The sequence below is a fragment of the Capricornis sumatraensis genome, chromosome 18 (assembly GCF_032405125.1).
Source record: "Capricornis sumatraensis isolate serow.1 chromosome 18, serow.2, whole genome shotgun sequence".
In the NCBI taxonomy this organism is placed as follows: domain Eukaryota; kingdom Metazoa; phylum Chordata; class Mammalia; order Artiodactyla; family Bovidae; genus Capricornis; species Capricornis sumatraensis.
The window spans coordinates 39,377,990-39,666,347 of record NC_091086.1 but is presented as its reverse complement, the minus strand read 5'-3'; the positions used below and the strand labels follow the sequence as shown (position 1 = coordinate 39,666,347).

Here is a 288,358-nt window from a genome sequence, read left to right as displayed (position 1 = left end):
TACCTACTCCTAATTCCACTATAGTGCAGCAGCCTAAAATGAGGTAATGTCATTTATAACTATTCCCTGGTGGCTCAGACGTTAAAGCGTCTGCCCGCAATGCAGAAGACCCAGGTTCGATCCCTGGGTTGGGAAGATCCCCTGGAGAAGGAAATGGCAGCCCACTCCAGTACTCTTGCCTAGAAAATTCCATGGATGGAGAAGCCTGGTGGGCTACAGTCTGTGGGGTCACAAAAAGTCAGACATGACTGAGTGACTTCATGACTTGATAAATGACTTTAAATTCCAGATCCTATATTTTCTCTTTATTTTGCCCTACTTTATCACTCAAGATCTGCATGATCAACAAACCACATCAATCCCTCCTCTCTACAATTCTATGGTCACCATACCTACAATCTCACATTTTGTTAAACTACCCTCTATAGTCCTTGGACCACTTCTTATGTGTCTCCATCTAAACTTCCCATCTAATCGGTTGCTAGAGGTACCTACCTCTGCTATCTCCCTGCCCTTACTCCAATTGTTTAAGAAAGCAAGCCAGTTCAGTAAGTCAGTCCTAGACATTAACAAATTGAATTGCTTTATTTTCTTCAGAAAATGTGTTAGTCACTCAGTCGTGTCTGACTCTTTGTGACCCCATGGACTGTAGCCATACAGGCTCCTCTGACAATAGAGTTCTCCAGGTAAGAATACTAGAGTGGGTTGCCATTTCCTTCTCCAGGGGATCTTCCCAACCCAGGAATCGAACTTGGATCTCCCACATTGCAGGCAGACTCTTTACCCACTGAGCCAGCAGAACACTTATCTTCTGAACTCTTCCCAATTACCTAACCTCCCTGCAATAGATAGGATAGCCATTCTCTGAAATAGCTACCCAAGAGCCCACTTGGATTTACTCTTTAACTTGAATATCCAGCCTCTTCACCATCTGCAAAAACCTACACATTTTGATCATTATGATGCCTACAATCATACATCATTCACTCCTGCTTATTCACCTGGTTTGTACTCTTTCTGTTGTAAATACTTTTTTAGGTAGACCATTTTAAAGTCTTTGGCGAATTTGTTACAATATTGCTTCTGTTTGTAGTCTGATGTTTTGGCCATGAGCTTGGGATCTCAGCTCCTCGACCAGGGATGGAAGCAACAGCCCCCTGCACTGGAAGGTGAAGGCTTAACCACTGTACGTCCAGGGAAGGCCCTGTGCTCTTTCCTTAAGATGGAGCTTCTTGAGGTCTCCATTCAAGATGGAAATACAGTAGGATTCTGGGTTCCCCTCTTCCCATGGACACACAGAATCTGCTGCTAAATATGCAACAACTTCCACTGGAAAAAAATGTAGAAAAACTGTCTGAGTCTACATACCATTCAAATGACACAAGGTCCATATGGAGGTGATTAGGAGAAGCTGGTTTACAGTTTACCAGAAGCTGGATACAGAGATACAGTATCAACATAAACCCCAACCCTGGACTGCAACCTACAGTCAGAAGGGAACTCAAAGCCCAGAGCTTATCCCTGAGGAGCAAAGCATTTGAACTCCACATCACTCATTTCAGCTTTTAATATCTGTGCCTGAGAGGTAAGCTATCAAACATCTAGGTCTGAGAACCAGTAATGCTCATGTTCATGAGGCAATGTTCTCTCAAGGGTGATACTGGTTCTTAGAGGGTATTTGTTGCTTTTGCTCAGTCACTAGGTCATGTCTAACTCTTTGTGACCCCATGGACTGCAGCACAACCACCTTCTCTGTCCTTCAGTATCTCCAGTTTGTGTAAACTTATATCCATGAGTCAGTGATACCATGCAACCATCTCATCCTCTGTTGCCCCCTTCTCCTCTTGCCCTCAATCTTTCCCAGCATCAGTCTTTTCCAATGAGTCAGCTCTTCACATCAAGTGGCCAAAGTATTGGAGCATCAGCTTTGGCATCAGTCCTTCCAACAGATATTCAAGGTTGATTTCATTTAGGACTGACTTGTTTGATCTTGCTGTCCAAGGGACTCTCAAGATTCTTCTGCAACACCACAGTTTGAAAGCATCAATTCTTTGAAGCTCATCCTTCTTTATGGAGGCTATGGAGGTCATGGGGAGGGGAAATCTTAGTCATTACAATGCTTTACGTCTCTCAAAAGGGCCACAGTATATAAACAAATGTACAGTGTCAACTAGTCTTTCAAATATGAAAACTGGCCCTGCAAACTTGCATTTGCTGGTTATTAAGCTAAGACTTCTCCCAAATCCAAATCCACCTTTCTGCCATCCACTTTAAGATGCCACCACTGGGCTCTGAACCTCATCTCACCTTTGTTAGATGGCTCCCAGATTGGTTCTGGCAAAAGGGGCTCCACTACCAAAAGGACTACTGATAACAGGCAGAGGGAGGAAGGCAGAGGGAGGCAGGCCCCTTGCTGAGTACTGGCCATCCTGCCACTCTCCACTCAGCAACAGCCCATCCCCTAGGCAGCGGTAAGTGAGATTCTAGTTTCCTGTATTTTTTCACACTCACAAAACTGGCCTCATTGCGCCCTTCAGAGATGCCGGAAGACTGCCCAGCACCATCTCCACAGCAGTGTGGGTCCCAGCTCTGTGACACTTCTTTGCCAAAGACAGGTTCCAACCACTTCCTTGTGTCCCTCCTGTGTTGTTGCGTTCAGTTGCTGTCACGTCTGACTCTTTGTGACCCTATGAACTGAAGCACAGCAGGCTCCTCTGTCCTCCACTATCTCCCAGAGTTTGCTCAAACTCATGTCCATTGAATCTGTGATGCCATCCAACCATTTCATCCTCCATTGCCCCCTTCTCCTCTTGCCCTCAATCTTTCCCAGCATGAGGGTCTTTTCCGATGAGTCAGTTCTTTGCATCAGGTGGCCAGAGTATTGGAGATTCAGCATCACTCCTTCCAATGAATATTCAGGAACAATTTCCTTTAGGATTGACTGGTTTGATCCTGCAGTCCAAGGAACTCTCAAGAGTCTTCTCCAGCACCACAGTTCGAAAGCATCAATTCTTTGGCTCTCTGCCTTCTTTATGGTCCAATGCTCATATCCATATATGACTACTGGAAAAACTTTCCTTGACTAGACCTATGTCACCTCAGTGCTTTTTTCTTGCCTTTTCAGTTCTCCAATTCTTTATATTAAATCCTCTCTATTAAAATAGTTGGAGTGATTTCTGTTTTCCCGACTAGACTCTGTTTTCCAAATCTTAACATGTTGCATTTGGCCTATCACTTCTCTGATTATTTATTTTTTTCTTTATTAAAACTGGAGAAGGGACTTCCATGCTGGTCCAGTGATTAAGAATCTGCCTTGCAATGCAGGGGACATGGGTTCGATCCCTGGTCAAGGAGCTAACATCTCTCACACCATAGAGCAACTAAGCCCAGGCACCACAAGTGCTGAGCCCAAGACCTCTGGAGACTCCCCACACTGAAACAAAAAGCCTATGCAGTCAAAAATAAAAATAAAATAAAAAATAAATTTAAAATAAAAAAATACACTTTTAAAAAATTGGGAAAGCATGAGAAACCTGCCTTCAGAGTACTTCAGAGAGAAAGCTTCTGAGAGGGAAACATACAGCAAAGGAATAGGATCATACTTTGAGATCAAGACCACAGAATTATGTGCAAGAGCCCCCCTCCCCACCTCCGTCAGTACCTGTGAATGTGACATCACTTGGAAATAGAGTCTTCGCAGATTGAATCAAGTTAATATTGATGGCATACTCCCTAGTACACTGATGTATCATTATGACAAGAGACAGACACATGTAGAAATGGCCATGTGACAACCAAAGCAGAAACTGGACTGATGGGTCTACAAGCCAAGGGATGCCAGGAAGTGCCAGTACTCGCCAAAAACTAGGAAACAGGTGACAAAGAAGTCTCCCTTCAAGCCTTCAGAGAGCACACTGCCTGGCAGACGTCTGGCTTTCAGAACTGTGAAAGTGTGCATTTCTGCTATAAGCTGTCAGGTTTGTCGTCATTTGTTACATCAGCTCTAGAAAACTAATACAATTTTTTAAAGCACTAAATCATTTATTTCATATTTATGTATGTGGTTTCAACATATCTATGCTAATAAGCCCTCTCTTTAAGAAACAATTTTCACTTAAACAGAAATGACAGTGAAACTGATATTAACTTCTGCCTCTCTCCTGGTTCTAAATGAATGGTTCCTAATCATTATTAAACTTAAATATAGCCCTTATAGCCTAAAGCTTTTTAGGCCAAAACTGGTGTCCTGGCATCAGACTTTTAGATAATTCCTTAACTGTAAATACTAAAACTGCACTCAACTAGTATTTCTCTATTTACAGGTCAAAAGGACAATACAATGTTTTGCATACACAAGCAGTCACAAATAAGCCATTTTTAGACTTTGCCAATTACTTATATTTCTTTTTTAATGGCTTCTTAGAAAATCATAATCAATACGTCAATGACCTCCTGTTAAATTGTTACTCTTCCAAAGTAATTCATGAAGAGAAAAATAAATATCATATCTAAACGCATATGTATGTCATTTATAAAAATAATACAGGTGAACCTGTTTTCAAGGCAGGAATAGAGTTGCAGACATACAGAAGGAACATGTGGGCACAGTGAGGGAAGGGGCGGGTGGGACGAATTGGGAGATTAGGATGGACATATATAAACTACCATGTATAGACAGCTAGTGGAAAGCGGTTGTATAGCACAGAGAGCTCAGCTCAGGGCCCTGTGATGACCTAGAGGAGAGACATGGGGTTGGGGTAGGAGGGAGGTTCTGGAGGGAGGGGACATAGATATACAATAGCTGATTTCACTTCATTACATAGCAGAAACTAACACAACATTGTAAAGCAATTATACTTCAATAAAAAATAAAAATTAATAATTTGTTACTCTTCCTTACATAATGGACCCTTTTGGCAATAATAAGACAAGAAGAATTTGACCTTAAATGTCAAGAGACAAACATGCTCCCCAAATAATTTGCCGTTGCTAATTAATGGCAAAACTTTGAGAACTGGAATTTTCTTCCATTTCAGTTGATCTTCAAATAACTAAAAGTCAATGACTGCAATCAGATCCTCAGTTACACCAGGACAAAAATGTATTCCACTCAAGATTCTGAGTCCATTCGGAAGTCACCCCCCTGCCCCCACAGGCCAGTTTTTCCCCAGCTGCAGTTCCATGGACTCTGGTTTCGAGCCCTTGTTATGAGCTGAACCGCTGAGGCATCACTGTGTTGGCTCCTGCCTGAGATCCACAGACGAAGCTGCCAGAACGGCAGACTAGCCGCACTGCACAGGAAGACCGTGACAAATCCCCTTTGTCCTGGAAACATCCTGGGAACAATTTTCTTTTAAATAGCTGTATTTCTTTCTGTATTTTTTTTTTTATCACTTTCATTAAGGCAATGGCTAAAATTTGCCAAAACCTTTAAGGAAAAGTTAAAGGTGTTTCAATACTTGGTCATCTCAGCCCTCACCTGTCCTCACCCTAGATGTTCTCCAAGCTGCCCACAGAGGAAGGCAGCTCATCTTTCTTTACGTTTCTTTACGTCTTTTTATTCTTTCCATTTTTATGATGGAGAAGTACTGCAGTATAGTAACTAAGTACAAAGGCTTTGAAGTAAAAATGAAAAGACTTGGATTAAAATTCTGGCTTTGCAGTTTTTCTAAATGTCTTATGGACATCTAATAACAATGTATGAGACATGACATTTCAAATGTATTTGTCTGGGTTTTAAGATTAATATAAATTAGTATAAATAAAAATCCACTATATTTAAACTATTAATGACATCATTCAAGATGCTCCTATTCTTATTTTTTCTGTACTTGATAAAATATTCTCAGGTAAATTTTAATATGTCTCATTATTAGTATATATTTTGTTCCTTTCCCTTTTATTTCTTCTGATTTTTGCTTTATGTATCTTTGTTTCTTTGTTGTTAGGTGTCTAATGGTTTATGATGTCTATCTTCTTTGTAAATTGTACCTTTCATCATTAAAAATATTCATCTTTTTCGTTTAAAAATAATAAATAAATTTAATTTTAAAATTAAGGCTTTGTCACTTATTCTCATCCTCAAGAAAATTATTTAAACTTTCATGAAACCTATGTCCTCATCTATAAAATAGGAACAGCAGTACTTACTTAAGATTATTTTTGAGATTTAGTGAAATAATATATTTAAAGAGCTTGGCTCTCTTAATATACTAAGTAACCACACACATTGGCCCTTGCCTTCTTTTGCTTGATGTTCAGTCATAATCACATGTAGATTCAGTCAGTTCAGTCACTCAGTCGTGTCCAACCCTTTGCGACCCCATGAATTGCAGCACGCCAGGCCTCCCTGTCCATCACCAACTTCTGGAGTTCACTCAAACTCACGTCCATCGAGTTGATGATGCCATCCAGCCACCTCATCCTCTGTCGTTCCCTTCTCCTCCTGCCCCCAATCCCTCCCAGCATCAGAGTCTTTTCTAATGAGTCAACTCTTCGCATGAGGTGGCCAAAGTACTAGAGTTTCAGCTTTAGCATCATTCCTTCCAAAGACCAGTCTCCTTTAGAATGGACTGGTTGGATCTCCTTGCAGTCCAAGGGACTCTCAAGAGTCTTCTCCAACACCACAGTTCAAAAGCATCAGTTCTTCGGTGCTCAGCCTTCTTCACAGTCCAACTCTCACATCCATACATGACTGCTGGAAAAACCATAGCCTTGACTAGACACACCTTTGTTGGCCAAGTAATGTCTCTGCTTTTGAATATGCTGTCTAGGTTGGTCATAACTTTCTTTCCAAAGAGTAAGCATCTTTTACATGTAGATTAGACCCAATTACACTCTGATGCATCCTACAATCCAGTTGGGCCTAGCTAACTAAATCTCAGGGCAAATGAATACTCCAATTTTGTTCTACTAAGTATAGTATATCTTTGCAAAGGCACAGTCAGTACATGGCAAGTGAATGATCATCAAATGTATTGAACGATGAATGATTATAGTGGGTTGAATACCATCTTTTAAAACAAACATTATCTGTACAGAAAAAATAAATGAGAGGGAAATTTTAAATAAATATATTCTGTGAGATCCATAGCCATTTTCTGTTCATCTGAGTTGTCAGTGGGTTTTGCTTTTAGCTTTCTTTTTCCTGTAGAACAGGAAGGCTGTTGAAATTTGCTCTGAAAATTGAACCAAAAGAGGCAGAATTTGTTCTTTTTCCTCTGAGAAATATTGCGGGTTATTGTGTTCCATGAATAGTATAATTACTTCCACAATAACAGAAGACTGAACAGTCACAGGTGTTGGGTTTTGCATTGCACCCTGTGGGTGAGACCATCATTAAAAGCTTTGTTCTCAATGTCACCAAAAACAGGCATCACTGTGCCTCTCAGAGTTTCCAACACTTGCATGTGTTCAGAGTCAGACTCTCCCAGACATTGTGAAACCACCTCTCCTGGATGAGGCTACCCATTTTAGAATATAACTTTCATTATGCCTTTCTCTCCCTCTTCCACAGACCTGATTAGAGAAGCAGGTGTCCAAAACTACAGGACTCTTCTGGAAAGGCACGCCGAGTGCTGAATCTTCACTGTTAAGCACCTCCTCCCAGCATGCCTCTGAAGGCTCCTTTGGGCGTGCTGAGTTGAAACTGGCTTCTGCTTGATTTGTGTGTGCCCTCCATCTTCTTCCTATACGTCTGCCAGGCACTATGTCCCCTTTGCAATGATCAGACAGAAGCATGACTCCAATAGTTGGGACTTAGGGAAATGAAGGAGGCAATTGTCACTAATTTAGATGGGGAAGGAAGTGAGATTAATCATGGTAGGAGTCAGCTTTGACCCTGTTATGTTTGAAATGTCAGTTGTTCGTCTATGTAGAGATGTCAAATAGATAGCTCAATATGAGATGAGAGTTCTCAGAAGTGGTCAAGACTAAAGATATACACGTGGTTAGTTGTCAGCATGTAGATGGCATTTGAAGCCATAATAAGACCAAATGCAATGACTGGAGGAATTGAGATAGATGAAAAAGAGAGAAGGACAAAGATCTTGTGTGGCAATTCAGCAAGAATAAGATGCAGGGGACATGAGAAGAGATAAGTAATTACTATGTTTTTATTAAGTCTATTTGCTTCTCCAGGTGAAATCTTCTCAAGTTATCTAAATCGCTTTTGTGGGACATGCTTGCCCAACGCTCGTACCATGTTTCACTTTCCTGGTGAGAATTAAAGGAACTTAGTACCCCAAATGGAACAGAGGAAGTCATGGCATCAACTGTACAGAGGAAAGAGGGCCTAGTACGTTTATCCTTTGAATCCCAGAATTTTATTATTGCAGATCATGTTTCATATTTTCTTTAGAAAGCAAGTCTCTTAAAACCTTGAACTCTTCCTACCTAAATCACCATAGGTTTACTTCTCCTAAAAGTTATACCTACCAAGCTGAATCCTTGAATACAAAAATTCATGCAGTAATTTATACTTTTTGCCTATATTTCATACTGTATTTTGCTCCTCACTAATCAAACCAGATATTTTTGAACCTAGGGCAAAATATTCACTATATCACATTTTCTTCACTTTGGTTACTACATACTTGAAAACCACACCTTCTGTATCTATCTACCTATTTCCCTTTCTCCAGGCAAAATTAAATTTAGAAATTTTAGGATCTCAAGTAATTCTACGATATGAATTAATACTATTACTATCAACCAAAATTTTCCTTTTTAAAGGCATTACCCTTTGTTCTGATCTCAGCAGAAAAATGAGAACTATTGAGATTGAATAGACTTGCTTGCCAATGAAATGTTTGTAACATCAGAAATGCTAGATGAACAACTTTGATTAAAATATCAGAAACTTTAGTTTCTCAACAGTGTTCATCTTTATTAATTTTCTCTTATTAAAGTTAAACGTGAACAATGTAATTTTAAATCTAATTGGAACTTTTTGTATCTTTATTGATGTATAGTTGACAAATAAAATTGGATGTATGCTTACGGTGTAAAACGTGGTGATTTCATGTACATTTACATTGTGAAATGATTACCACACTGAAACCAACTAATATATCCAGTTTTTTGTGTGTGTTGTGTGTAGTGAAAATAGATCTACTCTCTTAGCCATTGACAAGTATATGATATAGTATTGTTAATTATAGTTACCATGCTGTACATTAGATCTTTAAAACTTGTTCATCTGCATAACTGAAATTTGTGCTCTTTGACCGATTATCTCCCCATTTGGGGAGATAAACAAAGTATAAACTGGTTTTATGAGTTCAGTTTTTTAGATTCCATGTATAATCGTGTGTTTTTCTTCCATAGAAAACATAATCTCTTAGGAGAAAAATGTGATGCTAATGCTTAATATCTACCCTCACAAATACGAGAGTGTATTTTAACCATGGTCACTATGTCACACATTAGCAGCTCAGTGCTTATTCTTCTTATATATGAAAGTCTAAGTGTAGTTCTTTGACCTGCATCACCCCCTCTCCTGTTCTCCCCAGTCTCAGACAACCATCTTTCTAATTTCTTTTCTATAAAATTGGAATTGTTTGTTTCACATACCATATAGAGTATTTGTCTTTCTCTTGTCTGGCTTAGTCAACTTAGCATAATGTGCTAGGTTCATCCATCCCATTGGAAATGGAATGTATATATCCAAAAGAATTGAGTCATGGTGAAGAGATATCTGCACTTACATGTTACTAAAGCATTTTCTCATTCTTTCAAGCTACTTGAAATCTTCTCTTTTAGTTTCATGAAATGAACAGTACCAAACAAGTTCACAAAAATATTTTTTTTAAAGGGAGATATCAGGCTAATAAATTCTTCTTTGAGCTAAATTCTTAACATAAGCTATAGAGCAATACTGTCTTGGGTTCATGGTCTCCTGATAACTCACTAAGATCATTATAAAATAGCTTTAAAAAAACTCAAAGTCACCCTCACTCTAATACTGGGATCCAAACCCTTGGAAGTGGGTGTTGTTGGGTAGGAAAGCGATTTTCATGAGATGCCCTGTGTTGTACTCATATCACCTCTGCCTTCCAATCCAGAGAGCTGGTTCTTTTCATAATCCTTTAAGTCTCTAGAAGGTGTATGCTTTCCCAAGAGACCTCAGCAACATTCAAGAAGTGGATCCCTAACAAGCCCTTTCCTATAGAAGTCCAGATGAGGTTAGGCATGCCTGAGATCTAAAGAGAACACTGCTGAAGCTCAAGGTGGGGTCCCTGGAAATTGTCTCCTAATTTATTTTGTATAAAGAATCTGAGGTATTTACTAACAAAAAAAGCTATACATGAAGGTGTGTGTGTATCTGTGTCTGTGTGAATGAGAGAGAGACAGATTAGTTATTTGAGTACTTAAAAAGATTTGAAGGGCTGGTTTTTAAGATCCTACTTACTTGATTGAATTTTGTATTTCAAATGTTGCATTACAGCTTTGTTCTTGCCCTGAACTGGATTATTAAATATAAGAAATAACTTTGAGCTTTCAACTGAGAGTGTCTCATTGACCACAGACAAAGGATAAATCAGGACAGCTTTAATCATGCTGAGATGTATTCTTAGAACTCTCTGCAATTCTGTGTGGCTCTATTGACAGTGACAAATGGAAGTGGTCTTCACACACCAGTGGAGTGTGTACCATCCTAACTGAGACACATTTAGTTCTAAGTCAGTAAGGAACTACAGTGTCCTCACGATTCTATTCTAGCAAGTTTTTTATTTGGGGGTTGGGTTGTCTTTTACTCTTAAGCCACAAACGATAACAAGAAAGAAAAGGAAGCATATAACTCAGCACAAGTTCCTTGGATTTGAGAGCCAGTTGTTCTCGGCTATTTCTCTTCTCCTAAAATTGAGCTTCATGCTAATATTAAAGAAAGTTAGACATCATGGCTCAGAGGGAGTTTCAGGTTATTAGGGAAAATTCTTTCATGGAAGAAAACTGATACCAAAATGGTATTTATGCAGTATTCTGAAATGATGGTGACATTTGAGAAAAGCAGTTAAACATGACCTTCACCAAGAGTCATGAGATTATAGCATTTTCAAGAGAAGTGAAAGGACATTCATTATATCAAGCTTTCTTTTGGAATGGATTCTCAAATTTTATCTACTGACTAGCATTTCAATTTATGAGACAGTTGGACTTTGTATCCTGAAATGCTGGTCAGTGCTCAGTCCAGGTGCTGAAATTGCTACAGTGATTTCTCCTAGAGACACTAAAATGATGGCAGTCGACATTTTAAGGAAATAAAAAGTTATTCATTTGATGAATAACAGGACAATAGGTGAAGTAAGATGTAACATTCCACTTTTCTCCTAAGTGACTCTTGGGATCTATGGTATGAGAATAACTTGAAACTGAATGGGTTGTCTAACCAGGTCCTTCTGCTGTTTCCAGAGCTAAACATTTACAGCAGAACTAGGGTCAGGCCAACCAATGAGAAAGATAATATTATATTTTCAATATTCCTTACAACAAAAACCTGATTTCTTCAAAATTAGTAAAAAAAAGTGATTCCTCATCTTGTGACAACATTGAGTCTAATACTTTATTTTAGAAACCATTAATAACATAACCTTATGAAACTAGGCATCTGTTAGGAAAAGGCATGAAGGGGAGAGATCTAAGAAACTTGCCAACACAGAAAAATGTTTAGATGAATATGTCTAGTTTATGTCATATTTTAAAGCTGAGCTCAGAACATAATGTTCTAGTCCATTACTTCTAGGAGTCTCAGTCCCAAATAGCTCTTTTCGACTGAGGCCATTTGCTGCTTCATAACCATTTGGGTGAGTTAAGTTGATCTAAAAAGAAGCTGAGCTGTCTAAGCATGTCTAGGGTTCACCAGAGGCCATAATCTCATAGAGAATCAATTTTCTTCCTATTTTGATCTTATTTTATTTTCCTGTCTCCTTGCCACACACAGGAGCCAGATTCTGAGAATGTGAATTTCCTGAGCCAGATTGGCTAAAAAGGCTACCTGGAAGGGTGAAATCACGTGACCAAAGTAAAGAGAGTATCTAGAAAGTAGGAGAATCCAGTTTAGACAAAACTCCAACCTCTGGGTGTCAACTTAGAGGGGCTTCCCAGGTGGCGCAGTGGTAAAGAATCCACCTGCCAATGCAGGCGACCCTGGAGACCTGGGTTCGATTTCCTACTTCCAAGGATCTCCTGGAGTAGGAAATGGCAAGCCACTCCAGTATTCTTGCTTGGAGAATTCCACAGACAGAAGAGTCTCATGGGCTACAACTCATGTGGTTACAAAGAATCAGACACGATGAGCACACACACATCAATACAAATCAGAACAGCTCAATCCAATACACATTGGACAGGTATCTGTCTGTATGTTGCCTCCACTTTCCTCTGTGTTACTCCCTTTTGGAGGGGCTTTCTTCATGTTTCAAGACACCTGTCAGCAGCTCCATGCTCACAACCTCCCAGTTCTAGACCCATGGTCGAGAGAATGAATCAAAGAGTGACACAGAAAACCTGGAATTTGCTTTGATTGGGAAAAATCACCATGGCTTAGGTCCTGTGCAGTTCCTAAACCAAATCTCTATAGAAAAAGGAAAGTGATAGGACTTCCCTGGTGGTTTAGCAGTTAAGACTTCAAGTTTCCATTGCAGGGGGAACATGTTTGACCTCTAGTAGGGGAACTAAGGAGAAGGCAATGGCATCCCACTCCAGTACTCTTGCCTGGAAACTCCCACGGACGGAGGAGCCTGCAGTCCATGGGGTCGCTAAGAGTTGGACACAACTGAGCGACTTCACTTTCACTTTTCACTTTTCATTTCCATGCATTGGAGAAGGAAATGGCAACCCACTCCAGTGTTCTTGCCTGGAGAATCCCAGGGATGGTGGAGCCCGATGGGCTGCCATCTATGGGCTCGCACAGAGTCGGACACGACTGAAGTGACTTAGCAGTAGCAGCAGCAGCAGGGGAACTAAGATCCCACAAGATGACGGGTGCAGCCGAAATAAAAAAGAAACATGATTCCCAAATCACCCAGTCTTGGATAATCTGCTGTCTCTGGAGCCTCGATTCTCCCCATGGCACATAGACCAAGAGTGAGTTAGTGATGGTGTCCCATAGAAAAGTCACATCACCTTGAGCAGGAAAAGAACCCATGGAATAGACAGGCGATAGCAGTAACTAGTCACTAAGCCCTATTCCAGTGGTTTTATCCTGGCTGGATGTAATCCATTGAGCTTGATATAAATTTGCAAATACACATTTGTTGTTGCTATTCAGTGGCTCAGTCATGTCCGACTCTTTGCAACCCCATGAACTGCAGCACACCAGGCTTCCCTGTCCTTCACTATTTCCCGGAGTTTGCTCAAACGCATGTTCATTAAGTCAGTGATGTCATTCAAGCATCTCGTCCTCTGTTGCCTCCTTCTCCTCCTGCCCTCAATCTTTCCCAGCATCAGGGTCTTTTCCAATGAGTCAACTCTTTGTATGAGGTGGCCAAAGTATTGGAGCTTCAGCTTTAGCATCAGTCCTTCCAATGAATATTCAGGGTTGATTTCCTTTAGGACTAACTGGTTTGATATCCTTGCAGTCCAAGAGACTCTCAAGAGTCTTCGCTAACATCACAGTTCCAAAGCATCAATTCTTTGGTGCTCAGCCTTCTTTATGGTCCAGCTCTCACATCCATACATGACTACTGGAAAAACCATAGCTTTGACTATACACACTTTTGTTGGTAAGGTGATGTCTCTGTTTTTTTAATATGCTGTCTAGGTTTATCATTGGAAAAGACTCTGATTCTGGGACGGGTTGGGGGCAGGAGGAGAAGGGGATGACAGAGGATGAGATGGCTGGATGGCATCACTGACTCAATGGACATGAGTCAGAGTGAACTCCAGGAGATGGTGATGGACAGGAAGGCCTGGCGTGCTGCAATTCATGGGGTCGCAAAAGTCGGACACGATTGAGCGACTGAACTGAACTGAACTGAGGTTTATCATATCTTTACTTCCAAGGAGCAAACGTCTTTTAATTTAATGGCTGCAGTCACCATCCACTGTGATTTTGGAGCCCAAGAAAACAGTCTGTCACTGTTTCCATTTTTTTCTAGGCTTCCTTAGTTCCGGGATGGGAACTAGATTCTTGTATTTCAAAAAAGCTTTGTAAATGATTCAGTAATCAGCCAGGTACATCACTACTAAGGTGGTCTCAGTTAATTCATTTTTTAAATGAATGTGGTAAAGTAATGTAGCAATTCTCAAACTTTCCAACTCTGAACCACTTAAACAGTGCTTAAAAGCACTAGAGCCCACCTACCTGCTTGCCTGCTCAGACTTCACTGGCACCAAACACACCTCCCTCATCAAGGTTGTTTCAACAGGATACCACTCAGGAAAATCTTCTTTTTAAGCATTCTAAACAGGACTCTGAGCTCTGCCCTACTTATCTGTAATGTGCTTGTCAAGGTTTCCAGTGTTCCTTAGAGAATTTTTTAAGTAGATGGCTAATGGAAAAATTCAGCTTAAGCTAAATATTAAAATATAATAATATATCAAATTCAACAAACTCTTAGGCTCTCCCTCCCCCTTGACCTTCTCACTTAGCCACTCTCTCTCATGGTTACACCAAGGATCTTGGTGTTGCATGAACCTATATCATCCTTAAATGTATAAAATCACACACCTCTGTGACCAGTCTCCTTTCTTTCTCACTAATTTGTTTGACCATACTTTAACCTCATGGAGCCTCAAGTTCAATGTTAATTCTGTCCTCTCCCTATCCATTGGCTTCTATCTGTCTATATGTCCTTTCTTACTCAGCTTAGATTCTAGTGTTAACAACTTCAGTAACTCTAAGCTCAATTACCTCTTTGTGTTCTTCTTTGCATCAATACTTGCCAGTGCAAGTGCAGAACTCCTTAATTTGCACTCAAGCAGTTGAGTTTTTCCAGGAAAAAAAATCCCAGTATGCAAGATCTGTTATATCACTCCTCTGCTCAGAACAGTCTGCTGACTTCTCAGCTCACTCTGATTAAAATCCAATTTCCATCACTTGTATGCAAAATCTAAAAAAACAAAATAATACACATGAATTTATATAAAAACAGAAACAGACTCACAGACATAGAAAATAAATGTTTTGTCACTAAAAGAGAAAGTAGGGAAGGGATAAATTAGGAGTACAGGGTTAACAGATACAAACTAATACAGTATAGATAATAAATAAACAACCAGGATTTACTGCATAATACATGGAACTATGTTCAATACTTTTAATAACCTTGAATGGAAAATAACCTAAAATATACTTACACATAACTGAACCACTTTGCTGTACACTGAAACTAGCACAATATTGTAAATAACTATATTTCAATTAAAAAAATATCCAAATTCCTTTCCGTGCTCTAGAACACTCTGTAACTTGGCCCCCGTTCTTCATTCTGGCCAGTTTCCTCTTCACATTACTCCAGCCACTCTGACTTCATTGCTGACCCTTCTTCCTGCTTCAGAGCTTTTGCACTTATCTTTACCAGGTATTTCTTGACCTGAAATTCTCTTCTTCCAGATCAATAAGTATCACTCTCTCATTTCATTCATATCTCTGCTTAAATGTCTCCTTTCCTGACTACTCTGTATAACAGATATCCTCCCATAACTGTGATCTTTCTGCACAGTCTCTGAAACCACCTAACATTATCTCTATGGCTCACTTATTTAGTTAAGCTTTGACTGCGTTCCTCTCTGGGAATTAGGTTCTATAATGAAACTGATTTTGTTTTGTTTGTTACTTTATCCTCTGTACCTGGAACTCTGTGTGTGTGTGTGTGTGTGCACATGTGTGTGTGTGTGTGCGTGTGCACACCTGCGCTCAGTCACTCAGTTGTGTCTGACTCTTTGCGACCCCATTGTTCCCCAGGCTCCTCTGTCCATGGGACTTTCCCAGCAAGAATACTAGAGTGAATTGCCATTTCCCCTCTAGGAGAGCTCAACCCAGGGATCAAACCCACTAACATTCAATAAAAATATGTTGAATGAATAAGTAAATAAAGCAAGCATATTTGTCCTATTATAAGTTCATGGTCACTTCAACCAGACTTCAATAGTACCTGGTAATTCCACTATTTCATCTAGTCAGCACATTTCAGCACACCTATACACACATAGGTGAGAGACACGCACACACATGCTTATATATATGTGTGTGTATATGTATATATATACCCTACAGTCCACAACCACTCTTCACAGCAGACAACTTTACCTGCAACTTTAATGAGAAATATGTGCTCACAGACAGGAAGCTCCTATATGTCCTGTTATAAAACCTACACAAATACACACACTTTTCTAATCCCTTTTGTTATAAGGAAGCAGTGCACTTCCTCTTACCTAAGTCAGTCCCTCTTTGTGGTGGACCCTATTTCCTCGTACCTTCTCAGGAACTCTCCCTATCTGAGCCTTCCAATAGCCTCAACTCTATCCCATCTCAAAACACAAAATCACAATACTCCCTTCAGCCACACACCCTCTCTAATCACTCTCTTTCCTCTCCTTCACTCTCAGATGTTTCAAAGCAATTTCCTATCGTTGTTTTGTTGGCGTTCTCCTCATTTCCCAGGCACTCTTCAGGCCACTTGAATCTGATGACACACCCACCCCTCACCAAAATAACTTTTACTAAGGTTGCCGTTGACCTATTTCCACATTGCTAAAAGACACGGGCATTTTCCAGCCCTCTTCCTTAGGTGACTCACCAGCAGAACTCTGCATTATCAACAACTCCTTCTTTTAAAAGTCCATGCTGTCTTCTTGAAACTTCCTGGACATTATACCTTCATAACTTTCCTCTTACCTGTCAACCAGTCCCCCTCAGTTTGCTTTGGGAATTCAGCCTCCTCTGTCTGGCTTTAAGCATTAGCATTTCTCAAGACTCAATCCTGGCCTCTTCTCTTCTCACTCTGCTCTTTCTCCTCCGGAAATCTCACCATCACCCAAGGCTTTGAACACCACTCACACACCAGTAAGATTCAGAGTCAGACCTCTAGCCCTAACCTCTTTTCTGAGCTCTCAGCTTGACTCTCCAAATTTTTCATGTATTTTCTTCATTTGGTCATCTTAAGGACACCTCAACATCAACCTGTTCAAAGCTCAATTCATCTTGTTTCTTTCCAGTCTAGTCCTTCATCCTGTTTCCAGTCTTAGAAAACAGAGTGTCCTACATGCAATAATGAAAGCTAAAAAATGAGGAGTTGGCAAGGACACCAGTCTCTTTAATTCTCTCATATAATCCTTCACCAAATTCTGCCAATTCTGCCTCTTAAATATCTAATCTGCTCTCTTCTCCTCTGCCCTTTCCCTCTAATTCCCTTGCTGCCAGCTCAGTCTAATCTGCTGTTATCCATCAACTTTTATTCTACTTGGTCTCCCCTTTTCCTCATGCTCACTCTGATCTGTTCTCTACAAGGCAAACAGAGAGAGATTCTCAAAACACAACTCTGATTGTTCTATGTCTCTACCTAAAATCCTTTAGTGGTTTCCCAATGCACTTAAGATAAGACCAAAATCTTCAACATGCATTGCAATGTCTGAAGGAGTGGGTCACCGTATTCCTCTTACACCTACCCCGTTCCCTACCCTTCAGACACCCAGGTCCTTAGTGATAGATGGTGAGCTATGCCTCTCACTACCCTGTGGCCTTTTGCCATGCTGTTACCTTTGTATCCAAGAACTTTTCTCACCTAGTTTTGCCTAATTCCTTCCTATTCTTTCCTTATTCTGCTATCTCAGTTCTCAACTCAAATTTTGTAGGGAAAATCATTCTGAGCACCAGCCTGAAAAAGGTTCTTCTACTGTACATCTTAATAACTACCTATATTTTCCTTCTGAAACATTCATTTCAGAGAATAAATATACGTATACTTCACTTAATCACTACTTTGTTAACTGATATCTTAGAGGTCCACAGTTTTTTAGTATAATTTCCTAGACTTTATAAGATGAAGATACACTACTTTAATATTACTTTTACATTGGAGGAGAGAAAAATTATTTTTAAAATAAGTGTGCACTAAACAGTTAAGTGATAGTATTTGTTTTCCAGAAATAAAATTATAGACACTGTCATTATTTGACATCACAATTCTAAAATACCAGCTAATGTGTAGGTCCCATCTCTAGACTTTTCTGATGTAATTGGTCTGAAATGAAATTTAGGCATTGAGGTTTTTTAAATCTCCCCCCAGCCCAGGTGATTTTCATGTGCAGTCAGTCAGGTTTGAAAATCACCACAGAAAAAGATGCTTATAACATACTTATCAATACCCTTTTCATAAACTGAGTATACCACAACAACAAATGTACTAATGCATATGAATACAGCAAAGACCACGTCAGTTAATGGCCTTGTGCAGCATTGGGCAGAGTACCATGTAATCATAGGCAAGTAGTAAGGAAGTCTAACTGGGGAATCATCCGAGTGAAACGATTCAGGGAGTACTCCTTGTTCCTACTGATTTGGAATGTGACTTACATCTGAAAGAGATGTTGCCCAAATGTTCATCCCTAGAAACAGTGCTGAGTCCCTCCAGTTAGGAAGCCAGCAGCTCAATAGCTGGTAAGTCAGGATAACAGACACTTTTCATGCTACAACAATGCCAAGAACCTGGCTCTGGGCTTCGAATGGTTGGGTTTCACACTTGGCTCCACTACTTGCTAGGCTATGGTCTTGCACAAGCCCTTCAAAGTTTCTAATCCTCAGTCTCTATTTTTAATACTGGGGAAAGGGTAAATGTAAAACAAATATATATAATAGTAATAATCTCAAAGTCTTGGTTTGAAGGTTAAGTAAAATAATGCATGAAAAGCATTGAGGAGAGTGGCCCACAGTTAGCACTAAATACACGTTAGTTAATAGTACTTTCTCAAATTAAAGTTGGAAATTCCTACCCAAGGATGGAAACCTGACCATTTTGTTATTCTAAGGCCAATCTGTAGATCAAAGAAAATCAAAACTGAAATTTCAGCATACCGAGATAGTATTGTAAACAGAACTAAAAATAGCACTACATTCTTTTTTTTTATATGTCCCCTCATAATATTTATTTATTTATTTTTAATTTTTTTTTAATTTTTTTTTTATTTTTTTAATTAAATTTTAAAATCTTTAATTCTTACATGTGTTCCCAAACATGAAACCCCCTCCCACCTCCCTGCACTACATTCTTAAATCCTTATTCCCATGAAGAAAAACGACTCCAAATGGTGAAATAAATATGAACAACAAAGTAAACTTAAGGAAAGCCAAAAAGGAAGGGTTAATAGACCTCATGTGAAGAGTTGACTCATTGGAAAAGACTCTGATGCTGGGAGGGATTGGGGGCAGGAGGAGAAGGGGACGACAAAGGATGAGATGGCTGGATGGCATCACTGACTCAATGGACGTGAGTCTGAGTGAACTGCGGGAATTGGTGATGGACAGGGAGGCCGGGCGTGCTGTGATTCATGGGGTCGCAAAGAGCTGGACATGACTGAGCGACTGAACTGAACTGAATAGAGCTAGTAGCAAACGTTACCAAATAAGATAACAGAAAATTATAGAATGTGTAAAAGAACATGCTGTTCCCCACAGGAACTCGGTGCATTGCAGTGACCTGAATGTGAAGTCCAAAAGGGAGGGCACCTATGAGCATGTGTGGCTGATTCACTTTGCTATACAGTGGAAACTAACACAACATTGTAAAACAGCTATACTCCAGTAAAGGTTAATTTTAAAAATTTGTAACTTTTATACTTTATGAGAACCAATTGAACTGACTTATGTTTCAAAATTTGCATGATTAGTATTTTTTGGCACTTTTGACAACCCTATTTAAAAGCTTTTTTCTCTGGGATGGTAGAGCATGCATCCCTCCTCACTTCTCCCCTCCTTCACCCAATCTCTCATGAACACACACACATTACATCTGAGGCTAAGATAGTGAGCAAGTAAATAATCTCTTCAAGGGAGTTGGGGAGGGAGGTAGAAAGCCCTGATTTGTAGTGTCTGACAATTTCTATTGTATGAATATTCTCACCATAGCTGGTTTCAAGCCATCAAGCAGTTTTGCAACAAATGGCTTTCAAAATTCCTGAATATTTAAGACCAGCTCTCATGAGCCTGTTCCATCCTACCCCCAAGTTGCTGCTGGGACTGCATCTTCTTTGTATTGTGCTCCCTATCTTTTTTTAAAAAACTTTCAATTTTGTATTGGAGTATAGCTGACTAACAATGTTGTGATAGTTTCAGATGGACAGCAAAAGAATTGAGCATACATATCAGTTCAGTTCAGTCGCTCAGTCGTGTCCAACTCTTTGCAACCCCATGAATTGCAGCATGCCAGGCCTCCCTGTCCATCACCACCTCCCAGAGTTTACCCAAACTCATGTCCATTGAGTCAGTGATGCCATCTAACCATCTCATCCTTTGTCATCCCCTTCTCCTCCTGACTTCAATCTTTCCCAATATCAGGGTCTTTTCAAATGAGTCAGCTCTTCACATCAGGTGACCAAATTGTTGGGGTTTCAGCTTCAACATCAGTCCTTCCAATGAACACCCAGGACTGATTTCCTTTAGGATGGACTGGTTGGATCTCCTTGCAGTCCAAGGGACTCTCAAGAGTCTTCTCCAACACCACAGTTCAAAAGCATATACATGTATCCATTCTCCTTCAAACTCCCCTCCCATCCAGGCTGCCACATAACATTGACTAGAGTTCCCTATGCTACACAGTAGGTCTTTGTTGGGTGTGTGTGCGTGTGCATGTGTGTGTGCATGTGCATGTACATGTGTGTGTGTGTGTGTGTTAGTTACTCAGTCATATCTGACTCTTTGCAACCCCATGGATTGTAGCTCTCCAGGGTCCTCTGTCCATGGGATTCTCTAGGAAAGAATACTGGGATCTTCTCTACTCAGGGATTTAACCCAGGTCTCCCACACAGCAGGCAGATTCTTTACTATCTGAGCCATCAGGGAAACCCCTTGTTGGTTATCCATTTTAGATATAGCAGTGTGCACATGTTGGTCCCAAACTCCTTATCGCTTCCCCCATCCTTCCCCTCTGTACGTTCCTTACCCTTGAGCACTTAATCTTCAGGCAGTTTGTGAGTTGGAAAAAAAAAAATAGTACACAATTAAGGTTCAGAACATAAAAAGATACAGATAGCATCACCTTGGGCTTCCCAGGTGGCACTGGTGGTAAAGAACCCACTTGCCAATGTGGGAGACATAAGAGACACAGGTTTGATCCCCGGGTTGGGAAGATCCCCTGGAGAAGGGCATGGCAACCTACTCCAGTGTTCTTGCCTGGAGAATCCTATGGACAGAAGAGCCTGGCAGGCTATAGCCCATGGGGTCACAAAGAGTCAGACATGACCGAAGCAACTTACAATGTATGCATCACTTTGCAGGTCAAGCAGATTTGTTCCACCAGGATAATTTTGTTTGATGTGGAATTGGAGGAGGATTCAAATGAAAGATCTTCTCATACCCACAGGAATTCATGGCTACCTGTGCCAACAAGACAAACAAGGAGATATTAGCAGAGAATCGTCAGCTACACTTCATTGACAAGACAGCTTTAATCAGTAAAAACCTGGATGATACAAGACTACTTAAAGTCCCTGAAGGTATACAAGAACCATTGAGATCTAAAGAAAGAGTATCAGAAGAAGCGTACATAAACACTCTTTAGAATTTTTATGTAATGTGAGAAAAGGAAGCACATGGGAAAGAGAAACAGCCCAGAGCAGCTTTGGGGAAAATGGGTATTGTGAGCAGTTCAGACTCTACTGCTGTCTGAGGACAGTTGGCAGTAAAGACCAATCCATGGATGGTAAGTGCTAAAGACACAACAGCTTCTGAAATAAAGTGTCATGAATGCAGATGAGCCCTCTCTAGTTAAGGCACAAGGGATGGTGCAGTAAAGTTGTTTATGTCTGAAGTCTGTATTTATCCTGAGTCATCAAGTGGATCTGAGGCTTGCTGGCCACATGTGGGGGCAAAAGGGCAGAGAGCAGGTCCTCTCTCTCTCCAAAGGGATCCTGGGCCATGTTAAACGTCTCCTTAGAACCATCTGGTTTTGCTTATTTTAGCTATGTCTACTGACAACTCTTCAGGCCACAAAATACAGGGAGTGATAATTATTTCCCAGCTTTCACAGCTGCTAAGATGGTTCTACCTGACACCTCTATACCGGTAGCTATAACCCAGAGACCTCTGGGGTTTTTTTTGTTTGTTTGTTTGTTTTTTTGCATGTGAGCAGATGGTGTGAGCTAAGAGCTGAAGGGTCTTAAGGCATTTTAGGCAGTTCTCTACTTCAGTGTTTGCTTCTTTGAGTTCCTGTCAGGGTTTTGTTCCTCTTCTGTTCCTATCATTGTTTACACCATAGATTTAAAGGATTTGGTTAGAATATTTCCAGAGCCACTAAAAGCTGGTAGGAAGTCTTCTTCTTTTTACCTACTTCCTTGTCCCTGCACAAGACATGAAAAATAAGGCACCAATACATGCTGCGTGAATTAACATATAGCAATAATCATGATCCTACCTATGCAAAAGTTATGCGAAGTCGGGTGGGAAAAATAACCAGCCCATATTAGTAGAAATGGGAGAATGATAAATCCTAAATTGAAACAATGGAAATTAAATAGCATAGAAATGCTGAAGCAGAAGTGGAATTCAATGGAAACGGTCTTGATGACTTTTCCCCAACTTGAAGGAAGCCCACTTGGCTTCCATCTCTGCTCCTCATGTTCAGTTTGCTCCAGCTCACTTTCCATGCTTCCCATCTCCTGCATTTTCTGGACACCCTCCCTCCTGTTTAATTTCCTCTCTCATTCTCTCCCAAATGCAGTCTTCTGGCTTCAGCTCAGAATTTCCTTTGGAGCAAGTCACTTCAAAGCCACTCGGATGTAAGGTAACCATGGTTACCACTCTTCAGGGTTGTCCATAAACAAGGGGTAACGTGAAGACTAGATGCCCATCACCTACTCAGGATATACACACTGAAGAAGCACCATCCAAGGAGCACTCTCAGGTATCAAAGGAAAAGTAACCTCAGTGAAAATGTCTCCTAAGGAAGAAATCACAGCCAAAGAAATCATTTAAAAAGTTGGCATGCGACATGACACTAAAGATCTGCTGTCCTTAAAATGCAAAATCAGCAAACATTTTTCTAATCCTAAGACTGACATTGGGTAAAATTTTAAAACAAACACTGCTTATATTTTTATTAATTTCTATTTTTACCCAAGTGGCATATGTAGAATTTACAAATCAAATAGAAGGAGTATCATTCTGTGGGTAAGAGTGCATGCGTGCGTACATGCTAAGTTGCATCAGTTATGTCTGACTCTTTGCGAACCCGTGGACTGTAGCACGCCAGGCTTCCCTATCCTTCACTCTCTCCTGGAGTTTGCTCAAATTCATGTCCATCAAGGGGGTCATGCTAATGACCATCTCATCCTCTGCTGCCCCTTCTTTTACCTTCAATATTTCCCAACACCAGGGTCTTTTCCAAAGAGTCAGGTCTTCACATCAGGTGACCAAAGTATTGGACTTTTAGCTTGAGCATCAGTCTTTCCAGTGAATATTCAGAGTTTATTTCCTTTAGGATTGACTGGTTGATCTTCTTGCTCTCCAAGGGACTCTCAAGAATCTTCTCCAGCACCAGAATTCAAAAACATCAATTCTTTGGTGCCCAGCCTTCTTTATGGTCCAACTCTCACATCCATACATGACTACTGTCATATGAAAACCATAGCTATGATTAGACAGACCTTTTTTGGCAAAGTGATGTCTCTGCTTTTTAATATGCTGTATAGCTTTGTTATAGCTTTCCTTGCAAAGAGGAAGCGTCTTTTAATTTCATGGCTGCATGAAATGCATGTGAATGCATATATTAAGAACCATTTTGTTTTGAGGAACTTCTTAATGGTTGGATGGATGGCTAATCCAATTGATGCATACATTATGAATGACTTACTGCTTCAAAATCTGTAAAATCTTGTTTGAGTAAAAGGAAAGTTTAAGTGCCAGGCAGCAAGAAACAGTGGATTTGGATTTCATTTTATTTTACTTTTGGGGGGATTTGGATTTTAGTAATACAAATCCATTATTCCTGTTCTTGATCTCAAATAATTTTTTTGAGCTAAAAAGCATATTGATTCTTAGTAAAAAACTGAGATCCGCTCTTGAGTCACCCAGTCCCACTTAGAACAGTCTGGAAGCATCACACTGACATCCAGTTCTTTCGTGTGAACAGACAGATATCACCACCTGCCCCACACCTGATTCACAAGGATACTGAGTATATTAACTAATAATGACTGTGAATTGCTTTTAAGGTTCAGGGAGATAGCCACTATGTAGGCATAGAAAATATTAATTAAAAAGATCAAACATTTGGCAGTGTTTAAATAAACCTTGCCAACTTTACCAAGGTCAGAGAGGAGCAGAGGAGCTAACTTTTCTTTAAACAGAAATCAAAAATGCTCTACATTCTGTGTCTGCTTCTTTCCTAGAAATTTCATGTATGTGATGCATAGAACTCTTTCCTTTAAAAATATGAATGGAAATGTCACATCAAAAACCTGGGAAGAATAGGTGAAGAGAAATAAAAATATACTACTAAATTATCAGGATGGAACCTTTTTTAGTATGACATAGTAGGAGAGAAAAAAAACTCAAGAATTCTGCTAAGTACTTACAACCATTTTCAAAGATAATAACATAAAATTGAACTATGCTCCAATACTTTGGCCACCTGATGCGAAGAACTGACTCATTGGAAAAGACCCTGATGCTGGGAAAGATTGAAGGCATGAGGAGAAAGGGACGACAGAGGATGAGATGGTTGAATGGCATCACTAACTCGATGGACATGAGTTTGAGCAAGCTCCGGGAGTTGGTGATGGGCAGGGAAGCCTGGAGTGCTGCAGTCCCTCAGGTTACAAAGAGTCAGACGTGACTAAGCGACTGAACTGAAGGGCTTTCCAGGTGGCACAGTGGTAAAGAATCTGCCTGCCAATGCAGGAGACCCAGGAGATGAGGGTTTGAACCCTGGGTCAAGAAGGTCCCCAGGGGGAATAAATGGCAACCTACTCCAGTATTCTTGCCTGGAAAATTCCATGGACAGAGGAGGCTGGTGGGCTACAACTCAGGAAGAAGCATAAGAGTCAGACACGACTGAGCACGCACACTTTTAACTATATTTCAGCTTCCCTACTTTTGAATCTGGCAAAATGAGAGTCCCTTCCCAGGGATGCTGAGAAGATAATATGGCACGAAATAGAGAAGGTTGCTGGGGAAGAGGTTGTTTATCAAACAATACCTTTGGTTTTTATGAATCAATCGTTGGCATTTTGTTATGACGGAAATGATACTTCAGCATGATACTAATGGCCTCCTGAATGTACAGTTTATTACAGTTTAAAGAGATCTCTTACAAACATATTCTTGATTAATCTACCCAATAATGCTCTAAAGTGGATATTAGCATTTCCACTTTATACATAAATGAGTATAAGAAAAGCTTAGTGAACAGCTGAAGGTCATAATTAATAAGTGGCAGAGCTGAAACTTCCACCCAGAACTTTTGGCTGATCTTCAAAGTCAAATGCTCTTTCTACCACAATGTGGTATAATGCATAATGAGAGGAAAAGAGAGAGAGAGAGAAAGAGAGAGACAAAGGGACAAAGAGAGAGAGAAAAATAAAGACAAAGAATTTCCTAAAATTTCATAAACCAACATTTGCCTAGAACAATAATGCTAGGTTCCAAATTGAGTGATTCTAAATCCAGCTTATTTAGGAGATCATTTCAATTCTCATATTCTCAACTTTGATACTAATCAGAAAAATTCTAACAACAATATTTTCTTGGTAACCAGACAATTCTACATAAAATCATAAAATTTCTCATGAAATCCTAATGTCTTAACTCTAGAAGTTATTTTCATAATCAGCACATCCAACTCCTTCATTTTACAAATCTGGAAAATGAGGTTAAATGATATCAAATTATTTGCCCAGAGGTAGTTAGTTAAGGAATAAACAGATCTAGAACCAAATCTCTGATTTTCAAATCTATCTTCCATCTATTTTCCTATAGGAGCTCTCTTAGCTTGTATTCTGGTGAATCGTGAGAGAGGAGAGGAATAGAAGATTCTGATACAATTGTATTTTACAAATTATGAAAGCATCAGCACTAAAAATATCAAGGTTGGGCTTCATTCCTCACTACTGGGGAGGAATTATCCCTAATCTCTTTTCTCTATTCTGCTTGAGAGGCTTGGGGCAGGAACAGGAAAGAGATATAATCAGAAGTCATCCCTTCTCTTCTGCCCACTCCCACCCCCTGCTGGTTTCTCATTTGAATTTTTTACCTCTAAGAAGGCTACCTTTTCCAACTGTTCAAGGTATTATTAAGGCAAGAATGCTGAAGCGGTTTGCCATTCCCTTCTCCAGTGGACCTCCTTTGTCAGACTCTCCACCATGACCTATCTGTCTTTGGTGATCCTACACAGCCTGGCTCATAGTTTCACTGAGTTTATTTTCTTGGACTCCAAAATCACCTTGGATGGTAACTGCAGCCAGGAAACTAAAAGACCCTTGCTCCTTGGAAGAAATGCAATGGCAAACCTAGACAGCCTATAAAAAGCAGAGACATCACTTTGCCTGTAAAGATCCATATAGTCAAAGCTGTGGTTTTTCCAGTAGTCATGTACGGATGTGAGAGCTGGACAAAAAAAAAAAGGCCGACCACCAAAGAACTGATGCCTTTGAACTGTGGTGTTGGAGAAGATTCTTGATAGTCCCTTGGACTGCAAGGAGATCCAACCAGTGCATCCTAAAGGAAATCAACCCCGAATAGTCACTAGAAGGACTGATGCTTGAAGCTGAAACTCCAATACTTTGGCCACCTGATGTGAAGAACCGACTCATTGGAAAAGACCCTGATGCTGGGAAAGATTAAAGGCAGGAAGAGAAGGGAACAACAGAAGATGAGATGGTTGGATGACATCACCGACTCAATGGACGTGAGTTTTAGCAAGCTCCGGGAGTTGGTAATGGACAGGGAAGCCTGGCGTGCTGCAATTCATGGGGTCGAAAAGAGTCGAACATGGCTGAGCAGCGAAACAACAAAGAAGGCTGCTCTCCTCTAGTGCTGAGGGACTCAAGAGCCACATCACATTTAAAGAATGTGGTGCCTTTGGGCAAAATAAGAAAAAGTATCCCTTCCTCAGGACTCTTTTCTTGCATCTTCTGAAAAGTCATCAAAATTAATACAAAATCTATGTGCATGATGGGAGCCTTAGAGCTGTACAATGCACTAGCCTTGTGTGCAGGGAAGTGCTTCTTCCTTATTCTTATTCAGAAGATCCTAGCCCTACTAGAGACTCTACCTTAGTCTTAATTTTGCCTAAGAGGTAGATGCCTTTTTCTTGCTGAGAGGTGATCTGTTGCCTTTCTTCTGGTTCAATCTTATCCAGGTAGTCATTGCATTAAAATTTCATCAAAAACACATGTAATACATTTTTAAAAGTCATTGTTATCAGGCAATTCTAGACAGCAAAGAATCCAAGTAGTTGCATAAGGGATATCTGAGGTCCAAGCAAGCCAAATATTGGGTTGATGAGTAGGCTTGGTCTTGAAGTCTTTCTCCTTTTTATACATACCCACAGCCTAGGGGATCCTGGACGGTTTTACATACCATCCATAATAGGCAGCTTCCATATCTTTATGAACCTGACCAAACTCCTCCCTAAGCTGCATTCTCCCATGTAGAATTTCCTGCTCAAAGTTTCTCTTCATTTTTTTTGTGTGTGTGTTGCAGTAAATGATTCTGGAGAAGATGGCAGGTCAGTAGAGGGTGGTGGGATTCTGATGATTAAATAAGATAGCAGACATAAAATCTTAGCTCAAGATTGATAGTCAACATGTAATTTCTCTTCTTTCCTCTCCAACCATTCCAGGAAGATCCATCTAAATTCTATCCTCCAGATTCATAACCACAGTAGTTGATACAGGGGACATGCCCTTGACTTTAATAGAATACAGTATACAGATAACCACATTCACACATAGGCTGAGTTAGGAGATGGCTATTTGTGTTACCAAACCGGTGCTCACTTAACCAATAAATTGGTTACAAGTTTCCTCAAGATATCCAAAATCTTCAGTGTACTTAAAACGTCACTTAGTTAGCAAACTTTCATTTACAAGTGAACTATTTAAGTCTAATGAATATATAGGTTTCCAGGAATTTCTCAGCCACAATAATATTTCCCAAAGTCAAAATTTATTCTCTGATGTATTAGGGAAACTGATAATTGGAAGGCTAAAATGTCCCTGAAAATAACCTCTGCCATGAGGCTCATTTATACCTTGACTGTGGAAAATCTGATCCAGTGGGAATAAATAACTTCCTCTCTCACTGAAATAAAATGGGAGAGAAAGAGACAGAGAAACAGAGGCACAGAGACAAACCTCATAGGTTGGAGAAAAAAGACTTAGGTCATAAGGATTCCATTTACATGTTAACTATTATCAAATATATTTTATTTTGTAGAATTTTAGCATCAAGTGGGTGAACATGATAAAACATCTTTTTCTCCAAAGTTTTGCTTAAATCCAGTCTTCATCAGAATGAAGGTTCTGGTTTAAAGTTGACTTTGTGAAGTAATATTTGGATACATATTTTTATGTATTAAGAATTCACTCAGATACAATGATGAGATGGTGGCAAGATTTTCTGGCATTGCACATTTAGTTTGTTTTTGTTTTGCTTTCCATAATCCTGAAATGAAAAAAATAAAATATGGAAAAACAATGAAGCTGAAAATGGATTCATGTATTATACAAGCACTGATAACTCATCAAATATGAGCAGCTGAAGCTAAAATACTGCTCTCAAAATATGGGCTGAGGACTCCTGCATCACAATTGTCTAGATTCCAATTAAAAATGACTTCTGGATTTACTCCAGGTCTTCTGTGAATAAGCCCAGAGACAAGTCCTAAGGTTTTTACCCAACACGCCCATGTAATTTTTCAAGCTGGATATTTTGAGACTTTCTGGACTTAATACTGGAATGGAGGCCAGGAAGCAGGTAGGAATGAGGAAGGAAAGAACTAAGAGAAAATGTGCTATAACTAGGCAAAAGAAAAATCAGATGACGGCAGTTGAAAGAGCCTTTTCCACAACCCAGAGAAATGCTATATTGAGCCCCTGGCTATCAAGCTGGTTTTTAAAAATGCCCCAAAGCCTGATGAAGGTTTCCCAGGTGGCTCAGTGGTAAAGAATCTGCCTTCCAATGCAGAAGACATGGGTTCAATCCCTGATCTGGGAAGATCCCCTAGAGAAGGAAATGGCAACCCACTCCAGTATTCTTGCCTGGAGAATCCCATGGACAGAGGAGCCAGGTGGGCTATAGTCCATGGGGTGGCAAAGAATCAGACACTACTGAGCATGCTCTAGAAACGTTATGAAAAACACAGTTCTCAAACACTATTCTGCTGGATTACTGTCTCTGCTCTGTGGGTGTATGATGTTTAGTGACCGTCTATAGAAGCAGGGTGTTTGAAAAACCAGTCCCCATTCTGGAGAGGATAAACAGCTTCACAGGGTGACCCCAGGGTACTTTTCTGTCCAGAGCACCCTGAGTGGGATGAATAGTGTTGGCAGCTGTAATAGTGCCACTGGGAACTAACAGGAGGTCCTGCAAGGCTTAGTTGAAGAGAGAATTGCTGGGGAAGACCTTCACTTACAGGATAGACAAATTTCTGTGCCCTAGGCAACCCCTTTTCAGGGGGCTCTGGATCACTTCTCATTCATTCTCTGTAGACACTTTGTTCATATGTACAAATGCCACTGTAACTGACCGTGCACTGGAAAAGGACAGAGAGACGTATAAGGTCTTCCCCACTGGAGACCCCATTATTTATTGCCAACTAATACATGCTTGCTCAAATCTCCAGAATTTAAGGGATCTTCTCTTCTCATTGTGGCCCCCACCCTGACCACGCTGCTTCAGGCCACTGCAAGCAGATACCTCTCCTGGATGCCAATTTCCTGCCCCCACAGACAGTGGTTTTCAGAGACTAATAAACACAAATTCCCTTGTAACTCATTTCTCTTCTTCCTGCTTGAGAGAGTGAAGATATAAAGCAGGCACATTTAAAAGAAAAAAAAAAGAGCCTGTTTTCATGCTTTGTGCTTGCACTGTGCAGGCAGGGCTGATGGCTTGATCTGGGAGTGCTGCCCTTGCGATGGTGGGGGTGGAAGAGGCAACCCAAATGCACCTGATTGTGTTAGGAGATGATGATATGTGGTAAGAGTGGTGGATGAGCTCCATAAATTACAGACTCCTTTCCTGGGAACTAGGACACATGTTGAAAGTGGAAAGGTCAAACTCCAAAGAGACCTTCCCTCTCTCTCTTACAGAGGTCCTTTCCCTCCCCTGATTTAATGTCTCCATGCTGCAGAGGGCCCGAAGGCACAATCATTGCAGAATTTGAACATTCCTTGCTACCTCCAGGCTGCACTATGCCTTCCCAAGGCTAAGAGTGAATGAGAAATCCTTTTTTTAATACAACATTCAATTTTCTTTTTTACTGCAACATTTAATTTTCTTTGTCTAATTGATTTAGTATAATTTTGGGCTGTGCTTGGCTTTGTTGCAGTGCATGGACTTTCCATCGCAGTGGCTTCTCTTGTTGTGGAGCACAGGCCGTAGGTGTACAGGCTTCCGTAGTTGCAGCTCACTGGCTTTAGAGAGCTGGCCCAGGCTTAGCTGCATGGAGGCAAGTGGGATCTTCTGGAACCAAGGATAGAACCTATGTCCCCTGCATTGGCAGGCAGATTCTTAACCACTGGACCACCAGAGAAGTCCTAAAAGAGAATTTCTTCATGAGAAAGTATATTTGTCTAGTTTACATGGTAGAGGCATAACAATTTGGAGGGAACCTAGGGGAGAAAGCCTTTTAATCCTTCTGGAGGCCTTCAGTCCCATTTGTAGTCCTACTTCTAAACAAATACAAGCTGTCCAAGGAACCCATCTCCTCCACTTCCTGCCTTCTTATTTCTCCTCTTCCTCATTCTCCTTTTTTTCCTATTGCTTCTGCAGAGCCTGAGTGCCAGAGCATTATTTCCTGGCTTTAGCACAATGGACAGAACACTCCCAGGTCCTTTTCACACACTTCACGCTCGGTCTGCTAACTATAGGTGGTGCCTGCCATGAGCTTCAGAATATCTGAAGGAAGAGACTCTATCAGGACTGAGACCTTATACAACAGCTATTAAGAATTGTCCTTCTTGTATCAGAACATGCTTACATCTAGGACTCAAGAGAAAAACAGGTAAGCATGAATGAAAGATGTTAAGAGTTCACTGGAAATCTACAGATTGGTTCCTATATTAGTTAGGGTTCTCAAGAGACATAACAAATAGTATTGGGGGAAGAAAGAGAGATAGGACAAGGAACCAATTCACGCTGTTATGGAAGCTGACAAATCTCGAGATTTGCAGGGTGGGTTGGCAAGCTGCAGACCCAGGAGGGTTGACGGCAGACTGGGGACCCAGGAAGAGCTGATGTTTCACTTCAAGTCCAAATGCAGGAAAGAGTCAATAGTCCAGTTCAAAAGCAGTCTAGCAGGAGGAAGTCTCCTTACATGGCAGCAGGTCAGTCTTTTTATTCTGTCCAGGCTTTCAACGGATTGGGTGAAGTCCACCCATATTAGGGAAAGAAACTTGCTTTACTTGGTCTACTGCTTTAAGTGTTAATCTTATCCAGAAACTCCCTCAGAGACATATCCAGAATAATAGTGGCCTAATATCTGGGCAATTTGTAGCCCAGTTAAGTTTACATATAAAATTAGCCATCACCAACAGCTGAGTGTTCATAAATTGGGACTCTTCTGAAATATAATAGTAAGTATACCATTATGTGTGTGTATACTCAGTCCTGTCCAACTCTTTGCGACCCCAGGGACTATAGACCACCAGGCTCCTCTGTCCATGGGATTTTCCAGGCAAGAATACTGGAGTGGGTTGCCATTTCTTTTTCCAGGGAATCTTCCCTCCCCAGGAAATCGAATCTGGCTCTCTTGAACTGGAAGGCAGATTCTTTACAACTAGCGCCACCTGGGAAGGAAGTATACCATTAGGAAAGATTATAACAAACATATTCTTTATCATTATGGAATCCTATCTCAGGAGCTGTTCACTTGAGTTTTAAGAACAATAGCTGTGTGACATACCACTGATTAGAGGTCATATCCATAGTAACATCCCTTTGGAGAGAAGAAATATTGGTTAAACGGTAAAAAAAATTCCCAACTATAACACAAATGTAAGTGATGGGCTTAGTTCCTTATTGGAGGTATTTGGAATTGAGGAGTTTTGCTATTAGAATAGCCTTAAACCCCGAGAGCCCAGAAGCCTCCAAAGACAAGGAATAGAGTGATAGGATATCTATCCATTTAATTCTTATATTCCATGCCTGCTTATTGGTTATATGAAGCTCAGACTATGCCTCAGCTCTGAGCTATGATTAGTTTCACAGATTGTTCTGTAGCAAAAGTCCTCAGGACTTTCCTATTAATGGTCCCTTTTGGGGGATACTGATCTTCATGGGAATATTGCTTGCATCCTGACACATACCAAACTTATGGCTTTTATTTTGATCCCAAACCAATCAACCTTTACTATGCAGACAAGACAAATACACTTTGTGTTTGGTCTTTTTGACCATTACCTTTTCCGGGTCAATCTTGGAGAAAAATCTAGCCTCTCTGCAAACTTCCCAAAAAGTGGGATCTACTTTCAAAGACTAAAAAGAGTACATGAATCTCAACCTCCAACAAAGGTGAGTAGAAGGAGCCGCTTGAGTGCTTACCTGGTCTCCCCCTGAGCCTGAGAATGTCCGGACCACCTGGACAGTTTGCCTGAGTGTATATCAAGGATGCCAGTACATGAAGGAAAAATAAGAATGCCAGACAGCAGTAGCAAAAGAGGCATCCTCACACAAGCATGCAGCTCCCAGGGCAACCCTATCTATCAAAGACCGTGCCATTTATCCCAATTAATCAAGAAGAGAAGGAAGGCAGTGAAATTGCTTAAAGCCAACTCAGAGCTAAACTTAAGCTCAAGGGACATGTAAAGACCTGGGCCTTAGTATAATTGCATAATAAAGTGGCACAATTGATTTATTTAAACATTACCTCATTGGCGGTAACAAATATTCTGATATTAAAAACATTAACCTGAAGAGCAGCAATAAATTCCCTTCAGAGGAACAGGCTGTGGTCTCTTTGTATCATCAGTAAAACCATGCCATCCGCTGTCTAATGTAATAACACACACCCAGACTCTCCCTCACATACACTTAAACTACTTTTGGAGGATATGAGGAGCGTGTCTTCCAAACAATCAATCGATAAGATTCCGTTCTGAGAATCATCAACATCCAGAAATGGCAGCTCATCCCTTTTGATTCAAGTCCCATGTATTTATAGAACAAAACAAAGTTCATTGCTTAGGTAGAGAGCTGTTTCCAGCTACTTTTTTCTCTTTTCTCTTTTAACTTATATAAATGAAAAGCAGCCATCCTTTTGACTATGTATATAATCATTTTTTAATTTAACTGTAAGGATTGAAAATCAAAATCCTTTTCAAGGATCTGAAGAAAAGGAACTATTTGCATTTCCACCAACAATGAAAGAGGCTTCCCTTTTCTTCACATCCTCTCCAGCATGTATTGTTTGTAGTTTTCTTCATGATGACCATTCTGACCAGTGTGAGATGATACCGCATTGTGGTTTTGATTTGCATTTCTTTAGTAATAAGTGATGTTGAGCATCTTTTCACGTATTTATTAGCCATCTGTCAGTCTTCTTTGGAGAAATGTCTCTTTAGGTCTTTTGCTCACTTTTTGATTGGGTTCTTTGTTTTTCTGGTATTGAGCTGCATGAGCTGTTTCTGTATTTTGGAGATTAATTATTTGTCAGTTGTTTAATTTGCTATTATTTTCTCCCATTCTGAGTGTGGTCTTTTCACCTTACTTATAGCTTCCTTCATTGTGCAAAAGGTTTTAAGTTTAATTAGGTCCCATTTGTTTATTTTTGTATTTATTTCCATTACTCTGGGAGGTGGGTTATAGAAGATCTTGCTGTGATTTATATTGGAGAGTGTTCTTTCCTCTAAGAGTTTTATAGTTTCCGGTCTTACATTTAGGTCTTCATCCATTTTGAGTTTATTTTGTGTATGGAGTTAGGAACTGTTCTAATTTCACTCTTTTACACATAGTTGACCAGTTTTCTCAGCACCATTTGTTGAAGAGACTGTCTCCATCATATTTCTTTTTTTGCCTCCTTTGTCAAAGATAAGGGGACCATAGGTGAGTGGATTTAACTCTGTGGTTCATATTTTGTTCCATCGATCTGTATTTCTGTTTTTATGCAAAAAAGAAAAAGAAACCATTGAAGTCTGTCGGTGGGAATATAAATTGGTACAACTAATAAGGAAACAGTATGGAGGTTCCTCAAAAAATTGAAAAACAGAACTTCTGTATGATCCAACAATTCCACTTCAGGGTGTATATCTGAAGGAAATGAAACCAGAAGGATATCTCAAAAAGGATTGTTCACAATAGCTAGGATGTGGAAACAATCTACAAGCCGAATGAATGGCTCTTTTCAAAAGGATAAAAAATATGTACAATCAGTTCAATTCAGTAGCTCAGTTGTGTCCAACTCTTTGTGACCCCATGGACTGTAGCACACCAGGCTTCCCTGTCCATCATCAACTCCCGGAGCTTGCTCAAACTTATGTCCATCAAGTCAGTGATGCCGTCCAACCATCTCATCCTCTGTCATTTCCTTCTTCTCCTGCCTTCAATCTTTCCCAGCATCAGGGTCTCTTCTGATGACTCAGTTCCCGTATCAGGTGGTCAAAGTATTGGAGCTTCAGCTTCAGCAACTATCCTTCCAATGAATAGTCAGGACTGATTTCTTTAGGATTGACTAATTTGATCTCCTTGCAGTCCAAGGGACTCTCAAAAGTCTTCTCCAACACCACAGTTCAAAATCATCAATTCTTTGGTTCTCAGCTTTCCTTACAGTCCAACTCTGCATCCATACATGACTACTGGAAAAACCATAGCTTTGACTAGATGGGCCTTTGTCGGCAAAGTAATGTCTTTGTTTTTTTAATATGCTGTCTAGATTGGTCATAGCCTCTCTTCCAAAGAGTAATTGTCTTTTAATTTCATGGCTGCAGTCACCATCTGCAGTGATTTTGGAGCCCCCAAAAATAAAACCTCTCACTGTTTCCATTGTTTCCCCATCTGTTTGCCATGAAATGGTGGGACTGGATGCCATGATCTTAGTTTTTTGAATGTTGTGTTCTAAGCCAACTGTTTCACTCTCTTCTTTCACTTTCATCAAGAAGCTCTTTAGTTCTTCTTCACTTTCTCCCATAAGGGTGGTGTCATCTGCATTTCTGAGGTTATTGATATTTCTCTCAGCTCGTGCTTCATCCAGTTTGGCATTTCGCATGATGTACTGTGCATATAAGTTAAAAAAGCAGGGTACAATATACAGCCTTGACGGACTCCTTGATATAAATGATTGACCACTAAAAAGAAGGAGATAAAATCTCAACTGTTACACTGAGGACCGTTCATGTAATGGCACAGATGTATCCATCACACTATTAGAAAGAGTGAAGTTGCTCAGGTGTGTCCAACTCTTTGCGACCCCATGGACTGTAACCTATCAGGCTCCTCTGTCCATGGGATTTTCCAGGCAAGAGTACTGGAGTGGGTTGCCATTTCCTTCTCCAGTGGATCTTCCCGACCCAGGGATCGAACCCAGGTCTCCCGCATTGTAGACAGATGCTTTACCATCTGAGCCACCAAGGAGAGAGTACCAGACCTAAAACCAAAGATTAGTCTTTGAATTCTTGCTCTATCATATACACTAACTATGGAACATGAAGCAAATGATTTAATTTCAGTAGGCTTCTGAGTCTTCAGCTGTGAAACAAAAATAACTACTATAAGCATGCTGGAGGGATGAACTGAGATGCCATATTTTAGAGCATATAGAATACGTTTTCTGATGCCTCTTAGAGACTACATTAATTGTTTTAAGAGCAGAGCATTGAGCAGTCCAGTGTGGCTAATAATACTATATGTCTAACCAATAGTTATTTTCCTCTTTTTAAGTAATCAGATTTTGCTCAGGGTAACAATGGGCCAGATTAAAATAATTCTTACCAGCCATGAGCAACCTACCTCTGGACAAGAGACAATAGACCCATATCTAATCAAGTCATTAGAGCTGGGGCTCTATTAGCTGCAGCCAGATGCAAACCTGACTGACAGAAGAAGAGACAAGAAGCAAAGGGAGGCATCTGAAACCCAGGTTGCTGGTTGGACTATAAAGAGTACTCAAGGCAGGATGCTAAAGCAGGTAAGGTAGATGTAAAAGGGTAAAGGTAGAGGTTTATTACAAAAAAGAAACTGGAAGTCCTGCTGGCTATCAGCCACGGTAGGGACTGAACACGTGCTGAGCAGTTCTCAGCAGTCTGCCTTCCTGTAGACTAGATTTCCTATTCCTGCAGAAAAGTGTTCCTGGGTACCATGTTTCTATTTTATTTGGTGCAAACTCATTTAACAACTCAAATTATTTTTTAACCATTTGTCATGTTTATGTTTCAAAAAGGCTTTTTTGTTGCCAGACACACAGAGGGTGATAAAAATGGCTGGATTTATTTCAGTCCAAGAGCAATGGTTTCTTACTTTTTTCAGTGCTAAATTGAAGCATGGCTGGACTTGGTTAAAGAAATTCAACTGATTTTAACTGAACTTTGTGTATAAAGGTGTCCTTAAGAAGAGGTCCACTAGAATCAAACCCACAGAAATATCTTACCATCTCACCTAGGTGCTGGGACAAAACATGTCTGTCCTTCATCATCTCAGGATACCATTCCTTAAATTCTGTGGGCACCCACTGGAGAAACATCAGTTTGGCCTGTTCCTGTTTAAATTATATCTTAATATGAAGCAAGGATCAAAACATGGAACTAAGCTGATGCAAGTAAGGCATGCACCTCAAGCACCAAACTTAAGGGTATTCAATTAAACTCAGTAATCAAGGTAAATAATATTTTATGAAATATTTTAAGAAAAGTAATCCCCCCAAATCCATACTGAACAAAATAGAAAGTTTTAAATAAAGACAAAATCTGACCTTGCGTTTGCAGGAGTCACCTCGTCTTAATCCCAGTCCTTTTGTCATATTCAACTGGAAAATCTTCTCTGGTTCAGATCTGATGCTGCTCTGATTTTTGGATGGAAGAGTTGCAAAATAAAAGCACACAGAGAGAAAACAAGAGCCACTGGGATAAAACCATGGGAAGTCATTGACTGCTCATGGAGGCTCTGACAGCCCCCATTGATAGTGTTAATGGGCTTCCCCAGAAAACCAGTGTTCCCTTCCATGGTCCCATCTCCAGGATCAGGGTGAGGTCCAGTTGGCCTCAGAGGGATCAAGCATAGTGTGGGATGTTTCCACACTACTGTCTGTGCACTCCTTGGATGGGACATCCTTGCCCCAGCTCCACTGAAATTGGTATATCCCCATGGAATCCGGGCCTGAATGACACTCAGAGGTCCTCTCTGAAACCAGGCTTTGATCATGTCACATCATGCCTTATGCCCACATCTTCCTGATTCTAACAAAGTTTGTTCGTTTGTTTTTTAAATCAAGTCAGTAAGCAACAGTAAGTTGATACTTTTTGTTTTTTAAATGTATTTGAAAAAGTTAACACCCTGTATTTCTCTTCTATTTTCATACAAGTAACTCAATAAGGTGACTTCCTGTTAACGGATGTTTTATTTTTCCCTCAAGTGTGGCTAGAACTCTCCAGGCTGAGTTGGTCTTCATTGTGAAGCCCTCATTAGTGCAAATAGCACAATAGTTATAAATGGAGCTCCATACCCCAGCCTGTTTTAAATATCGTAGCCATGTGTGCTCATGAGTCATCAATTGTGTTTTTAGGCAATCCTGCTAGCAACAATACTTGATTCAGGAAGGTGTCTGACCTGAGGCATTAACTAGAGAAAATAATTTCTTCCTTCAATTCTGTCCCAGCAGAGCACCACCTTTTGAAAATGAAAACAACTGATGTGGATCATGCAGAGCAGCATGCATTCTCCAGAAGTAAATGTTTCCCCAAAACCTTGCAGATCTCACTGGAGATGGTCTTCATCATCTCCTGGTAGTCGTTCTGAATGATACAATTTGACTGTCACTCATGCCATTTGATACAGGCAAAACTCTAATCCTTCCAGCCTAGGATAGCCAAAAATATTCCTGAAGTTCCCCCTTTTGGGAAGTGAAACGCTGTGATTTTCCATAACTTCAAGTTGAAATGGACCTTAATTTGCTGTTTTCCTCCCATGTCTTTTCATACGAGGCATCCTAGTGTCAATCATGGAACCATACGTCACATTTATAGCCTTTGTTTCATAGCAGAAATTATTCCGATGTTATGTTTCCCTTAATTTTTATGATAAATACAGTATCTATCTACTTCTTTCATATTGTAATCTATTTGCCTTTGAGAAATTGGACCAAATGGAAACGGACAGTTTCATCTAATTTAGCCCATTCTTTCTTACTTTCCTTATTCTGGGCCTTTATTGTTTCCTACTAGAGCCTCTCAGCTTCCAGGTGGCGCTGATGTTAAGGAATCTGCCTGCCAATACAGGAGATGCAGGAGACGTGGGTTCAATCCCTGGGTTGGGAAGATCCCCTGAAGGAGGAAATGTCAACCCAGTCCAGTATTCTCATCTGGAGAATCCCATGGACAGGGGAGTCTAGGAGGCTACACAGCCCATAGGGTCACAAAGAGTAAGAAACGACTGAGCAAGCACACACAGAGATCCAAGCGAGAGAACACCTCAAAGAGATGTTGGCTCTGTATATACTGGGGACATCGGATGAAGGCCAGCTCTGAAGGCACAGCACTACCTCAGAGGGAGACCAGCTCTGTATACAGTATGGTTCCTCAGAGTTAGAGCGGCTCTGGATGTCCCGTAGTGGTTGTACAGAGCACATGAGAGGAGGCCTTGAGGCCCACTGGGGGGATGGGCTTTTCTACCGAGTGCTCTGGGAAGCTTACTGTCCTCAGTAATAGTGTTGCAAGGTCCAGAGGTAATGAGAGCAATATTTTTTCTGTCAAAGTATAGTTGGTTTATAATGTGCTAATTTCTGCTATAAAGCAAAGTGATTCTGTTACACATGTATATACATTCTTTTTTATATTCTTTTTCATTATTTCCCTGTACTATACAGCAGGACCTTGTTGTTCATCCGTTTCCTATATAATAAATAGTTTACATCTGCTAGCCCCAAATCCCATGGGCGGAGGAGCCTGGTAGGCTGTAGTTCACGGGTTCGCAAAGAGTCGGACACGATTGAGCGACTTCAGTTGCACTTTTTTTTTTCATGCATTGGAGAAGGAAATGGCAACCCACTCCAGTGTTCTTCCCTGGAGAATCTCAGGAACAGGGGAGCCTGGTGGGTTGCTGTCTATGGGGTCACACAGAGTCAGACACAACTGAAGTGACTTAGCATCAGCAGCCCCAAACTCCCACTCCATCCCTCCCAACCCCAGGGGATTAATATTGAGTGTGTGTTTGTGAGTGAGGGTAAAGCCTGAACTGAAGGAAATGTGATTGCCTGGGGTCAAGGGTACAAAGGAAAGAAAAGAGTCTTTTGTCTTGCATGGAGCCTTGTTTTAATATTTGTTTTTGTCCCAGGTATTCAAGCCACTCAGAAACCAACCTCATTTTCCATCCCTCCTTCTGCTCCCCCCCCCGCCCTGTTTTACTCTTCATTTCTTCATCTCTCTCCATCTTCCTTTCTTCTCTGTCTTCTCTCCACTAAAATAGACAGCAGGAAAAAAGGCCAGTCCTCTCAGGATCTGAGTGAGATGTCGTGGTATGGATGCAAATGGGTGGTGTGGAAGCAATCCTATGGTTTTAGCTGCTGAATCAGATTCTGGGGTCTGTTCTATGAGACCCCTGTTCTCTGTAACAATTTCAGCAGGAAGTCTGCATACAGAATCTCAGCAAGCATCTCGCTTCAGAAAGCAGACCTGGCCTCTGATTGTCTGGAACTCCAGGCTCACAGAGTGTACTCATTGCTGATACACAGACAGTCATTCAGGGTTTCAGTTCAGTTCAGTTCAGTCGCTCAGCCGTGTCTGACTCTTTGTGACCCCATGAATCGCAGCATGCCAGGCCTCCCTGTCCATCACCAACTCCCAGAGTTCACTCAGACTCACGTCCGAGTCAGTGATGCCATCCAGCCATCTCATCCTGGGTCGTCCCCTTCTTCTCCTGCCCCCAATCCCTCCCAGCATCAGAGTCGTTTCCAGTGAGTCAGCTCTTCGCATGAGGTATCCAAAGTATTGGAGTTTCAGCTTTAGCATCATTCCCTCCAAAAAAATCCCAGGGCTGATCTCCTTCAGAATGGACTGCTTGGATCTCCTTGCAGTCCAAGGGACTCTCAAGAGTCTTCTCTAACACCACAGTTCAAAAGCATCAATTCTTCGGCATTCAACTTTCTAGACAGTCCAACTCTCACATCCATACATGACTCCCGGAAAAACCATAGCCTTGACTAGACGGACCTTTGTTAGCAAAGTAATGTCTCTGCTTTTCAATATGCTATTTAGGTTGGTCATAACTTTTCTTCCAAGGAGTAAGCATCTTTTAATTTCATGGCTGCAGTCACCATCTGCAGTGATTTTGGAGCCCCCCAAAATGAAGTCTGACACTGTTTCCCCTGTTTCCCATCCATTTTCCCATGAAGTGATGGGACCAGATGCCATGATCTTCATTTTCTGAATGTTGAACTTTAAGCCAACTTTTTCACTCTCCACTTTCAATTTCATCAAGAGGCTTTTTAGTTCCTCTTCACTTTCTGCCATAAGGGTGATGTTATCTGCATATCTGAGGTTATTGATATTTCTCCCGGCATCTTGATTCCAGCTTGTGCTTCTTCCAGTCCATCATTTCTGATGATGTACTCTGCATAGAAGTTAAATAAGCAGGGTGACAATATACAGCCTTGACATACTACTTTTCCTATTGGGAACCAGTCTGTTGTTCCATGTCCAGTTCTAACTGTTGTTTCCTGGCCTGCATACAGGTTTCTCAAGAGGCAAGTAAGGTGGTATGGTATTTCATTCTCTTTCAGAATTTTCCACAGTTGATTATGATCCACACAGTCAAGGCTTTGACATAGTCAATAAAACAGAAATAGATGTTTTTCTGGAACTCTCTTGCTTTTTCAATGATCCAGCGGATGTTGGCAATTTGATCTGGTTCCTCTGCCTTTTCTAAAACCAGCTTGAACATCTGGAAGTTCATAGTTCACATATTGCTGAAGCCTGGCTTCAAAAATTTTGAGCATTACTTTACTAGCATGTGAGATGAGTGCAATTGTGTGGTCATGTAAGCATTCTTTGGCATTGCCTTTCTTTGGGATTGGAATTAACACTGACCTTTTCCAGTCCTGTGGCCACTGCTGAGTTTTCCAAATTTGCTGGCATATTGAGTGCAGCACTTTCACAGCATCATCTTTCAGGATTTGAAATAGCTCAACTGGAATGCCATCACCTCCTCTAGCTTTGTTCATAGTGATTCTTTCTAAGGCCCACTAAGATGCTTTCTTAGGCCCACTTCACATTCCAGGATGTCTGGCTCTAGGTGAGTGATCACACCATCGTGGTTATCTGGGTCATGAAGATCTTTTTTGTACAGTTCTTCTGTGTATTCTTGCCACCTCTTCTTAATATCTTCTGCTTCTGTTAGGTCCATACCATTTCTGCCCTTTGTTGAGCCCATCTTATCAAGCCCACAGCCTTGCCTAACTCAATGAAACTAAGCCATGCCCATGGGGCCACCCAAGATGGGCAGGTCATGGTGGAGAGGTCTGACAGAATGTGGTCCACTGGAGAAGGGAATGCAAACCACTTCAGTATTCTTGCCTTGAGAACCCCATGAACAGTATGAAAAGGCAAAACGATAGGATACTGAAAGAGGAACTCCCCAGGTCAGTAGGTGCCCAATATGCTACTGGAGATCAGTGGAGAAATAACTCCAGAAGGAATGAAGGGATGGAGCCAAAGCAAAACCAATACCCAGTTGTGGATGTGACTGGTGATAGAAGCAAGGTCTGATGCTGCAAAGAGCAATATTGCATAGGAACCTAAAATGTCAGCTCCATAAATCAAGGCAAATTGGAAGTGGTCAAACAAGAGATGGCAAGAGTGAACGTCGACTTTCTAGGAATCAGCCAACTAAAATGGACTGGAACGGGTGAATTTAACTCAGATGACCATTATATCTACTACTGCGGGCAGGAATCCCTCAGAAGAAATGGAGTAGCCATCATGGTCAACAAAAGAGTCTGAAATGCAGTACTTGGATGCAATCTCAAAAATGACAGAATGAACTCTGTTCGTCTCCAAGGTAAACCATTCAATAACACAGTTATCCAAGTCTATGCCCCAACCAGTAACGCTGAAGAAGCTGAAGTTGAACAGTTCTATGAAGACCTACAAGACCTTTTACAACTAACACCCCAAAAAGATATCCTTTTCATTATAGGAGACTGGAATGCAAAAGTAGGAAGTCAAGAGACACCTGGAGTAACAGGCAAATTTGGCCTTGGAATACAGGATGAAGCACGGCAAAGACTAATAGAGTTTTGCCACGAAAATACACTGGTCATAGCAAACACCCTCTTCCAACAACACAAGAGAAGACTGTACACATGGACATCACCAGATGGTCAACACCGAAATCAGATTGATTATATTCTTTGCAGCCAAAGATGGAGAAGCTCTATACAGTCAACAAAAACAAGACCAGGAGCTGACTGTGGCTCAGATCATGAACTCCTTATTGCCAAAGTCAGACTGAAATTGAAGAAAATGGGGAAAACCACTAGACCATTCAGGTATGACCTAAATCAAATCCCTTATGATTATATGGTGGAAGTGAGAAATAGATTTAAGGGACTAGATCTGATAGATAGAGTGCCTGATGAACTATGGATGGAGGTTCGTAACATTATACAGGAGACAGGGATCAAGACCATCCCCATGGAAAAGAAATGCAAAAAAGCAAAATGGCTGTCTGGGGAGGCCTTACAAATAGCTGTGAAAAGAAGAGAGGCAAAAAGCAAAGGAGAAAAGGAAAGATATAAGTATCTGAATGCAGAGTTCCAAAGAATAGCAAGGAGAGATATGAAAGCCTTCCTCAGCGATCAATGCAAAGAAATAGAGGAAAACAACAGAATGGGAAAGACGAGAGATCTCTTCAAGAAATTAGAGATACCAAGGGAACATTCAGGGTTTAGCTAAGGTAAATGGCTGTGGTTCGACAGGCATGATATGCCTTTGCAGTCAGCCTGGAGGAGACAGATCACCTCAGTTGACAGGAAACTGTCCTCACAGGCGGCGCCTGCTCTCGCCTTGACCCAACTCAGATCAAATATTCCTTTGGAGCCAGCCTCTCATTCTCTTCTCTCATTCAGCCCTAGGATCCCCACTGATATCAAAGGATATTCCCACAGGGCATGATGAAAAAGGCCAGGCTGGCCTCTCTAATTGAGCTAGCAGGACCACAGAAGTGTGGAAGTTAAGATTCCTTTGAAATGTGCTTGTAACATGCAGGCTAGCAGGGGAGTCAGGAGCCCTGGCAACACAGTCATCCTTGCCTCGCCTTGCCTTTGCCAGTTTCATTCTAGAATTTCTGCTCCAAAGAAAAAATGTGTAAATAAACTCATTCATTCCACGATATTTAAAAATAAGAGCACAGAACATATTTTTAATCTGGTATGTCACAATTTGTAGACATTTTCTGGTTTCCTTTATTGCTTAATGAAAGCAAGCTTATCAATCTATTCATTACAAAAGTGTGCTCTTGATAAGACAGAGCGATAGAGCCTGATACTGATCAGGTCAAAGACGTCACTGCCAGAAGGACCAGTTAGTTTTACTTCATTTCAAGCCTTCATTATTCATGTATGCCAAACAGCTGGGATATATCTGCCACTGTCACATGAGAGACAAGAAGATGAATGGTTTTGTACCACTTTTCGTGGGATCTGCACCATCACATCCAAGAGATAACTTTGCTTTGTTGTTCTTGTCGTATCATAGCATCACATGGTGTTCTATAATGGCTAAGAGAGGCTTCAGCCAGAAGTAGAAAGCAAAAGACCCAGATTGTTCTTTCTGCCAGTTCCTAGGTGTGTGACTTTGGGTAAATCACTATCCTTCTGTTTCTTCATCCCTAAAATAATAACTAATCCCTGTATTACTTTCTGCACAAGACTGCTTTGAAGGGCTTCCCTGGTGGTCCAGTGGTTTCAAATTTGCCGGGTAGTGCAGGGGACGTGGGTTGAATCCCTGCCTAGGGAACCAAGGTCCTACATGCCATGCAGCAACTAAGTCCACGCCCTGCAGCCCACCAGCCACAACAAGGGAACCATGAGCCACAGCAAAAGATCCCGCATGACACAACGAAGGTCCTCTAAGCCACAGCTAAGACCATTGGAGTCAAATAAACAAATAAATATTTTTAAAAAGACTGTTTTGAAGTTCACAATAGATCAAAACATCCAAAAGCAGTTAAATATTATAACATCTTTAACAATTACTCAGTAGTTATTTTCATTCACCATTTTGAGCTATAATCCCCCATAAGTTGTGGGTAGAAGCTAGCTAGGTGCAACCTGAGATGGTACACAACTCGAGTTTACTACTAGGACAATGCATTCATTGACTTGGAGTGGGGAGAAGGTCCTCTCTCATATTATATACTGGGACTGGATTCTAAGAGCCCACTCCCTCCCAAATCAGGTGAACCAGATATGGAAAAGGGGGCTTTCATCCATGAAGTCAGAGTTTGGAAAGAATTGATGTAAAGGGAAGCCATTATTAGTAGTAGAGACACCCACTGAATTTGTGGAAAGAAATGTAAAGGAAATACCAACTTGGGACAGATAGTATGGGGATGAGACATTTCTGAGCGGAAAGATCCTTTCTTCAACACATCTTTGTCACAAAACTCCCAAGATTCTTTGAATTCTGAGAGGACCCAAGTTGTCATCACTAATTCATTTCTTATATCACTATAGATCCTTATCACTGTGGATAGACAGACACAAGACATGCAAGTGTTTGTCACTCAGTCATATCTGACTCTTTGGGACCCCATGGACTGTAGCCCACAGGGATCCTCCATCCATAGGATTTTCAAGGCAAGAATATTGGAGAGGGTTGCCCTTCCCTTTTCCAGGGGATCTTCCCAATTCAGGGATTGAACCCAGGTCTCCTGTGTTGCAGGCAGACTCTTTACCTTCTGAGCCACCAGGGAAGCTGGGTAGACAGAGGTTTCATGAAAAAGATGTGTGATGCCTGGGACCCTGGGGCTTTGAATAGCCAGTGCTAAGTTTCCCAAATTGATAATAGATGAGACACTGCCTGAACCCCGGCAGCATCTCATAGCCTCCAGGCTGCAAGACAGAGAGCAAGCTCAAAACATCGTGTGTTCGACAGTCAGCCCAGCTGATGCTCACGATGGAAATTTGGAAAGCAGAAGTAAATGAACAACCCTGAGAACTTCCGACTTTAGCTTAGGACAGTTTTATTTTGTGAGTCTTTGGTCTATTGTGCTAATTCAGTGTGTCTGGAGGATTCAATTTGCAGTACTTTGTTACCTATCTCCTTACAACTTAGCAAATAATAACTTTCAGATCTTTTATTAAGATGTTTGAAAAACAAAGCCATTAATCGCTTCTCTCTGGGTAATTTCAAAGCACTTATCTCCAGAGTATACAGGAAGGAAGAAGAAGATAAATCTAATAACAAGGGAAGAGAAAGCATCCTTGGTGTTTCCCACAGAGAAACCAGGTGAATCTGAATGAACCCATGTGTTGAGTACCCTTCTTTCTGCCAAATACAACACTGAGATATGGTCAGCCAAGCTTTTCAGGATGCTAAGGTTTTCCTCCCTTGGTTTTTGGTTGTTTGGATGCGATTCCTCTGCTCTACTGAAAACATTTGCTAAACTGAATTATTTCAATCTGTTGTTGATCAGATTGGGCTTCCCTGGTGGCTCAGCTGGTAAAGAATCTGCCTCCAATGCCAGAGACCTGGATTGGGAAGATCCCCTGGAAAAGGGATAGGATACCCACTGCAGTATTCTGGACTGTATAGTCCATGGGGTCACAGAGAGTCGGGCACAACTGAGCAACATTCACTTCACACTTCATTGATCAGACTGTCTAAATTTTACATAAGCTGGAGAATTTGTCTTCCCCACAGCTTGCCAGGTAACTAACTAGTCAGGTGCAAACATTGTGTGTACAGGATAGAGGTGTATTTTTCTCATCTCCCTCTCTCTAATCCCAAGTCTAGTCATGTTAGAAACAGAAACAATATTAAATTTTATTGGAAGATCTATTATCTCATGAATATTGCAGTGCGCCTGTGAAGTCAAGACTGTATCGTCTGTACTCTTCAACTCTATCCACACAACTCACATAAGTTATTTGACACACTCACAAAATATGGTGTTTCACATAAATGAATCTTCCAGGTAACTATAACTTACCTGTTAGAGCCAGTGAACATGTTTTATTTGAACTATTTTATTTGAAGATATTTCAAAAATTCATTGAATGTTTCTCTGCCTCTTACCTGTCATGATTTTATCTCTTTATTTTGCCTGACAATTCAGGGTCAGCGCCATGAACATCCGATTACCCTGCAGGGTTGTAATACAAAAACACTTTCCAATCCGATTGAAGAGAGCCATACGAAATGGCCTTAGGCTACTGAAGTGTTCGTTTATTTGTAGTTCTTGAATCTGCCTTTTCTTACTTCTCTGCCTGCCCCGTCTGGATATGATTATTTTTGCGACCCTTGCTCATTCAAATAGGTTTGCCCTTTCTGATATATTGTTTCTAATATATTATGAACTGAAAAACTATATTCCTAGGCTTGTTAAAGTTGTGTATACTGAAAGAATATACTAGCATAAAGTGAAGATCAAAAGGACTACACAAAAAGTGCATGAACTTAATACATGGATATTGAGAAATCCATTTGGCTGTTTATAGGCTTTTTAAAATATTACTTTCTGGCCATTACATTTCAGATAGAACTAGTGACCAATAAAAAACAGGGAAGCATTGCAGCATTTAGACATGCGAGATGGCTCTGAGTACTATTTGTTCAGAGCATATTTCTTGTAAAAACATAGTTCAACAGCCAGCTTATAATTTTGAGTGTGAGGCAGATGTTGAAGGAGGTTTCTGTGTTAGAAAAAATCTCAAACATTATTAACAAGTCAGTATTCAGAGTCTCTGATCGTTTGATCATTTGCAATATTAGTTTGCCCATTTTATTTATTAGCAATCACTTTAGCCTTGATTAGCAGTTTGTTAACGTCATGCCTTGCCATTTCCCGAATGGTTTTAAATTACTGTATTTATTTGGCTGAATCAGGTCTCAGTTGCAGCCTGGGGGCTCTTCATTGCACCTTGCAGGATTTCTGTTGCAGCACACAGACTCTCTAGTTGTGGCACACAGGCTTTGGATTACGTAGGCTCAGTAGTTGCGGTGCGCGAGCTTAGTAGCTCCATGACATATAAGATCTTAGTTCCCTGACCAGGGATCAAACCTGCATCCCTTGGATTACAAGGTGGATTCTTAACCACTGGGCCACCAGGGAAGTCCCCATAAAATGCTGAAAGGAGAAAGTGGCTCTGGTCATGCCAAGCCTCGTCATCTCCATGAGCTGGGTGGGATGGCCACAGATGGCCTTATGCTCTGTAGAGGCAGCAAGGGAGAGAAATGAGAGTCCAGAGGGTCTGAGTAGGATTGTTACCACCAGGGTCATCCAGAAAGATGGAAACTGGCCCTGAGATAAGTCAGAAACTGCTAATTGCAGAGCTATTAGCGTAGGGGTTTCTGACTCTCCGTTAAACAGATGTCTCTAAAAACAGATCTTGCCTTTTCTCCCAAACATCTGATACCACAGGAAGCTAGAAATTGGGGCAGCCAAGTATAGTCAAAGGACTCTCACAGAGAACCTGACAGAAAAGGAAGAAACGTCCTTGATGTAGATCCCTATGTCTCTTCCTAAATAGTCAAGAAGCTCAGGTCCCCAAAAGGAAATAAGTTAAATCCCTTTTACTTCTAGTACCTAGAGAGGCTACCAGTGAAAATATTTATAGTTTGGTCTGTTCTCTTTGTATTTTTAAGTAGAATCTAACGATTTTTGTTAAATAATTTTAAAAAGCCTCTTCTCAGCCTATTAAAAATTGACAAATGGCAAAAGTTTAAATATCTGAAACACACTTGGCTCTCTTTTAGCTACTTTATGGCCATCGATTTCAGCCAGTTTATCTTGTCATCTGACCCTGAGCTTCTATCTTTTCAAAGGATCAAAAAGATCCTTCTATAAGTCAGAAACAATTTAGAGCTCTAGAAAGGGCTGTGACAGATCAGACTCAATCAGCTTATTTTAAAAACTTGGCCTCTGACATAATATTTCTTTTGACTATATATGTGGTCCTTGAGTGTGTGCACGCTTAGTCATGTCCAACTCTTTGTGACCAGGCTCCTGTCCATGGGATCTCCCAGGCAAGAATTCTGGACTGGATTGCCATTTCCTTCTCCAGGGGATCTTCTCAACCCAGGGATCAAACCCACATCTCCTGTCTCCTGCATTTGCAGGCATATTCCTTACCACTACACCACCCATAAAGTCATGCGGTCCTTAGCCCAGACCTAAACAAAGACACAGTCTTTAAAATACGTCAGTGCTACAACAAGCAAGAGCTCTTTTGTGAGATGTAATAGCCAGGCATCTATCTAGGCAATCAACAAATATGTATTGAACTGCTAATACCTACTCAGACTGTGCCCCAATTTGAGACCATAATGAAGAGCAAAACAACCCAAACTGGGTGCTGATGGAGCTGGAAGTCCAGTGGGGCAAACAAGCATCAAAAAAAAAAAAAAACCCTCACACAATTAATAATTTAAGTATCATTGTGGAGAGTGCCCAGAAAGAAATCAGGGAATTCTGTAACTGGAGTCACAACTAAGCCTGGGAGTCAGCAAAGATTTCCTAAGAATGAGACATGGAAGTCCTGAGTCCTGAGACTGAGCAGGCATTACAGTAACCTGGTGAAGATGGGGAGGAGACCATGCCCAGGAGAGAGAAGGGCAAGCACCGACCCTGGGAGAAGCTCTGTTCACACAGACCCCTCACATGAATCCTGAGGCGGCACATTCCAAATGTGCATGGTCTTTTTTTTTTTTTGGCTGCACTGGGTCTTTGCTGTGATGTGCAAGCTCCTCACTATGGTGGCTTATCTTATTGTAGGGCACAGGCTCTATCTAGGGCATGTGGGCTTAGGAGCTGTGGCCCATGGGCTCAATTGCCCCATGGCATGTGGGATCTCCCCAGACCAGGAATTGAACCCATGTCCCCTGCATTGCAAGACAGACTCTTAACCACTGTACCACCAAGAGAGTCCCTGTGTGGTCATTTTGTATTTTTGCTTGTGTCAGCCACTTCCTCTTCCCCACCTCTCTAAGTCCTGGGAGCCTTATCTCACCACCACAGATGTTCAGATTCCTCCCTCCTCTCAAATATTTTATTATAGTCATCACTTACTGCTAAGCACTTACTACCTTGAGCTACTTCTTAAAATTATCTTCCTTGTATCATCCAACTCGAGCTACAAAAACAAAACACCATGAGCCCGGTGGCTTAAATAATAGAAATTTATTTCTCACAGTTCTGGAGACTGGGAAGTCCAAGATCAAGGTTCTGGTAAGGTAAGTTTCATTCTGAGATTTCCTCTTGGCTTGTAGGTGGTGCCATCTCTCTGTGTGCTCATTGGCCTCTTCTTTGAGGGCACAAGGGAGAAAGAGAAGGAGTAAGGAGCTCCCTGGTGTCTCTTGTTAAAACGGCACTAATCCCACCATGAGGACCCCACCTGCATAAACTCATCCAACCCTAACTACCTCCCAAAGGCCCCATCACAAAAATGCCATCACACTGGGGGTTAAGAACTTCAACATGTGAATATGGGGGAGATATATAGACCTTTAGTCCATAACAGTCCTCTATGATTATACATCTTGCCTCTACAACAAGACTGTCAGCAAGAAGAGTTTTTACATATTCATAAATCCCCAAAGCCTCTTATACATATCAAATGCCCATAGTATTTAACAGATCACCATGAATTATTTCTGCCACTATGCAACTAATCAAACACACAGAGCCAGTCATATACACCAAGTCATTCAAGGGTAAAGCTCTATGTCAAATGATTCAATATTTTACTAGAAATATGTATCATTTCCATTACTTTTTATCTCTGCGTTTATGTGTGTATGTGTGTGTGTGTGCTGGGGAGTACATTTCTTCTACCTGATTATTTTAGCTTCTTATTACTGGCATGTTCTATTTCTTGGTGAAATATTTATTTCCATATCCAATTAGGAGGTGTATAATCAAGAAAAAGAACTCCTATATGAATACATGCTGAAGACATATAGTTAGATACAAAATTAAAGAACAGGAATACATAACATGATTCCAATTTTGCTGTCTAGGGTTAATGAGATATATGCATATAGGAGATATGTATATATGTAGAGCAGAATGGTTAAGAATGGGACTCAAATCAGACTGTGTAAATTTGCATGTGAGTTCCACCATTCATCAGTTATGGAATTCCAGACAAATTACTTAACCTGTCCCATTTATATTATGGGAATAATAATAGTACCTGCTTCTTAATATTACTATGAAAATTACTAAGCTAATATTTATAAAGCATATAGAATGGTGCATGGCACAATGGAATCTGCACATGTTTTCAAACATAAAGTGAAATGAAATAAATTGAAATGCAATAATATAAAATAAAAATGCAGCACATAAAAGGCCATAAATAGATATGAAAATATACTGACTGAGGTGATCTCTGATGACTAAGTTATTTGATAACAGAATGTTTATATATATATTGGGCTTCTCAGGTAGCACAGTGGTAAAGAATCCACCTGCCAACGCAGGAGATGCAAGAGACACAGTCTCTATCCCTGGGTCAGGAAGATCCCCTGGAATAGAAAACAGCAACCCACTCCAGTATCCTTCCCTGGAAAATTCCATGGACAGAGGAGCCTGGTGGGCTACAGTTCATGGGGTTTCAAAGAGTTGGACATGACTGAGGAATTGAACATAGATAGATAGATAGATATACACACACACACACATATATATAATTGCTTCACTGCTTACAAGTTAGTTTCCTTTTCTGAAAAACTGTGACAGTAATTATCTTGGAAGGATATTGTAAGGATTAAATAGGTAATCCATGCAAAGGGCTCTATTTACCCTTTTACATATAAACCCAACCGTGTACACCCGTGGTGGATTCATGTTGATGTACGGCAAAACCAATACAGTATTGTAAAGTAAAATAAAGTAAAAAAAAAAAAACAAAAAACCATCTCTACCTTGACCTATATGGACTATACCTAGGGGCTCTATTGACCTTTGGCTTCAGATTGAATTTGGCCACTGAAGAGCCCTGGCACAGGGTCATAGGGGAGGAGAATGAGGGTGTGGCATGTATTTCCTGAGCCCCTCCCTTTGAGGTCATTGGGCAGGCTGGCCATATTTCCTCCAGCTAAGGTCAGGCTCCATCAAGCCAGCCTCTTCTCAGAACTGACTCCAAGTTTGAATAACGGCTTCTCTTTCATCTTCACTAGGGTCGTGATGGTCCCACTCCTACTAGCCTAGGGGTCTGGCCCTCTTCCTCCTGGGTTTCCTGTACCTTGCCCACACCTTTGTGCATGTTTTTTTTGTTAGACGCTCTGTGGTTCTGTAATTTATCTTAATTGAGCCTGCAGTCTGCTTCCTGTTGTGACTGCATGAATATAGAACAGACATCATCTGACCCAGGGTGACTGCTCAGTAATTGCAAGGTGGGTATTACCGTATGGGTGAGAACAAGTGCAAAGGCTGAATCTCTGGGGCTGGACCCTAATGACCTACCAGTGGTGCAAGTTCTTTTTCCTTTCCAGAACCTGATGCCTTGTTTCAGAGGAAAGAGCACATATAAGTATATATCCTATACGAGGTTAATTAACCAGGTAACTAAGTAGTGTCTGAAGTGTCTAGGTCCAAAATGTATCCTCTTTATAGGCATTCCAAGGCTCCCTGGGCAAAGGTCACCCAAAGCCAGCAGGGCCTTCCACCTTTGAGGGGACTTCTCAATTTCCAATGATGCTAGAGGAAACTGAACCCCAGCAATGGCAACTCGCAAGGGCAACCCTGATCTGGAAAGAGAGGGCTATGAGAAGAGCATTTTGATGACACTGAAGTCCCTGGTTGTCAGGAGCTAGTTTTCTTTCCATCATGCAGGGTGATAGAGTCAACCACTTGTTGGTACAGAAGGGTGACTGTTCAGTTTGTCTTTCTTCGGGTCTGGTTGGTGTCACGTTTGGAGGCTACATAGTGGGTTATAGACCTCTTCCATGGCAGGGCTGGAACTCTTTATCTGATCTAACACCATCTTTTGTCAATCTGCTTATATAATCATGACATTGCAAATAAACCACTTTTGTTAGAAGTATGATTTATTAACAACATGCAGAGCAGGCTTTCTCCCTCAGTATCTCGCTTTGTGCATGCGTCCCTTTCTACATGCACTTATAATTTCAGGAACTCAGTAGTTTTGAAATAAAGAGTTTAGTGCCATAGTCATTGAAGACACAGCATGTCTAGTGATTAGGACTGTGAATTCTAAAGCCAGATTACCTGAGTTCATCTCCAGTGCTCTCACTTTCCTACTGCCTCTCGCTTTTCTCGTCTGCAGCATGAGGATAACTACGGTATCTCCTTCACGGAGTGGTTGTAAGGAGGAAAAGAGTGCATGAATACAAAGTGCCTGAAACATTGTTTTGTGTGTGACACATATATGTGCTACAGGAATATTAACAATAACCATATTTGACCAGGAACTAGAGCAAGTGTTTCTGAAATCTTGACAGGGCAGGGAGAGAGATGTTAGGAATTATGAGCATGGGGGTGGCGGTGGTGTTAAAGTAACTTACTTTCTTGCAAGTTTTAAAATCACTACACCCTAAAAGGAATAAATACCATGGCTTCTCAGATGGTTCATTCATTAAATACTTTTGAGCACCAACTATGGGCCAGGCAGTCTTTACTAAGCATTAGAGATACAGCAGTGAGGAAAACAAGCAACAAAAGACAAAGAGGAAGGTAAGCAAAAGCTAATATTATATAATATTTGAGTTTAGTCACTAAGTCGTGTCCGACTCTTGCTACCTCATGGACTGTAGCCAGCCAGGTTCCTCTCTACATGGAATTCTCCTGGCAAGAATACTGGAATGGGTAGCCATTTCCTTCTCCAGGGGATCTTCCCAACGCAGGGATTGAACCCAGGTCTCCTGCACTGCAGGCAGATTCTTTACCAACTGAGCTATCCAGGAAGCCCATAATATTTAATAGTTATTAAATATCACATTGATTGTGTTCAGTTGAGTTACTGTGCTAATCACCAGGATCAAGACCTAAGGCCCCATCTCATAAGACATTTCATTCTCTTTGGCAACGCTGGGCAGTTATGTGGAAAGGTCTTTTTTTTTTTTACCAAAGGCCAATGAGTGTTACTGATAAGTGTTGAAGATAGATAGAGGTGGAAAAAGTCTGAGAAGGAGGCCTTCTAGATGCCAGATATTCACTAAGCAGGATGTAGTGGAGTCACCCTGATCTAGGTTTTGGGCCTCTTGTTTGCAGATTCAGAAGCTCAGTTTAGTTATGGTGGCAGTGCTGTTGAGAATGTGGGGAAATGACTCCCAATAACCACGTTCACAAAAGACTGATGCATAAATCAATACATCAAAGTATTTGCAAAGGTGTTTCTATTCCTGTGACAAAACTACAAGTTCGATGCACGAAACAGGGTGCTCAAAGCAGGTGCACTGGGACAACCCTGAGGGGAGGGGGGTGGGAGGGGGGTTCAGGATGGGGGACACGTGTACACCCATGGCTGAGTCATGTCAATGTATTGCAGAAACCACTACAATATTGTAAAGTAATTACAATAAATAAATTAATTTTTTTAAAAACCCAATTGAACCTGATGGGACAGCCTCCTGGTAGAACTCAAGATACCTGAGGAGGTGGGGAAAGGGCAGAGGAGCCTGATTTTATTAATGAGGTAAAATCAAAGAAAAATGAATTAGTCACAGCACTTACCTAAATAGGACCCTATACAGATTGTTCAGGAAATGTGAGTTTTGTTCATTCAGCAAGCTGTCAGGTGAGGAGGCAGCTTCCAAATGATACTATCATGAATAATGAGGACCAGGCCTCCAAGAAACTGTAGCAAGCCCCTTGGGGCAGTCGTTTGAAGCTCTGTCTTTCCACATGTGCCTGGGGCAGAGTAAATCCAGTGAATCTGTGAAACCCTGGCAGGATGAAGGGGCTGAGCTATCAATCAGCTCAGTTTAGACAGTGCTGAGCTGTGGGGTGTAGGGGTACTGGAGGCTCCAGATCACTCCCACTCTTATAAACTTCACTCTCCTTCCCCTATAACCCATTATCATCCCCATTTCTCCTGGGGATTCTCAGAGCCACGGTACTGCTGCAGTGCTGGGATAGTAATTCTGTAAACCACACTGTAAACCAATCCTCACTGCATTGCTAACCCCTCAAAAGAATCTCAGGATGCTGAAGGAAGACGTGACCCATCTTCTGTTAAAGGGGAAATCTGTTTGCGTCCCTCCACAAGTTTCTCTATCTGAAGACTCAAACCTAAATGTACAAAAGCCCCCACTTAGTGGGAGCTGAGTTTTATTCATGGAAATATCTTTTCCACTGAGTTTTGAGCATATCTGAAGGCTCTCTCAGAAGTTAGAACTCTTAACTCAGCTGTTTCTTTCCCATCATGCCCCAATGAGGCTCTATGATACGAAGAAACACATTCCCATTCTGTGGACTTCTGAAGCCAGTTAGGGGACTTGATTTTCTACATTATGTACTTCCATTTGGACTGGTTGAATGTCATTCCTTTCCTAAAATATGCCTAATTTTGAACAGGTGGGCTTCTTGATTCAGTTCATTATAACACTAGTCCCAAACTGGCTAATAGAATCCTTGATGTCCTTCTTAGATGTAACTGGCGCAAATGTCTTCCTTAATAAAGCTGAACGTCTAGAGGCAGGGTTTTCCCCTGAAAAATGCCATGTCTAGGCTGCATGCAACACATTTGCTCCAAATTCCCTACTTCAGTCAGGAGAGATTTGTCCCCATGTGACATGATTTACATTTCCTTATAACACATCAAGAGTCTCTGAAAGATATATTACTTCAATTAGGTGTGTCAAACCATCTGCCACAGAGAATTCAAAATGTCCTCTCTGCCACCTGATGGAACATAGTTAATTTATTCAGGAGGTGGCTGGAAAGTTGGCAAAGGCTTAGTGCTTCATGGAGGGAAGCTTTGCTGTTATGAAACTCAGAAACAAAAGCCTCACTCGTGATAAAAGAGGCATGCCTGCTGAAGGAAACATGAAAGGGATCGCAACAGATGCCCTTATTAAACTAGTTTAGTTTACAATAGATTGCAGATCCCAGGTGGGCTTCATGTGAACGAATCTTGGCATAATCTGTGGACCCTGGAAACATGATCAGTTATTCTGCAGCTGCCTGGCCATACCACTTGCATATTTTGCCTGCTGATGACATGCAGCTTCTAAAAACCTCCTCATGAAAGGTTGACATGCAAATTGTCACGTATGAACAATCTACAGTCCCTCATATATTTGGGTGGAGGTGATTAGAAATAGGATGGGAGTAGGTCAGGTCATAAATTTACACTGATTTCTTTCCTCCCTGAAGGCTTATTGGGAAGTGGGGGAGTAAACGCTGGATGCTTTACCATCAGCAGTGAGGTGTGAGCATTATTAATGAAGTTCCTAAAGGAGAATGGGGGCCTTATGTCTTTCTCATGACAGGAATGTTCTGAATTAGATTTTATCACTACCAAATTGACCCTTTTCATAGCCAATGTGGAGTGGATCCAACCCAGTCTTGTGGTTCATTTTCCCAGTCCCCCATCAGCTGTCTCTGAAACCTATTACCTCAAAAACAGGGTTTCTCAATCTCAGCATTATTGACATCTTTTATCTGATAATTCTTGTTGTGGAGGGTTGTCCAGTGCATTGTAGGATGTTTAGCAGCATCCCTAGAGTCTACTGGGCTTCCCTGGTGTCTCAGCTGGTAAAGAATCCCCCTGCAATGTGGGAAGCCTGGCTTCAATCCCTGGGCTGGAAAGATCTCCTGGAGAAGGGAACAGCTACCCACTCCAATATTCTGGCATGGAGAATTCCATGTACTGTATAGTCCATGGGGTTGCAAAGAGTTGGACACAACTGAGCGACTTTCACTCACTCACTGGGGTCTACCAGGTTTCCCTGGTGGCTCAGATGGTAAAGAATCTGCCTGCAATGCAGGAGAGAAGGGTTCAATCCCTGGATCAGTAAGATCCCCTAGAGAAAGGAATTGCTGCTCCAATATTGTTGCCTGGAGAATTCCATGTACAGAGAAGTCTACCTACTCGATGCCTGCAATTTCTCCCCAGTCACAACAATAAAAATTGTTTCCAGACATTTCTAAGTGTCCCTTGAAGTGGAAGGGGTAAATTGTCCCCAGTTAAGAACCACTCCATTAATGGGCTTTTGGCGGGGAGGGCAGTGAGAGAAACCAGTGTTAACTATGGCAAGTCACATGACAATTTTCAATGAACTGCAGCCTGTTGGCATGTCAGGGTGGTAGCTGTCTCTATTACTAAGGAGTACCCATTGTTTTTTTATGCTGGTAATGGAACTAGCATGAGACCAAATTCTTGGACTTCAGTGATTTTTGGCTACAGGATTATTACAAGCCTATTGTTGGAGAAGACTCTTGAGGGTCCCTTGAACTGCAAGGAGATCCAACCAGTCCATCCTAAAGGAGATCAGTCATGGGTGTTCATTGGAAGACTGATGTTGAAGCTGAAACTCCAATACTTTGGCCACCTGATGCGAAGAGTTGACTCATTTGAAAAGACCCTGATGCTGGGAAAGATTGAGGGCAGGAGGAGAAGGGGATGATGGAGGATGAGATGGTTGGATGGCATCACTGACACAATGGACATGGGTTTGGGTGGACTCTGGGAGTTGGTGATGGACAGGGAGGCCTGGCGTGCTGCCGTTCATGGGGTCGCAAAGAGTCGGACACGACTAAGTGACTGAACTGGACTGATTCCCTTTTATGAGCTGAATTAAACTGTTCAAAGTCATAAGGTGTCTAGTGGTCTTCCCAGTGAAACCAAGGCAGGGCAGATCAAGAACTCATAACCTTCATTTCTCATGTTGTTAGTCAACCACAACAAAAACAAAGCACTATTCAGTCGGATGACAAGTGATAACACATCAGACTTCAGCTCCATCTCCTGTATGAGTGTGTCAGAAAGCAGTGATTTGGGCTTCCCTCCAGCTGATGAATGATGAGGGCAGTGAGCACTATGACACTCAGGAGAGTACAACGATCACACACCCAAACGATACTGTAAACTGACACATTTTGGGGAAATGCTTTATGCTTTAAATCAAAAAATAAATGTTAGTTAAGGAAAATGGCATTTATCATTGACAGTCTCTCTCTCTCCCTCCCCCTCTCTTTCTCTCACTGACCCATACACAAATAGAATTTCTCATGGCATATTTTAGGATTTGGAGTCTATTCTACTCAATAAAGAATCTGGCCTTGGGTCCTAAATCACTGGTATTCATGATCTAGAAGTTATCCTTTTATCATTACTCATCAAACTGATTAAAAACACTTTAATGACTCAAAAAAAAAAAAAAAAGACCCTTTTCTAAAATTCTACTTCAGTCCTTATGAAATGCAAAACATATTTTTCCAAAGGGGAGACGTCCCCTTCTTATACATCTATTGGATGCTTCTTAGATCTTAATTCTTATAGCATCAGAGTGTAATATTCCTGGCTAATAACAGCAAGATCTTACACATTTTTATAATGCTGCCCCTTATAGCACTTAGCACTTTTCCACATATTACCTCAATTAATTTTTACAAATACAATCATCTTCATTTGAAAACTGAAACTTTAGGTTTTTCTCAAGATCATCTTGGGAGGGAAGGAATGGAGAAGATTAAACACTGCTCCTCTGATTTACAACAAACAAAAAAGACAGCTTTAGCCTTTGCATTTTTTGCACTTGTTGGAATATAAAAGAAACAAACTGCTTGCTGAAACTGTGCAGTGCTGTAAGTTGAGATGTTTGCATCTGAATGGTGGAAGATGAAATGTTTAAAAGAGAAATGGTAAACTGCACTGTGACATGTTAGACCGGTTCTTCAAGAAGGAGATAATGCTTGGTGGATTATATTCTTTGAATAGTGCAGTTTCAGGCATCAAGTACAATTGCAAGGCAATTGCAATCTCCAGACATATCACACGTGTGTTCCTCTTACTACTTCCTTCACAAATTTACTCAGGTTAAATCAGAGAAACCTGAACACCAAGCTTTGCTCTGCAATGAAAGGAAAATCATAAAAAGGCAAGAGAAGACTTGTTACATGGCCAGGGGAGGGATCCATTTTCATTATTGTATTTTGGTGATTGTGGGCAATTTATACATGTCATCTTTAGGTACTTTTTTTTTTTTTTTTTTTTTTAGCACCAGAACCTTTTTTCTCTCAAGCCAGCTGCCTTTTCAAGTCATTGTCTTCTTAGCAGCAAGCCCAGGTCAGTCTCCCACTTACCACCCCAGCCCCCCCACCCTCAACTGCCTGCTGTATGGCCAGTGTTCTTATTTTAGGGTGGTATTGACAGTGGGAGTAAAAAATGAAACATTGCTTCCTAGTTCAGCATATAGGGAAGAATGAGCCATCAAAGTGTCATGGTCTCACACTCCTCTTAGGAACTAATTCACCCTGAAATATGTTTTCATGTTCAGTGGCTTATGGGAGAATTGAGGCTCCTAATATGAGCCAGCCTCCCTAAGGTGATGTGAATAACTCATAACAAAACAATTTTGACTCAGCCAATGTTCAGCAGACAGTTATAAAAAATAGGGCCCAGGTGATGGGCACTGTATAAACCTGAAGCCGAATAGATTAAAGAATTAAAGACTTCAGAGCTTGTCAGCTGCTCCCCCATAACAATGTGTGGTCCTGCCAAACAGTGTTGTCTACGCTTGCCATCCTTTTGCAGTCACTGTGCACCAATTACCTCCACACATTTATCCTCATTATCTCTGATTATAATAATGAGGATCTATATTTTCTCGGAGCCTTAGGTTACTTCCTGATACCGAGAGGACAAACATTAACTCTTTCAAGTATTTATGGCATCATTAAGGATACAGAATGCTAAATAACATCTACTTGGGGAAAATAATCTACTTCTTTTAGTGCTTGGCACAAAACCATGAGTTCCGTTCAGATGACAACATGATAACCATGTCACATAAAATAGGGATATGAATAGTAATCCTAATCTGTGTATAAAGTTGCAGTGAAAAACTAGTCCTGATATTTATGGACCTCTCTTGGGTGCAGCTAAGATTTTAATTTCTCCTGAAGAGTTTTTGCAGCACAGTCAAAGCCAAGATAAAACTTTGGTATTTTTTTTTGTACTTAGTTCCATGGCTCTTACTAAACAGTAAAGTCTTGGGCTTCATAAGTCCGAGTCTTCTGAATCTGATAGCACCAGCAAACACATTTTGAAGAACTCCAAGACTTTCATGAAGCCTGCCAAGAGAAGTAAGGTCTCTAGGATTTACAGACTATTTGGAGACCATAGAAAGATGTCATATTACTGATCTAGGAACCAGCTACTCCTCAGTGAAAATTATTCAACAAAGAGTTGAAACAACAGAGCTGTCCTTCCAGCAGCATCACTTGCCTTCCTTAAACAGTCCAGCTTCTTTCTCAGTATTCATGGGAGTTCCAACACCTATAGAAACCCAGCTTATATCATGGAACATTTGTGTTCAAAATGTTTTTCATCATGCCCAATCCTGTAAACATAGCAGATGTCGTTCCAATTTGTCTAGGAAACTCCTTGAGAGACTATGTTTTTGCTCATTATAATGATTTTATTTTAGATCCTGACGTTTTGGCATATACACCATCACTATAGTGTTTGACTATCACTGAACCAGTATCACTCTTGTCCTGAAATAGGACATGTGTTCATTTGCTCTCCGATTTGATGTTTGTATACCAACTGATGAAATATAAATAACAGGATGAGAATTTTTAGCTTTTCAATTCAGTTTCTGGCCATGATGTTAATATAAAGGCTTATATTCCCATTGTATAAATAAAAAGAAAGAAGGAAGTTTCTTCCAAACAAATAATGTTCTTCCATAGGTTCGTAGGCTTTTTTACATTATTATTGCAGTGTATTTCTTCTGAGACCATTTCACCTTTTGAATTGAGACACTTACCTATCTTATGTATAGTAATAATGTCCAAAGCAACCCTCCTTCTCTTTAATTTTTTAATATTGTCATTTAAAATGTAGATTATCTGGTTGTGTGGTTGCATCAATCACAGGTCCAAGAAAATGGAATTCATTAAAAATGTACATAACATTGTGGTCTAATGTCTTTGGAAATGAAAGAATTTTCAATAAAAGCCCAGTTTTTCATTATCATGTAGCTTTTACCTATTCTTTCTCACAGTTTTAACCTCTGTACCCTTGCCAAAAAGAAAAAAAAAAAAAAAGCCAGAAGAAACAAATACTTTAAAAGTTGAGCCTATCATCGAAGTAGGGGCATTCGTGGTGATTCAGATGATAAAGAATCTGCATGCCAACATAGGAGACCGGGGTTCGATCCCTGGGTCAGGAAGAGGCCCTAGAATGGGAATGGCAACCCACTCCAGTATTCTTGCCTGAAGAATTCCATGGACAGAGGAGACTGGCAGGCTACAGTCCATGGGGTCGCAAAGAGTCTGAAACAACTGAATGACTATCACTTTCATTTTCAATATCATCAAAGTTGTTTCTGTTTTATCTTACCTTACTGTAGCAGCTGAAATGGGATTCCAGAGAGCTTTACATTCCTGAAACAGCTTCTTCATAGATTTTAACAGAGACACTAGATAATCTTAAAAATCCTTGACAAACACTGCTAAAGGAAAAACATTCCACGAAATATATCATACACTGAATCTAGAGACATCTATGTGAACAGATACCGTTCTATTTCAAAGTTTGATCAGGTAGAAACCTTCTCACAGACAGTTGCACCTCCAGAAATATTTCTTTCACCCCATCCCCACTTCTACCCATGTTACGTCCATCAAACCCTCAGCGAACAAGCGCCCCTGAAGCTTTCTTCCTGGGTATCCTGGTGTTACACTTGTACCTGCCTTCACAGGTCATCTGCGGAAGCTCTTTTTGCAACATGGCTGGGTTTCCCAAGTGAACGTGACAGTCGCTCAGTCATGTGCAACTCTTTGTGACCCCATGAACTGTAGTCCATGGAATTCTCCAGGCCAGAATACTGGAGTGGGGAGCCTTTCCCTTCTGCAGGGGATCTTCCTCACCTAGGAATCAAACCGTAATCTCCTGCATTGCAGGCGGATTCTTTACCAACTGAGCTATCAGGGAAGCCTGGGTTTCCCAGGGCTTCTAAAAAACAGTCAGTGACTCAGGAATTCATAAACCTCTTTTGTCTCTATCTCTGCAAGATTTCCTCCCAGAATGCAATGCTTTAGAGAGCCCCACGGATCACATAAATCAAAGTTTTTAAAAACACAAGGCACCTCTGTCACTTAGAATTTAGTGCTCAGTTATGGTAACATTCAAATCATAACCTGAAACATTCATGCTTATAACCGATACCATTCAAGTCCTAGGAAAACTCTTCTGTTCCTCTCTGTATATCCTAGAAACAGTAGGTACTATAACCAAACCCCACAAAGGTTTTGGACTGTATACCTATTGACACTGAAGATGGGCACAGCTATGAAGGTCAGAGGAGGATTTAGGCAAAAAAAAAAAAAAAATTAAGACAAATTAATTTGTTAAATTCTTCCTCTCAGCATGGATGCAATGATTCCTACAAATTAAATCATTGTTTCCCAGTGACGAACATCTTTTTCCTTGATCTTCTTTGTTTTCCAGTACATTAGATATACTTGTGGATTGCAACAATATTCAAACAATTGGACTGGGCTGATGAATATTTTGCAATATTAAAAAATTCATTTTCCCCTTCCTTGACTGTGTACTTCTAGGTGTAACATCAAGAAGTATGATATCATTTCTTTCCATTGCCAATTACTTGGATGATGAATGACATAATTGCCAGTACTTATATAGAAGTATTTACGGAGATTGAACAACATATTAAAATATATTTAAATTTCATCTAAATTATACATACTTAAAATGTGATATTTACCAATAATTTTATAATTTCACCTTTAAATTAAATCGACAATTGTGAATATTGTTTTATAAAGCTACATAAAAACAATAGCCTAATCCAAAATTCTCACTTTGTCATTTATGAAGGTGAAATCTCAAGGTTCAGTTCAGGTCAGTCACTCAGTCGTGTCTGACTCTTTGCAACCCCATGGACTGCAGCATGCCAGGCTTCCCTGTCCATCTCCAACTCCCAGAGTTGGCTCAAACTCATGTCCATCAAGCCAGTGATGACATCCAACCATCTCATCCTCAGTTGTCCCCATCTCCTCCTGCCTTCAATCTTTCCCAGCTTTAGGGTCTTTTCTAATGAATCAGTTCTTCACATCAGGTGGCCAAAGACTGGAATTTCATCTTCAGCATCAGTCCTTCCAATGAATAATTCAGGGTTGATTTCCTTTCAGATTGACTGGTTTAATCTCCTTGATGTCTTAGGGACACTCAGAAGTCTTCTTCAACACCACAGTTCAAAAACATTAATTCTTCAGTGCTCAGATTTCTTTATGGTCCAGTTCTCACAGCCATACATGACTACTGGAAAAACCACAGCCTTGACTAGATGGACCTTTGTTGGCAAAGTAATATCTCTGCTTTTTAATATGTTGTCTAGGTTGGTCATAGCTTTTCTTCCAAGGGGCAAGTGTCTTGGTAATTTCATGGCTGCAGTCATCATCTGCAGTGATGTTGGAGCCCAAGAAAATAAAGTCTCTCACTGTTTCCACTGTTTCCCCATCTATTTGCCATGAAGTGATGGGACCAGATGCCATGATCTTTGTTTTCTGAATGTTGAGCTTTAAGCCAGCTTTTTCACTCTCTTCTTTCACTTTCATTGAGAGGCTTTTTAGTTCCTCTTCACTTTCTGCCATAAGGGTGGTGTCATCTGCATATCTGAGGTTATTGATCTTTCTCCTGGCAATCTTGATTCCAGCTTGTGCTTCATCTAGCCTGGCATTTTGCATGATGTACTCTGCATATAAGTTAAATAAGCAGGGTGACAATATAGAGCCCTGACATACTCCTTTCCCAATTTGGAACCAGTCCATTGTACCATGTCCAGTTCTAACTGTTTCCTCTTGGTCTGCGAATAGATTTCTCAGGAGGCAGGTAAGGTGGTCTGGTATTTCCATCTCTTTAAGAATTTTCCACAGTTTGTTGTGATCCACACAGTCAGAGGCTTTAGCATAGTTAATGAAGCAGGTGTTCTTTTGGAAATCTCTTGCTTTTTTCTATGATCCAACAGATATTGACAATTTGATCTCTGGTTCCTCTGTCTTTTGTAAATCCAACTTGAACATTTGGGAGTTCTCAGTTCATGTACTATTGAAGCCTAGCTTGGAGAATTTTGAGCATTTCTTTGCTAGCATGTGAGATGAGTGCAGTTGTGCAGTAGTTTGAATATTTTTTGGTATTCCCTTTCTTTGGGATTGGAATGAAAACTGACCTTTTTCAGTCCTGTGGCCACTGCTGAGTTTTCCAAATTTGCTGGCATATTGAGTGCAGCACTTTCATAGCATCATCTTTTAGGATTTGAAATAGCTCTGTTGGAATTCCATCACCTCCACTAGCTTTGTTCATAGTGATGCTTTCTAAGGTCCACTTGACTTCCCACTCCAGGATATCTGGCTCTAGGTGAGTGATCACACCATCATGGTTATCTTGGTCATTAAGATCTTTTTTGTATAGTTCTTCTGTGTATGCTTGCCACCTCTTCTTAATATCTTCTGCTTCTGTTATGTCCATATTGTTTCTGTCCTTTATTGTGCCCATCTTTGCATGAAATATTCCCTTGGGATCTCTAATTTTCTTGGTAAGAAGATAGAAAAGTGAACGTGTTAGTCACTCAGTCATGTCCAACTCTTTGCGACCTCATGGACTATAGCTCACCAGGCTCCTCTGTCCGTGGGATTCTCCAGGTTAGAATACTGGAGTGGTCAGCCATTCCCTCTTCCAGGGATCCTCCTGACCCAGGGATTGAACCTGTGTCTCGTGCATTGCAGGTGATTCCTTACTGTCTAAGCCATCCAGTTAAATGGGAAGACAGAACACATTTTAATTATCAATTTGTCAATTGACTTATGATGCCCAGGCCACACAAATGTTAGAGGTAAGCCTGTTCTTTGCCTTTAATCAAGAATTCCCAATTTCGTGTTCAGCTCTGTGTTACCCATATGACTTCTCACCAGACTTCTCTCTCTTCACTGCTATTCTAGAGTTTTCTTCAGAATTCTTGAGAGGGCATAAAGATGGACAGAAGCAATAAAGCTTCTCCAGCCTTCACCCAGGACTTTATCTTCCATGTCCTTCTCTTTCTTCTAGCATTCATAAATTCACAAAGGTATAAGCTCAATGCTTAGGGAAATTAAAGCTATGAAATTCTCACCAGAATTCTGGGGGAACCTACTCCCAAATTTATCCTAGGATATGTGTCCAAATGAAAACTTTCCCTCTTGCCCTTCATGTCTGACTTTATGACCTATTCTAAAGCTATAAATGGTTTCTTATCAGGCACATAATACATATTCTGTGAACAAAGCAAATGTTTTCTGAAGAGTGAGTCATTCTCTTAAAAAAATAAAAAAATAAAAATTATTCATGTGGGCTACAATTATTTGGTGAAAGTTTCTGGAACATTACTTTTTAACACTCCTCATATTTTTAGATCTTTGCTTTAAGGTCTAAATTTAAGTTAAACAGCCCTTTGAACTTTATTTAGAATAAACTATTCTTCTATCACTATTTTAAGAATACCAGGATCTAGCTTGGGGAGGAGGCTATTTCACCAGTCCATGCTGTAAAGTCTGTAGGGATCTGTCTCTCAAGATGCGTCATACACGTGTGAGTTGCTATTAATAATAATTTGTCATGATTAGGAAAAAAAATTAGGTAGTCCTTTTACTGTCAGGTTGTTATCCTAATGAAAAGCTGTCAAGATAATTTTGTTTTACTCTGAAACGTCTCCATCAATTAACTTCAGCTGATTGCCAGAACATTAACCTTGGTTTGCCTTTCAGATCTGCTGTTCCCAGAATATGTAAATAAAGATAGGGTATCAAATATCTCACTGTTTGAAGTTGATTTGTTGGACTTTTTCCAAGCTATGTAAATAAAAATCTGTTGTACTAATCATTTAAGTATCGCTCCTGGGATTAAGAACATATACCTGAAAGTGCCAAATGAACTCTAAATCTTATGGCAGGTGCAGGTCTTATTTGGGTTTTTTAATGTCCATAGAACTGCTGCTGCTGCTGCTGCTGCTGCTGCTGCTGCTGCTGCTCCTGCTGCTAAGACACTTCAGTCGTGTCCAACTCTGTGCGACCACATAGACAGCAGCCCACCAGGCTCCCCTGTCCCTGGGATTCTCCAGGCAAGAACACTGGAGTGGATTGCCATTTCCTTCTCCAATGCATGAAACTGAAAAGTGAGAGTGAGGTTGTTCAGTCATGTCTGACTCTTCACCAGCCCATGGACTGCAGCCTACTCCTACTCTAATATCCTATGAAGTTGTAAGATAATTGACCAAGTGACATCCATTGTTATGATCAGTACTGGAAGTGACACATATGGGATCTCCTTAACAACACTGGTTATTACAGTCTCCCCGGAAGGTCATACTGATGGTTCACATAAGTGAGGCAGGTTCAGACAACAGGAGATAACAGACTATATCAATTTTTTTAATGGACCCAAGAGAACAAAGTTTACAAAGATAAAGAGAGCAAACTAGAGGTTACCATTGATGGAGGGCAAATATCTCACTGGGGATGGGCGGGAGGGACGTGGGAGGTACAAACAGTTGGGAGTAAGACAGGCTCAGGGATATGTTGTATAGCACAGGGTATATAGCCTATATTTTGTAATAGCTGAAAATAGAAAGTAACATTTTAAAATTGCATTAAAAATTTTAAATTGTATTTGTAAGCTCTTAGTAATATCCTTGGAACCCCCATCCCCATCCTAGTTTTGTTCCTAAGTTCCTTTCTCTTAAATCTCTGTTCCCTCATAGGAGCCAGAAAATATTGGGGGTGTTAATACGGAGAATAATGATTCACAGATTTCTTCCCACAAAGCTAGATTCTTAGTACTTGAATTGCATTTGGGAAAAAGACAGACATTGCATTGTAATTAAAGTTAAACTTCTCTACTTCTGTTCATAAAACTTATACATTGATTAGTCTTCATGTACTTCCTCCTGAACTTAATTGTAAGCTCTTCATGACATGAATAATATCCAATATATAATTGCACCCCCCAAATATCCAGCTCAGTAGCAGATATCCAATAATTGTTTGTTGATTGAGAGAATAAATGAATGGACTTCTGTTCATGAAGGGTTTCCCCAGTGGCTCAGCTGTAAAGAATTCACTTGCAATGCAAGAACTGCGAGGAGAACCCAGGTTTGATCCCTAGGTTGGGAAGGTCCCCTGGAGGAGGGAGGCCATGGCAACTCACTCCAGTATCTTGCCTAAAGAATCCCATGGCCAGAGAAGCCTAGTGGGCTACAGTTCAGAGGGTTGTAAAGAGCTGGACATGACCAAAACTTAGCACGCCCTGTTCATGATAAAATATTTGGCCAAGTATCCAACTGAAACCAACTAAAAAGACAGGAAAGTAATTTCTAAGCCTTCTTAGTTGCATTGAAGACCTTAAAAGATTATAGGAATTTTTCAGGCCCAATTCTTCTTGCAGGAGAAAAACATAGAAGTCCCTTCTTATAAAAGAAAGCTACTTTCTCATGAGAGCATTTGCTAACCTGGCAAACTTAAATTTCAGGTTCTATGGCCTCGTTGGTACAGGAACAGAAAAACATGCTAAGAATGGACAAGTGGGTAGTTGAATAGGAGACCTTCTTCTCATAAAGCTAGATCTCAGTTTAAATCTGAATCAGATGTAAACCACATTTTCTTCCAATATGAGGACACTACAAGGAAAGTTACTTTGGTGCTGAACAAAAAATGGAGAATTGTCCTGAGAAGTTATATATATATGTATATAAGTTTGTTATTATGCAGCTTTGTAAACTATATTTAAATTCACCAGGGAACTGTAACAAATGTACCCTATTAATATGAGACGTTGAGGGTGGGGAAGGCTATGTATAGGGAAAGACTGGAGTATGGGGAAGTCTATTTCACACTCAGTTTTGCTGTAAACCTAAGAATTCTCTAAAAAATAAAGCCTATTATTTTTTAAAAGCTCACTAAGATGAGTCTTCAAAAACCTGAAACTAATGTTTTGTTTTAAAAGAGTTCTAGAATGGGACTTCCCTGGAGGTCCAGTGGTTAATACTCTGTGCTTCCATTGTAAGGAGCATAGGTTCAAACCCTGGTCAGGGAACTAAGATGTCACATGGTGTGGCCAAAGGTGGGGATGGGGGGAGGGGGTGGGGAGAAAAGGGTTCCAGACTGCTGATACTCCGTGCTTTACAAGCAAAGGAAAGTCTTCAGTGAAAAAATGAACCTTCATTCTACACTTCAAAAGTTCCCAAAACACTTTTGTGAGGATTACACAGAGAGTCAAAAATCAAAAATACTCAAGGAAGCAAAACTTCATGAGCAAAATCAAGCAGGAATGAAGCCTTTAAAATGTCAAATATTAAAGTAATATTGCTCACAGTTTAAAATAAGTCAAATACATACTTAAAAAGAGTTTCAAGAAATATGAAATTATGGTGTAAGTGATTTGAATGGCAATGAAATATTACTTTTAGAAATGATAAATATAATAATTATAATAGAAAACCCTCTCTATGGATTTATCAGCAGATTAGATACATCTGAACAAATATATCGTAAACTGAAAAACAGACCAAAGGAAATGCTTCAAAATTCAGCACAGGAAAAAAGAGTTAGAGAGACAGATGAAAAGCAGCCAAGAGACAGAGAAGATAGAGTAAGAAAATGTAACATACGTTTAACTGAAGTTCCAGAAAGAGGAAGAAGGAAGAAACTGAGGCAAGAGTGAAGAGGAAATCTTCCACAACTGATAGAAGGCATTGATTTATAGATTTAGGAACTTAAAAAATTCCCAAACAGGAAAAATATATTTTTTTAAAACCTCATATCTAGTCATATCATAGAGAAACTGCCAAACAAAGGCCACTGGAAAATTTAAGGCAATCAGGGAGAAAAAGATGATTACCATCAAAGGAACAACATTTAGACTAATAGCCACTATAGTAGTCATAGGAAGCCCACAGGATCAGAGCCCATATAACTGAGCCTGCCATTTTGACTGTAGCCTTATTTCAGAATATTTTCCTCATTGTCTTTATTCCAGTTAGTCTGGATTTCCACTGTCCTTTCATGCACCAGAATTGCTGCTGCCTCAGAGCATACTTCCCTGGTGACTCAAATGGTAAAAAATCTGCCTGCAATGCAGGAGACCCAGGTTCGATCTGAGGGCAGGGGAGATCTCCTGGAGTAGGAAATGGCAACCCACTCCAGTATTCTTGTCTGGAGAATTCCATGGACAGAGGACCCTGGTGGGCTATAGTCCAGGGATTGCAAAGAGTCTGACAGGACTGAGCGACTAACACTTTCACTTTCAGAGCATTTAAAAGTTATGCCCACTCAGAATTCTGTTTCTTCAGAAATACTCATGACTCTCTCTCTCATCTCCTTCAGGTCATTACTCAAAAGGTTTTCAAAGAGACCTGATTGAGAAAAGATATTCAGGAGGACAACTTCTAATCAACAAATAATGTTATATTCCTCTTATTACTTAGGTGTTTGATCTATAATCATTCTTTAAAACTATTACATATAGTTTATATAACTCTTGGTGTATTTCAACACTTCTAAAATGAAAAAAATAAATAAATGAATGAATGAACTAACAAAAAATGAACAATGACTGTTGACTAGAAATCATCTTTTCCAGACATCTCTTACCTTGAGATTCATATGGCATTGCTGCTCACTTTTGGGGAAAGCTACTTGAGCCAGATGCCATCCCTATTGAAACTGCTAGCAGTCCTGTGTTGCTTAAAAGAATATGAAGTTTTTCTTTTAAAAAATAGCAATAGCCATTCTTAGAATCTCATTCAATAACGTTTTTAAACAATCATTTTTTTTCCTTTTTAAAAGCTTTTTATCTTCAAAGTTCCTGCTAAAGCTTTGGATTTTGTTTGCTTTTTTGTTGTTGTTGTTGTTCCTAAGCCAGGCACTCTACATAAAACTGTATTTCATTTGAAAGTTCCACACTGTTGTCAGAAGCCAGCTGCCTGCCCACTGTTTGTAGCATGATATTGGTATAGCTGAGGATTAGCCAACTAAAGTAATAGTTATAATTATTTATGTTGTGTTTAATTCCTGCTCCTTTCCCAAGCTTGTGGACAAGCTTTAGACTTCTTTGATGTCCCCTGCATTGGCAGGAGGGTTCTTTACCTCTAGTGCCACTTGGGAAGCCAGAACTAAACCTGCCTGTGGTTAAATCCTACCTTTGTTATTTACTAACTGTGTAGCCTGGAGGAATTCTATTAATATCTCTGGACCTCTGTTCCTTTAACTTTGTAAGGTAGATGTAAAGATTTGAAATAATAGTATATTCTAAAGCAGAGATATTACTTTGCCAACTAAGGTCCGTCTAGTCAAGGCTATGGTTTTTCCTGGGGTCGTGTATGGATGTGAGAGTTGGACTGTGAAGAAGGCTGAGTGCCGAAGAATTGATGCTTTTGAAGTGTGGTGTTGGAGAAGACTCTTGAGAGTCCCTTGGACTGCAAGGAGATCCTACCATTCCATTCTGAAGGAAATCAACCCTGGGATTTCTTTGGAGGGAATGATGCTAAAGCTGAAGCTCCAGTACTTTGGAAACCTCATGTGAAGAGTTGACTCATTGGAAAAGAGTCTGATGCTGGCAGGGATTGGGGGCAGGAGGAGAAGGGGTCGACAGAGGATGAGATGGCTGGATGGCATCACGGACTCGATGGACGTGAGTCTGAGTGAACTCCGGGAGATGGTGATGGACAGGGAGGCCTGGCTTGCTGTGATTCATGGAGTCGCAAAGAGTCGGACACAACTGAGTGACTGAACTGAACTGAGCTGAAGAGACCTCTCACCCATATCTGATGCATATTAGACATTCACTAAACAGAAACAGTAACTATATTAGAATTGAACTGAACTACTTCATGCGAAGAGTTGACTTATTGGAAAAGACTCTGATGCTGGGAGGGATTGGGGGCAGGAGGAGAAGGGGACAACAGAGGATGAGATGGCTGGATGGCACCACTGACTCAATGGACGTGAGTCTGAGTGAACTGCGGGAGTTGGTGATGGACAGGGAGGCCTGGCGTGCTGCGATTCATGGGGTCGCAAAGAGTTGGACACGACTGAGCGACTGAACTGAACTGCACTGAAAACAGAATACATTGATTTGACTGATTCAGAGCCAAATAATATGAGAATGGGAGTAAAAGAGTCTAGGAGGAAGACTAGAATCCATTTCTTTCTCAAATGCTTTCTTCAAAAGATAAAGAGGATTTAGGTCATTAGCAGGCTTTTGTGGATGGTAGGTGATGCCTGCCATCACAGGCATACAGGAGCTAAGACAGGAATGCAGAGATCTCAAGAGACCATCAGGCCAACAGCCTTTCAAATAAGGCTCAATGCTCTAGGGACATCTAGCTTTATTTAGTGCCCTTCTGAAATGCTTTATGGGTCATCTTGGTTCCAACCTGCACCTGGATCTGGCCCCTGGGGTCTTAAAAATATCCTATGTCCCCCATGAAGGCTTCATTAGCTCTTTTAGCCTAATTCTCTTTCTGACTCCAGCAGCACCTCATGATTATCGTACAGTTTCCTAGGGACCCAAAGTCCCCTCGAATGAGGTTCCTGAGGCCATTGTTCTCTCAGTCATTAGAAGTTCCTCATCTTTTGGTCTATATTAGTCCTGTATTCCCTCACACTGTGAAGTTACACACTGATGCTGGCCTCTCTTCTCTTCCATTAACTTAACCTCAGAGTAAATCTAGTACTGGAATGAACAAGATGGAAATAACCATTCCTGGCAATTGTAGGTCTCTCTACAAATTGTGCACATTTTTCCTTGTCTTAGTTTTTGCCTAAATTTTTGAAAAAAAATCTAAGTTTTACATTTTCCTAAGAGAAACAGGACTATGAATTATGTGTCACAATTTACAGTTAAATATATATCCTATCATTTTATGTGTTCTTGCAACAGCTTCCTTCCTACAGTTCCCTTCCTCTCTCCCCATACTCCATTTTGTGCATTCATCATGCAATGCTTACTTTGCATTATTATGAAGGACTTGTCATATTTTAATATGATTAGGTCTCTTTCTTACAATATTTTGCTTATCTAGAGTAGGACCCAATACAAAGTTCTGTTTGTGTAGAATCTAGTAGATTTCCACATGAGAAAGAAAAAGGTAATGATTTAAAAGCTCTGATAAGCAAAAGAATGTTCCCTCTGCAACAAAGAGAATGACTTATTTCTTTTATAAAAAATCTTTAAAAAAATTATTTACTTATTTTTGACTGCCCTGGATCTTCACTGCTTTCTGCATGGACTTAGGTGCAGTGAGCGGGGGATACTCTTCATTGCAGTTTGTGGCTTCTCATTTCAGTGTCTTCTCTTGTTCTGGAGCACAGGCCCTAGGCGCGTGGGCTTCAGTAGTTACGGTACACAGGCTCAGTAGTTGCAGCTCATGGGCACTAGAGCTTGGGCTCAGTAGTCATGCACACAGGCTTAGTTGCTCCTTGGCATGTGGTATCTTCCTGGACAAAGGATCAAACCCATGTCCCCTGCATTGCCAGGTGAATTCTTATCCACCATGCTACTAGGGAAATCTGTGACTTATTTCTGAAATTGCCTAAACTGAAGCAACTGATAGCCAATTAATATCTTTTTCTCTTCATTCTACCACACACAAGAATTTTTTTCCATATAGATTTGAGAGAGTGATTTTCCTTCTGGTCCTTTCCGTTCCCCAACCTCCAAACAGATTTTTATTCTTTTTTAGCCTAATGAGAGGGGGCACTACGTTTGCCCCTCATACTGCTACAGAGGCCTTATCTTAATTTTGTGTTGTCTTTATGTCATTTCCATAGTAGAATTCCAGTAAAACAGATTTCTAACTGAACATACAATTTAGGATTATACTATTACTCTGAACGACAGTAAAGTGCACTCCATAATTTAAGACAGAAAATATCACCTATTCATTTATCTATGCCCTTAGGAAATATACTATCTGCTACTGGATTAAGAAGTAAACACAAATAGGGCTTCATTAGAGAAAGAGAAAACATCCAGCTTCACTGAAAAGACATCATTGAGCTGGACCTTGAAGGGTGGGCAGGATTTAAATGTGTAGAAAGACATTCCAGGGAGAGAGAATAGAGTGAGCAAAGGCTGTTAAGTGGGAGGGGGTCAAGACCACATAAATATCAGAAAGGTGCTTGTTGTCTTGCTGTCTCAATTTCTGGCATTATTACTTGCAAAGCAGTAACACAATATTTGTCTCCAAAAGAATTTTTATCTCCCACAGATTTATGTAGAACACTGAAATAATGTCACATTAGAAAATTACCATCTTACTTAAAATTACAAATGCTGTTTCTGTTGTCAAGTGGTAAAGGAAAGGCTTTCCCATCATTTCCATATATTTTCTCTACTACTCTTTACTCATATCATCCTTGATCAAGTAATAAAGAAAGAGGCTGAAACATGGCCTAATTGTCTTTGCAGAATGTTTCTGATTAGCTGAACGTTCCAGAGACCGAGGATGCTTGATCAACCTATTGCAACATCAGTGTCACTGCACTGTGGGTGGTGTGATTGCATTCAGAAGGAATAGAAATTGGTTGTTGAGGATGCCGACTAGCTGTGATGCAGTTTCCCTGGCCCAGCTGGACCCTGCCACTATATTATTGTGTCTTTCCTGTTCACTAAATGTATTTTTCAGTTTCCACCATATTTGTTGTCCATAGTATATTTGTTGAATCCATAAAATGTTTACCAGCCAGGTGGTCTCCTGTGGTTTCAATCTCTGTACTTCTACTATAAGGATCTCATGACAGAATCAGTAATGACCATCTCTTAACATTCTTCTGATGGTACACGCTAAGGTAGAGTTTGCACGGTGACCCATAGATGCATTTTGTCTGGTCTGCACAGTGACCTAAAATTTTTAAATTAAATGCCCAAATCCTGGAGATTCACATATGAATTACACTTGAAAAATCAAAAGACATAACAACATTGTGCCAAGCAATTTACTCGCCTGATGTGAGTCAGTTGGTTTAAGTGAGATCTGATCACTCCAGTGGGCTTCATTATACATCATTCCCTATTACTCACCACAACTCATTTCATCTGTTTTCTTTAACTCTCTGGTTTCTGTAGACATTTGACTTAAATCTTACCTAAAACACAACCCCTTCCCATTTAGGATATGGGGCTATAGACACTAAAAAATCATGCGTGTTCAATTTCCCATTAGTATCAAAACCTGAAAATAGAATTCAAATCCACTCAAATTCAAACTATCCATGTCACTATATATTTCTCCTAGTTCTGAATTTTTTTCACTGCCAAGATTTCAGCTCTCTTTCATGTAAAACTTTCTCAAGACTCATTTGGAATAGACAAATGTAAAACTCTATAAAATTGTATAAAGTAGGTTTTGTAGAAACTGTGTGTGTGTTTAGTCACTCAGTTGTGTCCAAATCTTTGCAATCCCATGGATTGTAGCCCATCAGGCCCCTCTGTCCATGGGGATTCTTCAGGCTAGAATACTGGAGTGAGTTGCCATGCCCTCCTCCAGAGGATCTTCCCAACCCAGGGGTTGAACCCAGATCTCCCACATTGGAAGTGGATTCTTTACTATCTGAGCCACCAGGGAAGCCCATAGAAACTGTAGTAGCATCTATATTTTACAGTTATGAATCCATGATTTTGAAAAGATTATTTTTTCCATGAAGCATTAAGCTGTATTTACTTATGCCATTAGACTATTTGCCTCTTCCTTGACCCTATAGAATATTATTTCTTGCATTGTTTGGAATGACAGTATTAAGGATCTAAGAGACTTTCTAGTCCATTGTCAAAGTCATTTTCGACTGTCTATAGAAAGTCTGCTTTTGGACAATGGTGGCTGTCCATGTTTTCACTGACAGAAGGAGAAAACAGGCTCCCAAGGTTTGAGTGCTTGCACAGAGCAAATATGTGGCAGAAATAGAAAAATAGCCTGTATCTCTTAACCTCTATTTGAGCTCTTTTTCCATTACACAGTGCTGACCATGCTGCTCACAACTCCACTCTTTCCTTTTCCAAGCTGCAGGGAGAACTGTTACTTTGCAGAACAATGGTGGTAATATTTTAATTAGGGCCCAATTTACCAAGCATAGAGATGTCAACAAAATTGTGAAATTTCACAGGCTGCATGGCTTTTTCCTTATCTCTCTGAAATCCTTCCTGTCTAAAAATTGAACTATCACTCCTGGAGAAAACATTGATTAAAAATGGGAAATTCCACTGCTTTAATGTTGGCCATGGCTAAATATTATTCCATATTTGGAGCATTCTGAAATCACTCAATCTAAGAAACTAATAAACCTATTAACCAATTAAGATTAATTACCCAGTAATGGACCATTCATTGTGTGTGCTGGTGGGGAGGGCACTATAGGGTCTCTAAAACAAAGAGAAGTCCAAGGAAACAATTTAGATCAGTTGAAAATACAGTAGGAATTCTGTGAAGAAACTGATAAAGCAATCTGGGTTAAATTGAACAGGCTGCTTGGAGGAGATGGGACCCCCATCTGGATGCTAAGGTAGAAATAAATTACAGGTAAATGAAAAAAGAAAGTAGCTAAAATGCATGAGAATTTATAGAAATCAGGGCAAGTATAGCATGTATATAAATTGCAAACAAGTGTCTCCTGAATTACCATAGAAGGAAAATGTGGGGTGGGGAGTAGTGAAGAAAAATATAGTAGGTACAGCAGGACTGAATGACTTTCAAGAAAGTGACTCTAAAAATAACCAAATGGAAGCAAAATTAAAATGAATAATTTCAGAATTAACATATACACTAAAATATTAAATTTTAAAAAATAGCTAAAATCTAAAATCTAAAATAACTATTATTTGCTCATCTTGCTTATGATGGCTTTCCCTGTTAATAACTGCACTTGCTTGCTTTAATTTCCCCAATAGCAATTTTTGTGTGAAGAGATTTAGCTTAAGTTCAGAATGCCAGAGGGGAGGTACTTAGCAATGTTGGATGGCCGTCTGGCCAGTCTTGCCCTGGGAATGTCTTGGCTTGGTACTGCTTGGGAGGTGCCTCTTACTGTTACAATGATCGGCCACTTCTCTTCAGTACCCACCTCCTCCCGTTGTACCCTGTCTTCAAATTCTCTTTATTTTGCATTTGCAGAATGATTTATTTCCCTCTTATTTGTCTCCTTCCACATCATGATCTTGGGGTCTCGTGTTTCATTTGCAAACTGGTTGGTCAAGGTATTTGACCGAGCCCCAAACCATCTTCTCCCCTAGGGATAAATGAAGCCAGTGCAATCAGTTACGGTTTAAATAGCCAATATAAGCGGGTGTGTAGAAAGATACAGATCGATAATACATAAATGATAGATAAAAAGAAGAAAGAGAAGAATGAAGCAAGGAAGGAGGGAAGGAAGGGAAAAGAGTTTTCTTACCACTTATTTCTCTTACCATTACCTTCCTTCTTAAATATAGAATTTGATTTTTCTCCCTTTCAGAAAATGTTAGTACTGACATACTAAATGTAAATCATAAGCCTTTAAAAACAAACCAAATAAATCTGCCCTGGAAACAGGTCTGTGAATTTGCAGCTGATTAACTTGAAATAGGGCAAAGGTCCATTTCACCATTCCCCAGCACAAGATGGCATGAAAGAATTTAAGTGTGAAAAGGCTGTCAGGGTAAATACCTGGGTCTTATGATCCAAAGCCTGGAAAGTAAACAGAATTTCAACAGAAACATAGGTTCTTTTAGGCAGGCATTGCTGAGGTCTTAATGGCAAGCATAACATGGGAGCAGGTGGGTACTGAGGATAAGGAGCACACGTCTCTGCACACAAAAATTGCTATTGGGGAAATTAAGGAAAGCAAGCTGAATCTCACCAATAGACCACTGGAGTGAAGAGAGGAGCAAGTGGATATGAGGGATGAGTGAGTGAAAGAGTTCAGAAGGAACAGGAAACAGGAGCAAGGTCCTACCAAGAGAATGTAAACTCCCTGGAATTTGAAGAAATCTTGGTGAGTACTTCAGAATTTCCACTGGATGGGAAAAGGATTTTAAAGTAAATCCAATGTAACATTCGGAGAAGGAAATGGCAGCCCAGTCCAGTATTCTTGCCTGGAGAATCCCATCAACAGAGGAGCCTGGTGGGCTACAGTTCATGGGACCACAAAGAGTCGGACACGACTGAGCAAATAAGCATAGCACAATGTAATATTCAGGGTTAAACAATGTCATTGGCTTTACACTGAATATCTACACACTTTGCCTACATTTATATCTTTATCCAAAGAGAGATATACAGTCTTTGTGTGTAAGTTCCCTGCTCTGTGGATTGAAATCATAGTCTTAAGAACTTGTCAAGAAATTTAAATTATTGTACTAATAATCTCAGAGCCATTTACCTTGCAACTTTATTTAGTTCTATGGTTCTAAATGGTTATAGGTCACCTCTACCTCAGCAAATACACTTTCCCGTAATTCTCCCCTCTTCTTCCATCCTCCTTTTTCCTTCCATTTTTCTGTCTCTTGTCATATCTTTCTCCCAATTTCCTAATTAATAGACTGATGCCTATCTTTACTTTTTCTTTCCTTTTCCTTTACATTCCTCAAGCAAACCTTTGGGCGTTTCATTTATAATATATTCTGTGTGTGTCCTTGCTTTCAACTATTCTTATCACTAACAATTACAGATTCTCATAAATTTTATTCTCAATTATTAAAATATCTTGACTAGTCTTACCATCTTGAGTCTCCCTTCTTCAACAACCGTCTTTGCTTCCAAACTGTCTCCACTGAGTTTGTACTTAGCTAAACTGGAAGCATATTTTCTTAATTGTTTTCTTTGCCTGGCCCTCATAGCTCAGTTGGTAAAGAATCCGTCTGAGATGCAGGAGACCCTGGTTCGATTCCTGGGTCCAGCAGATCCACTGGAGAAGGGATAGGCTACCCACTCCTGTATTCTTGGGCTTCCCTTGTGGCTCAGCTGGTAACAAATCTGCCTGCAAAGAGGGAGACCTGGGTTTGATCTTGGGTTGGGAAGATCCCCTGGAGAAGCCAAAGGCTACCCACTCTGGTATTCTGGCCTGGAGAATGCCATGGACTAAGTCCACAGTGTCGCAAAGAGTTGAACACAACTGAGCGACTTTCACTTTCACCTTGCATGGTTCTGGGCTGGCAACGGAAATTTATGTAAGATTGGGAAGTGAAAGTGAAGCCACTTACATGACTTTCTAAGGGCTATTGTGTGATATGAGGTACTTTACAGTTCATGCATGTTCTCACTGATCTGCTGGCTCACCCTTTGTTATAGGGAAGTATCCAGACCTCTAGCTGCTGCTAATTTCTTCCCTGGTTTCAGAGTCCTGACCCATGTACATGTGAAGTTCCATGATGACAGGTGTATGCGTCTTCCACATCAGTTATTGGGTTGGCCAAAAATTTTGTTTGGGTTTTCATAAGATGTTACAGAAAAACCCAAACCGATGTTTAGCTCACCCAGTGTGTTATCAGACTGGAGATGAGACAGGTGTAGATTCTAGTTTGTCTCATGGGTTCCAGTGTGTATTTTCTCTCCCCTCTTTCATATCCAGCTGGTGTACTGACCTATAGTGATGTTACACTCATTTCCAGAAGCAGAGGTTATCCATGGGTTTTTCACCAGCTCCTACATTGTGTCAGTTCTAATTCCTGTAATAAATCCCTTCTTTCTTATCTCTCAACATGGCCCTTCTCTCCTAGGTGATACAGCAGTTGGTACCAGAAGTAGTTCTAGGAAAACAGAGCTTTATGGGTAGGTTCTCTAGCTTCAGTTCAGTTCAGTTCAGTCACTCAGTCGTCTCCGACTCTTTGCGACCCCATGAATCGCAGCACACCAGGCCTCCCTATCCATCACCAACTCCCGGAGTTCACTCAGACTCACACCCATCGAGTCTGTGATGCCATCCAGCCATCTCATCCTCGGTCGTCCCCTTCTTCTCCTGCCCCCAATCCCTCCCAGCATCAAAGTCTTTTCCAATGAGTCAACTCTTTGCATGAGGTGGCCAAAGTACTGGAGTTTCAGCTTCAGCATCATTCCTTCCAAAGAAAATCCAGGGTTGATCTCCTTCAGAATGGACTGGTTGGATCTCCTTGCAGTCCAAGGGCCTCTCAAGAGTCTTCTCCAACACCACAGTTCAAAAGCATCAATTCTTTGGTGCTCAGCCTTCCTCACAGTCCAACTCTCACATCCATACATAACCACAGGAAAAACCATAACCTTGACTAGACGGACCTTAGTCGGCAAAGTAATGCCTCTGCTTTTGAATATGCGTCTAGGTTGGTCATAATTTTTCTTCCAGGGAGTAAGCATCTTTTTATTTCATGGCTGCAGTCATCATCTACAGTGATTTTGGAGCCCAAAAAAATAGTCTGACACTGTTTCCACTGTTTTCCCATCTACTTCCCATGAAGTGATGGGACCAGATGTCATGATCTTTGTTTTCTGAATGTTGAGCTTTAAGCCAGCTTTTTCACTCTCCTCTTTCACTTTCATCAAGAGGCTTTTTAGTTCCTCTTCACTTTCTGCCATAAGGGTGGTGTCATCTGCATATCTGAGGTTATTGATATTCTCCTGGCAATCTTGATTCCAGCTTGTGGCTTATCTGGAATTGTTCTCTGATTTAATTAAATTTAAAGACATTGACTAGTGGTAAAGAAGACACCATTGGTACATGGCATGCAATAGCAAATAACCATTCAAATGATCACTTATGGATACCTATAATTAAGTGCTAATAGAAGTAAGGCTTTGAGACGCCACATAGTTGCTTTCATAAAATGTCTTAGTGAAAATAAGTATAATGGGATTATTGGTTGCATTATGTATGGTGGAGAACTTGAGGGAAAAATTGATGAGTTCAAAGCTTTAAATTTCCAGATTAAAGTTCAAATAAATGACCAGAAAGTATTTATGTTTCCCCTGAAAGAAATCCTTTTCTCCTATAGCCACAGGCCAGTGATTTCTGAAAAATAAACCCAGACTCTACCCCTGTGGATGGCTATATTACTGCACAAATTGAATTCAAATCTCACAGGGTCTCTTATGTTAAAATTAGGACACAGATTGGTAAGGAGTAAACCTAAAAATTTTGGGTTGGGACATATATTGAAATAGATAAATTCTAAGTTTTGGTGAATAGAAGTCTAATTTGAATTATCACAATAGAGAGTTCCATTCTTGCAACCAATTCCCAGACCCAAGGTAGTTCACAAAACCACAAAACCTTGAAGGAAGGGGAAGTTGGGTCTCCTTGAGAAAGGACCTTGCAACATAGCCTAAATTTTATACTATAAATCTTCCTCTAGCCTTCCTCAAGCAGTTGTTTAGCAGACTGACCATATCTGGGAGATTGCTGACCACTTTCTGTGAAATGACCAAAATTCACATAGACCCCCAGTTCTCTTGTGGTCCCCTAGTTACAGTAGAAGCTTATGGTGGATAGATAAGGGAGTTTGGCTTGAATACATCCTACCATTATTTCAGGGGATCACCAAATTCATTCTATGATTATTTTCCCAATTCTAGAAAGCACAGTTGGAACAGACATACCTAGCAGCAGCCATTGAAATCCCCACAAGTGTTCTTTGGCTCATGGGATGAGGGCTATTATGACAGTAGATGGTAGGTAGATAGATAAATAGAAAGATAGATGATAGATTATAGATAGATAGACAGACAGACAGACAGGGCTTCCCAGGTGGCTCAGTGGTAAAGAATCTGCCTGCCGATGCAAGAAAATGTAGGAGACACAGGAGATCCCTGGGCCAGAAAGATCCCCTGGAGGAGGAAATGGCATCCCACTCCAATATTCTGACTGGGAGGATCCCATGGACAGAGGAACCTGTCAGACTATAGTTCATGGGGTAACAAAGGAGTGGGACATAATTGAGCTACTGAGCATGCACACACACACACACAGATAGATAGATATTATAATAGTAATAAAGTGGAAGCCTCTGGTACTGCCTCTACCTACCAGAACTGTATACTCAAAGCAGTGTTGCATTGCAGGAGGGATCTGAGAGATTCATGCTACTATCAAAACTTTGAATGGTACACTGATAGTGATTTGTACCACATTCCCATTCAACTTATCTGTTTGGCCCAACAGATCTACTTGGCCAGCAGATAACAGACAGATCTTAAAGAAAGACAGTGGATTATCTTAAACTTAGGTATCCACTTCAATTACAGCTGTTTTTCCAGATGTGTGGGTTTTTTTTTTTTTTTTTCCTGGAGTGAATCAGTACAAGTCCTGGCACTTGGTATACAGTTATTGATCTGGCTAATACTTTATTTCTCTGTATCTTTTGGTCAAGACCAACAGAAGCAGTTTTCTTTCAGTTCACAGAGCTCATAATAGACCTTCACTTTCTTATCTTACCACCTTGCATCATAATACCATCTGCAGGGACCGCCATTAAACAGGACATCACACTGACTGTGATGTGTCATCATTACATCGATGTCATCATTACATCATTACATAAATGTGCAGATTAGATCTGGTGAGCAGGAAGTAGCAATTACTAACGCACCTTAAGGCATGTGTGTACCAGTGGTAGGTAATAAATTGCTCAAACATTCAGGGTCCTGCCACCTTGATGAAATTTATAAAGACCTGGTAATCTGGGGTATGTCAAGACACTCCTTCCAAGGTGATAGACAAGCTGTGGCCTCTGGAATAGCCTACACTAGGGAAGGAAGGTACAACACATAGTGAGTCTCTTTGGATTTTTGAGGGAACATATACCCAGTTTGGATATATTCCACCGACCTGTCTACCAAGCAACCTAAAATCTTGCCAGCTTTGATTGGAGCTCTAAATAACAAAGCTCTACAGCTTGCCCAGGATATTGCGCAAGGGGTTTTGTCACTTGAGTCCCAGGACATGATTCAATGGTGCTTGATGTGCAGGTGGCATATAAGAATGCCATGTGGAATTTTTGCAGGCCCCTTCTCTGTAAGCTGGTCACAGTATCAGCCCTTAGGGTTTTGTAGCAAGCTATCCCAACCTCTGTAGGAAACTCTTCTGTTGAGAAACATCTTCCGGCTTTCTACAAACTTGACAATTGCTTTCTTTTAGCACTTAAAAATGTCACTCCACTCTCCCATTTTTATTTAAGAAGTCACTCTCCAACTTACTCTTCCTCCAATAAAAGTAATGTATCATTTGTTCTTTTGGCTGCTTTTAAGATTTCTTTTGGTCTTTGATTTTTAGCTACTGGCTGCTGGTACGCCTAAGTTTTTCTCTTTGTTTTGTTTTCATTCTGCTAAGGTTTGGTGGAGGTTCTTTGAATCTGTGACTTAAGTTCTTTTGGCAATCTTTAAAAATGTTGGTCAATATTTTTCAATTAAAGCTCCAGCCTCATTCTCTATTTCCTCTTCTTCTCTAACATTTTACACAGATATTAGATCTTTTTCACTATGTACCATGTGTCTCTTACACACTTCTCAGTATTTTTTATTCCTTTATTCTTTCTGTGCTTCAGTTTGGATATTGTATATTATTCTATCTTTCAATTCACTAATCCTCTCTTTCACCATCTCATCTACTCTTAGATTCATCTATTGAGTTCTTAATTTCACCTTACCATATGTTAGAATTTCTCTGGTTAAATTGTCTATCTCATCTATTTTCTTGAATGTATTCACCTTTTCTAATGTCTATGTCTGGTGACTCCAACATCTGGATCATCTATCAGTCAAATATTGTGGCAATAATTTGAGGGTTTTTCTGAGGTCCTCTTGAGGGGAGTTTTCTTTTTTTTTTGTAGGGTGGAGTCAGATTATAAACAGATCACCTTATTCCACTCATGGAATGAGATGTTTCAGAAATGGTTTTTTTTTTTTTTTTTTTTTTTTTTCATGTACTGCTCCAGTAACTTTAATTTGTCACGCTTGATGGAGTACTTCATTAAGTCTTATTTGTTTGACTGTTTGGGGATCATTTTTGTGGAAGTTTTATTTTTTGTTGTTGTTGTTTTGTTTTGTTTTATTTTTTTTTTTTAATTTTAAAATCTTTAATTTTTACATGTGTTCCCAAACATGAACCCCCCTCCCACCTCCCTCCCCATAACATCTCAGTGAGTCATCCCCATGCACCAACCCCAAGCATGCTGTATCCTGCGTCAGACATAGACTGGCAATTCAATTCTTACATGATAGTATACATGATAGAATGCCATTCTCCAAAATCATCCCACCCTCTCCCTCTCCCTCTGAGTCCAAAAGTCCGTTATACACAGCTGTGTCTTTTTTCCTGTCTTGCATACAGGGTCGTCATTGCCATCTTTCTAAATTCCATATATATGTGTTAGTATACTGTATTGGTGTTTTTCTTTCTGGCTTACTTCACTCTGTATAATCGGCTCCAGTTTCATCCATCTCAGCAGAACTGATTCAAATGTATTCTTTTTAATGGCTGAGTAATACTCCATTGTGTATATGTACCACAGCTTTCTTATCCATTCATCTGCTGATGGACATCTAGGTTGTTTCCATGTCCTGGCTATTATAAACAGTGCTGCGATGAACATTGGGGTACATGTGTCTCTTTCAATTCTGGTTTCCTCGGTGTGTAGGCCCAGCAGTGGGATTGCTGGGTCATAAGGTAGTTCTATTTGCAATTTTTTAAGGAATCTCCACACTGTTCTCCATAGTGGCTGTACTAGTTTGCATTCCCACCAACAGTGTAGGAGGGTTCCCTTTTCTCCACACCCTCTCCAGCATTTATTGCTTGCAGATTTTTGGATCGCAGCCATTCTGACTGGTGTGAAGTGGTACCTCATTGTGGTTTTGATTTGCATTTCTCTGATAATGAGTGATGTTGAGCATCTTTTCATGTGTTTGTTAGCCATCTGTATGTCTTCTTTGGAGAAATGTCTATTTAGTTCTTTGGCCCATTTTTTGATTGGGTCGTTTATTTTTCTGGAATTGAGCTGCATAAGTTGCTTGTATATTTTTGAGATTAGTTGTTTGTCAGTTGCTTCATTTGCTATTATTTTCTCCCATTCAGAAGGCTGTCTTTTCACCTTGCTTATAGGTTCCTTTGTTGTGCAGAAGCTTTTAATTTTAATTAGATCCCATTTGTTTATTTTTGCTTTTATTTCCAGAATTCTGGGAGGTGGATCATAGAGGATCCTGCTGTGATGTATGTCTGAGAGTGTTTTGCTTATGTTCTCCTCTAGGAGTTTTATAGTTTCTGGTCTTACATTTAGATCTTTAATCCATTTTGAGTTTATTTTTGTGTGCGGTGTTAGAAAGTGATCTAGTTTCATTCTTTTACAAGTGGTTGACCAGTTTTCCCAGCACCACTTGTTAAAGAGATTGTCTTTACTCCATTGTATATTCTTGCCTCCTTTGTCAAAGATAAGGTGTCCATATGTGTGTGGATTTATCTCTGGGCTTTCTATTTTGTTCCATTGATCTATATGTCTGTCTTTATGCCAGTACCATACTGTTTTGATGACTGTGGCTTTGTAGTATAGCCTGAAGTCAGGCAAGTTGATTCCTCCAGTTCCATTCTTCTCTCTCAAGATTGCTTTGGCAATTCGAGGTTTTTTGTATTTCCATACAAATCTTGAAATTATTTGTTCTAGTTCTGTGAAAAATATGGCTGGTAGCTTGATAGGGATTGCATTGAATTTGTAAATTGCTTTGGGTAGTATACTCATTTTCACTATATTGATTCTTCCAATCCATGATCAATCCAAGAAGAAGATATAACAATTATAAATATATATGCACCCAATATAGGAGCACCGCAATATGTAAGACAAATGCTAACAAGTATGAAAGGGGAAATCAACAATAACACAGTAATAGTGGGAGACTTTAATACCCCACTCACACCTATGGACAGATCAACTAAACAGAAAATTAACAAAGAAACGCAAACTTTAAATGATACATTAGATCAGTTAGACCTAATTGATATCTATAGGACATTTCACCCCAAAACAACGAATTTCACCTTTTTTTCAAGTGCTCATGGAACCTTCTCCAGGATAGATCACATCCTGGGCCACAAATCTAAACTTGATAAATTCAAAAAAATCGAAATCATTCCAAGCATCTTTTCTGACCATAATGCATTAAGATTAGATCTCAATTACAGGAGAAAAACTACTAAAAATTCCAACATATGGAGGTTGAACAACACACTTCTGAATAACCAACAAATCACAGAAGAAATCAAAAAAGAAATCAAAATATGCATAGAAACTAATGAAAATGAAAACACAACAACCCAAAACCTGTGGGACACTATAAAAGCAGTGCTAAGAGGAAAGTTCATAGCAATACAGGCATACCTCAAGAAATAAGAAAAAAGTCAAATAAATAACCTGACTCTACAACTAAAGCAACTAGAAAAGGAAGAATTGGAGAACCCCAGAGTTAGTAGAAGGAAAGAAATCTTAAAAATTAGGGCAGAAATAAATGCTAAAGAAACAAAAGAGACCATAGCAAAAATCAACAAGGCCAAAAGCTGGTTCTTTGAAAGGATAAATAAAATTGACAAACCACTAGCCAGACTCATCAAGAAGCAAAGAGAGAAAAATCAAATCAATAAAATTAGAAATGAAAATGGAGAGATCACAACAGACAACACAGAAATACAAAGGATCATAAGAGACTACTATCAGCAGTTGTATGCCAATAAAATGGACAACGTGGAAGAAATGGACAAATTCTTAGAAAAGTACAATTTTCCAAAACTGAACCAGGAAGAAATAGAAAATCTTAACAGACCCATCACAAGCACGGAAATTGAAACTGTAATCAGAAATCTTCCAGCAAACAAAAGCCCAGGTCCAGACGGCTTCACAGCTGAATTCTACCAAAAATTTCGAGAAGAGCTAACACCTACCCTACTCAAACTCTTCCAGAAAATTGCAGAGGAAGGTAAACTTCCAAACTCATTCTATGAGGCCACCATCACCCTAATACCAAAACCTGACAAAGATGTCACAAAAAAAGAAAACTACAGGCCAATATCACTGATGAACATAGATGCAAAAATCCTCAATAAAATTCTAGCAATCAGAATCCAACAACACATTAAAAAGATCATACACCATGACCAAGTGGGCTTTATCCCAGGGATGCAAGGATTCTTCAATATCCGCAAATCAATCAATGTAATTCACCACATTAACAAATTGAAAAATAAAAACCATATGATTATCTCAATAGATGCAGAGAAGGCCTTTGACAAAATTCAACATCCATTTATGATAAAAACTCTCCAGAAAGCAGGAATAGAAGGAACATACCTCAACATAATAAAAGCTATATATGACAAACCCACAGCAAACATTATCCTCAATGGTGAAAAATTGAAAGCATTTCCCCTAAAGTCAGGAACAAGACAAGGGTGTCCACTTTCACCGCTACTATTCAACATAGTTCTGGAAGTTTTGGCCACAGCAATCAGAGCAGAAAAAGAAATCAAAGGAATCCAAATTGGAAAAGAAGAAGTAAAACTCTCACTGTTTGCAGACGACATGATCCTCTACATGGAAAACCCTAAAGACTCCACCAGAAAATTACTAGAGCTCATCAATGAATATAGTAAAGTTGCAGGATATAAAATCAACACACAGAAATCCCTTGCATTCCTATACACTAATAATGAGAAAGTAGAAAAAGAAATTAAGGAAACAATTCCATTCACCATTGCAATGAAAAGAATAAAATACTTAGGAATATATCTACCCAAAGAAACTAAAGACCTATATATAGAAAACTATAAAACACTGATGAAAGAAATCAAAGAGGACACTAATAGATGCAGAAATGGGTTTTCATCTTTACAAAGGCTTGCCAACAGATACATGTGTCTGTAACTGAATCACTTTGCAGTACACGTGAAACTAACCCAGCATTGTTAATCAATTTTATCCAATGCAAAGGAAAAACATTTTTAAAAAGACTTATCTATTTCTGGGTCCACCCTTACTTCTGAGGTAGCCCTTCTGGGGAACAACTGGAATATTAAATTGTTAGCTAGGAGCTTTTCTTTCCTGCTGCCTTAATTTCTGATTTTTGTTTCCCCAACTTAATAAGGCAGTTTAAGCTCTTCCAATCTTTTCAGACTCTTTGCTGTCACTTTATATTTACTTTCTCAGTGTTTTAGCTATACAAATCTTGTAAATTAGCAAGTACCTCAAGGAGAAGAATACCATAGAATGTCAAGTTTAACAATATAAAGCTAACCGCATTGTGCTTCTATTTTTGTTGAAAGTTTCAGCTGCCTTGTGTGCTCTTTGATACCCTCAAACCTTTTTTGTGTGGTGAAAGTGGATGTGGGGGGGGGGGGTCATGTGAAAATGGATATGTTATCCAGCTCTCCTGGCTGATTGCTTTCTGTGACCAGTTTTACCAGCAGCAGTCTGCAGCACCATTACTGAAGCAGAAAATTCCCTCCTTGCTTTTTAAAAAAGTAATTTTTCTCATTCTGCCATCAAAAATGCTTATTGTCTGCTTCACAAAAGTAGACAGACCTGGAAACACACATAATTACTGGTGGTGCAATGCTGGTTTTTTCGTAACTTCTCATAAGAAGGGCAGAACAAGCAATCATTGAATATTTTTACATTTTTACATCAAGTGTCCTTGGCGATAAATGAGCATTGATGAGAGACCACCATGAGAATTTACATTTGTCTTTAACAGCTTAATCTTTCAGCATTTTAAATCACCATTAATTTAAATGCCCATAATTCTTGATTTTATATACTACACTTGGTTTGGAAGAGGACAGATAACTGAAACCCACAGATAATCCAATATCTCTTTTTGACTATTAGTTTTAAGCTTTTCTCCATAATGAAAAGTTTTACTATACATAAATATTTTTCATGTTCAGGGGCTACACAGACACATAAGAAAATTAAACTCATAAGAAAATTTCTGAAGACAAAAGGAAAAGCAAAAGTAGAAGAGCAGGGGTCCTAAAAAATCTACAAATGAAAAAATTATCTCCAATGTGATGGATTTTTTAAAAACGGTTTCTATGTATCAGGCACTTAAGATATATTTTTTAATACTAATAACATCACTGTCAAGAAAATACTATATCCATTTACACCTTAGAAAATCAACTTATTTAACTAGTGAATGATATTCCTAGATAATAAACAACTTCCAATTAGTAGTAGGAAGATTTCAACTTTTTTTAATTCCAAGTGAAAAAAAAAAGTCAGAAAGAACATCTGCCAAAGTTTTGAGTAGGCAGTCTTTGAACTTTCAGTTATTTTTGCACTTATTTTTTCATTGAAACTTGTACTGAGATAATTTTACATTCTCATTCAGCTGGGAGAAATAATACTGAGATGCCTAATTCCCTTTACCTGTTTTCCTTCAATAGTATCATCTTGCAAAACTATATTACAATATCAGGAGCAGGTTAATAACTGATACATGCCACCAATTTTATTGCATTTCTCATTTCTGTATGTGTTTAGCTGCTCAGTCGTGTCTGATTCTTTGCAACCCCATGGACTGTATATAAATTTAGTTCTATGCAATTTTATCACATGTGGAGGTTCATGCATCCACCACCATGGTTAAGAAACAGAAAAGGTGAGGATCCCTCCTATGATTCTGTGATAACCACACCCATCCCCCTTCCACTCTCATCAGATCCCTAATCCCTGGTAACCATTAATTTTTCATCATTTCAAAAATGTTACATAAATGAAATTATATAGGATATAATCTTTTGGGATTGGATTTTTTTTCACTCAGCATAATTAATCCTAGGTGTTACGTGTCTCAATACCATTGGTTTATTATTTTTGTTGATGTGGACCATTTTTAAAGTCTTTTAAAATTTGTTATATATTGCTTCTGTCTTATATTTTGGTTTTTTAGCCAGGAGGCATGTAGGATCTCAGTTCCCCAACCAGGGATCAAACCCACATCCCCTGCATTGGAAGGCAAAGTCTTAACCACTGGACCACCGGGGAAGTCCCATTCATTGCTTTTTAATGCTGAGTAGTATTCCATGGATCGGATTTACCATATTCATTCACCCACTGAAGGACATCTGGGCAGCTTCTAGGTTTGGGCTTTTATGAATGAAGCTATTATTGACACTCACTTACAGGTTTCTGTAGGCCATAAATATTAATCTGGGGGAGATAAACGCCTGATAGTGAATTTGCTAGGCCATTCCTTGCATGTGTGCTCAGTCATGTCTGACTCTTTGTGATCCTATGGACTGTCACACATGAGGCTCTTCTATCCATGGAATTTTCCAGGCAAAAATACTGGAGTGGATTGCCATTTCCTCCTCAGGAGATCTTCTCAACCCAGGGATCGATCCTGCATCTCCTGAATTGGCAGGTGGATTCTTTAGCACTGATTTACCTGGGAAGCCCTTGGGAGGCCATATGGTAATGCATATTTAGTCTTTAAAGAAACTTCTGAACTGCTTTACACAGTGATTGCTCCACTTTGCATCTGCAACAACAGCTATGTAGGACTTATGTAGTGTCTTCACATCCTCATCAGCATTTGGCGTTTTTGCTTTTTTATTGTAGTTATTCTGGTATGTTGTTATCTCATCAAGGTTTTAATTTGCATTTCCCCAAGGACTAATAATGTTGATTGTCTTTTCATGCTTTTTGCACTTGTTTTAATTCTATTTAGCATGAAGATTTGCTTTACTAGTGACTAGAAGAATTAAAAAAAACTTAATTTTAAAAAATCCATCCTCACATCATCTCTTCCACTGAGGCTACAGTTCCTCTTGACTAAATTTCTTATCTAAAATCAAGTAGATCATCACTAAGTATCCTTATTCAGAACTGTAGTTATTATAATGATATTGAAATGGATATTTATTTATACACTTCCTTTGAAAACCCTTTTAATATGAAAAAATTTCAAACACACAGGAAGTAAATAATAACAATTATTCCATTGTAACCATTCTCATGTAACAATTGCCCTCAGCTTCATTAATTACCACAATTTTGCCAATACTATTTCACCTACCTTTGGAATCTTTGTTACTTTTCAGAGCATTTTAAAGCAAATGCTTACATCATATAATTTCACCCATGAATTAAATATCTTTTCTGATAAGGTGGACATGAGATTGTCTAAGTTTGAGGACATAACTTGATTGTGGAGCAAGGGTTCAAAATGCTCTTTTTCATATTATTGAAAAAAATCAGGGCAGAACATAATCTATGAAGCAGGTGTACTTCTCAGAATGTTTTATTGAATTACTTTTCAACACAATTACCCTTTTTCTGGACTGGACACCACTTTTTATACATATAAGTAGATGGTTCATTTTGTGCTATAGTCAATAAAATAAAAACGACCTTATTAAATGGAAGGCCATATGAGATAAAGAGAAGCGCTATCTACTTCCATGTATAGGAGTTGTTTCTCTGGCTTTAGGCCTTCATTTTTTTCCTTGCTGCCATAAAAAATGACTTTTAAGTTTGCACCTCAGTTAACTTTTGCAAACATGTTCTGCTGTCCTTGGACTATTTCTGCTTCTCCATGATACTGTAGATGACAATGAGGTCATTTCACAATTGCTTCTTTTCTGAAAAACACAGCTGGCTCAGTTTGGTCAGCAATGTTCTCATTGCTGCATCTCCCAAGCAACACAGCATTTCAATTGACCTCTTCAGAGCAGATTGTATCTATGTCATATCCTTCCACAATAAAACCTCCATAATCAAGTGAGTACAATAGCCACTGAGTGGTATGCACCTTACTCTGAACAAGAATTGTTCTATCCCATATCCTTTCAATAACTCTAACTCACTGAAACTTTCAAGTTCAGTGAGTTCAAGTTTCTCAAACCAAACATAACTGATGGTTGATGTTCATCTTCTAACCACTCCTTGCCAGAAGTACTGCATTGTTTGGGACAGAATTCCTTTTGATTTTGTATAGATCATAATACTCACAAATTACTTGATTTCTCTATTGTTTGTTTGTATCTCATTTTTATTTTTGATTAAGAATCACTTTAGCTCCTTTTTCTAAACATGGTTACACATTTTATTGAGCAACTTGTATATTTAAGGATGTGCTAAACAAAAGCAAGTATGTTCAAGATCCTTCTAAATAATCTCTCATGGTACACATATTTTTCCATTATAGGAAAATAATTTTTATGTTTACTCTTAATTATGATTATTTGATTAAGCTATATGCAGGGCAGAAAGCAACAGTTAGAACTGGACATGGAACAACAGACTGGTTCCAAATAGGAAAAAGAGTACATCAAGGCTGTATATTGTCACCCTGCTTATTTAACTTCTATGCAGAGTACATCATGAGAAACACTGGACTGGGAGAAACACAAGCTGAAATCCAGATTGCTGGGAGAAATATCAATAACCTCAGATATGCAGATGACACCACCCTTATGGCAGAAAGTGAAGAACTAAAAAGCCTCTTGATGAAAGTGAAAGAGGAGAGTGAAAAAGCTGGCTTAAAGCTCAACATTCAGAAAATGAAGATCATGGCATCCGGTCCCATCACTTCATGGCAAATAGATGGGGAAACAGTGGAAACAGTGGCAGACTTTATTTTTTGGGCTCCAAAATCACTGCAGATGGTGATTGCAGCCATGAAATTAAAAGACACTTACTCCTTGGAAGAAAAGTTATGACCAACCTAGGTAGCATATTAAAAAGCAGAGACATTACTTTGTCAACAAAGTCTAGTCAAGGTTATGGTTTTTCCAGTGGTCATGTATGGATGTGAGAGTTGGACTTGAAGAAAGCTGAGTGTCGAAGAATTGATGCTTTTGAACTGTGGTGTTGGAGAAGACTCTTGAGAGTCCCCTGGACTGCAAGGAGATCCAACCAGTCCATTCTAAAGGAAATCAGTCCTGGGTGTTCTTTGGAAGGAATGATGCTAAAGCTGAGACTCTAGTACTTTGGCCACCTCATGCGAAGAGCTGACTCATTGGAAAAGACTCTGATGCTGGAAGGGATTGGGGGCAGGAGGAGAAGGGGACGACAGAGGATGAGATGCCTGGATGGCATCACGGACTCGATGGTCGAGAGTCTGAGTGAACTCCGGGAGTTGACGATGGACAGGGAGGCCTGGCATGCTGCGATTCATGGGGTCACAAAGAGTCGGACACGACTAAGTGACTGAACTGAACTGAACTGATTAAGCTATATCTCTCCACTCTTACTGCTGTATCCTTAGAACCTAGCATACTTCTGGCTTATAATTGGTGCTATGTCAGCTATCAACTTATCACCGTTCATCTCCAACCCTACCCTTTACTCTCTGCTCCATGATAATGGAGATGGACCCTGCAAATAGTACGTCTTAGCCAACTGGCACAATGTTTTGTCAATAGAAGGTGCTGGATGGGCACTTGGAAGAAAAAGAGGTTTCTCCCTCTGCCATGGTGTGCTTCTCTTGTCAGGGCATGGTTTTTCCAGTGTCCAGTCCCTGCAGCACATACAGCTTTTCTACATCCAGAAACCACAGCACAACCGACTTCTCCAATTCCTGGCTCTGATGGTGTGATGGCCAAGGGGACCCCATGCCAGAAGCTTCCCCCAACACTTCCTCAGAGTGCTTTTCAGTGGAGTGAGATATCTTCCTGTGAACACTTACCCTGGCATCTCTTTAGGTGGGTTTCTGGCAGTGTCTGAAGTGTGGCACTCCCCCATAACACCTTCGTTGGGCACTTCAGAGGCAGATTTCCAACAAGTTCTGCTGATGTGGCCCCATCTCTCAACTGTCGGGTCATGGCTCCCCCTTATACACACTATTCCTATGTTGTGTGGGGTTTTTTGGTGAATATTTAGGGTATTTTTAATTAAGCAATTCTGTTATGACATTTTTGAACTGTAATCTCTTTCCACATGTCAACTGTTACCTTCAGGTATATAGAGCTATTGGTCCTTGGTATAAATGTTTACAAGATCAAGTTCTGGAGTCAGGTGGTCTGGACTTATGTCCTAGCTATACTGTAAACACTTACTAGCTGTGTGATACTGGAAAAGTCACCTAACCTCTCTGTGCTTCAGTTCCACTATTCCTATTTTGAGTTGTTTTGAATTATCTTTCCTTCTTATTAGCCAATTTCTCATCACTTCAATCCCTGTTACAGTTAACAGTTTTTTATATTGAATTTTTCCTGTTCAACTTACCATGTAATATCTGTCTCCTGAGTAGACCTTGAATGATTAAGTGCTCAATAAATATCTATTGAAAGAAAATTAGGAACAAAAGAAAAAAGAAAAAGGAGGGAGGTAAAGAGAAAAGAGAGATCTAAATTATTACTGTCATATCACCAAATTAGCTATGTGGTTATTAGTTGTTATTATTTGAAATTAGAAATTTAAAAAGATCAGGTGAATTCTGTATGAATATAATCCTGTGCCATTAATTACTTGTAATTACTTTATCCACTTTTTATTTACCATGTCACTAAAACTTTATTAAGAAATTAGTTTTTTGAGCATATAAAAGATTTCTTAGGATAATGAGAAGGTTGTTGTACAGGTAAGGAGAATACAGACCATAAAGTCAGTAGAAATTTCCTTGAATATCAGACTTCAGGAACACTGGGTTTCAAAACTGCCTTTTAATCAAGTACAGATTACTTTTCCTGTCCCTCTTCTACTTCTACCAATAAAGGAATAAATGAATGAGTAAACAAATGAATAGGTAGATAATTTAATTTCTGTTCTTCAAAATTTTACTGTCAGGACATGAGGCTAAATGTCTAAATTAAATTCCTCACCCACCTTGTGTTCTTTCCTTCAGACCAAGGACATTCTTCATTAGTTATGCAGAGCAGCTCTTTAAATTCTTATTAAATCACTCCTCTCACTTCCCTTCTACAAGTTAAATATTCCCATTTTATTCTCTCACCATAGTTTCATTCTTTTTTAAAACTTTTTATTTTATATTGGAGTGAGCAGCAGCTGCACTTTGCTGGAGCAGCCGTGAAGAGATACACCATGCCCAAGGTAAGAGAAACCCACGTAAGATAGTAGATGTTGCAAGAGGGCGTCTGAGAGCAGACACACTGAAACCATACCCACAGAAAACTAGTCAATCTAATCACACTAGGACCACAGCCTTGTCTAACTCAATGAAACCAAGCCATGCCTGTGGGGCAACCCAACGGGCAGGTCATGGTAGAGAGAGCTGACAGAATGTGGTCCACGGGAGAAGGGAATGGCAAACCACTTCAGTATTCTTGCCTTGAGAACCCCATGAACAGTATGAAAAGGCAAAATGATAGGATACTGAAAGAGGAACTCCCCAGGTCAGTAGGTGCCCAATATGCTACTGGAGATCAGTGGAGAAATAACTCCAGAAAGAATGAATGGATAAAGCCAAAGCAATAACAATACCCAGCTGTGGATGTAACTGGTGATAGAAGCAAGGTCCGATGCTGTAAAGAGCAATATTGCATAGGAACCTAAAATGTCAGGTCCATGAATCAAGGCAAATTGGAAATGGTCAAACAAGAGACGGCAAGAGTGAACGACAACTTCCTAGGAATCAGCAAACTAAAATGGACTGGAATGGGTGAATTTAACTTAGATGACCATTATATCTACTACTGCGGGCAGGAATCCCTCAGAAGAAATGGAGTAGCCATCATGGTCAACAAAAGAGTCCGAAATGCAGTACTTGGATGCAATCTCAAAAACGACAGAATGATCTCTGTTCATCTCCAAGGCAAACCATTCAATATCACAGTTATCCAAGTCTATGTCCCAACCAGTAATGCTGAAGAAGCTGAAGTTGAACGGTTTTATGAAGACCTACAAGACCTTTTAGAACTAACACTCAAAAAAGATGTCCTTTTCATTATAGGACAAATAATGAAAATGGAATACAAATGGAATACTGGAATGAAAAGTAGGAAGTCAAGAAACACCTGGAGTAACAGGCACATTTGGCCTTGGAATGCAGAATGAAGCAGGGCAAAGACTAATAGAAATTTGCCAAGAAAATGCACTGGTCATAACAAACACCCTCTTCCAACAACACAAGGGAAGACTCTACACATGGACATCACCAGATGGTCAACACCGAAATCAGATTGATTATATTCTTTGCAGCCAAAGATGGAGAAGCTCTTTACAGTCAACAAAAACAAGACCAGGAGCTGACTGTGGCTCAGATCATGAACTCCTTATTGCCAAATTCAGACTCAAATTGAAGAAAGTAGGGAAAACCGCTAGACCATTCAGGTATGACCTAAATCAAATCCCTTATGATTATACAGTGGAAATGAGAAATAGATTTAAGGGCCTAGATCTGATAGATACAGTGCCTGATGAACTATGGACGGAGGTTCGTAACATTGTACAGGAGACAGGGATCCAGACCATCCCCATGGAAAAGAAATGCAAAAAAGCAAAATGGCGGTCTGGGGAGGCCTTACAAATAGCTGTGAAAAGAAGAGAGGCAAAAAGCAAAGGAGAAAAGGAAAGATATAAGCATCTGAATGCAGAGTTCCAGAGAATAGCAAGAAGAGATGAGAGCCTTCTTCAGCGATCAGTGCAAAGAAATAGAGGAAAACAACAGAATGGGAAAGACTAGAGATCTCTTCAAGAAAATTAGAGATACCAAGGGAACATTTCAGGCAAAGATGGGCTCAATAAAGGACAGAAATGGTATGGACCTAACAGAAGCAGAAGATATTAAGAAGAGGTGGCAAGAATACACAGAAGAACTGTACAAAAAAGATCTTCACGATCCAGATAATCATGATGGTGTGATCACTCACCTAGAGCCAGACATCCTGGAATGTGAAGTCAAGTGGGCCTTGGAAAGCATTGCTACGAACAAAGCTAGTGGAGGTGATGGAATTCCAGTTGAGCTGTTTCAAATCCTGAAAGATGATGCTGTGAAAGTGCTGCACTCAATATGCCAGCAAATTTGGAAAACTCAGCAGTGGCCACAGGACTGGAAAAGGTCAGTGTTCATTCCAATTCCAAAGAAAGGGAATGCCAAAGAATGCTCAAACTATCGCACAATTTCACTCATCTCACACGCTAGTAAAGTAATGCTCAAAATTCTCCAAGCCAGGCTTCAGCAATATGTGAACTGTGAACTTCCTGATGTTCAAGCTGGTTTTGGAAAAGGCAGAGGAACCAGAGATCAAATTGCCAACATCTACTGGATCATGGAAAAAGCAAGAAAGTTCCAGAAAAACATCTATTTCTATTTTATTGACTATGCCAAAGCCTTTGACTGTGTGGATCACAATCAACTGTGGAAAATTCTGAAAGAGATGGGAATACCAGACCACCTGACCTGCCTCTTGAGAAACCTGTATGCAGGCCAGGAAGCAGCAGTTAGAACTGGACATGGAACAACAGACTGGTTTCAAATAGGAAAAGTAGTACGCCAAGGCTGTATATTGTCACCCTGCTTATTTAACTTCTATGCAGAGTACATCATGAGAAACACCGGACTGGAAGAAGCACAAGCTGGAATCAAGATTGCCGGGAGAAATATCAATAACCTCAGATATGCAGATGACACCACCCTTATGGCAGAAAGTGAAGAGGAACTAAAAAGCCTCTTGATGAAAGTGAAAGTGGAAAGTGAAAAAGTTGGCTTAAAGCTCAACATTCAGAAAACGAAGATCATGGCATCCGGTCCCATCACTTCATGGCAAATAGATGGGGAAACAGTGGAAACAGTGTCAGACTTTATTTTTTTGGGCTTCAAAATCAGTGCAGATGGTGATTGCAGCCATGAAATTAAAAGACGCTTACTCCTTGGAAGAAACTTTATGACCAACCTAGATAGTATATTCGAAAGCAGAGACATTACTTCGCCAGCAAAGGTCCGTCTAGTCAAGGCTATGGTTTTTCCTGTGGTCATGTATGGATGTGAGAATTGGACTGTGAAGAAGGCTGAGCGCCGAACAATTGATGCTTTTGAACTGTGGTGTTGGAGAAGACTCTTGAAGGTCCCTTGGACTGCAAGGAGATCCAACCAGTCCATTCTGAAGGATATCAGCCCTGGGTTTTCTTTGGAAGGAATGATGCTGAAGCTGAAACTCCAGTACTTTGGCCATCTCATGCAAAGAGTTGACTCATTGGAAAAGACTCTGATGCTGGGAGGGATTGGGGGCAGGAGGAGAAGGGGACGACCCAGGATGAGATGACTGGATGGCATCACGGACTCGATGGATGTGAGTCTGAGTGAACTCCGGGAGTTGGTGATGGACAGGGAGGCCTGGCGTGCTGCAATTCATGGGGTCACAAAGAGTTGGACACGACTGAGCGACTGAACTGAACTGAACTGATAGTTGATTTGGGGCTTCCCTGGTGGCTCAGATGGTAAAGAATCCACCTGCAATGCAGGAGGACTGGATTCAATCCCTGGGTTGGGAAGATCCCTTGGAGTAGGGAATGGCTACCCACTCCAGTATTCTTGCCTGGAAAATTCCATGGACAAAGGAGCCTGTGGGGCTACAGTCCATGGAATCTGTCCGTGGGGTCTCAAAGAGACAGACACCACTGAGCAACCAACACTTTCACTTTTCATAGTTGATAAACAATGTCGTGTTATATGATAACCTAGAAGGGTGGGATGGTGAGGGATAGGAGAGTCAAAAGCAAGGGGATATATGTATACCTATAGCTGATTCACTTTGTTGTACAGCAGAAACTAGCACAACAATGTAAAGCAATTATACTCCAATAATGAAGAGCAAAACAGTGTGTTAATTTCAGTTGTACAATGAAGTGATTCAGTTATACATATACATGTATCTATTCTTTTTCAAATTCTTTTCCCAGTTAGGTTGTAACATATTAAGCAGTGTTCCCTGTGCTATATAGTAGGTCCTTGGTTATTTGTCTTCCTGAAGTTTCTCCAAGTTTTTCACACTCTTCTTAGTTCAGGCTGCAAGTGCTATAGACTAGGTAGTTTAAACACTAAATATTACTTCTCACAGTTCAGGAGGCTGAGAATCCCCAAATCAAGGCGCTGGCAAATTCAGTGTCTGATGAGAGCCCTCCCCCAGGAAGGCTACAGATGGCTGCCTTCCTGTTGTATCCTCCGGTGGCAAAGAGTGTGGGGGACTCTGATCTCTTCCCTTCATAAAAGGGCACTATTCCCACCATTGAAGCTCCACCTCATGGTCTTCAGTTTAGTCACTCAGTCGTGTCCGACTCTTTGTGACCCCATGAATCGCAGCACACCAGGCCTCCCTGTCCATCACCAACTCCCGGAGTCCACCGAAACCCATGTCCATTGTGTCAGTGATGCCATCCAACCATCTCATCCTCTGTCATCCCCTTCTCCCCCTGTTCTCAATGTTTCCCAGCATCAGGGACTTTCAAATGAGTCAGCTCTCCGCATTAAGTGGCCAAAGTATTGCAGTTTCAGCTTCAACATTAGTTCCTCTAATGAACACCCAGGACTGATCTCCCTACCTAAATCTAATCTGGACCTCCTGAACAGCCTACCTGCAAATACTGTCACAATGAAGATTAGGGTTTTCAACATGTGAATTTGGGTGGAGGGGCAGAAACATTTATTCCACAGCAACAGTCATCTCAAATGGCAGTACACTTTCTTCAGCAATCTCTTGTCGAGTTTGATACTTTTGGCTTAATGAAAGTGCCTCCTCAAATGCCTTGGCCTTCCATGTTTATATATTTGGGTATCAGTGATATGTTAAACACTTTTAGTTACAATATTAAAAACTTTTCACAGGTAGAGTAAACTTGTGTATACCTAAGATAGAAACTGTGTACACGGAAAAGATGGGAGTTAATGAAGGAGGAAATAGGGACATACCTGGAGGGCAAATTTTAATAGGAACATTACATAATAAGCACTTGACCTACTTGGAAGAATTATCTTAAAAACTATTTCCACACACTAATAAAATTATTGACTCTTTTCTATCCATAAAACAACTCCCTAAGAGTCTTTTTCTATGCAATCAGCTCTTTGTGTACTTGAGGTATAAAATAGGTTTCTTTAAAATATTCTTAAATCATACACTATGCTAATTCAGAAAATCTCAGAGGACCCTTTCAATTTATTGATCCCAATATGAATTATTTCCCACATGTTTAAGTCTTTGGAGCTGGAATGCTTTCACAGCTGATGGAACTGTCCAAGTCCTTGACCCCTTCATCTTCTGGCAGCCCTACTGCTCCAGGAGAAGATGAGACAGGCACCTCAGCTCCCTCCCACCCTTATCATGACTGATCTCCAGCCCAACATGTTCCTTGGACAACTCGAACTCTCTTGTCAACGAGAAGCCCTGATAGTGAATGCACAAACTTCGGGAAGGGTGGATTTCCTTGGGCTATTAACTGCTTATGATGTCTATCAACTGAATAAAGCATCCATTAATGACCCTTCTTTATTTTTGTTTTATATTTTTATTTTACTGAATATAGCTGATTTACAATGTTGCTAGTTTCTGCTGTACAACAAACTGATTGTTATACATACATTAAATCATACACTATTAAATAAAAGAATATATACATTCTTTTTCATCTATAATTCCCTGGGCTATCTAGTAGGAGCATGTTGTTTATCTATTCTATGTACATAATAATTTGCATCTCCCAATCGAAAAAGGAATGCCAGGCCAACTCTCCTGAGACTGAGGGAAAGTCTAAAAAATCCTGATATGCATACAATAAAGTAGGTGAGTGATAAAAAGCAAATAAAATCATAATGAATTTTTAAATGGATGTGTTTTATAGACCAATGGAAAAGAACACAGAGGCCAGAAATAAACCCTTGCATATATGGTCAACATTTGTTGGCAAAGCAACATCTCTGCTTTTTAATGTTGTCTAGGTTAGTCACAACTTTCCTTCCAAGTAGTAAGCATCTTTTAATTTCATGGCTGCAGTCACCATCTTCAGTGATTTTGGAGCCCCAAAAATAAAGCCAGTCATTGTTCCACCGTTTCCCCATCTATTTGCCATGAAGTGATGGGACCTGAAGCAAACATTTAAATAACCTAATTTTAAAATGGGCAAAGGTACACTGTTGGTGGGAATGTGAATCTAGAGTTCTGTACTTAACAATACCGTATTTAAGAGGGTAGATATCATGCCAAATATTCTACTATTATGAAAAAAAAAAGATGGTGTCATATTCAAAGAAATACAATAGTAACAATTGGACATTCTCATATTAAGGCCCTAAAACCTTCCCACACTTACACTCACGTTCAATAACAACATGGGTTTCAGTGCTGTGACTAGTTTTCCTCTTTCCAGTACCTGGTGACTGGAATGGCACTAGATCTCGCTGGGCAATGCTCTTGCTGTGTCACCATTTTCAGATTCCTTCCCGGTAGCTCAGCTGGTAAAGAATTCATCTGCAATGCAGGAGTCCCTGGTTCAATTCCTAGATCAGGAAGATCTCCTGGAGAAGGATTAGGGTACTCACTCCAGTATTCTTGGGCTTCTCTGGTGGCTCAGATGGTAAAGAATCTGCCTGCAATGCAGGAGACCTGGGTTTGATCCCTGGGTTGGGAAGGCCCCTGGAGAAGAGAATGGCAACCCACTCCAGTATTCTTGCCTGGAGAGTCCCCACAGACAGAGGAGCCTGGCAGGCTACAGCCCGTGGCGTTGCAAAAAGTCAGACATGAGTGAGTGACTAAGCACAGCACAGCATATCAACCATATCTCTGGGGTTCAACTGAATGAGTCTGAACTACAACTCTGACTTTGAAAGTGAGTTAAGGTTAATATCATGAAAATCAAATTTCAGGTGTTCAGCTACAAAGATAAAGCAGTGTTCATCAGCCCCTCCTGCTGGTGTCAGATGAGCATCCTCACCTACAAGCCTAAATAGGTCTTTTATAGGAGCAAACCCAGTCATTACAAACCTTCCACACGCACAATTTCCCTGGTGTTGCCATTAGCCTTTTTAATAACTACTGATTTCCTTGTAAATTGGGTGGACAATAGCTGTGTGGACAAGAACAAAACCTGAAGACATACACCATTAGGTTGAAAGGTTTTGAACTCTGTTTTGTAACTTACCAGAGAATAACAAATCTAGTTCAATTCAGGGGATAAAATTCACATTAAGTACCTGGGCAAAATTCAACATTAGCCCTGAAAAGTTAACCTGATTAAAGAGTTGATGGACATTACTTCTCTCAGACTAATAGTTAATTTTAATGGAGTAATGTCTCCCTGGCAGATTACTGAGAATGAAATAACTAGCTAGGTGTTTTATACATTTACAAAATGCTCAACAAATACAGGTCATTATCCAAGTCTCTATTCTTTTGTTAGCCTCCAGATTCTGCCTCTTATTTCCCTCCTTTTCTTTTCCTACATCTTCTTTAGAGACCTTAATCTAATTATTTAGCTGACGGAAACCCTCAGGCCTGGCTTACTATCACCTCATGTTTTCAACTAGTAAATTGATTCAATAAACACACTTGGAAAGCTACCATGGGCTTCCCTGGTGGCTTAGAGGTTAAAGCGCCTGCCTCCAATGCGAGAGACCTGGGTTCGATCCCTGGGTCGGGAAAATCCCCTGGAGAAGGAAATGGTAACGCACTCCAGTATTCTTGCCTGGAAAATCCCATGGATGGAGAAGCCTGGTAGGCTACAGTCCATGGGGTCGCAAAGAGTCAGACACGACTAAGCGACTTCACTTTCACTTTTCACTTTATACTAATATACAAGATATTAAAACAGCACACAGAGATTGTATGCTACATTCCAAAGTAAGACCATTACACATACATTTTGGAATATTTGGCTAAGAAAGAGATAACTCTGTAAACCCTTGCTTACACTGGGCACATGAAAGATTTGAGAGAGATTAAAGTCATATCTGAGATTTGCAGACTGGGCACTCTAACCCAAGAATGCAAAGTAGATGCTACCTCCTATCCCCAAATCAAGAGAGAGGGGTCTCAAACGCAGCACCAGGATTTCTATATGAGCTTCTGCCCTGGCCTCTGATGTGCTCTTGAAAAAGTTATAGGTAACAGATGGGATGCCTAAAAATGAGACAAAATAAAATGACTACATGAGGGGCCTGGGCTTTCATGGTTTGTCAGTGGAAACCAGGAGTGTTTTGTATAGCTCCTATGTAATTCATGCTACAAAGAAGCCAGAATAGTGGCCTGACATCATTTCCCAGTGGAAACCCAGTGTGGCACCCCATTAAAGACAATAATGACCATGATAATCAAGCATGCTTAACCTTCACAAGTAAGTATCATTTGTGTGGTTTTTAAAAAATATTTATTTATTTGGCTGCATTGGGTCTTAGCTGTGGTGCACAGGCCATCTATCTGTAATGTGTGAGCTCCAGAGCTGTGGGCTCAGGAGTTGCTGCATAAGGCTCAGTTACCTGGGATCTTGGACCCCTGCTCAGGGATCAAACCCACATTCCTTACATTGAAAGCATGGGATCTTAACCACTGGACAACCAGAGAAGTCACTCATTTGTGCTTTATTGCAGCTTTAAGGGAAGGCATTGTCTTAAGCAGTTACTTACTTGGGTTGCTATTGGCATCACACTCATGAGACATGCTGCATGGTCCATGAAGAGTGCCTTTGGATGACTTCACATAGATATACTGAATACTATGGAAGCAGGAAACTTTAAGTATATGTCACATAGCCATGTGCTCAGACCACATGACTTTTATTGACACATTTAAATTGATTCTCAGTATGGCAGTGGAAGCAGAAAGATAGTGTTGAAAAATAAAAGGACAGAACAACTCATGATTCTGGTAATATTATGACACATTTTTAAAAGGACTGTCAGTATTTTTACAATCATGTTATTAATTATATTGTACTAAATCTATGGTGGAAGATACTAGATGCTCTTCCTTTTCAAAAACAAAGAATCTGAAAATAGGCTAAAGAAACCCAAGATCTTATTTTTTGAGAAAAGGGAAAAGGTTAGTGCAAAGAAACTCATCCATTGAATAAATCTCTGCTTATACTTCCATTGGAATAATTTTCAAAGTTGTGCTGACTATGCTGAAACTGTAGAATGAAAGCCTCCACCCACAACCTTCCTGCCCACTGGGTAACACCTATAGATGCTCTCACATGTGTTCGATGGGTCCAGGGAGAAGCAGATTTGCTTATATTCTGCATACCTTCTATAGGAGACAGATCCCTCCCAGGACTTAAGAACTACCAAAGTCGTTTGAATTCACACTCTGGCTGCAGGTGACAAAGGATCAAACAAGAAGGGAGACTTGTGGGCTCATGTCCAAGCATGGCTGCAGAGAAGTTGGCCTTAGATGGTACAGAACCAGAAACTCGAATACCACTGGGATGCCCCCTCCCTACAGCTCAATGTTTGTGTTTCCATTTCTTTCTCTCTAACTGAAGCTCAGTGTGTTGGGGGAGGGGGAGGTGGGTGTTGGTGCCAGACTCACATTCTTCTTATGGCTCAGTGAGCAGAGATGAATAAGAAAATTGGCTTCTCTCTCATCTTCAGTTTTCAACATAGGATAAATAACCTGAATCGTACATTTTGGGCCATACAGCCAGCCCTTATAAAATCACTCTGGACAAAGGAGAGTTACCAAAAGAGGCATATCTTTGGCTCAGCTCCTTGGACAGGGAGTGAGTCTGTTACAAGAGGGGCAACATAGATGCTGGTTAGACACCTGGGTAGGGCCACTTCAAAATGCAAGCAAAATCTACATATCACTGGAAAATTACTCATTACTAAAGAAATGTTGGACTTCCCTGGTGGTTCAGCGGTTAAGAATCTGCCTGCAATGCGAGAGATGTGGGTTTGATCCCTGGGTCTGGAAGATCTCCTGGAGAAGGGAATTGGCAATCCACTCCAGGATTCTTGCCTGCGAAGTCCCATGTACAAAGAAGCCTGGTGGGATACAGTCCATGGGGTTTCAAAAGAGTCAGACACGATTCAGCAACTAAATAGCAACAACAAAGGAATGTTAGATACATGCGAATAAATAATAACACATGGAAATCTGGGATAATTGATTTTTGTAGACAAATAAATGATGACTCTCACAAGAAGCAAAGTCAGAATTCATGTAGGTAAACATTTCACTTGTTCTTTCATGAAGGATAACATCTTTTCTTTGACAAGAGCAAAAGAAAAAACACTCACTTGATTAGAAGTGGTAAAGTGTGCTAACTTTATTATTGGCTATCACACCAATCTCTGTTGTATCATTCCCACATTGAAACCATTCCCAAATGAGAAAAAGGACAACCACACTAATCGACATCCATTTGGAATATTTATTGTAGTTCTTAATGCATTTCCTAACACCTATGACACTCTTTAATCAAGAATATAAAGTCATCTACTTAGAATTTGCCACTCAACATGAGGTGCTTTCTTAGAATCACAGAAGTAAGTTTACAAATACAGCAACCATCAATATCATGCATTTTCCAAACCATAACTCTAACACGGATGTAAATTATTCTCCAGACCATGAAAATTCTCTAGAAAGTCCATTTTACCAGTATTGGGAGAGGAAGCTTTCAAACACGCAGCCAGCCAGAAAGACCATTTTATATATGGAGTGTTCTTCTCCTCTCCTTCCTCTAAAATGATATAACTGTAGCTGTATCTGAAGAGAAAGTGAATTTAATGACAGCCATTAGCTAAAAACTTGCAAAAATGCCTATATCTGGTATGAGAGGAATGATATATTGCACTGTAACATGCCTACCTCTGTCCAGAGGACAGCAATCTGGCCTGTCTTCAGGTGCCTGGACTTTTCTCCAATTTGATACCCAGGACGCTTGGCAGACCCCCTGGGGAACTGTTTGATAACTGAGGATACCTCGGAGGAGAAGGTCCTTACAAAATCTAATCTACAATGTTTATTTTCTGAGGATGAAGTTCACTGCACTTCAAATCCTGGATTTGCTCATCGTTATTTTCCCTAGTTTGATAAAGCTGAATAAAAAGTATTTTGCTCAAGGAAGAAGCCTGGGCAGAAGAAAGAACACTGTTCTGTAGAAAAAGGCTTTCAATATTTAGAAACTTTCCCGAGAAGAAAAAAGAGACCCTGAAAAGAAAGAATTCTTAAAAAAAAACAAACAACAAAAAACTAAACCTCTCCTGTCATTGTTACTGCAGGTTCATGATAAATTACCCCACAGCTCCTCTTACCTTAAGAGGAGGTATTATACAAGAAGCCCACAATACCATAGAGAAAGACTTCTAAGGATCCTTCTGGATACACAGGAATACTGCACTGTTTGAAAATGAGAAAACTGACTAATCAGTTAGGTTTATAGCCGTCTTCCTAAAAAAAAAAAAACCAAAAACTGTCATCTTTGGCAAAGCACAGGTAGTTATTTGGTTTGTTTATAAAGGCAACTTCTTGGTTGGATGTCAGCACCAATAGACTCTACACCCTTCGGTCTCTCCCACAAACCCGGTTATTTCTCTCACAGAGATGTTCCTGTTTGCTTTCTTGGGCATTTATTTTAGTTACCAAAAGTGGGGAGGGAGAAGGGATGCACTAAGGTGTATCACAAAGTCAGAGGCTCCAAAAGAAAAGACAGAGAAGGCTAAAGGAAAAACCTAATCTTTAAGACAACATTTCTCCTAATTCAATCCACACAAATGTTATCTTTTAGAACTAGAACAATGCTGCCCTGGGTATACTCTGAGTGGAGTTCTTCTCCTCCCTCCTTTTTTTACTACATGTCATGATTTAGTTAGGAGGGAAAGTATACCAATGAAACTCTCCCTAAGGGCCCATCTTGGTACAAATTGTGCACAATTTAATGTATCTACCACAGAAGATGAAGATAAATCCAACTGTAAATATGACCTTCTCAGCACTTATAAAACAAATAAGCTAAACATATATATTTTTCCTTTTGGTTATTCATTAAAATGCCATAGCACGCTGGAGAGAACAAAATCTATATGGCTATAAAAGCAGTAAGATGCTAGAAGAAAACTAGACAAAAACTGTAAGATATACAATTATGATTACTGATGTCCTTCTAATAAACTCCTATGTGGTTAAAACGAAGAGCACAAGGCCTAGAACAATGGTTTACTACACATTTCAAGTTGAGATCTGCTGCATCGGTATGAGTTTTGGTGAAACCTGGTAAAAGAAAGAGAAAAAAAATTATGGACTTATGAAAAAAACTTCATGGTATAAAACATCTCTGCTTTGAGTTTCCAAAACTGAATGATGTAAGCAACAAGTAGTCTTGCCATAGACCCCACCTGGGGTTTCCTCATTATTTTCCCATCTGAGCCACTGAGAAAAAAACACTTTTATTCATTTACATTTTGCGTATCTGGTAGTTCTCAACCTTCTTGCATTATAGCTCTTAAAGATATTTAAGACTCGCAACCAGGAGGAGGTGGAGGACGAGCAGCAGGAGATGAACAAGGGTCCAGATGACCAAACTCTCCTCAATGGCCCCCTGAGCTCTGAGACTGATGAAACTTCACGCAGAACAGAGCCATGGAGCAAGCCACAAGTTTCAGAATCCTTAAAATAGGTCCAGTCAATTCACAATTTTGCCAAGAGATAATGCAGTCTTTGGATAACACACTTTTATCAGAAATTTCATAATCAGAGTGGAAATGATAAAAGGGCAGTAAAAAGATACCAGGTTATTATAAAAAGGAAGCAATGGCATTACAAATATTAAATATTAACTATGATTATGTTCAATGTACCAAATAGCAAATGAATTCCAAGGAGTCTTGAAGTAGAGAAATATGAGGGAAGATCTATATTTAATGCTAAAGCTGGTGGAGAAGGAAATCTAAACGTAAGTGTGTGTGTGTTAGTTGCTCAGTCATGTCCGACTCTTTGCGACCCCATGGACTATAGCCCACCAGGCTCCTCTGTCCATGGAATTCTCCAGGCAAGAAAACCAGAGTGGGCTGCCATGCCTTTCTCCAGGGATCTTCCCAACCCAGGGATCAAATTTGGGTCTCCCGCATTGTAGGCAGATTCTTTACCATCTGAGCTACCAGGGAAACCCTGGTGGTAAGTAGTCTGGCTTAATTTTGACAGATCTTTCAAGGTGTAATAGCAGGTAAATTTAATCTGGCAAATATCCATTAAGTCTTAGTTAACAGGCTACATGGAAAGCACAGTAAGGAATACTAAAATTTAGGTGATTTTTGAGCCCTTCATGGATGTGACAATTGAAGGGGATCTAATTTGTCTTCCAGAATAAACACTTAAAATTTTGTTAAATGAATGAATAAATGAGTAGATTAGATAAGCCTCAAAGAACTAGAAGAAAGGTCTAGTAGAGGTTAAGTCAGTAGTAAAAACAGAAGACAATTATTTGGCTATGATGAGGTTAAATATTGCTATTCATTTGTAAATTGTTTTCTTATTAAGTCTTCACAATGTCAAAAGTTAATGTCCCCTCTTCCATTTTTCTACCTAAAAATGCCATGACCAGAGTAAAAAAGATCAGAATGGCTTGGTACATATCTTAGGATAAATGAGAGCTCACTCAGACTTGCCAGCTCCAAGAACAGATATATAATAATAGACAAAATAAAAGATGTTAATATACAAAAGTCACAGATCTTCAATTCTACCAAAAAGAATGAAGATATATGGGCTCTGAGTATTTGGAGAGTGTGTCTCATAAACAATCGATTTTCTTTTTTTAAACCACAGAGCATCGGTAGAAATAATTTAATGAAATAAAACTCTTCTTTGGAAACAGGTCATTTTCGAATAGGTGCTTTATAGCATTGCCTTTAAAAGGACACTGGACACCTTGATTTTTTCAAACTAAACATCTGATCCTTATCCTTGTCATGTTGGCCCTATTTTGAGCTCTTAGTAACCTTTATAGCCTCAGCATGGAACTTGACTTTTAACAGAAAAGAAGATGAACCTTTAGGTACACTGACTTGGCCTGTCTATTTCTGTAAAGAGAAACAGCTACTAACCCACCATTATTCATTTGTTTTCTCACAGTCTCATCAACATGGTGAACCCATGTAAACTGAAGCAGATTATCCTGCCAAAGTGATCTACAGGCTAAGCATAGGACTACATGATTTATGAGCAGAGGATAAGCAAACAAGTTGTCTTCCTAGTCCACTGAAATCCAAAGAATATACTGTTTAATTCTGGTATAATACCAGTTCATAATAGACATTGAGAATACAAATTTATTCAACTTGGCAAAGAATGCCTGTAGCTGGCTTCTTTCAGATCCCCCTGCAAACATATCAATAGGCAGGATTCTTATTTGATTTGTTGCCACTGGTGGTTTAGGCGTATTCTTACCTACAGAAAAGACCAAGGCTCTTGGGAGTAGGAACTATACTAGTTTGTCCTGTTTTATTCATATTTCATAGCTTAATATGGGAGATACACTGGGTGTTTAATAAATAACCATGGACAGCTAATAACCTCTGAAAGTTTATTCTACTACATGATGTTCAACTATGGATTCAATTTATTTTTAAGTTTTTATTTAAAAAAAAAACAGAAAACTTAAAAAATAAAACAGTAATATTATAGTTCAAAAAGGCCCACAGATACATGTTGTAAAGAAAAACCTATCTTATGTAATTCAAGCATGAATCAGAAAAGAAAGAAATGAATATCCAATTGAACCAACTATTTATTAAAAAAGATACTTTGGAATATAATGGAATTCAAGTGGTAGGATGCCACCTTCCTTTTTTTTTTTTTGGCTGCACCACACAGCTTGCATGATTCTCAGTTCCCCTGATGAGGGACTGAACTTGGGCTGCAGCAGAATCCTAACCACTAGGCCACCAGGGAGCTCATTTCCTTTTTCTATTTGGCCCATGAAGTAGCTGGCAGTAACACACTGAGTGATATAAGTGTAGCCAGAAATAAATTTAACGTGTTCATTAGCTTATCACAGCTTTAATGTGAGAACTGTACAATATCACTTTGGCTCTTTGAAAATGAATTATTACTGACTACTTATTTGAGAGATTTTTTTCAAAATGTGAGTGCTCTAGAAAAAAAGTAAACCAGAGAACTCCTTAGTCATAAAAATGTTTGGAGCTAAAATTATTAAAAAAAAATAAAAAGCATTTTTGCACAGCATCACAGTCAAGCATTTGTAGGGCATGAACATGTGTGTATGGCTTTACCAACCAACAGTGCTGGTGTCAAGTATTTATTCCCCACTGCTCATGGGAAAGGACACTTATTAGTGTAATACTCTGGCCTCAAGTGTGTCCCCTAAGGATGATTTGGGCAGAGGAACTGGGGGTATGTGGAACACAGTCTGACCCTTCTTCCTCAGCCTTCTGTAGGGAGCATGTGCTATTTTGCTTTCAGCCACATGGAAAGAAGTTCAGTAGAAAAGGCTCTCCCCTGCGTGGAAGGCCTCATTTTTCAAGGCTGCCTATAACTGGGAGTGGAGGTCCCTCTCACTTCATGAGTTTGTAATTGGGAAAGTTTATATGGCTGTACATCTAAGCCATATTCTTCATCCTAGGCTTTATAACATGATATTTTAACCTCTGCTTGTCCAACTCATTTATCTCTCTCGATAGATTTGGAACTCAATCTCCAAGAAATACAGAGGAAAGTCCCTTTCTTTATAACAACTGCATTTTGAAGGACAGCAATCATATGGAACAAAACCTCTGTCCATTATGGTTGGCTTCTTTTGCTGTCAACCACTCCTGACCAGAATCTTATTTTAGAAGTGTGAGGAAGTTTCCTGAAATATAGTCAACATTTGCATTTCTTTTACAAAACGTCTACTGCTTTCTCTGGAGTTTCAGACGTAACATGACAGAGACTTTCCTACTAATTGAAAAGAAAATTCCTTTCTACTCACATTATGGTTACTATGAATTTTTTAAGAAGCTATTTCAAGTGATACCTAAAGGACACATTTCCCTTCACATTTTTTGTTTTTGTTAATTGTACTGTGACATACGGGAAAGTCTTCAGTTCAGTTCAGTACAGTCGCTCAGTCGTGTCCAACTCTTTGCGACCCCATGAATTGCAGCATGCCAGGCCTCCCTGTCCATCACCATCTCCCAGAGTTCATTCAGACTCACATCCATCGAGTCCGTGATGCCATCCAGCCATCTCATCCTGGGTCATCCCCTTCTCCTCCTGCCCCCAATCTCTCCCAGCATCAGAGTCTTTTCCAATGAGTTAACTCTTCACATGAGGTGTCCAAAGTACTGGAGCTTCAGCTTTAGCATCATTCCTTCCAAAGAAATCCCAGGGTTGATCTCCTTCAGAATGGACTGGTTGGATCTCCTTGCAGTCCAAGGGACCCTCAAGAGTCTTCTCCAACACCACAGTTCAAACGCATCAATTCTTCGGCACTCAGTCTTTTTCACAGTCCAACTCTCACAACCATATATGACCACAGTCACTTTTTTTTTAATGCTCAGATATTTCATTACCATTATTTTTAATACCCTGAAACCTCAATTTTGTCATGTCCTGTTATCTGATGTTGTCATATTTGTCTTTTTCTTTGAAATTCTCAGGATTTTCTCCATCAGCTCACATCCACATTATATATCCTTTGCCCAGTCCCTTACCCATATTCTTAGGTACATGGGATTTTTACCAACACATTTTCATATTTACTTTGATCGAGGTCTTTAGCTTTCTTTGGGCTAACTATTCCTTTCTAAAATGTTCACTTCTCAGTATACAGTGAAGGCTGAGTGGCCTTTGCCAAACAGAGATCTTGAGTAAGCTGTAAGTAAGCAGTCACATACAGTAAAATGCTATCTATGCTGTAATAATCATGAGATATCTTTTGAATTATTAAATAAAGAGATGCTATCCCAATGTACTTTATTATTAAATGTAGCTTGTTGAAGAAGTGAAGTGAAATCGCTCAGTCGTGTCTGACTCTTTGCAACCCCATGGACTGTAGCTTATCAGGCTCCTCCGTCCATGAGATTTTCCAGGCAAGAGTGCTGGAGTGGATTGCCATTTCCTTCTCCAGGGGATCTTCCCAACCCAGGAATTGAACCCGGGTCTCCTGCACTGCAGGCAGATGCTTTACCATCTGAGGCACCAGGGAAGCCCTGATAACCCAGCTATTAAACAGAACTTATGAATAATAACACTTTAGTCTCTAGTCTTACAGAGAATTTGATACATGTGGCTTCATCTGTCAGGGTCTAAAGAGATGCCATTGATCATTAGATCCTCAAAATCCAGTTGAGATGGCTTAGCTGATACTACTAGACTTTTTCATTTTCAGAGCAATGTTGACATAAAAATTAACACTTCAACAGCCTCATTTGGAGGAAACAAAATTATACATCAATACCAAAAGAGGAGGAGGGTTGCTACTGCGATTAGAGAGATGCCACAGAGATATTTTTCAATGTATCAAGACATGGAAACTAGCACTTAAAAAACAAAGCAATAACAGTAAAAATCCATCTTTTTCATTCTTGATTTACCTACATGACTTAAAAAGAAAAAAAAACTGATAACAATGAGGATCTTCTTTTACAATTCTCTTCTGTAGCAGAGATTTGAACACTCTATAGAGTGTCTCAAAAATGTCATCTGCTGAAGAAGAGGTTAACTTATCCACAGAGGGAAAAAATATAAAGAATAGCTAATTAAGGAAGAAAAACTGTTTGCTTTCATCACTGGAGTAAGGAATTCTAAATAGTTAAACTATAAACAAATCCCATTTGTTACCCACTGAGGTCACTGAAAAGTTAATTAAAGATGAGCTTTTCATGTAAGGAATTGTTGGAAGACTTCTTTTTTTTGAAAGGAAATTCAAAGAAGGTTAATAGACAAAGACCTTCACACAGTATCAGAAACAGTTTTATGTGGATCATGAATTATGCAGAACAATTGTGTTTACAGATGTTTGTTAAGCACTAATAGGTACCAACCAATCATGTAGTACCTCAGGAAGAAATGTATGAAATACATGCATGATTTATCAAGTAAGTTCCTTGGTTGCTCATATGGTAGAGAATCTGGCTGCAATGTGGGTCAGGTTGATCCTCACTGGGTCAGGAAGACCCCTAGAGAAGGAAAAGGCAACCCACTTCAGTATTCTTGCCTAGAAAATTCGGCAGACAAAGAAGCCTGATGGGCTACAGTCCACAGGGTGGCAAAGAGTCAGACATGACTGAGCGACTAACAGTTCGTTAAATTACTTTCTCCAGGATGGGTACCTGCAATATTTCTTCTCATTATAAATATATTTCATTTTAACATGTTCTTAAAAAGGTACGTGAGAAGAAAAGTCTATTTCTTCATTTTTCAGACACATTTCACCTTTACTTTCAATTAACTCCAAAGGGACTGAACTCTCTGCCCAATCCCATCAGTTTGGTGACTGGTGATTCACAAATAAGCTCTTATATTAAAAGGCCATTATTTATATTATCAGGCCCGAGCTGGCCTCAGTAGTAAAGAATCCACCGGCCAATGCAGGAGGGACAGGTTCACAGGTTTGATCCCTGGGTTGGGAAGATCACCTGGAGAAGGAAATGGCTACCGACTTCAGTATTCTTGCCTGAAGAATTCCATGGACATAAGAGCCTGGCGGGCTACAGTCCATGGGATCGCAAAGAATTGGACACAACTGAGTGACCCCGTGGACTTTATTCTCTGTTTAAGAAAAGGATCTGGAGATTTCTTAGCGGATACTCCTGATGTTCTAATATGCTTTGTAAGTCAGAGTTTTAAAGCACACAGTTTTTCTTCAAATACAGGAATCATCTATTTAGTGATTATCAATCCAGTGGTGTTAAAAGCTCAACATTCTAAGATCGCCCATAGATGGAATGATCAGGCAAAGAAGTTAATCAGAGAGAAAATCAAATTCCACACATACATTTCAAAATAAGGAAGAATCATTTGTCTGTGTGTGGCTCACATTTTTTAGTTAATTAAGTCTGGCTGTGCCCAATACATAACCCAGGAACAGAGGACTGCAAGGAATGTTACAGCAAATAGCTTAGAGCTCAAGCTCAACCTGCTGTTTGCAGCAGCTCCTGGTGGTTCCTCCCCCTCCTGCTTCTGATCCCTGAGCCAACCCCGTCCCCTGAGTCAGAGCCTGTTCCTGCTCCCACCTGCTCTCACTGGAGGCACCCATCCTTCCACTTCTGTTCCCGCAAAGGTCAACTCCAAAAATGATCACAAATTAATGGTTCATGTCCCATAAATACCCATTAATCAGGCTCGGGGTACAGGACAAGTGGCTGGATTTGTTCATAGAAACACTTACTGTGAAATCACACCCAGTGCTCTTTTTTATGTCATCCACTGTCAGGCCTTCCCAGAGTTCAATGAGAGTCAGACCCTTCTTGTTGTCCACATCAAACACAGCCTGTCAAAATCAAGAAAATGACAATGACTATTCCTATCACTGTAATTATTCTATAGCACCAAACAGAAATAACCTCACAAGTTTTTTAAGGACAGAAAAGACCCAGGGTAAAAGACTGAAAATCAGCAATGAAAACATGTCAACTGTAACTACTATATTTTGGTGAGAATAAACGCCAATGTCTTAATTGGCAATTAGTTGGGGAGTGCTGTTGATGCCAGAAAATAAATGAATGCTCACTATTAATGGCATTTGCCACTATTATAACCAGTTTTTTTTTTTTTAACTACTTTCCTTTCATTAGATCTAACACTTTTTGGTCAAAATTTAATTTGGCAATTAATGATCTGAAAAAAAGGAGGAAGAAAAGCAAGGAGGGAGGAGAAATTTAGAAGGTGAAAGTACAGGGATGATGGGGGAAAGTTGACTGATGCTTCTCAGTAAATTACCGGAAACAAAAGCAGGCAGTCTGAAGTAGCTAGGAGTTAATTGTAAAGGGACAGTTCGCCCTGAAAGACAACTCCCTCCCCCAGGTAAATATTAAAGCTTTCCCTTAAGTCCTGTGAAAACACACAAATCTGAAAGCATAGAGACTCTCCCTCTGGTATGGAAATCAAATGAAGATGCTTACGTTTAGGACAAGCATGAGAAGGCTCACCTCACCCTAAACACTGCATTTCAACATTCTGATTGGTTATACCAGGTGATGGTGGTGCCAATTGGTATAGCTTGACCCAAGCAGGTAGATTCAACCAGCTGTGTCTGATACAGAACACATGTGGTCACTCTTGGTAATGCAACAAATTGAGTAGAAGGGACCCACAAAGTCACGCAATAAAATCTTCCACACAAGAATTCTTCAAAGCATCCTTCTGAGATGGTCTCTGGGGCTTTGTTTAGAAACTTCCAGTGGTAGAAGGCTCACTTTCTAAGGCAGATTACCTACCAATGGGAAGCTCTAACTGCAAGAAGCGAAACTGCTTCCCTAAACATTCACTCATGGACTCTACAGTAAGTTGTCCTCCCATGCACTGGAATTGTTCCCTCTTCCAGTTTTCAAGGTCAGTCTTCCAGACTTAAATTTTATGCTTCCCAGACCTCTCCTCTCCTCTGGAATTACCTTAAATTCAACTATTATTTGCAGCCTTAGAATCTTTATTTTCATCTAGCTTGGAAGTCCATCCCAAATTGACATTTTTAAACACACTCCTGGAGGCTATTAAAAAGACACAGTACTGTGTACTCCAATATAAAATAGAAAATTTTAAAATAATAAAAAAGAAGACACAACAATATGTAGCAGAAAGAATCCTGGCTTTCAAGATGAACTGGAATTCCAGCTCAGCTGACAATAGCTATGTAATCTTCATTGAACCTGTCTTCACATCTGTAGATGTATGTCCAACAAACCTACTCCCCAAGATTGTTATACAGGACAAATATAACAACAAACCTACTCTGAGCAGCTGGCCTCATGCCTGAGACATAGCAAGGACACCACAGAGGCATATTCTTTCTCCCACATGTGTGTATGTGTGTGAACACAAATTAAAGCCTCCAGATGATTATCTGTCTCCAGATAACTGATATTTCTCCTCAGGAGCAAAACATTAAGGGAACTAGTGATATTTGCTTTGTTTGATGAATACATAGACCCCTGATTGGTTTTACTGGAAAAGATGATTTAAACTTGGGATGATATATTTCAGCAAACTTTTCTGTTTCCACATTTTTGTGTTCCTAAAGAAACTTTTTTCAGCTGAAATACGTTTTGAGGGGGAAGAAATTATCAGTGAGGAATGTCCATATGAGGCAGTAGGTTATTCAATTTCAAAATGACAATTACAATTTTTTTTAATTGGCAACTTTTTATTTGCAGAAAATGTGTCTGGAGCATCATTCATACTATATTCTTTCCCTTGTATTATGAACAACCACAAATTTATCAAAATGGAACAAATAAGAGGAAAAGAGCCTTATTGTGTATAACTGTGGTATTATGAGTATAAGGCTTCGGTGATCAAGAAGATAAACTCTGTGGCAAATGACACTGCTTTTAAAAACCTTTTATTAACATCTTTATCAATCCCTAATTAGCTCTCAAGGTCATATATTAGAAAACTAAGCATTATGAATTTTTTAAAAAATGAGAAACCTACTTTTGAAATATTGAGGGAGATTCCCCACTTAGTCATATAAAGTGTAAACAAAAACTTGATAAAAGACAGACACTAAAATCTAAAAGCTACAACCAACTGTTCAGCTACCAAGAATAATATTTCAATTACTTTGTTTTACAAATGAATAATTTTATTATTTTTTTACCACCATAACAGGCTGCATTATGGATAAAGCAATTAGTCACAGCCCAAGTGCTGTGGAGGAAGGCATCTATCATCCCATCATTCTAGCAACACAAAACCAAGAAAGCAGAGTTGTAATATCTCTGAAGCCTCTTTCAAATGGCAGGCAACTAATGGAACTTTCCTTAAGAGCTGAAAATGGAATTCTAGTCCCACATCTGCTCTGGCAGAGTGGTCACAGTCATTAAACTTAATAGCAAGGCAGCATTTATTAAGCATCTACTATGTATAGAGCACAGGGGAAATAACCTACCTACTCCATTCTCTGAGGCACCCAAAGTGCCACCCCTAGCTCCCTTTATCTACACAACGCCACCTATAGGTTAGGTTCCAGTTACCCCGTCAGCTAATGAGTTCACACGTTCTTTCAAACAGTGACTTCTCTGAGCTCCAGATACCCATCTCTACTTGTTTATCAGAAATCTCAGACTGGCTACTTTGCATGTCACCTTACTCAGGAGTATCAAGTTGAGTATGTTCAAACAAAACCTATTTTTTCGCTGCCTCCCCTTGCTACTCCCTTTCTCTTCCTGAAGAGCAAGGCTTCATTAAAGATAAAGAGGTAAACCATGACTCTAGCCAGAAAACTCAGGAATCACCTCTGCCTTAGCGACTATGCCCCGTTCATCACCAAGTTAGGCTGAGTCCATCTCCTAAATCTTTCTGAAATCTCTCTTTGGGTCTTGCAGTTCAGGACCTTGATATTTCTGACCAAGATACCTGAAGGGGGTCTCATGGCTTCTCCCCCTATTCTATGTAAAAACCACATGGCTCTTTACAAAATGCAAATCTAATCAATGGTGTCCCCAACTATTAAAAATCATGAAAGTGAAAATGAAAAATTTGATCAGTTGTGTCCAACTCTTTGTGACCCCATGGACTATACAGTCCATGGAATTCTCCAGGCCAGAATACTGGAGTAGATAGCCTCTTCCTTCTCCAGGGGATCTTCCAAACCCGGGGATGGAACCCAGGTCTCCCACATTGCAGGCGGATTCTTTATCAGCTGAGCCACAAGGGCAAAGTCCATTAAAAATCATGAAGGGCTCCCAACTGCCTTCTATATAAAACCCAAATTTATTAACAATATATTCACATTCCTTCATAATTCAGCCCCTCACTGGCTTTTCACCTTCAGCCTTCAAAATCCCTGGCTATACCCTCACTCCATGCTGTCCCATGCTCCACACTGTCCCACATGCAAGTCCGTGAGTAAGCTGTGTTTCAATACCTCTGTGACTCTGCCTATTTTCTTCCTTTTGCCTAGAAGGGCCTCTTTGGTCTTATTTTCACTTATAAAAACTCATATTTGTTTTTCAAGACTCATCACTCAATCTATTAATTTTCTCATCAAGGAATGTATGGTATTTATTCAACAGGCATTCACTGTGTACAGGTCAAGCATTATGCTCAGTGTTGATAAACAGTAATGAGGGAGACAGGCAGAGCTCAGAGGTTATTTCAATACAGTGCTAAGTTAGGGTGGAGTCCTAAGATTCAGGGAAGCAATGACAAGACTTGGGGACAGATAGGGAAGGTTTGCCAGAAGAATAAATAGCTGAGACATAAAACATGAGCAGGAATTAGCCAGATGGCTAGGGTGGGACGAGCATGCCAGGGAGAGAGACAGGATGTGCAAAGTCCCAGAAGAACATGGTGTGTGTTGGAGGGGAAGGTGCAAGTGATGCCACATAGTTCATAGGATTTAGGATGGTAGAGGTGGGGAGAATGTTAAGGCAAAAAGAGAGCAACAGACTGGAGGAGAAAAGATTCAAATTGTGAAATGCCTTGCAGTTAAGAGCTTATATTTGATGGGAATTCTCTGGTGGTCCAGTGGTTAGGACTCAGCTCTCACTGCCGAGAGTTGTTCTATTGTCACTGAGACCCTCAGTCCTGTCCAACCATTTGCGACCTCATGGACTGTAGCCTGCTATGCGTCTCTGTCCATGGGATTCCCCAGGGAAAGATACTGGAGTGGGTTTCCACTTTCTTCTCCAGGGGATCTTCCTGACCCAGGAATCAAACCCATGTCTCCTGTGTTGGCAGGCGGATTCTTTACTGCTGAGACTACTAGGGCCTGGGTTCAATCCCTGGTGTTGGGGAACTAAGATCATAAAAGCTGTGTGGTGTGGCCAAAAAAAAGAGAGAGAGAGAAAGAGAGAAAAACTTGTATCTGATACCACTTAGAAGCTTTCCTGAGACTCTCTTGAGCTGCTATGCAGCCTTCCTCTGTGTTCCCAACTCAGCATCCGACCTGGCACATCTCTCCTGTGCACTTCACTGCATGCATCACTCTAACTGCTGGCACCTCTGGATGCTGGATGTCAGCTCCCCCTGAATGTGCTCCTGGGCGGCAGACTGTCCTCCTTTCTGAGCCCACTGTTGGCAATAGCCTGCCTCAGACAAGGAGCTCAGAAATACTTATGAAATGAAAGGATGTACAAAACAATAGTGCAGATGGAGAGAAAGCGTAGAAAGCTTTTTTAAATGGCAGTAAAGTTGAATAACATATAAGTAATCTCATGAGAAAATGCAGGCATGTAATCAGTAGTTCCCAAGCTTTTTTGGTGCCAGGGACTAGTTCAGTGGAAGACAATTTTTCCACAGACTGGGGGTAGCAGGTGGGATCGTTCAGGTGGTAATGTGAAAGCCAAGGAGCGATGGGAAGAAGCAGATGAAGCTTTGGTTGCTCATCTTAACGCTCACCTCTGGCCGCGCCAGCCAGGTTTAAGATGGGTGCCCGGCGGGCTAGGGGCCCCTATATTAGATGGTAAGTGCCAAAATGAATGGTGGGCCACTCTGAGGGTGAAATTGTGAGTACTAAGTTATCTGAAACCTCTTCATGATGAAGCTGAAAGTTATATTAAAAGATGGGTAGAATTTGGGGAGGCAGAGTTGAATGGGAGTCATTCCACATGAAAGCCCTAAACTGGTAAGAACAAGGCAAGGGCGCACATGAAAGGGGGCCAGGGAGAAGAGGAAGATCGGGGGTAAAATGCGGCTGGGATTGCCCTTAGAAGCTGTACCGCATTACTTTATTAAAGAAAACAGGAGCAAGGGCTGTTTTGTCTTTGATTTCAAAGTAATGGATTCTTTTCAACAAGTCCTGTCCATGATTGTGGAGGAATTTAAGAAATGATAAGACTTGGAATAAATAGTAGGTTAAATTTGTGCCCTTTTATCTGCTTGTTCTTCTCTACATGTCATCTTTATGGATATAAACGGCCCTAGGGGCAGGCACCATTTTAGGACAAAACTCTCCTTAAAATGTGGCTTCTGAAAAGTATTATAAGCCTTCTGCTTCAAAAGGCTGCTTTAGGGTGCCTCAAACCACAACTGAATGAGGGTTCTAAACCAGACTGATGCCAAAAGGAATAGCACCATTATGAAAAAACAAATAAACAAACAATCTCTTGATCTAGACAATTCTGTTCTGTGGTTCATCAAAATACTGAATCAAAACAATGGAAATGACACCCTCCTGGCTCACTTACGAGAACAATGTCATTCCAGCATCACAGGTTCAAGTCTGGGTCGGAAAGGAACTACAGCACCTGCAGTGATGCTGCTCTCTCAGTTTCAATTTACAAGTAACAATTTTCTATCAAAGAAGATAATATCTAGAGGCCCTCTAAAACACAGGTGTGTTCTGAAGTCCACTTTATGCAAGAACCAAAGAACAGATTTTTCTGGTTCACTGTGGGAGCCATACTGCAATTTGTACCTAAATGGTTAAAACCTAATTTTTACTCAGTTTCCTAAAATGAGATCCAACAATGTGTCCTTGTGATTCAGGAAATCAAAGGAGACAGAAATGATAAATATATTCTTAACTTTGTATAGATCATCTATTGTATTAGTCATAAGGCTCAACAGAACTTTTCTTTGATTGTATCACACTGTCAAAGTTACCAAGGGGAGGAGTTCAATTTTGTGTGTATGTATACTTCCAGAGAAGTTCACTTAAGAATTATGCATCCAGAAACATTAAATTGATGAATCTTCCTACTCAGTCTACCCACAGATTAAATTAATCCCAAGACTATCAATGTAATACACTTTTAGAAAGAAACAAAAAGTTCTAAAATGCTTATACATTTTTTTAAAAACGTAGCAGGCACTAAAGGAAATAGAAAGGCACTTTACCTTTTCAGTAATGATACGGTTGACACACTGCTTTCCTGTTAGAGGTAATGTACATTTCTCCATGATTTTATGTGCATTTCCCTGTTTTAAAAAACATCAAAAAGAGTAGTTAGGGGCTGATTCTTATTTAGAATTGGTATAAGATAGGACAAAAGGAATTATCAGAGAAATTGTCTCCTAAGTACAGGCTGTTTCAAAACCTTGCGCTATCATGCTTTCACCTTTCTAGAGGCAGCTTGTGTTCCTGCAGTAATTTAAGAAGAAATACAAATGAGTAGCCAAAGGCATAACTGGTTTAATTGGGAAACAGCCAGCCACAGATTTGATCTCTCAAGTCTCCACCCTTAGATCTCCCAAGAAAGGGTCTCCTTGACAAATGAGTTATTTTTTTACCAAGGGTAGGGGGCATACATAGGATGCGAAGCATATTATACATTCCTTCAAGTTTTATTTTTATTTGTTGAAAAAGTAATATATTCACAGAAAACAGCAGTTCTGGACTCCCCTCTGTATCCTTAGACATACTCTGAACAGGAAATCAATTTCAACTTTATTTAGCATTTTTCTATATACTTTTATACATTTTCTTCTCACCTCTGCATTTTAAAATTTTTTATTTTATAACAAATTTTACTTTACTATCTACTATGGCTTACTACAGGATATTAAATATAGTTTTCCATGCTATATGACAGGACCTTGTTGTTTATCCACCCTATATACAATAGCTTGCATCTACTAGACCCAAACTCCCAATTCCTGCCCACCTGCTTTCACAAGTCTGTTTCTTTTTCTTTTTATTTTTTGGCTGAGCAACATGGCTTGTGGGACTTTAGTTTTCCAAAAAGGGATTAAACCTGAGCCCTAAGCAGTGAAAATGCTGAGTCCTAACCACCAGACTGCCAGAGAATCCCTTACAGGAATTCTGTTCTCTTTGTCTGTGAGGCTGTTTCTGTTTCATAGGTAAGTTCATTGTGTTGTATCTTAGATACCACATGTAGGTGATATCATAGGTATTTTTCTTTCCCTGTCTGACTTACTTCACTCAGTATGATCTCTAGACTCATCCATGTAGTTACAGATGGCATCATTTTATTCTTTTTTATGGCTGAGTAGTACTCTAGTGTATATATATTAATTAATGTGGATATTATTTGATATGTAATATTATATACATGTGTGTGTGTATATATATATACATATATCTTCTTTATCCATTCGTCAATGGACATGTAGGTTTCCATTTCTTGGCTATTTTAAGTAGTGTTGCTATGAACGTAGGCGTGCCTGTATCTTTTAAAATTAGAATTTTGTCCAGATATACGCCCAAGGATGGGACTGCTAACTCACAGGACAACTCTATTTTTAGTTTTCTGAGGAACCTTCATACTGTTTTCCACAGTGGCTGTACCAATTTACATTCCCACCAAAAGTGTAAGAGGGTTCCCTTTTCTCCACACCCTCTGCAGCATTTAGCATTTGTAAACTTTTTAATGATGGCCATTCTGACTGGAATGAGGTGGTACCTCAACGTAGTTTGATTTGCATTTCTCTAATAACTAGTAATGTTGAGCATCTTTTCATGTGCTTATTGGCCATTTGTATGTCTTCTTCGGAGAAATATCTATTTAGGTCTTCTGCCCATTTTTTCACTGGGTTGTCTGGTTTTTTTGTTAGTGAGTTGTATGAGCTGTTTGTGTATTTTGGAAATTAAGACCGTGTTGGTTCCATTTTTTCAAATATTTCCTCCCAGCTTGTAGATCATCTTTTCATTTTACGGTTTCCTTTGCTGTGCAAAAGCTTATAAATTTGGTTAGGTTCCATTTGTTTATCTTTGCTTTTATTTCTATTGCCTTGAGAGACTGCTCTAAAAAAATATTGCCATAATTTATGTTAGAGAATGTTTTGTCTATGTTCTCTTTTAGTTTTATGTTGTCATGTCTTATATTTAAGTCTTTAAGCCATTTTGAGTTTATTTCTGTGTATGGTGTTAGGTAGTGTTTTAATTTCATTCTTTTACATGTAGCTGTCCAGTTTCTCCACAACTTATCGAAGAGACAGTTTTTTCTCTATTGTATATTCTTGCCTCCTTTGTTGAAGATTAATTGACCAAAGGTGTGTGATTTTATTTCTGGGCTCTGTATTCTGTTCCACTGAAACTCTGCATTTTTAAATACTATGTTGACCAAGCTATTTATGTTTTAATTAATCAGCTTTAGGTATTATCTATTAACTTCTTACAGGGGCACAAGAAGACTTTCCTCTCCTGCAAACCTCCATGCTTCATTATCTTCAGTTCACCCAGCGTAGCTATGTCACAATTCGTACATAACTCAATAGTCAGAATTTACACCATGCTGGTGAAATGATTGTAAAATGGCTCACTGATGCCCCAGGCAGTGTGGAAAACCATGATTATATTCACTTTCTTATATAGCTATTTGCCTTTCCTGGAATATATCTGGGCCTCTATCTGCTCACTGGTAAAATGTGTGTGCTGGTCTATAGTCATTTTTTTTTTTTTTCAAAGTTTCCTTCAGCTATACTACCTTTTCTTCAAATATGAAGGAGGGATTGAGATGGGAAGCAGGTTTCCAACCATCAGCCCCTTTCTGCCATTCCCTACTCCCCCAACCCCGCGCAGTACAGAGCTGACCGATGGGGCCCGTCTCTGCCGCACAGTTGAAACATTAGCTCTGATGATCTGATCTTCAGATCGTTTTCTTCTGATTATGATGAAGCTCCTTTCTAAGGGTCAAGCGCCAGAAGCCTAAATTACTATTTCCCTTGAGGCTGAAGGCTAATTTGTCACATTTTAGATCCTCTGTTTTAAATGGCAAAAATGCTCCTACTGCTTCCATTTTGGGTCTAAAAGCACCACACATGATGCCATCATCATCTTTAGCCATCTCCAAGTTTACCTTCTCAATTATGCACCACTGTCTGGCTTATGTCTCTCTCAAAACTGCTACCATACCAAGTATGATCAGAAGCAAAGGATTTCAAATAACTGGGCTTAAGATTTTGCTCCTTCTGATAACATGTCAATGAACCAACATACGAGCAATTAAGAGGCTTTAGTATACTTAATCCAGTGTTCGGCACAAAAGATATTCAGTGTTTTTTGAATGAATGAATGGGGAAAAAAGGGGAATTCCATTGGGAATCTTGGGTGAATCTCAAAAAATGACAAACTGTATTACTTTAATTTAGTCAAAATTAGTGCTAAATATATATAGAGAGAGTGGATAGACATTACACTTTTAACAAAAAACTGTATCTTTCTAGACTTTACTGTGTAAGAAAATGTATCGCTGTAGAAATAAAACCTCTTTTCTGCTTCATTTTTAATGATCTATTTTCATTCTCAGATTTCAAAGAAAGCTTGCACGTGTGACAGACGCTTAAAGAGCTGAAATTAATGATGAATGTTCGAACTTCTATAGTTGTCAGGACTCCATGCACGTCATATAACTCAAATAAGACATGTCACAGTGAATTCCAGGTCTGCGTGTGAACAAAGTGAACAATCTGTGGGCCTCCAAGGAACGTTTTCTGTGGGGAGCTCTTACTTAGTTCCCGTTATTTGAGCAAGATCTACATCTGGTGTGAAAGCAGCCACTTGGGTTCCAATGAACAACCAACTCTGGTTTCAGAGAACTTCAACTACCAGAATTAACTGTGCCCTACCAAGACAGAGGGCCTTCCCCGGTAGCTCAGCTGGTAAGGTATCTGCCTGCAATGCAGGAGACCTCGGTTCAATTCCTGGGTTGGAAGATCCCCTGGAGAAGGGATAGGCTACCCACTCCAGTATTCCTGGGCTTCCCTAGTGGCTCAGACAGTAAAGAATCCACCTGTGATGCAGGAGACCTGGGTTCAATCTCTGGCTTTGGAAGATCCCCTGGAGGAGGCCATGGCAACCTATGCCAGTATTCTTGCCTGAAGAATCCCCATGGATAGATGAGCCTGGCAGGCTACAGTCCATGGAGCCAAAAAGAGATGGACATGACTGAACAATTAAGCACAGCACAGCATATCACCAAGACATACCTTTCAAAAATCATTTTCCATGTAAACAGTACAGCTCAGTGATTCAGAGCAGAGTCAAAGGACCTGAGTGTAAAGCCTCACTCCACTCCACACTAGCCGGGCAAGGATCCTGTGTCTATGCTTATCCATCTGCTATACCTCAGGGGTGACTGTGAGTGTCCAGCACTTACCAAGTGCTCAATAACCTTGAACTGTTTACATAACGTATACTGAACATTTCCACAATCTACTAGGGAATTCTTTAGGCTTTCTTGGTGGCTCAGATGGTAAAGAATCTGCCTGCAATGCAGGAGACCCAGGTTTGATCCCTGGGTGGGGAAGATCCCCCAGAGAAGGCAACGGCAACCCACTCCAGTATTCTTGCCTAAAGAATCGTATGGACAGAGGAACCTGACAGGCTACATGGGGACCTACATGGACACAGTCCATGGGGTCACAAAGAGTCCTACACAACTTAGCAACTAAACCACCAGGGAATTTTTCAGAGAAGTCTTAGGTTTCTCAATGAAGTTGAACACAGAATTACACAGAAAATGGCCTAAACAGACTTCCTGAGACCCACGGAACCAATGAAACTGCAACCCATATTTGGGAGCAAACCATATGGCTGGCCTAGGATGGTAGCACCAACAGTATTCTTGCAGTGAGAACAAGGTATTTAGATGACTCCATTCACACTGAGCTTCAAGACATAACACAGATCAAGGAAAAAGAGAAAATGAGATGCAGAAGGATTAAAGAATGTCACAGTTTCAATATTCAACAATAGGTTAGCTATGAAGCCAAGATATGACTAACTCTCACTTGAGCACTCTATTCTAACCGTGCCAGGCTGAGCCTTACAGTGTGCTACGATTCACAAAGCAGGAACAATCGCTAGGTTTTTAGCAGTAAAAAATAAATCCCCCAAAAGAGATGCAGTGTAGTGGGGTAGCAAAGAACCCTTTATTAGGAGTCCAAAGACAGGGTGTTTCATTTTAGCGCTTTCATTTAATTGTCATTTGGTCCTTTAAATTCTTTGTGCTGTTGTTTTCTTTTCAACTGCCGAGTCTTCTTCCTTACTGATCACAGCAGGAAGGAATGTTCTGAAAGAGCAGTAAAGTGAGAGGGGTTGAATCTACTTGTGAATTTTTAGGGTGAGTGGTGTCTTGTTCATCTCCATCAATCTGCTCCTTTCTTTCTCCACGAAGAAATGTCAGAAAAGGTAGATGACCAGACACCAAGTGAAGCATCAAAAAAGCTCTGACTGGTCCTCAAGGCTTCTGATTTTTATATATATTTCCTTCTTTGCTAACTTCATCATAACCTTGGTGAACATTTAAATCTCTTTCCTCTACCTGCTTTCCAGCTTTTCTCTTCCCCACTACATCACTTACAGACCTCCTACAAAATTTAGGAAACCACCATTTTCTTTTTATCCAACTGAATACTTTCTATAACTTGCTTCATGGTGATGTCTCTTTAATTCTTTAGATAATCTGTGTGCAATTTTGCTAAATTCTTCAGTATAAATAATTCTGGTTAAATGATAATAAACCCCTTGTCATCATTACAAGCTTCATGTTATCCCAATAAACTTATTCCCAGATAACAAGTTCTCTATTTTACAGTGATTTTTGCATTCCATGTCAACACTCATCTGAGGCAACAGAGCATTCATGTAAGACTTTGATTTACATAAAACCCCATTTCATGCCCATCTTTTCTGTTAAGTGTTTCTTAAATGTGCCCCAATATTATTTCTTCTTTCATGTGTCTTTTTTGGGAAAGCCCTGTGATCAAGTACAAATAAGGCAAAGTCTAGAAGGTGGTTGCTCCTTAAGGGAACAAGTCTTCAAGGGTGTGTTCATGCCACCTGAAACACACTCCATGTACCCCTTCACCCCACATTTGAATGGCAACACCAGCCCCACTCTTCGTGACTTGGCTCTGGTGTCATCTACCCTGGAGAAACCATCTCCAACATCCCCTGTAGAGTGCCCCTACCCCCAGTGTCCAAGGGACATTCCCAGTCTGCACTGCTTAGGCACTCCTGTGTTTGCTCTCCACAGATGTAACTGTTGCCTTCTCTTTACCCACCACTGGACTCTGAGCTCCCTGGATGCTGAAACAATTTATCTCTGTATCTTCAGCAATGAGTAGAGTACGAGACAAACCACAGTGAACAATAAATGCTGTCTGACTATTACAATTCTGATCCAAGGACTCTAGCAGCATTAGAGTGGTAAAATATCGTGTGGCTGAGTGTCTGTGGTCTACTGGAGGCTGCTTTAGTCCTAGGAAATGTACTTCTACCTCCTGAGCGTCTCTGAGCTCACTAGGAGAAATAAAGCTCACAGAAGTGTGCAAAGGAACTTAGGGGAGATAGACAGAGGCATGAGCAAAGGGAGAAGAAAAGACACCTCAAGACTTACTATAGAGAACGCCCTTGGGGTCCACTGGTTAGGACTTCACATTTTCACTGCCCTGGCCTGGGTTCAATCCCTGGTCAGGAAACTAATATCTCACAAGATATGTGGCAAAGCCAAAAAAAAAAAAAAAAAAAGGACTGCATTATGAAGCATACAAAAGTGGAAGACAGAAACTGAGTGAATTATACTTATTCTACTTCTTCTGCCTGCTCTCTCCTAAACCTGCAACGTTTACATTCATCTGCTGAAAAGCAAGGCTAAAAGGCCGACTCTGCCAAAGGAATACTCCATACTTTGTCTGGTGGCAAAACAAAACCAAGGACAGGTCTCTCTTACAGCATGCCAAAATATCATGGAAGAAACCTGAGTGTCACTGCCCTCACCCCTTCCTTCTATACAGACACACACAAGCACACACAGAACAGACATAAAAAACTGGGGAACACTCTATTACAAAACCCACGGCTGTCAAATCACTGTGATGATTGGTATGGTACCTAGAAGAGAAACATGTGACTTGCTAAAGAAAGAAAATCAAGGTACACAGAATAAAAGGACAGGATGATGATCATATTACTCACACTGAGTTTATCCTCATGGGATATTTTTAGCCTTTACATAGCACCTATTTGGTCAGGATGCCAACAATCCACATAGGACTTCAGTGGAAAGACTCAGCTAGCTCTGAAGTGGAGAGCAATTGCTATTACAAATGGTTTTTACAAGTGGATATAATAACAGTTTGTAGTTACACAGGCACATTCTCAGGGGAAGACCAGCCAAATGAGACAATAGATACAGCAAGTCATTTCCCTGAAAGTAGTCTTTAGGGCTTTGAGACCTTAGAATAGAAGGCCTTTTTTCTTCAATATAATACAAAGGTCTTTATCATGGCTTTTTATTTTCTCTCCAAAGACTGCATCCTATGGTCTCTAGACGAAGGATGGCAGAGTCCAGGACTGAGCAGAAATTGTTTTCTCTTTCCATCCCTGAACTGTTAGCTTTCCATCCCTGAAGTGTTAGCTTTCCTATCAAAAACTATGGATACTCAAGATCACAGGACTTAATGTTATTCATTAAATTCTATAAGACATTTTAAAGGGCTTTATTGGTTGCTGGGTTGTGTTCTGCTATTTTCTTCCATTATAACATTTTTTTTTGCAGGCATGTCCATCATTAAAGGACAAATAAAAAAGACAAAACCATGTGAGGATTTCTATTTTTAATGGTGAATATTGTTTTTTTTTCCCAAACAAGCCTAGCCAAGAAGTTTCATTAACAAATTATAAAACAGAGACAAGCTCTTATGAATGAAAAAAATTAAACCAAATGAAACTGTTAATTATGAATTATCCTCACAAAAGAATACTTTATCTTGAGATATTTTTCAATGTTATTGAAAAGTATCTCAAGGATGTATCTGAGAAGGCATTTTTAAAAAAAAACTCTTTCATATTTGTGGCTTTTGGTAATATATTTGATCCAAATTAAAAAGGATGAATAAATCTCATCTATACTTTGTATAATTCCTCTGCACAAAAAAAAAAAGAAAGCAAAGACTAGGTAAAACAGTATTCAAGATTTCCATATGACACCTTTCCTATCATATATGAAATGGACTTAGTAAAAGTATTATTTACAAAGATTTATTCTCAACTTCATGACAAAAAAGACAAATGAACTTATATATGAAACAGAATCCGAGACCTAGAGAACAAACTTCTAATTGGGGGGAAAGGTGGGGAGGATAGACAGATGGGAGGTTGGAATTGACCTATACACACTGCCATATTTAAAACATAAAATCAACAAGAAGCTACTGTATAGTTCAGGGAACTTGGCTCAATATTCTATAATAACCTAAATGGGAAAAGAACTTGAAAAAGAATAGATATATGTATATGTATAACTGAATCACTTTCCTGTGCCCTTGAAACTAATACAACATTGTTAATCAACTATACCCCAATATAAAAGTTAAAAAATAAGTTACATTATATTTAAAAAGCAAAGACAAAGTAAAACAGTATTCAACATTTTGATATGACTGCTTTGCTATCAGATACGGATTAGACTTAATAAAAATATTATTCACAAAGATTTATCCTCATCTTCGTAACAATATAATTATGACTCTTTTTATCCTTTAGAATCCAAGCCTCCTACTGTAATAAAAATAAAACCTAAGCCTGTTTCAGAAATAGAGCTCTCATTTATGTTCTCAAAAATAAGTACTGGAGCTTTGCCTGTTTCCAATAAATGACAACTATGACTGAATTTCTTTGCTTTTGTGCTCTGAGAGTTATACCCTTAGGAACACATTTCCAGTACACAATACTGAGAACAAAACTTTCCTTTATATTGTTAGTGATGATGGTAGTTGCCAGACAGAAAAGTTTAGTAACAGAAAAGGGAGGCAGGATATATAGGTTCTCAGCTTGCGTCTGGTCTTAATTTTCTACTTGACCTTTATCAGAATGTTTAATCTCCATGAAATTTGGTTGGATTATCTTCAGAAGGAAAACAGTTAAGACTTACCTCAAAAGAGTGTTATAATGATAAAATAGAGGCAGTTTATGAACATGTAACTGCTTGGAAAAAGTTAAAACTGGTCAGGTATGTTCAAATTAATGAATTCAACAATTACTGATTCCTACTATGCACTGGGCTTGATTCTCCTCAGCTGTTGTGATAGAAAGAGCCCCTGCCCTCATGGAACTCACATTCTAGTGCAGAAAGGAGATGAATAATCATCAGAAGAGGGGGGAATTTCACTTTGTGTAATAGTCAGGGGAAGCTGCTCTGGTATTCTCAAGAGAGATCTGACTGAACTGAGGAGGCGAGCCATGCAGATACCTGAGGAAGAGCTTTCCAGGTACAGAGAGCAACAAGCGCAGAGGCCCCGAGGCAGAGGGTGTTTGGAATGTTCCAGAAACTTACAGGAATAGAGTCTGGCTAGAGCTCAGTCCACTGGAGAAGGAAATGGCAAATCATTTCAGTATTCTTGCCTTGAGAACCCCATGAACGGTATGAAAAGGCAAAATGATAGGATACTGAAAGAGGAACTCCCCAGGTCAGCAGGTGCCCAATATGCTACTGGAGATCAGTGGAGAAATAATAACTCCAGAAAGAATGAAGGGATGAAGCCAAAGCAAAAACAATAACCAGCTGTGGATGTGACTGGTGATAGAAGCAAGGTCTGATGCTGTAAAGAGCAACATTGCATAGGAACCTGGAATGTCAGGTCCATGAATCAAGGCAAATTGGAAGTGGTCAAACAAGAGATGGCAAGAGTGAACGTCGACTTTCTAGGAATCAGCCAACTAAAATGGACTGGAATGACTGAATTTAACTCAGATGACCATTATATCTACTACTGCGGGCAGGAATCCCTCAGAAGAAATGGAGTAGCCATCATGGTCAACAAAAGAGTCTGAAATGCAGTACTTGGATGCAATCTCAAAAATGACAGAATGATCTCTGTTCATCTCCAAGGCAAATCATTCAATATCACAGTTATCCAAGTCTATGCCCCAAACAGTAACGCTGAAGAAGCTGAAGTTGAATAGTTTTATGAAGACCTACAAGACCTTTTAGAACTAACACCCAAAAAAGATGTCCTTTTCATTACAGGAGACTGTAATGCAAAAGTAGGAAGTCAAGAAACACCTGGAGTAACAGGCAAATTTGGCCTTGGAATGCAGAATGAAGCAGGGCAAAGACTAATAGAGTTTTGCCAAGAAAATGCACTGGTCATAGCTAACACCCTCTTCCAAAAACATAAGGGAAGACTCTACACATGGACATCACCAGATGGTCAACACCAAAATCAGATTGATTATATTCTTTGCAGCCAAAGATGGAGAAGCTCTATACAGTCAACAAAAACAAGACCAGGAGCTGATTGTGGCTCAGATCATGAACTCCTTATTGCCAAATTCAGACTCAAATTGAAGAAAGTAGGGAAAACCGCTAGACCATTCAGGTATGACCTAAATCAAATCCCTTATGATTATACGGTGGAAGAGAGAAATAGATTTAAGGGCCTAGATCTGATAGATACAGTGCCTGATGAACTATGGAGTGAGGTTCATGACATTGTACAGGAGACAGGGATCCAGACCATCCCCATGGAAAAGAAATGCAAAAAAGCAAAATGGCTGTCTGGGGAGGCCTTACAAATAGCTGTGAAAAGAAGAGAGGCAAAAAGCAAAGGAGAAAAGGAAAGATATAAGCATCTGAATGTAGAGTTCCAGAGAATAGCAAGAAGAGATAAGAAAGCCTTCTTCAGCAATCAGTGCAAAGAAATAGAGGAAAACAACAGAATGGGAAAGCCTAGAGATCTCTTCAAGAAAATTAGAGATACCAAGGGAACATTTCATGCAAAGATGGGCTCAATAAAGGACAGAAATGGTAGGGACCTAACAGAAGCAGAAGATATTAAGAAGAGGTGGCAAGAATACACAGAAGAACTGTACAAAAAAGACCTTGACGACCCAGATAATCATGATGGTGTGATCACTAATCTAGAGCCAGACATCCTGGAATGTGAAGTCAATTGGGCCTTGGAAAGCACCGCTACGAACAAAGCTAGTGGAGGTGATGGAATTCCAGTGGAGCTATTTCAAATCCTAAAAGATGATGCTGTGAAAGTGCTGTACTCAATATGCCAGCAAGTTTGGAAAACTCAGCAGTGGCCACAGGACTGGAAAAGGTCAGTTTTCATTCCAATTCCAAAGAAAGGCAATGCCAAAGAATGCTCAAACTACCACACAATTGCACTCATCTCACACGCTACTAAAGTAATGCTCAAAATTCTCCAAGGCAGTCTTCAGCAATACGTGAACTGTGAACTTCCTGATGTTCAAGCTGGTTTTAGAAAAGGCAGAGGAACCAGAGATCAAATTGCCAACATCTGCTGGATCATGGAAAAAGCCAGAGAGTTCCAGAAAAACATCTACTTCTGCTTTATTGACTATGCCAAAGCCTTTGACTGTGTGGATCACAATCAACTGTGGAAAATTCTGAAAGAGATGGGAATACCAGACCACCTGACCTGCCTCTTGAGAAATCTGTATGCAGGCCAGGAAGCAACAGTCAGAACCGGACATGGAAGAACAGACTGGTTCCAAATAGGAAAAGGAGTACGCCAAGGCTGTATATTGTCACCCTGCTTATTTAACTTCTATGCAGAGTACATCATGAGAAACGCTGGACTGGAAGAAGCACAACCTGGAATCAAGATTGCCAGGAGAAATATCAATAACCTCAGATATGCAGATGACACCACCCTTATGGCAGAAAGTGAAGAGGAACTAAAAACCCTTTTGATGAAAGTGAAAGTGGAGAGTGAAAAAGTTGGCCTAAAGTTCAACATTCAGAAAATGAAGATCATGGCATCTGGTCCCATCACTTCATGGGAAACAGATGGGGAAACAGTGGAAACAGTGTCAGACTTTATTTTTGGGGGGGCTCCAAAATCACTGCAGATGGTGACTGCAGCCATGAAATTAAAAGACGGTTACTCCTTGGAAGAAAAGTTATGACTAACCTAGATAGCACTTTCAAAAGCAGAGTCATTACTTTGCCGACTAAGGTCCATCTAGTCAAGTCTATGGTTTTTCCTGTGGTCATGTATGGATGTGAGAGTTGGACTGTGAAGAAGGCTGAGTGCCGAAGAATTGATGCTTTTGAACTGTGGTGTTGGAGAAGACTCTTGAGAGTCCCTCGGACTGCAAAGAGATACAACCAGTCCATTCTGAAGGAGATCAGTCCTGGGATTTCTTTGGAAGGAATGATGCTAAAGCTGAAACTCCAGTACTTTGGCCACTTCATGTGAAGAGTTGACTCATTGGAAAAGACTCTGATGCTGGGAGGGATTGGGGGCAGGAGAAGGGGACGACAGAGGATGAGATGGCTGGATGGCATCACTGACTTTATGGACGTGAGTCTGAGTGAACTCTGGGAGTTGGTGATGGACAGGGAGGCCTGGCGTGCTGCGATTCATGGGGTCGCAGAGTCTGACACGACTGAGCGACTGAACTGAACTGAGAGCTCAGTAGGCAAGTGGGAGAATCCCAGTAGCTGGAATCACAGAGGTACTGGGATTGATGTTGACAAACCAGGGAGGGCCTTAGAGATCATATGTAGCACTCTGAACTTGATCAAAGGGAGATGGGAAGCCATGGAGGGTTTCTGAGCCCAGAAAGAAGTAATATAATCTGATTTATATTTTAAAAACATCACTCCTTCCACTGTGTGGGGAACTGTGTGTGTGTGTGTGTTTCCACTCAACTCTTCTTTTTTTTCTCTGACAATAGGGATCTTAGCTTGCATTGCCCTCCAACACCAGTGCCTATTCCTCTGACCTGCAACACACAGGTCCCTTCAAACTTTGCCCCATCCATCAGATCTCCACGCAAATGCTGCATCCCATGAGATGCACTTTGATGTGTAACTATTCTAAGTATTGGTTTCTATGACTCTATCCCCATGAGACTCTGATCTGTCTAAATGAAGGACCACATCTTTCTATTTTTAACTTCCTCAGAGCCTATTATAGTGCTCGGCATATAGTAGGTACTCAACAAATATTTGGTGCCTGCAGAAACAAGTAAATTAACATACTTACATACAATAATTCTGCTAAATTTCCAGAAAAAGCATCAAAGAATATTCATCAGAGGATGGAAGGTGCTAAGCCAGCAAATTCATAAAAAGCTGGCTCATTTATATTTGATAGGGTAGAGGTCAAAGTGAGCTATATATAAAAAAGAAAGAGAACAGAACATGGAAACAACTAAGAACTTGAAACAACACGATGTATTTGTAGAGATCCTAGAAGCAGTGAAGCCCTGGAAACAGAATGAGGTGGGCTGCTGGAAAGTTGATGATAAAAGATTGGGAGGCTCAGGTAAGCTAAATAATGTGGCCCTAATTCAATCCAGCTTTAGTTTGAGACTAGTCACTTTGGCAGTGGCATGGCATGACTGGTTACCAGGAAAGAAAGTCTGTCTAGCAGTAAGAGGACCTTTGGGATGCTATGCAGATGTGACAAGGACCTAAACAAGCAGAAATAGACAGGATGGAGCAGATCACAGGGGTGTTGTGGATGCAATACGTACAGTGCTTGGTGCCAGGGGAGGGGCAGAAATTCCATGGGTAATTTCCAGAAGGGGCAGGGACATCATCACTTCTCAAGTTGTGCTAGCAGATGGAAGATTTTTAGAGGAAATGATGATTTTACTTGTATAAGTGTTATAGCTGAGGTAGTTATGGAACAATTGGGGGGAGTTATCTAATAGGGAAGAAATACAGTCCTAAAATTCATCAGACAATTCCAGTGTGGAAATAAGGATCAGGGATTCACTAAGTGAAGAATAACAGTTGGGGCCAAAAATTTATATAGCATCCAAGAAAGATGCAGAGGGTCAGAGGTGCAGAGCGCCTTGGATGAAGTTACATGGAGCCCTGGAGGAACTAATAAAAATGAAGATGTGGTGCCTAGGGATCCAGGTTGTTGAGAACAGCTTTGCACTGGGGTAGCATGTGGTTTACAACTTTGGGTCCAAGGCTATAGTTAAGGTCTTTCTCAGAAGACCAGAGAGGGGCAAAGAAAGTCCAAAGAAATGGGCTTTATCTTTAAGAGTATGTTTGATCCAGAAATTACATGGGTTCAAATGCTCAAATCCCACTGACTCAAACTTGGTCACATGGATTGACAGCAGGAGGAGAAGGGGATGACAGAGGATGAGATTGTTGGATAGCATCACTAACTCAATGGACATGAGTTTGAGTAAGCTCTGAGGGATGTGAAGGACAGGGAAGCCTGGCGTGCTGCAGTCCATGGGGTTGCGAAGAGTCAGACACGATTTCGTGACTGAACAACACCACGCAAGGGAGGTCTGGAGAATGTACTGTCACTGGGCTACAATGTGCCCAGCTAAAGCCTGGGAGGGTTCTAATACAAAAGGGAAGAAGGGTAGATGGGTACTAAGTGACACAATTCTGTTGCTTTCTTTTAAATATTTTGCTGAGAGAATTCTCTGGCGGTGGTCCAGTGGTGAGGGCTCCTTGCTGTCCCTGCTGAGTGAGAGCAAGGAGTTCAATCCCACAAGCCAAATGACATGACCAATAAAAAAATAAATGAACATTTTGCTGATATCCATCTCAACAAAGCAAGGAGAGCTTTGACCAGGAAAAATGAAAAAAAAGAAAGAAGTAATTCTGAAACCTGATGCTTCCAGAAAATGGCCAGTGTGGGTGGGATGGTGATACAGAGGTAACTCCTGTGAGGATGCAGCATGGAATCGTATGATGAACATGGACTAGACCAAACTGAGTAAAACTTCAAGCTCTGCCGCTGACCTGGACAAGTTTCTGACCTGCCTACATCCCAGCCTTACATTACAGGGTCACCAAGTGGTTAATAGATTCAGTATCTACAATGCCATACACAGAGCCTTGCACCTAGTGAGGACTCAAACTCATACTCCTTTCCCCTATTTCTCCCCATTTTTAGAGGGCAAAAGAAGGACATGCCAAGAGATCAAAAGAAGATAAAAAAGAAGGTGGATAGACACCAAAAACTACCACTACTTTTTTGTAATTCTGCCTGGAACCTTGATGCCTAAGTTTAAATGAAAGCCATTCATTCTACAATGCCAGTCTGACACCAGTGCGTGCTCTATGTCTCCAGAGGCAGTTTCAAGGCAAGGAAAATGTTATGATGGTTACTCTAGAGCAGCATGGTAGGCAGCCAGGCTTCAAATACCAGAAGCTGCTGGCTGGCTGCAAAGACTTGCAAGGAAAGTTTCCTTCATTTGATTAAAACATTTGTAAACATTAGGTCATGCTATATTTGTAAGTAACCTACAACTATAACCCTATAGATGAAGAAAAGGAGCAGAAAGCTATACTTAAGACCAGCTGATGGCTCCATCCACTTACTGAAAAAAATATTAGCAGCCCAAGAATACAAGATTATATTTCCTTTTTCAGATTTTAATTCTTCACTGCAAACTATCCACTCTGTATCTTAGAAAACTGTAGGGATTCTCCCCCTAGGCTGTCCGATTAGTCATAAGGCAGTAGAAGTTACCTGGCATGTCTAAAAGAACTGGTCATTAACTGGAGAGGCCACTAGGAGTGAAAGAACTCTCCTCTCTCTTTTCTTTCCAACCTCTACCTATCTTCAGGCAGACAAAAGATGCAGGAAAGAAGTGGTGAGGTCCTTGTGTTTCCTTAAGTTGGGCCAGTAACAATGAGTCCAGGTGAACAATATATAGTAGGAACCACATTCCAGGAGTAAAAGGTGAAGGTGGCAAGATAGGAAACCTCTTCTTTTGGTTAGTTTTCAAGGTTTGTTGTTATTTAGTTGCTAAGTCATGTCCCATGCTAGTAAAGTAATGCTCAAAATTCTCCAAGCCAACAATATGTGAACCGTGAACTTCCAGATGTTCAAGCTGGTTTTAGAAAAGACAGAGGAACAAGAGACCAAATTGCCAACATCCGCTGGATCATCAAAAAAGCAAGATAGTTCCAGAAAAACATCTATTCCTGCTTTATTGACTATGCCAAAGCCTTTGACTGTGTGGATCACAATCAACTGTGGAAAATTCTGAAAGAGATGGGAATACCAGACCACCTGACCTGCCTCTTGAGAAACCTATATGCAGGTCAGGAAGTAACAGTTAGAACTGGACATGGAACAACAGACTGGTTCCAAATAGGAAAAGGAGTACGTCAAGGCTGTATATTGTCACCCTGCTTATGTAACTTCTATGCAGAATACATCATGAGAAACTCTGGGCTGGAAGAAGCACAAGCTGGAATCAAGATTGCTGGGAGAAATATTAATAACACAGATGACACCACCCTTATCGCAGAAAGTGAAGAGGAACTAAAAAGCCTCTTGAGGAAAGTGAAAGTGGAGAGTGAAAAAGTTGGCTTAATGTTCAACATTCAGAAAATGAAGATCATGGCATGAAGTCCCATCATTTCATGGGAAATAGATGGGGAAACAGTGGAAACAGTGTCAGACTTTATTTTGGGGGGCTCCAAAATCATTGCAGATGGTGACTGCAGCCATGAAATTAAAAGACACTTACTCCTTGGAAGAAAAGTTATAACCAACCTAGACAGCATTTTCAAAAGCAGAGACATTACTTTACCAACAAGGATCCATCTAGTCCAGGCTATGGTTTTTCCTGTGGTCATGTATGGATGTGAGAGTTGGACTGTGAAGAAGGCTGAGCGCTGAAGAATTGATGCTTTTGAACTGTGGTGTTGGAGAAGACTCTTGAGGGTCTCTTGGACTGAAAGGAGATCCAACCAGTCCATTCTAAAGGAGATCAGTCCTGGGATTTCTTTGGAAGGAATGATGCTAAAGCTGAAACTCCAGTACTTTGGCCACCTCATGTGAAGAGTTGACTCATTGGAAAAGACTCTGATGCTGGGAGGGATTGGGGGCAGGAAGAGAAGGGGACGACAGAGGAGGAGATTGCTGGATGGCATCACTGACTTGATGGATCTGAGTCTGAGCGAACTCTGGGAGTTGGTGATGGACAGGGAGGCCTGGCATGCTGCGATTCATGGGGTCGCAAAGAGTTGGACACGACTGAGCGACTGAACTGAACTGAACTGAACTGAAGTCATGTCCAACTCTTTTGCAACCCCATGGACTGCAGCCCACCACGCTCCTACGTCCATGGGATTTCCCAAGCAAATATACTGTAGTGGGTTGCCATTTTCTTTTCCAAGGCATCTTTCCAACCCAAGGATCGAATGTGTGTCTCTTGCATTGGCAGGTGGATTCTTTATCACTGAGCAAACAGGGAAGCCCAGTTTTCAAGGTTATCTAACTATGAAGTATGAAGAAATCACTATTATTACTGCATCCTCCTGTCAATGGTTGTTCAACTGCTACTTGTGATTTTGGGACTCTTGCAAGAGGAGATAGATAAACACACGTCCTTCTATTCCACCATCTTGAACCAATCTCTTAATCACAAGAATACTTTTTGTTAGTTTGTTCAATTGAAAGTATCTAGGGAAAATATCTAACCAGTTCTGGTCTAAAAGTCACTGCCAATTTCCTCACTGTGAGAAGAAAAACAAGAAATGTTAAAAAAAAAAAAAAGAGTGTCTTCCTTCTATGAAAAGCTTTAATAAGGGCTTCTAATCAGAAGTTTGAAGTGCCATGTTTCCTCTATCAAAAATTCCAGCTGAGGAGAAAGAAAACAATTTGGGGGGAAAAGAGAAGTGAGAGAGAGAGAATTTGCTAAATACAGGCCCAATGTTTTGAAAACGAATGCACAAAAATAATCTGAAATGAGTCGGACTTCACTGCCTATGCGTCAACATTGAAGGAACAACAAAAGGAAAGTCGGCAAGAGTTTCCTCCAAATAGACATTATGTTCTGGAAAAAATCTGGATTTGATTTGCACGTTTGGCATTCTTTTGTCTCTGAAATGGAGTATTTTGGATGCTTTTTGCCAGGCACTGCTCAGAAGTCACCTGTGTTGGTTTCATTTCTATTGTTCCATATTTATGCTTCACGGCTCAGTTTTCAGTGTTTACTAAGCAATTTATGATAATTTTGTATTTATTACAGTTTTCACAATGAAACTGCTTCATCACACATATCATTCTGTAACAGAACTCCCCATGGGAAGCAAGTCAAATGCAAATCTTTCAGATCCAGGCTCTCCAACAACACTTCATCACCAAATAAAAAAAGTGAAAATGAACTACCACTTCCACTCAAAACAGCAGGTATCAAGGAAAAGACCCTGATGCTGGGAAAGATTGAGGGCAGGAGAAGGGAACGACAGAGGAGAAGGGAATGACAGAGGGCAAGATGGCTGAATGGCATCACTGATTCAATGGACATGAGTTTGAACAAAATTTGGGAGATAGTGAAGGACAGGGAAGCCTGGCGTGCTGCAGTCCAGGACTTAGCAACTGAACAACAACAATAAGGTGAAAACAAATAGTTTTTGTTTCAAAACTAAGAATTTTAAAAGGAGAATGATCAAAGGGCATAGAGAGTGAAAAGCGTACTTGTCACTCAATATCAACTTTGCAAATTATCAGAAGCCCAGGGATTCGGGTCAGGAAGGCAATTAAGCTCAGCTGGTTCAAATATAAATAAAAAAGGAATAAGAAAGGAAGTCATACTGATAGCTTGGCATTTAGAAGACTGGGCTTCAAAGTCAGAGATATCAGGACTAATCTCAGTTCCACTAGTTATGTGACCTCAGGCAAGTACTTAACTTCACTGAAACTCTGTTTCTGGACCCACAACAAATACCTATATCAAGCTCATGGGCTTGTACAGGCAAATACACACAGAGCTTAGTGTACCTTTGGAGCAGAGTAAGCTCAATGAATGGAAGCCATCAACACTGTAGGATAATGATATCATCATTATCATTAATTACACACCACGAGGTCAAGGATTCTTGTCCATTTTTAGTCACAGCCAAATTTCAGCAGTGCCCAACACAGAATAGGCATTCAATAAACATTGAATAATTTATCAAAATAAAAGTGTAATATTCTTCAGAATAGACCACTTGCTGTTACCAAGTCCATCATTTTCTAACACTTTCTCAAAATGGCAACTCCACAGCCTTGGTAAAAGGCCATATTATCCATATGAAAATAACTGCTTTTAAAAACCCACATTCTGTTGCATTTTCATTTTTCACAGAAATAGCAACCACTATAACCATCTTTTAACCTGAATCAGAATTCACTGGCAGTCCAGTGGTTAGGACACTGAGCTTCCACTGTATGGCAGAATGAGTTCAATTCCTGGTTGGGGAACTAATATCCCTCATGCCGCCGGGAGTGGCCCCCAAATTAAAAATATCTACAAACCTGAATCAACACCTCTTCCCTAACATCTTTTCACTGCCTTTGAAGACATTATAGCTTTTACCTTTAATGCGCATGTGAGGCAAATAATCAAAGAATGCCCTGATGTTTGCTTCAAAGTTAAACCATTTAGCTGAATGATAATAAATAACTGTCTTTATTTGCAATGTTTTGGTCTAAAATATAAACACTATCAAGTTGAGTGATCCAGAGCAAACAATAAAAACCACAGCCACATGACCTGGTGCACAGGATTTCAGCCTTGTGTGAATTTCCAAAAGTAGCCCTCCTTACCTTTGCAGAATGTTCCATGGTGACCACTACTTTGGTTCTGGCACTGGACACTAGATCCATAGCCCCTCCCATTCCTTTCACCATCTTTCCCTGCAAAACAAATAGAAAATAAGAAGTAATTATCTTTCAACCTTTCAGTATGTGGTGTAACAAAATTAACTTGCAAGAAGTTGCTGGAATAATTAATCAGAAAAACTCATTGACCGTCATTGCTTAGTACTTGAACTTTATCACCTTAATATTCTGCTGTTCTCTATTATTCTGTGGCTGAAGGATAAGTTCAGGATAAATAATACTATGTCACATTTATTAAATATAGCTAACATTATTACATCAAAGATATATTAGCAATAAGGCAATCAGTGGATAAGAAAAGCCTCAAGAATCTTCCCAAAATTCTGGGCACATTACTACTATCAGAATAACAGGAGATTAAAATCTATATACCCCTGACATTAATTTCTTTCTTTTTAAACATACAATTGGCACCACTGAGTCTTCAATCACAGACCCTTTCTAAAGCACTCTCTTGAATGTCGTGCAGATTAAATGGCACTAGGTAATAAACTAATGGATTAGTGGTGTTTCCCTAGTAATGATTAATATGAAAGGTGGGTCTGTCTTTCTAAAACTTGGCACTCCTCTTGCTCTTACAAAAATAAACCAAAACAAAAATATATATTTCTGTGAAGCAAAAACGGAAAACAGAAGCAGAGTTCAGGACCCTTTCATCAAGACATTTCTATTGTTGTTCATCGGTCCAGCTCCTCATTCATTAAACATTTACCAACCACATTCTCTGTGCCATATACTCTGAATAATTCCCACTGCCTAGTCTGTCTCCTGGTTACAGAATTTTGAAAAAAGCAAGCGCTTCCAGAGATGATGAAATAAATTCTTACTCAAGTAGACTGACGAGAAATGTTTCTAACACTGAAACCTCCTGAAAATTTAATATATTTTTTCATACAAGTCCTCTTGCTGATTTGACAGTAAATGCTTACAGGGCTCTTGGCTCCTTTCCCCTAATTTCATAGCTTTAAGGAGATTAGGCAATATACTCACACCTGGCTTTAAAACAGTCTCAAATCCCCTGATTTCAGAAACATTTTAGAGGTCAATGCAACACTGCATGAACATGAATTAGGAAACAGAAAAGGGAGTAAGTAGTCAGGATATCTTCGTGGTCTGGAGCTTGTCATTAAATGACATGAGAAGCATGGCAATGGTTGGAGAATGGAGCAAGAAAGGAGTAGAAGAGACCAAATGAGTCTGTCTTCAGACATTAAGATTGCCATGAAGCAGAATATCCATGTAGAAATGTCTAATTTTATATTTCTATAAGTCATGCCTTCAACCTTACTTGACTGCAATTTTAATAAGTTAAGCACCAAGCCATAATATTTCTGTAGAGAACACTGATATGTCATGGTACAAAATACGAAAGTTATAGATGGAAGCAGTGAATGTCTATCATAAACTCCAATTCTTAGAAGTTTGAGATTTTTAAAGCATTAGAAGACACTAAAGCTAGTCCATTTTAAAATATCTCCAACTGCTGTGGTAAGAATATCAGCCAGTCTGAGCTTCCACACAGGGTTTCCCTAGGCAGACTAAGAGTGTAAGTGCCAAAGAATGAGAAAGCCAAAGAAAATTGGAAACTAAGTTAGTGCATTAAACGTTCCTTGAATTAAAACAAAATTCTTTGAATTAGAATATACCACAGTTCAACTTTGTCCATTGTGACACAATGATACTGGTAAAAGTTTATGACAGCCTCTAAAAAGAAGCTTGTCCATTTTAGGTGAATCTGATGTATGTATTTTAAACCACTGTCAATTATTTAAGAAAGACTTATAGAGTACCAACTAGGCACATAAAACCGTGCTGGCAGGAATATGAAGAGCTATAAAACATGCTGAAAAGAACTAGCTCTTGTTTCTGTTAAAAAGAACTTTATCCCTCGACTCAATGTAAATAAACAGCCTTTACCATGCAAAGGAATTCAAGAGATCTCATGTCCTGTCCTCAAAGCACATGCTATGCTTCAAAGCACTCTTCTGAAACTTACACATTTGTTTCCAAGAGTGAAAAACGCAAAAGATTAAGTGCAGAACACCTGAGATCTATTACCCATTGTGTGTCGTGTGCAAAACACCGAGAGACGGGTTAATCCCTGGGTCATGATCCCCTCAGGAGGCCATGGGAACCCACTCCAGTATTCGTGCCTGGAGAATCCCATGGACAGAGCAGCCTACAGTCCATGGCTACAGTCCATGGGGTCGCAAAGAATTGGACACGACTGACGTGATGTAGCATGTACACTCACAAATCTCTCTGAATTTGGGCTCATTCTTCATAATTCAGGAATAAGAATATCTGCCCTACCATAAAGCTGTTGTGAGAAATGGATGAAATAATGTATGAAAACTGTGGAATAAACAAAAGTTTCTAAGTTTACCGACTTACATATTCAGTCAATTCCGTTTCCTGAGTGTCTTAACATAAGCCTGACTGTACTCGGTGCTAGAGTTAGAGATGATCAAGACAGGCTTCTTTCCTGGTAAATTTCACCACTGAGGGAAGGGAAAGCATCCTTGTGCAATTAAAGAGACTGGAACCAAATCTCTTCCCTGTAAAAGAAGCATTCTCCACCTCTCCCTCATCCCAAAGCAGAGCTAAGTGCCTCTTCCTGTGTCCTTGGCACTATTTGGTATGTGATTCTATCACAGTGAATGTCAACTCTCCTTTTCTTTCTGTCACTGTACTGTTCATTATTATTATCACTACATTATAGGGGCTCGGATGAATAAGTGGATGAATGGCTTCAACTAACATAGGTATGTTCGAGCTCTAGCAGAACACTGCAGATGCAAATGCTAACTGTGCCTGGAGAGGCAGGAATGGGAGGAAGAGGCTGGGGCAGGGGGGTGTCACAGAAGAGATGCTTCACAAAAGCAGCCTGCCAAATGGGAAAGAGAACAGCAGTGACCCCTAAGGGAAAGCAATTCTAGCAAGTTAACAAGAAAAACCTTCAAATGTTTGTTTTCACATTTTTTAAGTAAGTTCATTGTGTTAGAAAAAGAAAATACAATATTTCCTTCCATTTCAATTCCCAAGTGATTTCTGAAACAGAAGCAATTACTAAAGGAAAACAACTTATTCTATCTATACCAGCAGAAAAAAACAGTTATATAAGACATACTCTCTGAAGCAGGTGGGAAATTCAACACAGTCTCTCAGCCCCACTCAGCAGGCACTCTTCTGGGACTCTACTTGCATATCCCAGTTCTCTGCTGCAGCTGGGAAAGACATCTGCCTGAGTGCTAGACAACGGAAGAGAGGGAGGAGACATCTGTGGTTTCAGGTTCTGGCCCATAAAAACCTCTCACATGGAATCCATCATGCTCCTTCAAGTTCTATAATCTGGACACTGACATTGTAGATGACTGAGCTTCCTTCAGCCTGAGTCCTTCAATGACCATGTGGAGCAGAGCCCACTTATTCAGAAACAAACTGCATTGTTCAATACAAGTGAAAAATAAACATATAAGGTGCTAAACCACTGAAGTCAGGAGGCTTATCTCTTACATCAGCTAGTGTGACTAATAAAATGGTGTGTTGTCTAAAACAGTTCTATGTAAGGGACAGGATTCTGCACAGAAACAGAACTAACTGTTACAGCTGCACAACAGTGGGGGACCTGAGGCCTCTTAAGGAGACGTTTTACCACTGCTCTTTTGTGGGGGGATGGGCGGTGGGGGGAGGGGGTTGTGACTCAGCCAGATACTGTCCTAGGCACTGTAATTACCTGTTTATCCAAATGTCCTACACACTGCTTGACATTTGATAGAGTTGAGATACAGATCTCATCTCCGTCTTCATCTCCCTCCTAGAAACCCTATATCCTATTCAATATACAAAATAAAAAGCTGATAAAACAGAGAGGTTAAGGAGCTAAAAATATACTTTTAAATAAATCACAAGAGAGAAAGTGGTATTTAGAGAAAAACAGGCCTATAATAAAGAAGAGATTCTGGGCACGATTGAAGCACTGGGCCAGGGTGACACAAAGTGTGGCTTTCTTTAGAATCTCATCAGCAAATACACATTTCTTGAATGGGGCAACTTTAGTTCTGAAATGTATTCTGGCTAGCATAATGGGGAGATGATTGCTGGAGACTCATTTCATAGCCAGCTCATTTTATGGATTGACTCTGACATCAAGTATGAAAAGAATACTGAAATAAAATGCACTAGAATGCTGCATCCTGTATTATTTAATACGACAGTTATAAAACTTTTCTAAAAAGATACTGACTCAAGTGTTATCCTCCATTCACAAATATTTCCAGAGTCTATTATGAACCAGGAACTAAAGAATTAGGAATAAAAAATGAATATGATCATCTACCTCTTTTTCCTAGGAAATATATTTAAACCCAAATAAATATTTTAAACACATTTTTATTTACTTTGATCCTATTTCCTAATATCAGAATTCTGAAGAAAAGTGAAGGAAACTGTTAAAATACCATTTAAAATAAAACATAAAACATACTGAAAATGATTCTTACCATCATCTTTATCATTAGTATATAAAATTAATGGCTTATTTTCAGATCTCTTACCTCTAAATATTCTGTTCTTAAGTGAGAAACAATGTACAATCCACAGAAACAACTTTTAAAGCATTTTAAACTACTGCTATGTGCCCCACTGAAAAATGTGAATTAAGTGTAAGAAAAAGGGAAAGATAGCCGTTATTTATTAATAAAGCTAGGGTTTGTTGTTCAGTATTAAATACCAGAACATTAAGAATCCATCTCAACCCAAATGTAAGCTTCTTTACTTCTATTTCAGTTCCTCATTATTAAAAAATGTTCTAGGATAGAAAAGGGCCTCTAAACATGTTCCCAGCTAAAGTGCAGGATAGAGGGAAAGTAAAAACCATAATAATCAACATTGTTTAAACAAAGAGAGAAAGGTTATAAAAGATTTAAATTTTGTTTTAGCTTAGCAAAGTTATAACAGAAGTACAGCAGAATATTTCTCTTTTCTGTTATACTTTGTATTCAGAACCAAGAAAAATGTGACTTTCTTTTCTAAGACTAATGTGTATTTCCCAGGACAGGTGAATTGATCATGTAAACCAATTAATATGTAACTATGAATGAAATAATAGTCTCTACTGCTAAGTAAATTGACAAAATTGCTTGTAACAAATATCAGTTATCAATCATAATATGGGCTGAAAAGAAAAGCATTATATAAAAAGCAATACTTGAAAATAAACTCAAAATTTCATTTTACTATGCACCCTTGCTCCTGTTCTCTCTCAGATCTTGTTTCATCAATTATCCCCCTCTTTGTAGACTCTTCAATACACTGAGGTCCGATTTCTGTCTTGATCATGCCCTTGAAGTGAGAACTACTCAATCCATTCTCTAATATTTAATCATTTGATTCAGTAATACTGAGGGTTTATTTTATACATTCCTGGGCCTTTTCACAACATTTTACACTCTTGTCCACCAATTTCTGAACACTCGCTATACTCACTGGCTTCCACGGTTCATAAAATACCTCCTACTCTCTTTCAGGCCCCTTCTCACATCCTTTTTCCCACACCAGCTTTGTGTGTTGGCCAACTTAAAACCTCTACCCTTGGGCTCCTGCTCTTGTCACTACTTGTTCTCCACGAGTGACTTCATCTGTGTGCTCATGATATAAATCACTCCATCTCTGATGTTTCTAAAACCACACTTCAGCTCAAATCTTTGCTCTGAGTTTCAGATTTCAATATCCACCAGTCAACCCTGTGGCACAATCTATTGGCTGATTCCCAAAATAATTTCCTCTTGTTTCTGGGCAACTGGCTACATTTCCCAGCCTTCCTTGAAGTTAGGGTTCATCATATGGATAATCTCTGACCAATGGAACAGGGTGAAAGTGATATATAATACTTCCAGGACTGGACCATAAAATCTTTCAAGAACAAGTTTCCATGTTTTTCCCCTTCCTGCAAACTACATGTTGAAGATGGTGCAGCCACAGAACAGGAGAAATCTCAATCCCTGAATTACCGAACAGAAGACAGCTGTCTGCCAATAAGGAGTACTCATTCTGGTCCTATGGGAGTGAGAACTAAAAACTTCTATTATAGTATGTTAATTATTCATGCCTCAACTCAGTATAGTCCAAATGAAATTAAGCATCTTTTCCAAGGCAAATCTCATCTGTCCACCAACTTCCTATTTCTGTTAGTGGCCAACCATCTCAGGGACTGAATCAGAAATGTTCCTATCTCTTGCTTCTCCTTCACTATCTACGTACAATCAATGAGTCATTCAATCACAATATTTCTTGAGTTTGACCATTTCTTATCCTAGATAAGATCTTTAAGACTTCTTCCTAAGTGGTGTTATAACATCCCTAGTAGTCAACCTGTGTTCAGCCTTGACCTTGGTGCTATGCTGTGCTTAGTCTCTCAGTGATGTCTGTTTCTTTGTGACCCCATGGACTGTAGCTCACCAGGCTCCTCTGTCCATAGGGATTCTCCAGGCAAGAATACTGGAGTGGGTTGCCATCCCCTTCTCCAGGAGATCTTCCCAACCCAAGGATGGAACCCAGATGTCCCGCATCGCAGGCAGATTCTTTACCATCTGAGCCACCAGAGAAGCCCCTTGACCTTCTCAAATCTTTCCAACTCACAACCTCAAAAATAATCTTCCTATAATTAGCATTTTATGTCATTCCTCTGCTTAAGACTCTCCACTAGTTCCCCAGTGCTGCAGGGTAAGGCCTAAGCACCTCACTCCGTCTGGCATAGAAACTATGATGGCCTGGCCTGAACCCTCCTCATCTCCTTACACCCCAGTTCCCATGTTTACTCCAGGAACAGTGAGTTTCTGGTCTACCACATATGACTTTACATTATGCTATAAGGCTCCACCCTCATTCTTTCAAGTGTACTCCAGTTACCCTTTATGTATCAATCATGATTACCTCTCCCAGGAATCATCCACATGCGTCCGCCCCATCCCATCAACAAGACATATTAGGGACCTCTCTTTGCTGCTCTCACAGCATCCCTGCTCAGTCTCATTGCAGAATCAGTCACATGGCCGGCATTAGGGTCAGAGCTGATGTTCCACTGGCAAGTAGTGATGAGGCCTCATCACTAATCAATCCAGGTAACTATAACTGAAATTATTCCTCATGAGAAGCATACCATTTCCCTCTCTAACAAACTTGGTCCCACCCACCACCACCATCTAACAACTTTAAACACAATACCAGGCCTCCAAGACAATCCAGCTATGACTACCATATGCTGTGATCAATCACATCTATTGTGATTCATCAGTATCTGTGCACTAAAGAAATCAATTATCTTCAAATAGGAAAAAGGAGCCCTAGCTATTAATTACACTGATTCTCTCATTTTGTAAAAGTATAAATACCACTCAATCAGTTCAGTTCAGTTGCTCAGTGGTGTCCGACTCTTTGCGACCCCATGAATCGCAGCACGCCAGGCCTTCCTGTTCATAACCATCTCCCGGAGTTCACTCAGACTCACGTCCATCGAGTCCGTGATGCCATCCGGCAATCTCATCCTTGGTCATTCCCTTCTCCTCTTGCCCCCAATCCCTCCCAGCATCAGACTCTTTTCCAATGAGCCAACTTTTCTCATGAGGTGGCCAAAGTACTGAAGTTTCAGCTTTAGCATCATTCCTTCCAAAGAAATCCCAGGGTTGATCTCCTTCAGAATGGACTGGTTGGATCTCCTTGCAGTCCAAGGGACTCTCAAGAGTCTTCTCCAACACCACAGTTCAAACGCATCAATTCTTCGGAGCTCAGCCTTCTTCACAGTCCAACTCTCACATCCATACGTGACCACAGGAAAAACCATAGCCTTGACTAGACGGACCTTAGTCGGCAAAGTAATGTCTCTGCTTTTGAATATGCTATCTAGGTTGGTCATAACTTTTCTTCCAAGGAGTAAGCGTCTTTTAATTTCATGGCTGCAGTCACCATCTGCAGTGATTCTGGAGCCCCAAAAAATAAAGTCTGACACTGTTTCCACTGTTTCCCCATCTATTTCCCATGAAGTGATGGGACCAGATGCCATGATCTTCGTTTTCTGGATGTTGAGCTTTAGGCCATCTTTTTCACTCTCCTCTTTCACTTTCATCAAGAAGCTTTTTAGCTCCTCTCCACTTTCTGCCATAAGGGTAGTGTCATCTGCATATCTGAGGTTATTGATATTCCTCCCGGCAATCTTGAGTCCAGGTTGTGCTTCTTCCAGTCCAGCGTTTCTCATGATGTACTCTGCATAGAAGTTAAATAAGCAGGGTGACAATATACAGCCTTGACGTACTCCTTTTCCTATTTGGAACCAGTCTGTTGTTCCATGTCCAGTTCTAACTGTTGCTTCCTGACCTGCATACAGATTTCTCAAGAGGCAGGTCAGGTGGTCTGGTATTCCCATCTCTTTCAGAATTTTCCACAGTTGATTGTGATCCACACAGTCAAAGACTTGGGCATAGTCAATAAAGCAGAAGTAGATATTTTTCTGGAACTCTCTTGCTTTTTCCATGATCCAGCGGATGTTGGCAATTTGATCTCTGGTTCCTCTGCCTTTTCTAAAACCAGCTTGAACATCTGGAAGGTCATGGTTCATGTATTGCTGAAGCCTGGCTTGGAGAATTTTGAGCATTACTTTCCTAGCATGTGAGATGAGTGCAGTTGTGTGGTAGTTTGAGCATTCTTTGGCATTGCCTTTCTTTGGAATTGGAATGAAACCTGACCTTTTCCAGTCCTGTGGCCACTGCTGAGTTTTCCAAATTTGCTGGCATATTGAGTGCAACACTTTCACGGCATTATCTTTCAGGATTTGAAACAGCTCAATTGGAATTCCATCACCTCCACTAGCTTTGTTCGTAGTGATGCTTTCTCAGGCCCCCTTGACTTCACGTTCCAAGATGTCTGGTTCTAGATTAGTGATCACATCATCATGACTATCTGAGTCATGAAGATCTTTTTTGTACAGTTCTTCCGTGTATTCTTGCCACCTCTTCTTAATATCTTCTGCTTCTGTTAGGTCCATACCATTTCTGTCCTTGAAGGGATGGAGCCAAAGCAAAAACAATTCCCAGCTGTGGATGTGACTGGTGATAGAAGCAAGATCCGATGCTATAAAGAGCAATATTGCATAGGAACCTAAAATGTCAGGTCCATGAATCAAGGCAAATTGGAAGTGGTCAAACAAGAGATGGCAAGGGTGAATGTCGACTTTCTAGGAATCAGCGAACTAAAATGGACTGGAATGACTGAATTTAACTCAGATGACCATTATATCTACTACTGTGGGCAGGAATCCCTCAGAAGAAATGGAGTAGCCATCATGGTCAACAAAAGAGTCCAAAATGTAGTACTTGGATGCAATCTCAAAAATGACAGAATGATCTCTGTTCGTCTCTAAGACAAACCATTCAATATCACAGTTATCCAAGTCTATGCCCCAAACAGTAACGCTGAAGAAGCTGAAGTTGAACAGTTTTATGAAGACCTACAAGACCTTTTAGAACTAACACCCAAAAAGATGTCCTTTTCATTATAGGACTGGAATGCAAAAGTAGGAAGTCAAGAAACACCTGGAGTAACAGGCACATTTGGCCTTGGAATGCAGAATGAAGCAGGGCAAAGACTAATAGAGTTTTGCCACAAAAATGCACTGGTCATAGCAAACACCCTCTTCCAACAACACAAGAGAAGACTCTACACATGGACATCACCAGATTGTCAACACCGAAATCAGATTGATTATATTCTTTGCAGCCAAAGATGGAGAAGCTCTATACAGTTAACAAAAACAAGACCAGGAGCTGACTGTGGCTCAGATCATGAACTCCTTATTGCCAAATTCAGACTCAAATTGAAGAAAGTAGGGAAAACCGCTAGACCATTCAGGTATGACCTAAATCAAATCCCTTATGATTATACTGTGGAGGTGAGAAATAGATTTAAGGGCCTAGATCTGATAGACAGAGTGCCTGATGAACTATGGAATGAAGTTCGTGACATTGTGCAGGAGACAGGGATCAAGACCATCCCCATGGAAAAGAAATGCAAAAAAGCAAAATGGCTGTCTGGGGAGGCCTTACAAATAGCTGTGAAGAGAAGAGAGGTGAAAAGCAAAGGAGAAAAGGAAAGATATAGGCATCTAAATGCAGAGTTCCAAAGAATAGCAAGAAGAGATAAGAAAGCCTTCTTCACCGATCAATGCAAAGAAATAGAGGAAAACAACAGAATGGGAAAGACTAGAGATCTCTTCAAGAAAATTAGAGATACCAAGGGAACATTTCATACCACTCAATAGTGCCTACATAATTCACTTCTGAGTTGGGTGAATGTGGGTGAATTCGGCTCAACCCACTCTAAGTAAATTAAAAAATTTCAATGTGCATAAAATTGATTGCAGGTCATTAACTCCATCGTTATACAAGAAATTGATTATAAATTTACTAAGTGAATAGTTAAAAGTAGAAAATTTTAATATTTTCTTTTCCTAAGGTATAAGCAATATATGATGAAGTTTCCCTGAGTTATAAATGAAGCATTTTGGGTAGGTTAACTTCTTATAAGGTCAGACAGATTGATAGTCTAATTACTCTGTTTGGTTAATAAAATGAACAGCAGGAGGAACACTCTATGTTATTCTTAGCTCTGTTGTAAAGCTATAGTTTCAGTCTTCACAGAATTTATTCATTATTCTGCAAAGATGGAAACAAATATCAAATAAGGTGGCTAGGTGAGTTCACCTTGTTTTATCAGACCTCCTATAGAAGACATCAATAGAAAGAGCTTGAACAAGTGCTCCAGGATATATGCAAGGGGATTTGTTTTTATTTAACATGATTAAGTATTGTTACAGTATAAATAAGTTATTTAATTGAACTTTCTTACAGTATAAATAAGTTATTTAATAAGAGTTTAATTGAATTTATTAAATACAGCTAAGCACTGGCATTTCTGGTCCTGTACATTATCCAGAAACAGGATAAACACAATATTTTAAAATCCAAGGGTAAGTTATTTTCTTCATTAACAACCTCTTCTTTGCATTGGGTCACAAAGAGAAATGCATTAGAATCATATGAAATTGCCCCTATGATGCAAAGAACTAACTCCTTGGAAAAGACCTTGATGCTGGCAAAGACTGAAGGCAGGAGGAAAAGGGTGCAGCAGAGCATGCGATGGTTGGATGGCAGCCCGACTCCATGGGCATGAGTTTGTGCAAACTCTGGGAGATGGTGAAGGACAGGGAAGCCTGGAGTGCTGCAGCCCATGGGGTCACAAAGTTGGACACAACTGAGTGACCAAATAACAACAAAACAGAAACACACATGACCTAGAAACACAGAAATTTCATACGGCTGGTTCAAATTAATGTTCTAATGGTGGGAACACAGATCCCATTTACTATCACACAGAATATTTTTAAGGGTTTATGTTATTTTTAGGAAATCCCTAGATAATCACAACAAAAATGACAGCTAAAATACAAATGGAAAGATAACAATCATTTTTATGTGTCTGAATGTACAAATATATATCAACATCCTTCAACAAGTCACTCACATGGAATATGAAATTATTACATTACTTTTGGAACTAGGAAATAATCTTTCTCACAAAGTTTATCATCTGCTTCTTCAGGGGGTGTGGGTTGGTTGGAATGAAATGCAGACAGTGAGCACAGAACCATGGGCAGAAGCACACTTGCTCCATCACCTCCTCCCACTGTCTGCAAAGCTCTAAAGAGCACAATTACAGAATTATTATAATTACACAGCCATCTCTGACAGCTGGATGGAATTTTCAGAGAGGGAGGCACAGTGACTGAAAGAACATTACTAAGGAATACATCAAAATCATTACCAGTGTTTTTAACCACAGTAGAAAAGATCAAAAAATAGTGTAGAAGATAATTTAAAAGCTAAACACATACACACTTAAGAACAATTGTGAAAGAGCGTAAGGGCTTCCCAGGTGGGTCAGTAGTAGAGAATCCACCTGTCAAGCAGGAGACGTGGGTTCAGTCCCTGGATCAGGAAGATCCCCTGGAGAAGGGAATGGAAACCCACTCCAGTATTCTTGCCTGGGAAATCCCATGGACAGAGGAGCCTGGTGGGTTAAAATCTATGGGGGCGCAAAAGAGTCTGATATGACTTAGGAACTAAACAAAGACAACAAATGCTATGTATACCAAATGTAGATTCCATATTAAGCAAGTTAGAGGGTTAGGTAAAAGAACAGGAAACCGTTTTGATCCTAAATTACTAAGTACTCTGTTTAACTTCCAAGGTATCCTCTAGATTCAGCTGAAGATCCTGTTTAATGATTGCTAATTACTCACTGAGAGTTTTAATATCTATGAATGTTCACAGTGAATTGATAACCCATTAGTCATTGGTGGAGTGTCTTTTAAATTTTTTTCTCCAAAGCAAATCCAGTTCTATAAAATGTGTACCCAGTGCCTCTCACATGTGAATACAGTTCTCATTCTGGTTTCCTCAGAGAGCATACTCTACTTTCAGGACTAAGAGAACCATGGCTTACATTATTCCAGAGATTCAGATCCTAGGACTAGCAGGAGGTTTGAGCTCGAAAAGGAAGAAGCATAGTATCTTTGCGAGAAAGACCCAATTCTGGTAGCCAACACAGAAAACTAAGGAGCCACGTCACTGTGGGAGGGTCCTGACATCACAGGCATCAGATGGTTTTAGGAATCAAGGACAAAATTTCTCCTCTGAAGACCCTGGAACTGCAAGTGCATGGAAGATAAAATGGTTCCTCCTCAAACTAGGGAGAAGGAGGTGGAAACCAAGAAACTTTTCAAACACTGTAATCAAGTTAAAAAAATTACTTTCTGGGGACTTCCTTGGCAGTGCAAGACTCTGTGTTTCCACTGTAGGGGGCACAGGTTCAGTCCCTGGTCAGCACAGCCAAAAAAAAAAAAAAAATTTTTTTTAAGCCTCTATATAAAAAAATTGGAGATTTTCCACAAAGTTAATATTTTTGAAAGCTACTTAATGAGGGAAATTGAGGAAGCATTAACTGGCTCAATGGTAAAAGAATCTGCCTGCCAATGGATTCTTAGAGACAAAGGAGACACTGGTTTGATCCCTAGGTCAGGAAGATCCTCTAGAGAAGAGCATGGCAACCCACTCCAGTATTCTTGCCTGGAGAATCCCATGGACAGAGGAGCCTGGTGGGCTACAGTCCACGGGGTCACAGAGTCAGACATAAATGAGCACATACACATTCCACACTATCTTTTAAGTCAACTGTGCCAGATAAAGCTCTTAGATGGCAAGAGGGAGGGGTCGGGGGAATGGTTCTAGGACTAAAAATGAAAAATGAAGTGTCTTTAGAGAAAATTAACAAAAAAACCTCTTGGTGAAGGTCTTGATAATGTAGAAATCAAAACACCAAGGTCAGAATGACAAAAATATAAAAGATGTTCTTCTGAAGTAATTAGAAGAGGGTAGAAAAATAAACATATAAACTTTAAGTTATTTCTTGATATGTTAGTGCTTTAACTCCCTATACTTTGTAAGTGACCTGATTTTAAGTTTCTGATCTTGATGGTTTCTGTAACTTTATCTCTGGTTGCTCAGATGGTAAAGCATTTACCAGGAATGAAGGAGACCTTGGTTTGATGATCCCTGGCTTGGGAAGATCCCCTGGACAAAGAAATGGCAACCCACTCCAGTATTCTTGCCTGGAAAGAATGGACAGAGGAGTCTGGTAGGCCACAGTCCGCGGGGTCACAAAGAGTCAGATACAACTGGGCTACTAACACAATAACAACTTTATCACTAACTATTCGTGATATCAGAGACAGATTACATATATGGCAAAACAGCATTAAAAATCAATGAGAGGTGGCTCAGTGGTAAAGAATCCGCCTGCCAGTGTGAGAGAATCTGGTTCAGTCCCTGGTCCAGGAAGATTCCACATGTCAAGGAACAACGAGGCCTGGATGCCACAACTACTGAGTCTGCTCTGGAGCCCATGAGCTGCAACTACTGAGCCCACAGGTCACAACTATTGAAGCCCGAAGACTTTGGAGCCTGTGCCCCACAGGAAGAAAAGCCACTGCAATGAGAAGCCCATGCACTGCATCCAGAGAGTAGCCCCTGAGAAAAGCCCACACAGCAGCAAAGACTCAGCAAATACATAATTTAAAAAATCGTGTAAACCCAAAACTTGATTATTTCATACCTGTTTTCCATGGAGCCTAAGTTGAGGTACATTCTAAATCTAATACTTACATTCTCAGGTGAGCAGCAAGAGCTGCAGTGAGAAAAATTTTGTTCCTTTTACTGCTATAACACCCGATGGCAAAAATGATTTCATTCACATTCATCTAGAATTCAGGTATGGCAAATATTTGGAGCTGTGATGTACTCCCAAAAATATCATTTTTATTCCTAAGAATGCTATCTTTAGGCTCCATATTTAGAATGAAACACGCTTTCTTGATAACCACTTGAGACACAGGTATTCAGGAAGGAGTTGCTTTTTTCTCTAACCTCAGTTCAGTTCAGTTGCTCAGTTATGTCTGACTCTTTGCGACCCCATGGTCTGCAGCACGCCAGGCTTCCCTGTCCTTTACCAACTCCCGGAGTTTAGTCAAACTCATGTCCATCAAGTTGGTGATGCCATCAAACCATCTCATCCTCTGTCATCCCTTTCTCCTCCTGCCTTCAATCCTTCCCAGCATCAGGGTCTTTTCCAATGAGTCAGTTCTTCATATTAGGCGGCCAAAATACTAGAGTTTCAGCTTCAGTCCTTACAATGAATATTCAGGACTGATTTCCTTTAGGATAGACTGGTTGGATCTCCTTGCTGACCAAGGGACTCTCAAGAGTCTTCTCCAACAGCACAATTCAAAAGCATCAGTTCTTTGGTGCTCAGCTTTCTTTATGGTCCAACTCTCACATCCATACATGGAGACTGGAAAAACCATAGCTTTGACTAAACTAACCTCAGTGAGCAGGTTTAAAATGGAAAGTTGTTTATCTTCATTATTCAAAACTGTATAAGTGTGAGTTCACGTGCATATATATATATATATAACTTAGTTTTGTTCATTGAGAAGGCTTAGAAGCAAAGATATCACAGTGGGAACAAGCACACCCAAACACCCAGATCTTGGTTTCAAATACCTTTCTCAAGCAAAAGAAACCAGGATTCCTTGGAGAAATAGCTGATACTGGGTACAATAAAAATATAAGATGAACACCCTGTAGTAACAGAAAGGAAGTACTCAATGAAAAAATTTTTAAATGAAGGTATATAGAAACCAGTGTGAAAAAATTCCCAGTGGCCATAGTTGGAATAACTTGAGCATGAAAATAAACAACATGGAATTGGATGATAACTCAAAGTATAAAATATACTTGAGTCCATACTGCCATAAACAAATAAATGGCAGAGAAGAGACAAATCTCTCTCAAAGAACTGCAAATAATATATAATGCCTTTCTTTTAAGAGATCTTTGAGGGTGGGCTGAATCTACTGACTTCTAAAGAATAAAGTATGGAAATGGAAAAATAGTAACCTTATAGTAAACAAACCTTGTGAACAGTATCTTAGTCAAAAGATAAAGGTTAATGTCAACAGTGTTATCATGTGGCTATCTTACACTCCTTAACATGATGCAAAAAGAAGAATATTTACCTCTATAGTATTCTTCCCAAAAACTCAGAACCTCACTCTAATGATGAAAAAAAAAAAATCAGACAAACCTAGACTGGGGAACATTATACAGGATATCTGGCCAGCACGTCTCAAGACTATCAAAGTAATAAAAAACAAGAAAGACTAAGAGACTGTCACAGACCGGAAAAGACTAGGGAGATGTGACAACTAAGTGAAATGCAGTACTCGGAACTGGATCCTGGAAAAGAAAGGAAACATTAATGGAAAAACTGACAAAATTCAAACAGAGTCAGGAGACTGATATTGATGTACACAAAAGACCTGCACACTGAAAACTATAAAACACCTGCACACTGAAAACTATAAAACACTGATGAAACAAAATTTAAATGAAAGAAACTCTATGTTCATGAGTTGGAAGACTAATATTATTAAAATGTCCATACTATCCAAAGTAATTTACAGATTCAAGGCAATACCTATCAAGATACCAATGACTTTTTTTTACAGGAATGTTTTAAAAATTCTAAAATTTATGTGAAGCCATGAAAGACCCCAAATAGTCAAAGCAATCTTGAGAAAGAAGAACAAAGCTGGAGGGATTATATTTCCTCATTTCAAAATATACTATAAAGCTACAATAATTAGAACAGTATCATACTGGTATAAAAACAGACACATAGATCAATGGAACAGAATATAGGGCTGTGAAATAAATCCACACATATACAGTCAACCAATTTTTGACCTAGCTGCCAAGAATGTACAACAGAGAAAATATAGATTTTCCAATAAATGGTGTTGGGAGAACTAGATATCTGCATGGAAAGAATATAACTGGGCTCTTATAGGGATAACAAAAGGCAAGAAAAGCAAAAATAGGCAAGGAGGACTACATCAAACTAGAAAATTTCTGCACAGCAAAGGAAATAATCAATGACATTAAAAAGTAACCTAAGAAATTGGAGATAATACTTGCAAACCACATATCTGATGAGGAATTAATACTCAAATACAAATGAAACTCCTACAACTCAACAGCAAAAAAAATTAAATAATCCAACTAAAAAATGAACAAAGGACTTGAATAAAAATTTCTTCAAAGAAGGCATACAAATGGCCAAGGTATATGAAAGTGAAAGTTGCTCAGTTGTGTCCAACTCTTTGAGACCCCATGGGCTATACAGTCCATGGAATTCTCCAGGCCAGAATACTGGAGTGAGTAGCCGTTCCTTCTCTAGCAGATCTTCCCAAGCCAGGGATAGAATCCAGGTCTCCCACATTGCAGGGGGATTCTTTACCAGATGAGCCACAAGGAAAGCCCAAGAATACTGGAGTGGGTAGCCTATACCTTCTCCAGCAGATCTTCCCAACCCAGGAAGCAAACCAAGGTCTTCTGCATTACAGGTGCATTCTCTACCAACTGAGCTTATCAGGGAAGCATGAAAAGTATATGAAAAGATGCTTATAATCACCAACCTGCAAGGAAATGCAAATCAAAACCACAATATAGTATTACCTATTGTTAAAACAAACAAAAAAAAGATATGTGTTGACAAGGATATGAAGAAACTGGAACCCTTGAACACTGTCTGATGGAATGGAAAATGGTGCAGTTGCTACTGGAAAATAATATGCCAAATGTACCACAGTAATAAAGGATTATAATAATGAGGGAAATCGAGTAAAGGGAATATGAAAACTCTTTGTACTATCTCTACAGCTTTTCTGTAAATCTAAAATTATTCTAAAACACAAAGTTTATTTTTTTAAAACCTCAATATGTGGCTTGTTCCTATAGTTTTGTTTTTTTTTAATGAAACCAATACAGATTAGTACTCAGATTTCCCTCAATGAGGGCCTCTCCTAGTAATTTTTTAGACAATTGCTTTAAAACTTTGCAAAATCTGACTCTAAAAACAATAAATTTATGACAGTTAAATGAATCTCTGTTTTGTTTTTAGCTATAATCTGTTTTCTTGTAGTAACTGAATTTTATTCCAATACAGAGTATACTAGCTTAACAGAAAGTCATAAGTTAGTATCTGGATAAAGAACAAGAAAGATAGTTCTGAGAACTGTTATGTGTGGGCTTTTCATTGTTCTTGTTATAATTTTCTTTTTGACATCCTTCACTCATTTTTCACACCTCCACCCCCAACCTCTAGCAACCACCAACTTGTTCTCTAAATCTAAAAGCTTGTTTTTTTTTTCAGATTCCATATATGAGAGAGATCATATGGTATTTATCTTTCTCTGTTTGACTTATTTCACTTGTTGTAATCCCCTAGAGGTCCACGTATGCTAAGATCTCATTCTTCTTTATGGCTGAGTAATACTCTGTTGTGTTTGCTTCTGTGTGTGCATACATACATATAGCATAGCTTCTTTATTCATTCATCCATAGATTGTCACATAGGTAGCTACCATATCTCAACTACTATAAATAATCCTTCAATGAACACAGAGGTGCATATATCTTTTCAAGTTACAATTTTTGCTTTCCTCAGACAAATACACGGAAGTAGAATTGCTGGTTCTTATGGTAGTTCTATTTTTAATTTGGGGGAAACATCCATACCATTTTGCACAGTTGCTGGACCAATATACATTCCCATTAACAGTGCATAAGGGTTCTCTTTTCACCACTTTATCACCAACACTTATTTCTTGTCTTTTTTATAGTAGCCATTCTAACAGGTGTGAGGTGATAACTCATGTGGTTAATTTACATTTCCCCAGTGATTAATGATGTTCAGCATCTGTTCATGTACTTGCTGGCCATCTGTGTATTTTCTTTGGAAAAATGTTTATTAATATCTTCTGTCCATTTAAAAATTAGATTGTTTGTTTTTTCTGCCATTGGATTGCATGAGTTCTTTAAATATTTTGAATATTAGCCCCTTAGCAGATACATGATTTGCAAATAATTTCTCTCATTTGGCAGGTTGCCTTTTCATTTTGTTGAGGATTTCCTTTGCTCTATTTTATTTTTCCCAATAAATAAACTTTGCCATCTAAGTCATTATTATTTTGATAAGCCAATTCTGATATTAGGCAGCATAGGTTTTTGATAGAACATTTTAAAAAAAACTTGAAACATGGTAATGAGGACCTTTTAAAACAATGTTCTACAACCATATTATTACAAGTTTGAAAAAATCAGAAATACAGACTGGATCTTTGTTCTAGGATACATAATGTACCATTTCTACTTTGTACTATTATTTCATTTTTCCTGTTATGGCTTACTTTTTCCACAGTGAGAGAGAATCTTTCAATAAATACAATTTATAAAGATAATTCCTCATTATAAACAGTATTTTCAAAAAGTAAGTAGATATTATTTAAATTTTCCCTTACACAGAAAAGAAAACACAACAAAGAAAAGTTAAATAAATTACCTGAAGTTAAAAGAACAAGTTAGAAAAAAATTGAAGTTTTTAAGTTTTTTCTGGAAGTCATAACTTCCAGAAAAATGTAATTGAATCCCCACAGAAGATGCTTCCTATTTAAAATGTCCATTATGTTGGACCTATTGCACTATTTTTTTCTTATTGTTCCTAATCTATTGTATGTTGATAATTAATTTAGTTAAGTAGCAGACAGCAAGCCTAGAGATGATCTATACAGTTTCAGTTTAGACAACTTCTAAAAATACAGTTGGATCCTTAAGGACAAAAATTATAAAACTTTCCAAATGTGCTTATAAACAAACCATGTATCCTTTACCAACCTGAAAGCCATGATTTAAGAAAATTAAATTTCTAAAAACTACATGACTATGAGCAGAAGTCACATTCAGGATGGAAAATGTTAGCTGATTAAGTTTCTAAGTGCCAGAGTAATAAGTTTATTTTTCATAATGTTCTGGTAGTAAGAAAAATGTTGCAATTTTAAGGGAGCTAGTTCTACATTGCTTGTGGATTAGCTTTTCAGGTTCTGATTATATAGATGATAAGCTTTTTTATTTTTTTTAATTTTAATATGTACTTTTTTGGCCCTTTATTATTTGGTAAGTACAGGATCCCCACCAGAAGGCGGTGTTTTGAAAAATAAATGATAAGACGCAAATCATGATAAGAACTCTCCAGTGAGGAATTCTCTTATCTAATTCTGTTAGTGTTCAAAGTTATAACAATATTCCATAAATACCAAAACAGATAATGAAAAGATAAAACATGTCAAATCTCTTATATATGAGTTAAAGCTTATGTTAGTGTTAGTTGGCTCAGTTGTGCCTGACTCTTTGTGACCCCATCGACTGTAGCTGCCAGGCTCCTCTGTCGACGGGATTCTCCAGGCAAGAACACTAGAGTAGGTACCCATTCCCTTCTCCAGGGGATCTTCCAGACCCAGGTCTCCCACTCTGCAGGCAGATTCCTTACTGTCAGAGCCACCAGGGAAGCAAAGGACTCTGTGTCAAGCCCTTGTGCAAAACATACTTATGTTTTTTATGCATAATTGTAACAAGACGGGTAATCTGGTTTTCTATCCAAAATTATACTTAGAAATTGGTACTTATATAGCCAAATTTGGGCTTCTCTGGTGGCTCAGATGGTGAAGAATCTGCCTGCAATGCGGGAGACCTGGGTTCTATCCCTGTGTTGGGAAGCTCCCCTGAAGAAGGGCAGAGCAACCCACTCCAGTATTCTTGCCTGAAGAATCCCCATGGACAGAGGTGCCAGACAGGTTAGTCAACGGGGTCGCAAGGAGTTGGACACAACTGAGCAACTAAGCATAGCACATAGCTAAATTTGGATAATCTGAAAAAAAATAAATGGAATATCCTATTCTCTACCAATTTTCAATAAATAAAGTATTATTACAAATGATCCACTTTGAGTTAGCAAACAATAAATGGGCAATGTTATATTTATTATTGGGTATAATAAATGTTAAATTTATTATTGGGTACAATAAAGCTCAAAAACTCTATTTGCCTTTTACTTAAGAAAATTCTACCATACTGACTGAGGAGGGAAAAGAAAGGAGAAAGAGCTAAAATGTAAAATGTTAATGATTTTGCCTGGCATTCTATTTAGTCACTGAAGTTCTAGAAAGAGAGTAAGATGGGAGATGAGAAACTGATATTCACTCAGTCTCAATCCCATATGCTTCCAGCAATGAATATTTATCAAGATAATTCTAGGGTTTAAAGATACATGTTGTCATATCATATTTGTTTTCATTTAATCGCTAAGTTGTATCTGACTCTTTTGCAACCCCATGGACTGTAGCTCACCAGGCTCCTCTGTCCACGGGATTTTCTGACCTCCTCAAAAAAAGTCAACTTCTCTAGTTCTTTGCAATGATAATCATGATCTAATTTAGTATTGCTCCTGAGGGTCTTAGCAATACACATCCCAGGGCTAATAGGATCAGATAATGGAAGTCCTAACATTGCCACACTATATATATTACACTGGTAAGGAATGCAAGTAAGAAAGCCAGAAGGGTCAATTCACAATATCTGCAAATAATAAAAGTATTTATGGCTCTCAACTTTTTTCTGAGTCTAATTTTAATTGTATTCTATAAGCTGTGATATAAAGTTTTATTTTCATTGATTTCTAGGTAATTCATAATTTAGGTTTTGATTTCTTTTTGATTCAATGCCCTAAGGGAAAGAATACAAAAAATACAAAGAATACATGATAGATTTTATGGGTCTTCCAACCTTTAACAAAGAAATAAAACACGTTCTTAAGTGTAATTTGAATAATGTGATTTTCACCTAAGGGCTGACATTTAGAAGCTAACCCTCAGTATAACTTAATGTATTTCAAATTTAGATCACCAAAGGCTCAATCTTTTTAATGTTAGAAGCTTGGACTGAGTATGAAACTTTTGAAATTTTACCACTCCTCAACTATTTATTTCTCTAAGCATTCAGATTTCCCAGTATATCACAGCATCTTTAGAAATACCTAATATGTAAATTTACAGTTTGAAAGTTAAAATAAAATTTATATAGTTGGGCTCCCTTGAGATTTATTGAGTGTAAGACTTTAATAGATTATACCTGCACTGTCCAATATTTGGCTATTAAATAAAATTTAAAATTCAGTTATTCAGTAATACTAGCCACATTTCAAGTGCTCAAAAGCAACATGTTACTAGTGCTACCATATTGAACAAAGTATATGCAGAACATTTACACAATGACAGCAAGTTTTTTTGGATAGAACTGGATTAGACCAAAAGAGAGAAAGTCATTTAAGATCACAATTTGTTAGCAGCAAAGTTAAAACTAGAATTCAGGTCTTTTGAATTCTCTTATTTGCTCTCTATTAAACCACATACTGTCCTTAAGAACTAGTGAATAAATAAAGGATATGACCACATTAAGTAATAGGCTGAATTTAATATAAAATTATTCTATTTCCATATGAAGTTCAGAAAAACAAACCATGTACTTCGCCACACAGAAAACCTAGTAAATTCAAAAAGTATAAAGAATACCTCCCAAATCGTTGAAGGGAAAAAATTCTTCTAAGAAGTTATTGAATCAAAAATGAAATTAAAACTGAAATTCTGGGGCTTCTCTGGTGGCTCAGTGGTAAGGAATTTGCCTGCCAATGCAGGAGACACAAGAACAATCCCTGATCTGGGAAGATTCCACATGCAATAAAGCAACGAAGTACGCGCACCGCAACTGCTGAGCCTGTGGTCTAGAGCCCAGGAGCTGCAACTACTGAAGCCCATGAGCCCAGAGCCTACACTCTGCAACAAGAGAAGCCACCGCATGAGAAGTCTGCAAGCCACAACTAGAGAGTGGCCCCCACTGTCCACAACTAGAGAAAAGCCCATGCAGAAACAAACTCAAAGCCAAAAATGAAATCAGTGAAAGTATAAAAAGAAAAAGATTTCAAATGACCTAGAAATTAATGAAAATACAAACTTCACATTAAAGTTTATAGTATACAATTAATATTGTACTAAGAAAGAGAAAGCCCTAAAAGTTTTTATTATTAAAACAGAAAGATTGAAAATTAAGTAAGCAATTTATAAATCTAGAAACTAGTATAACACAGAGAATAAATAATAAAAAGAATAAAATTAACAAACCATATGCTTCTTAAACTTTATTAATTTAAAAATAATTAAGAGTTCTTACAAGCCTGGTGAAAACAGAAGAGAGAAAATGAACATCTACAGAATTAGGAATAAAAAGCAGATACAAATTCCTAAGCTATTAAAGAAATTATACAAAAATACTACATGTTGTTTTGGACCAATAAATTTGAAAATCCAAAAGAAATAAATGCTATAAAGAAAAATATACATTAACAAGATTGTCACAAAAAAGGTCACAAAATATGAGGAAACCAAAAAACAAAAAAATTTTTTTGCAGATTGTTAAAAACTGATCATCTGTATTAAAAGAGTAACAATGATTCAACACCTATCAACTTAAAATATAACATTAACAAATTCCAATAATCCCAAAGAAAGGCAATGCCAAAGAATGTTCAAAGTACCGCACAACTGCACTCATTTCACACGCTAGCAAAGTAAAGTTCAAAATTCTTCAAGCTAGGCTTCAAAGCATCTGTCTACAATGCGGGAGACCCGGGTTCAACCCCTGGGTTGGGAAGATCCCCTGGAGAAGGAAATGGCAATCCACTCCAGTACTATTGCCTGGAAAATCCCATGGACAGAGGAGCCTGGTAGGCTACAGTCCGTGGGGTCGCAAAGAGTTGGACACGACTGAGCGACTTCACTTCACTTCACTTCAGGCTTCAACTGTACATGAACATAGAACTTCCAGATGTTCAAGTTGGATTTAGAAAAGGCAGAGGAACCAGAGATCAAATCGCCAACATCCACTGGATCATAGAAAGAGCAAGAAAATTCCATAAAAACATCTACTTCTGTTTCATTGACTACTCTAAAGCCTTGGACTGTGTGGATCACAACAAACTGTGGGAAATTCTTAAAGAAATGGGAGTACCAGATCACTTTACCTGTCTCCTGCCTCCTGCCTCCTGCCTCCTGTATGTAGGTCAAAAAAGCAACAGAACCGGACATGGAACAATGGACTGGCTCCAAACTGGGAAAGAAGTCCATCAAGACTGTGTATTGCCATTCTGCTTTTATTTAACTTATAGGCAGAATACATTATGTGAAATGATGGGCTGGATAAAGCACAAACTGTAATTAAGACTGCCTGGAGAAATATCAATAATCTCAGATATGCAGATGACACTACTCTTATGGCAGAAAGCAAAGAGGAACTAAACAGTCTCTTAATGAAGAAGAGAAGAGTGAAAAAGCTGGCTTAAAACTCAATATTCAAAGGAAGATCATGGCATACAGCCTCATCACTTGATGGCAAATAGACAGAGAAATAATGGAAACAGTGACAGACTTTATTTTCTTGGGCTCCAAAATTATTGTAGATGCTAACTGCAGCCATGAAATTATAAGATTCTCGCTACTTGGAAGAAAAGCTGTGACAAACCTGTGTGTGAGCTTAGTCACTCAGTCATGTCCAACTCTTTGCAACCCCATGGACTGTAGCCCAGCAGGCTCCTCTGTCCATGGGGATTCTCCAGGCAAAAGTACTGGAGTGGATTGCCATGCCCTCCTCCAGGGGATCTTCCCAACCCAGGGATTGAACCCAGGTCTCCCTCATTGCAGGCAGATCCTTTACCAACTGGGCCACCAGGGAAGCCCTAGATAGTGTATTAAAAAGAAGAGACATCACTTTACCTACAAAGGTCCTCCTAGGCAAAGCTATGGTTTTTCTAGCAGTCATATATGGATGTGAGAGTTGGACCATAAAGAAGGCTGAGTGCCAAAGAACTGATGCTTTTGAACTGTGGTGTTGGAGAAGACTCTTGAGAGTCTGTTGGACTGCAAGGAGATCAAACCAGTCCATCCTAAAGGAAATCAATCCTGAATATTCTTTGGAAGGACTGATGCTGAAGTTGAAGCTCCAATATTTTGGCCACCTGATGCAAAGAGCCCACTCATTAGAAAAGACCCTGATGCTGGGAAAGATTGAAGGCAGGAGGAGAAGGGGATGACAGAGGATGAGATGGTTGGATGGCATCACAGACTCAAAGGTCGTGAGTTTAAGGAAGTTCTGGGAGATAGTGAAGGACAGGGAAGTCCAGTGTGCTGCACAGTCCATGGGGTCGCAAAGAGTTGAATATAACTGAGTGACTGAACAATAGCCATGTGTAAATCAACAGATTAAAAACACATTGGATAAAATTCAACAGCCATTAAGTTTAAAAGCAATCAGAAACTTCTAGAACAATATAAACTTCTAGAACAACAATTACAAACAGCAAGCGTAGTATTACAAGCAAAAAGTTTAAATAAAATCTCATCAAAATCAAGAGAGTCCTCAATCACTGTGACTTCCTCATATTTGTTTGGGATAATACGTTAAAGAAAATAAACGTGGCAGGCATCTTAGAAAAGAAAAATGATTATTATTTGCAGATAAAAGAGATATGTAGAATATCTAAGAGAATTCTAAAAGAATCATGATAGCAAATAAAATAAATAGATTAGAAGTTGAAAGGGAATATCTAGCTCAATATATTGACAAACACTTAAAAATAATTAGGAGTAAATGTAATGCAAGAGGTAAAACAAGACCAATGACAAAGTAGGCCACACTCCTGGACAAAGAAACTTTACTATTGTAAACCTATCAGTCCTTTCTAAATCAACATATTTAATGCTTAGTGCACTCCAGGAAAAAGATTCTTCCTGAAGAGGTTTGCTCACCACTCTATCCACAGTCCTTAATACAACACATAAAACCAAAGAAAGTAGGTATAAAACACAAAAAGTTGTATAAAATACAACCTATTGCATTCATCCCATTTTAAAAATAAAGAGCTGAGGTCTAAAAGGTTAAGTGACTTCACAGAGATGCAGAGCTTCTTCTGAGTGTACTTAAAAGGAAAATGGAAGGCTTTTTACGTGAGATGTTACATTTTAAAAGTAAACTCTTCCCCTTACAGTGCCTCTGGAAGTGCCATCCCTCTAAGACTACAAGGCTGGAGTGATGCATTATAGCACCGGGTGAGCTGCTGCCTAGTTCTGTGACCTGGGTCAAACCATCTCATTTCTTTGAATTCAGGTTCTCCATTAGTAGAAGGAGGGTGCTATATCGACGGACGATATTAAGGAATTGCATCCTTAATCGCTTATTGTTAAGGGAATACAGAATTGTGGTTTATAAAAGGAACCTTTATCTTTCCAAAATAATGCTAAAAAGTTTAGATAGGATGATATGACGATGAGATCTGCCTCAAAACAATTTGGGGAGGGCAGAGGTGAATAGGAGTATAAATGAAATAAGACTAGCCATGAATGGACAACTGCCTAAGCATTAGTGTTCTATTTTTGTACACATTTGACATTTTCCCTAATAAAACTTTTTTGACAATAAAAGTTCTAGTCAAAAATTATCTCTAAAGCAAAGGAGTAAAGTAAAAAGTAAAGCTTTCACCAACTGGAAATGCTAAATTCAGTCATTCAGTAACATTTAGTCTTCAAGATTCATTAGTCTTTAGCTGCAGGGTCACATTGTCTTCAGCCCTTTGGCTTCATTCCCCGCTAAGTCATATCAGAAGCACCATTATTTATGAAATTACTAATAATGGGTTTCTAGGAGACCTCATCTATCATTTTTAATGTTTCCTCCCCTTCTTTTAAGTGGGCTCTTTAATGAGAGGAGGCTGCTGCAGTCATACTAACCATCTTTAACGAAAGGGATAATAACTGAAAATAACAAACTCACGCATTGCTTAGTCTCTTTATAAAGAAGGAGAAGGGACAGATACTATTTTAATAAAAAGGTCCAAACTCCCGTTTCATGCATAAACTTCTGCCTTCCAATACCAGGAGGTGGAAAGTATGATCAAATTCATACAGAGCTGCTAGGAGGTCAAGTAGCAACATGGCTTGGAACCAATCAGATGTCTAGCTTACCTTTCTTTCAGTGTCTGACGAATATATCTGAGTTCCAGTGAACAGAGTTCTTAGAACCAAGCAGTTGTTCACAAACACATCATATGCAACATACAAAGGAGGAAAATATTTCCTTTCCTTCAGAGCAAAAACAGACTCAGATAGCAATCAAAAGACAAAGTCTCTTTTAAGATTACTGAAAATTGAAATACTTCAAAAAGAAAAATCTATTTCATATTCTCATGTTATTTTGCTTACTTAAAAGATTAACACTGGTGGGGACCTAGGCTGAGTGAGTTAACTTGCTAACGAATCTGCTACTGTTCCGTCCTAATCTTACATTTAATCTTTTTCTTTTTTAAACCTCCGTTTAGGATTCCCCTTTGCACTGATTCCCATATTTCTGTAATTATGTCTCAGTGTTTTCCATTTAAGAAATATCAAAAGCTAAAATTATAAAAATCCTAGTAGAGGACAAGAACTCTTTCAAAGAATGCTTCAGTTGGTAGATTATAAAAAACAAAATGGGTAGATAATGGATAAAATACTTCATACAGGAGTCTGATGTTAATTACTGTGATTAGGCAGTGGAGACTTTAGAATTCAAGTGAGGACTTGAAAGATAATATGCAGAAGAAAGAATATGCAAATGGTCAATCCAGCACCTTCCAATGCCTGCAGCTTGAACTAGTATTACACATACAGCATGTATCCTTCCAATTGTAATAGCCTATACCCCACACCTGGGCTTCCCAGGTGGCACCAGTGGTAAGGAACTCACCTGCCAATGCAGGAGACATAAGAGATGTAGGTACAATCCCTGGGTCAGGGAGATTCCCTGGAGAAGGGAATGGCTACCCGTTTCAGTATTCTTGCCTGGAAAATCCCATGGACAGAGGAGCCTGCCAGGCTGCAGTCCATAGGTTCACGAAGAGTCGGACATGACTGAAGCCACTTAGTATGCACACATGCTACCCCACACAATGAAACCGAGATTTCTTTCTCAAGTTTACAGAAATGCTGTATTTATTTATTTTGCAGGTAGTTCTGTCTCATCACAAAAGGCATTAGTAAAATACATCCAAAAAAAGGAACAAAGAAACTTGTGGCAGAATGCAAAGTACGTAAAAGCAAACAATACTGTGACTAAATCCCCACTGCACAACTTGCAACACAGGTAAACTTGAAAAGTTAACTCTTCTGGCCTGAGTCTTTTCATCTATAACAACAGGGACTATTGTATTTAACTCACAGAGTTACAAGGATTAAGTGACAATAAACATACAAATAAACAGAACCTGGCCAATGGCATGAACCAAAGAGCTTCTAGTAAAAATAGTAGATTTATACCTTAATTGTGGCTTCCTTGGTAACTCAGGGGTAAACAGTCCACCTGCCAAGGCAGGAGATATGGATTCAATCCCTGGGTTGGGAAAATACCCTGGAGGAAGGAAATGGCAACCCACCTCAGTGTGCTTATCTGGGAAATCCCAATGATAAACAAGTCTGGTGGGCTGAGCACACACACACAGCTTTTGATCATCCATAGGATCCTCCAAGTAAGAGGAATTTTCGTTATAAAATTCATATGTCAATATGCTAGTCAATAAATATTTTTAATCTGAAAAATATTGACTGTGAGTAATAAAACTAAAGACTAGTTTTCAACATAATGTTTTCCAGACAGTGATAGATTAAAGTATTTTTGGATAACCAAATATAGTTTCCAAGTGAAGAACAATAAACAGTTTATCTTCCTAATAACACCCTAAATTCATAAATTTCACTAATCCTAGGTTGTCTTTTTTTTTTAATGTATGCTCATTTGTTAAACTGCAGAACAAAAAGAAATCATTCTTTGGTCTCAGAAATTTTGCGGATATTAAATGTGTCTCTAATCGGCACAGGAAGTGAAGTTCTATCCATGGGGTCAATGTACGTTTTATTCCCTGGTAGGATGAGAAGGGGTTGGCTAGGTTCTGCTATGGTCCTCTATTCTGTCCAGGGGAGCTAGGAACAGAATAAACTGGGGGGATCACCCTGGTATACAGGAACCATAGACAGAGGACACTCCCACATATATGGAGACTTAGCTGAACATGAGCTTACAAGGGAGAAATAATGACAGCAAGGACACAGCAGGGCCACAAGCCAAAGTGGTAGAAACCAAATGCTAGCGTGGAACTTTTTTTGTCTCACTTTTGACTGATGTTCAACTATGACAGCTATGAGATATCAGCATGTGAGACAGATGTTCAGTAACAGAATTTTCAGAGAAAATGGTCAAAAACAAGTTCTATGATTTTTGGATCCACTGGCAAGATTAAGGAGCAGAGTATAGGCCACAGCAGAGGATTCTCTATAAAGGGCTTGAAGAATGGTCCATCCCAGCAACCAAAAAGAGGGGCAAGTGTTTGTCTACCCCTAAATCAACATCTTAAGAGCCAGGATGACAACAGGAGAGCATCATACCCTTTGGAGAAGAGCCAGGATGCAACCAGGGAATGGCATGTCTGACTTCTACCTTAGGAAGTAAAAGCTACCATTCTGGCAAAGTAGCTACACTATTCCTGAAGGTGGACAAGAAATGTGTGGGTGCTTCCCAGATGTGGGCCATGTAGGAGAGGGCCAGCATGAAGATGCTTTAGTATTTTCTCAACAAGATGCCATGGAAGGAAGTGAGGGTCCTATCACTGAGAGTGTATGTGTGAAGTAGACAATAGGAAAACCAGGAGCTTCTGGGAAAGCATCCAGCCATCATTCATCAGGACAGACACTACAGAAGGAGCCCAGAAGGGGGTCCCCAAAACCCCAGCCCAACCACATAGAGAAAGGGATCAGCTCTAAACATCTGAAAGGACCAGAGAGCATGGAGGCAGTTCACAGTATTAGTGTCAACAGCCATATAAGAACTTTCCCGACCTTCTTCCTCACCCCCTGCAGTGCCAAACTGAGTTGGTGGACAAAGTGAGTGGAGAGAAAAAGCAAAAGAACACTAAGCAACCTTCCCCAAATGCAGGCAGCCTGTTCTGCCCATAGCTGGGAAGCAGCGGTTAAAGGAGATACGTTGCTTTTGAATGTGTACTGAAGCAAAGTTCACTAGTTTGCACTGTGTGTGTTTAGTTGCTCAGCTGTGTCTGATTCTTTGTAACACCATGGACTATAGCTTGCCAGGCTCGTCTCTCCATGGGATTTCCCAGGCAAGAAAACTGGAGCCATTTTCCTTTCCAGGGGATCTTCCCAATCCAGAGATTGAACCTGGGTCTCCTGCATAGCAGGCGGATTCTTTAGAGCCACCAGTCTGAACTGGATCCTTTAATTTTAGACTCACTACTGAGTTTGGGAATTAAAGTGACCCACTAAAAGTTTATTATCTGAGAATGAGCTGACACAGAGGGAAAGCTTCCCAACTGAATAAAGCACCACAGGAGATAAAAATTGCTGTGCTTTGATTTCATCCCAAGTGTAAGATTTGTTCAACATATCAGAAACAAAACACAAACACACACGTTCACACATGCTTGCTTGTTACAGCTGGTCTCTTAAGACACATTCACAACAGAGAATAGTCAGCATCAATACTGCTTTTTAAAATGATCAAAGACAGCAGCACTGGAAACAATATTTGATAAGATATAATAAACACTAAAAGCCAAAAGGAAGGCCTCCAGAACAACAACAACAAAAAGGATTAAGTGCCCCTTCAGAAAAATAAGACATTGCCTGCTCTTTAAATAGTCAAGGATGCAGTTTTTAAAGAAATGCAAATAACAGATTAGAATAACAAGAAAAACAAACAAATAAAAACTGATACCAGTGTTGATGATAGAGTGAAAACAGTATGAGTGTAAACTGAGACAATCTTTTGACAAGAATTCAGTAAGTTTCAAAAACCCTAAAAATTGACCAAGATGTTCTATTACTAGGGATTCACACTAGGAAAATCATCTAAGAGCTATATAAAGACCAAAGTTCAAAAATATAATTAATGGTTTTAAACAATTAGAAAATCAGACAGGGACTTCCCTGGTGGTCCAGTGGTTTAGAACCCACCTTGCTGGGAGAAAATAATAGCAAGTGAAACACCTGACAGAGAATTAATCTCCAAAATATAAAAAGCAGCCCATGCAGTTCAACACCAGAAAAACAAACAACCTGATCAAAAAGTGGGCAAAAGACCTAAACACACTCTTCTCCAAAGAAGATATACATATGGTAATAAATACAAGAAAAGATGCTCAACATCACTCACTATTAGAGAAATGTAAATGAGGTATCATTTCATGCCAGTCAGAAGGGCCATCATCTACAAAAAAAAAGTCTACAAAGAATAAATGCTGGAGAGCGTGTGGAGAAAGGGAACCCTCTTACACTGTTGCTGCTGCTAAGTTATGTCAGTCATGTCTGACTCTGTGCGACCCCATAGATGGCAGCCCACCAGGCTCCTCATTCCATGGGATTTTCCAGGCAAGAGTACTGGAGTGAGTCACCAGTGCCTTCTCAACTTTCACTGTTGGTAGGAATGCAAACTGGTACAGCCACTATGGAGAACAGTGTGAAGATTCCTTAAAAAACTAGAAACAGAACTTCTATATGACCCAGGAATCCCACTGCTGGGCATACACTCCAAGGAAACCAGAATCGAAAGAGACACATGTACCCTAGTGTTCACTGCAGGAGTATTTACAATAGCTAGGACATGGAAGCCACCTAGATGTCCATCAGCAGATCAGTGGATAAGGAAGTTGTGATACATATACACAATGGAATATTACTCAGCTATAAAAAGGAATGCATTTGAATCAGTTCTAATCAGGTAGATGAAACTAGAGCCTGTTATACAGAGAGAAGTCAGAAAGAAAAAGACAAATACTGTATATAAATGCATATATATGGAACTTAGGAAGAGGGTAACAACAATCTACATGCTGGGCAGCAAAAGATACACAGATGTTAGGAACAGACTTTTGGACTCAGTGGGAGAAGGCAAGGGTGGGATGATTTGACAGAACAGAAACATGTACATTGTCATATGTACAACAGATGACCCATGCAAGTTCAATGCATAAAGCAGGGCATTCAAAGTCAGTGCTCTGGGACAATCCAGAGGGATAGGGTGGGGAGGGAGGTGTAAGGGGGGTTCAGGATGAGGTGGACACATGTATACCCATAGCTGATTCATGCTGATGTATGGCAAAAACCATCACAATATTGTAATTATCCTCCAATTAAAATAAACTAATTAATTAAAAAGAAAATATAACCTACCGTGCAGTGCAGGGGACACGGGTTCAATTCTTGGTCACGGAACTAAGATCCTACATGGCACGGAGCAACTAAGCCCACATACCACAACTAAAGATACCATGTTTTGCAATTAAGACCCAAAACAGCCAAATAAATACAAATAAATAAATAATTTTTTTTAAAAAAGAAATACAGACAAAAAATAGAAAAAGCACCTTTCAGACATCAGAGAGCAGGCAGTACAGGACTGTGATCTCTGAGAAAAGGAAAGCCAATGAGATGGGCCCGCAACTGCCCAGGCTACTGTCTAGAGAGTTTCTAGCCTGCAGCAAGGAGGGGAAATCAGAAGTCCAGCTGCCTCATTTGGGTTGAGATCGCTGATCAACTAGAATTTCACTTGAGATCTCAAAATACCAGAGGGGAGCTTGCTTTACAGAGAGAGAGCTTAGAAGATTTGCAAAAGGTGAACTCAAGTGGTTTACCAGAGTAATGATGTGTATATATTACAAGAAAAAATTATCCGAGGCCTGAGGAAGAATCACTAGAAGTGTTAGGTGAAAAATGTCCAGAATTCACACAGGTCTGAGAATAATCACATTCCCACTAGCCAAAGAGGAAATGCCATGGACATCAGGTAGTGTGTCCTCAGAAAGAAACAGTATGAGTAGTGGAGCTAATCAGACTGAAACTAAAGGCTGCTGTCAACTAATCTCAAAGAGCTTAAGAGCAAATTTTCCATAAATTAAAAATTAAAAAAAAAATTTTCCACGTTGTCCATTTTATTGGCATACAACTGCTGATAGTAGTCTCTTATGATCTTTTGTATTTCTGTGTTGTCTGTTGTGATCTCTCCATTTTCATTTCTAATTTTATTGATTTGATTTTTCTCTCTTTGCTTCTTGATGAGTCTGGCTAGTGGTTTGTCAATTTTATTTATCCTTTCAAAGAACCAGCTTTTGGCCTTGTTGATTTTTGCTATGGTCTCTTTTGTTTCTTTAGCATTTATTTCTGCCCTAATTTTTAAGATTTCTTTCCTTCTACTAACTCTGGGGTTCTCCAATTCTTCCTTTTCTAGTTGCTTTAGTTGTAGAGTCAGGTTATTTATTTGACTTTTTTCTTGTTTCTTGAGGTATGCCTGTATTGCTATGAACTTTCCTCTTAGCACTGCTTTTATAGTGTCCCACAGGTTTTGGGTTGTTGTGTTTTCATTTTCATTAGTTTCTATGCATATTTTGATTTCTTTTTTGATTTCTTCTGTGATTTGTTGGTTATTCAGAAGTGTGTTGTTCAACCTCCATATGTTGGAATTTTTAGTAGTTTTTCTCCTGTAATTGAGATCTAATCTTAATGCATTATGGTCAGAAAAGATGCTTGGAATGATTTCGATTTTTTTGAATTTATCAAGTTTAGATTTATGGCCCAGGATGTGATCTATCCTGGAGAAGGTTCCATGAGCACTTGAAAAAAAGGTGAAATTCATTGTTTTGGGGTGAAATGTCCTATAGATATCAATGATCTAATGTATCATTTAAAGTTTGCGTGTCTTTGTTAATTTTCTGTTTAGTTGATCTGTCCAATTTACAAATTCAATGCAATCCCTATCAAGCTACCAGCCATATTTTTCACAGAACTAGAACAAATAATTTCAAGATTTGTATGGAAATACAAAAAACCTCGAATTGCCAAAGCAATCTTGAGAAAGAAGAATGGAACTGGAGGAATCAACTTGCCTGACTTCAGGCTCTACTACAAAGCCACAGTCATCAAAACAGTATGGTACTGGCACAAAGACAGACATATAGATCAATGGAACAAAATAGAAAGCCCAGAGATAAATCCACACACATATGGACACCTTATCTTTGACAAAGGAGGCAAGAATATACAATGGAGTAAAGACAATCTCTTTAACAAGTGGTGCTGGGAAAACTGGTCAACCACTTGTAAAAGAATGAAACTAGATCACTTTCTAACACCGCACACAAAAATAAACTCAAAATGGATTAAAGATCTAAATGTAAGACCAGAAACTATAAAACTCCTAGAGGGGAACATAGGCAAAACACTCTCCGACATAAATCACAGCAGGATCCTCTATGATCCACCTCCTAGAATGCTGGAAATAAAAGCAAAAATAAACAAATGGGATCTAATTAAAATTAAAAGCTTCTGCACAACAAAGGAAAATATAAGCAAGGTGAAAAGACAGCCTTCTGAATGGGAGAAAATAATAGCAAATGAAGCAACTGACAAACAACTAATCTCAAAAATATACAAGCAACTTATGCAGTTCAATTCCAGAAAAATAAACGACCCAATCAAAAAATGGGCCAAAGAACTAAATAGACATTTCTCCAAAGAAGACATATGGATGGCTAACAAACACATGAAAAGATGCTCAACATCACTCATTATCAGAGAAATGCAAATCAAAACCACAATGAGGTACCACTTCACACCAGTAAGAATGGCTGCGATCCAAAAATCTGCAAGCAATAAATGCTGGAGAGGGTGTGGAGAAAAGGGAACCCTCCTACACTGTTGGTGGGAATGCAAACTAGTACAGCCACTTTGGAGAACAGTGTGGAGATTCCTTAAAAAATTGCAAATAGAACTACCTTATGACCCAGCAATCCCACTGCTGGGCATACACACCGAGGAAACCAGAATTGAAAGAGACACATGTACCCCAATGTTCATCGCAGCACTGTTTATAATAGCCAGGACATGGAAACAACCTAGATGTCCATCAGCAGATGAATGGATAAGAAAGCTGTGGTACATGTACACAATGGAGTATTACTCAGCCATTAAAAAGAATTCATTTGAATCAGTTCTGATGAGATGGATGAAACTGGAGCCGATTATACAGAGTGAAGTAAGCCAGAAAGAAAAACACCAATACAGTATACTAACACATATATATGGAATTTAGAAAGATAGCAATGACGACCCTGTATGCAAGACAGGAAAAAAGAAACAGCGGTGTATAACGGACTTTTGGACTCAGAGGGAGAAGGAGAGGGTGGGATGATTTGGGAGAATGACATTCTATCATGTATACTATCATGTAAGAATTGAATCGCCAGTCTATGTCTGACGCAGGATACAGCATGCTTGGGGCTGGTGCATGGGGATGACCCACAGAGATGTTATGGGGAGGGAGGTGGGAGGGGGGTTCATGTTTGGAAACACATGTAAGAATTAAAGATTTTTAAATTAAAAAATAAATAAATAAAAAAATAAGATATGTTATGGCATCAAAAAAAAAAAAGGAATGAATCTTATAATATTTGGAAATATTAGAAAATATAGTATGACTTTCTTTTCTTGTTAAATTTGTTACTAACAATTTTATATTTTTGTTTACATAAATGATTTTTTTCTAATTCTATGTAACTGGTTATTAAAGGTGCAAAAGTTTTGCTTTTCATATAAAAAAAAATAAAAAAAAATAAAAAAAAATTTTTTAAAGCAAATACTGAAAGAATCAACCTGAGTAACATCTGTAAGACTTGCATTAAAAAAATATCAAAGGATGTCCTTCTAGCAGACAGACAATAAGATCAGATGGCATTCTGAATTGATGTAAAGGAAAACTAAAGCAAAGAGCAAATATACAGGAAAAATAGATAAAATACACAATTTATATACATAAATTATAAACAATATTTTTCTCATTTTCAATCTCTTTAAAAGAGACTTGACTGTGTAGAGCAAAATAATAACAAAGTACCATGGATTTATGGGGCTTCCCAGGTGGCACTAGTAATAAAGAATCTGCCTGTCAAAGCAGAGGACATAAGAGACACAGGTTCGATCCCTGGGTTGGGAACTTCTCCTGGAGGAGGGCATAGCAACCCACTCCAGTATTCTTGCCTTGAGAATCCCCATGGACAGAGGAGCCTGGCGGGCTACAGTCTACAGAACTGCAAAAGCTGGACAAAACTGAAGTGACTTAGCACACATGCATGCACCATGGGTTTATAACACACGCAGAATAAAACATATGACTAAATAGCAAATAAGATAACATAGAATATAAGTTTATAGCTGTATGGTTCTTTCATTATATATAAAGTGATATAACTTGAAATAGACTGTGATAAATAAAAGATGGCCTGTATTGCAAACCTTGAGAGAACCACTAAAATATATATAAGAAAATAAGTCAAGACTGGATAAAAAACCAAAATCTTATTATATATGTTAACTGCAAAAATTCACTTAAATGTAAAGACAGGTTATAGGTAGAAGAATGTGAAAAGATATACCATGCAGAGTGATCATATTAATATTAAGACAGTCAGCTTCAGAATAAGAAATATTATCAGAGATAAAGAAAAATATAATTTTTTAAAAAGGTCAATTTGTTAAAAGAATATAACAATCTTAAGTACTACTACAATGGAGCTCTAAAATATATGAAGTAAAAAGTGATATAACTGAAAGGAGAAATATACAAACGTACAATTATAACTCAAGATTTCAATGTTCTTCTCTCAGTAACTGATAGAAAGGCACAGTAGGCACGAACCACACCATCAGCCGACTTGACCTAATTGACAGTTATAGAACGCTCTAGCCAACAAGAGCAGAATACACATTCTTTTCAAGAATGGAAACAGATGGAACAGTCAAAACGATAAATTATATTCTAGGCTGCAAATACATATCAAACTTAAAGTATGTACTCTGACTTCAAGAGAATAAACTAGAAACTAGCACAAAGTTTTGTGGAAAATCACCAAACATTTTGAAATTAAATGACATACTTTTAAGTAACCAATAGGTCATGGGAAAAAAACACAAAAGAGGTTTAAAAGATCCTGAAGAGAATAATAATAAAACAAAATAGACAAAAATTTGTGGGATATTACTGACACAGTGCTTAGAGAGAAATTTAGAGCATGGCCCTTAATACACATCTAATAGATATTTGTTGAATGAATGAGCTAACTAAATCCCCAAAGCAAGCACGTGAGTTAAATGTTATCATTTTACAAATGAATATATCAAGGTTAACCTAATTTGTTCAGTTCAGTTCAGTTCAGTCGCTCAGTCATGTCCGAATCTTTGCGACCCCATCAATCTCAGCACGCCAGGCTGCCTGTCCATCACCAACTCCCGGAGGTCACTCAGACTCACGTCCATCGAGTCAGTGGTGCAATCCAGCCATTTCATCCTCTGTCGTCCCCTTCTCCTCCTGCCCCCAATCCCTCCCAGCATCAGACTCTTTTCCAATGAGTCAACTCTTCGCATGAGGTGACCAAAGTATTGGAGTTTCAGCTTTAGCATCATTCCTTCCAAAGAACACCCAGGGCTGATCTCCTTTAGAATGGACTGGCTGGATCTCCTTGCAGTCCAAGGGACTCTCAAGAGTCTTCTCCAACACCACACTTCAAAACCATCAATTCTTCGACACTCAGCTATCTTCACAGTCCATACATGACCACTCACTCACATCCATACATGACCGCTGGAAAAACCATAGCCTTGACTAGACAGACCTTTGCTGGCAAAGTAATGTCTCTGCTTTTCAATATGCTATCTAGGTTGGTCATAACTTTTCTTCTCAAGGAGTAAGTGTCTTTTAATTTCATGGCTGCAGTCACCATCTGCAGTGATTCTGGAGCCCCGAAAAATAAAGTCTGACACTGTGTCCACTGTTTCCCCATCTATTTTCCATGAAGTGATGGGACCAGAGGCCATGATCTTCGTTTTCTGAATGTTGAACTTTAGGCCAACTTTTTCACTCTTCACTTTCATCAAGAGGCTTTTTAGTTCCTCTTCACTTTCTGCCATAAGGGTGGTGTCATCTGCATATCTGAGGTTATTGATATTTCTCCCAGCAATCTTTACTCCAGCTTGTGCTTCTTCCAGTCCAGCGTTTCTCATGATGTACTCTGCATAGAAGTTAAATAAGCAGGGTGACAAAATACAGCCTTGACGTACTCCTTTTCCTATTCGGAACCAGTCTGTTGTTCCATGTCCAGTTCTAACTGTTGTTTCCTGGCCTGCAAACAGATTTCTCAAGAGGCAGGTTAGGTGGTCTGGTATTCCCATCTCTTTCAGAATTTTCCACAGTTTCTTGTGATCCACACAGTCAAAGGCTTGACACAGTCAATAAAGCAGAAGTAGATGTTTTTCTGGAACTCTCTGGCTTTCTCCATGATCCAGCAGATGTTGACAATTTGATCTCTGATTCCTCTGCCTTTTCTAAAACCAGCTTGAACATCAGGAAGTTCATGGTTCACGTACTGCTGAAGCCTGCCTTGGAGAATTTTGAGCATTACTTTAGTAGCATGTGAGATGAGTGCAATTGTGTGGTAATTTGAGCATTCTTTGGCATTGCCTTTCTTTGGGATTGGAATGAAACCTGACCTTTTCCAGTCCTGCGGCCACTGCTGAGTTTTCCAAATTTGCTGGCATATTGAGTCCAGCACTTTCACAGCATCATCTGTGATGACAGAACCAGTTCTTAAGCAAGGCTTCCCTGGTGGCTCAGATGGTAAAGAATCTGCCTGTAATAAGGGAGATCTAGGTTCACTCCCTGGGTCAGAAAGAACCCCTGGAGAAGGGACTGGCAACCCACTTCAGTACTCTTGCTTAAACAATTCCATAGACTAAGGAGCCTGGCGGGCTGCAGTCTCTGTGTGCATCCTAAGTCACTTCAGTCGTGTCCGACTCTCTTTGACCCTATGGACTGTAGCCTGCCAGGCTCTTCTGTCCATGGAATTCTCTAGGCAAATACTGGAGTGAGTTGCCATGCCTTCCTCCCAGGGTATCTTCCCGACCCAGGGATCAAACCTACATGAGATGCAGGTTTTGCACTGGCAGGTGAGTTCTTTACCACTAGTGCCCCCTGGGAAGCCCAGCTTACAGTCCATGGGGTCACAAAGAATTGGACACGACTGAGCGACTGACATGACTGAGCGATTAACACTTTCACTTCAGTACTTAAGAATAGGTATATCTAACCCCAAAGTTCTGTAGTTTCTATTACATTAAACTGATGGAGCAAAAGCACTACTGAATAATTGTTAAAGTACACATATTTCCCACCTGTCCTTTTTCCTTGCCCATGGTTTGCAGCTGCCTGAGCATTGGGATGAATGGACAAGACACCAATATCTTAAAACAACTATCTAGATCTGTGTTTGTATCTATCCACACAATAATCTTTATATTTCTGTATCTGCACCTACAGTTTAATATATGGGCTATACTTCATGCATCTAAACCATGAGATTAAATGTTGAGCACAAGCCCTTCCCCTCAGCTGTACAAGTAGGAAGACTAGAGAATTAGCTTATTTAAAACAGGCATCATATCTAAGAGACCAAATCAATGTTATGCACTCATACATATAGCACACATGAATATGACGTTGATTTGTGCTTAATCTTCTAAAATGAACTAAGAAATGAAATATATGAGGGAAAAACAAACACTTAAACATCCTATTCGTGTTTGTCCCAAGAATCCCTCGTTTCTGTTCTCCCCGTGTAGAAGGAGCAGGCCCTCGGCTGTTACATTCAGCTCAGATACAGCAACTTGTCCAGAGGGCAGCTATTGCATGCCTTTAATAATCAGCTCCCATAGTAGGTCATACACATCTACTTCCCCTCACAAGTCTATCATCTATAGCAGCTGTTTCCTAGAAATAAGCATTAGAAAAGCCATCCAGCTCTGGATGGAGAGTCAACAGACTACACATCTTCTCATATTTCTGCAGCTTGCCTAGGGTTACCATCATCAAGGAACTAGAAAGAGCCAATCACTGTTCTGTCACATTTTCTCTCTTTGTATGCTCAGGGCAGAATTTTCAAAAATCTGTGAAAACAGGACCCATGCTGCATACTAAGAAGCTATTAGAGGATAAGACAAATAGCATCCACACCATTTGCTTGCCTTAAAAGCTTAAAGTTTATTATAATCTGACATTGTAATGATTGATGGAGATGATACGGTGCAGAGAAACTCAAGACTTTATAGCCATTGAAAGATTATTAAAAACTCAGTAAAAAAATAAAAGTAAATGAAAAATGATATAATAAAGCTGAACCCTTCAGCTCCTTGACTGCCAGGTCTTTCAGTAAAAATATATCTAAATTTTATAAATCAACATAAATCTTTAGGGCAAACAGAAATAGATAGCTCACTGAAACTACATAAGGAGGCTAGGCTGTTATCCATAACCAATAAAAACAAGAAATGTGTCCTCAGATCTGGTACTTGAATATGAATTTGGATACACAGGTTTTACAGTTACTGTAAAATAGTCTTGCTTACACCAGTGTTTTTTGAGGCAAATATTCCCTCTCAATGTTAAGCAATAGTAAATGAAGAAGTTAAAAATAATAGCCACTATTTATGGAGTGCTTTGAGTCTTCACTTTTCATTTTCATTTAATCCTAACAAAAACATGTACTCCAGATTGTGTAATTTTTAAGGGGTAGAGCTGAAATTCAAATCAGATTTCTTCCAAATTAAAGCTCCTGGTCTTGACTCTTAAGCTATCTTGAATCCAAAGAAAGCAAAATATATACCATGTATCACATACAAAGAGTCCCAGAAGTGATTATCAATTACTAAAAGAACAAAAGAGGGTTTCCTTGGTGGCTGAGGGGTAAAGAATCTGCCTACCAATGCAGGAGACAGGGATTCAATCCCTGATCTGGGAAGACCTCACCTGCTGTGGAGCGACTGAGCCCATGCACCACAACTACTGGGCAAGCACTCTAGAGGCTGAGAGCTGCAGCCACTGAAGCCTGTGAGCCTAGAGACCATTCTCTCCAACAAGAAAAGTCACCGCAATGAAAAACCCATCCACTGCAACTAGAGAGTAGCGCTCACCACAACTAGAGAAAAACCTGCGCAGCAATCAAGATCCAGCACAGCCGTCAGTAAAATTCTAAAAGAACAAAAGAAATGCTCATTCAGAAAAGACTACTAACTTCCATGACCAAAAGAGTGGAAGCAGACACAAGAACACTTTTTAAGCTTAATTTTTCTCCACACCCCTTCAGAACTCCAGAGTTCTCTATTGCTGCTCCACTAGATCCAGTCCTTTGCAAAAGCATGATCTCCAAACTATATTAGGAAAATTACAAAGTGTAACAAACACTGATGTTTTAATCATTCACAGCAATCTTCATAGGATATATAAAACCATGATACATGTTGGAAAATCTTTCCTACAAATGACAACTACATAATGCATACTCTCACCATGAGAGCTTCTAGTCTCACTGTGTGCTAAATCATAATAAAAACAAATTGTATAGTAGCTTGTTAAAGATGCCCAGGTTCCCTGAAAGCAAAAATATGTTGGACTTGTTTCTGTGATTTTAAAACTCACTAATAGTCCAGAGAAATAGACTCTACTTTGAACTCTCTTGCTTCTGTTCACTGTAACCAATCCTCTTCCGTCCTCTGCCAGGCATCTTCAACTTCTCCTTCTTAACTTATCAAATAATAACAACCCATTTATCTAGCATATACTGTGTCAAGCTCTATGATATGTATTATAACCTTAGAGTCAGGGCTAAAACTCAGGGCTTGCTATTTTATGCTCCTTCTACTACCCTCTATTAGCATTGTTCTAAAATTTGAAATACACTCTTTCTACCCAAACATTCCTATAAAGTATCAATCTGACTTACTGTATAATGCTCAGGAGACCCCCTGATTTCTTCAAAGCCTCCAAAAGTTGCCAACTCTTATAACTATGGCTAATTCAGAATAACAATATAATTCATAATTTGCTAAGTGTTCTTACTATTAATGGGTCAATGATATTTTCCCTTTATATTTTAAATATGATTGATGATCATTCCTTAATACACTCAAACTTGATTTTCAAATGTGGTTACATATCATCACCATATAGGATTCCTTTTAAAATGACCAGTTCCCAGGTAATATTCCAGATTAAACTGGAAATTAATGATGGGCCAGAGGCATCACCATTTTTAAAAATTCCCAGGTGCTTCCAATATGCAACCAAGTTTGAGAACCTGAGCTGTAATAATAACTGAAATTTTAAAATAATGTTTTAAGAGATCATAGTTCAAACAAGCTAAACTAATACAATCTCTACCATTGTTATCAACTACATTAATTCACCCACCTCAAAAAATGAGCAGGAAAAACTAAGAAATTAAAAAAAAAAAAGAAAAACACCTTTCATTATAGAACACCAATCTCAGTTAAACAAAATATTTTTTAGCTCAAGCTTCAGAGAAACACACAGAAACCTTTAAAGATACACATTAAAAGAGTAACCTGAAAAAAATGAGCTTATAATCATGGACACTAATTGTTGTTTGCCTACACATATAAAGAACCACACTCTGGAATGTAAAGAACTACACTCATAAATCAACTGATTGTAGTCTTTTTTCCAAAGCTCATTTCAAGAGGTTTCTTCCTTGATTTAGATCGTTAGTAAATGAAAACTGTCTGCATTTCACAGACATCTTTAAATATCACAGGTTTTGTATTTGGTAATAGAAGACAATGTGATTGATTACTCATAGGGTCACATGACTAATCAAGAGAGGATTTTACCCACTGTGAATAAGAAAAGAATACAATTAACATAAAATTAGTGAACATATTAATTACTCTTTCTAGTTATAAAGCTTAGTTATAATAAATATCTGTATTTCTTACTTTTATCAGAGTATAATTAACCCATATTTTTTACCTTCTGAGGAAGTTCTCTGTTTTTCTAGGGAAAATTATGCTTTGACTCTGATCTTATCTATTTTTAGTTACAATTACATAGTAAACTGGCAAAGCTAAATATTTTTCAGGAGAATTAGAAATTTGATTTTTATTAAAATTTGAAATAAGAAATACATATTACAATATCTACATTTGTAATAATTATATTTGTACTCATTGCAATCTGACAAGATTTTTCTTAATATTAATACTTCAAAAACAGTTATTCTAACCCAGGCATAATTCAGAAGAAAACATGCCTACTTACAGGTATCATCCAGTTAGCTAGGTCACCATATTTGGAAACCTGCATGGCTCCTAGCATTGTTAGATTGACATGTCCCCTGAGAAAGACAGAGAAGAAATATAAAGCAAACTTCCATGTTTTATGACCCTTTTGCTTGAAATTGCCAGCAATTAAATAATCCTACTCCCCCTGCCCCCAAATATATTTGCTTTCCTCCACCCAACACTTGATTTCCAAATAGACTGGCTTCAAGCTAATGTAGAAAAATAACTATTAAGAGTTCTTTTTAAAAATTATAGCCTATATTGTCTCCAAAAGCAAATTAAAAACAGGTGTACACAGTGAGTTTGTTTCCTTTGCTAAGGGAAAATGGGGTTCGATTTGAAGGCAAACACTAGCTAGAAAATGAAAACACAGTTTGTAGAAAATGTTAGGATCCTCAGAAAGAGCCTCAAAAACGTTTACTTCAGTTTAGTTGGCACACAGACACATATTCCACTTTGAAGGTTCTTTTAATAATCGCAGGCTGAATGTTCCAACTGCCAACATTCAATGTGAATAATTTCACATCTTGGGGCAGCCAAGCACGTCCATGATCATTTTCCGGCTGGGAGAGGTGGTTATCTTTTGGAGTCTTGTTAACAGACTCAGGGATGACTCAGCTCATTCCACACCGTGGGAAACATGAGGAGCTCCATTATTACATACCCTCTAATCATCGCAAATGATTCATCGCTGGAGAAATAAGAGGCTCCTGGAAGAACAGTAACTGTTTCCTTGCCTACACACACACAGACACAGGGAAAACAAAAGAAAGAAAAGGCTATTAGATTTCTAAGAGCGGAAATCATGGTGAAGACAGAGGTCTATACCTTCTCTATTTCACACAGAACTAAGTGTCCCTTAACCAAAACACAGCAAAAACAGGGGTATGGGGGGACACAATGGGAACTGTCAACCTACAAAGACAAGTGTTTCGTCACTAACATTGTTCAGATTTGCCCTTGCATGGGGATAATGAAAAGCAGACCAACTTTTCATTTTATTATTGTTTTGAAATTGTCCACAGACAGTGCCCTACTCTATTGCCTATTATTACATAACTATCCCTGTCTCCCACCAGACCCAGTCCCTTCACAAGCCCCTATTAAATGCTAATAGGAGTAAAGAAGAAAGGGGTTCCTGGGATGCACCTGTCAGAACCCAATGCTACTGTAAGTCACTGGACCGAAACATTGTAGAATAAATATGAAGAAATACTGCTTGAAGGGAATGAAGCAGGAGATGCTTCTCAAATATTTCTTAAAAATCAATGAATAATCTAAAAAGAGAGGTTCCACCTAATTCCTTAATGTCACTGAGCCTGAATCTCTTCTTTCAAACTTTCTCTCTCTCTCTCTCTGCTTCATCTTTCTGCCCTTGCTTCAGTAAATTTCTATTAATAACCAGAAAAGGTCCTCTTAGAAGGACCTCTCCCAACACTTACATCCCATAATAAAAACTCAGAACTAGAAAAGTTCTTCAGGGTCATCCAATCCCTACACAAGCAATAATATAACCTAACTCAAACCTGAGCTGCTTAGTTCTTGTGACCTGTCTATTCAGGAGCTTGAGGTACCTAGGAGATGCTTCTGGTCTCAACAGAAAAGTGTTCACGTGCCACTCTGCCAAAGGTTAAGTCATCTCTGAGAACACTGCCTGCCACTGCGCCAGTATAATAGGGCAGACAAGAAGATGGGGAAGAAAAGTGATTCCAAGACTGGAATAGAGCAAAGCTCTTGGACACAACAGGACCAGAATGATCTGACTGTGCCCAGATGTGCAACAGCTGTCCCCTCAATTTCTCAAGTCATGTCCAAGAGCTAACTTCACTAACATCCCCCTCCATCTGAGCCCAAATATAGAGCATGACTATCTATATCATGCTGAATTATTTACTGACCCCCAAAAGTTTGATTCTAATCAAAGGAAACATTCTCAACTCTTTTAAAGGAACATAAAGCTGAAAAGCTTTGGAAAATACTTTCTGGTATGGTTAATAAGGGCTGGCTTGTAAACAGCATGTAAGATGTGGAGGATTAAATGAAATCATGCATGTAAAGCCCTTACTCTAGGACCTGGCACAGAGAAAGCACTCTGCGAAGATTAATTTTTAATATTATTTTCATTGTTACTCCTCGCTCCAAACCTACTTGTGAAAAAGACAATGCCATCAACCCTCTAGGGATAAATGCTACAGGGGCAAGCAATCAGCTTTTATGATACGGTTATATACCAGCGTGTGAACTCCAGGTTTCAGGACAAGCAGAATACAGCTAAACCTTATCCTAACACCACTTTCATGCCCAGAAAATACAGTTCCTCTCCAGTCCTGTGAGATGGAGAGGCAAAGAAGAACTTGCAGGCTGAAAATGCAAAACAAACAAACAAACAAACAAAAATTTCAATTCTTTGTTCTCTATGTGATAAATCAAAATAACTTCCAAAGGGCTATCTCTACCAGCTGGCAGTACAAAGAAGACATTATTTACCACTTACTGTAAAGGAAACTCTGAGATCAATGCACACAGAGCTTCCGATCTCCCCATGTGATTTATCAAGGATAGTATTTTTTAAAGAACCCAGAAAATAATTCTTATGAAAGTTATTGTTAGGTCCCCTGTTATATATTTTGGCATCTTATAAATATATTCTTTGAAAAAAAGTTAATTTTCATTTTTAACATCCCAAAATCTAAATAAAAATAGGATATCCTAAAGTTGATATCAATGCTTTTCAAATACACTGTCCTAATTTGGTTAAATAATTATAATCAATAATACAATCAATATGTTAAAGAAAAAGGCTTTCTTATTTGGCTTTTCCTAATTATTTGCCTCCTTCAACTTTCCCCTGTATACGTCTATATCCTCTCATGATATTCAGGCAATAGAATTATCCAATTTCATGGTTATAGAGTCATTTGGCTCATGACTTAACATGTCATTCACTCAATATCAAGTAAATGTTCCCTCTGTGCCTTAAACAAAATGCAGATGCCCTAAACAAATGGTTCTCAAACACTTATCAGAATCACATGGAGGGCTTATAAAAACACAGACTGTTGAGCACAACTCCCAGAGTTTGAGAATTTTCATCTCTAAGAAGTCCCCAGTGATGGGGATGCCAATGCTGTGGCTCTGAAAACCACACTTTGAGAACCACTGCCCTAAGCAAGGGCTTCCCAGGTGGGTAAAGAATCTGCTTGCAATGCAGGAGATACAGATTCAAACCTGGATAGGGAAGATCCCCTGGAGAAGGGCACAGCAACCCACTTCAGTATGCTTGCCTGGAGAATCCCATGGACAGAGGAGCCTTGAGGGCTATAGTCCATGGGGTCACAAAGAGTCGGACATGACTGTAGCAACCAAACAAGCATGTACGCCCTAAACAAAAGGAACACGATACCCAGCAAGAGAGATGAATATACACAAACAATAACAAAGCAAAATGTGGTATGCTTATGAGATGCTAAATGTGTTGTGAGTTCCAAGAAGAAGCACTTCTGAGCCGCAAGAGGATTTGGAGAGGACAAATGAACTCAGACTTGAAGGATAGGCATTACCGATAAAGAGACAGGGATGAACAAGGAAGGGATAGAGCGAAACAAAAAGGAAAGGGCACTGAAAGAGCTAAGACATGGAAGAAGGAAACAGAACAGATCGAGCAGTTCAGTATGGGTGGACTCAGTTATAGCGAAAGATAAACCTGGAAAGGTCAGTCACAACCATTAGAGAGATCCTGAATGCGGTACTATTTGTACTTTAGACTACAGGCCTGTAATTCTTCAGATGTGGCACACAGACCTCTAGAGCAGATACTACTGATGCTGGGGGCTGGAAACTGCTCTGATTATTGCAGGATACTTAACAGCATCCCTGACCTCTGCATACTAAATGCCAGTAACACTGGCACTCCAGACATTATCAAATGAATGTCCCCAGAAAGGTGAAATCATCCCTCTTTCCCACTGAAAGCCACCGCTCTAGAGGCACATGGCAGGAAACAAGGATATTCAAGAGCCATGAGATTAACATGGTTCTTTCTAAGTCGTTGTTGTTTAGTTGCTAAGTCTTTCTAAGTAATTTTTTAATCAAAAGGTAGGGAAGCCTGGCATGCTGCAGTCCATGGGTTCACACAGTCAGACATGACTTAGTGACTGAACAATGACCAAGAAGAAGTCATTAAAAACATTTTGATATTAAAATAAGAAAAATATTAAGAAATAAGAAAGAATGCAAAATGCACATGAATATGAAAGCTAACATGAGATTTATTAGAAATTTCACAATTGCACTAGGATGCTACAAATCTCCCTGAGACCTCAGAAATGCTCTAAATGTTGCCTTCTGCACCCTTGTAAATTCTCAAGTTATCAGTGGATGTAGCTTAATGTGCAGAGAAAAAGGCCTGCGGCTAAGAGCAGGAGATGACATGTGAATCTGTCCCTAGCAACCTGATCTTGAGCACATCACTTCACTTTTCTGGGCTTCAGTTTCCCAATGTGTATAAAAAGTTTTCACTTGAGGCTCAACTTTCACTTGATATATTGATCATATATGTGAAAAAATATGCTGTAAATTATGTGGTTCTATACAAGTGGTCATTCACTGTTACATAACCATATAAAATTATTTAGAAAAAAGGATCCTTAGAAATAGTTCTAATTATTATTCTAATATACTTTTTATGCCCAGAAACATAACTCTCTGTCTCTGTTCTAATGGATTTCTATGAAAACCCTTTCAAATGAACACAAACAATGGGTTCTGGAGTTCAAAGTATTTCCCCTCTAACTTAGCTCCAAAGTCAAAAGCATCATGAATCCCAAAAAAGGACTTTGATGAAAGAGATAGAATACTATTAAACTGATTTGCAGCCTGGCTTCCCAAAAGCAATGAATTCTGGCTTTACAAAGTACTTTAAGATTATATATGGTATTTCAGAAGTTGAAATCTAAAACTGGTGGCTTCATTAGGATTGAGCTACTTTTAAGCTCAATGGAATCAGAAATGTCTACTATCCAATGATGTCACTGAAAAGATTAACTACTTTCCAAAGAAAGTGGGTTTTATGAGCTCAAGCCTGAAATCTGGAAAATGGAGTTATTCATTTTGCAAATAACTCACTAACATCATAAATTAATTAAACCAAGCAGCAAATATTTTCACAGATCAATGAGCTATTGCTAAAGGGTACAGTACAATTAAATCACAGCCTTGGTTAAATGTCATTGCTTTATCACAGTGTGCCTTTCATAGTTAAGTCATGTTAACTAATTCAACTATTCAACCAGAAGCTGTTTTACTTCCAAAACTCCTAAGTATTAAACATCAATTCTACTTGGCAGCTGGCCTTTATATTCGGTTCCTGTTGCTTCTCTTCAGAAATCTACACATACTATTTTTGAATGCAAAGTAAGAATTATACTTTTGTGGGGGTAGGGTGAATAGAAGTAAAAGAAGGATAAAGAAAATCATGCTGGAATATAAAAATTAGCTTCTTATGGGAAACTCCATTCTGAGGAAAATCAAAATCTTTTGCTCTAACACGGTGGCAGTATTGCCTCATATATGGGCAATGACGGAGGCCAAAGGTCGGACCTGTTTTTCCTCCTCCTCTAGGCTGCTGCAATGTGTGACTCTCTGTCCCAGTCAAATAAAAGGATAATAATAAAAGGCAAAGCATATGAATACCAGAGCACAGGAGAAGACAGGCTAGAGTTTCCAATTCAAAGAAACTCTGTATTTATCACCTATATCATTAGGTTGCAATGAGTATCAGAGTACATCCTTAAGTACCCTTGAAGTTTTGAAGGATGCTCTACTAACCAGCATTCTTGCCTGGGAACTCCTACAGACAGAGGAGCCTGGCCAGCTACAGTCCGTGGGGTCACAAAAGAGTTGGACATGACTTAGCAACTAATCAACAAACCACTCCTAACTCTGATGTCAATTAGAGCAGCAATCCCCAATCTTTTGAGCACTAGCGACTAGTTTCATGGAAGACAATTTTTCCATGGACCAGAGGGCGGAGGGAAGATTTCAGGATTACTCAAGCATATTACATTTATTGTGCATTTTATTTCTATTATTATTACATCAGTTCCATCTCAGATCATCAGACATTGGATTCTAGTGGTTAGGGACCCCTGGATTAGAGGACAGAACATATCACCCACGACAAAAACCCCAGAGCCCCAGATCTTGGTTTTGGCTGCTACTATGGATCCACTTCCCACCTCCTCATCATGAGAAGACAGATCTATTTCAGCCTGGGGTCTGCCAATTGGAGGCACAAGCAGGAGATACAGCAGAGAAGACTCCCATTCTCACCCTCACCCAGGTTTCTGCAAGATGTTTGTGTTCCTCCACAAAGACCCTGGTTCCTGTCTGGTGACCCTCTCCCACAGTCGCCCCTTAAGGCCCAAGGGTGATGAAAACTCCCTGTGGTATTTCAACATCCTTTCTGGTTTGCCTTAACCCTGTTTACACCCCTGTAAACTATCCTTTCCTTTAATTCTCATTACCCCACCTGAGAGCATTCTCTGTGCACAGTCCACATGGTGCCTGATTGACCCACCAAAGCTCCTGCCATTTCATGCAGCCCCTCCTGCAATTTCTCCTATATCTTACTCTGCTCTAAATAGGGGAGACCTCTGATGGGCAAGCAGACCAAGATGGCACTGGGAAGGCTTCTCTCGCCTCCTCCATGTAAAGTACAGTGCATATTCTCCAGGAAACATCAAAGAATCAAGCCCAACTTCTTATTCTAACATCATTCGGCAGAGAGCGAAACTAATAGCAAAGGATAATGCTGGAAGAACATGTAATGAGTTATTTTACCTGCATTGATTAGATCTGCATCAACTTCATTTTTTAATGGGTATGGACCCTGTCAAATAAAGCACATGTCCAGTTAGGAAAAGAAGTTTCTCACTGAATCACACACTAAAACTTTAATGCAAACAACTTTGTTTAAAACCTTAGGAAATGATTATCAGAAGACTTGAGGTGAACCTTTTCAAAGTAATCCTGATGTTTTCACGGCTCTGTTTCTCACATTGATCAGTCTTTTCTATGCTAATAAGTGTGATCGGGTAAGCAAAAAATAGTTTCTTCTAACTACCAAAGTCTGAAAAAAATGTTAAGCTATTGGAAATACAGGTCAATAAAAAAGTAATTATTTAGTATCTACTATGCAGTCTATGCTATAGTATATCAATGCTGCTGCTAAGTCGCTTCAGTCATGTCCAACTCAATGAATACAAACCAAATGGCTACTTTATTGAAGAAGCAAGTCTCATCTTTTTGATACCCTTCTTGTCCCTTTGACTGGTAATCCTGTTTTTATTTTTTATGTATCTTTATAAACCATCTCTAATAACTTGAATAGGGTGAGCAGTTTCATAACATAACATATATTAAAATAAAAGAGAGGAAATAGAAAAAGAGAAAAGAAAAGTTCTAAGTTAGAGCCAAGAAAGAGGAAATAGTGGCTGTGAAACTTTAACATATTTTCAAAAAATGGGATCAAAAATGTATTCTTTAAATAAACTGAAATGGTAACTAATGTTTTAGACCTGTGTAAATTTTTCTTTAAACAGCGATCATTGTTACGCATATCAACCTATTTCCTTTGTCTTCAAAATGAGGGATCTGATCACTCTAGATAATCTATAAGGTACCTGAAAAATGTGAGTCTTTGCAGTATGAATCTTTTTTTATCCAGACTATTACCATTTTTGAGTTTTTGAAAATGGTCACAGTCATTGCTTCAATCAAAACCAACTACATGCTCATGACCATAATTGATATTTTCAATGCTGGATATATATTTTCCATATGTACGATTTATACTGCATTAATAGTTAAGATCTACTGAGAAACAATAAAAGATTAGGAATATTATAAACTGTCAGACTATAAGTAATCTCTGCCATAATTGTAAGTAAAGACACAACTGAAGCGACTTAGCAGCAGCAGTAGCAACAGCAAAAGTTATTCAGGAAGCTAAAGCATTTAATTTTATTTTATGTTAAATAAATATTAAAATAAAAGGAATGGTCAACTTCTATGAGAATACTGAGCCCATTTGGAAAGTTATTCTTGAGAAAGGGAAAATTCTACCCTTTTGAACAACATGGCCTCAAAATGATTATGACATGAGAACTTTTCGAATTAGCCAACTGCAAAAAATGTCCTGTTCTAAAGGATCAATAGAAATGTTACTCTTCAGTTTCTCATGCTGAGACTTCTGATTTTTATTTAATGCAGAATTATTAATAACCTTCATTATCTTGTGCAATCACACAAAGGTTAATAAACAGTTTACCTGAACAGGCTGGTGTGAGGTCTCTGAAGTGGGTGTAATAGGGGAGATGGAAACTTACACAGTGATAAATGAGGAGTGATTTAAAAGCTCATGGAGTTGGGAAACTACCATCTACTCCATAAAGTATGACAGGACATGTTCATAAGTACTATCACTTAATGGGAAAAGTTAAACATTTTATTATGAGGATAAAGAGAAAGAAACATAAGATTGGAAAATCTAAGCTAACAACTCTAAGAAGACTGCACTATATAAAATACCTTATTTTCCATCAAGACTGGATAAATAAAACTTTAATTTCTGTCTTACCAAACCCAGGACTCCATTTTCACTTTGCAGATGGACAGTCATATTGGGGCTGATATAGTTGCTGGCCAGAAGTGGTATTCCTATGCCCAAATTGGCTGGAATAAAAGATGTTAAGGTCCAACATACAAAAGGTAGAGAGATTATGTCATACATCTTCTACATGAATAATCTGCCCAGAGCGTTTAAAGTCACTTTTTCTGAATGTATTCTCCCACCACTCTCTAGGTATTATTTTGTAATTTTTTCAAAAAGAAAATCTCAAATAATCACAGCTTTCACCATGAAGGTATCAAAGTAGTGGCTTCAGAAAACTAATCAAAAGGTCATTTTTATTGTAAGAAACATTTAGCAAATTTTTGGATTGTATTACAACTTATATACTATGTATTAGGACTAATGTATTATGACGTATGTACTATGACTGCTGACTGATGTAACACAGCCTGAGCTTTGTTTAAAAGCATTTTTCACTATTCGAAACTCCAACTGAGACTAAAGATGATGAAAATATTCTACAAGGGGCTTCTGTGTTTGAATTTTAACAAAGTTTTCTGACAACACCAAAACGTCTAGCTAAACTGTATGGATTTCTTTGGGTCACTGTAATAACATCCCTTTGTCCCTTTGACTGGTAATCCTAAGTTTTTATTTTTTATGTATCTTGGTAACTGAATCTTCTCTAAGACAATAAAGAGGACAGTAGGGATGCTTAAGTTTCAGTGAATACATCTGAGACCATCTATTAAAAAGAAGCTATGCTACAGCATCAAAGTGCTAACTGATTGGGATTAGCAGATGCCAACTATTATATACAGAATGGATGAAAAACAAGGTCCTACTGTACAGCACAGGGAACTATATTCAATATCCTATGACAAACCATAATGGAAAATAATCTGTAAAAGAATCTATGTATGCATAACTGAGTCACTTTGCTGTGTAGTAGAAATTAAATACAACACTCTAAGTCAACTATACTTCAATAATTTTTTTTAAAAAGAGCTAACTGAGGCTATTAAACCTTCTTTAGACATCAAAGTCCTGACTTGTATGCAGTGGTGTGAACTTGATCTTGCCTCTCAAGATCAAAGCAGCTGACCAGATCAGAAATACTGACTGACTGTGGGAATTTCCTTGCATCCAGTGGTTAGGACTTAGCATTTTCACTGCTGTAGGCCTGGGCTTGATTCCTGGTCGGGGAACTAAGACCCCACCAGCTACGCAACACGGCCCCCCCCAAAAAAAAACAGCTGACACTGTCTAGAACTGCTGTCCATGCTGTCCACTACTGCACACCACAGACCCTGACCCAATTAAAGAATAATAGCACTCTGATGAGATTCTAATAACAGGGAGTGCTTTAAGAATCAAGGCCAGAAAAGATAAAGTGGGTATATGGTACCATATTATAAACTACAAAGGCCAGCAAAACAACCCAACATGCCAGGTCACCTCTAGTGAATATAGTGAGTCTATGAAGGTATGATGTTTCATTGGAAAAGACTCTGATGCTGGGAGGGATTGGGGGCAGGAGGAGAAGGGGACGACAGAGGAGGAGATGGCTGGATGGCATCACTGACTCGATGGACATGAGTCTGAGTGAACTCTGGGAGCTGGTGATGGACAGGGAGGCCTGGCGTGCTGCAATTCATGGGTCGCAAAGAGTTGGATACGACTGAGCGACTGAACTGAACTGATGAAGGTATGATGATAGCTACTTGGATTACCTCCTACCAAACCATCTAGCATAGAGTTAATTGTGTTTCTCACAGTGATGCACGTAACACACTGAGGTACTGATTCCATTATGAGCCGGTTATTTTCAAGAAAGGGCAATCCGAATTACAGGTTTTATACTTCAACTTTCTTATCATATGCTGCAATTTTCAGTTCTTTAATATTATTTAGTGAGTCAAACACCAGAGAGGAAAAAAGTCCATGCAATTTGGGTTGAAAAAGAGTAGGTGCTGTGGAAAGATCATTATATGAACTGACTTGCAAATATTTTTCAAAGGCAATACAATGGCAGTGAATAAAGGATACCTAGAAAAGAAGCCAATACATCTGAAATCAGAGTTATCATTTAGTCAGTGTTAACAATGTCAATGGTAAACCAGTTGACTGGAGGTAAAAAGAAAACCCACAGACAAGCTTTCATCTGCTCAGCCAATTCAGCTAACTCTGTATCTTGCTGATATGGGAGCTGAAAAAGGAGGCACTATAATATTCTCTTCCCTGTGTGAATTCCCACCATAAACCAATGCATAAGCTGAAAGATAAAAAAATAAATGAAGTGATGGAAGTAAGAAGAAAGTAAAAAAAAAGGAGTTTTCCCAGTCAGTATCAGTCTGAAAGAAGGTTTCTATGGACCAGAGGAAGTTCAGAGAATGTATACACATGTCATGTTTCTACCTCCTGTCCCAGGACTTTACGTACAGCTTTAATGTATTCACCATTCAACAAATATGTACCTTATCATACATTATTTGAATTTATATATATTATTTGTAGTATATAGTTCCATGGTTAACATCTCAAAAATTAGCAAAGCGGCAGACTCACTGACATTTAAACACATTCAAAATTCAAACACTTTATCTACCCTTTTCTTGACAAAGTATCTAAAGCAGAATTGAGTCATTCATTGAATACAAAACATCAGCCATAAAAGGGTACACTCACAGGGATCTTTGTCATGGGAAACAAGAGGCTGTTAAGAAGTTGGATCTTATGTTTCAAATGAGTATGTAAATGTCAGAACACAGAGAAAGCAAATAGCATTGGTTATAACTAGTACTTCTGAGAATTTAAACCTTCATCCTGGGTAATCTCTTTTCCCAATTAACTTTAGCCAAATGCCAAATTAAACTGAAATTCACTGTATATCAGAGAATAGCTAAGCTAATTTTCAGTCACTATTTCGCTTCAAGAAGGTAAAAGGATTGTAATTTCAATTTCATTTATCTTTATATCTTTAGATTATATGCCACGTTTTGTAAAAACTGATCAATTGCTTTAGAAGCTACAATGGACTAGAAAAGAATCCTTATGCAGGAAGTCTAGTAACCTGATGAATATATAAAAAGGGCTAAGTCTTTGCTCAGCCGCAAAAGGAATAAAGGATACCATACATGCCGTCCTCAAATTCAAGAGCTGCCCGCTTGATGATACGTTCTCTGACATTATCTCCAGGTTTACCAGATGTGGTTTTTATATCTTCCTCTTTCCGGATTGATAAACGCTTTAAAATAAACAAATAAATTATTCATGGTTGAGGTATGCCTTGTATTTTATCACTGCTGAAATACGAAACTGTATTGGAAAAAATTTTAACTCTCCCCTATTACTAACAGGAAGCAAATCTGCAATATAATATAGATGGTTTCTTTTTTTTAACAAAAGAAGAGTAACATGGATGACATTTGATGACAGAAATAATTCTTTAGGAAGTAAATGAAAGGTCAGAAGTGTTTGAAGACGAAGATACACTTGCTCTATCTCTGAAGCAAATAAGTCCTCTGTTACTGTCACACAGAGTGCTACTGTTACTCTTAAGAGTCGTACAACTGAATTCTCCTCAGGTGCTCAGGGATGGAGCTGGAGAAAGAAAACAAATAGACCTTTTGACTCTGTTTTTTTGTGGGGCTACCAGAATGTGTTTACGAAGTACTGCTGCTATCAATCTCCTATTTCCACCTGCAGAGTCCAGACTGGTTTTGCTATAAGTGCATCACGGAAATCATAGAAATATCCAGAAACCAGCCAGAGAACTATTTCCATCACTAGATCTCTTTGACACAGACTCTGGTCCCTGTTTGCAAATGTCCTCTTTTTGATCCCTGGCCCCTGACATTAGTTTTATATTGCAGTGTCTTCCTGTTTGATGTCAACAGCTGGAGGGCATCTCTGAATCTCTTGTATCTCTTACTGCTTGTCTATTCTGTTGCTGATCCCTACACATTTCTGAATCTTAATATCAACTCTGATCCAGCTGATCTTCATGCTCTCAGTAGCCTTAGTATACCTCCAATGCTCCTGATAGCCTCTCCTTACCGTGATCTCATATCTATCCACCAGCTGCCCAGAGCCCAGCACTTGTGGGAAAACATGAAAAGACATCAAGATAGTTAGCTCTGAACACTCAAACACTAAGAGTCCAGCAGGGGTAAAGCAACCAAGACCTGATTATTGTTCTCTATCTTGCAGGACAGCCATCCAAAACTATGCATTATAAATCAGAACAGTTACAAAAGCCTGGAAGACACAGTCTAGAGAATCATGTAACTTAGTGATATACAAGTTGTAAACACAAGGCACTGCTAATCTAGACAATCACATAGACATTCCCTTTTAAGATGGACACATGAGAAGCGTCTATTAAGATTCAAAGCAAGACCTCCTGCTCAGCTTTAATTCCTTATCATCTGCAATAGCTCCAGGGACACATCTCTCTGACAGTCAGATCCATAAATACTGACAAACAAGGTAAGTCAATTACCTCAATTCTTTTCTCATATTTTTCTCCCTTTATAAGGCGATGTACATAAATCTTAGGAATATGAATGTCTTCTGGGGCAAATGATCCAATATCAACAATTTCTTCAACCTAAGCAAAGAGAAAAACATTTTAAATTAAATAATGAGAGTTTAAGTTGAATATTTTTATTTTAAAAAAAATGAAGAATATGCATCTTTACCTCCAACTTAGGTTGGACACACAATGTAAAATATATATATGTATATACATACAAATATACAAATATAAATCTATATATACATCAGAGAGAAAGAATACACACATACATACATACACACAAACTTCTAGACCCACAAAAAGAGAAGAAATTCAAATACATGGCCTGAACATAAAACACAGAACATAAAGTTCTAGAACTTTGCTTAAAACAGCCTCAGCTACAAATTTGTCAAACGTTTGTCAGTACAGCTGCTTGAACTTTCACAAATTGCAGCTCAACTATGCAAAATTTGAAAGCACATCCCTTAAACCCAGATTTTCAAAATTAATGGAAATTTATCATATCAAAGACAAAAATCTGTAACAACATCTGCTTGGTCAATTGCTTTTTAAATATAGACACAAATGCTATTTGTAACCATTTTAAATTATTCCTGTTATTAGCTTCCTAGGATCGTGATAGAACTGCAATTGCTGAAATGATTTTAAGATTGATCATTAATTTCAACATGGAAATCTGAAAAAGAAAATCTTAACAACTATAAGTTCTAAAAATTAAAGTTATTCATAGAGCAAAAGGCTACTTTATAGCAATATCCAATGTCCCAAGTCAGTCTGCTATTTTAAAACTCATTTTTAAAAAGGACAAAAGAAAAATTTTTATATCAACATTTAAAAAAACCCTCAGAGTAAAAAGGATCAAGAAAAACTAAGATCAACATTGTTGAGATCAAAAAATTATCTTTCTGGTGCCAAGAAAAAATATTATCTTGAAGACTGAGAGTACTCAGTTTAATAGATGTCATACCCAAAGCGAAGAACTATCTGCAAAGGAAATGACTTGTACAAAGGGAGTTGTATTATACTTGTCTCCTAAACTAGTAATTGAACTCTTCAGAAGTTTTTGAGGTTAGGCACCCCTCCTTATGCTATTCTACCATGTATGCCTAAATCATACTCCTCCCACAATGAAAGAATGAAAGAGTAATAAGAGTCAATTTCATTATTATGCACTGCTCTCAAATAGCTGAAAAAAAAACAGGACATGGTACATAAAAACCATCTTCTCTGATCAAACAAAACTCCAAAGAAGTCAGGAAACATGTGGGAATCCAAAAATGAAATAGTGAGTAGAGATGTATATCTAATATCCATCTGAGAATGAATCAGGGGGAGGCAGAGGGCTCCCCATCACTGTGCTCTGTATCTTTTCCTCCAAATTTCTCTATACTCTGATATATCAAGAACATAACCCTCACTTTTTACATATCCATCAGGTTATTAGGCCTCCTGCATATTGATTCTTTTTTAATCTACTGCAACCAAGGTAGGGATCAGGTAAACAGGAGGTGGATATAGGAAATGCAGAGCAACTAAACATTACTTCCACCTCTTCAACAAGCCAGAAATTTTAGCCATTAGGGTTCATTCACATTTTACACTTACTCAACTCAAGCCTTCAAAGAAATTCTTGACTTTAAAAAATTTATCCTGAGGATATTATTCTAAGGATATATATAAAGCCATTATATTGAGGATATGTGTGAAGATTTACTTTTCATGAAAATACTGGCCACAGCATTTGTTAAAATAACATTGAGCTGGGGCTTCCCTAGTGATCTACTGGTCAAGAATCCGCCTGCCAAGGCAAAGGACACAGGTTGAATTCCTGGTCCAGAAGACCCCACATGCCATGGATCAACTAAGTCTGTGAGCCACAACTGCTGAGCCAGTGCTCTGAGCCACAGCTGCTAAAGCCCGCAAACCTAGAGCCCATACTCCACAACAAGAGAAGCCACCACAGTGAGAAGCCCATGCATGGTAATTAGAGTTCAGCCCTCCTCATGTCGTTAACTAGAGAAAGACTGAGCACAGCAATGAAGACTCAGGGCAGCCAAAAACACACACACAAAATTTTTTTAAACTGAGTTGGGAACAACCTAAAGGATCAACAACAGAATAACACTAAAATATATATGTTATCAGGCTCAGTCTCTGAGTTGGAAAGATCCCCTGGAGAAGGGAATGGCAAACCATTCTAGTATTCTTGCCTGGAGAATTCCATGGACAGAGGAGCTTGGTGGGCTACAGTCCACGGGATCACAGAGCTGGACATGACTGACAGACTAATATACTGGCTCAAACAACTATTTATATGTCTACAAAAACTAAGAGGAAAGACCAAAGGAAACTAGTACTGAAATGTTCATTTTTATCCCTAGGCGACAGTACAAGTTATTTCTGTTTAATTTTACTTTTTTAATCAAGAGGTGAAAAACATGCAAGTTTTTGTTTTTTTTAAGTTGCAATAGACATCAAGTAGATGGCTTCTAAAACTAGGAAATACGTAAGTGGAGGATGTGATAAATTGCTTAGTTAGCTATGTATCAAAAGGACATGTTAAAAAGAAAATAGAACCCTAAAAACTGTGGTTTCTAAACCCTAAAAACATTTACAACATTATGAAATTTAAGTTAAAAAACTTTTTGTTTACATTTTTTTAAAAAATGCAAATTATTCTCACTGCCTTATGTTGTTCCAATAGATCAGGCCCTCTCATCTCTTGCTTGAATTACCGCATCAGCTTCCTAATTGGTTTCCCTGCAATGACCCTTCAGCAGGAGCAAGAAACACATAGGGAAAGAAAAGAAGTCATACTTCTCACTTAGCCAAAAATGATGGTAACCAATCTCTACTTCCTTCTGGGTTCCATCAGAAAAAGTTCTGACCAAAAAAAAAAACAAAACCCACCAAATCAAGACCAATTTTCTTTACCAAGGGCAACTATATCATGACTTTCACAACAAACGAAGTGAAAGAATGTGTCCCAGTAAAACAACTCCAATGAAAAGCAAGAATCTGGTTAAGCGTAATCAGTTCCAGGCTTTGTCATCCTAATAGGAATGATTTTCATCTTGTGGAAAACGCATGGGCAGCATTTGTCAAAACAATATCAACACTCAACAGGATTGAAAATTTCCATACAAAAATCAAAGCTTTCTCAGAGTTGGTTAGCAGAGTTAATCACAGAGGAAGAAAATATTTGAAGTATAACCCCAAAGAAGAAAACATATGTTTTCAGACAATCTGTGAAAAGAGTTAAAAAAAAAAAAACAAAAAACACAAGAGGCAGAACTATCTTAATGTTAGCAGCTGAAAGGTTCTGTGCTGATTCTGTGTGATCTTGAAAAAGAACAAATGGGGAGAGAGGGAAGGATCTGGTGAGATCAGACAAAAACCTAAGAGTCAAAGGAAATCTGAAAAGAAAAAGACGAACAGAATGAGTTTGTTAAGGAAGAAGTAAAAATAAAAGCTCACAAGAGCACTCACTAAGCATGGCAGAAATGTACCTCCTGAAATCAGAAGTGGGGAAGACAAGAGAAGAAAGAACAAAGAAAAAGCCTCAGTGCACAGTGATGGGCATGTTTAAGGGTCCTCAGACAAGATCACAATGGAGGAGAGGTGGTAGCTAAGAGCAACCCAGGCTTTTTCCTGGCACAATGCACAGTTCTCATGCAGCCATCTGGCACATCCAGAAATCCAGACACTTGAGGCTTCTCTAATTAGTACTTGTCTTCAGTTATTAGCAGGAGAAGGGAGGCCAGTGAATGTTAATTATTATTGATTTGAACTTTGTTTTAAAAGGTTGCTTTCTCTGCCCTAAACCCTTCCCACTTTATAATTCTGCAAAAATTTAAAGCACGGCGAAGGGTAAGAATTCATCCTCAGGTGACAGTGTTTTTGTTTTCCCTTGGCAAACATTATTTGTATCTCAGGTAATGTAACAGAGGAGCAGCAAGGTAACCTCCTTATTTCTTATTTTATTTTAGTGACAACCTCAGTCGGTTATGACCACAAAAGTGTGCCCAACCCTGAAGGCTGTTAGTGGAAAAAGCTGCACACCTGCAAACCTCACCATGTGAAATAAAGTGAGGTCTGAGGTGGGAGGAAGGGGAGGAATCACATTGCAGATTTTATTCCTCAGTCATCTTAGCCTTCAAAAAGACTTAGGATGAATATTCTTCTCTTATCAGGAAACTTAAAAAGCAAATAACAGGCCACAATGGCTAGAAACATTAAAAAAAAAAAAAAAAAAGCACACCAGTAACCAAATTAGCAAAAAATAAAAAAGCCTTAGAAGACTAGAAAAATGGAGAAGGGAAGCAATGAGCAATAACAGAAAAATTAGAAGATGCAGAGGTGTTCTGTATACTACTTTAACCAAGAAAAAACAAAGAAGAGAAAGAGGAAACGTAAAGCAAAAGGAGGGTCGGCCTGCAGGGCGTCCTTCCCCACAAATCCAGCAGAGAAAAATCATCCAAAGGAGCAAGAAGACGCATAGCTTCTTAAGCTCCATCCTAGGGAATAATTTGACTACTACAAAAATATAATAGAAAATGGCATGAAAGCTGAAAAGGTCTGGAAAAATACATGGGGTCTTAGATGTCTTTATAGAAAGGCACAAAAACTGAAAAGATGAGTGGCTATTAATGAAACTGCAACCTTACAAACAGTTGTAAACGTAATCGCATAGTCATTGAATGTCTCAGGCCAATGGGCATTCTCCAATGTCTGATGACAATAAGCTCAAAGGCACAAGGTATGTCATGAAAACAGGCACAAGCCTGGGAAGCCACTGACCTAGCAATGATGTGGCAAAATGCATTTAAAGTGATTTTAAAAGGAGAAAGAATATTGCACTAATGGACATGCAATCAGGAGTGCTCACCAAACTAAAGACGTAGATGGCATATTTTTTAACAGAAATGACAAAACTGGCTCAGAAACAAGACAGTGATATAAAAGGGTGATATCATGGAAAATGTCAATTATTAGAACATCTTCTGTTCATCATATCCTTCTGATAAATTCTATATTGCCTTCTGACAAGTTCTATTCTTCAGAATGAAACAGTGAGAGAAACCATGATTCTGGACTTTTAACCAATAAAGATAAATTCCTTGGTAAAGTAGAAATGATGGAAACCCTGAAAGAAAGTGACAATGTAAAATTGGAATTTGTAATAAGCCAGGAACTGAATCTTAAGATATACACAAAAATGGACCCTGGTTTTTGAAGGGAGGAAGATTTTGAAAAGTTGCGAGGATGAAAACAAAGATCAGGATCAAGTGGTCAGAAACTGTAAATGATAGAAGCCTATGAGGGATGTAAGGCGCTCAAAACCCCCATTCTGACAGTATGAAAACGGATCATCTTGACAACAAGAACACGGTTTACAAAGAAAGAATATGATAACATGGATAGCAGTGTGTCTTCTCGTATTTTAAGAAGGCTATCTATGAACAGAAACAGACTCACGAACATAGAGAATGGACTTGTGGTTGCCAAGGGGGAGAAGGTAGGGCAGGGGATGGACTGGGAATTTGGGGTTAGTAGAGGCAAACTATTACATTTAGATGCAAACTATTACAGCAAGGTCCTACTGTAGAGTACGAGGAACTAACTGGATCCAATCTGGGATAGAGCATAATGGAAAAGAATATAAAAAAGAACGAACATATGTGTACAGCTAAGTCACTTTGCTGTGCAACAGACATTAGCACAACGTTGTAAATCAACTACACTTCAATTAAAAAAAAAAAAAAGCTCATACAAAAGAGAGACACGCATGACCTAAGACAAAAGGGCATCACCTGAAACTGTAACAGGAAGGTCAAAAAGTACAAATTGTAATGAGGTGAGTCCTGTCCAAATACTAAAGACGATGGCAGAGTGGTTTCTGGGGTGATTCTGTTGCTGCTGATGGGGAGTTCAGACATGGTAATCACAACCACTGGAGACAGAAGACAGATAGCTCAATTCCATTTCACTTCTGGCTTCACCATCAGGGAGAAGAAAAGGGAAGAACTAATATGGCTAAGAAGGAACTGAATTCCAAGAAGATACACCCAGATTATCCAAATTAATTCTAGGCTGTAGACCCACAAAAATTACAAGTCAGGATTCTTAAAGAGGCTGAAAATATGGTCACAGAATTACAGTCAAGTAAAAAATGGCACAGGTGTCAGCGTATGGAAAGGCAAATATACTCCTTTTCAAACTGGGGCTCTATTCACAAGAGTGCGCTAATGAATTATTGAGACTTCACTGGTGGTCCAGGGGTTAAGAAGACGCACTTTCATTGCAGGAGGCAAGGATTCAATTCCTGATCAGAGAACTAAGATCCATGTTGTGTTGTGGGGCAGGGGCAAGGTTATTGAACAAATGGCCCACAAGGTCATAAACAGAGGAAAGAATATCGTTAGACCGCAGGACAAGTTTTTTCCCACACCAAGCCCTGCCAAGTGAACTTCATCAATTTGCAGATCTAGCTAGTGCATTGCTGAGTCAAGAGAAAAGCACACAGTATGATTTCACAAAGCACCTGACCAATTCCCTCACGCTACAGTTTTACAGACATACTGAGAAAATGTGACTTGGTTTCATTCACTTTAAAATCAACAAATATGAATTAAGCACCTACTAGATACAACAATGAAGAAAGCAGGGAGCCTGCTCTGATGTAGAGACAGAAAGATAACAGAAGGACCACAAAACTACTGGATGGCTTGACAAAGTCTTAGAGGCCCCTGATACTGTGGTTCTTAACTTTGAGGGAAACAAATACCTGCTTAAGAATCTGATGAGAGCTACATCTGTCCACACGCAAAAATATTTACTGACCTGTAAAATCCCTCTAAGGATTATGGAGGATTTGTCCATAAACATCAACCCATTTCTACCCTCCAGCCTCAGTCAGACCCTACATTAAAAAAGGACCCCTATTCTAGTGCTTTTGTTATAGGGAAGAGTAAAATCTGACTAAATGTTGCATCTGTTTTATTTTAACCTTTCCTTCTCACTGCTTCTGTTCACTAAAAGGATACTGTCTATACATAATGGCCTGCCTCTCTGCCTCAATGTTAAACCAATGTGCTATTATTCAGGACCCAGTCTACCCTTGGATGGCTACAGGAAGGAAAAAATTAACCCATCCCCTCCCCAAGTCTGGTCATTCCAGAAGACACTGCAAGATTAATGGCCATTTTATTCTACTTCCTTACTCCCTTCCTTGAGACTCTGATAAGATTGTTTTTCGGAGACATTAGTCTGCCAGCTTTCTGAATGAAGTCATATTCCTTGCCTCAACAACTCCTCTCCAATTTATTGGCCTATTGTGCGATGAGCAGAGCAAGCTTGGACTTGGTAACACTTTGCTGTCTTTGGCCCTATCCTTTTCAATATCTTTATCAAGCCCTTAAATGAAGACAGGGAATACATCCTGAGCTCACTGTGGTAAGGGGCAAGGATCTGGGTACAACAGACAATTCTGAACATCTACATTAAAATTTGCATCTTAGAAGACAATCTTAAGCTCATGACCTCTAAGTATTCAACAAAACTTAGAGCAAAAAAAAAAAAAAAAAGATTAAGGAGCCCAACCAGTCTTTTAATGCTCCAAGAATAGTATGCTCTTGGAGAAAACCTACACCACAGTTATAAAGAGTTTTCCCTTCCAATTAAAACAGGGTGCCTACCATATGTAAAACAAATAGCCAATGGGAATTTGCATTACATCTCAGGAAACTCAAACAGGGCTCTGTATCAACCTAGAGGGGTGAGATGGAAAGGGAAATGGGAGGGAGGTTCAAGAGGGAAGGGACATATGTATACCTATGGCTGATTCATGTTGATGTTGGACAGAAAACAACAAAATTCTGTAAAGCAATTATCCTTCAATTAAAAAATAAATTTTTTTTAAAAAATTAAAAACAACAACAGGGTGCCTAAGATAAAATTCTGTCTAGTTTTAATAGCAAGAATAGTTGTACTTCACTTGATCATTATTTTCCTTTAAATTACATGTACTATGAGGGGGGATGGAAAAACTAGAAGTTTGGTATTACCATATACACTATTATATACAAAATAGATAATCAACAAGGATTTACTGTATAGCACAGAGAAAAACAACAGAATGGGAAAGACTAGAGATCTGTTCAAGAAAATAAAGATACCCAGGGAATATTTCATGCAAAAATGGGCCCAATAAAGGACAGAAACAATAAGGACCTAACAGAAGCAGAAGAGATTAAGAAGAGGTGGCAAGAATACACAGAACTATACAAAAAAGATCTTAATGACCCGGATAACCACAGTGGAGTGATCACTCACCTACAGCCAGACCTGCAGTGTGAAGTCAAGTGGGCCTTAGGAAGCATTACTAGTGGAGGTGATGGAATTCCAGCTGAACTATTTCAAATACTAAAAGATGATACTGTTAGAGTTCTGTACCCAATATGCCAGCAAATTTGGAAAACTCAGCAGTGGCCACAGGACTGGAAAAGGTGAGTTTTCATTCCAATCCCAAAGAAGGGCAATGCCAAAGAATGTTCAAACTACTGCATAATTGCATGTGTGTGGTAATTTTCACATCATTTCAGATGACACCAAGGCAGTGTTCAAAACCCTTCAGCTAGGCTTCAACAGTACATGAACTGAGAATTTTCAGATGTACAAGCTGCATTTAGAAAAGGCAGAGGAACCAGAGATCAAATTGCCAACATCCACTAGATCACAGAGAAAGCAAGGGAATTTCAGGAAAACATATACTTCTGCCTCACTGAATACGCTATAACCTTTGATAGTGTAGATCACAACAAATTGTGGAAAATTCTTAAAGAGATAGGAATACCAGACCACCTTACCTGCCTCCCGAGAAATCTATATGCAGGTTCAGAAGCAACAGTTAGAACCGGACATGGAACAACGTGTTACAGACATGGTTCCAAACTGGGAAAGGGGTACGTCAAGGCTGTATATTGTCACCCTGCTTATTTAACTTCTATGTCTTTGTGACCCTATGGGCTGAGCCTGCCAGACTCCTCTGTCCATAGGATTCTCCAGGCAAGAATACTGGAGTGGGTAACCATGCCCTACTCCATGGCATCTCTCAGATCCAGGGATCGAACCCCTGTCCCTTATATCTCCTGCACTGGCAGGAGGATTTTTTACCACTAGCACCACCTGGGAAACCCTCTATGTAGAGTATATCATGTGAAATGCAAGGCTGGATGAATCACAAACTGAAATTAAGATTGCTGGGGAAATATCAATAACCTCAGAATGCGGAAGACACCACCCTAAAAGCAGACAGTGAAGAGAAACTAAAGAGCCTCTTGATGAAGGTCAAAGAGGAGAGTGAAAAATCTGGCTTAAAACTCAACATTCAAATGAAGACCATGGCATCCGGTCCCATCACTTCATGGCAAATAGATGGAAAAACAATGGAAACAGTGACAGACTTTATTTTCTTGGGCTCCAAAGTCACTGCGGACAGTGACTGCAGCCAGGAAATTAAAAGACACTTGCTTCTTGAAAGAAAAGCAATGACAAGCCTAGACAGCATATTAAAAAGAAGAGACATCACTTTGCTGAGGAAGGTCCCAGAGAGTCAAAACTACGGTTTTTCCAGTAGTCATGTATGGATGTGAGAGTTGGACCATAAACAAGGCTGAGCACCAAAGAATCGATGCTTCTGAATTCTGGTGTTGGAAAAGACTCTTGAGGGTCCCTTGGACAGCGAGGAGATCAAAGCAGTCAATTCTAAAGGAAATCAGTCCTAAATATATTCACTGGAAGGACTGATGCTGAAGCTCTAATACTTTTGCCACCTGCTGTGAAGAGCCAACTCACTGGAAAAGACCCTGACCTGATTCTGGGAAAGACTGAGGGCATGAGGAGAATGGGTAGACAGAGGATGAGTTGGTTGGATGGCATCACCAACACAATGGACATGAATCTGAACAAACTCTGGGAGATAGTGAAGGACAGGGAAGCCCCGCATGCTGCAGTCCATGGGGTCACAAAGAGTCAGACATGACTGAGCGACTAAACAACAACAACAACAGGGAACTGAATGTTGTGTAATAACCTATGTGGGAAAATAAATCTGAAAAAGAACGTATGTATGTATAATTGAATCACTTTGCTGAACACCTCAAACTAAAACAACATTGCAAATCAACTATACTCCAATAGAAAACAAAAAATAAATTTAAAAAAATTAGATGTACTTCTAATTATATAAACAAGTCCTATAATTTTTATTTGATATCTTGCACTTGCTATTACGGTATAATTTTTCAGTCTCGTCCTTGCTCCATTTTAAAGCCCTATCATTGCTTTTCCTTCTTTGTAGAGCCTTACTTTTAACTGATGTTATCTTGTGTATTTTCTGTGCCTTATAAGCTACTTTATAATATCTGGAACAAAATGTATAAAAATTAAACAGTATATTTATCAAACTGGAGAATGATACAAGGCCAGAAAAAATACTGATACAATGAAGATAGAAAATGACCTCTACTGGTTAAAAAAATAAAAGAGCCAATTAAATGAATGAAATTAAACAGGGATCAAAGTTAATATTCTAAAATAACAGCTAGCCTAGTCATTTTTTCTAGGAAATAAAAGGGCTTAGCTAACTACCAGCAAAAACACTATAATATGACAAAGATACCCAGAGAACAGTGAAAGAATCTTCCTTTCTTCTCTTGTTCAACCTAACTTTATGATAATCACCTTCAACCTAATGTTCCTCATTACAAAACAAAAACAGTTCTTTGTCCCTACAATGTCTCATTTAGAACCACGGGATGAGGTGGAAAAGGGGATGAGTTTGAACTCATTAGGAGAAAAGCTTCACCTAAAATAATTCAATTTATTAAAACTGTGACTAGCAGCAAAATTAATAGGACATTTTGATCAAAAAAAAAAAAACCAGTAAAAACATTACTTACGTCATGGACTAATCCAATAGTTTATGTAGAATTGAAATGTTTTTTAAACAAATTCAAATGCAGCCTATGATAAGTATTATTTTCATTTTCACTAACTAATACAACATCCAGATAGTCTAGACCATGATGGCATTCTGCCTTCACACTTTCTATTTAAGCAAAAAATGCCAACCTTCACTAAGTATGTGATTTAATAACATTCAGTAAGTCTTTGACTGTGTGGATCACAATAAACTGTGGAAAATTCTGAGAGAGATGGGAATACCAGACCACCTAACCTGCCTCTTGAGACATCTGTATGCAGGTCAGGAAGCAACAGTTAGAACTGGACATGGAACAACAGACTGGTTCCAAATAGGAAAAGGAGTACATCAAGGCTGTATATTGTCACCCTGCTTATTTAACTTATATGCAGAGTACATCATGAGAAATGCTGGGCTGGAAGAAGCACAACCTGGAATCAAGATTGCCGGGAGAAATATCAATAACCTCAGATATGCAGATGACACCACCCTTATGGCAGAAAGTGAAGAGGAACTAAAAAGCCTCTTGATGAAAGTGAAAGAGGAGAGTGAAAGAGTTGGCTTAAAGCTCAACATTCAGAAAACTAAGATCATGGCATCTGGTCCCATCACTTCATGGCAAATAGATTGGGAAACAGTAGAAAGTGTCAGACTTTATTTTTTTGGGCTCCAAAATCACTGCAGATGGTGATTGCAGCCATAAAATTAAAAGACGCTTACTCCTTGGAAGAAAAGTTATGACCAACCTAGACAGTATATTCAAAAGCAGAGACATTACTTTGCCGACTAAGGTCCGTCTAGTCGAGGCTATGGTTTTCCCTGTGGTCATGTATGGATGTGAGAGTTGGACTGTGAAGAAGGCTGAGCGCCGAAGAATTGATGCTTTTGAACTGTGGTGTTGGAGAAGACTCTTGAAAGTCCCTTGGACTGTAAGGAGATCCAACCAGTCCATTCTGAAGGAGATCAACCCTGGGATTTCTTTGGAAGGAATGATGCTAAAGCTGAAACTCTAGTACTTTGGCCACCTCATGCGAAGAGTTGACTCATTGGAAAAGAGTCTGATGCTGGGAGGGATTGGAGGCAGGAGGAGAAGGGGACGACCGAGGATGAGATGGCTGGATGGCATCACGGACTCGATGGACGTGAGTCTGAGTGAACTCTGGGAGATGGTGATAGACAGGGAGGCCTGGCGTGCTGTGATTCATGGGGTGGCAAAGAGTCGGACACGACTGAGCGACTGAACTGAACTGAACTGAAGTATTATAAATATCCAATTTTATTTGTCCTATCTTTTTCTAAAAGAAAATATTAGGCTGTGGCAAATCCAAAGAAATAATTAAAATGAGAACATCTACCCAAAGGAATTAAAATACCTCCAACACATTCATTTAAAGCACTAGCCTTATCTATAATAGTAAGAAAAATTACACCATTATCACACACTCCAAGAAAAACAGTGAGACATGATATAATTAATAGAATTAACTAGGAACAATTTTCAATGAAGAGAGTTGTGGAGAAACAAGGAGAGAAAAAAAGTTTCTGCTGGGTTTTACAGCCACTGATAAACTGCCTATTAGTGATGTCAGCTAAAACTTTAAAAGGTTACTTTTTAAGACTGTTTCCTTCAGCTGGGACCTGTTAATCATCCTTGGAGCTTTTTATAATGCAAGAACACAATATTTAACATAGAAACTTCAAAGGAGAATTGGGATTAACTCTAACATTTCCAGAACACAGATAACAGCTGCCTAACCCAACCGGGATTGTGACTCGAATTCAGTTTGTGAATGACTCAATTTCTAAATTTAAAATCGTTTAGCATACACCGTTTTGAATATGAGCTTTAGTTTTCACTTAAACTTCGATATGTTCTCAATATGTTTTAATTTTTAGGAAGCAGTAAGCAAAGTTGAACCCTTAATCTTTATTTGATTAAGAAAATTAAAATGCTGTTTGCTTTCTTTGATTTAGTATAATAAAAATAGTCATAAGGTGCAAAAATAAACTTCAAAACATCTTATTTCCTCTCTCTGTAGTTCAGTTTCTAAAACTGGACCTTAAAGTCCTAAAAGACATTCAAACATATTCATCACAGTCTCAGCTCTGATTTTAGCATTAAGATCAAAGGACTCCTCCCTTAGGACAACTGGCAGAGACAAACAATCAGTTTTACAGCTGGCATCACTTGTTCTGATACAGAGCAGGACCCTGTGGGAATCCTGGGTAGGAAAGTCTTTTGGTGTTACCCATCTCTTGATTACAGGAAATAGGTTTCATTCAGCATCCATGACCTTCCCCCAAGCTTCCAATGAACAGGTTCAAAAAGTTGGCAATTAGGAAAGGGAAGGGATTGCAGAGACAAGAGAGGAACAAACGGTCAGAGAAACAATAGTGCAGCCTTGGAGCAAGCTCTTGGGTCCCCATCAAAGGATACACGTAACAATATCTTTGAGCTGTTTTGCAGATATGGACAGGGAGGCCTGGCGTGCTGCGATTCATGGGGTTGCAAAGAGTTGGACATGACTGAGCAACTGAACTGAACTGAACTGAAAAACCCCACCAGCTGAGAGAAATTAATGGGATGCTGCCCACGAGCACAGAGACCCCAGACTCAGTTAGAACCAGAAGGTTGACGACACTGACTCGAATCATCAGAAGAATGTCCATGAGATGATCATCCCTCTTTGAAGCATTACTATAAAACTTTTCACTACCCACTCCAGATGGGCACACACCGTTTTGAAGGCATTAGCTCACTGTGGCCCCCTTTGCCTGCCAAAACAATAAAGCTGTTTTTTTCTACTTCACCCAAAACCCTTGTCTCCGAAAATTAATTTGGTGTTGGGTACCAAAGACGCTGGATTTGGCTTCAGTTTTCAGTCTTCTTCCAACAAATTGAATTTTAACCTCTAGTTATCACTAGGAAAGCAGGGTTAGTCCTAACTCTGAGGTGTTCATTCACAGCATTAACTGAAAACTAAAGTGAATAAAGCTGATCAAGGTCCTGCATCTAAAATGTCTTCTGAGTCTTCAGCTCATCCCTGAAACTCAATAGCATATTTGAAAAGTTAAGAATGACAATTTAAAAAGCACCCTGATATTTTAGGCAGAATTTCCCCCTACCATTAAAGAAAAATGACTATGGTTGACAGAAAAAAAGTAATTTACTGATGTCAATAGTTTGTAAGAGAAGGACTTTTGTCCATACATTATTTCTCTGACATCTCCTTAAGAAGATAGCAGAGTGTGAAATAAAGAACTGGATTTGGAGTCAAAAGATATAGATGCTGGGTTTTAGCTGGAATACCTTCTTGTACTATGCTCTTACATGAACCACTTAAGGCCATTTTACCTCTAAAATGTGACAGGTGAACTTTAAGCGATGCCTCGTTTTCTTTCCAGCCCTTATGTGTTGTAAGTCTACATCAGTTGCTGGATGTTCTACAACCACTCTTCCTGCATAGCTTAGGCGGTAAGAATCTACCTGCTGTGCTGGAGACCAGGGTTCAGTTCCTGGGTCGGGAAGATCCCCTGGAGAAGGAAATGGCAACCGACTCCGGTATTCTTGCCTGGGAAATCCCAGGGACGGAGGAGCCTGGCAGGCTACAGTCCATAGGGTCACAAGAGTTGGACATGATTTAGCTCAATCTTTCTTTCTTCCTACGATAAAGACCTCAAAGTACACACATTAACCTACCGCTTTCTCATTATTCTGGGTTATTGGGCACTAGATCAAACCCCTTTTACTGGGTGTACTTTGTTAAATGCAACACATGATCTTAATTCCATGCCACTTAGTACACCTTTAATACTCCTGTGCACTTGTGCATTTGCTATGCCAATTCTCTCCTGCCTTATCAGGCTGTTGCATTTAAAAGGCCAGTTTATTTGCCACCAATTTATAATCCTTTGCAAATCTAGTTAACTACCATATGGCTTGTTCTCCTTTAGCTGAGGAATAAAAGCTATCTATTCCAGCCAGCATTAAAAGGCACACCTTGAGATAAAGTGATCCCAGAGAAATCAGAGTAAACTAGTCCCTGTAATAAAGAAGGGAATTACAGAACATCTGGCGGCAGGTTATCCAGCCTCTCCAAGCAGGGCCCAATCAAGAACTCAGTCATAAAGCCATCAGGAAGAACTACTGAACACAAGGCATTTTTCACTTTCTTAGACTATGGCAGGATAATGTCAAGCAACTAATATGGGCAGAACATTTCTACACCTGCAAAATGATGCTCATATTTTAACCTTCTGGCTCAGTGACTCAAATATCATTTAATGAGCACCTCTTGTGTGGCAGGCATTGTGTGCATGGGCAGAGGATACAGAGATGAATAGGACAAGGTCCCATGAGGTGCTCACGATCTACTGGAGGAGACAGGTGGACAGCTAATCACAATGTAATGAGGTAATAAATGAGGTAATAAATAATATAATAGAGAACAAGCTTCACCAAGAAGGCAGAAAATGAGCCACATAAAGAAGGATGAGGAGGCCATTCTAGGCAACAAGAGAGGCCCGGGCAAATGCCTGGAGTAAGGGAAGGATGTGGCCTATGAAGGAATGTGGAGAGAGGATACTTGTGAAAAAATTTTGGGGACATAGGAATGGAAATGGCAGAAAGATGTGTGAAATTTTTATTTTATGGAATGAGGAACCAAGTTCTGGAAGAGGTATTAGAAACGGCAACAGCTCACCTGAACAAAAAAGAAATATGATTCCCTTCATACTTCAAAACTCTCACAAGAGTTCACCTTAACTAATGTTGCTAGGGCAGTTTCTTTTGATCATGGTGGCCTCTCACCAGAAAGAAATTTTCAATACCTTGGCAATCAGAGTCTCTCACTTTTACTAACTTTTGGTTGTGCACCTGGATTTTCTAGGGGCCTTGTGAAAGGCTATGGGGAAATCTGAATATATTCTAATTTTAGGAGACTGACATATGTTACATGCTCAAACTACAATAATGATACAAGCAAAAATGTATTTATAAAAATTATAACCAGAAACACAAAAGAGGTCAATAAATAATATTTTTCCTTTTTCCTCTCACTCATTCCTTACTTAAATCATTTATGTAAGCCATCACTTTAAAATGCCTTTTTTTAGCTATACACTCAAACCAGAACAATTTGGAAAGTAAATCCTTTAAAAAAAAAAAAAGCAGCTAATTTTTCAAATGAAACAATCTTGCACAAGCCCTAATTATCACTTCAGTATTTGTAGGCCAGATCTATATTTGAGGTGGAAAAAATAAGACTTTTTGACAAAGTCTCTGGAAGGAGTGAGGAAAGGCACTATTATTTTAACAGGAGTGACTGAAATCACAAGCTAAATTCTTAACACCAATGTGGAATAAATTGATAAGTAGGTCTAACATTGTTCATTAAAATAAAGGTGAAAACAAAATTAGTAAATGAAACTTTTGTTCTTTCTCGCAATAAGACAATTCATAACAGGGCATCTCCTCAATTTATGTCACTCATACTGTGCCTCATTATTCAATAACTTTTCAAGAGAGAATATCACAGGTAAAGATTCTAAATCCATTAGGTTCTGTTAGAAATACCCTCTGGCCCTTTCTTCCCTTCTCTTTTTTCAACAGGATTTATGTCCTCATTTGCAGTGAGATGATTTTGTGGAAAATCACGACTGTAAGTTTTAGAGAGCTGTCTCAAAATGGTGAATCAACGGTGCACTTGACTCACACCTTATTTTAGGAATGAGTTCTGGGGGTACAGCTGACAGCCATGGTTACTTTTTGAGAGTCTTATTCATCTTTACTCCCATAACTGAGTGACTGTCTCGAAGTTTAAATGCCCTCCTTTGCCTGAGTTCAGCAGATGGGGGATTCCTCAGGAAGCTAGGTTCAAATCCAGAAAGCCTAACTCCAGAGCTCATGTGTCAACCACAATCCTGCACATCCTCTCTCTCCTTTTTTTAAAAAACTTTTTTTATATTATATATATATCTATACAGTCAATTAACAATGTTTTGATAGTTTCACATGGACAGCAAAGGGACTCAGCCATACATACACATGTATCCAGTTCAGTCATTCAGTCGTGTCCAGCTCTTTGCGACCCCATAGACTGCAGCATGCCAGGCCTCCCTGTCCATCACCAACTCCCAGAGCTTACTCAAATTCATGTCCATCAAGTCAGTGATGTCATCCAACCATCTCATCTTCTGTCATCGCCTTCTCCTGCTGCCTTCAATCTTTCCCATCAGGGTCTTTTCAAATGAGTCAGCTCTTCACATCGGGTGGCCAAAGTATTGAAGTTTCAGCTTCAACATCAGTCCTTCCAATGAACACCCAGGACTGATCTCCTTCAGGATGGACTGGTTGGATCTCCTCCAACACCACAGTTCAAAAGCATCAATTCTTTGGCACTCAGCTTTCTTTATAGTCCAACTCTCACATCCATACATGACTACTGGAAAAACCATAGCTTTGACTACAATGGACCTTTGTTGGCAAAGTAATGTCTCTGCTTTTTAACATGCTGTCTAGGTTGGTCATAGCTTTTCTCCCAAGGAGCAAGCATCTTTTAATTTCATGGCTGCAGTCACCATCTGCAGTGATTTTGGAGCCCAAGAAAACAAAGTCTCTCACTGTTTTCATTGTTTCCCCATCTATTTGCCATGGATGGCATGGGTCCATTCTCACCCAAACCCACCTCCCATCCAAGCTGCCAGCCACATTACATGGAGCAGAGTTCCATGTGCTATATAGTAGGTCCTTGTTGGTTATTCATTTTAAATATAGCAGTGTGTATATGTTGATCCCAAAGTCCCTAACTATTCCTTCCCCAACAATCTTCCCCTCAAGTCAAGATAAGTTTTTTCTCTACATCTGTGAGCCTGTTTCTGTTTTGTAAATAAGTTTATTTGTATCATTTCATTTTAGATTCCACATACACGGAATGTCATTCGATATCCCTTATATAACTCCCTCTTATACAACTCATGACCTAAGAACTCCTGGGAATGAAATACTAGACATGCCCATTCAAATAATTATCATACTTACAGCAACACATAAAACCACACACATACGCAAATACAAAAAAACCAATAAATATTCAACTTCCCTGGTCATCAAAGATATGCAAAATTAAAACCATGAGACAGTTTTTCACTGAGCAGATTATCTAAAGAAAAACTAAGTATAATATTCATGTTGTTCAGAATGGTTCAATATGACACTGTTATGTATCATTACGGGGTTATAATTGAAACCACCTGCCTATAGAACAATGCAGCAATATTTATCAAAAGTTTTATCAAATGTTTGTAAAATGGAGGTACACATCCAAAAAATTCACTTCTAAGAATTTCATCAACTCATCAGACACTCACAGATACAAGATACAGACGTTTATCACAGCGTTACTAATAATAGTGAGCAAGGAAAAACAACCATGAAAGTACAATAGAACTGTTGATATAAATTTGAGTATAATTGCTAAAATATCCTCTTTGGGGGAATATTTAATGATCTCCAAAAACTTTCTTGGAACTTCCCTGGTGGCCCAGTGGCTAAGATTTCACGCTCCCAGTGCAGGGAGTCCAGGTTCCATCCCTGGACAGGGAACTAGATCACACATGCCGCAACTAAGAGTTCACACACTGCAACTAAAGATCCTGCATATTCCAATGAAGATCGAAGATGCCACCTGCTGAAACTAAGACTGGGAAGAGCCAAATAAATATTTTTATTAGAAATGTTTCACACTTTACAGTATGAAAAAAATAAAAAATATGATCCTTATTTTATAAAAGCAAACATATAGGTAACAAATAGGAATTAAGAAAATCAAACCAAGAGACTTCCATTCCATTTTTTCCCTCAAGGCCCTTGATTCTGTGGAAGATGTATCTCCACACTCCATTCTGGCCCATCCCCACCCAAATGTCCTTAGACCTGTGAGCCAAGAAAGAGACTGTAAAATACCTGAAGTCCTATCCTTTCTTTGCTTGCCCGCATGCTAAGTCGCTTCAGCCGTATCTGACTCTTTGCAACCCCATGGATTGTAGCCTGCCAGGCTCCTCTGTCCATGGGATTCTCCAGGCAAGAATACTGGAGTGGGTTGCCATGCCCTCCTCCAGGGGATCTTCCAGACCCAGGGATCAAGCCAATGTATCTTACGTCTCCCACACTACAAGAGGATTCTACTGCTGAGCCATGGAGAAAGCTCATCCTTCCTTTAAAAGCCATCATACACATGTATCTAAAGAGGGCTTCCCTGGTGGCCCAATGAGTTTGAGCAAGCTCTGGGGGTTGGAGATGGAGAGAGAAGCCTGGCATGCTGCAGTCCACAGAGTCACAGAGTCGGACACGACTGGGCAACTGAACTGACTGCAATGCAGAGGACATGGCTTTGATTCCTGGTCCAGGAAGATCCCACATGCGAAGAGCAACTAAGCCTGTGCGCCAGCTGCTGAAGCCTGTGCACTGTAGAGCTGTGCTCCACAACAAGAGAATCCACTGCAGTGAGAATCCTGCACACCGTGACCAGAGAGTAGGCCCCACGTTCCGCAACTAGAGAAAGTCCATACACAGCAACAAAGATCCAGCACAGCCCAAAATAAAGATAAACAATTAATTTTTTTTTAAGTATCTACACAAACAAAGCTAAGAAACAGAACACTTCTGAGGTTACGGCCACAAACTGTCAGGATCCCACAGCAATGACTATCTTAATCATTAAATTTAGCACCATTGCTCTATCTACAACTTCTAATTTCAGTCTTATCCTAATATCACAACAACTAAACTGAGGTATCATCTAAGATCATCTCTGTGTCTCACACAGCAAATCCTTATCATTGTGAACTTAACAGTCACTTTTTTTTACTATCTTTCCAAGCAACTCTGAAGGTGGTCATTTGTAGATTTCATAAAATATGAACTTGGTCCAGTGTGCAGTTAGAATGACTTTCTAGTTCATTGTTCATTTCCCACATTTAACTGAAATACTGTTTTCTATCTAAACATGGCCACACATTAACTTCTTGAAAGAAAGAAATGTTTATTTCCTTATGAAAGTCAGCACTGGACTAACAAGAGTTCTTGGTTACTTGGACAAATACAAGTACCTTATGACACAGTATTCTCATCTCTCCTTCCCGCCCTTTAAAACATTGCTTTCATTCATCTATCAGTTATAATCATGGACTACATCACTACTATTATTCTTGTGAACAAACTGTTTCTGCTGATTATCAGTTTGTTCACTTTTTTATTGTGAAGACAAGAGTGTTAACGTCTAAGGTTCTTAGATGTCAGAAAAGAAAATGGAAATTTCTAGTTTTTAAGTAGATAATCACGCCACTATTTATTACCCAGAATCCTAAAATTTCTATCTTGTTTTCAAACTATTGTCTGAAGTGAAATTAACATCATCTACATCATTTTTATTGGGGAGAAACCATTCTAGCTTCTCAAGTGTAAAGACTCTCATTTTATAGCTTTCAGGAGATTATCCTATTTTATAGGTTTTACAAGGTTAACATTTCTGAATGATTTTTAATTTTATGTTTATGGAAGTATTAACATTATCCTGGAGCCATACTTAGTTAACTGAAAAATTCAATTAGCTAAAGGTCTATGACCCTGCCCTTAAGGAGGTAATAAATTATATTTTAAATATTAACACTGCAAAGTATAAAACAAAACGTATCTTAAAATACATCCATTATCCTTCACTTTTCCTTAAGAACATGGCTTTGGAGGAAGAAAGAACTGTCTTTAAATCTTAACTCTCCTTTATTAGCTTTATCATAAAGTTTCTCCTTATCCTCATTTCCTCCCTCTATAAAATAAGGATAATAAAACCTACCTTACTAGGCTATTATAACACATGACCTTATTTGCTTTGTACGTAAGTTCATGGTATAAATAGTACTTGTTGCTATTGCTGTTCTTATTATCATTAGGCTATAACTCCTTTATCTGTCATTGCCACAGTTGAAAATATTTCAATTATGGATCTACTCCACTTTATGTAAGGCACCCCTTAGCTGCTATCTTTTCTACTTGGACCATTTTACTGCCCCTTCTATTTCCTGAGAATGAGTTTTATGAAGAAAAGTTTTCCATTCTATTTTCTTCTCTCCTTATAAAATCTAGTCCTCATTAGTCCACATATAAAATGCTAATATGTATCAACAAAAAGGAAAAGTAAGTGAAAACTTTTCGGGTGCAAACATAATGCCAAAAGCATTGGAAGGAAAAAAAATCTATAAATAAAACAGCAGCTAAAATACTCTTTACAGCAGAAACTGATCTATAGAACTGCCTTTAAAATATCATTTACTACTTCCTTTCTTCCTAAAGATTTGATTCCATTTCTGAGATGTCAGTTTTCAAAATGAATGAGCTTTGTAAATTTCTCAATCTGGATGAAATTTAAATTATACCAAAACTTTCAAACTCAACAATCTTAATCCTGTAGCTTTTAACAGTCAACCTGTATTTGTCTGAATTTGATAATAATGAATTTTTCTTCCCGGAGTTTTGTCTGTGACAGCAAATTTTTTCCAAAATTTAAAATAAAATTCTAAACTGAAAAGAATCTTTTCAAGAATACAAGGCAAAACTTGTATCCTTTCCTGTAATTATTAAGGAAACTAAAATAGCTTCTTTAAATGAATAACCCAGCTCCTTTCCACAGCAAGCACAGCAAAGATACTAGGTTATTCAGGTTCCTGTTTAACTTCCCTCCATAGGATTTGGATTTAAAATTCTCTTCAGAGAAACTGAGTGCAGGCTTAGTTATTCAGTGACAGAAATTAACATTAAATTTCAGAAGCCAAGTCAGAGAGAAAGTGATCTATATTCCCAGACATGAGTGGTCTGGCCTTCTTCATGGAAAGAAAAACAGAACAAAAAACCATTACCAGAACTTCCTGTCCACACAGAATATATTCCAAGACCTCAGTGGACATCTGAAACTGTGGAGAGCACTGAACCCTTATATACATTTTTATTCTATACATACAGACCTATGATAAAGTTTAACTTATAAATTAGGCACAATAAGAAATTACAATAATTAATAATAAAATAGGGCAATTATAACATATATTATAATAGAAGATATGTGAATGTGGTCTTGCTCTCTCAAATCACCTCATTGTTCTGTGCTCCCCCTTCTTCCTGTGATCATGTGAGATGACGAGATGCCCATGAGATGAAGTGAGGTGAATGACAGAAGCAATGTAACGTAATGTTAGACTACTACAGTTAAGTACCCTACGTACGAACCTTCAGGTTGCAAATTTTCAAAGGTGTAAACGTGTGGTCTCATGTCCAATCACGTAAGTTAGTTCACATTTCTGGCATACATTGTCACGTGTATGCATCCTCTACAAGGAGTGACTTTGTGTACTTTACTGTACAGTACCGTGTAGAATACAGTGGTACAGTATCATGAGTTCAAGCCCAGGATGTCCAGAAGCCAGCATAAAAGCAGTGGTGATGTAGCTGGTACAGCTAAGAAGCACCAAATGATAACAATGAAAACATAAGTGAAAATAATTTAGAGAGTGGACTGAGGCAGAAAGTTGTACTTTGAGAATACTGTACTGCTGCACTTTTCAAGATACTATACTGTAAGATTAAAAATGTTTTTATTTTTGTGTTTTTTTTCCATTATTTGTGTGAAAATTATTAAAACCTATTACAGAACAGTACTATATAGCTGATTGAGTTAGTTGGGTACCTAGGCTAACTTTGTTGGACTTAACGAACAAACTGGACTTTTGAAGGTGCTCTCAGAACTGAACTCATACATATGTAAGGGACTTACTGTACTGACCTTCTGATGATATGTCAGAAGGAGGACCAACTGCTCTGGCTGATCCTGGATCACAAAGACATTTTATTGATGGCTGGATGTTAGGAGCAGATGTTGACAACTGGGGATCCCAGGTGGGACAGAGCTGGAGGGGATGAGATTTCATCACCCTATTTAAAACCTATGAATTGTTTATTCTGGAATATTCCATTCAATATTTTTGAACCACAGCTGGCTACAAGTATCAGAAAATGTGAAAAGCAAAATCTCAGGTAAGGAGAAACTACTTTACTTTCTAACAGTTAAGTCATTCTTGGTTTCTAATCGTTCATTATTTCTCCCAAATAAACTGTTTCAAATCATTTCATTGAAAAACAAACTAAATAAAACATACTTTTCCCTGAGTCTGAAAATTCAGTAAGGCAAAGCTTTCATAAGGAGGCAGTGAAAACACACCTGCAGGCTAATTTACTTATATGTAGCAGTGTGCTAAATCCTAAGGAAATAAGCATCTATTTCTGGACTCCAGGTCCCTCTGATGTTTGTAGGTAGTGGTGTGCACTGAGTTGAACATAAAGCATCAACGAGTATCTAAGGCTCTCTTTATTCATTCTGTTTCTCTTACACCCCCGAAACAATAAATGTTACTTTCAGTGGAAACAATTCAAGAAGGATATTCAGCATAAGTATGTTTTATCAGAGAACAAACATTAGTTTCCATCCAAAACCAGAATATTTGAACCTTCTGAGCCAAAGTACAAAAAGAGATAAACAGATCATAGCTAATCCTCCATTTAAAATATGACAGCAGAGACTGGTCATCATTTTTTTTACTGTATGCAACTTGAGCTAATGAAATGACAGATCTCTAACAACATTACTTTTTATAAGGGGTCTGTAGTGCTCCCCTTAAAAGTCATCACTGCATTTGCTTGATGTAAGCTATCAACATATTTAGGCTGACTTTGATGAGCTTTAAATATTAGATAATTTACTGCTGATATAGCAGGTCAGGAAGCAACAGTTAGAACTGGACATGGAACAACAGACTGGCTCCAAACAGGAAAAGGAGTACATCAAGGCTGTATACTGTCACCCTGCTTATTTAACTTCTATGCAGAGTACGTCATGAGAAATGCTGGACTGGAAGAAACACAAGGTGGAATCAAGATTGCCGGGAGAAATATCAATAACCTCAGATATGCAGATGACACCACCCTTATGGCAGAAAGTGAAGAGGAACTAAAAAGCCTCTTGATGACAGTGAAAGAGGAGAGTGAAAAAGTTGGCTTAAAGCTCAACATTCAGAAAACAAAGATCATGGCCTCCGGTCCCATCACTTCATGGGAAATAGATGGGGAAACAGTGGAAACAGTGTCAGACTTTATTTTTTTGGGCTCCAAAATCACTGCAGATGGTGATTGCAGCCATAAAATTAAAAGACGCTTACTCCTTGGAAGAAAAGTTATGACCAACCTAGATAGCATGTTGAAAAGCAGAGACATTACTTTGCCGACAAAGATCCATCTAGTCAAGGCTATGGTTTTTCCTGTGGTCATGTATGGATGTGAGAGTTGGACTGTGAAGAAGGCAGAGTGCCGAAGAATTGATGGTTTTGAAGTGTGGTGTTGGAGAAGACTCTTGAGAGTCCCTTGGACTGCAAGGAGATCCAACCAGTCCATTCTGAAGGAGATCAGCCTTGGGATTTCTTTGGAAGGAATGATGCTAAAGCTGAAACTCTAGTACTTTGGCCACCTCATGCAAAGAGCTGACTCATTGCAAAAGACTCTGATGCTGGGAGGGATTGGGGGCAGGAGGAGAAGGGGACGACCCAGGATGAGATGGCTGGATGGCATCACTGACTCGATAGACATGAGTCTGTGTGAACTCTGGGAGTTGGTGATGGACAGGGAGGCCTGGGGTGCTGCGATTCATGGGGTGGCAAAGAGTCGGACACGACTGAGCGACCGAACTGAAATGAACTGAAAGCTAACAATAGGACTTCCCTGGTGGCTCAGATGGTAAAGCGTCTGTCTACAATGCAGGAAACCTGGGTTCAATCCCTGGGTTGGGAAGATCCCCTAGAGAAGGAAATGGCAATCCACTCCAGTACTATTGCCTGGAAAATCCCATGGACAGAGGTGCCTGGTAGGCTACAGTCCATGGGGTCGCAAAGAGTCGGACACGACTGAGCGACTTCACTCACTCACTCAAAGCTCATAATGGCTTCCCAGGTGGCGTTAATGATAAAGAACCCGCCTGCCAATGTAGGGTAGACATAAGAGATGCAGGTTCAATCCCTGGGTTGGGAAGATCTCTCTGTGGAGGGCATGGCAACCCACTCCAGTATTCTTGCCTGGAGAATCCCATGGACAGAGGAGCCTGGCGGGCTGCAGTGCATAGGGCTGCACAGAGTCAGACACAACTGAAGTGACTTAGCACGCATGCACGCAAAGTGAACAATATATTTAAGAAACAATTAATTTTTGCTTTTTGTTATTATCGAAAACAATTAGTTTTTGATAATGCACTAAGATTTTAGAAATTGGCGGTATTATGAAATTTTTATCTCCTTAAATCTCAAGAACTGTGGAAGACAGGGAAGGGATAAGGTGGGTATACCCTGCCAGGTACTATTCACAGGGTGGTTCTACAGTCATTGTCACTGGGCCAGTGAAAACCACAGTCATCTGAGGTTCATTAAGCAAAGCAGCAGGAGGGATCAAGGTGAGAACATAGCACTTCAGAGCTTTACAAAACACATCCAAATGCCCTAATCCACAGACATTCAAAATAGACCTGACAATAGAAATAGGAGATGCTACAAAGAAGCTGGGATTCTTAAGTACATTTATTTGTCCAAAGTCACAATGTCACAGAGAGACAAAGGTGTGATTCTTAATCTCAGGTACTGTTCACCAAATAAATAAATAAATATACTGAGACTCCTAATGCTTGATTCCAGGACCTTTCCCTTAAGTGGTCTTTTCCATTCCATGACTACTTATCAAATACATGTAGATTCTTTCCAACTGTATAACTCTTTCTAGACCTCTCCTCTGAGCACAACACATACATGTCCATCTTCACCTACATCACCATTTGAAAGCCTAAAAATGCCAATCAATCCTAGCTGGGTTCTTGTTACTTCTCCTTCCAAAAGCTGTTACCAGGCTTTCTCAACTCTATAGGTGACACACACCACTGCTTAAGTACAGTAGGAATCATTTTAGTCTCTGCCATCCCCCTACCCCAGTCCACATCCAAGGCATTAGCAAGTCTGAAAATATTCCTCTTCCAAAATACTGTATACCTCAGTTCCAGTACCTCTCCCCATCTCTACTCCACCACTCAAGTCCAAGCCACAATCACCTCTTGCCTGGATCACAGCAACAGCCTCCTCTTTGGCTACCATGTGTCTTCTTTCCTGCCTCCATAAAAATCCATTCTACACACATCACCTAAAATCACAACTCTCTCATTTTTATTTAAAATAAGGTACAAGCTTCTATAAAAGCCCACTTAGCTACATTTTCAGAGTTTCACAATTCTTCTTGTTCATTGTTTTAGAAATAAAGCTTCAGGACTTCCCTGGTGGTACAGTGGATAGGAAAGAATCTGCCCGCCGATGCAGGGGACACGGTTTCATTCCGTGTTATGGGAAGATTCTACATGCCTCAGAGCCACTAAGCCTGTGGGCCACAACTACTGAGCCCACGTGCTACAACTGCTGAAGCTCGTGTGCCTAGAGCCTGAGCTCAGCAACAAGAGAAGCCAATGCAATGAGAAGCTCATGCACCACAACGAAGAGCAGCCCCTGCTTACTGAAACTAGAGAGGCCCATTCATAGCAATGAAGACTCTACGTAACAAAAAAAAAAACTTAATTTTTTAAAAAAGAAAGAAGGATAATCAACTGTGTCCCAATACAAAATCTTTTGGATGTTAAAATAAAAACAAAAATTAAAATTAAAAAAAAAAAAAGGAAAGCTTCAGCATTGTAATGGCAGGACCATGGCAGAGGAAATGTGGAAAAGCAGGGCTCCAAGTCTTTCAAATGTCCCTTTCATTAAGCCATTCAACTTCCTACTAATCTATTCCAGAAATGTATCTATGTTTCAGTTTCCTCATGGGTAATATTATAATAAAACTGCTTCTCCTCCTACCTCACCTGGTGATTAAGAGGATCAAACGGGATACACATATACAAAATCACTTTGAAAACATAAAGCATTACAAAGTTATATAAAACGCATGCTAATACAGAAGTGGTACTCAAGCATAGGGTTTTCTGGGCCTTTGCTTACAAGAACGAGGAGGCGAATCTAGCTGAAATAATAGACTTTCAGGAATTCCCTGGTGGTCCAGTGGTTGGGACTCTCACTGCCAGGGTCCCGGGTTCAATCCCTATTCAGGGAGCTAAAATCCCATAAGCAGAATGGCAAAGCAAAAATTAGTAAATAAATAATTGACTTCATCTTTAATTATTAGAATACATTTTGGCTGGATGGAGCCTTTTCTATTTCTTAAGAGGACTAGTGCCAGATAAGAAAGCACACAACTACCCTAGTGAACTTTCTGATTTCAAGTTTCCCTTAGCAATAAATAAGACATAATCAGATAACTCTTACAAACATATTCCTGATTAAAAAGAAAATCAGAAGCTAAAATCCCTGGTTTGGAAGGCTGAGACAACCAGTCTCACCTTGCCCAAAGTCTATCCACAAGTCTTCTCCCAGGCTGTCTCTGAGAGGCGGGGGGCAGAGCTCCAGAGGAGATGAAAACCCAGGGCTTCAGAGCCCTTCCAAACCCCAGGCACACAGGACAACTCCAACTCTGGACCATTTCTGCAGCTCCTGGACACTCTGCCAGCCAGCAGGAGTTGCAGGTGCATGCTGGGCCCAGGTCAGGTTGGAGAAGTCCTCACCCCATCACCCCAGGATACAGGCACTATACATAAGAAACTGGCCCTCAAGTATGTGCTAAAATCTAATGCGCAAGAAAAAGCAAGATGCTTCCAATAAAATGAGTCTATCAGTACAAAACTATTAAAGTCAGACTTATTGATAAAAGCATTGAGATAGTAAAGAAACTGTAAAAACCATGGCAAGATAAGTAAGTTGCTGTATATAATCTTCCTTTCTTCATGGTTGTCCCCAATACAGACCTACTAAATTACATAATCATTTTACTACTTCTACACAAATTCATATTATTCAATTTAATTTTTTCACTGATTCTCTTCAAACCAGCTATGATTATTTATTTCAGTTCTACTTAAGTTCACTCGTCCTTTAGAAAATAATATTTAGTGATATTTAATATATTTAGACTATACACATGGAAATTATGCCATAAATCAAGGGTTTGAAAGATTTTTTCTGTAAAGGGCCAGATAATGTTTAAGGCTTTGCAGGCTCCATACTATCTCTGTCACATATTGTTCTTTTCTTTTTTCAAACAACCCTTTAAAATATATATATATTAAAAAAATTTCTTACCTCTCAGGCAGTACAGAACAGGTCACAGATAGCAGTTTATCAATCTTCGTTGTAAATAATAATTACGAAGTAACAGTACATAGGATATATACAGTATACACAACAGAAATTAGCCTTTCACTTATATCACACTTGTTCAACAGGCTCCCTTTTCCTAAAGCAGGTTCTAAAACTAGAAATGCTCTATATTAGAGAAGGACGAAGCATATGTCCTCACTATTTTTATGAGAAAAAAATTCCACGCAGGTATTCTTTTCTCTCCTCTTAAGTGGTCAAGTATAAAAGATGTTCACTAAGAACTCATGAACAATCACTTAGAACATACATATTTATGATGAAATTCAAAAGCCTAGGTTTATACAGTGTAGACAGATAAAAGACAAATTTGTGAAGCCTCAAAAATTATACATAGATACAAAGCCAAAAAGCCCAAAATAGCTAGAATAAAATCTACCAATCCATCAAAAAAGGAGGGATGTATTATTAAAATGACTTTCTTTTAGGATCTCTGCACTAACAATAAAAAAGTAGCACCAAAATTTTGTAAGGATAATGGCATACAATGACTTGCTGTAATTGGTATTTCTACCCCACAATGCAATGAAGTCCATTGTAGCTGAGATAAAGGAACTCTTACAGAGTTCTCGCATTGTTACCAAGCAACAAGAAATAAAATGTCAGGATTAGCACTTGATTTAATATATTTTTACCATTAATAAACCATACTTCTATCCTGCTATTCTTCTGGATGTAAATGGTCATTAGTTTAAGGATTATATTCAGTACTCTTTAAGAGTATGCAAAAAAAAAATTGCAGTGAAGTTAATTTGGGCATTCACCAACTTCATATTTTTTGTATTTACTGCTTCCTTGGCAGAAACAACAAATAATAGTGATTCTATTACTTAGAAGGTTATTTTGTCAAAATATTCAACTACAATGTGTCTTCACTAAATACATCTTCATTAGTATTCAAATATTTTCAAATTAGTTTTGCATTTTATGAAAAGTCAAGGAAATGTCTCTAAACACTTCAATACTTCAAAATAAGTAGAATCAATCAGTTCATTTAGTTGTGTAAGGATATTATCATCTGTCAAAGCAATGTATATCTGGCTAAATTTGTAGCATGAAGAATTTATAGCTATCTCTTTCAGAGAGGCATAGCAAACAATTAAAAAAAAATGAAATCCAAAAGCATGAATAAAATCTTATAAGTGAAAAACTGTAATAAGAGAAAAACATGTAAATTAAGGATATTAGATAATTTAGCAGGCTTAAAAATCAATCATTTAAAATGATATCCATAGCTCACCACATCTATTCCCAAAGTTAACACTTGAGAAAGTGACTGTATTATGCCTTAGGAGTGAGGGATCCCAGGGTTCTTGCTAGACTGGTGGGAAGAGGCTGTTCCTTCTTTATATTTTGCATCAAATAGCTTTCCTACCCCACCCGTGTTTTTAAAGAACTTGTGTTGAGTGCTCATCTCAACTGGCCTGTGGGAATGAAGTAAAGAAGACTGGGATTAAACAGGTCCTTGCTGTCCTCATCTTCTGCCTAACGAAGAGAAGTAGAAAGCATTACCAGGTAAATACTAAAGTGCAGTGAAAGGCATTTACTGTATTACGTTTCACACAGTGAATGTCACATTTGACATTTCAGCCAAGTTTTCATAAACATCACATCTCCACATGTCAATCAGAGATTTGTGTGTGGGCATAAATCCCACACAGGCATGAGCAGGGGTCATCTGTGTGTGGATGTGTGTCCTTAACAGTGCATCTGTCTAACAAAGTTTCTCAATGTGGTTAGATGTGTTTCTCTTGGGTGGATAGAACCTTTCATTTTTTCCTGTTTGGACCTAATTCTTTTTCCTTTTTACTGTTTCTTGGAAAAACTATGAGTTTCTCTGTAGTATCAAAAGGCATTAGCAATCTAAAGATTAAGAACAGAAGCAATCTAAGAGGAAAGGAATTATGTTTATCTCTTGGGAAGTTTCATTTTTTCTAAAGCAGGATGGAAGATGACCAGTCTCTAAAATGTTGATACACTAACTGGCCTGCTTGGTGGAGATTAAATGTTCACAAGATCCACTGAAGTGATTAAATCAAACAGTTAAAACAAACCCACTGCGTTCCCACTTTCTAGTATAATGTGAACTAACCACCAGTATGGTTTCCTCTACAAAGATAATGCATAAGCTGATATCAACACAGAGTTTTCCAAAGAGGGCCAGAAAGTCACAAAAGCCAGGAGGTTCCAATATAAAAATCACATTCTCCATTCATCTCAGAGTTTTAAAGTCAGATTTAGGTCTTATCATCCCAGGAGCAATTACAAAATGAACTAAGTATAGAAATCATACTTCACACAGGTAGGAAGAAGATACTGCCATTACTCTCAAGATGGCTACCCTCACGTAAAGATTCATTGGCCCACCATCTCACACTGGAGAAAGGGGAGTATGGCATTTCAACTCTTCAAGTCCACCAGGAATATTCCACCTGCTCCTTCTTCTGCCACCCAGCTTACTGCCCCGCCGGATACTGCATAGCTATCTTCCTTACTTCCCTGAGGTCTCTATTCAAATGTCGTCTCAGTAGCATTATATCTCATCTCTGTTATAGACCAACCCATCCAGATTTCACTTTTGGAATTTCTGGTGGTCCAGTGATTCTGCATTCTCACTGCTGAAGGGCCAGGTGCAATCCCTGGTTGGGGAAGAAAGAACCCAAAAGCCTCACAGTGCAGACAAAAACAAAATTTAACCTTCTTCTCTTGACAGCTGATGTCCCTTTTCATGCTTTGTTCCATTTCTTTAGTATTTACCACTATCTAATATACTATACATTTTACTTATTTATTGTACCTATTGTCTATCTTGAGCATCACCATGTAAGCTTGTGAAGGATATAATATCTGGTGCTTATTTCAAAATACTTCAAGAGGGGGCTTCCCTGGTGGCTCAGTGGTAAAAAGTCCACCTGCCAAAGCAGGAGACATGGGTTCAATCCCTGATCCAGGAAGATCCCACGTGCAGAGGAGCAACTAAGCTGCGTGCCACAACTCCTAAGCCTGTGCCCTAGAGCCCAGGGAACCACGCTATGGAGCCCACGCACCACAGTTCCTGAAGCCCACCTGCCTGCAGCCTGTGCTCTGCAACAGGAGAAGCTGCTGCAATGAGAAGCTGACACGCTGCAGTGAAGAGTAGCCCCCGCTTGTCACAACCAGAGGAAGCCCAAGCACAGCCACAAAGACCCACCGCAGCCAAAAAACAAACAAACAAATAAAAATCACTTAAAAAAAAATTACAAGAGGAGAAGGAAGGAGATGGGGATGTAGATGGGGCAGGAGTGATCAAGGGTGGGCAGGTATTGGAACATTAGGATGAACTCAGATAGGTTCATTACACTCTTCCATTTTCTGCTGTATATGTCCATTACCTTTCATAATAAACATTAAAAGCAAAAATCTATAATACCTTTACACTGCAACATGCCCTTTTCCTCCTCCACTAATCAGAAACAACATGTCTTCATGCCCAGATGGCAGATGAACCCCTAATACTTTCCTTTAATTAACCTCCTCAGGAGCCATGGCACGTGCCAAGCGCTAGCACAGAACACAGAAGTCACAGTCCCCAGAGCATGGCTCTTCTAAACAAAAAGTCTTATGATATCACTTTGGAAAATGATTTTCCATATGTCCACACCTTATGACTTTGACGTTTTTTAAAGGGACTGATAATCACAATATTCCTGACAGTGGGTCTCTCTGCAGGAAAGGCAGGCAGATGACAATAAGAAGAAGCAATCCTCTAATTCCTACCTTAGGTAGGTCTGGAGGTGTTTGATTTATTATTATGCCTTCTAACCTGCACAGGCTACATGTATATAATACCAGTATGCATCAAATATTATGTAATAGACATAATTATTTCACAAACAAATACATAAATATACCATAATATAAATATAACAAAAATAACTTTACTGAAGTTATAGTAACGAATATATTTGTCTTAACTAAAAGCTGAAATTAGCTAAAACAGGTGAAGAAGCTTTGTGTAAACCTTGCCATCTTCTAACACCAGCCAGAGCACACGTTTGACGAAACCAGCCAGGTTATTTTGGTCACAGGCAGCCTTAACAGCCTTCTGTGGCTGAGTCAGATGACCTTTCCTGACAGCACAGACATGCCAGGCTGCTTGCAGGAGACAAAATATCTACAGTCTCCTGAGTGAAGTGTTCCCGCCCCTCCTCCGGGGTTTTCTATTATAAGTTGCCTTTTTAAAAAATGCAGAGACAATTCCCAGAGAAACCTAGACTGATGGGATATGCACCCAAGAGACCGGCCAAGGAGCACATGGGAAGTCAAGGGTTAACAGATTCCTGCAGAAGCCAAATGAGTTCCAGAGTCCTGCTGCTCATGATACACATGGAACACAGCACCAAGAATTATTCCCTGGCTGGTTTTGCACTTAAACTTGTGAAGTTTATCAGGGAAGATTTCACCCACTCAAAGAGAAGGTCCAGAAATAACACTGCCTGGCCTAAAAAGAGAAATGTGTTTGTGGCATGTGTGCCAATATGTACACCCACTTGTACTATTTTTCCCAAGCAACTACCCCCAGGTTCCTTAAGAGGGAGAAAGACAGCCAACTTTGTGATGAAACAGACCACTGGCTGCAGGTTTTAAGAGATGCAATGCAATATTCCTATCAGTTTTGTTAAAGGGAAAAAGACATACTGATCACCTCTTTGGTTTTCCACAACTCACTTTTGTTTAGAACACATATGAAAGGTAAAACATTTCCAAAAAGGAGGAATGTCTCACTTTAAGAGAAACCAGAAATAATTCATGCCAAGGGTCATTTTGATATTCTCTTCAAGATAAATATACTGGTTTTACGTCTTGTCAATTAGAGGAGAAATTATGAAGCAAAAAAAGAAAGAGATGGCTCACATGTTCTTTCACCATCCTGTTTCTAAGTTCAAAAAGAGGGACTTCCATGGTAGCCCAGTGGCTAGGACTCTGAGTTTCCAATGCAGTGGGCAGAGGATTCGATTTCTGCTCAGGGAACCAAGATCATGCTGCACAGCACATCGAAAAAAAAAGTCCCCAAAGATTTTAAGGTACCTGAGGGAATCATCGGGGCTTCCCTGTATGGTAAAGAATCCCACCTGCAGTGCAGGAGACCTGGATTCAATATCTGGGTCAGGAAGATCCCCTGGAGAAGAGAATGGCAAACCACTCCAGTATTCTTGCCTGGAGAAGCCCATGGAAAAAGGAGCCTGGCAGGCTACAGTCCATGGGGCTGCAAAGAGTTGGACACAACTGAGCAACTACACTCTTAAGGAATCATCACTAATATTTTAGATATTTATAGTACTACCACCCCCTGACCCACTGACTCCCTTTAAAACTCAAGTTATAGTGGGTACCAAGGGAAAAAGGCTGAAAAGATGCAGCCCCAGGAGTGGGGTGAAGCTGCAAGGAGGCAGGCTTCATCCCAGATCCTGCTACTGAAAAAGTTCTCCCTGGTCTGATCTATAAGAGAAAGAAGATGAGCTAAGAGGTCTAAAAAAAATGTCTTTGTCTGAAATGTAGGGTGCAGTTGTTGTCAAAGTGCACACTGCTTTAAGTTCCTGCTGGACTAGAATAGACATTCAGTCACCACATTCAGGGAAGTTTGTGAAAAGCTGCACAGCTCAGAGAGGCTACGTAACAGAATGAACAGAGTCTAAGAGGAGGACTGAACCAATTCACAGGGCTACTGATCCCACCCAGGATGATGCTCTTCTCAAAGCCCTCTTGGAGGCAGATGGTATAAGAGGCAAAAAGACCTTCACTGGAATAACTGGCAAAGAAGACTGGAGACAGAGGAATATACTGGCCTCAAACTCCCTATCTGCTAGATTTTAACAGTTAGCATTGAAATGGACTACTTTCAGAAATTCAGTATCTTTCAGGATTTTGAAATATCACCCACTGATGATGATTTGAGAGTATTTCATAAAATAGTGGAAAAGCGCAGGCACCTGGGAATCATGTTTCCTATGGGTCTATCTTAGCTCCACCTAGCTGTGTGACATAGGTACGCAACCTCACCTCTCTGTGCTTTATAGCCCTCATCTGTAAAATAAGGAAAATAATGAGTCCTATCTCGTAAGATTGTTGTGAACATTTTTTTAAAAATCAATTAAAATACAGAAGTGAGTAATACATAATAAATACTTGATTAATAGTAGTCATTATTATTGTCAATACTGAACAGGCAGGAAAATAAGCAGCTAATTTATGATCTCTAAGGACTTCCTATTAAACCAGCTCACAATCACCCATCTTACCAAGACCACTATACAAGAAAGCAGGATAGGGCTGGAGGAAAAGAATTATCGAGTCCTGAAGGCCAATGCAGGTCACAGAGTACACAGAACACAGCACAGAAGAGCTGGAGGTCCAGGGTACTCACTGGACTAAGAATAATACAAAACTCACACCCTAGATAGAATCTTCATTATCAGAAAACACCCAGTCTACTCATCAACCCCAATTTCAAATATTTTACGCTTCCAAGAGCTCAGTTCTTCCAGTTCAACCTAAAGCCATGTGGACCTCTTCTACTATGAGCAGGCAGAGGGGGCAACCTTACCATAATTTATTGTCTAAATTGCTGTTTTGCTTACATTCCTAAACTAGAATTACAAATTAGATTTCATCTTGATACTTCTAATTAGCCTCTGTCTAATAAAACTTTCTACAGGGATGATCATGTTCTTATCTATGTTGATCAACACAGTAGTCACTAGTATATGGAACCGATGAAAAGAAACTGAACTTTTACTTTATTTAGATTAATTTAAATTTTTAAATTTAAATAAGGACAGAAATAGCAAGGACATAACAAAAGTGGAAGACATTAAGAAGAGGTGGCAAGAACACACAGAAAAACCACACAAAAAAGTCTTAATTACCCAGATAACCATGATCGTGTGGTCCCTCACCTAGAGCCAGACATCCTGGAGTATGAAGTCAAGTGGGCCTTAGGAAGCATTACTATGAACAAAGCTAGTGGAGGTGATGGAATTCCAGCTGAGCTATTTCAAATCCTAAAAGATGATGCCCTGACAGTGCTGCACTTAATATGCCAGGAAATTTGGAAAACTCAGCAGTGGCCACAGGACTGGATCCCAAGGAAAGGTAGTATCAAAGAATGTTCAATTCTGCTCAATTCTCCTGCTAACAAGGTAATGCTCAAAATCCTTCAAGCTAGGCTTTAGTGGTACATGAACTGAGTTTCCAGATGTACAAGCTGGATTTAGAAAAAGCAAAGAAATCAGAGATCAAATTGCCAACATCCGTTGGATCATAGAGAAAGCAAGAAATTCCAGAAAAAAACATATACTTCTGCTTCACTGACTATGCTAAAACCTTGGACTGTGTAGATCACAACAAACTGGAAAATTCTTCATGACATGGGAATACCAGACCACTTTACCTGTCTCCTGAGAAACCTGTATGCAGATCAAGAAGCAACAGTCAGGACTGGACATAGAGCAATGAATGGACTGGTTCAAAATTGGGAAAGGAGTACGTCAAGGCTATGTATTGTCACTCTGCTTATTTAACTTGTATGCAAAGTACATCATGCAAAATGCTGGACTGGATGAAGCATAAGCTGGAATCAAGATTACCGGGGGAAATATCAACAACCTCAGATATGCAGATAATACCACTCTAATGGCAGAAAGCGAAAAGGAACTAAAGAGCCTCTTGATGAGGATGAAAGAGGAGAGTAAAAAAGCTGGCTTAAAATTCAACGTTCAAAAAACTAAGATCATGGCATCCAGTCCCATCACTTCCTGACAAATAGATGGGGAAAGTAGTGACAGATTTCATTTTCTTGGGCTCCAAAAATCACTGTGGAAAGTGACTGTAGCCATGAAATTAAAAGACATTTGCTCCTTGGAAGAAAAGCTATGACAAACCTAGACAGAATATTCAAAAGCAGAGACATCACTTTGCTGACAAAGGTCCATATAGTCAAAACTATCATTTTTCCATTAGTCATTATGAATGTCAGAGCTGGACCATAAAGAAAGCTGAATGCTGAAGAATTAATGCTTTTGAACTGTGGTGCTGGAGAAGACTCTTGAGAGTCCCTTACAGGGGGACTAAGGAAATCCCAAAGGAAATCAACCCTAAATATTTTTTGAAAGGACTAATGTTAAAGCTGAATAGCCAATCCTTTGGCCATCTGATACAAAGAGCTGACTAGTCACCAGAGAAGACTCTGATGCTGGGAAAGACTGAGGGCAGGAAGAGAAGAGGGTAATACAGGATGAGATGGTTGGATGGCATCACCGACCCAATGGACATGAGTTTGAGCAAATCTGGGAGACAGTGAAGGACAGAGGAGCCTGGCATGCTGTAGTACATAGTCACAAAGAGTTGGACACAACTTAGTCACTGAACAACAAGAAGAGTTTAAATTAAAAGTTGCATGTGGGTACTGGCTAGCATATTGGACAGTGCAGGTATGATCAATTAGGAGTGGCAGTCAGCAGCACTATATTGAAGGGGATCCTAATGTGAGTCTGTCTAACAGGACAGAGTGCTGTGAATAAGAGATGTCTGTTCTTGTACATGGGAGGGCAGCCTTTATCATATTTGCAGGCTCAATTAAAGGATTTTATCTCCCTTTCCCTTTTGCCAACAGTGAACATCTTTTCAAATATCTTCACTAATTCTCAGACTACTAGAGGTTCACTTCCTGCTTTCGGAAGAGATAAGACTGGCTGAAAAGAACTAGATTATAAAAGGGAAAAAAAGAAAGAAAATCACCCAGGACAATGCATATTGACCCCATAGTACTCAGAGAAAAAACAGTCGTTTGTGGCAGTTTTACAGAGGTACATACAATCAACAGAGTTAAACTACCAATTAGTTTAAGCTGTGTTATAGGCTTTTTTCAGTACTGTTATAGGTGTGTGCAATGGAGAGGTCATTAAGATGATTTGATTTTAAAAAATTTCACAGATTAAATCACATTATCCATTTTAAATGCAGAAAATATACTGAAGCTGTTGCAAAAGAAACCGTCCTGCCAATGTTGAAAGTACCACATTTCCCAGCACTTTAAAAATAGTATACTTCAAATATTGTCAATTAACCATTCTTCCATAAGAAGGGGAAAAAAGCCAAACTATGGCTATCTAGTAAAATAATAATACACTGTACTTTCCAAGAGAATTCTAACATTTGACTGTTTCAAAAATACAGCAGCACTGCCTCCATGAAATATCATTTTGGCCAAGAGCTTGAAGGAATGAAAAGATGTCAAGTACAATGGTACCATAACAAGAAAAATCAAGAACATACATTCTCATTTCCAGATCCCAAGATGGGATCCTATAAAGCCCTCTTGTGGGGAAATATATCTCAAATCCCATGAAAATCTGGTTCCAAAGTGATCCTCAAAGCCTACATGAATGATTTTGAAGTCTCCTTTCAGGTTCTAACATATACACACAAAATGGCAGGGTTTTGGTATAAGCACCTATTTCTATCCCAGAGCTTTAACCCTAGGCACGTTCTAGAATTATTCAAGTCTCTTCCGAATGAACCCTGAGATGTTTAAAGGAGAGTCAGTTAGTGCATTAATTCAACTGTTCCAAACAGAACTACATCAAAGCAATGAGTTATACTACCCTCCTTCCTCCTCAAAATATCACCACTCTCTGTCACAGTGAGATAAAGAACTTCTCCTGATACAACTTATTATTTGCCTTGGGATTCTGTTTAGAAAAATTCATCCCTGAGATTTTACCCAAGAAGGTCCACTTTGCTCAAGTACCAAAGTTTTATGAGCTGGTCAGCCTCATGGCTTGGTTCCCAAAGTGAGCATTCTGGTGAGATCCTAGCTAACCAGAGAGCTCAAATTCCAGCAAAATTTAAACTATCATATATTTAAATAGAATCCTTCAACATCTCAAATGAAAAACATGGTCACTGTCCTTCTTCATGAAAACAAATGAACTGCAGTATTTTTTCTTAAACTAACACATAACATCAACTTTAAAAAAGTAACATTAGGAAATCAGAAATAACCTCTTCTCTTACCTCCACCACTGTAGTTTCTGCAGCTTTGCACATCGGCAAGTTGAAATTCCTTGCACTTTTCCTACAATAGGGGTGAGGGAATAAGGGAGTGTGGAAAGAAGGCAAAAATAAGTGTCTCTCTCAGCTTTAATTACAGATTAAAAGAATTTCTGTAATCTAAGACTCTGTGAATCTTTTTAAGAGTATATCGTATTTTCTATAAGTCCTATAGCTATTTTATATATAAAAACAATGCAATGGCCACTTAATGGAATCATATCACATTTATGGGGTTAAGAGAAAGAACTAGTTTTCATTTTCAACATATAATTATATACAGAAAAATAAAATGGATATTAAAGGGTCTAATTTCTCTAAATCTTTTAACTGAAATGCTACTGTTTCTGTAGTTAAATATTTCACTGAACTTGCTCTTGTTAAACATTAAGAAAAGTAGCAAGTGCTTTATCTGAGAAGGTATAGTAATTATACTCTTATTAAAGAGAAATCTATTGCTGAAATTAACTGAAACATTCATGGGTAATTTGTGAGTCACTTATAAAGATCATTCTGGAGAACCAACTTCCAATGAAATTTTTGAAACTACAACCCCCACATCAGACCCTGAGGTATAAAAAGAGGGGGCCAATTTTGCTGATGCTTCTGCATTCCCAAGTTCCTAAATTCATGCACTTACTCTAATAATAAAAACTGAAATGTGTTCTTGTTTCTGAGAGTGTAAATTGAAAGGAAAAATTCTTTTGTAAAGAGGAATAATTCATAGCTGTGTCTTAACAGCCCTTTGTGCTAGCAATGTTTCTTTCAGTTGGATTCAAGGATAGGTGTGTCCTTGAGAGAGGAATATCTCTCCGTACTTTCACAAGCTACTGTGTTGGATTCCATCAAACATCCAGCATCAAAACTCCAAGGACAGAGTGGCCTGAGGAGCAGGTATGCAGGGCCCACCCACTCTACCAATGGCCTAGACAGACCTCTGTACCAGTTGTCCCACTAATCATGAAGGTCAGCCTAGAAGTCAGGATCTTAAGAATCTAGGCCAGCTGACCACTGGCAATAAGCACTCTCATTTCACATCAAAGCTCAATGGCTACTGAGCAGAAACCACAGGCATAAAGTCTCTGCTCAGAATAGCCCTTGTGCTGTCTTTAGACAACAGGCAGTAAAGCACAGGATAAACTCATGGAAATATTTTAGGAATTCATTTTCATTTGCTACTACACAATTTCATTAATCTTCAAAAAAAAAACTAGCTTCAAGAACATTACACCAAGGTGTCAAATAAAGGTAGACAGCATTCAGTGTCCTCTGTAATTGCTGAAATTAGTTATAATACCCAAAACTGACTAAATCTGGGGACTTCCCTAGCAGACCAGTGGTTAAGACTCCACATTTCTACTGCAGGAGGCATAGGTTCGATTTCTGGTCAAGGAACTAAGATCCTAAGTGCCGTGGCCGCACCAAAAAAACAAAATCAAACAAACAAACAAAATTGGCTAAGCTCAAAAAATCAAATACAGTATATTTAATGTCATATAAAGTGTTAGTCACTCGGTTGCGTCCACTCTTTGTGACCCCATGAGCTGCAGCCTGCCAGGCTTCTCTGTCCATGGGATTCCCCAGACAAGAATACTGGAGTGGTTAGATATTCCCTTCTCTAGGGAATCCTCCCATTCCAAAGACTGAACTCTGGTCTCAGGCACTGCAGGCAGATTCTTCACCATCTGAGCCACCAGGGAAGCCAATGTCATATAAGATCTTCAGAAATGAAACAGTAACATGAGAGTGATCACTGATAATTTAATTGTGATCATACCAAAGCTGCATTTGGTAAAGATTCTTTAAAAATCACTAACAAAAAGCAGGAAACGGACCATATTATAAAAAAGAAAACTAGTTCGGTAACCTAACAGGTGAAGTCTTCAAAATCAAACATTTTGAAAGCTTTTATGAGTATATCCAAAGGTGGCACAATTTTCAAAACACAACTACATAATACCTAAGTCCAAGATACTGAAACTTGGTATTTAGTATGCTTAGCATAATCAAAAGATGTTGAAATCTATTAAGTGGCTTAATATATCTGTGGTTCCAGATAACGAAAATGAAAGCTAGGCATTATTAATGTTAATCAACTTTCCAAACATCATCTTTATAAGCATTTTCTAGTATACACCAACAAGCTTGGAAAGAACTGACCTAAATGCTTATTAGCAATATTTTCCAGAATATCAAACTAACTTAGGTGTTTTAAGACAATGCATACAAATAACAATGTCAAAAATATAATTGTGTGCTTCTGTCAGCTTTTCTAAGTATGTCACAACACTGTACTTAGTCTTAACCACTAAAGTACACAGGACAAAAGTATATGTGACTATATATAAGACTAGAATAGATTCAGATAGTTAAACAGTGCACCACGGGCACCAGTCAGAACAGATGTCCTCAAGTGCACCAAACCAGCATGGCCACACAGCAATGGTTCTGCACACACCGACACACACACACACACACACACACGTGATTGATTTTAAGCAATCTTTAATATAAATTTTTAAACACCAAACACATCAAGATATCCATTTTGTAATCATAATTTCGAAAACATAAAGTTGCTAATAGGCATTATGTTGAACATTTTTTAAAACCATTGTACTACCTGAAAATCACGTTTCCGGCTCGGTCCGCCTTCCAGGCTTTTACCAAAGCAAAATCCCCTGTGATTGCTTCCTCCAAGATAAAATGCTGACCTTTAAACTCCCTCACCTGCAAGAGACAAAGGGCATCGTCAGGATCTCCACAGGGCTTGGTTGGTTTTGATACCTGGTCTGATGTGTGTGCATGTGTGTGCTCAGTTGCCCAGTCACGTCTGACTCTTTGAGACCCCATATACTGCAATCCACCAGGCTCCTCTGTCCATGGAAGTTTCCAGGTAAGAATCCTGGAGCAGGTTGCCATTTCCTACTCCAGGGGATCTCCTCTACCCAGAGCTCAAACCTGCGTCTCTTGTGTCTCCTGCACTGGTAGGCAGATTCTTTACCACTGAGCCACCTGAGAAGCCCCGCTAGTTACTTATTTGTCTAAGTGTAACTTACTTATTTTCTTATGTGTATTACTAAACTATTAACTTCCCAACCCAGGGGCAGGTGGGTTCTTTGCTGCTGAGCCACCTGGGAAGACCCACTTGTTCTGACAGAGACAGATAAAAGGGATACAAGCCTAGTTAGGGCAAGAAGGAGAAGATCTAAACTGAGACTTTTTATCATACTAAATGGGTGTGGAGGGTAGTTTGGGGATGATTCAAGCGCATTTTATTTATTGTGTACTTTATTTCTATTATCATTACATCAGCTCCACCTCAGATCATCAGGAATTAGATCCAGGAGGCTGGGGACCCCTGGACCAGGGTTCACTCAAAGTGGTGAAGAGAAAACTAAGGGAGCAGCATGTGCAAGGGCCCAGTGGTAGGAGAGCTCGGTAACTCTGAAGAAGTGAAAATTCTACATGCTTGTGGCATAGACTGCATGTGTTAGCACTCACTTTACTGTTTCTGTGAATAAGTTACATACTGACATGAAAAAGGCCCCTCTTTCCCTCCACTCTGGCCTCCATGGTGGCTCAGACAGTAGGAAATCCACCTGCAACGTGGGAGACCTGGGTTTGATCCCTGGGTCGAAGAGGTCCCATGGAGGAGGGCATAGCAACCCACTCCAGCATTCTCACCTGGAGAAATTCACAGACAGAAGAGCCAGAGGGCTACAGTCCATGGGGTCACAGAGTCCAACCCAGCTGAGAGACTAACACTTTCAGTTTCCCTCCACTCTAGAAAAAAACTATATAGTTGCATGAAACGGGCAATGCATTATTTTCCTACCTAAAATAGTTTTAAAAGTCCATTCCTCTCTCCTAATTAACTCATAATCACCTGCTGGGATTTTTATTGGGATTCCTAGAATTTATAGACTAATCTGGAGAGAACTGATATGCATGCCACTTCCCACCTGTGGGCGTAATATAGGCCTATATTTTTTTAAGTCTTCCTTTACCTCCTTCAATAGTTTTATAATTCCCCCCTCAAAAGTATATATTTCCTAGGTTTACTCACAGGTGCTTCATGGTTTTTGATGGCCACTGTGACTATTACATTTTATTCTATTATACCTTCTTTTCTGTCATTACTGGTCTAATGGAAGGCTATTGATTTTTGTATGTTTACTGACTTTTAATTCTACTCCAAATGGAAGAGATGGGGAGAAAAAGCATAAAGCAAAACTATGCTGTACCATTTTGTTCCCTTTTTCTTCATGGGGACTTAGCTCTGGGAGTTGAAACAAACAGAGGAAATAAAATCAACATTACACTCCCATCACCACATGGGATGGAAGCCATTTGAAGGCTGAAGTCCATTCTCATTCCTACTGCGCCTCCTAGTGGAAAAAACTGCATGCATTTTACAGAAACTTTTGAGAGACAGTTTGGGTACATACACTTTTCTTAAACTATAGTTTAAAAAAAGAAACTTTTTAAAAAATTATAGTAAATTTATAATATTGCATTAGTTTCAGGTATATAGCAAAGTGATTTAAATCCCAGATATGGGATTCAGATATCCCATATGTGTACATATATGGGATTTCTGGGTAGCTCAGCTGGTAAAGAATCTGCCTGAAATGTAGGTGACCCCAGTTCTATTCCTGGGCTGGGAAGTTCCCCTGGAGAAGGGATTGGATATCCACTCCAGTATTCTTGGGCTTCCCTGGTGGCTCAGACAGTAAAGAATCCACCTGCAATTTAGGAAATCTGGGTTCTATCCCTAGGTTGGGAAGATCCCCTGGAGGAGGACATGGCAACCCACTCCAGTATTCTTGCCTGCACAGCACATGTATACATATACATATACATATATATATTCTTTTTCAGATTCTTTTCCATTATAGGTTATTATAAGATATTGACTAAAGCTCCCTGTGTTACAGATAGGTTCTTATTGTTTATTTTTATATAATAGTGTATATATGTTAATCCCAAACACCTAACTTATCCCTCTCCCCCACTTTACCTGTTGGTAACCATAAGTTTGTTTTCTATGTCAGTGAGTCTATTCCTGTTGTGTAAATAAGTTCACTTGTATCAATCTTTTCGTTTCCACATATGTGATATCATGATATTTTGTCTTTGATGTCATTTAGTATGATAATCTCTAGGTCCATTCATGTTACTGCAAATGGAATTAATTCATTGTTATGGCTAAGTAATATTCCATTGTATATATGTACTACATCTTCTTTAACCATTCACCTGTCGATGGACATTTAGGTTGCTTCTGTTTCTTGGCTACTGTAAATAATACTGCTATAAAACACTGGGGTGCCTATATCTCTTTCAACTAGGATTTTTATCTTTTCCATATATGCCCAGAAGTGGGACTGTTTTCCACTCTGGCTGCACCAATTTATATTCCCACCATCAGTACAGGTTCCCTTTTCTCCACAGTCTCGCCAGCACTTATTATTTGTAAACTTTTTGATGATGGCCATTCTGACCAGTGTGAGGTGATACTTCATTGTAGTTTTGATTTACATTAAAACAGAAATCATTTCTTACAGAACAGTTTCCTTAAAGGTATTATATGACACATTATGTCAGAAAAGATTAATGAATTTAGGGAATTACAGATGAATGAGGATCATATTAATATGAACTTAGATAAATTATATGAAGGATATTTGTAAGATGTACATCAATAGTTTTTTCAGTTCAGTCGCTCAGTCATGTCTGACTCTTTGTGACCCCATGGACTGCTGCACGCCAGGCTTCCCTGTCCATCACCAATTCACGGAGCTTGCACAAACTCATGTCCGTAGAGTCAGTGATGCCATCCAACCATATTATCCTCTGTTGTCCCCTTCTCCTCCTGCCTTAGTTTTTTTAAGTCTTAGGAATTTCAGTCATCATTAATGATGATAGTTGAGTCTTTTCCATGTAGACCTAAAAAAACACATCTAAATATATGCCAACTCAGGGCAAAGTAAAAACACTGGCATTTTTTTCAATTCCAATTATATAACTTCCTGAAGGGGCTACACATCAGCAGTTGCTAAGTGTTAGCTATTTTAAAATTTAAAAACAGGGACAGAATTGGTTTTGTCAAACTAGCCATTATACTCACTTGAGTCACTTATTTCAGTCTCCACGACCTCATCTTTCCATCCTTTCTTGAATCCACTCCATTCAAATGTTCACCATTCCAGAAAAATCCTCTGTTCCAAAAAAATCACCCTTTAAGGTCACCAATGACCTCCACATTTTCAGCTGCAATGGTCAACTTCCAGTCCTATCACTCATCTCCTTCACTCTCTGACACAGTTGATCACTCCTCGTTTTGTAAAAGTTTCCATCTTCCAAATCACCTCCCCTGGATCTCCTCTTTACCCACTGGACACTCTCATTTTATTCACTGCTTCTTTCCCTCTTTTCAGTCTTTAAATGCCAGGCCTCTTCTAAACCCTTAAATGCAAAAGAGGTGTTCTCTGCACTCCAGCCTTCGTCACTTAAGTCCCATGGTTTTAAACACCACATGCTGATAATTTCTGGGTTGGGAAGATCTGCTGGAGAAGGGATAGGCTACCCATTCCAATATTCTTGGGCTTCCCTGGTGGCTCAGTTGGTAAAGAACACGCCTGCAATGTGGCAGACATGGGTGCGACCCCTGGGTTGGGAAGATCCCCTGAAGAAGGGAAAGACTACCCACCCCAGTATTCTGGCTTGGAGAATTCTGAGGACTATATAGTCCATGGGGTTGCAAAGAGTCAGACGTGACTGAGTGAATTTCACTTGCTGATGCCTCCAAAGTTCCTATCCCAGCTCTCAACCCTCCCTGAGCTGACCTAAAGCCTACTGAGTAGCTCCTCTTGGAGGCCAACGAATCTCTTAAAACACTTCAAGTCCAGAAAGAGCTCCTTGTTAATTCTCATACTTGGCCCAAGTCAATAAGCAGCATGCTTGATTCGTGTCTTTTCTTACTCAGTAAATCGTGCTGGCCCTACTGTCAGTGTATTTCCCACCTGCAACCACTTCTCACAAATTCCACTGTTACCACCTCAATATAAACCACCTTCTAATTCCAATTGGATTAGTATTAATACAACAGCCCCTCATCTCTCTTGCTGCTTCTGCTTCTGGGTCTCCGACAAAAAACCCACTCCCAAAAGCCACAGTGATCTTTCCAAAATGTAGCTGAGATCCCATCACTCTCCCACTTCTATTCAACACTCTCAGCCCCTCACCACACTCAGTGAAGTCCAAGTTCATGTGACCTGGCTCCTGCCTCTCTTCAATCTCCAATCCTACCACTCTCTGCCTCATTCACTCTGTTCCAGTCTCAATGCCCTGCTGTGGCACACCCTCGGCAAGCCTGCCAAGGACCATGTCCTTCCTCTTTCTTCTGACTAGGGCACAGCCTACAATCTTCACCCGGCTCATTCTCCTATCTTATTCAGGTCTCTACCAAACATCACGTCTCAGAGAGATTCCCCTGACCCGGCCTGGAACACACCTTCCTGGCCACTCAGCACCCTCTCTGCCTTTGCCCTACTTGATTTGTTACATTATGCATTTGTCTCTTCATTCCTGGTCAGTTCCCCCACTACAGGGGGACTTGGCCTAGAGGACTCCTTTTTCCACCACATTTGGACTAGTGCCTGGCAAACAGAAGGACCTCAAATAACTATCGCTAATCCAAGGAATTCACTCATTTCCTCTTCCCACCATAATCAAGGAAAATAAAGTTGGCTAACAAGAATCATTTCTAGAGATTATCTGTTGTATTCCCCGGGATTCAGACAAAATTACCAAACTACTAGATGCCTACACCTGGACAGACTCAGGACAGATTCTAGTCTATCCTTTGTTTTCACAGGGTGAGTTAATGATGTAACTTCTAGCAAGTTCTCAAAGCATTCACCAGATTTTGCTGGCTATCCTGATGTATATTAACTAGGATCCATCTTAATAATTAATTAGGTTCCTGTCTTTTTCTTTGCGAAAACATTTTAAACCTAATTAGGCAAGAAGCAAGATAGAGTATAAAAAACGTTAACAAAAGCTTTGAGTCAATATAGGTAACCCTAAGCAGAAAAGGCACAGCTCCAGATGAAGGACGCTGCTGGAAACATGGAACAGCAGGGGGATGAGAGTAATGACCTTTATCTTCCCTCAAAACCCTAAGGGGCACAGCTAACATCCCTATACGGAGAAAGGTAACAAGACCCCTTGATATACTAAGTTCTCACTTCTCTAGAGATAAGTTCAGCAGTCCGTGACTTTTGTTAACTCTCATGAGCCATGTGGGCAGAGAGAAGGGAAAGATACCAAAAATGCAGCAATGAGATACTGGCCTGTGTCATTTTAAAAACTGGCTCCTAAATATCTCAAATACCTGTATCTAGAGTTCTATTCTTTTCTAATGTGTGAGGAAAGTTACCTAGTATAAAGATACTCCATCCTATCCAGCACTTTAAATAAAACTAAGTTATTCAGTCTAAGGCTCAAATGTATCCAGTGTACAAAATGAAGGATAAAGAAGATAATATAAACTTGGTATTTATTCTACTCATATATTTATAACCATTCTCTGCTTTTTAAGATTATAGACAAATTTGTGATTTCTTTAGCTTTTTTTCCCTTCTTCAATCATATCCAGAAGGGGCCTGAACATGAAGGGTTTAATATCATACATATTATGGTATTAAATAAAGTAGCTGTATTTTATTTTCCACATAAACATAATCAGCAATTATACACACTCCTAAATGTCTTAAAACCTACCCATAAAACTAACCTTGACTCTCATTTCTATGGATTAATTTCTTTCCTTCTCATTTGTTTATTCTGGTTTCTCTACGTGAGTTTAATTACTAACAGATGTTCAGTTTTAGCTAGAAATTGTACCTAGCATATGTATGTTACTAAATGAATGTGTTTTATTCTCACCCAGGTATGATTTTATACTTTTTTACCCAATGAGCCCACCTGGAATCCGTGCGTCTTACCTCTCTCGGCTTACTGGCAATGGCAATGCTGCCATCTTTGTTGTATTTGATTGGTGCCCCCCCCTCTTGCACCAGGGTCCCATACCCTGTGCTGGTGTAAAATGCAGGAACTCCAGCCCCACCGGCACGAATCCTCTCTGCAAGTGTGCCCTACAAGTGAGCAAAAAACACTGCATCAAAAGTCCATCAAGCACACTTCTATCTGCGGACACAAATACTTAGCCACATGCTCCCTGCTCTCTAGGTGTTTATCATCTAAACCACCCCTAGCAGTGCATATTGGTCTACCTCACTAACACTGCAGGCTAGAAGATCAATGCAAGGCAATGACTGTCTCTCTAGACAAGAACCTCTCTATTTTTAATCCTTATTTGTAATGGAACTGCTTATTTGTATACTCATGTTTTCGGTTTCCATGTCTCCACTGGCTTCTCAACATCATATTTTACAAGTCTATTTGTAATATTTTAAAATCAATTTTCAAATCTGAAGTATATAACTTTAACTGTATACATTAAAAAACATACAATAAAATATCGTGTTTTACTGTGTGCTACATGTAGGTACAGCCTGAATCTTATCATAAATAACAGTATCATGATTATATAATAATAATGAAAATTTTCCAGTTATTTAGAATGTATTCTAAACCTTCTCTTAAGTATTTTATCTACTATGTTATCTAATTAAGGAAAACTACAAATGACAAAGACTACAACATACAGCTAAACTGGTTTTTAAAAAGCCAAGAGAAATTCAAATTTTGTTTCAGAGTAGGAACAGCTCTAGGAAAAATGTCTTTGTATCATCTTCTGATCACTTTGTCTCCCTTTTAGGTACTAGTCATTTCAAATCTAATTTCCCCAGCTATCTCTCACCACCACCTGCCTTTCCACCCAGTTTTCCTACTGGGAAATAACTCTGGCCCTAAACACTTGCAGACACAACCCCTAACATGAAACCTCTTGTTAGGTCTAGTTACATCATATTCAGTTCCGTTCAGTTCAGTTCAGTCGCTCAGTCGTGTCTGACTCTTTGTGACCCCATGGACTGCAGAATGCCAGGCCTCCCTGTCCATCACCAACTCCCAGAATTTATTCAAACTCAAGTCCATTGAGTCAGTGATGCCATCTAACCATCTCATCCTCTGTAGTCCCCTTCTCCTGCCTTCAATCTTTCCCAGCATCAGGGTCTTTTCCAATGAGTCAGCTCTTCACATCAGGTGGCCAAAGTATTGGAGTTTAAGCTTCAACATCAGTCCTTCCAATGAACATTCAGGTCTGATTTCCTTTAGGATAGACTGGGTGGATCTCCGTGAAGTCCAAGAGACTCTCAAGAGTCTTCTCCAATGCCACAGTTCAAAAGCATCAATTCTTCGGCGCTCAGCCTTCTTCACAGTCCAACTCTCACATCCATACATGACTACTAGAAAAACCGTAGCCTTGACTAGGTGGACCTTTGTTGCAAGTAATGTCTCTGCTTTTTAATATGCTGTCTAGGTCGGTCATAACTTTTCTTCCAAGGAGTAAGCATCTTTTTATTTCATGGCTGCAGTCACCATCTGCAGTGATTTTGGAGCCCCCAAAAATAAAGTCAGCCACTGTTTCCACTGTTTCTCCATCTATTGCCATAAAGTGATGGGACCAGATGCCATGATCTTTGTTTTCTGAATGCTTTAAGCCAATTTTTTCACTCTCCTCTTTCACTTTCAATAAGAGGCTCTTTAGTTCTTCACTTTCTGCCATAAGGGTGGTGTCATCTGCATATCTGAGGTTATTGATATTTCTCCCGGCAATCTGGATTCCAGCTTGTGCTTCTTCCAATCCAGCATTTCTCATGATGTACTCTGCAGATAAGTTAAATAAGCAGGGTGACAATATACAGCCTTGACGTACTCCTTTTCCTATTCCCTGGTGGCTCAGACAGTTTAGTGTCTGTCTACAATGTGGGAGACCTGGGTTCGATCCCTGGGTCAGGAAGATCCCCTGGAGAAGGAAATGGCAATCCACTCCAGTACTATTGCCTGGAAAATCCTATGGACAGAGGAGCCTGGTAGGCTACAGTTCATGGGGTCGCAAAGAGTCGGACACAACTGAGCGACTTCACTTTCACTTTTCCTATTTGGAACCAGTCTGTTGTTCCATGTCCAGTTCTAATTGTTGCTTCTTAACCTGCATATAGGTTTGTCAATAGGCAGGTCAGATGGTCTGGTATTCCCATCGCTTAAAGAATTTTCCACAGTTTATTGTGATCCATGTGGTCAAAGGCTTTGGCATAGTCAATAAGGCAGAAATAGATGTTTTTCTGGAAATCTGCTTTTTCAATGATCTAGCAGATGTTGGCAATTTGATCTCTGGTTCCTCTGCCTTTTCTAAAACCAGCTTGAACATCTGGAAGTTCACAGTTCACGTATTGTTGAAGCCTGGCTTAGAGAATTTTGAGCATTACTTTGCTAGCGTGTGAGATAAGTGCATCATTTTCTTACTAACCAGTAGTGAGAATAGGCTTGGATATTAATGATGGTGAGTTTAATATTGTCCCAACCTGAAAACAAGGGTCTACTTGAACTGGGACCTTTAACTATATTGGATTGGCCAAAAAGGTTCCTCAATGACAAACTTTTCAATCAGATAGGAAATGGCAGATAAAGTGAGTGGAAACTTGCTAGATTAACTGCAGTCATTGCTTCCTTTGTTTCAGTTCCCTGGAAACCTGGGCTCTGACCCCAGCATTTAGTCTGTGATACAGACAGTTTTACTCCCCTCCATGGGCTTCATTTTCCTGATACGTCTCAGCAAGACCAGATTCTGCACAAATTTCTAATTCTATGATTAGTAGGAGTTGACTTGTAGGACAATCTTCAAACATTTCAGCAAGTGCTTTTGCATATGCCACAGTGAAATACACATTCCAGTGCCAAATTTAACATTTTATCCTGAAACCTGGATATTTTCACTAGAAATATCTTCTTTTACAGTGCATAGCAACAAAACATTAGTCCTCTAGCAGACAAGAGGTGTGACTTATAAACAAGTTTTCTTGGTTTGGCAAAAGAGCATTCTATCTTACCTCTCTTACACAATGAAATTTCTAGAAGGAAAAAGGTAAACTTCAAAATAAGTTTTTATTATTAAAAAGAAAAAAATTTTTTTTTTTTTTTACCTGGGGTGTCAGCTCTACTTCTAATTCGCCAGATAAATACTGTCGTTCAAATTCTGCATTTTCTCCCACATAGGAAGAGACCATGCGTTTTATCTGCTTGGTTCGAAGTAAAAGGCCCAAACCAAAGTTGTCAACCCTAGAAAGAATACACAAGCAGCTAACAATCAAAAGGACATCCAATGGAACACTAACATCCTCACATTCAAAAACTTGAGATTTTATTTGACAAATCACTGACATTACTCCTAACAACTTCCTTTTCTCCCTCCTTCAACTTCACATCCTAATCCTTCTCATGCCAACAAGTAGTCATTCTCGCTCACTTAATTCTTTCCTAATTCTCGTAATGTGTCATTTCCAAGCCTATAACCTCCCCCCAGGCAGTCCAGACACAGTAAACACCTTAAAGCAGTCCAGGTAGGTACCTGTCAACTTTCTGATAGATTTGTTTCATAGTCCAAGTCTTCCAATACTGACTCTAGTAACATTTCCCACTGACCATGGGTGTAAGGAAAGAGCTGCATAAGAGAGTTCCCTGACGGTCCAGTGGTTAGGACTCGGCACTTTCGCTATGGTGGCCAGGGTTAGATCTCTAGTTGGAGAACTAAGATCCCACAAGCCATGAAGTGTAGCTATATATATATATATATATATATACACACACATATATGCAGATTTTATTCTTACCTGAAGAAACTTGGCTGCCTATGTGCTCCGTCAAGTCCAACTCTTTTGTGACCCCATGGACTGTAGCCCTCCAGGTTCCTCTGTCCATGGGATCGTCCAGGCAAGAATACGGGAGTGGGTTGCCATTCCCTTCTCTAGGGACTCTTCCTTATCCAGGGATCAAACCCACATCTGCTGTGTCTCCTGCATTGGCAGGTAGATTTTCTAATACTGAGCCACCTGGAAAGCCCTTCCAAAGAAAACTAAAGCCTAAATAGCAAGTATTTTCAGGAATGCAGTTTTGAAATGTGGGAATTCCCTGAAGATTAATAATATACTTGTCCACTAGAAGGCTCCAAATCACTAAAGAGCCTCTCCGAACACTGATTATGCACAAGGCTTTACACTTTTTGTTTATTCCCTTCTCCCAAATGGCAACCCACTCCAGTATTCTTGCCGAGGAAATCCCAAAGACAGAGGGACTCGGTGGGCTACAGTCCATTGGGTTGCAAGACTCGGACATTACTGAGCACACACAAATACTCACAGACATTAAACAATTTCCCAGTTCTTTGGGTAAACAATTCTATTCCCCTCAGTTCAACTCTACCTACAGCCTTCTTCACCTCACCTGATGGCAGCCTCATCTTACAGATCTTCAGAACAAAACTCAGGGAGTGATTCCTGACATACAGGTTCCACGTCAGCTCTACTGGAAAATCCTGACTCTGCATTCAGTATCCACCCAGAATCTGAGCATTTCTCACTCCCTCTCTGGAACTGGCACCATATCTTACCCGGATACCACAGTAACCTTCCCTGCTTCTACTCCCGCCCACTACGATCTACTCACAAAATGATAGCCCAAACGACAATATGTCAGATCATGTCACTGCTCTGCTTGAAACCCTGCAGTTGTACCCATTTATTCAGAATAAAAGTAGAGGTCTCACTCTAGAGTGGCCCCCTAGGATGAGTTAAATGCCCTTTCACACCTCTGACCTCACTCCTCCCATTCTTCTTTTTGCTCAGTTCTCTGCCTCTGCTGGCCTCCTTACTGTCCCTCAAATACACCAGGCATTCTGCATGGAGGCCCTTACACTGCCCTTTCCATCTCTCTCGGAAACTCTTTCCCCATATACGGTTTTACATAAACATCTCTTGACATCTGTCAAATAAGTTTATTGCTTGATTTCACTCTCCCCTCCTCACTGACTGGCTCTTTAGTAATAAAAACGAAAATCATTAAGTCTTCAAGCTGGATATTTGCTATGTGTCCCTCCAGATCCATTCTTCAACCTCCAGTCTGCCCTACGCCTAGGGGGGCTGCCCTGTGTAGACTGAATCATGGGGTCCCCTGCCTTCTGGCTTCTGACTGAGTCCATCCACATCTGATTGGGTCCAGCCAATCAAAGTTACCACCAGGAGGATCAGGGGAGTGAGGGGAGAGTGATGTCAGGACTTCTGTTCCCTTAGCTCTCTCCCTGGCACCTGATGCACACTGGATACACCTCTCCATAAGACTTTCTTCTGGGTTCTAACAGCCCCCATCCCCTCGAACCTGTCAGGGCCAAGGCTGGTGGTAACAGCTCTCCACTGTTACTAACTCTAAGGTTCTTCAATACTCATGTTTGCCTTCCCTCAGCCTTGACTCTTCCTTCAAAAAGAGTCTCTTTGGCAAATTCTCTCAATTATCTAATATAACAATACCATTGATATCATCTGGAGCCCTGTCCAAATAAAGTTATTTTAATAGTAAAATAATCTATGAATGTGGATATAACCCATTTGCTTTGTAGTTTTAAAAAATCTGAAACTCCCTCCAAGAATAGAGGTCCATACCATAAAACAGAATACAGTTGGCCATTCACTGACTTGGGAATTTTTCCAACCACTCTTTCATTGATCTCTATGTGGTCTTCCAACCCATTACACATTTGAACTTATCTCTGTTTGGAAATAACCTCTCTGTATTTGTTGATCTTGGCTCTGGACATCATGTGTACTTGGCTATTGGTTTGTTTCTGGACTAGCAAGCTGGCATAGCAACCCAGCAGAGCATAAGATACTCAGCTGAGGTTACCACCTGACCAGGTACAAATTTAGTGTTTATGCCTCAAAAAACGCTGCTAGATAGCTTATCATAAGAGTGTCTTTCCTAGTTTCCCTGGTGGTCCAGCGGTTAAGAACCCACCTTGCGATGCAAGGGACACCTGTTTGATCCCTGGTCCAGGAAGACTCCCCCCTGCCATAGAGTTACCAAGCCCACGCGCCACAACTCCTGAGCCAGTGCTCTAGAGACTGAGAGCCACAACACCTGAAGCCAATGTGCAGAAACTACTGTAGCCTGTCTGCCTACAGCCCATGCTCCACGAGGGAAGGCGCCACAATTAGAAGCCCACACCCCACAGAGAGCAGCCCCCACTCACTGCAACTGGAGAAAGCCCTCGTGCAGCAGTGAAGACACACCACAGCCAAAAGACTAATAACAATAAAATAAGTAAATAAATCTTAAAAAAAGAGTGTCTTTCCTGCCATCTACTTTCCAGTTCACAAATTCAGTAAATATGTACCCCTTATCTACCGTGTATCAGACACTAATGATAAAAAAATGAAAAGGGAAAGGCCCTCACACAATATAAGAAAAAAGAAAGACATACATAATCTTTTGCTAATGAAAAATCTACTATATTCCTAATAGAGAAACACACATATTAAAGCATCTTGAAGCTCTCTGGTATTAAAGATAATCTGAATGAACTTTCAAAGATATTATCTACTTAGTGCCTTTAGTAGCCATTATTTTTCTAGCATACCTAAAAAGAGATCTGACCTTTCTCCTACAGCACCACAAACTCATGTTAAAAAGAAGTCTAAGGCCAAGAATTCATTAGAGAGGTATACTAATGTAAAACAAATGTATATTTCATGGAAGACATCAATGTACTGCAAATATTTTTCATTTTCTGAATCTCAAATTTCATTTTCTGAAATCTCACTGACAATTCTAAAATAAACCATCAAAATAAAACTCTAATAATGAAATTGCAATCAATGATGCAATCAACAAGGGGTTAATTTCCAAACTATACAAACAGCTCATACAACTCAATATCAAAAAGCCCAAACAATCCAATCAAAAAATGGGCAGAAAATCTAAATAAACATCTCTCCAAAAAAGACAAGCAGCCAACAGGCACACGAAAAGATGCTCAATATCACTAATTACTGCTGCTGCTGCTGCTGCTGCTAAGTCACTTCAGTCGTGTCCAACTCTGTGCGACCCCATAGACAGCAGCCCACTAGGCTCCCCGGTCCCTGGGATTCTCCAGGCAAGAACACTGGAGTGGGTTGCCATTTCCTTCTCCAGTGCATAAAAGTGAAGATGCTCAGTCGTGTCTGACTCTTAGTGACCCCATGGACTGCAGCCTACCAGGCTCCTCCGTCCATGGGATTTTCCAAGCAAGAGTACTGGAGTGGGGGTGCCACTCCCTTCTCCAATCACTAATTACTAGAGACATGCAAATCAAAATTATCAGGAGGTATCATCTCACACAGTCAGAGTAGCCATCATCAAAAAGTCTACAAATAATAAATGCTGGAGAGGATATGGAGAAAAGGAAACCCTCCTACACTGTTGGTGGGACTGTAAATTGGTGCAGCCACTATGGAAAACCATGTGGAAGTTCCTTTAAAAACTAAAAATAGTTATCACATGATCCAGCAACACCCCTCCTAGGCATATATCCGAAGAAAACTCTAATTTGAAAAGATACAAGCACCTCAACATTCACAGCAGCATTATTTACAACAGCCAAGACATCAAAGAAACCCAAGTATCCATCAACAGATTAATGGATAAAGAAGACATAGTGTATATCTATGTATACATAATGGAATATTACTCAGCCATAAAAAAGAATAAAATATTGCCATCTGCAGAAACATCAATGGACCTAGAGATTATCATAATGAGTGAAGTAACTCAGAGAAATAGGAAATTATATGCTATCACTTATATGTGGAATCTAAAAAATAATACAAATGGGGAAGGGACAGGGTGATAAATTAGGAGTATGGGATTAAGAAATACACTCTATCATATATAAAATAGAGACTAACCAGTGGACACGCTGGACAAAAGGATGATTCTTGTCCAGGGCAGGACAGAGCAGGAGGGTGTGAGATTTCATCATGCTACTCAAAATAGCCTGTAACTGAAAACTCATGAATTGTTTATTTCTGGAATTTTCCATTTAGTATTTCCAGATCAAGGTTGATACCCCATATCTCAAACCATGTAAAGCAAAACCATGGATAAAGTGGGGACTGTTGTACATATGTACATATGCTGTACATATGTTGTACATATTACCACTATTTTTTAGTTTTCTGCACAAAGTGGGGCGCGCTTGGAGCTGTCTAAATCCTCACCTTCAAGAACCGTAATCTAAAACAAACCTGTCCTGAGGAAATGAAAATGACTAATATGGCACACCTATTCTTCCCTTGACTCTGTGATTTAATTATCTGAAATAAAGTTTATTGTGAAACACTTGCTCATCCAGGTTTGTAATTCGTATGTTAAAGTCTTCTAAAAATCAGAGGAACATCTGTGATGTTCCCGCTTTTCTAATCAACCCATATCAAAGCATTGATTCATCTCAGTGGTCCTAAGGGAGGGTTTATCTTATCAACATTTAATAGTCAATACTCATAGCAAAGTAAGTGGTACCTCAGGCCAACAGGTCTTAGTGGTCATTAAAAGCAAACAAATTAAAAAAAAATAAACAGATAATTAGAAGTCCTGAGCTTTGGAAGACTTCCAATTCAGGCAGAACTTCTAAAGATGGAGTCTTTTTCTAAAGGAGAAAATAGTAATTACTTCCTTATTTTAAAAAATGAAGTAGAACTGATTTCCAGTGTTGTATTAGTTTCAAGGTGTGGAGCAAGGTGATTTGGTTATATATTCATATATATTCTTTTTCAGTTTCTTTTCCATTACAGGGTATTACAAGATACTGAATACAGTTCCCTGTGCTATAGAGTAGGTCCTTGCTGCTTATCTGTTTTATATACAGTTGTGTGTATCTGTTAAACGCAAACTCATAATTTATCCCCCCCCCTCCTTTCTGCTTTGGTAACCAAAGTTTGTTTCTATGTCTGTGAGTCTGTTTCTCTTTTAGAAATAAGTTCTTTTGTATCATTTTTTTAGATTGAACATATTGGTGATAACCATTACTTCTAATTCCATGTTCTCTCCCTTTACCCCACAACTCACACTATGTTTGGTGCTCAAATAAAGACATACTTAAGCTTTCCACCTCATTTATCTAATTATCAAAACAAAGCCCTCATCCCTATAAACCTTAAATGCCTCTAATTAAGATAATCAACTGCAAAAGAAAAAAAAAAAAGATAACCAACTGCCAATAGTGCCCAGTGCCTTCTTTGAGTTCAATGAAGTAGGTTATCAGTACTTACTCTGCATCAAGAATTTACATTAATCTGTACTACTCCCTGCGCTTCTCAGGTGGTGTTAGTGGTAAAGAACCTGCCTGCCAATGAAGGAGATGTAAGAGACATGAGTTTGACCCCTAGGTTGCTAAGATCTCCTGGAGAAGGGAATGGCAACCTACTCCAGTATTCTTGCCCAGAGAATCCCATGAACAGAGGAAGCTGGTGGGCTACAGTCCATGGGGTCACAAAGAGTCAGACATGACTGAAGCATCTTAGCATACATGCATACACTACTTAAAAGCACTGAGTTATCAGGAAAATTCAACCAAGTATCAATAATCAAAAGTATTTTTAATAAACAGTAAGTAAGTTCAAAGGGCACAGGATATGTTTCAGAAATAACAAGTGACCATGAACAAGTTACTTCCCTATTTAAAGAGGGTTTCCCCTGTTAAATGAAGGAACTGGAACATATGGTCTCTATAATCCCATCCAGCTTCAAGTCTCAATGACTCTGAGACTATAGGCTAAGCATAAATAGTATGAAACAGAAACCTACTCTAGGGATTTCCCTACAGTCCAGTGGTTAAGACTCCCCACTTCCACTGCAGGGGGCACGGGACTGATCTCTGGTTGGGGAACTAAGATCCTGCATGCTCCATGGTGCAGCTAAAGAATAAAAAAAATTAAAAAAGAAAATAGAAAACTACTCTAAGTAAAAGGATTGGCCTGTAATATACATCAGAGATAATAAATACATATCAGTACACAAAGACAGGCTAACCATCTCCACAGGAATTCAGGAAGGGACAAGATCAATGAAGGCTAGAGCAGTTTTCTAACTGGATATGGCTTCTGTAAGATGGGAAAAGATGTGGATACCCAGAGAAGTGGACAGGCTTCCAAGCAAAAATAACAGCATAAAGTCAGCAAAGAAAAAAATGAGCAAGAAACAACAGATAGATCTGGACATGGAACAATGGACTGGCTCCAAATTGGGAAAGGAATACATCAAGGCTCCATACTGTCACCCTACTTATTTAACTTATATGCAGAGTACATCATGTGCTGGACTGGATGAAGCACAAGCTGGAATCAAGACTGACAGGAGAAATATCAACAACCTCAGATATGTAAATGATACCACTCTAACAGCAGAAAGCGAAGAGTATCTAAAGAGCCTCTTGATGAAGGTGAAACAGGAGAGTGAAAAAGCAGGCTTAAGACTGAACATTCAAAAAACGAAGATCATGGCATCTGGTCCTATCACTTCATGGCAAACAGATAAATGCAGTGACAGACTTTATTTTCTTGGGTTCCAAAATCACTGTGGACAGTGACTGCACCCATGAAATTAAAAGATGCTTTCTCCTTGGAAGAAAAGCTATTACAAACCTAGACAGTATACTAAACTGCAGAGACATTACTTTGCCAACAAAGGTCCGTCTAGTCAAAGCTATGGTTTTTCCAGTAGTCATGTACAGATGGGATAGCTGGACCACAAAGAAAGTTGAGCACCGAAGAATTGATGCTTTCAAACTGTGGTGTTGGAGAAGACTCTTGAGAGCTCCTTGGACAGCAAGGAGATGACACCAGTCAATCCTAAAGCAAATCAACCCTGAATATTCACTGGAAGGTCTAATGCTGAAGTTGGAACTCCAATACTTTGGCCACTGGATGTGACGAGCCAACTCATTGGAAAAGACCCTGATGCTAGAAAAGATCGAGGGCAGGAGGAGAAGGAGGCAAGTTGAGAAGGTTGGATGGCATCACTGACTCAATGGACATGACTTTGAGCAAATTCTGGGAGACACTGAAGGACGGGGAAGCCTGTCTTGCTGCAGTCCACAGAGTTGTAAAGAGTCAGACATGGCTGAGTGACTGAACAACAAAAACAACAACGTATATCAGTTTTGTTGCCTAAATAAACTGCTATTTCTTCTAAATTGCACTAAACTGCCAAATTAATTAATTTCTTTAATTTTTAAGATCTTTGAAGTCTTTCATTGTTAGAAGAGCTGATAAATTACTATTGTGAATTAAAATGGCCTTTCTCTTGATAACTAAATATATCTTAACATGCAGGCCATTAATCATTAAGATTTTATGGGTCATTGCTGACCATTTTGATATGCAAGCCTACTGTCTTAATGCTGGCTGCATACCCTCCTCTTTTTGCCAAAACCAGCAACATTTTTAATGATTGATTATATTCTTCATGTATCTTCTATGGTAAGGGCATAACCAAAATAAAAGAAACAGATTTCAAATGGATGTCCATCTGCCTTTGCAAATAAAGATCTACAATAAGGTACAACATACAATCTCTAAGTTTTAAAATGAAAGAGTGCTTTGCTGGTGGATCAGTGGTAAAGAACCTGCCTGCCAATGCAGGAGACATGGGTTCAATCCCTGATCCAAGAAGATCCCATACGCCTTGGAGCAACTAAGCCTGTGCTAGTCAACTACTGAGCCTGTGCTCTAGAGTCCTGGAGCCACACCACTGAAGCCCACATGCCCTAGAGCCCATGCTCCACAACTAGAGAGGAGCCCCACCTCGCCACAACTACAGAAAAGCCCGCGCACCAATAAAGACCCAGCACAGCCAAAAACAAAATAAATAACTAAATAAACTTTAAAATGAAAGGCTCAGTTTGAACTTTTTCTTTTCTTGCAGCATCTTGGTTCCCTGAAAAGCCAGCAAACCTGGGCCCCCTGCAGTGGCACCATGGAGTCTTAATCACTGGAATGATAAAACCATCTTCTGATCCTTAAGCTTACTGCTCCTATCAATGAAGAAATATTTCACTTCACTGATAGACTTCATTTCAATATTATGAAGGATTATCATTTCTTTCAAGTCAATTGTTTTAAAAACACACACTTACCCAGCATTGTTGCTGACTGCAGTTAGTCCTTTTACTCCAGTCTTTAGCAAAGCTCCTATAAGATTCTCTGGAATTCCACATAACCCAAAACCTATAATGGGCCAAGAAGATAAATAATTTTATGTAAAGGGTAATTTTCTTCCAAGGAAATGTATCTGTTACTCTTTTTTAAAAAAAGAAAAATGTACCAGCACATTATTAGACCTACTATGCAAATGCATAGATATATCTCAGCAACTTAAGAAGTAGTCGTAGACAGTAAAAAGATCAATGGTTGCCAGGAATTTGAGAGGTAGGGGGACATGAATACACAGAGTACAGAAGTTTTCATGAGCAGTGAAATACTTTATATGACATTATAATGATATATATATATATATATATATATGTCATTATACTTTGGTCCAAACCCATAGAATGCGCAACATTATTTACTTCATTAAAGTGTACCCTAAGGTGAACTGTGGATTTTGGTGATTATGTCAATGCAATTCATCCTTGGTTAATAAAAAAAAAAGTTCCTCTCTGTTGATAATGGCTATGCATGTGTGGGGAGGGCGTATATGGGGAATTTCTGTACCTTCTTGTCAATTTTATTATAAACCTAAAACTGCTTTGAAAAAAAAGTTTCCAAAAAAAAAAAATTAACACTCAGGATAGACATTTTTGGTAAAACTTTTGTTTCACTTATATATGTATACATATTATATACATGTGTGTTTGTTGGATTGTAATGTAAAATGTGTTTTTAGATCAAAAAAGTTTGCAAATCACTTTACTAAAGTTCTACTGGCAAAACAAAGCACAAATAAACCTCAAAAAAATGAAATAAAATAAATGGCCATACAGCTATCTCCAAATGTTTTACATCATTATATAGTACCAGATATCACTGCCAAGTTCTTGATTCATAAGTATAAAGCCAAGTGCAATGTGTAAATACAGCCAGCTACACATTGTTCTTCTTGCACTTAACTGCATATTTGTTATTTTCCCACTTTAAAATTGAACCTTTACACAGTTACTTTTTCAAGCATGTTTGTTTTACATTCCTGGGTAGATTCTGCAGATCTAGAAGCCTAAGCCAATGACTTTCATTTCTTTTACACAATTCCTCAAACAGTATTGGGTCTAACAATTTAATGACTGCCAAGTTGAATGAATGAATGAAGAGCAAGCCTAAAAATAACCCTTGATTTTTATGACCAAGGCCTAGAAATCCAAAGAAACGTATAAGAATCAGGCAACAAGTTTAATGAGTGTGAGAGAGGGGTGCTAAAAGACATTCTAAACAAAAAGAAGCAATAGAACTTGAGAGGCTCACTAACAGATAGATGCGGATGTGTGCTCTAGCTTCTAAAATGAGGAGGAACAAAAGGAATGGCCAGTGTGGGCTGCTGAGATCAATGCAAATGGTTTTTTTTCTTGATGCAAACGTTTTAAGGTAAGCAGAATTCCCAAGTATCTAGGGATTTTTCAAAGCTACTAGTAAGATATCCCCATTTAAGGTGTCAGCTTTCCAAATAATAGGAAAAGAAATAGAAAAGGAAAGAAAAGGTCAGATATAAAGTGCTAAACCTTGCCAAACTTTCAGAAAGGGGACACTATAATAAAAAAAAATAGATAATCTGTAATAAATAAATTAAAATTAGATAAAGAATTGATAATTAAACAATAAAATAACTGGCATTTCTAATAATTGGCATTTATTAACAAAGTAATAAAATAATTAGCCTTTCTAATCACCTCACCATTGTGATTTCCCTGCTTTGCAAAAATCAAAAGGAAAACAATACTATTACTCACCACCAACCAGTATTGTTGCACCATTAGGAATGTCTTTTACCGCTTCCACTGGGTCTGTATAAAATTTGGTATGCTGAGCTGTGCTAGTTGAAAAGTAGCAAATACATCCCTAAAACATTAAAAAACATTTTTAAGTGAATAAGCAGTTGGAAACTTGTGTTTATTTTGCATGTATACAAATATATTCAATTATTATATTTACAAGGATAATTTCACTAGCTTGTCTTTGAAAGAGTGGGGCTGTAAGTAGTTCATCTTAAGAGTAGGATGGACAGAGACTTCCCTGATGGTCCAGTGGTTAAGACTCCAGGCTCCCAATGCTGAGGACTCAGGTGAAATCCCTGGTTAGGGAACTATATCCACATGCCAAATCTAGAGTTCATGTGCCACAACTAAAGATCCTGCATGCCACTGTTTACAATAGCCAGAACATGTTATCAACCTGATGTCCATCGACAGGTGAATAGATGAAGAGGTTGTGGTACATATACACAATGGAATATTACTCAGCCATAAAAGGAACAAAATGGTGTCATTTGTAGTGATGTGGATGAACCTAGAGTCTCTCATACACAGTGAAAGAAGTCAGAAAGAGAAAAACAAATATTAACGTATATACATGGAATCTAGAAAAATGAACCTATCTGCAAGGTAGGAATAGAGACACAGATACAGAGAACAGACTTGTGCACACAGAAGGGAAAAATGAAGGCAGGCAAAAAGAGAGTAGCACTGACATATGTATGCTACCATGTGTAAAACACAGCTGGTGGGAAGCTGCTGTAAAACACAGGGAGCTCAGCATGGTGCTCTGTGATGACGTAGCAGGGTGGGGTGGGGGCGGGGAGGGAAGCTCAAGACAGAGGGGATATATGTTATGTATACTTATAGCTGATTCACTTTGTTGTACAGCAGAAACTAACAGGACATTGTAAAGTAATTATCCTCCAATTTTAACAAATCCTATGGTAAACCATAATGGAAAAGAATATTTAAAAACATAACATATATATATGTATAACTGAATTACTTTACTGTATGACAGGAATTAACACACTGTAAATCAACTATAAGTGAAGTGAAGTTGCTCAGTCGTGTCCGACTCTTGGCAACCCCATGGACTGTAGCCTACCAGGCTCCTCTGTCCATGGGATTTTCCAGGCAATAGTACTGGAGTGGATTGCCATTTCCTTCTCCAGTGGATCTTTCCGACCCAGGGATCGAACCCGGGTCTCCTGCATTGTAGACAGACGCTTTACCATCTGAGCCACTAGGGAAGTCTTACTTCAATAAAAATAAATAAGAAAAAAAAAAGATACTGTGTGTGGCAACCAAGACCCACAGTGGCCAAATCAACAAATAAATATTTAACAACAACCATAAAAAAGAGTAGAGATTCACAAATTACCACCAGAATCCCCTTATGATCGATATCTTCTATTATATAAGAAAAGCTCTGTGTCATTTGGGGCCCCTTGAAAGAGTGAAAGAAAGCAGATACTGTGTATGATGGGACTCAAATTCACAATATCAGTGTCAATATTGATTTTTGATAGCAATACAACCAACAAATATTTCCTGAGAACCCGTATGTGCCAAATCCTCTGCTATTTATTCCAATCTAGTAAGTATTAGGCAATGGCAACCCACTCCAGTACTCTTGCCTGGAAAATCCCGTGGTTGGAGGAGCTTGATGGGCTGCAGTCCATGGGGTCGCTAAGAGTCGGGCATGACTGAGTGACTTCACTTTCACTTTTCACTTTCATGCATTGGAGAAGGAAATGGCAACCCACTTCAGAGTTCTTGCCTGGAGAATCCCAGGGACGGGGAGCCTGGTAGGCTGCCGTCTATGGGGTCGCACAGAGTCAGACACAACTGAAGTGACTTAGCAGCGGCAGTAAGTATTAAGATACAACTGATGCTCTCAATACTATAAAAACTACAGATTTGGGCCTTGATCCAATCTTGGGTATCAAAGAACACCTCCGGAAGGGACAAGAACAGCACACAAAAACTCATTCCCTTCTAGGGCCTAGAGTTTATGGATGCCAAAGAAAAGCAGCAGACTGTTAACTCCAAGAGGGGCATGGCCAGTCTCATCACAGTGTACTATCTGGTGCAAGTCAGGCTATCTGGCGAGCATTCACCATCAGTTTTAAACTGTTTCCCTCTTTACACTTCACTCACAGTATGAACAGGAAAAATGATAAAGTCGATTGAGTTGCAATCAATCACTCATACTTAACATCATCTCTCCTTTATTCTTATTAAATAGTCGACCTAAAAAAAAGAGGGCTTCCCCAGTGGCTGAGGGGTAAAGAATCTGCCTGCCAAGCAGGAAATAGAGAAGACGTGGGTTTGATCCCTGGATTGGGAAGAACCCCCTAGAGGAGGAAACAGCAACCCACTCCAGTAGTCTTGCCTGAAAATTCCCATAGACAGAGGAGCCTGGTGGGCTACAGTCCATGGAATCGTAAAGAGTCAGACACAACTGAGTACGCATGCATAAAAAGAGAGGGGGTAGAGAGAATGACACCTGACTCCTGAGACACTGCCCCTTAACCAGCCCATCGATGTAAGCTCACACCCATGCCTATCAGAGCCTCCCAGACAGAGAACTCTAGGAGATCAAAGTAAAAGCATAAATGAGTGCTCTCATTTTTTTAATCCCTCGAAAATCTCCTTTCATAAAAAGTGTCAGTTCAGTTCATTTCAGTTCAGCCACTCAGTCGTGTCCGACTCTTTGTGACCCCATGGACTGCAGCATGCCAGGCCTCCCTGTCCATCACCAACTCCCGGAGTTTACTCAAACTCACGTCCACTAAGTCAATGATGCCATCTAACCATCTCATCCTCTGTTATCCCCTTCTCTAGCATCAGGGTCTTTTCAAATGAGTCAGTTCTTCGAATCAGGTGGCCAAAGGATTGGAGTTTCAGCTTCAGCATCAGTCCTTCCAGTGAACACCCAGGACTGATTTCCTTTAGGATGGACTGGTTGGATCTCTCTGCAGTTCAAGGGACTCTCAAGTGAAGTGAAGTGAAGTCACTCAGTCGTGTCCGACTCTGCGATCCTGTGGACTGTAGTCTACCAAGCTCCTCCATCCATAGGATTCTCCAGGCAAGAATACTGGAGTGGGTTGCCATTTCCTTCTCCAGGGGATCTTCCTGACCCAGGGATCGAACCCGGGTTTCCCGCATTGGAGGCAGACGCTTTAACCTCTGAGTCACCAGGGAAGCCCCAAAGACTCTCAAGAGTCTTCTCCAACACCACAGTTCAAAAGCATCAACTCTTCGGCACTCAGCTTTCTTCACAGTCCAACTCTCATATCCATACATGACTACTGGAGAAACCATAGCTTTGACTAGATGGACCTTTGTTGGCAAAGTAATGTCTCTGCTTTTTAATATGCTGTCTAGGTTGGTCATAAAAAGTGTCAATTAGTACAAAAGGTAGAGAAGGAAATGGCAACCCACTCCAGTGTTCTTGCATATAGAATTCCATGGACAGAGGAGCCTGGTGGGCACCCCCTGGGGTCGCAAAGAGTCGGACACAACTGAACAACTAACACACAATACAAAAGGAGATTAAGAAACTATACTGAAAGTGCAATGAGATCTGCAAAGGTATAGGTTGCTAAATGACCTTTGTCCTTTTAAATTGCAACCTTGGTCAAGGTCAGATAAGGAAGAGTGGTTTACTGTGGCACACTGCCCACACACAGGGAAATAAGCAGAGGTGGGGATAGGAAGGAAAGAGCTTGAACCACCAACAGCGGTCTCCTCTGTCCTATACTCAAGTAGCAGGGATTTACTTGATTCTATTTTAACACACACATATATATGAAAATATGTTTTTAATCTTAGAACTTGAAAATCTGATAGCCTAACGAGGCCAACATATATATCATAAAATGAAACTGAGGATATCTCCTAGAAAACAGGGGCTTCTCAGGTGGTACAGTGGAGACACAAGAGATGGGGATTCAATCCCTGGGTCGGGAAGATCCCCCTGAGAAGGAAATGACAACCCATTCCAGTATTCTTGCCTGAGACATCCCAAGGACAGTCTGGCAAGCTACAGTCCATAGGGTGGCAAAGAGTCAGACACAACTGAGCACGGATGCATGCCTAAAAAACAGAGAAGAGAAAAACACACACGTATCTAATCCAACCATCTCATTTTACAAGTGAAGTTTCTGAAGATAGAAGGATCTTGTAATTTACCCCACACTGTTAAAGCAAGACCAGTTCCCAGGTTTCGCCTTCTATCACTGGGGCCCTCTACCACAATATGTTCCTTTCTGTCCTTTTCAAAAATCCTCAGTCTTATACTACTTCTATTTTATTACTTATGTACGACAAACCTTAATGAGTGTCTTATTTTTTCATGAAGAACTCTGTTGTCCTTATTTTCAGTGAAAGGTAAAGAGTCAGGGCCTTAGTAGGAAGAGGAAGAAAGTTAAAGAATTTGTCTGGGGTGGGTAAAACTGCTGAAGACTGAAAATTCTCTCAATATGACCGTACACTCTAGTAATCTAACACAATTATCTATTAATGTTTCCAAACTTATAGCTCCTCTGACATTTTTTACTGTAGTTAAAATCGGTTGTTGTTGTTCAGTCGTGTCCAGCTCTTGGCGATCTCATGGACTACAGCATGCCAGGCTCCCTGTCCTTCAATATCTCCCGGAGTTTGCTCAAACTCATGTCCACTGAGTCAATGATACCATCCAAACAGCTCATCCTCTGTTGCCCTGTTCTCCTCCTGCCCTCAATCTTTTCCAGCATCAGGGTCTTTTACAACAAGCTGGTTTTTTGCATCAGATGGCCAAAGTATTGGAGCTTCAGTTTCAGTATCAGTCCTTCCAATGAGTATTCAGGATTGACTTCCCTTAGGATTGACTGGTTTGATCTCCCTGTTGTCCAAGGGACTCTCGAGAGTCTTCTCAATCACCACAATTCAAATGGCAAGCCACTCCAGTATTCTTGCTGGAAGAACCCCATGAACAGTATCATTCATTACAAACAGTCATAAATTACTGAGAAGTGGACTTACCTGGTGGTCCAGGGGTTAAGACTGAGCTCCCAATGCAGGGGGCCCAAGTTTGAACCCTGGTCAGGCAACTAGATCCAACCTGCCACAACTAAGAGTTCACATGCTGTGATGAAGATCAAAGATCCCAAGTGCCACAACTAAGACCCACGGCAGCCAAATACATATATAAATCTTTTTTTTCTTAATTACTGAGACACTTGTGCTACATCTCCCCCAAAAACAACCTCAGAAGTATTTTAGAAAAAACCCAAGTGTTTCACATTTACCCAATCAAAAGCTTAAAAGCAATAAACTAATTCATATTTTCAGAGAATGTGAGGACTCAAGATAATAAAGAAGAATTTACAGGTACTCAGCATTGGTCTGTTCATTTTGCATATGTTCAGTTAACAATATTTGTTGATATTTATTATCTATTTATTATAACAACATTTGATATCTATTGACTGACAAACAGTGGCATAATGGGCCACACTCTATTAATCTCAGAGTCTAAAATATCCTTGTTTCAAATGCCAGTAGAAGTATTAACTGGAGAAAATTACTTAACTTCTGAGCCTCTTTTTTTGGCGGGTGGAGCGGAGGTGGCAGTGACATTAAGTTTATAAAAGTGAAAGTCACTCAGTCATGTCCGACTCTTTGCGACCCCATGGACTATACAGTCCATGGAATTCTCCAGGCCAAAATACTGGAACGGGTAGCCTTTCTCTTCTCCAGGAGATCTTACCAACCCAAGGATCGAACCCAGGTCTCCAGCATTGCAGGTGGATTCTTTACCAGCTGAGCCACAAGGGAAGCCCAAGAATACTGGAGTGGGAAAAAAAAAAGAATACTGGAGTGGGTAGCCTATCCCTTCTCCAGCGGATCTTCCCGACCCAGGAATCGAACCTGGGTCTCTTGCATTGCAGGTGGATTCTTTACCAACTGAGCTATCAGGGTTTACAAAAAGATGATCATTTTTTAAAAATTCCTGTCAATGATTTCCATATAATTAGACATGTAATTGTATCACATAACAAGACACTCTTCTTAATTTTTTTTTTTAAAGCATGATACAAACAATGATAACTGTTTCCCAGGGATGTAGTACAGATCAAACAATTATGTATTATTATTATAAAGCTAAGAAGCACTTAGCCCTGAGCCTGGATTACAGAAGATACCCAGGGGATATGATCTTTGCTTGGGAAATGCAACCTTTTCTCCACTCCCCACCAGGGCAGTAAGATTAACCTGACATTGATTGGGAGTTTAGTTTTCATTTTTAACCTCCCCACTCTACCCTCCACGAATGCAAAAACAGACACATTACTGATTTTACAAAGAATTTAACATGATCCATACTATAACCAATTAATCCAAGCAATCTTTGTTGAGGGTTTTGAAAAAAAAAAATGAGCCCCAGCTTTAAGATTACTTTAATGTAATTATTTTATTCGCAATCAAGTTGCCAGTGTAAGTATCTAAAGATTATTGGGCAAACAGCAATATGAACTGCAGGCAGTGAGGCGAAAAGGAAGCACGATGCCTGAGGCCAGTTACCACAGAAAGTTTGCTGTGGATCTTCAAGGCCTGAAGACCAGCGAACTGCCCAGAACCTGGGAGGCAGCACCCCTGAGAAAGCCTTGGAATCTGTTCTCTGACACACATACTCCTTGCCCACTATCCCTTCCCACATTCCCTGCTTCTGTTGGTCAAGAAACAGACACCCAACACCTTCCAAGAATTGGCAGGGAGGTGGGGAGAAAGATGTCTCTAATCACCTACCTTTATTCCTATGATAACTGAATTCAAGTAGAGCTCTAAACTGCTCTACCTTCTACTATATTTTAAATATTAAAATAATGATGTGAAAAAACCCAAGCATCATCTGCTACAAAAATAAGTAAATAAATAAAATAATCTTCAACTTTGCAGAAATTACCTAAAAGAATGAAGAGTAATGACCTGTACAGCTTTGACAGCTACTGATTCTAGGAGTAATTTTTTTTTTCCACTGAGATCTTCCTTTACATTAACATAATATATTTTGTTTTGTTTTTCCACCCTCCTACCTTCTGCAAAATTCCATTTCATTGTTTCCACTAGTTTCTGCTAATACTATTGAGGGAAAGAAATAATAGTGATTTAGTACATAATGAAGCTAAGAAATAAAATTCTTGCAGTGAAAAATTGTTTTCTATTAAATCTAGTTCTTTGAAAACCTTCTCCCTCTTCCTACTTTGTTCTCATCTTCAAATTCTTACACTTAATCTTTGCGATCAGATTCTACTGTGGAGCCTAAGTTTTATCTCATGACTTCCCAATCCAGAACTCCTTCCTTTCTAACCACTTCTACCACTAATTCTTTCACCTAAATTTCTCTTTTTTCTGTCATTCAACACTCCAGAACTTAGTGAAATGAAAATGCACTTCACTTTGCAGATGTCTGAGGGAAAATTCACAAACCACACTGTCTTTTTTTATTTTTAAACAAATTTTATCTTAATGATAGGAACTATACACCTACACGCTCTCTACCTTGTCTCCTTATAGTTAAATATATCAGGACACAGAAAGATTGACATTGTCTAGGTCAGTCTCAAAGTTGTATATATAGAAGTGGGGAGGATAGGCCATCTGGAGAGAGGTTCAGAAAACACCATTAGAAGGAAAGGGCATTAACATGCAAGTGGATATACACTGTCTTGCAAGGAGAGCATGGCACTACTGCCAAGAGGAAGTAGTGACATGTGCTAAAATGCTTTAGGTATCCAGCACTGGACCAGTGTTGACCAAAGATGGACACTGTCATTAATAATTAATCACTCACTTATGACACAAACGAATCACAAGGAGCTCACAGGAGTTGCTGACACGGAGCAGTGCTCTACAGCAATAGCATACTTTGTTTTCTAGGGAATGTACATATCGTATTCCAATTTTGAGGGATGCCCTGAAGCACTCTGAAGGATCATAGATAAATAAGCAATGCATTCTGCCTAGCGGATCAGAAAGTGTAAAAGTGTGCCAAGACTTAAAAAAAATAATGAGGGTGGGGATTCCAGAAAGGGGGAGCTGCCTGAGCAAAGGTACCAAGATGTGGAAAGACTATGTTTTCAAGGGCATGCAGGATCACACTGTGGAGAGAAGCTCATGAAGATCAGGCTGGTAAGGAAGTCAGGGCAAGTTGCAAAAGGCCTTAAAGACAACATTAGAGAGCTTCAACTTCATCCTTCATTGAGGAAAGGACAGCAAAGTGTTTTGTTTTGTTTGAAACAGAGATGTCACAACTCTCATACAAAAGCCTGAATCAGGAAAGTGGCAGGGGAACTCATTCTTTCATTCATTCCTCTATTTGTTCTAAAATACCCATTCTGGTGCCTCAGCTGGAAAAGAATCTGCCTGCAATGTGGGAGACCTGGGTTCGATCCCTGGGTTGGGAAGATCCCCTGGAGAAGAGAAAGGCTACCCACTCCAGTATTCTGACCTGGAGAATTCCAAGGACTGTATAGTCCATGGGGTCACAAAGAGTCAGACACAACTGAGCAACTTTCCCTTTCATACTTAATACTGAGACTAGAGAGTTAACAAACAAATAACCTCACAAGCATAGTCTCTGCTGTAGTGAAACTTACAAACTTACAAGGATAACAGCCACTAAATAACTGCAAAATTATCACACATGACACTGGTAATCAACTGCAAGTTAAAGAAAGGAGCAGAGGAGAGAATGGTTCCAAATTTCTAGCTTACATTCTGGATGGATACCGGTGCTGTTAACCATAATAAAAACAAAACAAGGAAGGAAAAAGCCACATTACAGCTGGTTCATTTTTGATCAGAAAGTCCTGAGAAGTACTGAGTGACATGAACCAGTAAGTTGTACTGGAAGGAAGGCAGTTCAGGAGAATCTGGGGTTGGAGATAAATCTGGAAAAGATGGTTTTCAAAGAAGAGAAATAGCTATAAGTGTTAATGGTAGTTTTAAGATTTTTTTTTCAGTAATAATTTTCTATAGTGAACAGAAAATAGTATTTAACATACCCTCCAAAACAATCATGGACTAAGGAAGATGGAAGATACCTTTGGGTAGTCTGTTTAGGTCAAAGGCAATGCCACTGGCTCTGAAAGTGCAGTCCTCAGACCAGCAGCTTTACTATCTGGGAACTAATTACTCAGGAACAAAGTACTGAGCTCCTACCAGGACCTACTAACTGGGAAACTCTGGGCATGAACATAGCAATCTATTTGATAAAGCCTCCAGGTAATTCTGATGCACACTCAAGTCTGGAAGACATGTTTACCACAAACAAACAAGAAAAAAAAAAAAAAAACCATCTCATTTTACCTGTTGGTTATATTTAGTAAAAAAAAAATCCTCAAGGTTACTCCATAAGTTTGCCCACAGTGTTTTCTCATCCTCGTAGGAAATGTGTTGAGTGTCTATTCTATGCATGGCAGTGTGTCATGCTCAGAGAGATGGAGAATAAGGCATACAGTATGGTTTGCAAATTTCATCTGGTTATGAAGATGATGTCTACACGTTCAAAAAGTTAAACAAGTATACAAGTGTTACAGTTAACGCAAGTAGGAGGTGAGGATTTAAGGGGTAAGCAGTATTTAAGTGCCAAGTCCTGGAGAACACCAAGCAAGGGGAGTTGGACCTACGATCAACAAATCCTGAAAGAGAGATGAGATACCGGAAAACCCATAATTTGTAACTCGGCCATCTAAGAAGACGTTTGCTGGGCTTTGGGAATAGTTTAATAATACACTTAAGAAAATAAGTAAATTACATTTAGGCAAATAAGTAACTAGCAGGGCTTCCCAAGTAGCCCAGGGGTAAAGAATCTACCTGTCAATGCAGGAGACACAAGAGATGTGGGTTCGATCCCTGGGTAGGGAAGATCCCCTGGCATAGCAAATAGCAACCCACACCAGTATTCTTGCCTGGAAAATTCCATGAACAGAGGAGCCTGGCGGGCTACAATCCATGGGGTCGCAAAGAGTTGGACACGACTGAGCATGCACACACAACTAAGTGCCAAAACAAGGAATGTTATTAACCTTGGCCCAGGGAGGTCGCTGTGTCCTGATCTGCTCTCGTTTCAGCGCCCACAGCAATGACAGAAGGTCGAGCTCCCTTCTAACAATGCTTTACAAATCCAAAGCTACCTGCAATTATTTAAATGCCTTCTAACAGGTATTTACGTGTAAATCTTCCCAGTTCTTAATTACCATCTAGCACTCACCTACGGGCTTTGTCACAGCCCCTCCCCGTTCACCGCTCTCAGAGTGGATGCCAGTAAGATGCCACAGCAAATGGGGAAGAAGCGAAGTTCCTTGTGAGGAGGTAAGTGTTAAACGCACACTTTTTAAGCTCAGAACTATTATTCAAAAACATCACTTTTCCTTGTCTCTTCCAAGGAAAAGGCTCCCGTGGTGACGGAGGTAGCTGAGGTAAGCTAGTTTCCTAGACTTGCCACTCCGGTCCTGTCCGAGGACTCCGGATAAGAACCGCACTGGGGCGACGGCTTACAGGCAGGGACAGAACACGCGGGAAAAAAAAAAGACGACACAGCCCACAACCGCAGCGCGAGGGCCTCGAGATACTACCGTTATTGAAGAGTTTGCAGTAAGAGTGGACAACGTTTGCAAGAACTTGGAAAACGGAAATCCTAAGGAGCCTCAGAAGAAAGGGATGCCCGCGCTCGAAGCCAGACCTCCACAGGGTACTCGGCGTGGCGAGGTAAACGCGCAGGCAAGCGCTCCAGTCCGGGTTCCGCTTCCCACCGCCGAGGTGCGGCGCAGCCCCATGCGGAGAAGGGGCGCAGCGTTCCACCGCCTTGGCGGCAAACTCGAGCCGACCCCTGGCTAGCCCAGCCCTCAGTTCCGGGCCTGTAGAGGGGCCTCCGCCCCGAGATCCCCAATTCAGAGCGCAAACCTACCCCTTGCAGCCGTCGCCCCTTGCCCTCCTTAAGCCGGCGAACCCTCCCGGTCCCGTTTCGGCTGCCAACGCCCCTTCCCAAGAAACTGCCCGCGAAACGGAGATGGGAGCCAGGGCCTCTCCGCGCACTTCCGTGCCTCGTCTCGCCTCACTGGGCAAGCAGGTGCAGAACCAAGTCAAGGAGGCCAGGCGGAGAAGCAGCGAGGCAAGGAGGCGTCGGCGCGCCTCGGGGCCCTGGGAACCGCGCTCAGATGCCGGCTCCAGGGCTGGAGAGGTTGGGTGTGGGCAGACAAGAAAAAACGCTCGGGCTTTCGTCCGCGTTCTTCCGGGCGCGGCCTTGCTCTTCACCTGCACTTTACCTTGGACCAGACGCCCGCTGAGGGGAGGGCGGAGGCGCAGAACCGCAGGCGCGAGGAGAGGCGTGCGAGAGCTGCCATGCTGGGGTGGGCGCAGGGCGGGCCGCTGCGGGCGTGTGTGTCCACTGACGCCGCCGGGCCGCCGCGTCACTGGACGGGAGGAAAAGGAAGGCGCACGGAGGGCGGTCTGGAGGCTCGAGAGCGCTGCGGTGACGTCGTGGGTCCTCTGGCGCCGGGGCTTGGCAGGCAGAGCAGCGAGGATGGGAGGGGCCCGCGGGCGGGGCGGGTCGCGGGGGAAGGTCCCAGCCTAGCGGCGGTCGGCTGCATCACGCGGTCGGGCGTGCCTTGGTCTGCCCTGGTGCGCTCATTTGCCGCAGCAGCCGCTAGGCTGCGAGCGGTCATGGGTAACTGTCTTTGCCAAGGTCAGGGATAGGTCTTAGCCTAGTATTCGGGCAGTGGAGCTTGTTGCTCTTTCTTATCAGTGTCTAGAACCTGTGGAGGCTGCGAAGGTGGACCCGCCTTGAGGCCCTTCCCCATCTATGGACAACGTTCCTACGTCTTCCGTTTCTCAGTCTTGTCTCCCTACACCCGTCCTCGCTTGTGTAAGAGTAAGTTTGCTCTGAGAATCATCCAGGAGCCGTCTGCCCTGAGATATGATCAGACAGGCCGCATCAAGATGGTCCCTAGTGAAGAAGGCTAGACGAGGACTGGCCCTCTTGGGACCGAATGTAGGCACACCTTTTCCCCGCTCGGCATCATCCAAGTCTACATTGTTCAGGATCTTCGGACACTGGAGTCCTGGAAAACCCCGAGATTACTCTACAGATGCAAACATGTAGCTGGTAATCCCTTTGACAGATCTGAGACAAGTTTCCTAATAAGCCTGTGTCCTTATCTGCAAATTAAAACTGTTAGTAATACTCAGAACTGTTGTAAAGATTACATGAAGTAATTCATGCAAGGCTTCTTGGCTCCATTATAAACACTCAATAAATCTTAGACGTTATTCTAAGTTTATTCAAGTTGCAATGGTGTATTGATACGGCACATATATTCAATCCAAGCCGTATCTTTTAGCCAGCTAGCTCCTTGAAGACCTGAGCCAAGTCAGGTTTCTTCAAAACCATCAATGCTCTTAGTAGCTGGATGGAAGGACCAAGTGAAAAGTCCATAATCATTTTATTGGATTAAGGACTGACCAAAGGAATGTGGTTGTTAGTTTTAAACCAAAGCAAAGCAAACACGAAAATTAAATGAGCCCTTAGCTTCCTTAGCAAGTACACTAAGGTTCAAATGGACAGTCAGTCCAGTTTAAAGTCTATCCATCAAAGTGCTTACCCTTTCATGCTATTCTTTCAACTCCTAAGTTTTTCATTTTTCCTATAAATACTATAATTTTAATTAAAATCATTGAGGGAACAAAATACCAAGTTAAATTGTCCAACTACATGAGCAGAAATTAACTTCGCATTGCTCAATATTTTCAACACATAAGAAATTGGATGGAGGGGAAATTCAAGTATTAGAACTAAACTTCCATTGCTAATCTTAATACAGTATATTACAGTTATTGTGCTGTAGCTGATAGAATGTGAAAAAGCTATCCTCACAACTGGGTCTGCTTTTCCATTTTTGCCCTTCCACAGGGCACATGAAATGGAAAATAGCATTAGCAACTTTGTCAAACTGTGGTCATATGACACACTCTTCTTGGCTGGTCTCACTCTGTTGCTCCTGGCTGAGGAAAAGACGCATATTTTTAGTGTTACTCTGTGTGGCTCTAAATCTTGTGAAGAAAATCAGCCTCATTACTTTGTGGTCAAAACACATTATTATTTTTTGGCTCTATGGCTCTGTTTTATACTTTATAAATAAAACATGAGTATCTTCAACTGGAACAAATTATAGAAAAGTTTTTCTGTACAGATTTTCCTTCTGGTTCCACAAAACCATTTCAAATTTAATCAGTTTGAAATCAACTTTTAAAAAATATCTTAATTTTTCTGAACTAATAAGAATAGCTCCCTTTTATTTAAGGAGCAGTTTGTGACAAATATATATCATATTCTGGAAACTTTTCTTCGGATAATCTTGTAGTGCTTAACTTCCACATTCTTAAAACAGGGGAATTGAATTGAATTCAAAGTTTTTAAACAAATGATCTGATTTTAGACACGCAATAGGAAAGTTTATTTTGTATTATGTTATTATATATAAAAATACATATATTTTATACATATATTGCATGTATTATTATTTTTACATTTTTTAATTTCAAAATTGATTTTATCAAAATCAAAACAGTGTCATTAACTGTACATAATAAATGGCTCAGTCAGTAAAGAATCTGCCTGAAGTGTGGGAGACCTGGGTTCAGTCCCTGGGTAGGGAAAATCCCCTGGAGGAGGAATTGGCAACCCACTCCCAGTATTCTTGCCTGAAAAATCAGTAGGCAGAGGAACCTGGTGAGCTACAGTCCATGGGGTCACAAAGAGTCCGACACGATTGAGTGATTAACACTTTCACTTTTCAATAAACTATTTTATATATGTGTGTGTGTGTTAGCAACTAAGCACATACATCAATGTATACTTATACAAAAACATTCTCCTCCCTTTATCGCTCAGACACTGAAGAATCTGCCTGCAATGCAGGAGACCCGAGTTCAGTCCATGGGTTGGGAAAGTCCCTTAGAAAAGGAAATGGCAACCCACTTCAGTATTCTTGCCTGAATAACCCCATAGACGGAGGAGCCTGGCAGGCTACAATCCATAGGCTCCCAAAGAGTTGGACACTACTGAGGGACTAACAAACCCTTTCTATCAAATGATTGCCGTCAATGTGTCAGAGTTGGTTAGACTGTAAGTTGTTATTCTCTGTTTAAGAGAGTTTTATTTAAATTCTGCTAAAATATGGTAGTTACCATCTCTCATTACTGAAAGATAGGACATTTTGCCGTCACAGTTGGAGTATTTCTTCAAATTGATAATCAGGGTATTTGAAGACTTGTTTTCCAATGTTGTTTGACTGGCTTAACTAGTAATAGGAGTTTTTAACCAGATCATTTGAATATAAAAAAAAATCTATGCATGCTTCATTTTATACAATGATTCTTAAACATATGGAAAACAAATCCCTTCAGACAGATAATTTTCCTCTAATGGGTATGAAAGACATAAAAAACTTTTTACTTAACTGCTGCTGCTGCTGCTGCTAAGTCGCTCCAGCCGTGCCCGACTCTGTGCCACCCCATAGACAGCAGCCCACCAGGCTCCCCCGTCCCTGGGATTCTCAACGCAAGAACACTGGAGTGGGTTAATCTGTACTAATATTTGTTCAATACATTAAAAAATTAGTTTAATTTTACTGTGTGGATCACAATAAACTGTGGAAAATTCTGAAAGAGATGGGAATAACAGACCACCTGACCTGCCTCTTGAGAAATCTGTATGCAGGTCAGGAAGCAACAGATAGAACTGGACATGAAACAACAGACTGGTTCCAAATAGGAAAAGGTGTACGTCAAGGCTGTATATTGTCACCCTGCTTATTTAACTTCTATGCAGAGTACATCATGAGAAACGCTGGGCTGGAAGAAACACAAGCTGGAATCAAGATTGCCGGGAGAAATATCAATAACCTCAGATATGCAGATGACACCACCCTTATGGCAGAAAGTGAAGAGGAGCTAAAAAGCCTCTTGATGAAAGTGAAAGAGGAGAGTGAAAAAGTTGGCTTAAAGCTCAACATTCAGAAAACTAAGATCATGGTATCCGGTCCCATCACTTCATGGGAAATAGATGGGGAAACAGTGGAAACAACCAGTCCATTCTGAAGGAGATCAACCCTGGGATTTCTTTGGAAGGAATGATGCTAAAGCTGAAACTTCAATACTTTGACCACCTCATGCAAAGAGTTGACTCATTGGAAAAGACTCTGATGCTGGGAGGGATTGGGGGCAGGAGGAGAAGGGGACGACAGAGGATGAGATGGCTGGATGGCATCACTGACTCGATGGGCATGAGTCTGAGTGAACTCTGGGAGTTGGTGATGGACAGGGAGGCCTGGCGTGCTGCAATTCATGGGGTCTCAAAGAGTCGGACATGACTGAGCAACTAAACTGAACCGATAGTTTTTTCCTCAGGAAAAAAATACTAAAATAAATGCGTAAAATGTTTGGAGACTCAACTCCTGGAATGAATTTGAAAATTGTGTTAAAGTGCTAAGGAAACTCAAAGAAGCAAAACATACCAGCATTATCTCTCATGCACTCAAGTCTGATCATGTTCACTTCAGTTCAGTTCAGTTGCTCAATCATGTCCGACTCTTTGTGATTCCATGGACCACAGCACACCAGGCCTCCCTGTCCATCACCAACTCCTGGAACCTACCCAAACTCATGTCCATTAAGTCAATGATGCCATCCAACCATCTCATCCTCTGTCATCCCCTTTTCCTCCTGCCTTCAATCTTTCCCAGCATCAGAGTCTTTTCAAATGAGTCAGCAATTCACATCAGGTGGTCAAAGTATTGGAGTTTCAGCTTTAACATCAGTCCTTTCAATGAACACCCAGGACTGATCTCCTTTAGAATGGACTGGTTGGATCTCCTTACAGTCCTAGGATCTCTCAAGAGTCTTCTCCAACACTATAGGTCAAAAGAATCAATTCTTCGGCGCTCAGCTTTCTTTATAGTCCAATTCTCATATCCATACATGACTACTGGAAAAACCATAGCCTTGACTAGATGGACCTTTCTTGGCAAAGTAATGTCTCTGCTTTTTAATATGCTGTCTAGGTTTGTCATAGCTTTTCTTCCAAGGAGTAAGCGTCCTTTAATTTCCTGCATGCAGTCACCATCTGCAGTGATTTTGGAGCCCCCAAAAATAAAGTCAGCCACTGTTTCCACTGTTTGCCCTTCTGTTTGCCATGAAGTGATGGGACTGGATGCCATGCTCTTATTTTTCTGAATGTTGAGCTTTAAGCCAATGTTTTCATTCTTCTCTTTCACTTTCATCAAGAGGCACTTCAGTTCTTCTTCGTTTTCTGCCATAAGGGTGGTGTCATCTGCATATCTGAGGTAATTTATATTTCTCCCAGCAATCTTGATTCCAGCTTGTTCTTCATCCAGCCCAGCATTTCTCATGATGTATTCTGCATATAAGTTAAATAAGCAGGGTGACAATATACAGCCTTGACGTACTCTTTTTCCTATTTGGAACCAGTCTGTTGTTCCATGTCCACTTCTAACTGTTGCTTCTTGACCTGCATACAGGTTTCTCAAGAGGCAGGTCAGGTGGTCTGGTATTCCCATCTCTTTCAGAATTTTCCAGTTTGTTGTGATCCACTTGGCATAGTCAATAAAGCAGAAATAGATGTTTTTCTGGAACTCTTTTGCTTTTTCAGTGATCCAATGGATGTTGGCAATTTGATCTCTGGTTCTTCTGCTTTTTCTAAATCCAGCTTGAACATCAGGAAGGTCACAGTTCACATACTGTTGAAACCTGGCTTGGAGAAGTTTGAGCATTATTTTACTAGCGTGTGAGATGAGTGCAATTGTGTGGTAGTTTGAGCATTCTTTGGCATTGCCTTTTTTGGGGATTGAAATGAAAACTGACCTTTTTCCAGTCCTGTGGCCACTGCTGAGTTTTCCAGATTTGCTGACATTTTGAGTGCAGCACTTTCATAGCATCATCCTTGAGGACTTGAAATAACTCAACTGCAATTCGAACACCTCCACTGATCATGTTACTTCTGTTTAAAACCTATCAGTGGTATTCCTTATTGTTTTTAAGATCCAAAATTCACACTAACTTGGCATAGAAGGAGATGAGCTCTTTTGGTTTTTCTCATCACCTTTAAATTCCAAACTCTAGTTGCCTCTTGATTTTCACAGAATGAATCTGCATAATTCAGAATCAAATCCTGATATCAAAATAGTAAAAGGCATGGACTCTGTAGTAGCAAGACTGTCTGGATTAAAAATCTCAGCTCTGCTGTTGCCTAGCTATATGGCCTCTTGTGGTGCAATAGTTAAAGAGAGCTGCCAAACAGCAAGATAAAAGACATGTCTGGACCAATACCTGCTTCTACTACTCTGCTGTTAAAAGATTATACTCTGAACATATATGTCAAACATACACTGTGAACATCTTACAGGAAAACCCGAAAGAACTATTTGTTCAAACCAGTATTTCTCAAATACTTTCTATGTTTTCATAAACTGGGAAACATCAGACAGGGTTCAAACGCTGCACTGTGCGGTGTTAAACACTATGCCTCCTTCCTTATGATGTATCTTTGAATCGGATTCCACCTCCGCAGTTTCACTCATTCTGCCCTAGTGCAGGACTTTCAGTTTCTCTAAACTAGATTATTGCAGTTGCTTCCTAAATGAAGTAGTAGTTGTTGTTGTTGTTCACTCAGGCATGTTGGACTTTCGTGACCCCATGAACTGCAGCACATGAGGCTTTCCTATCCTTCACTATCTCCCCGAGCTTGTTCAGACTCATGTCCATTGTGTCAATGATGCCTTCCAACCTCCTCCTGCCCTCAGTCTTTTCCAGCATCAGGGTCTTTTCCAGTGAGTCAGTCTTCACATCAGGTGGCCACAGTATTGGAGCTTCAGTTTCAGCATAGTCCTTCCAATGGCTATTCAGGGTTAGTTTCCTTTAGGATTGACTGGTTTGATCTCCTTGCTGTTACGGGGCTCTCAGGAGTCTTCACAAGCACCACAGTTTGAAAACATTAATTCTTCAGCACTCAGCTTTCTTTAGGGTTTAAGTCTGACATCCATACATGACTACTAGAAAAACCATAGCTTTGGCTATAAAGACCTGTGTCAGAAAAGTGACGTCTCTGTTTTTAATACACTGTCTAGGTTTATCATAGCTTTTCTTCAAAGGAGCAAGCATCTTTGAATTTCCTGGCTGCAGTAACCATCCACAGTGATTTTGGAACCCAAGAAAATAAAGCCTGTCACTGTTTCCATTTCTTCCCCATCCATTTGCCATAAAGTGATGGGACTGGATGCCATAATCTTAGTTTTTTGAATGTTGAGTCTTAAGTCAGCTTTTTCACTCCTCTTTCACCTTCATCAAGAGGCACTTTAGTTCCTCTTCAGCCCGCTTGACTTCACACTCCAGGATGTCTGGCTCTAGGTGAGTGACCACGCAATCATGGTTATGTATGTCATTAAGGCCTTTTTTTGTATACTTCTTCTGTGTATTCTTGCCACCACTTCTTAATATCTTCTGCTTCTGTTAGGTCCATACCATTTCTATCCCTTATTGTGCCCATCTTTGCATGAAGTGTTCCCTTGGTATCTAATTTTCTTGAAGAGATCTCTAGTCTTTCCCATTCTGTTGTTTTCCTTTATTTCTTTACACCAGTTCACTTAAGGCTTTCTTATCTCTCCTTGCTATTCTTTGGAACTCTGCATTCAGATGGGTATATCTTTCCTTTTCTTTTTTGTCTTTTGCTTCTCTTCTTTTCACAGCTGTCTATAAAGCCTCCTCAGAGAACCATTTTTCCTTTTCGCATTTCTTTTTCTTAGTTGTATTTGACCACCACCTCCTATACAATGTCATAAACCTTTGTCCATAGTTCTTCAAGCACTCTGTCAGATCTAATCCCTTGAATCTATTTGTCAGTTCCACTGTATAATCATAAGGGATCTGATTTAGGTCATACCTGAATGCCCTAGTGGTTTTCCCTACTTTCTTCAATTTAAACCCGAATTTTGCAATACAGAGCTCATGATCTGAGCAACAGTCAGATCCCTGTCTTGATTTTGCTGACTGTATAGAGGTTCTCTATCTTTGGCTGCAAAGAATATAATCAATCTGATTTTGGTGTTGACCATCTGGTGATGTACATGTGTACAGTAGTCTCTTGTGTTGTTGGAAGAGGGGGTTTGCTATGACCAGTGTATTTTCTTGTCTAAACAAGTTAGCCTTTACCCTATTTCATTTTGTACTCCCAAGGCCAAACTTGCCTGTTACTGCAGGTATCTCTTGACTTCCTACTTTTGCATTCCAGTCCCCTATAATGAAAAGGACATCTTTTTTTGGTGTTAGTTCTAGAAGGTCATCATAAAACCATTCATCTTCAGCTTCTTTGACGTTCATGCCTGGCTCATAGACTTGGATTACTGTGATATTAAATGGTTTGTCTTGGAAATGAACAGAGATCATTTTGTTGTTTTTGAGATTGCACCCAAGTACGGCATTTCAGACTCTTTTATGACCATAAGGGCTACTCCATCTCTTCTAAGAGGTTCTTGCCCACTGTAGTAGATATAGTGGTCATCTGATTTAAATTCGCCCATTCCCATTTATTTTAGTTCACTGATTCCTAAAATGTCAATGTTCACTCTTGCCATGACCCAGATAACCATGATGGTGTGATCACTCACTTAGAGACAGACATTCTGGAGTGTGAAATCAAGTGGGTCTTAGGAAGCATTACTATGAACAAAGCTGGTGGGTGTGATGGAATTCCAGTTGGGCTATTTAAAATCCTAAAAGATGGGGGTGGTTCTAAGATGGTGGAGGAATAGGATGGGGAGACCACTTTCTCCCCCACAAATTCATCAAAAGAACATTTAAATGCTGAGTAAATTCCACAAAACAACTTCTGAATGCCAGCAGAGGACATCAGGCACCCAGAAAGGCAGCTCATTGCCTTCAAAAAGAGGTAGGAAAAAATATAAAAGACAAAAAAAGAGACAAAAGAGGTAGGGAGGGAGCTCCGTCCCGGGAAGGGAGTCTTAAAAAGAGAGAAGTTTCCAAACACCAGGAAACACTCTCACTGCCAAGTCTGTGGCAAGCCTTGGAAGCACAGAGGGCAACATAACAGGGAGGAAAAATAAATAAATAATTAAAACCCACAGAGTACGAGCCCAACGGTAACTCCCCCAGCAGAGAAGTGGTGCAGACGCCTGCATCCACCACTAGCAAGCGGGGGCTGGGCAGGGAGGCGTGGGCTGCATTGCTTAGAGTAAGGACCGGCCCGAATGCCCCGAGGGTAATCAGAGCGAACTAACTTGGGCTAGCAAACCAGACTGTGGGATAGCTACTACACAAAAAGTTCTAACATAAGACACCTCCAGGACTGCACACAGAACAAAGGACAGAACAGAATTAGCAGGCTGCAGATCATCCCCCTCCGGTGACAGGCAGCCAGAGCCGGAAGGGCCAGAAAGGGGTAATCGCAGCCCCAGAGAGATATTATCTACCAAACTGCAAGCAGGCTTCTTTGCTAAGACTTCTTGGGGTTCTGGACAGTCATCATCCACCTGAGAAGGTGCACCAGTTGTACACCCAGAAAACTGAGCAGCAAGGACAGGAGAGGCGATAAGTCACAGCGACCGCGCTCGCCAAACTCCTGAGGTACTCGGACCTGGGAAGGGCACAAAACGCAGGCCCAACTGAGTCTGCGCCTCTGAGGACTACCTGAGTGCCTGAACCTGAGCAGCTTAGACCTGGGAGGTGCATGCAGCCCAGGGCCGGCCTTGGACGGTTCCCAGTGGAGCAACCTAGAACCTGAGCTGTGTGTGCCGTGAGTGGGCAGCAGGCCCAGTGTGGCTGAGATACTGCGAGCACACGCCAGTGTTATTTGTTTGCAGTGTCCCTCCCTCCCCACAGCACGACTGAACAAGTGAGCCTTAAAAAAGTGTCCATCACCACCTGCCTTGTGTCAGGGAGGAAATCAGACACTGAAGAGACCAGCAAACAGAAGAAGGTAAAACAGAGGGAACCGCCTTGGAAGTGACAGGTGCAATAGATTAAAACCCTGTAGTTAGTACCAACTACATAGAAAGAGGTCTATAGATCTTGAGAAATATAAGCTGGACCAAGGAACTATCCGAAAATGAGCTGACCCCACACTGCCAAAACAACATCAGAGAAAGTCCTAGATATATCTTTACTATTTTTATGATCATTCTTTTTATTTTTTCCATTCTTTTTTTTAAACTTGTTTTAATTTTTAAGTCCTCTATTACTCCTTTAATTTTCATTTTTATAACCTACTATTACTTTTCCAAAAAAAAACCCTATTTTTAAAGCAAACGTCATATATATATTTTTTAAATAATTTTTGTGACTTCTTTTTTCTTCTTTTCTTTAATATTGTATTTTTAAAAATCCAACCTCTACTCTAGAGTTTTAATCTTTGCTTTTTGGTATTTGTTATCAATTTTGTACCTTTGAAAACCCAATCTTCAGTACCCATTTTTACTTGGGAGTGAGATTACTGGCTTGACTGCTCTCTCCTCCTTTGGACTCTCCTTTTTCTCCACCAGGTAGCCTCTGTCTCCTCTCTCCCCCTTCTCTTCTCTACCCAACTCTGTGAATCTCAATGTGTTCCAGACGGTGGAGAACACTAAGGGAACTGATTACTGGCTGGATCTGTCTCTCTCCTTTTCATTCCCCCCTTTTATCCTCTTAGCCACCTCTGTCTCCTTCCTCCCTCTTCTCTTCTCTGTATAACTCCATGAACATCTCTGAGCGGTCCAGACTGTGGAGCACACATAAGAAAGTGATTACTGGCTAGCTTGCTCTCTCCTCTTTTGATCCCACCTCATCTCATTCCAGTCACCTCTAACTACCCCCTCCCTCTTCTCTTCTCCATGTAACTCAGTGAACCTCTCTGGGTGTCCCTCACTGTGGAGAAACTTTTCATCTTTAACCTAGATGTTTTATCAATGGTGCTGTATAGAAGGAGAAGTCTTGAGACTACTGTAAAAATAAGACTGAAAACCAGAAGCAGGAGGCTTAAGTCCAAATCCTGAGAACATCAGAGAACTCCTGACTCCAGGGAACATTAATCGATAGGAGCTCATCAAACACCTCCATACCTACACTGAAACCAAGCACCACCCAAGGGCCAACAAGTTCCAGAGCAAGACATACCACGCAAATTCTCCAGCAACACAGGAACACAGCCCTGAGCTTCAATATACAGGCTGCCCAAAGTTACTCCAAAACCATTGACATCTCATAACTCATTACTGGACACTTCATTGCACTCAAGAGAGAAGAAATCCAGCCCCACCCAACAGAACACCGACACAAGCTTCCCAAACCAAGAAACCTTGATAAGCAACTGATACAACCCCACCCACAGCGAGGAAACTCCACAGTAAAGAGAACTCCACAAACTGCCAGAATACAGAAAGGTCACCCCAAACGCAGCAATATAAACAAGATGAAAAGACAGAGGAATACCCAGCAGGTAAAGGAACAGGAGAAATGCCGACCAAACCAAACAAAAGAGGAAGAGATAGGGAATCTACCTGAGAAAGAATTCCAAATAATGATAGTGAAAATGATCCAATCTTGAAATAAAAATGGAATCACAGATCAATAGCCTGGAGACAAGGATTGAGAAGATGCAAGAAAGTTTTAACAAGGACCTAGAAGAAATAAAAAAGAGTCAATATATAATGAATAATGCAATAAATGAGATCAGAAACACTCTGGAGGCAACAAATAGTAGAATAACAGAGGCAGAAGATAGGATTAGTGACGTAGAAGATAGAAATGTAGAAATAAATGAATCAGAGAGAAAAAAAAAACGAATTAAAAGAAATGAGGACAATCTCAGAGACTTCGAGGACAATATTAAATGCTCCAACATTCGAATTATAGGAGTCTCAGAAGAAGAAGACAAAAAGAAAGACCATGAGAAAATACTTGAGGAGATAATAGTTGAAAACTTCCCTAAAATGGGGAAGGAAATAATCACCCAAGTCCAAGAAACCCGGAGAGTCCCAAACAGGATAAACCCAAGGCGAAACACCCCAAGACACATATTAATCAAATTAACAAAGATCAAACACAAAGAACAAATATTAAAAGCAGCAAGGGAAAAACAACAAATTACACACAAGGGGATTCCCATTAGGATAACAGCTGATCTTTCAGTAGAAACTCTTCAGGCCAGGAGGGAATGGCAAGAGAGACTTAAAGTGATGAAAGAAAATAACCTACAGCCCAGAATACTGTACCCAGCAAGGATCTCATTCAAATATGAAGGAGAAATCAAAAGCTTTACAGACAAGCAAAAGCTGAGAGAATTCAGCACCACCAAACCAGCTCTCCAACAAATGCTAAAGGATAGTCTGTAGACAGGAAACACAAAAGGGGTGTATAAACCCGAACCCAAAACAATAAAGTAAATGGCAATGGGATCATAATTATCAATAATTACCTTAAATGTAAATGGATTGAATGCCCCAACCAAAAGGCAAAGACTGGCTGAATGGATACAAAAACAAGACCCCTATATATGTTGTCTACAAGGGACCCACCTCAAAACAAGGGACACACCTCAAAACAAGGGACACATACAGACTGAAAGTGAAGGGCTGGAAAAAGATATTCCATGCAAATAGAGACCAAAAGAAAGCAGGAATAGCAATACTCATATCAGATGAAATAGACTTTAAAACAAATGCTGTGAAAAGAGACAAAGAAGGCCACTACATAATGATCAAAGGATCAATCCAAGAAGATATAACAATTATAAATATATATGTACCCAAGATAGGAGCACTGCAATATGTAAGACAAATGCTAACAAGTATGAAAGGGGAAATTAACAATAACACAATAATAGTGGGAGACTTTAATACCCCACTCACATCTATGGATAGATCAACTAAACAGAAAATTAACAAAGAAACACAAACTTTAAATGATACAATAGACCAGTTAGACCTAATTGATGTCTATAGGACATTTCACCTCAAAACAATGAATTTCACCTTTTTCTCAAGTGCTCACGGAACCTTCTTCAGGATAGATCACATCCTGGGCCATAAATCTAGCCTTGGTAAATTCAAAAAAATTGAAAACACTCCAAGCATCTTTTCTGACCATAATGCATTAAGATTAGATCTCAGTTACAGAAGAAAAACTATTAAAAATTCCATCATTTGGAGGCTGAACAACACACTTCTGAATAATCAACAAATCACAGAAGAAATCAAAAGAAATCAAAATCTGCATAGAAATGAAAGAAAATGAAAATACAACAACCCCAAACCTGTGGGACACTGTAAAAGCAGTGCTAAGGGGAAAGTTCATAGCAATACAGGCATACCTCCCGAAACAAGAAAAAAGTCAAATAAATAACCTAACTCTACACCTAAAGCAACTAGAAAAGGAAGAAATGGAGAACCCCAGGGTTAGTAGAAGGAAAGAAATCTTAAAAATTAGGGCAGAAATAAATGCAAAAGAAACAAAAGAGACCATGGCAAAAAATCAACAAAGCCAAAAGCTGGTTCTTTCAAAGGATAAATAAAATTGACAAACCACTAGCCAGACTCATCAAGAAACAAAGAGAGAAAAATCAATAAAATTAGAAATGAAAATGGAGAGATCAAACAGACAACACAGAGATACAAAGGATCATAAGAGACTACTATCAGCAATTATATGCCAATAAAATGGACAATGTGGAAGAAATGGACAAATTCTTAGAAAAGTACAACTTTCCAAAACTGAACCAGGAAGAAATAGAAAATCTTAACAGACCTATCACAAGCATGGAAATTAAAACTGTAATCAGAAATCTTCCAGCAAACAAAAGCCCAGGTCCAGACAGCTTCACAGCTGAATTCTACGAAAAATTTAGAGAAGAGCTAACACCTATCCTACTCAAACTCTTCCAGAAAATTGCAGAGGAAGGTAAACTTCCAAACTCATTCTATGGGGCCACCATTACCCTAATACCAAAACCTGACAAAGATGCCACACAAAAAGAAAACTACAGACCGATATCACTGATGAACAAAGATGTAAAAATCCTTAACAAAATTTTAGCAATCAGAATCCAACAACACATTAAAAAGATCATACACCATGACCAACTGGGCTTTATCCCAGGAATGCAAGGATTCTTCAATATCCGCAAATCAATCAATGTAATACAACACATCAACAAATTGAAACAGAAAAGCCATATGATTATCTCAATAGATGCAGAGAGGCCTTTGACAAAATTCAACATCCATTTATGATAAAAACTCTCCAGAAAGCAGGAATAGAAGGAACATACCTCAACGTAATAAAAGCTATCTATGACAAACCCACAGCAAACATTATCCTCTATGGTGAAAATTGAAAGCCTTTCCCCTAAAGTCAGGAAGACCATGACTATTCAACATAGTTTTGTAAGTTTTGGCCACAGCAATCAGACCAGAAAAAGAAATGAATTCAAATTGGAAAAGAAGTAAAACTCTCACTGTTTGCAGATGACATGATCCTCTACATAGAAAACCCTAAAGACTCCACCAGAAAACTACTAGAGCTAATCAATGAATATAGTAAAGTTGCAGGATATAAAATCAACACACAGAAATCCCTTGCATTCCCATACACTAATAAAGAGAAAATAGAAAAAGAAATTAAGGAAACAATTCCATTCACCATTGCAACGAAAAGAATAAAATACTTAGGAATAAATCTACCTAAAGAAACTAGAGAACTATATATAGAAAACTATAAAACACTGGTTAAAGAAATTCAAAGAGGACACTAATAGATGGAGACATATGTTCATGGATCAGAAGAATCAATATAGTGAAGATGAGTATACTACCCAAAGCAATCTACAGATTCAATGCAATCCCTAACAAGTTACCAACAGTATTTTTCACAGAGCTAGAACAAATAATTTCAAGATTTGTATGGAAATACAAAAAACCTCGAATAGCCAAAACAATCTTGAGAAAGAAGAATGGAACTGGAGGAATCAACCTGCCTGACTTCAGGCTCTACTACAAAGCCACAGTCATCAAGACAGTATGGTACTGGCACAAAGACGGAAATACAGATCAATGGAACAAAATAGTAAGCCCAGAGATAAATCCACACACCTATGGACACCTTATCTTCGACAAAGGAGGCAAGAATATACAATGGAGTAAAGACAATCTCTTTAACAAGTGGTGCTGGGAAAACTGGTCAACCACTTGTAAAATAATGAAACTAGAACACTTTCTAACACCATATACAAAAATAAACTCAAAATGGATTAAAGATCTAAACGTAAGACCAGAAACTATAAAACTCCTAGAGGGGAACATAGGCAAACCACTCTCCAACATAAATCACAACAGGATCCTCTATGACCCACCTCCCAGAATACTGGAAATAAAAGCAAAAATAAACAAATGAGACCTAATTAAACTTAAAAGCTTCTGCACAACAAAGGAAACTATAAGCAAGGTGAAAAGACAGCCTTCTGAATGGGAGAAAATAATAGCAAATGAAGCAACTGACAAACAACTAATCTCAAAAATATACAAGCAACTCCTGCAGCTCAATTCCAGAAAAATGAACGACCCAATAAAAAAAATGGGCCAAAGGACTAAATAGACATTTCTCCAAAGAAGACATACAGATGGCTAACAAACACATGAAAAGATGCTCAGCATCACTCATTATCAGAGAAATGCAAATCAAGACCACAATGAGGTACCATTTCATGCCAGTCAGAATGGCTGCTATACAAAAGTCTACAAACAATAAATGCTGGAGAGGGTGTGGAGAAAAGGTAACCTTCTTCCACTGTTGGTGGGAATGCAAACTAGTACAGCCACTATGGAGAACAGTGTGGCGATATCTTAAAAAACTGCAAATAGAACTGCCTTATGACCCAGCAATCCCACTGCTGGGCATACACACCGAGGAAACCAGAATTGAAAGAGACATGTGTACCCTAATGTTCATCACAGCACTGTTTATAATAGCCAGGACATGGAAGCCACCTAGCTGTCCATCAGCAGATGAATGGATAAGAAAGCTGTGGTACATATACACAATGGAATATTACTCAGCCATTAAAAAGAATACATTTGAATCAGTTCTAATGAGGTGGATGAAACTGGAGCCTATTATACAGAGTGAAGTAAGCCAGAAAGAAGAACACCTACAGTATACTAATGCATATATATAGAATTTAGAAAGATGGTAATGATAACCCTGTATGCGAGATAGCAAAAGAGACACAGATGTATAGAACAGTCTTTTGGACTCTGTGGGAGAGGGAGAGGGTGGGATGATTTGGGAGAATTGCATTGAAACATATAATATCATATAAGAAACGAATTGCCAGTCTAGGTTCGATGCAGGATACAAGATGCTTGGGGCTGGTGCACTGGGATGACCCAGAGAGATGGTATGGGGAGGGAGGTGCGAGGGGGGTTTAGGATTGGGAACATGTGTACACCCGTGGCGGATTCATTTTGATGTATGGCAAAACAAATACAATATTGTAAAGGAAAAAAAAAAAAAAAGATAAAATCCTAAAAGATGATGCTGTGAAAGTGCTGCACTCAGTATGCCAGCAATTTGGAAAACTCAGCAATAGCCATAGGACTGGAAAAGGTCAGTTTCATTCCAATCCCAAAGAAGATTATAATAGCAAAGAATGTTCAAACAACCACACAATTGCACTCATTTCACATGCTAGCAAGGTAATGCTCAAAATCTTTCAAGCTAGGCTTCAACTGAAATGAGAACTTCCAGATGTACAAGCTGATTTAGAAAAGGAACCAGAGATGAAAGTTCCAAATCTTTTGGATCATAGAGAAAGCAAGAGTATTTCAGAAAAACATCTTCATCGGTGACTTCACTAAAGCTTTTGTCTCTGTGGATCACAACAAATTGCGGAAATTTCTTAAAGAGATGGGAATACCAGACCACATTACCTGCCTCCTGAGAAACCTGTATGCAGGTCAAGAGACAAAAGTTACAACCAGACATGGAATAACAGACTGGCATGCTGCAGTCTATGGTGATGCAAAGAGTTGGACATGACTTAGTGAGACTAAACAACATAGGCTACAGGTTAAAGTTCAACATCCAATTATAGCCAAGCTCTTTCTAAACCATCATACCTTAAGAGCTTTGCAGAAGTTATGTTCAATGTTATACAAACATTGAATTTTGAAATTAAATTTTAAATTATATTTTTACTTTTCTATCAACTCTAACAAAGTAGTACCTTCTACACTCAATTGTGGTGTAACTGATTTTAACTTATTAAAGATTACCAGATCATGCAGCTGGGAGGTAGAACTCAGAATAATATATGACAGATTGTCTTTTTAACTAGAAGAAACAGATTAACTAGTCCCTGAATTGGATTAGGAAAGTTTGCTGTAAATTTAGAAAAATATATAGATTGCTATATCTCAGAGTATATATAAAATACAATCCAGATTGATTGAACTACTAAATACATTTAAAAAGACAATTTTGCTGCTATTTGCTAAGAATGTTTACCTCTACCTAAATACCTCAAAAAGGGTAGGGACTCTGTCTTTCTGTGTCTTTCTTAACCCATCGAGTCTCATAATATAGTACTTAGGCTTCCCTAAGAGTGATGTGAGCCATGAGCCAACTGCCAAAATATGTCTGTAGAATTTACTTGACATGAAGTGTTTTTGGAGCTATTTACAAAAAGGTGATAGTCTAATAGTCAAGATCATCTGTATGAATGAATAATGATTGGTTCAGCAACAATGAAAATCAACTACCTCAGAAATCAGCTAATGACTATGTCCTTAAAACCCCCCTGTGACACCTAATTGAAACAAAGCAAAATATAAAATAATAATTTTATTCCTGTGTTCTGATATCATTTTTTGTGTATGGCAAAAACTATAAAAGCATTCATAGTAAAAATGAACACGTCCTATGAAAATAGTGTCATTCAAGCTGGGGAAAACTTCTTGCCAAAGATACCCCACAAAATGAATGTCAGTTTTCCACGTGATTTTTGCGGCCTGCCAAGCCTCTCAGCACAAAACAACTTGAACTCCATCCAAACTCTTCTCTCCATCCAAACTATTCTTTCCATCCCAACTCTTCTCTAAGAAACCTTACCAACTCTAACAGCCTGAGGCCAGATCCCAGGGGTTACCCAGCCTCCTTTTGAGTTCCTGTCTGCAAAATATCAGGTTGGCTATTTGGCTCCTGATCTCCTTTTCTCAGAACATTCACTTAAAATTACAAATCCTTCCACTGTCCCTATGCGATGTATTTTGTTGTCACTGTTGTTTAGTCTCTAAGTCATGTCTAACTCTTTGCAACCCCATGGACTGCAGCACTCCAGACTTCCCTGTCCTTCACTGTCTCCCAGAGTTTACTCAGACTCATGTTCATTGAGTCAATAGTGCTATCTAACCAGCTCATCCTCTGCTGCCCTCTTCTCCTTTTGCCTTCAGTCTTTCCCAGCATCAGGGTCTTTTCCAATGAGTTGGCTCTTCATATCAGGTGGCCAAAGTATTGGAGCTTCAACTTCAGCATCATTGCTTCCAATGAACCTTCCAATTCAGGGTTGATTTCCTTTAGGATTGACTGGCTTGATCTCCTAGCTGACCAAGGGTTTCTCAAGAGTCTTATCCAGCACAGTTCAAAAGCATCAATTTTTTGGTGCTCAGCCTTCATATGGTTCAACTCTCACATACATACATGACTACTGGAAAAACCATAGCTTTGACTCTACAGACCTTTTTCGGCAAAGTGACACTTCTGCTTTTTAATGTGCTGTTTAGATTTGTCATAGAGATGTAATCATACCTCCTGCTACTCAGAGGTATCTTTCTCCAGGACCTGAAAACTATTCCTTGGAAATATAATTATCAGGATGAGTTGGGCCTTGTCTCCTAGTCTCAGTGAAAGGATAGAATTTCAGTTTCCTTAACTGCCAGCTGGCAGACACAGCTAGCCTAATCACTTTGATACCACCCTTTGTAGCTGTAGTTTTTCTTTTCTCTTTTTATTGGAGCCCTGCTCACTCTTCCCTACTCCTTCATTCTGCCATTAAAATGCCCAGTCATCTCTGCAGTAATCAGATGGAGCTCAGCTCTTGCCCCTACAGTCAGTAGTTATTGAATAAAATCTGTTTTCAAAATTTAATGTCCTGCTTTGTTTATCTTTGACACTGGCAATACAGGAACAGAATTTCCTATATAGTTCCAATGACATATCTTGCTTAGCAAACCAAATATTATTTCTGCAAATATACTTTAAAGACAGATTGTACACAGAAATATAAAAGAAATATAAGAATTAATCTTCTTAAATAAATGACATGGAATTAACATGAGATTCAGTAGTTCATAGGCATGTGAATTTAATATGTGGCTAAACTGGTATTTTTTTTCTAATATTCATTTTTGTGGCTGCACCAGGTCCTAGTTGCAACATGTGAATTCCTGGTTGCAGCATGTGGGATCTAGTTCCCTGAGCAGGGGTCGAACTCAGGCCCTCTGCATTGGGAGCTCAGAATCTTAACAACCGGACCATCAGGGAAGTCCCTAAACTGGTCTTTTTGATTGGTAGAAAAAGATGAGTTAGTTCCTCAGTTGGTGTTAGTAAGTATGAAGTAAGTGAAGTATGTAGAAGTAAATGTAGAGGAATTATTTTATAATCTTAGAATGGGAAAGGCCTTTTCAAAGAAATCATAAAATCCAGAAGGTATAAAGTGAAAGACTGATAGATTCAACAAAGCGCATAAACCTTAAAGCCGTAATCTCATACTCGTGAGCAAAATTAAAAGACAAGAAAGTGGGAAAAAGTATTCTTTACATATACTGACAGTTAATAGCTATAACTCTAATGTCTACAAAAAGAAAGCCAAAACATAGTCACCAAAAAAGAAAAATGAACACACATAATAGAAGGATAAATATAAATAACTATTATATGAAAAGATGGTCTAACCAAGGAAATGCAGTTTCAAATGAGATGTCACTTTTGTTTATCAGATAGGCAAAAATTAGATTAATTATAAACAACGTTGTCAAGAATGTAGAAATATTTTACAAAGCAAACTATCAAACTTTAAATTTCTACCTCTTTCAACATCTTATATCTTTATTGTGGGATATTGTTGTTGTTCAGTCGCAAAGTTGTCTCAGACTCTTTGTGACCCCATGGACTGCCGCATGCCAGGCTCCTCTGTCCTCCACTATCTTCCGGA

At 39.5% G+C, this 288,358-nt stretch overlaps 1 protein-coding gene across 2 annotated transcripts; it reads right to left on the bottom strand.

The window, feature by feature from the left end:
• Positions 1-104,258: 104,258 nt before the first annotated feature.
• Positions 104,259-268,479, bottom strand: OXCT1 (3-oxoacid CoA-transferase 1). 2 transcript variants are annotated; one of them, XM_068990464.1, is made up of 18 exons: positions 268,359-268,479; positions 257,017-257,125; positions 255,211-255,301; positions 246,197-246,332; positions 246,104-246,124; positions 243,035-243,184; positions 236,644-236,750; positions 233,985-234,045; positions 195,524-195,631; positions 194,152-194,266; positions 191,026-191,120; positions 189,228-189,276; positions 183,052-183,124; positions 182,365-182,440; positions 139,436-139,525; positions 119,798-119,878; positions 113,187-113,288; positions 104,259-106,066 (listed from the first exon to the last, which is right to left on the bottom strand). In XM_068990464.1, exons 1-18 carry the CDS (start codon positions 268,434-268,436, stop codon positions 106,025-106,027), a joined length of 1,584 nt encoding a protein of 527 aa, XP_068846565.1. In that variant the 5' UTR covers positions 268,437-268,479; the 3' UTR covers positions 104,259-106,024. The 2 variants fall into 2 exon arrangements, with proteins under 2 accessions (XP_068846565.1, XP_068846564.1); XM_068990463.1 differs by lacking the exon at positions 246,104-246,124.
• Between the last annotated feature and the right edge of the window lie 19,879 nt (positions 268,480-288,358).

Excerpts from the sequence above, each read along its gene's own strand:
- OXCT1 (XM_068990464.1), bottom strand. The coding sequence starts at position 268,436 with ATGGCAGCTCTCGCACGCCTCTCCTCGCGCCTGCGGTTCTGCGCCTCC. Across the intron at positions 257,126-268,358 it reads CAGCGGGCGTCTGGTCCAAG|GGATGTATTTGCTACTTTTC; the intron begins GTAAAGTGCAGG and ends TTAATGTTTTAG. Across the intron at positions 243,185-246,103 it reads AATTTCATTGTGTAAGAGAG|GGCACACTTGCAGAGAGGAT; the intron begins GTAAGATAGAAT and ends GCTCACTTGTAG.